Source organism: Ambystoma mexicanum, chromosome 3q (assembly GCF_040938575.1).
Source record: "Ambystoma mexicanum isolate Mex_15411 chromosome 3q, UKY_AmexF1_1, whole genome shotgun sequence".
Classification (NCBI taxonomy): Eukaryota; Metazoa; Chordata; class Amphibia; order Caudata; family Ambystomatidae; genus Ambystoma; species Ambystoma mexicanum.
In genome coordinates this window covers 581,429,366-581,717,723 of record NC_090926.1, presented here as the reverse complement: position 1 = coordinate 581,717,723, position 288,358 = coordinate 581,429,366, and the positions used below count along the sequence as shown (strand labels likewise).

Sequence of the window (288,358 nt, the reverse complement as noted above, 5' to 3'; positions counted from 1 at the left end):
CAGAACGTGATTTGTCCATTCCTTTCAAGCTAATTGGCCATCTCGTATCTTTACTTTGATAGCTGCTCCTGGATGTAAATTGTGCGGATTTGGCTTGTCTGTAGCATGTTAAAAAGAAAGGAGCTACTTCAGGCCTTGCTGTGTATCTCTTTCCCAGCAAGCCGCTTTACACGATCAGTTAATGCATGTAGCTTTTCTCTCAAAGGTCGAGGGCTTGAGCCCATCCCAGGAGGGCAGAGATTTTGCGTTAAGAGGTGGCGTTAAATTCAACATTTATTATAACGTTGATTTGGTTAATAAATGTTATGTTGAATTGTTGTGGTTGTGAAAATATAATCTCTCCTAGCAGTCGATCTGAGGTTGTGCCAACGTGCACCACCCCCTTCCCCAAAACCAGGATGGGGGGTTTTTAATTTAAAAAAATGATACTCTCAGGAATGGGAGAGGAGGCAGAGGGCCCAATTACCAACGTGCACCATCCCCTTCCCCAAAACCAGGATGGGTTTTTTTAAAGTTAAAAACATGATACTCTCGGGAAGGGGGAGGGGAGGCATGGGTACAATGCCAGGACAGTCCCAGCACAGTCGGGTCACTGTCCCCAACTGTTCTGTTGCAGCTACCCTTTTGCCGCGTTTTGTTTCTCACTCCTCTTGATGCCAGTGGCCACGCGCTTTCCTTGAGTGGCTGCTGCGTCGCTATTTTCAGACACAGCTTTCGACTCACACGCGTTTGGCGGGTGCCACCCGCCTTGTAAACAGCTCACTCACGCCCCTAGCCTCCTGCACACCCATTCACCTCAACGGGTTCCCACACGGCCAAAACAAGATCGGGTGTGTGGACCTCAAGGACAAAGTCTGCACGCGTTACTTGGCTCGACTGGCTGAGCAGCTGTTAATTATTCCACACTTTTTTTTAAACTTGGTTCTAGAGGCATTTGTCTCGGTGTGAACATGAGACGTTATTGCATGCGTGGTCGCATACTTGCCAACATACTGTGACCAAAAAGATGTAGGATTTTTGAAGTTTCAAAAATTAATAATTCCCATAATAATGACATCACGGGAAAATACATAACATACATTGTTGGCACCATTGAAGTATTCTAGAATACACAACCCATCAAACAGCACAATATGGAAAGATGTTCAAATGTTAAAAATGTATAATTCTGAATGGTAACTTAACACCAGGTTCAATTACCTAACTTCACAGAAGGAAATTACACAGAGCTGGTGGGCAACGTTTGCCACGACTCTGTAGCAGCAGCCCAGGCAGTACATATTTATTGCAAGTTGAACACTGAATGACATGGTGACTGATATCCCCCTTAGTCTGATAAGCAGATGTTGTGTGAAGGTGTTACACTCTGCCACTTGCCTTCCCTGGTGGTTCACCTAAGGGTTGTCCCGGCCAGAGTGCAGGACAGTCACGTAGCTGTCAGGTCAGTGGATTGGTAGTCATCACCTACCAGTCCACTGTACAGACAGACTAATTAATGTAGTGCATGCTTTGTTCTGGAGCCTGCCTTATTGTCACACAAATTACTTGCCACTATAAAAAGCAGTAGGATCTGTCACTGAAATCTGTAGGCGGTAGGACTGCTTAAAAAGCAGTAGTATACTGCCTAAATCTGTAGGGTTGGCAAATATGTGGTTGCAGCACCAAACTACTGGATAACATTCCATTCAGTGGAGCGAGGCTATTATTTCCTCGACAGAGAAGCTATAGAAAACAGTTCACAAGCATTGGCAGAGCTAATTATTTTGGCTTTTGGGTAGACATGGGATAGGTATTTGACAAGCACTACCATAATGGTGCAGCCTGGTGATAGGGTAGGGTAGCAACAGGTGGGAAATGGTGTGAGTACCTTGAATAGGATACCAGTTCCTGGCAAATTCCCCAATACCTATGCATAAGCCAAAACTATTGGCTTTTTCAATGCTTGTTTTCAACAGGACTTTAGTTCAAGGAACATATATTGATCAAGTTGCTGATGGCCCACTTGGTTACAACATTTTTTTAATGATACCAGTAGCACAGTTACAGGCCATTGGGCCACATTATAAGTTTGGTGTTATCTCAGCGGTAAATCCACCAGGATACCACCAAACTGTATTACCATTAAAGCCACTTGGTCCAATGGTATTACCGCTGGATCACACATGGTGGTAGGCGGTGTTAGTCCCCATTAATTGGAGTCTATAGGACTCCATGGAGGATTTCGGCGGCATTATCGTCGCCAGTAATACCGCTGAATTGGCCAATTTTGGGCAGTAAGGCGGTAAGGATTTCCCCTCACTTAACCCCCAAACTCATAGTTGGGTGGTGCGAATATGCGCTGGTAACTGTATTACCGCAGCATTTTCACTGCACTGCCCAATTTATAATGAGGGCAATTATCGCTCAGCAGACTGCATAGAAAGAATATTGGCAGACCAAAGTCTGGTGTTACTGGTAATAGAGCCAGCTCAAGAGATCCCATGTGGATGTGTTTTCGGCTGGGAGGGGCAGCTAGTGGGTTAGCATGGTCATAGGCTGTCAATGGTATTGTGATAAACCAAACGACACCCAAATGCTGTGCGTCCCTCCTCACAAGCCATCACCCTTCTATGCGTAGTCCAATGCAAGCACTACAAAATAAAAGAATGAGGCACTGGCTGCAGTATTCTAAGTAGCAATTGCAAAACCAGTGACCAAGACAAACAATCCATCCCAATCTAGGAGGTGGGGGGTTGGGGTATTATTTTCAGGCCCTTTAAGCCTTCCTGGTCAGAGCGCAGGGAAACAGAAAATGCAACACAATTTTCCTTCCACAGGCAAGAAAATGACCCAAAAACACTAAAGGTTCTTGCCTTCAGTTAAACCAAACCAACGTCTAACTGCCCAATGATTGGTTGCCACTCTACTCAACTGGAGGCAGGATCTCCATTTTAAAAATGTTTAATTTATTTTTATTGTTTAAAGCATGGACTTAGTTTGAGAGCAGCGGAGCACTGTACAGAGTGTCAGCAGCCAGTATTTGGGCTGCCATCTTTTAACAGTAGCGCAGTACTGTGAGGCCTGTGTGTCAGTATGTTCTTCCATTAGAATTAGTCCTTGGTCAGGTATTGTTGAAAGAGCTATGTTTTGAGAGATTGCGAAATTGGAGAATTATGGGTGCATTCCAAGCCGACACCGTGATCGAGCCCAGGAGGTTGGGTGGATGACAAGAGAAGGATTGTTTGTGGGGCCTCTCTTTGCAGATGAGTTGTGATTCAAGACGGTTGATCGATTTGCTGCGCAAGGAGTGTGTGCCACCAGATATGTGGAGCTTAGCCGCCATGTACGCTGGTGTGCTTCTCCTGACTGCTTTGTAGACGATACATGCAGTCTCGAACAGTATATCCTAGCTTGGAGTCGAAGCCAATGTAGTTCACGTAGGATGGGGGTAATACGGACAAATGTTCATGCTCCTGTAATAATACGTGCTGCAGTGTGGTGGACTGCTTTTAGCGGAGCCAAGTGACCAGCTGGGAGCCCTGTCAGGAGAGTATTTCCCCTATTGATGTGCCAGATCACAAGGGCCTGAACTACGGTCCGGAAGATCTGCCGTGGGATGAAGGGTTTCATTTTTCAAAGGGTAGAGATGCTGAGCCAGGCTATTTGGGCCTTCTTCCCTATGTGTTTCTGGAAGGACAGTCTGCTTTCAATGGTGAAGCCTAAGGATTTTGCTGAGTCTTGAGAGTTGTGGATCAAATCCCTCTAGGCGCATATTATTGAGCCATTGTTGGACAAGTTGTTTTTTAGCGGGTGGACCGATGAGGATGAATTCAGTCTTGTATGGGTTTAGTTTGAGGTAGGCAGTTGAAATCCAGGAGCGGATGAGGCTAGGTAATCGCAGAGACGCATGATGTCCTGCACGCTATTTACTCTCATGTACAACTCAGTATTGTCCGCGTATTGGTGGATGGCTATATTGGGATCTTTGAGGAGAGTGTCCAAAGGCTCTATGTAAAGGTTAAAAAGGATTGGTGAGAGGATGGAGCCTTGCAGGACTCTGCAGGACACCTGGAGTCGGTTAGAACGCAAGAAGTTCATTTGAACATCTTGGTGTCTGCCTGAGAGTTAGGAGGTAAACCAATTCAGGACAGTGTCAGAGAATCCCATGCTGTCAGCAAGGAGGGATAGAAGGATATGGTGGTCGACAGTGTTGAATGCAGCCGAAAGGTCAAGAAGGACAAGGAGGCATGAGTCGCCCTTATCTATGATTTGGAGCGCCTCATCCCCACCTGGATGGTGGCTGTCTCAATGCTTACACTTGGGGCAGAACCCTGACTGATAGTCATTTAGGAGGTGGAGCTGTTCGATTCTGGCGAGTAGTTGTGTAGCAACTACTTTTTCCAAGATATTGCCAATAAACGGGAGGTTCGTAATGGGCCGGTAGTTGGCTAAGACCTCTGGGTCTATGGTTGTTTTTTTTTTAAAGAAGTTGGATGAGACCAGTTTTGAGGGTGTCTGGGAATGATCCTTCTGCGAGGGAGGCATTGATGATGCTGAGGAGCGATTTAAGCGCTGAGCCCATCAATTGGTTGATGATGGAGGCTGGAATTATATCGTCTGAGTACAAAGTAGGTTTGAGGGGGGCAATCATTTTTAGGAGATACGGGGGCCAGAGTGGAGAGAATTCGGTCCAGATGGGCAGGGTGTGTGTCGGGGTACAGGGGATGCTAATGATTCAATGGTCTCTTGGATTTGGTCTATTCTTTCGATACAAAATTTGTTGATTCCATCACATTTTTCCTGCGTTGCTGGTACCTTGGGGTCGGGTGAGGGTTTGGTAAAATGCTTTTCTTCTTCCAAGAGAGCTTTGCTCCTGTTGGAGGCTGCCACAATGCTGGTGTCGTAGGAAACAGCTTTGGCCTCGGTAATCAGAATCCTACAGTTTGCACTGAGAGTTTTGAGGTTGGCGAGGTCTCCCCAGTTATGTTTTTTTTGCGCCAGTGTTTCTCTAGGGCTCTGATTGATCGTTTGTTGGAGACTAGCTCGGGGGTGTACCATGGGGCGTATAAGTTTGCTCATTGGCCTGCTGGATTTTAAGGGGGAATGACTGTCCACCAGTTTCATATCAGTTGCTGAATAATACCAGGAAGCCCTAAGTATTGACTCTGGTGGGGAAGTCTGCAAAGTTTGCTTCCAGCTCATTGACCGGGAAGGTTTTGAATGAGCGGCGTTGAGTGAGGGGACATTTAGCCTGACCTTTGTGAGCTGTTGTCGAATGGGTGACTGATAATGGGATGGCGGCATGGTCAGACCAGTCAAGTGGGATAGGGTCTCCACAGATGATGTAGGGGGATGATGTGAACACTAAGTCTAGGGTATTGCCTTTGTTGTGTGTGGGGAGCACAATTTGCTTAAGGTCTATGGAAGCGGTCAGTGCAAAAAGTGTGCTTTGAGTGTGGTTGCCAGCCTGTGACTGAGGGACATTAAAATCACCAAGAAAGACATTACTAGTGTCACTCCTGTGCGGTGGTCTGTAGCTGAGGTGGAACGTGATGGATTCCTTGTGCGATAAAGGGAACCAGCGGCAAGTGATTCAGTGAGCTTATTCTGGGAGAGGGGATGATGGAGCATGCCACTCAGCCTCCTGCCCTTACTGGCTGGTCGGCATGTTGGATGCAGTAGCCTTGGAATAGGAGGACATCTAAAACATGTGGGGAAGATGGGGTAAACCATGATTCAGTGATGAACATCAAGGTTTTTCTACAAGATGAGATCAGCGATCTCTGCAGCGTGAGCGACTGCTGAGCGAGCACTGATCAACATGAGAGGGTGTATGCATGTGGTCTGTGGGTGTTGGATGGGGCAGAGGCAATATTGATGAGGTATGCTAGGGTAGCTTACCGGGGCTGCCCAGGGCACTAGACCATTTGAACCCTAGTAAGTGTGGGGATTGGCTGTGGCGGGAGTAGACACATTATGATGTTCTTTGGTGAGTAGCAATAGTAGCAATTAGTTTGTAGGTGAAATGCAGTTTAACGGGCCAGGCCGTTGATTCTATCAGGCCCAAACAGGGACAAACAGGTGAGGTCCTTGTCTTCGCTCGTCCTTTACAGAGGACACTAAGGAGGACTGTTTAAATTGGTGGCGAGCGGAGCAACTGAGTGGCAGGGCCTGGTCACAAGACCAGCAGCCTACTCAATGCTGTCTGCCTGGAGATGGCCTAGAGTCCTTAAGTAGCAGCTTGGAAGGCACGAAAAATGGAGGTTGGTGGAGCAACTGAGTGGCAGGGCCTGGTCACGTGACCAGCAGCCTACTGAATGCTGTCTGCCTGGAGTTGGCCGGCAGTCCTTAAGCAGAGGCTTGGAAGGTGCGAAAACTGGAGGTGGGCATGGCAGCTGAGTGGCAGGGCCTGGTCACGTGACCAGTAGTCTACTCAATGCTGTCTGCCAGGATATGGCCTGGAGCCCTTTAGTGGAGGCTTCAATAGTGGGCCCTAGATACAGCCTTTTCCTCCCCTATGTATCCCCTCTTGATCCAAACTAATCAGACTTCTGGCAATGAACACCATCAAGCTGGTAGCCCAAAGGAGATGTACCTCCTTAGCAAGCCCCGCCCACCTGGTGCCTTCCTGCTTGCCGCTCTGTTTCCCTACCCAAGCCCTCCAGCCTCTTTTCCTTTGCAGATGGGGAGCAGGTGCAAGTGGATCTAGGTCAGCTGGCCTAAGCCCCGCCCACCTGGTGCCTTCCTGCCTGCCGCTCTTTTTCACCACTTAGCAAGCCCCACCGACCTGGTGCCTTCCTGCTTCCTGCTCATTTCACCACTTAGCAAGCCCCGCCCACCTGGTGCCTTCCTGCTTACCGCTCTGTTTCCTTACTTAAGGAGCCCTCCAGCTTCTTTTCCTTTCCAGATGGGGAGCAGGTGCAAGTGGATCTAGGTCACCTGGCCTAAGCCCCGCTGTGATCTATGTGGCTGTGAAAGCTGTGTCTCCCCTTTCTCTTTTCTTCCCTCCACACTCTCCTCACCTGAGTCCTCAGAGTCACCTGTGTTCTGTAGATTTCGCCGGCTCAGGTAATCCCGTTCTTTTTTAGGTAGCACTTGCCTGTCTCGGTGAGAAGCCACAGTGACCGCTGACTGGACAGCCGTCCTGGGACCCCTTGACCGGGAACAGGCCGGACAAAAAGGGAAAAACCCACAAGTGGGAAAAAACCCTTAGGAAGTTCTGGTAAAGAGGTGTGGGACGATCGAACTGGAAGCTGATGCGTGATCCACCGGTCAGAAACTCAGGAGGGATATCCAATGCTCCAAAGAATGGTGGAAGGAACCAGGCCAAGGATAAGTTGGGAGCGGTGAGAGAAAGAGAAAAGACAGAAGAGAAAACTGATGGACAGAGAAAAAAGGAAAACTGGAGAGCCGCGAGAGAAAAGAGCGGCAAAGCGAAAGGATAAAAATAACACGCCCGCCGCCGGAGCGGCGAGTCTAGAAAGAGAAAAAACGAAGAAGAGCCGAAGGATCGGCAAGTACAAAATGCTGCAAAAAGCAAAAAAAAACTGCCGCTGTAATCAAACAGCAAAATAGGTAAGAAGAAAAGAACTCCTATACCAAAAATGAGGAGTGAGCAAGCAAAGGAGACCCGCTGCAAGTCGAGGCTAGCAGAGGGCAACGCTGGAGAGCGCAAAAACCAGAGCCGCTGGAGTGAGAGCCAGCAACGGTTGAAACGCAGCGACTGTCGGGCTTGGATGACGGATAAACTGCCGGCCGTGCTGTGATTGGTGGTGGTAGGTACTAGATACAAAGAAAGGACTAAATAGCTCTACCTGCCGGAGAGCCTCCAACGTGGAAGGAGCCGCCACCCGCGGTAGCGGTTGCGGATGACAGTATGACCCCCTCCCCACCTAACCGCCCCAGGCTTCCCCGGATAGCGGCGGTGAAAAGTAGCCAATAACCTTGGTGCATGAACCTGAGAAGCAGGTTCCCATGAGTCCTCCGACTCCGGGTATCCCTTCCAGGACAGAAGGTACTCAAGACGTCCACGATAATACCTGGAATCACGGATCTTAGATACCTCATATTCCTCAGGCTCCGAGGACTGTGCTAGTATAGATCTGGGGATGGTTCTCTGGTGAAGATCGGGATGGTAAGGTTTGAGAAGAGAGGAATGAAAGACCGGGTGAATGCGGTGAAGAGAGGAAGGAAGCCGAAGGCGGAAAGCTACAGGATTCACTTTAGAGAGAATAGTGAAAGGTCCCAGAAAACGAGGAGACAGTTTAGAAGGCCTTGTCCATCTAGGTAGAAACTTGGTGGATAACCACACCTGATCCCCTGGCTTCCAAACAGGACATTCTTTCCGATGTTGATCGGCACTGGATTTCGTCCGTCTTCTGCTAATCTCTAAACTCCGCATAGCAGAGGTTTGGGCCTCCTTGATATTTCCTAATACCTCTTCCACCGTAGGGGAGTTAGTATAACTGGGAACCTCCGGAAATACGGCACGAGGGTGAACCCCGTAAGTGCAGTAGAAAGGAGAGAGTTCTGTCGAGGAATGTCTAGTATTGTTGTATGAGAATTCCGCTGTGGGAAGCAGCGATACCCAGTTGTCCTGATGTTGAGAAATATAACACCTTAAGTATTGTTCCAGCGTTGCATTAAGGCGTTCCGTCTGACCATTGGTCTCTGGGTGAAAACCTGAAGACAGAGCTCTTTCAATGCCCAAACGGTGGCAGAAGGCGGTCCAAAACTTTGAGATATACTGACTTCCCCGATCCGAGATTATCTTATCGGGAAGACCATGTAGCTTGAATATATCTCGAGAGAAAACCTCCGCCATCTTAGCAGCAGTGGGCAGACCCGGAAGGGGAGAAAAATGAGCCAACTTTGAAAAAGCGTCTACTGTGACCATGATGCAGGTACAGGATTCCGAAACCGGCAAATCAACTATGAAATCGGTCGATATAAGACCCCAAGGGCGCGTTGGAAGTTCGACCTGAGTGAGCAGACCCAATGGTTTTCCTAGGCGGTACTTGGCTCTGGCACAAATTGGACAAGTGTTGACATACTCGTATGTCTCCTTTCTAGCATTTGGCCAAAGAAATGTTCTAGAGAGAAGTTCCAAGGTACTCTCAGGTCCTCTATGGCCGGCCGAGCGAGAGTCGTGACTCCACTTTAGAATTCTTGAACGAAGAGGACCCGTGGGGATGTACAATTTCTGTTTGTAGAATAACCAGTCACCTCTTTGTTGAAAAGGAGAGGTGTTACGTAGGGGTAGTTGAAGTTTTTCCTGAGTGAGGGCAGTCTTCACTTCTTTGAGGAAAGAACCAACAAAGGCCAGAATTTGGTTGCGTTTGAACATGGATTCCCTCTTTACTTCCAGGTGTTGCTTGGTAGAGTCCTTGCTGGATAAGGCATCCGCCAGACTGTTCTGGGATCCCGGGATATAAGAGACTTGGAATTCAAACTGTGCGAAGTGATGTGCCCACCTGGCCTGTCTGGAATTTGAACATTCCAATTCTTGTAATACCTTGAGGTTCTTATGATCGGTCCTAATCAGAAAAGGATGTCTGGCTCCTAGCAGGAGATGGCGCCACTCTTCGCAGGCTAGTTTCATGGCCAGAAGTTCTTTCTCCAGTACCGAATAGTTGAGCTGGCTGGGAGAAAGGGTCTTTGACATGTAGGCTACGGGGTGTTCCGCTCCTTGGATAAGCTGGAGAAGCACCGCTCCTACAGCTACCGCAGACGCGTCCGTTTCCAGAACAAAAGGTTTTGATTGATCCGGATGCTGGAGAATGGGAGCAGTACAGAACAATCTTTTGAGAAAATTGAAGCTTTTCTCTGCTTCCTCAGACCAAAAAAAAGGAATAGCCTCCTTCTTGAGTAAGCGCGTAATCGGGTATACTACCTCTGAAAAGTCTGAAATGAATCTGCGGTAGTAGTTGGCTAATCCTAGGAATCTCTGGACTTCTCGGACTGAAGTCGGAGCTGGCCAATCCAGAATCGCATCCACCTTGGTTTGGTCCATGGCCACCCCTTCCTCTGAAAGAATGAATCCGAGATAGTGAACTGAGGATACTGCAAATTTACACTTCCCGCTCTTGACTAGCAACTGATTTTTCTGAAGGCGAGACAGTACTTGTGTGACATGTTGAACGTGTTCCTCCTGGGTAGGGGAGAAAACCAGAATGTCATCGAGGTAGATGATGACTGAGACTGACAGCAGATCAGAGAATAGCCTGTCCATGAACCTTTGGAATATAGCCGGTGCATTCACTAGGCCGAACGGCATTACTCTGTACTCAAACAAACCGAATGGAGTTCGAAAAGCCGTCTTCCATTCGTCCCCCTCGGTGATGCGAAGCAAATGATAAGCATTTCGGAGATCCAATTTTGTAAAAATTCGAGCCCCTTGTACTGCCTCAATAATGTCGGTTATGAGTGGCATGGGATACCGGTCACGGATTGTAACCTTATTGAGGCCCCGGTAATCGATACAGGGTCGAAGATCAGTCGAGTCTTTTTTCTTAATGAAGAACAGGGAGGCGCCAGCAGGCGACTTCGAAGGTCTAATAAGACCGTTCTCCAAGTTGGTATCTAGATAGACTCTTAATGCCTTCTTCTCGGCCTGAGAGAGAGAGAACATGCGCCCAAATGGTACCAGTGCATTAGGTTCGAGATCGATTGCACAGTCTTCTGGTCTATGGGGAGGTAGCTGAGCGTGAAGGTTCTCTTGGAATACCCCGACATATCTTGCACAGAAACTAGGAAGCGCGTGAATACCTATATGATCCTTGGAGAGAACTCTGATAGACTGTTGATCCGCCCTGGTATCGGGAGGAAAACAGTGTACCGAACAGTACGTAGAGCAAAAGCTTAGTCGATTTTCCGTCCAGTCGATATACGGATTATGCCTGCGCAGCCAGGGAATGCCTAAGATTATGGGGAAATGTGCGGCTCTAATGATGTCGAACTGCAGGTTTTCTGTGTGTTGGTTGATGACCATGGAGAGTTGTTCAGTGGTATGAGTGATTAATCCGGACGACAAAGGTGTACCGTCCACTCCTTCTACCTTCTGACCCACCTTCCGTACTATCCGTGTGAGCCCCATCTTGTCTGCCCACAGAGTGTCCACGAAGTTTCCGGCCGCTCCACAATCCAATAAGGCTAATGTTTCTACCAGTCTTCCATTCAAATTCAAGGTAACAGATAGTACCATCAGTCTGGAATCCTCTTGGGATTCTGACGCTGATACCGAAAGTGTGACATAGGGACGCTGAAAAAGATCTGAATACCCCCGGCTGCCCGTCCCTATTGGCGCCGAGGGTAATCGTTTCCCACCTTCTTCTCCGGTACTTCAGAGCAATCCTTCAGTACATGTTGATCGGAACCACAATAGGCGCACAACCCATTTTCTCTTCTTCGCCTTCTCTCCGCTGACGATAGAGGTGCTCTGGTAGCTCCGATCTGCATCGGTTCTTCGCTTTGAGTAGAGGTGAATCGTCCAGAAGGAGAGTGTGAAGGAGGGTTCATGAGATTTCCTGGTCCTCTTTGTTTCCTGCGTTCTGTCCTTCTCTCTTGGAGACGGTATTCAATGTGGAGCGCGGCAGCAAGTAAGTCTGGAAATGTGGGAGAGCGTGGAGATCTGGCTAACTCATCCTTGATCTCCTCTCTCAACCCTCTTCGGAATACAGCGTATTGTGCTTGTTCGGACCATCCTGCTCCTGCCGCCAGTGTCTTAAAAGAGGAAATATATGACAGCACATCCAGTGCACCCTGTCGTGCATCCAGCAGGTCCTCACCTGCAGTAAAAGATAGTTCAGGTCGCTCGAAAGTCTGTTTCAGTAGGTTCTGGAAACCTGAGCAATCCTGTAGAATGGCATTGCTGCTCGTAACTAGCGGAGTAGCCCAGGCTAAAGCATTCCCTGTCATATTGGAGATCATGAAACCTACTCTGGCTTGATCTGTAGAGAAGGTGTGTGGTCTGAAAGTAAAATATACATTGCAGGCTTCCAGGAATTCCTTCACCCTTTTAGGTGAGCCATCAAATCTTCCTGACGAAAGAGTCATAGGAGGCAATTCCGGAGGATGTGAGGGTTCCCGGACCGCTACCATTTGCTTTAGAAGGGCATTCTCCGACTTTACCCCCTGTAATTCCAGTGACATGGCCTGAAAAGCCTTCCATAATTCTTGGACTTGTTCTTCGGCAGACATCTTGGTCCTTATGGCGTTTCAATCTGTGATCTATGTTGCTGTGAAAGCTGTGTCTCCCCTTTCTCTTTTCTTCCCTCCACACTCTCCTCACCTGAGTCCTCAGAGTCACCTGTGTTCTGTAGATTTCGCCGGCTCAGGTAATCCCGTTCTTTTTTAGGTAGCACTTGCCTGTCTCGGTGAGAAGCCACAGTGACCGCTGACTGGACAGCCGTCCTGGGACCCCTTGACCGGGAACAGGCCGGACAAAAAGGGAAAAACCCACAAGTGGAAAAAAACCCTTAGGAAGTTCTGGTAAAGAGGTGTGGGACGATCGAACTGGAAGCTGATGCGTGATCCACCGGTCAGAAACTCAGGAGGGATATCCAATGCTCCAAAGAATGGTGGAAGGAACCAGGCCAAGGATAAGTTGGGAGCGGTGAGAGAAAGAGAAAAGACAGAAGAGAAAACTGATGGACAGAGAAAAAAGGAAAACTGGAGAGCCGCGAGAGAAAAGAGCGGCAAAGCGAAAGGATAAAAATAACACGCCCGCCGCCGGAGCGGCGAGTCTAGAAAGAGAAAAAACGAAGAAGAGCCGAAGGATCGGCAAGTACAAAATGCTGCAAAAAGCAAAAAAAAAACTGCCGCTGTAATCAAACAGCAAAATAGGTAAGAAGAAAAGAACTCCTATACCAAAAATGAGGAGTGAGCAAGCAAAGGAGACCCGCTGCAAGTCGAGGCTAGCAGAGGGCAACGCTGGAGAGCGCAAAAACCAGAGCCGCTGGAGTGAGAGCCAGCAACGGTTGAAACGCAGCGACTGTCGGGCTTGGATGACGGATAAACTGCCGGCCGTGCTGTGATTGGTGGTGGTAGGTACTAGATACAAAGAAAGGACTAAATAGCTCTACCTGCCGGAGAGCCTCCAACGTGGAAGGAGCCGCCACCCGCGGTAGCGGTTGCGGATGACACCCGCCCACCTGGTGCCTTCCTGCCTGCCGCTCTTTTTCACCACTTAGCAAACCCCGCCCACCTGGTGCCTTCTTGCCTACCACTCTTTTTCACCACTTAGCAAGCCCCGCCCACCTGGTGCCTTCCTGCTTCCTGCTCTTTTTCACCACTTAGCAAGCCATGCCCACCTGGTGCTTCCTGCTTGCCGCTCTGTTTCCCTACTTAAGGAGCCCTCCAGCTTCTTTTCCTTTGCAGATGGGGAGCAGGTGCAAGTGGATCTAGGTCACCTGGCCTAAGCCCCGCCCACCTGGTGCCTTCCTGCCTGCCACTCTTTTTCACCACTTAGCAAGCCCCGCCCAACTGGTACCTTCCTGCTTGCCACTCTTTTTCACCACTTAGCAAGTCCCGCCCACCTGGTGCCTTCCTGCTTCTCGCTCTTAGTCCCCACTTAGCATGCCACGCCCACCTCGTGCCTTCCTGCTTGTCGCTCTGTTTCCCTACTTAAGGAGCCCTCCAGCTTCTTTTCCTTTGCAGGTGGGGAGCAGGTGCAAGTGGATCTAGGTCACCTGGCCTAAGCTCCGCCCACCTCGTACCTTCCTGCCTGCTGCTCTTTTTCACCACTTAGCAAGCCCCGCCCACCTGGTGCCTTACTTCACCATCACTGTCTTGTGGCCAATGCTGGATTTGACTTTTATGGACTTCATTCATTCACGGTGCGTCACTCTTTCTCAACTCTCATGCTGGACTTCCTTGCATCTTGTACTCATGGTGGCCCTGAATCATGCTGTTCCCATCGTCATCTTGTATCCTGGCTTGCAACATTATGTGTTACTACTGACTTCTGCAATTGTATTCGCTCTCCACTCTTGCTTCTCCACTCTTTTTGACTGCTTACTCTCTTTTCTCTCCTCCTTTCCCTTCTCCCTTTTCCTATCTCCTCCCCTTACTTTCTTCTATGCACTCCTCTATCAGAATTGTCCTTGGACCTAATATGATAGCAACCTGGTCTGTTTCCTCCACCCTCCCATTACTGTTTTTTTTCCTCCCCACCACCCCTCCAGCACTACCTGAAATGTCGTCAGGACTAGTATGATAGTTGCTTGTTTTGTTCCTCCCCTCCCTTTCTGCACCCCTCTCCCTCACCTTTTGTTTTCTCCGGCTCTACCAGAAATATTGTCAGGCCTAGTACGGTAGTCGCCTGTCTGTTTCCATTTCCTTCCCACTCTCCCCCTCCCTTCCTTATCTATGTCTTAGCTCTTGCACTATCTGAAATGTCGTCAGGCCGAGTACCATAGTTAATTTCACATCCTTACTGTTCATGGCCTGTAAGAATGTGGTTGTATTTTCCCTTGTTCCCTCCCTTGCCTTGAAGCGCTTTGAAACACTTTGTGTATAGGCGCTATATAAATAAACGATCATATCATATCATACTGGGAGCTTTAATTGCAGGTCGTTTGCCAATGAGAAAAAGAAAAATGCTATCCTGGATCTCTACCAGTTCATGCTTATCTTCCCAACTTAGAAGCTCAAGAGATTTACTCCAGCCCAGATCCTACACTCCTTAAATCAGGTGGACTGGCTGTGCACCATAAAACATCAGGATCTATATCTGCACTTTGCTATATGGTGTACACCCAGCAAATACCTATGGTTTCTGGCAGGAGGAGTCCACTACCAATACGAAGCCTTGCATTTGTCCTCCACAATGGATGTCAACCGAGGCAATGGATCACCTATCTTTCCAGGGCTTGCTCTTGACACCCCCCTCGTACCCCCAGAACAGGTCAGGCAATCAGGAGTATAGTGGGTCACTTCTGAATCATCTAATGACCATGGTTCTTTAATTCCACAAAGTTCTTAGTGTCATGGCCTGCGATCCTGGCAGTACACACGGTCCACTTCTCCTGCTATTTGTAAACCCCACATCCTTGACGCCAGTTCAAGATGTGACGCGTAGGACATGGGGGGTAAAGGGGGGACAAATCCCCCCAAAATTGTAAGTGGATGGGATGTAATGTCATTTATCCCCCCCAGATTATGTTTGGTGTGTCATGCAGGGATCTGTTTTTGAAGTGGGGGGAGGGGGCTGCTTACTATGTAAGCAGCCCCCTCCCCCCTGACCCCCAAAGCATGGGGGCAAAGCCCTGGGGGCAGATGGGTGATATTTTTTTTTAACTTAGTTTTGGGTGGGGGTGGGTGCGGGTGGGGCCAGTAGCCACCAGGGATTTTTGCAAGGCGGTGGCCCTCTCCCCCCTCCCTAAGTGGATGGGGGCATCTTATGTAGCCCTCCCTGGGGGCAGATTTCTGTCCCTAGGAAGGGGTACATGAGATGCCCCCCATTAATTTGGGGTGGGGGGGAGAGGCCACTGTAAATATTGGCAGAACCCCGCCCCCAAGATTGGGGCAGTACGTTTTGACCCCCCCGTGGGAGCAGATGGCCACACACATGTGCCCATTTGCCCCTATTGAAGGGGAAAAACAAAAACAAAACATTATTATAACTTGTTTTGGGTGGGTGTGGGGGGCCCGGTGGGGCCCACTAGACAGCCAGGATTTTTCTGTGTTTGAAAGGGGGCCCTCTCCCCCCAACCTAAGTGGATGGGGGGCACCTTATGTAGGCCTCCCTGGGGACAGATTACTGCCCCTAGGAAGTGGTACATGAGATGCCCCCCATCCATTTGGGGTGGGGGGAGAGGCCAATGGAAATATTGGCAGAGCTACCCCCCAAGCCTGGGCCAGTATGTTTTGCCCGCCCCCGGGGCAGATGGCCACATACATGTGCCCATCTGCCCCTAGGGAAGGGGCAAAACAAAAAATATATTATAACTTGTTGTGGGTGGGGATGGGGGACTGGTGGGACCCACTAGACCACCAGGAATGTTTGTGTTTGAAAGGGGGGGTGGCCCTCTCCCCCCACCCTGAGTGGATGGGGCACCTATGTGGCCCTCCCTGGGGGCAGATTTCTGCCCCAAGGAAGTGGTACATGAGATGCCCCCCATCCATTTGTGGGGGGGGAGGGGCCACTGCAAATATTGGCAGATCCAGCCCCCAGGCCTGGGGCAGTATGTTTTGCCCCCCCAGGGGCAGATGGCCACACACATGTGCCCATCTGCCCCTAGAAAAGGGGAAAAACAAAAATAAAATAAAACAAATTATACATTGTTTTGGGTGGGTGTGGGTTTCCACTGAACCACCATGGATGTTATTAGTGGAAAGGGGGTGGCCCTCTCCCCCCCACCCCAAATGTATGGGGGCATCTCATGTAGCCCTCCCTGGGGGCAGATTGCTAGATTGGAGTTATCAGGGGGTTAGCCGTTTCCCGTTGCGCCCAGGTTGGTGCACCCACACATATGAGGTACCGATTTTGTCGGGACACCTGTGGGAACGCGGGAAGGTAGGACATCTGTTGTTGACGGCGTGTTTCGGTGGGTGGGAAGAGGGAAATGTCTCTGAAATTTGGTGGAAGAAAACACAATTTTCAGACATTTCACTCTGGACACCCACCAAAACACGCCGCCAACAACACATGTCCTACCATCCTGCGTTCCCACAGGTGTCCCAACGAAAACAGTACCTCACATGTGTGTGTGAACCTACCTGGGCGCAAAGGGAAAAGACTAACCCACTGGTAACCCCAAGCCTTTCGGTAGAGCAGATTTTGCTCATGTGGACAACATACAGATCTGGGCTTGTAGTATCGAAGCCACCAAGCAAAACGGGGAACCTCATGCATTTCCGAAAAGAGGACACCTGTGGAAATCCACAGAGGTCTGACTTGTGTGAATCGCCCCAGAATTTACTACCCACAATCCCCGGCAAAGTCCGAAACGTTACGACCGCCTACATTTGGGGAAAAAAGAGGCCATATTTGGCCGAGATATCTTATGTAACAAAAAAGTTACAAGAGATTGAATGGCGACATACCGAAATCACCAAAAAAGGCATTGGCAGAAATACCCATGGCAGTTAAGGGGTTAAGACGGTAAAGCCCCAGAAGAGATATCAGTTGTAAGGTAGCTCAGTGAGTTAATGCTCCAAATGCAGATTGTGCACAGGAATAGGTAACACCTGTGTTCAGCACCTGGCTTAATCTTCCGGTGGGATAATATGCATAGTGAATGCATTCAGCTTCCGATGCAACACAGCATTTTCCAGGTCAATTGCTTCAGAAAAAGTGGTGGAAAACACTATTACCGTCGCTTTTTCTAATTGGCTGGATTTTCGTGCATTTTCTGGGTGGAGTTCGGGAGCTGAGTGGACACACCAGGACCCCCTGTATTTCCCACTCCACCAGACAAATGCGGCCCTACTGCCAGCATGGATTCTCATGCTGGAAATAAGGAAAGGGATTCCTCTGGGATCTCCTTGGAAATTAAACCTGGTAAAAGCGGGCAGAGTCCAGAGGAAGCCATTGTCAATTCCGCCAGCAATCGCTAATTGCGCAAAGTATTTACACTCTTCCATGGTGAAAAAGCAATGTGATTTCACCTGCCTTTTACGCTAAAATCTTCCATTTTGTGGAGGAAAAGTAAAAACATGCACCAATGGAAGTGGTCCACTCCACGCAGTTTACTTTGCGCCTTGATGCTTGTGGGTTTTGCGTGGTGCTACACATGTGATAAATACATTTAACATGACCCCAGATAAATGTCAATTCGTGATCAGAATGAGTGAGCATGGCATGTCGCTGTTAAGAGGGTGTCATGTGCTTCTTGAGTGCATTGGCAAATGCCCTTAATTGCCATCTCACATTAAACAGGTGCTTAAACCCATCAGTGTGGATTGCGCAATAATAAGTCGACAGAGGTATTTCAAATGGCCAATTTAGCTCTTTGGGTGACATTGTCAAAGTGGGAGAATGTTGCCCAGAATGTGCCACTTTCTCTGCAGAGTGAATTGTGCCCACCCCAAGGAAGAAGTGTGAAATACCCACAAGGGCATCGTGCCCTGCTCTTTCTGTGTGTGTCTTCCCCACAGGGCGACAGATGCCGACTCAGACGTAAGTAAGTCTCAGGTGGCAAGCCTGTACCGTAGTTGATGTTGCAAAGGATTCCAGACTTCTGAGGCTGATAACATTAGTAGCATTGAGTTACATGCCATCTGACAGGTATGTGCGATAGAGTTGCAAAGCAGAGCTGTTAGTGGGCTAAAGCAGGAGGCAATGTCTGGCCACCCTCAAAGGGTACGTATGACCAAACGTAATAGGCCCCTCCCCTCATCATGGCTGTAAGGGTCAGGCTCCAAACCAGGGCAAGAATGCCCTCCAATCATCCATGCCCACGAGTAGGGTACCCCTTGTGCTCCAGGAACCCTGTTGAGCAACCTCTGTGCTTTCCAGGTGATACTAATATTATTTAAAGCCAGAAGTCTAAAAGGTAATCACTTAATTGCAGCTGGAAATTAGCTGCTGGCGTGATCAAAATGTCTTAACCAAGTGTGACATCATCCTCTTCATTTATAAGCAATATGTGTGTTCTCACGTTTCTTCATCCACTGAATTACTGTTAGAAACAAAGGCAAGAGTTGTGTCTCTTGTGTAGGCATTAGGAAGGCAGTTGCCAGCCTCTGGCATAATATGCCCATGTTCTTCCAATATTGGCTAGCTGCTTCCCTCTTATGGCCAGGTAGAACCATTATGGCAGTGCCTGGCAAATGCCTTTCCCCGGCAGACAGTAAAGCGGAAATAAGAGACCAATTCAAGACACGGAACAAATAGCAGTTAAGACAGAGTGCAGCTGCCTTTGCTGTGTTAGGGAGAATAGCAAGGAGGTATGTATTAAGCAAGCAAGCAGTGAGACAAGGGAGAGGCAAAGAAAGGCCAGAGGGGCTCTTTGAATAGTGTAATAGGGCAGAGGACAGAGGACCCATGCTCTACCGCCCTAGTAACATATGAGAGAATCAAATAGATCAGGCTTTGCAGCAAATGTTAAACGAGAAAGGAACAGAGTCCAGCTCTGCATTCAGAATAACAAAGGCAAAGAAAGGCTAGGCTCTAAAGCCAGCATGAGATGGAATAAGAGGGACCATACTCATCGTGAGAGGCCACCCCCCTGGGTCCACATACACCCCACCTACTAGGCATCCCCCGGGTTCGACGCATCCGGCCGCGCACCTGGGGAGTGCTTATAAAGGGGCGGGCTTGTGATCGCTCATCCTCCTCGTTTGCTGTATCCCCCATCCCCCAGAGGACAGTCAAAGCAGCAACATCACACACCTGGTCCCTCTACTCCAATAACAGGGCTTACTCAGAGGTACAAGCAAGATTTCCTCTTTCTTTGAAACCCCCATCCTTCCATTCCAAGAGACACACACGTCTCCTTGCCACGCACAAAAAAGTAGCAACTTGTAGTTGTAGAAAAGGCTGTAACTCCTTTATTTGGCAGGAATCCACTTACAGGTGATCTGCCTCTTAACGAGCTGGCGTCCTAGCTGTGGGCCACTGGAAGTAATTGTTATTTCCTCTCTCTTACCATGAGCTCATAGTCAGTTGACGAATCCAGAAATACAACATATAAATACATGTTCTTTGCTGCTGCATCCTTTAATTTTCTTCTGTTTTCTATTCTTCTTTTCTCTTGTTTTATACAGTGATGATATTTGTAATTTAATACGTACTTACTGCTATTTTAATTTTAATGTTGTGAAAAGTCGAGTTCTTTGACTAAAACACAATAAATAAATAAAAAAAGCAAAGTCCCCAAGGTGTCCCCTGTCCCCCCCAGATTCACAGGGTAATTCATAGAATTTCGCACAAAAGTGGCGCACGCGGATGGCGCACAGTGTGCGCGTGCGAATCTCTGCGCCAGCCGCGTGCGCTAAAATCCGTTTCCGCGCACAGCGTATTCATGGATTTTAGCTACCAAAACCAGCCGCGGCGCACATTGACGCAGTGACCCTGCAGCAGCGCCAGTTATGCCCCCAAGAACGCCCTTGCGCAAGGAAAAGCCATCAAAATCCCCAATCCAGCGCAAATGGCTGCGCTTAACCTGGATCAGTATACAGGGCTGTCACACAGCACACGGCAAGTGGGGAACGTGTATTTCTGGGGTTCGCAGGAAGTTTCGCACGCGATAGGCCCTGTGCGAGTGGGGTACGTGTATATCTGTTGTGCACGGGAAGTTTCACACGCGATTTCAGCAGGGTACGTGTATTTCTGGGGTGCGCGGGAACTTTCACACGCGATAGGCCCTGTGCGAGTGGGGTACGTGTATTTCTGGGCTTCGCGGGAAGTTTCACATGCGATTCCAGCAGGGTACGTGTATTTCTGGGGTTCGCGGGATGTTTCACACGCGATAGTCCCTGTGCGAGTGGGGTACGTGTATTTCTGGGGTGCGCGGGAAGTTTCACATGCGATTCCAGCAGGGTACGTGTATTTCTGGGGTTTGCGGGAAGTTTCACACGCGATAGGCCCTGTGCGAGTGGGGTACGTGTATATCTGTTGTGCACGGGAAGTTTCACACGTGATTTCAGCAGGGTATGTGTATTTCTGGGGTGCGCGGGAACTTTCACACGCGATAGGCCCTGTGCGAGTGGGGTACGTGTATATCTGCTGTGCACGGGAAGTTTCACACGTGATTTCAGCAGGGTACATGTATTTCTGGGGTGCGCAGGAACTTTCACACGTGATAGGCCCTGTGCGAGTGGGGTACGTGTATTTCTGGGCTTCGCGGGAAGTTTCACACACGATTCCAGCAGGGTACGTGTATTTCTGGGGTTCGCGGGAAGTTTCACACGCGATAGTCCCTGTGCGAGTGGGGTATTTGTATTTCTGGGGTGCGCAGGAAGTTTCACATGCGATTCCAGCAGGGTACGTGTATTTCTGGGGTTCGTGGGAAGTTTCACACGCGATTTCAGCAGGGTACGTGTATTTCTGGGGTTCGCGGGAAGTTTCACACGCGATAGGCCCTGTGCGAGTGGGGCATGTGTATTTCTGGGGTGCGCGGGAAGTTTCACACGCGATTCCAGCAGGGTACATGCATTTCTGTGGTTCGCGGGAAGTTTCACACGCGATAGGTCCTGTGCGAGTGGGGTACGTGTATATCTGGTATGCACGGGAAGTTTCACACGCGATTTCAGCAGGGTACGTGTATTTCTGGGGTGCGCAGGAACTTTCACACGCGATAGGCCCTGTGTGAGTGGGGTATGTGTATTTCTGGGGTGCGCGGGAACTTTCACACGTGATAGGCCCTGTGCGAGTGGGGTATGTGTATCTCTGGGCTTCGCGGGAAGTTTCACACACGATTCCAGCAGGGTACATGTATTTCTGGGGTTCGCGGGAAGTTTCACACGCGATAGTCCCTGTGCGAGTGGGGTATTTGTATTTCTGGGGTGCGCAGGAAGTTTCACACGCGATTCCAGCAGGGTACGTGTATTTCTGGGGTTTGTGGGAAGTTTCACACGCGATTTCAGCAGGGTACGTGTATTTCTGGGGTTCGCAGGAAGTTTCACACGCGAAAGGCCCTGTGCGAGTGGGGCACGTGTATTTCTGGGGTGCGCGGGAAGTTTCACACGCGATTCCAGCAGGGTACATGCATTTCTGTGGTTCGCGGGAAGTTTCACACGCGATAGGCCCTGTACGAGTGGGGTACGTGTATATCTGGTATGCGCGGGAAGTTTCACACGCGATTTCAGCAGGGTACGTGTATTTCTGGGGTGCGCAGGAACTTTCACACGCGATAGGCCCTGTGTGAGTGGGGTATGTGTATTTCTGGGGTGCGCGGGAAGTTTCACACGCGATTTCAGCAGGGTACGTGTATTTCTGGGCTTTGCGGGAAGTTTCACACGCGATTCCGGCAGGGTCCATGTATTTCTGGGGTTCGCGGGAAGTTTCACACGCGATAGTCCCTGTGCAAGTGGGGCACGTGTATTTCTGGGGTGTGGGGGAAGTTTCACACACGATAGGCCCTGTGCGAGTGGGGTATGTGTATTTTGGGGGTGCAGGGGAGTCCTACACGTGAATTGGCAATGTGGGTCCTCCCAGGTGTTCCCTCTAGACCCTCCACAGCCCCTGCAGGAAGCCCACACCACAGGGGACTACCCTGCACCCCTGGTCATGTCCCGCAAGCAGTCCATCCACCATGGGCATGCCCCCCAGCCAAGCCATATGTCACCTTGCACTAGTGATCACCAATGCATTACCCCCTTGCATCCCCACCAACCAGCAGTGCAGGGCACCTGCCAGCAGGCCCCCACTCATGTCCCCTTGCACCCCCACCCCCCAGCAGTGCAGGGCACCTGCCAGCAGGCCCCCACTCAGATCCCACTCATGTCCCACTCATGTCCCCTTGCACCCCCACCCCCCAGCACTGAGGGGCACCTGCCAGCAGGCCCCCACTCATGTCCCCTTGCACCCCCACCCCCCAGCAATGCAGGGCACCTGCCAGCAGGCCCCCACTCATGTCCCACTCATGTCCCCTTGCACCCCCACCCCCAGCAGTGCAGGGCACCTGCCAGCAGGCCCCCACTCATGTCCCCTTGCACCCCCACCCCCCAGCAGTGCAGGGCACCTGCCAGCAGGTCCCCACTCATGTCCCATCCATGTCCCCTTGCACCCCCACACCCCTGCAGTGCAGGGCACCTGCCAGCAGGCTCCCACTCATGTCCCCTTGCACCCCCACCCCCCAGCAGTGCAGGGCACTTGCCAGCAAGCCCCCACTCATGTCCCACTCATGTCCCCTTGCATCCCCACCCCCCAGCACTGCGGGGCACCTGCCAGCAGGCCCCCACTCATGTCCCACTCATGTCCCCTTACGCCCCCACCCCCCAGCAGTGCAGGGCACCTGCCAGCAGGCCCCCATTCATGTCCCCTTGCACCCCACCCGCCAGCAGTCAGGGGCACCCGCCTGCCAGCAGGCCCCCACTCATGTCCCACTCATGTCCCCTTGCACCCCCACCCCCCAGCAGTGCAGGGCACCTGCCAGCAGGCTCCCATTCATGTCCCCTTGCACCCCCAACCCCCAGCAGTCAGGGGCACCTGCCAGCAGGCCCCACTCATGTCCCACTCATGTCCCCTTGCACCCCCACGCCGCAGCAGTGCAGGGCACCTGCCAGCAGGCCCCCACTCATGTCCCCCAGCACCCCCACCCCCCAGCACTGAGGGGCACCTGCCAGCAGGCCCCCACTCCTGTCCCACTCATGTCCCCTTGCACCCCCACCCCCCAGCAGTACAGGGCAGCTGCCAGCAGGCCCCCACTCATGTCCCACTCATGTCCCCTTGCACCCCACCCCCCAGCACTGAGGGGCACCTGCCAGCAGGCCCCCACTCATGCCCCAATCATGTCCCCTTGCACCCCCAGCAGTATAGGGCACCTGCCAGCAGGCCCCCACTCATGTCCCACTCATGTCCCCTTGCACCCCCACCCCCCAGCAGTGCAGGGCACCTGCCAGCAGGCCCCCACTCAGGTCCCCTTGCACCCCCACCCCCCAGCAGTCAGGGGCACCTGCCAGCAGGCCCCCACTCATGTCCCACACATGTCCCCTTGCACCCCCACCCCCCAGCAGTGCAGGGCACCTGCCAGCAGGCCCCCACTCATGTCCCCCAGCACCCCCACCCCCCAGCACTGAGGAGCACCTGCCAGCAGGCCCCCACTCATGTCCCCTTTACACCCCCACCCCCCCAGCACTGAGGCGCACCTGCCAGCAGGCCCCCACTCATGTCCCATTCATGTCCCCTTGCACCCCCACCCCCCAGCAGTGCAGGGCACCTGCCAGCAGGCCCCCACTCATGTCCCACTCATGTCCCCTTGCACCCCCACCCCCCAGCAGTCAGGGAAACCTGCCCGCAGGCCCCCACTCATGTCCCACTCATGTCCGCTTGCACCCCCACCCCCCAGCAGTGCAGGGCACCTGCCAGCAGGCCCCCACTCATGTCCCCCAGCACCCCCACCCCCCAGCACTGAGGGGTACCTGCCAGCAGGCCCCCACTCATGTCCCCCAGCACCCCCACCCCCAGCACTGAGGGGCACCTGCCAGCAGGCCCCCACTCATGTCCCACTCATGTCCCCTTGCACCCCCACCCCCAGCAGTGCAGGGCACCTGCCAGCAGGCCCCCACTCATGTCCCACTCATGTCCCCTTGCACCCCCACCCCCCAGCACTGAGGGGCACCTGCCAGCAGGCCCCCACTCATGCCCCAGTCATGTCCCCTTGCACCCCCACCCCCCAGCAGTGCAGGGCACCTGCCAGCAGGCCCCCACTCATGTCCCCTTGCACCCCCACCCCCCAGCAGTGCAGGGCACCTGCCAGCAGGCCCCCACTCATGTCCCACTCATGTCCCCTTGCACCCCACCCCCCAGCACTGAGGGGCACCTGCCAGCAGGCCCCCACTCATGTCCCACTCATGTCCCCTTGCTCCCCCACTCCCCAGCAGTGCAGGCACCTCCCAGCAGGCCCCCACTCATGTCCCACTCATGTCCCCTTGCACCCCCACCCCCCAGCAGTGCAGGGCACCTGCCAGCAGGCCCCCACTCATGTCCCCTTGCACCCCCACCCCCCAGCAGTCAGGGGCACCTGCCAGCAGGCCCCCACTCATGTCCCACTCATGCCTCCTTGCACCCCCACCCCCAGCAGTGTAGGGCACCTGCCAGCAGGCCCCCACTCAGGTCCCCTTGCACCCCCACCCCCCAGCAGTCAGGGGCACCTGCCAGCAGGCCCCCACTCATGTCCCACACATGTCCCCTTGCACCCCCACCCCCCAGCAGTGCAGGGCACCTGCCAGCAGGCCCCCACTCATGTCCCCCAGCACCTCCACCCCCCAGCACTGAGGAGCACCTGCCAGCAGGCCCCCACTCATGTCCCCTTTACACCCCCACCCCCCAGCACTGAGGGGCACCTGCCAGCAGGCCCCCACTCATGTCCCATTCATGTCCCCTTGCACCCCCACCCCCCAGCAGTGCGGGGCACCTGCCAGCAGGCCCCCACTCATGTCCCACTCATGTCCCCTTGCACCCCCACCCACCAGCAGTCAGGGGAACCTGCCCGCAGGCCCCCACTCATGTCCCACTCATGTCTGCTTGCACCCCCACCCCCCAGCAGTGCAGGGCACCTGCCAGCAGGCCCCCACTCATGTCCCCCAGCACCCCCACCCCCCAGCACTGAGGGGTACCTGCCAGCAGGCCCCCACTCATGTCCCCCAGCACCCCCACCCCCAGCACTGAGGGGCACCTGCCAGCAGGCCCCCACTCATGTCCCACTCATGTCCCCTTGCACCCCCACCCCCCAGCAGTGCAGGGCACCTGCCAGCAGGCCCCCACTCATGTCCCCTTGCACCCCCACCCCCCAGCACTGAGGGGCACCTGCCAGCAGGGCCCCACTCATGCCCCAGTCATGTCCCCTTGCACCCCCACCCTCCAGCAGTGCAGGGCACCTGCCAGCAGGCCCCCACTCATGTACCCTTGCACCCCCACCACCCGGCAGTGCAGGGCACCTGCCAGCAGGCCCCCACTCATGTCCCACTCATGTCCCCTTGCACCCCCACCCCCCAGCACTGAGGGGCACCTGCCAGCAGGCCCCCACTCATGTCCCACTCATGTCCCCTTGCACCCCCGCCCCCCAGCAGTGCAGGGCACCTGCCAGCAGGCCCCCACTCATGTCCCCCTGCCCCCAGGTCATGACGATCCTCAATTATGGCCCTTATGGCCAGCCTCCCCAGCCCAAATACCCAACCAAGTATTGCATCCACCCACATAGAAAAGGCAATTACATGATACAACCCCAATGGCAAGTATGTAAATGAACACATGTCCGTCACACACACACAATGGTTGTAAGTGAATGTGAAAACCCATATCATGATTTGCATGAAACCAATGAGATAATACCACACATCGAAGTATGAAGAAAAAAGTGTATTAAACGCAACATGAATGGAATTAAAATCAAACAAACAACAATGGGAATAAAAAAAGAAAAGCTGCATGTCCGTAAAATAATGAAAAACAAGAAATCATAATCCAAAGGAAAGGTGTTCAAAGTCACAGTCCAACAAAGCAAATCCAATGGAAAAACAAAAGTGAAAACCATTGCTCCATGGGGAAATCCAAAAAAAAGAGATGAATCCAATAGTGAACTATATACAGATGAACAATCCAGGGTCCATGATCCCAACTGAAGAAATGAAACCTATAAAAAATAAAACCTAATGAAAAACTATGTACAGAAACTTGGTGCATTGTCGAAGCGCAACCAAAATAAAGAAAAAACCAAAGGAAACCTAACACTATCTAACTATTTACAAGGGCAGCGGGCTAGTCTGACGGCTCACTTTTGGATGTCCCGGGCCAGGGCATCATCGAACTCCTGCTCAATGTCCCGGAGGCGGTCCTCTTCCATGGCCCAGAGGGTTCGCAGGGACGACGACATGTTCTCCTCCAACTCCCTGCAAATTGCCTCGAGGCACTTGGCCCGCCTCAGGGCCCTCCGCATGGAGTTCTCCGCCCTGACCATCATGAGCCGTGCCTCTTCTGCCCACTGCCGCTCCGCATCTATGGCATGGCCTAACCGCTGCCACACGGAAGACACTTCCCGTCCTGGGTCCTCCTGCCCTCTGGCCGATGCCTGCCCCTCCAATGACGAAGGCCCCGAGCCATCATGGCTCCCACCTTGTTGCTGCTGCTGCTGTGCCTCTGCCCGTGCCCTGGCTCTTGCTGCCTGCACATCCTCCTCCAGCTGGGGTGCAGTTGTTGAGGTGGCCGCCCTTGCTGGACGTCCGACTCCCGACTGTGGCAGGGATGTGTCCTCCACCAGCCTGGCCGCAGGGTCAGAGGCAGCTCCACAGGGCACCCAGGTCACACATGGGTGGGAAGATGGCACGAAGTACGACTGGCGCATAGCGGTTTCAGTTGAGGAGGGGGTCGGAACAAGGCCCAGCAAACGGAGGAATCCGGCCCTGGTGACCTGTCCCAGTAGGTCGACGTGGTCAATGAGCCATTCGAGACGACATGCAGTCTCCCCATGAAAAGACTGCATTTCGGCTCGCATGGCCCGTTGACGCAACGCCACACCACCCAGGACAGGCTCAACCCGGTCCCGGATAGCCACGTCCGCAGGCAGAGGAAGGCCAGTTGTCGTAAACTCATCCCCTGCCTGAAAACGGGTCTGGACGTAGGTATCCCTGCTGGTGCAGGATGATGCAGTCACAGGATCGGGGACAGGATTACACACAGGCACCTCCGCGGCGGCCTGTGCTGCCTCCTGTCCCTGCACTGCACCACTAGCACCAGTGGAATCCCCACCTCCAGACCCCTTCTCCGTCCCTTGCACGGCCTCCTCCTCCACCAAACCCCCCACCAACCTGGATGACTCCGTGCCATCTTCCTCCGTCGGGCCCTGTGGGGTCTCAGCTGCCCCTTCTGCTGCCGAGGAGTCCAACTCCGACCTCCGCCTCTTGGACCTCCCCTCGGCAGCTGCGACCTGGGACATGGCACCAGACTCCTCACTCCCCGACGAGATGACAACCTGGGAGTGGAGCCGGGCCTTGCGTCTCTGGCTGGCGGTGCGATCCCTGCTGCTGTGCTCCACAGCACCCTCTCCGCCCTCTTCATCAGGCGACGCTGCAGACAGGGAGAGATAGGACACAGGCATCAGGGCACTGTACAATGGACTCATACACACATGACAGTTGCACATGAGTGTCATTGTCAAACTTCAGACATGGCATCACAATCCCCAACACACTTGTCATTTCAAATCACACACATGAGCTATTCCACAGCCATATCACAACAGCCAGCACCATCCATACACATACAACAGCATGAGCAGGCAAAGGTGAGCCACACATCACATGAGACACAGGGAGTGCACTAGACATGCACACACGCCACCACACTTACATGCATGTGTACACCTCCACCAAGTGTCGCAGTGATGAGATCAGCATCCATGTCACATCTGGCAATCAGTCTTCTACATATCAGTCTCACATGCATCCATGTTGCATGACAGTTGCACACTTGTCAGATACACATACATGCACATGTACACAGTGCAGATACATGCAGCTGGAACCAACATCCATGTGTGACACCACAACCTTGACAACTGACATACGCAGTCATTCAAACATGTGTGCTCACACATCTGCATTTGGCCTGCATACTTACCCACAAATACACCATCCATGTGTCTCACACATGAAAGGACTCGCATGTGTCAGCCTCACGGCCCTGTACATACACATCCATACATGGCCCTACAAAACCACATGTGCAACCTGCACACTACTGGCACACCACCACACGCACAGCTTCCAATCAGTATGCATGTACACTTACCGCTCGACTCCAGACGGGTGTGCCTCTCAAGACCTGGATGTGGAGCGCTGGGCATATGCGTTCCAGGACCCTCATTTGGTCTTCCGACAGGTGGCCCCGGCACCCCTTAGCATCTGCTGCCTTCAAGAGGCGCCGGGCCTTGTTGAGGGTCCTGGACCTGAAGTCCTCCCAACGCTTCTTGACATGATGGAATTCGCGGACTGCTACCCCCTCCGCGTTGATGGCAGTCACGATGTCCGTCCAGATCCTGGTCCGTCCTTCCTTGTCGGCGCGTGACCTTCCGAAGAGGGCATCATACTGCCCCAGGACTTGCTCCAGCAGGACACCAACTTCGGTGGCAGTGAAGCTGGTGGCCCTCTGCCTCTCTGGCTGGGGGTTGCCAGTGTCGCCAGATGGTGTAGTGCTGGACATGGCAACCCCAGAGGCAGGAGTGGGTGGGAAACTGTGTCCTGGGGCTGGGCTGTGGAGCGATGGAATCCCAGTCGGGAGTCTTCGGTTCCAGCAGGGGTGGTCACAGCAACAGCACCCCTGGCTGACGTGCAGGCAGCAAATGGCAGGGCACGTGGGCAGCAGGCAATCAGGCAGCAGCTGATGGCAGGTGGGAGCGTGCTTGGAGCTCTGGGGGGCAGTAATTCGGCCTTCTGGGCAGCAGCGTGGTCTTCCGTGTGTGAACGTGTGGCCAGCTTGATACGGAGTGACTTGGCACGTGAAAATCTTGCACGTCAGCGTGTAATTCGAGGAAAGGCCCTTAGCGCGTAAGCGCGTCAGTGCACGTATGCAATTTCAATGGACCAAAGGCCCTTAGTGCGTAAGCGCATCTGTGACGTGACGCGCACGGGTGTTTCCCTCATAGTACGTGATGACAGAGCACACGTGGAAAAGCTGCACGTCTGAGTGTCAGCGCGTGTAATTGGAGGAAAGGGCACGTACATGCGTAAGTGACGTGTACGTGTGGGCCGGTTTAAAAGGTACGTGTAGGACACCATTTCCTTGTACGTGCTTTTTGTGGAGAGCGAGTGGGTGGATTCTGTACTTCTTTTGTCCTGTCTCCTCAGACAGCATACAATTCTTCTTTTGGCGGGGGTGTTGCCAACGCGCACACGCGCGTATTTTTCACGTTCTTTTTCCAGGCAGACGGTGAGTTCCGCACGTACTTAGCAACTGTGCTTTCCCCGTGTGTCGCGTACCCCCTCAGAGGTCATTGTAGGCCGTGTGTATTACGCGTACGCTTATTTTTGTGTTTCTGTGTGCCACAGCATAGTGCGGGTTCATTTTTCCACGCACGTGGTCTACGAGGGGTTGCGTGCACGTTTATTTTTGTTTTTGGGCTGCCTGTGCGTTGCGTGACCCGTCATCTTCCCCCAGGGGTCACAGACAGCCTTGTTAGAGCACTAGGGTACGAATTCCATCTAGTACCCTACCCCTTTGACCTCCAATTACCCAGGACAATAGTTTACTGCTCCTCCCATACGCACAACAACATCAGTGCCATGGTTGGGAGGCGACCAAGCGGTAAGGGAGGCAAAGGTGGCCGACCTTCAAAAGGTGGACGTGGTGGGCGCCGTAGGGGACGTGGCCGGGATTTGCAGGGTGCCCCTCCATGTGTGGAGGACCAATCAGGGACACCCATGCCCCCCCCATGGTTGAGGGAATCGTGGCTGAGACCATCCCAGCTCAGCCCTTGTTGGACCAGCCCATTGTGGCACCTGACCTGGCACAGGATGACTCCCTGGCTGACTTCCAGGACAGCAAGTCTAAGCCACGTGTGGCGGTGCAAGTTGTCACCAAGCCACGTGGATCTGGGGCAGCTATGTCATCTGCTGCCCCAAGTATGCAGGGTGGTGAGGCTGCAGGGGCAGCTGCAGCTCCATCCGCCCCAGCTCTGACTCTCCCAGCCAGGACAGTGTCGGCCCTGGTCCATCATACTGATGTTCCCCCTGCCAACATCATACTTCAGACAATGCCTGCACCAAGTCCTATGGTCAATGTGCATTTGCACACTTCAACAACCCAGTCCACCGGTGCTTCTGCCCCTACTGACTAGAGCAGCGTTAGCCACTCTGGCTCCGCTCCACCTTCTAAAAAGAGGAAGAAGGGTGCTCTGGCACAACAGGCTGAGACCCCAGACACGGCTACACACTCCGGCATGTCAAGGAAGCCTAGCTTTAAAGACGCAGAGCTTAATGCACTTGTGACCTATGTGTCAGAACATAGCCATGACATGCTGTTGACTGCAGGGTGCAAGACCACAACTGCTCAACGTAGGGCACACTGTCAGATCATCGCAGACGGCATAAGTGCCCTTGGATTTGTGAGGCGCACAGCTGATGATTGCTACAAGCGCTGGAATGACCTGAAACGCAGAGCAAAGAACAAGCTGGCCTCAAATCATGCCGCTACTCTGGTGACTGGCGGTGGGTCTCCCCAAGAGGACAACGAACTCACTGAACATGAGTCTGTTGCTGGGACCTTCATCACAGAGGAACAGATCCAAGGTGTGGGAGAACTACCTGATTACGAAGCATTGTCCGGTGAGTGCCCATGCGTGTGTGTGTGTAGTGCATGTGTATGTAGTTTGGGTGACGGGTTCTGATTGAGTGCCAGGTGAGGGTGTGTACTCAAGAGTGTTATGGGTCACCCATTTCCTTCCTCACATGGGATCACGTGCCTTGTATTTGGCTATGACTGCATCCCTTCTGCCCACAGTAGCCTATTAGGTCCACAATAGTGCAGTTGACCTTGTACTGCCATCTTGCAACTACATTGGTCAGAATTTGTAAGTGTGCCTTCAGGATGATATTTTCCACTCTCCCCTTTTTTGCTAGACATTTATCAACCCTATTGTGACATATGTGATATGCTTCGGTCATTGTTTACTGGCCACACTGGGGAAATGCTTTACCTGGTTATGTACACAATGAGACCACTCAGGCTGATGGAGTATTGGCCTGCACAAATGTTTAGATGAGTGCCTGTTTGCATGTGGAAAATGACAGATGTTTCCTGTGATGTCAATGTGATGAAAAATAGATCAGACAACAATTAATGTATTCTTGTACACTGCATGTGTTGCTGTGAGTGGCACATGTGTATTTAGTCACAGTATGCAGCATTTTTCATGTCATCATGTCCATCTCACATGGATGGGTGACAGTACTCAATCACTGACATATGGCTGTTCTTGTCAAATGTACCATGGCTATGCTAAATGCCATCTGTGTGCTACCATGTATCATGTATGTGTATTGGACATGCCACTCACAGGGCAATGTGTGATGGCAGTGCTACCCAGCATGCAGCAAATGTGTTGCTCTCCCATATTGGTGTCATCAGTGTCTGCCTTTTGCCTCCCCTTACTACTCAGTGACAGTGCAGGCATGGGAGGGTTATAGTCATGTGGGACATGTGTGAATCATGTACTGGTTCTGTAGCTTGACAGGCCTATTTGTGTGCTATGGTGCTAATGCCTGTTTCCATTTTTTCTTTTTCATGTTTTTGCAGGGGATGACGCACTTGATGCTGTTGAGGTTGAGGAGATGGTGCAGACCCAGGAGGAATCCCAGGCACGACCGGGACCAGCAGGGGACGTGGTGTGGTGGTGGGTGAGAACCCAATCCTCCTGCAGACCATTCTTTCCAGGGGTGTCTCTGGGTGCACCTCCCCAGACCTCTATTCAGGTGCTGATTCGGATGATGAGACCTATGTGCCGTCGCAGGGAAGTGTTTCTGGCAGGGATTCTGTTCTGTCCAACCCACCTGCACCAAGGGTAGAACCCTCTATGGGGATGTCAGTGTTGGTAGAGGCGCCTTTGGTGGTTACGGATGCAGGGTCACACTCCACAGCATCTGATCCTGTTCCTGGGCCAGCAGATCAGAGGGGGAATGCAGTCCTGCAGCCCAGGCGGTGCCAGCACAGCAAGGTGCACATCGCCTTGCCCCAAACAGGTGTGGTGCCCGTCTACGCGGTGGCCGTATGCCACCAGGCAATACCGTATGGGAGAACTCCATGTACGCTATGGCAACCCAACAGGCAGCATCAGTTGAAATGATGGCTCAGGCAATGGAGAGGGTGGCCACTTCCATTATCCCCCCTGAAAGGCAGATGGAGCAACTACAGCAGGCAACAGACTCCATTTGCCAATCACACAGGGAAGACATGTTGGTGTCCAACAGGGACCGACGGGCAGCACTGGAGACTCTGCGCCAATCCATCTCAATAGAGTCCCAGGCCCACAGGGAAGCCCTGAGGGAAGAACTCCATAACCTCAGGCAGACTCTTCTTGACCTTGAGGCTTCCACTCATTTTAGGGCAGAACAGCGGCTGGAGCAGCTCACAAGTATGCTCTCAGCTGAGATGCGGGAAACTCGGGAGGAGATCCGGGCATCACGTCAGGTGTTGCATGGGGATCTCCGCACTATAATCCTCCAGAACCAGACCTTCAACACCCGCATGCTTGCTGCCATGGAGGACCATACCAGGGCTTTGCGTGGGCTGCCTCCCATAGCACCACCACCTCCTGATGCAGCAGCCGAGGGTCATGAGAGCGACGGCAGCAGTTCTCCCACATTGGCATAGCCGTGCAGGCCATGAGCCCATTGAGGTGTTTTTTTTCCCCAACATCCACACAGGTGGCTGTTGGTGCGCACCCTGTCCTCAGACCTCCTGGGTGGCCTCCCCACTCCCCCCCAGCCCCCACATGCCATTTTTGATTTTTTATTTTTTGATTTTTTATTATTTTTTGACAGTGTGGTTCCCATGGGCATCCACTGTATTCCGGCTGGGCACATGCAGGCTTGTCCTGAGTTTGGGTTCGGTGCTTGGGTTCGTGAGACACACACCCCTCCTGCTTCCCGTTTCCATGGGCTTGCAAAGGGTGTGACCAAGTGACAGTGATGTACACAGTGATGTGGGGCTCCCATGAGCTGTGTGGGCAGTCTGTAGCCAATACTGTGTAGACATTCCTTGTGTATATTGTTGTTGTATTGTACACTGCATGTTGTAATTATGTATGCTTCTGCTTCCATGTCTCCCTCTAAATTTGCAGGTTCATTCCTCATATCTTCCCAAGCCCGTCTAGTTTGGAGATGGAGTTCATGTTGTATGCAGTACACAGACAGGTCTTGAAGCCTGCAAGACTACAGTTGGAAGGGGGCGATGTGGTGGCATGTTCAGGTTGTAAGACTACGAATACTTTAACTTAGTACTGTCATGTTTTAGTTGTGTTTGTGCTTGTGTAGCTGCATTGTATTGTTGGTAAGTATTTGGTCATGTGTGTTGTTAGTTCAACATTACTAGGAGCATATTGTGTGGGGCCAGTTTCCATTAGGGACACTGTACTTTGTGACACTTGTGTCAGGTTTTTGGGATTGCTTTGTTTGCTCTCACATAGCATGACATGCCCTGGTGTGCTGGGATGGCGGTGCTGGGGAGGGGTTGGGTGACATGGCACTGTTCTCATGTTGTATTTTGCAAGGGGGTAATGCATTTAGCAGCATATGTGTCTTTTGATGACACAGCATTGGTGGTGTTTCTGTAGGTAGGGATGAACACATTGTGACACTTCCAGGTGACCAATCTCAGGCTGGTATGGTTGTGACAGTTGACTGTCCCTTATGTCATCATCCTTGATTGTCAGCTGGTATGTGGCAGGGCTGTGTGCACTCCACAGGGGTGTGATTCTAAGTGAAATAATTAGCCACCAGCTGTGTTCGGGCTGCGTCACCCCATGCCCTTTTCCCTCCCATGCGCAGCGGGCGTGCATGTGGTTGGGGATGTGGGGGCACCACCATGTCCACCGGCAGGCCCCGGCGTGTTGCAACGTTGTGCAGGACACATGCTGCCACTATGATCCTGCACACTACTGGGGGAGCGTATAGCAGCTGCCCGCCAGAACGGTCAAGGGAGCAAAAGCGTGACTTGAGCACTCCGAATGTGCGCTCCACTATGCCCCGTGTTGCAATATGGGCTGTGTGGTATCTTACCTCGGGTGGCGTGGTGGGGTTCCAAATTGGCGTCATCATGTGGGTGCTCAGAGGGTAGGCACTGTCCCCTGGGGAGGTGGTGATGGGTATCATTAGTGGGGTTGTGACATTACTCAGTATCTGGCATGCATGCATGTGCTGTGGCATTTATACTCACCAAGCAGCCATGTATCACCATGCCGCCCAGCTTCTAGGCCCCAGTTTAGGGTTGACATTCTGTAAATGAAACTGTCGTGGCTGGACCGTGGATAGTTGGCATATACTGAGGTGATGATTCCCTTGGCATCACATACTACCTGCACGTTGATGGAATGCCAGTGCTTGCGGTTTCTATAGATGTGCTCTGATGCCCTGGGGGGACGTAGAGCCACATGGGTGCAATCAATGGCACCTATGACTTTGGGGAATTGTGCCACCCCGTAGAAATCCTGGATGGCAGCCTGCCTTTCTGCAGGTGTTCTGGGCAGGTATATGTGCCTGCGGACTGATGGGCGTGCAGTCATGATGGCCAAGACCTGGTGTAGGCAGCGTGACTGCGTGGCCTGAGACCCCCCCCCACTATGGCACTTGTCTGCTGAAATGATCCGGTGGCCAAAAAGTGCAGAACATTGAGGACCTTCTCCAGGGGGCTGAGTGCTTGGAAGCAGAGGGTGGGTGATGTGAGGTCATCCTCCCACTCACTGACCAGGTCGAGTATTATGTGAGGTGGAAACCTGTACCTCCCATACACCTGGTCATCAGGCATGCCAAAAAGGCTGGTTCTGGGTGTGAGAATTCTGGGCCTGACTATCCTCCTCCTCCTCCTGCGGTGTCCCACGACCACTGCTGCTAGAAACGGTATGTTCATCCTGGCGTCTGAGCTTGCTTGTTGTTTGCGCGCACTTTTATGCTGCGCGGGTCCACGTACGCCTGCTTCCTGCTGGCGTACGTGTTTCCAGATTAGCGTGTCTTTTTTGGCGCGTGCTTGTGGGCGTTCCGCGCATTTGCCTCCGGTACTTCCCTGCCCACCCCAGTAATACACGTACCCGGCTCGCTCAGGCCCAATCGCGTGTAAAACTTCCCGCGAGCCCCTGAAGTACACGTACCCCGCTCGCCCAGGCACAATCGCGTGTGAAACTTCCCGCGCACCCCCGAAATACACACTATTTTTGACACAGCGGGTGTCCGTGTTTGTCGCGTACCCCTTTGCACGTCATTTCTCCTAGAGGGCAACAGTATGGGACATTCATCAGAGCTGTATATACGTGCTTTTTGTTAGCGCACATTTTTTTAATGCGCAGGGACGCTACTGCCTGCCTTCGTGTGGCGGACATGTGTTGATGTACATAGTTGACTTTTGGTTTGTGTCATGAGATCGCCATTTCACTGCTGGGGGGTGGGGGTCCAAGGGGACATGAGTGGGGGCCTGCTGGCAGGTGCCCTGCACTGCTGGGGGTGGGGGTGCAAGGGGACATGAGTGGGACCTGAGTGGGGGCCTGCTGGCAGGTGCCCCTGACTGCTGAGGGGTGTGGGTGCAAGGGGACATGAGTGGGGGCCTGCTGGCAGGTGCCCTGCACTGCTGTGGGGTGGGGGTGCAAGGGGACATGAGTGGGACATGAGTGGGGGCCCGCTGGCAGGTGCCCTGCACTGCTGGGAGGTGGGGGTGCAAGGGGACATGAGTGGGGGCCTGCTGGCAGGTGCCCTGCACTGCTGGCAGGTGGGGGTGCAAGGGGACATGGGCGGGACATGAGTGGGGCCTGCTGGCAGGTGCCCTGCACTGCTGGGGTGGGGGTGCAAGGGGACATGAGTGGACATGAGTGGGGGCCTGCTTGCAGGTGCCCCTGACTGCTGGGGGGTGGGGGTGCTGGGGGACATGAGTGGGGGCCTGCGGGCAGGTGCCCCTCAGTGCTGGGGGGTGGGGGTGCTGGGGGACATGAGTGGGGGCCTGCTGGCAGGTGCCCTGCACTGCTTGGGGTGGGGGTGCAAGGGGACATGAGTGGGACATGAGTGGGGGCCTGCTGGCAGGTGCCCTGCACTGCTGGGGGTGTGGGGGTCCAAGGGGACATGAGTGGGGGCCTGCTGGCAGGTACCCTGCACTGCTGGGGGGTGGGGGTGCAAGGGGACATGAGTGGGGGCCTGCTGGCAGGTGCCCCTGACTGCTGTGGGGTGGGGGTGCAAGGGGACATGAGTGGGACATGAGTGGGGGCCTGCTGGCAGGTGCCCTGCACTGCTGGGAGGTGGGGGTGCAAGGGGACATGAGTGGGGGCCTGCTGGCAGGTGCCCTGCACTGCTGGCGGGTGGGGGTGCAAGGGGACATGAGTGGAGCATGAGTGGGGGCCTGCTGGCAGGTGCCCTGCACTGCTGGGGGGTGGGGGTGCAAGGGGACATGAGTGGACATGAGTGGGGGCCTGCTGGCAGGTGCCCCTGACTGCTGGGGGGTGGGGGTGCTGGGGGACATGAGTGGGGGCCTGCTGGCAGGTGCCCCTCAGTGCTGGGGGGTGGGGGTGCTGGGGGACATGAGTGGGGGCCTGCTGGCAGGTGCCCTGCACTGCTGGGGGTGGGGGTGCAAGGGGACATGAGTGGGACATGAGTGGGGGCCTGCTGGCAGGTGCCCTGCACTGCTGGGGGGTGGGGGTGCAAGGGGACATGAGTGGGGGCCTGCTGGCAGGTACCCTGCACTGCTGGGGGGTGGGGGTGCAAGGGGACATGAGTGGGACATGAGTGGGGGCCTGCTGGCAGGTGCCCTGCACTGCTGCAGGGTGGGGGTGCAAGGGGACATGAGTGGGACATGAGTGGGGGCCTGCTGGCAGGTGCCCTGCACTGCTGGGGGGTGGGGGTGCAAGGGGACATGAGTGGGACATGAGTGGGGGCCTGCTGGGAGGTGCCCTGCACTGCTGGGGGGTGGGGTGCAAGGGGGCATTAGTGGGACATGAGTGGGGGCCTGCTGGCAGGTGCCCCTGACTGCTGGGGGATGGGGGTGCAAGGGGACATGAGTGGGGGCCTGCTGGCAGGTACCCTGCACTGCTGGGGGGTGGGGGTGCAAGGGGACATGAGTGGGGGCCGGCTGGCAGGTGCCCTGCACTGCTGGGGGGTGGGGGTGTAAGGGGACATGAGTGGGGGCCTGCTGGCAGGTGCCCTGCACTGCTCGGGGGTGGGGGTGCAAGGGGACATGAGTGGGACTTGAGTGGGGGCCTGCTGGCAGGTGCCCTGCACTGCTGGGGGGTGGGGGTGCAAGGGGGACATGAGTGGGTGCCTGCTGGCAGGTGCCCCTCAGTGCTGGGGGGTGGGGGTGCAAGGGGACATGAGTGGGGGCCTGCTGGCAGGTGCCCTGCACTGCTCGGGGGTGGGGGTGCAAGGGGACATGAGTGGGGGCCTGCTGGCAGGTGCCCTGCACTGCTCGGGGGTGGGGGTGCAAGGGGACATGCATGGGACATGAGTGGGGGCCTGCTGGCAGGTGCCCCTGATTGCTGGGGGATGGGGGTACAAGGGGACATGAGTGGGGGCAGGCTGGCAGGTGCCCTGCACTGCTCGGGGGTGGGGGTGCAAGGGGACATGAGTGGGGGCCTGCTGGCAGGTGCCCTGCACTGCTGGGGGGTGGGGATGCAAGGGGGACATGAGTGGGTGCCTGCTGGCAGGTGCCCCTCAGTGCTGGGGGGTGGGGGTGCAAGGGGACATGAGTGGGGGCCTGCTGGCAGGTGCCCCTCAGTGCTGGGGGGTGGGGGTACTGGGGGACATGAGTGGGGGCCTGCTGGCAGGTGCCCCTCAGTGGTGGGGGTGGTGGGGGTCATGCGTTGGTGATCAGTAGTGCAAGCTGACATGTGGCTTGCCTGGGGGGCATGCCCATGGTGGATGGGCTGCCTGCTGGACATGACCAGGGGTGCAGGGTAGTCCCCTGTGGTGTGGGCTGCCTGCAGGGGCCGTGGAGGGTGTAGAGGGAACACCTGGTAGGACCCACACTGCCAATTCACGTGTAGGACTCCCCTGCACCCCAGATATACACGTATCCCACTCGCACAGGGCCTGTCGCGTGTGAAACTTCCCGCGAACCCCAGAAATACACCTACCCTGCTGGAATTGCATGTGAAACTTCCCGCGAACCCCAGAAATACACGTACCCTGCTGAAATTGCGTGTGAAACTTCCCGTGCACCCCAGAAATACACGTACCCCGCTCGCCCAAGGCCAATTGCGTGTGAAACTTCCCGCGAACCCCAGATTTACACATACGCAGGCCAATCGTGTGTGAAACTTCACGCAAACCCCAGATTTACACGCACCCCGCTTGCCCAAGGCCAATCGCGTGTGAAACTTCCTGCACACCCCCGAAATACACACACACGCTTTTTTTGACACAGCGGCTGTCCGTGTTTGTCGCGTACCCCTTTGCACGTCATTTGTCCTAGAGAGCCACAGTATGGGACAATCATCAGAGCTGTATATACGTGCTTTTTGTTAGCGCACATTTTGGCGCACATTTTTTTCATGCGCAGGGACGCTACTGCCTGCCTTCGTGTGGAGGACGTGTTTAGGCATGTGCGCGTCTTTGCCCGTGCACTGGTTTGCCCTATTCGATTCCATGAATACGTGTTGTAGGCGAGCGTGTGGGCGTTCCGCGCACTTGCCTCCTGTACTTCCCCAGTGACGCCCACATTTTCACACGTTGTTCCCCATTCCGCGTGTCACGCCCCGTGTTACGCCTACTTTTGTTATGTGCGCCGCGCTATGTGCGCTTTCGCTGTGGCCGTAGCGCATGCTGTTAGATGACCTGTGCGCCGGCATGCGCCACACAGATTTTCAGCGCACATCCCAGATTTTACTCACGCACAGACTTCCATGAATCGATGTGCGCGGGTTTTGCTACGATTTTTGCACTTGCACTGCAATTCGCACGGTTTCGAAAACTTGCGCAGGAATTTTCAGCGCACATGAATTCCATGAATCGGCCTATGTGTCTCCTATGCCCCTGTACCCCGCTACTCTGCATACGCGCACCCCTTCCTGTGATCGCCCCCCAACCGCATGTACACACCCCTATTATCCCGATCAGACCTTACCTTTGCGCAGTGATTCCTATGCGACTCGTGCCTTACGCCTGCTTTCACATGGCAGTGTGATCCAGGGGTTTGCCTGCTGATTAATCCGACGTGATGTTGCATAGTCAGTTTCATGAATACTCTTGGTTGTGCGCAGTTGGGGCATGCGATGTCCTAGCGTGGGTCGTCCCTCGACATGCCCACGTTTTCCCTTGTTCTTCCTCATTCTGCATGTGCCGCTCCCTATTTAGGTCTCTGTGTAGGCCCCACCCACACTCTGCGAGGAGTCTTGCGCAAGGCGCTCAACCACTCACAGAGATGTGCAGGGCCTGTGAGGAGTCCACACAGAATGGCCCGCAAAGTCACGATTTCCCATGCAAATTCCATGAATCGGGCCCATAGTGTTCCTGACATTTATATAAGCAAGTATGTAGTGTCTTGGTGTGTCCAGTGGGGGGCTGAGAGCTTTAAAAATGTTAATAAGGAGGTGTGGAAGAGGGGATTTTCGTATCTATTATTCACAACCTCCCACCTGAATATTAGCTCCTCAGGGAGAGAACGCACAAACTGCATTATCACATGGGGAACTAACCCGGAAAAGGGTTGCAGATTTGGTATGAGAAATTCACTTATAGTGCCTAGGCCTAAGGGGGCTAGATTAACCTTACATGCAGACTCCTAAACCCCAGAAGAGAAGATGGTCCCAGATCAGTGGTCCCGGAAAGAGAAATGTCAGGCTTTAAGTTGGACTTTGTGGCTTGAACTGCATATCTTGGGGAAGTATGGTTCACTTCACGGACACCACAACAACAAAACAAACCACACATAATCTCGCCCAACACCACATGGCGGCCACCAACTGAAAAAACACCTACGTTCAGTGACCAGTGCATGTCAACTGAAGCTGCCAACAGCACATCACAGCTCTCTTGCTCTTTTTCGCGCTCAATCCTACTAACATACGCGCCCCCCTCCTTACATTACAGAGCCTCCAGAGTGCCAAGAGACCATGCAGATGCCAACAGGGCGTGGTATAAGAACCTTTAACATAAACAACACAAATGCAGTGAAGTGATGCTCCAGAGTGTGGTGTGATGGACTGTGTAGAAGGGGAATTCTAGAATAGGAGCTTGGCACTCCAAGCATCAACTCCAACCCATGTGACAAGACCTGAATTTCCTCTGGGGGGCGGCCACTGGGGTTTTTGAAGCTTTGGCACTGTGTTTAATCGCACCCTCACATAGTTATGAACGCTTCACAGTATCTGACCTATATTCCTTCATAAACGTTTTTCCTGCTTCCGTGTATTGAAGTTTTTGAGTAACATCGCTTTATTGTTGGAAATTGGGTCTGGATTCTCCCAATCCACAGAGGCGTTTTGAAGATGGAGACCAGCCATGTGCGGGCGGGATTCTCTGCCGACTTCCAGGTGTCCATTGTTATCAGCGGAATCGTACAAAAATGTCGACCTGGGAACTGCGACGGCCGAAAATGCAGACTTTTTCTTTTTCTTTTTAACCCCTCCCTTACACCATATATATATATATGTCGCAGTGATCACATAGATCCGTTATCAGCCAGTGGTCCACATAGGAGCAAGCAATGTTTCCCTGCTTCTTTAGGTGCACTAACGACAGGGTCGTTTACCTTGTAAAGACACTTGGCGCTGAAGTTAGTCTGAAGGGTGGTGACCCACACGAACCTCAAGAGTCTGTGGGGAGCTGGGCGAGGAGAAATGTGGAAGTCTGCTTCTCAAAGGTAGTTTTTGCAGAGCCAGTCCCATTTTTGAAACAAACAATGGGCCTCATTACGTGGTCAGCGGTAACCCCCCGGTGTCACTGGCGGGTTGCCGGTGACCCAGAAAAATTGTTTCCAGTGAAGTCCCGGCAGCGCGGGAAGTCAGGTGTCGGACTTGGTAAGTACCCATTCCTGTGGATTCCGTGATGACTCTGCCTACCGGGGCCATTGTGCCTGTCAGGGTCACCGGGCACGACAGCCCATGCTGGCAGACTTGTAGTGTGGCGGCCTGGAAATAGAGGTGCCGGTAAGCTTTCCGGCACCCTAATTTTAAGACCGCAACACTTGTAATGAGGCCCAATATCCCATTTATATAGCACTTCATGCCGGATTCCTTTTTCATTGAGAGGTGCTAATTATTACGCAATTTAATGGGACTCAGTTTATCGACTCGGAATTTGAACCTGTGTCCTGCAGGCTTAACATAGATGTCTGAGCCGAGCGCTTAACTCTCTGAACTATTTTTCCAGGCTTAAAAGCAATTAGTTGTTTTTACTGCTGCCAGACAGGCTGAATGTTTCCTCTGTAGCAATTGTGTTGAGCCGTTGCAGGTGCAGAATCTGTTGCACACCTCCAGTGTATATTTTGAGTGCCTTCTCTCTTCCAGATGTTTGGTGGACTCCCTCTATGCTGCATGCTCGCTTCCAAGAGGTGCTGGCCTTCTTGGGAAGGCACTTTCAGTTTTCACGCCTTTGAGCATCCATGCATCTGTTATGGAACTCCAAGTCTGAAAGAACAGACAGATTTCCTCTCCCACGGGGTTGCTGGATGGTGGGGGAGGGTGTAAGAGGTCACTGGGATTCAGGGACTGGTGCCTTGGGAAAACCCGAGCATCTGACGACGTAGTACTTCCTTTCCTTCAACCTGCAAACGGGTATCTCTGCCTTCAGTATTCTTTCTGAGGATGTGCATGCTGATACTTTAAGGCTTGAATAAATGTTTGGAAGATGCACTCCTTCTCCCCAAGGCCAGGGTGTCTGACTCAGCCTTCATTCTCTGCAACTGCTTGTCAATCTGAGCTCCGAAAGCTGTCACCCAAAAAGGAAACGCTACCCATTGTAGTGACTATTGCACTTCTAGTCCACAGCCCCAACGCCTCTATACTTGTGGGAATGTGGAGGGAAGGAACCCTCTAAATAGCAGAACATTTTAAACGAGCATTGGCAATGCCAACAGTCTGGGCAATGTGCAGGAATGGGAAAGGCACTTGTAAGGCACTGCCGTAGAGATATTAACTGGCCATTGATGGTAGCAGATGCAAAATGGGTCGAGTACCTGGGCATATAATAGCATTTCCTGGCAAATGGCAAATACTTCTAAACAAGCCAAAACTGTTGGCCTTGCCAATCCGTATTTTTTAACATGACTTCAGGCACACAAAGTGCTTATAAATCGAGTGGTGAAGGCGGATGTGGTTAAGACATTTTTATTACACCCCTAGCAGATTTACAGATCCAATTAAGCCATTAACCCTCAGAAGACTGCTTTGAAAAACACTGGCAGGAGCTTGGAGTGCAAGATTTGATAGTAACGCTTGATTAAAGCGAGCTCAAGGAGTTCCCATGAAGAGGAGTTTTAGGCGAGGAGGGGCAGAAAAAGGGTGGGAACGGCCATAGGGATTAGCATGCCCACAGGCAGTCAACGGGTGGACAAATAATCAAACACCTACAAGCTGTGTGTGCCTCCTCTTATGCCATTTCTCCCTATCTGTACTCTAATGAAATAGTTCCAGTTTATAGACCACCTATTAGCACAAACAAAAAATTAAGGAAGGACTAAGTAGCGACAGTGTGCAGAGGTGAAATACATCTGTTAATACATTCTGCCTAACAGGTTCTTGGGAAATGCCTGACCAAATGCAGCGCCACACAGATTTTCAGCGCACATCCCAGATTTTACTCACGCACAGACTTCCATGAATCGATGTGCGCGGGTTTTGCTACGATTTTTGCACTTGCACTGCAATTCGCACGGTTTCGAAAACTTGCGCAGGAATTTTCAGCGCACATGAATTCCATGAATCGGCCTATGTGTCTCCTATGCCCCTGTACCCCGCTACTCTGCATACGCGCACCCCTTCCTGTGATCGCCCCCCAACCGCATGTACACACCCCTATTATCCCGATCAGACCTTACCTTTGCGCAGTGATTCCTATGCGACTCGTGCCTTACGCCTGCTTTCACATGGCAGTGTGATCCAGGGGTATGCAGAGTAGCGGGGTTCAGGCACGGTTTACGTGGGTTCGAGCACATATTCACTGGTAATTACTTGAGCTACGGGAAATGGTACGCATATTGTCGGGGTGTTGCTAACAGGTACGGGGGACCCCACGCAATGTCTCTGGGGTGCTGGCTTGGTTGCAGGGGACCCCATACAAGAGTACTGGGGTGCATGTGTTCGCAGATGAGGAGCGCACACAGGTGGCTATTAATGGCTAGTTCTGCTTTGCGGGTGGCATGTCAGGGGTGTTCCTGCCGCGAATTGTGTCTAGGGTTACTTTGCGGGAAACATTCCCGAGTACATGGAGCGCGCACAAAAATGTCTGCGCGCAGCGATTCGCAAAGTCGTTATCGGTGTGTGAAATGTACGGGATCTAAGCGTTCTTTTCCATGAATCGGGCCCTATATCTGCAGGCACAATGCTTACCTCAGTAAGCATTGCCCAAGCACATGTCTTACTCCAGGGAAGAACTCCTTTGAACTTGGAAAAAAAAATGCAGTTGAGAGGGATTTTAAAGGAGATTCGATATCTAAGACTTCCGCTTCTTCCACTCTTGCTGTGTTTTGTCAACAGAGTTTGCAACTGATTTTTTTTTTTATCCTACCTTGATCCTATTTGCTACTGGTAGCAGAGGCAATTTATCAGGCCTGGTGCCAATAAACCGCATTAGTGTGTACTTTACAAAACTCAATATCAACCGCTCTGCAAAATTGCATCCACACAAATGTGTTCCCACCTGCTGTGTCACTCATGCGTTTTCACCACGCGTGGTAATACCACGTGCCCCCAATGGTGTCCTCTGGGAGTCCAAAATCGGGAATAACGGGAGTGGCTGCTTAACTCGAAATCATGCCGACCCTTCCCGGCACTGCCTAATGATCGCATGCAAACTCGTTAAGTGGCCCCTTAGTGCAAAATGTATGCAATTAATCGCGTGACGTCAATGCCTGCTAATCAAAGTAAACCTCTTTTCTTTAAAAAAAAAAAAATGAATGATCAGAGAAGTGGGATTATTTGGTTTAATAGAAAAGTTATTTTCTAAAATGTCATTATAAAAATTCAAGGATTATAAACAGGTTACAATAAACAAGATTAAGTTAGAAAGAAAATAATCAAAAACATGTATTTTCACAGCATTATATAAATATGTATATACATCAGGATGGAGTGTCCTCTTCCCATTCGGGTGACGATGGCAATACATTCAGTCAAGTTGCATTATGCAGACTGTGGTCCTTGCCGGACGACTGTCAATATCAAAGTCTCTGACAATGTAACAGTCACGTGATGGTCGGTAAATGCGCGCTTTACCTCAAGGCGTCGGTCCCTCAAGTTGAGGAGTGGTTCAGGGCACCAGTGGGCAACCTACTAAATGGCATACATGAAGAAGGCAAGGGCCCCCAGCACCAGGCTGGCCACAACTACCCAACGCATTGGAACCGTGGATGGAGGAAGTGCTCTCGACTGCGCCCTGGTCTCTGCACTTCCGCTTGCGGCCGAGCCATGTCCTAAGGGGAGAAAAGGCAAAAAGGCGATTATAAAAGATGTTGCTTGGAGTGACGTCGTTCAATACTGAGGTAGGGAAATGAAATATCATCTGTATCCCAAGATTAGTAACTGCATCCCTGGTAAAATGGCTTGCGACTTAAGTATTATTATTGTATTTATAGAGCGCGGACCTCGCTTCACGAAGCCATAGGGCGCTTTAAAAAGGTAAAAGCACAACAGCTGTACAGCGGGGGAGGAGGGGAGGAGACAGAGGAGGGGTACAGTGGTACCAGGAGGCAGGGAGAAGGGCGGGGGCGTCTAGCGATTCAGATGGCACAGGGTGACGTGATGGCCTAGGTGAAGAGCAGGGCTCTCAGAAGATGTGGTGAGGCCCGGGGCTAAACATTTGGTGAGGCCCCCTTACAGTTTTTTGCACTCGGCCAGCAGCGGCACATCCACAAACAAGAGACTCGAGAAATCTACCCTTGAGTTTGTGTGCAGGATCCCAAATATGATTTATTACTACAACTCCAAATCAACTACAGCAAAGTTAGATTTCTCTACTGAAGAAAGGTTCATGCCAGACTAACTTTTTTATCATATGAATAAATATATATAAGATGGCATGAGCTCTCCACTGCGCCACCTCCAATACTCTGAGGGTCAGTCACTTTCCCAAGCAAAGAGTTGAGGGCAGATCTCTTTCTTTGGCTGGGGCCTCCCTCTGGAAACAGCCTCCCTGCCTCGCTGAAACTTAAGGAGAACCATTTCCGGTTCCGGAAGTACCTCAAGACCTGTCTCTTTGCTTCTGCCTTCCCTCTTCCTCTCCCTTGCTGATCAGCTGCCCGATCCATGCACTGGTCACCAGGTCAAGCTCTGAATTCGGGCCCAGGTCCCTGCCTGTCCTGTTGCAATCCTGCACTGCCACTTGGCTCCCCTGCACTTGTGGTCTGTATCTGTAACCCTACAGTCCCCGCTCTTGCTCTTATTCTCCACCCGTTGGCTGCACTTAAGAGTACCCACACTTGCCACCCGTTGGCTGCACTCTTGTTTCTCCTCTGTTACTGCACTTCTGCATCCTGCCCAACCCTCGGCACTTCTCCCCTCCCCCCTTCCCTGCTCTTGCGCGATCTGAATCACACAAGGCCTAGTAAGATCTGTGTTTTGTCCTACTCTTTTGTTTCTCCCTCCTTGCCTTGTCGCGCCTAGAAACACTTGTGTAGAGGCACGTTATAAATGCCATATCATATCATTAAGGAGCACCCTGCCCCGTGTGCACATTAAAACACACATCATACACAGTGTCAAATGATGTACAGTGGAGCCTGGTACATTTCTGAATTTAAGAGGCTTAAATGTTTGTGCCAATTAGGCAGGATCAACAGAGCACAGTGAGGGAGCCCAAACCAAACAATGGTTGCTTGAGGGGGGTTCTCACTCCCAAGAAAATGTTTGAAACATTGGGTTAAAAGTATGCATTTTACAGCACTTTCTTTGCAAAATTGGATAGAAATCCAAACAGTTTGCAATTGGTTTTGTATGGAAGCACATGGAAATTCCCACTAGTTGCAAATCACTAATTGTGCATAGGAACATTTTCCAATACATTTCATGCCGCCTTTCCACGCGAGATATGCTAGTATAAAAATATATTCATGCTGGTTGTTCTAATTATGTCGATGCAGGCTGCATCAGTATATGCCATTATTACCATGTACAGACTCCCAGCCAGTAAAAATGCCATGCCACAGAAAGTATATCCAGGCTGACTGTGTACCATAAGTATTATTACCGGCTAGATTGGCCTACATTCAACGTGGGCCAATTTAGCAGAGTAGTATATTTGCTTTAACCTTGATGCATAGTCCTGTGCATCAAGGGTAGAGCAAAAAGAGCACTGGCAATGCTAACAGTTTGGGCATTCGTGTAGGCATGGGAAAGGCACTTCTGTATTGGTATTAGCTGGCCATTGATAGTGCCAGTGCAAAATGGTTTGAGTACGTGAGCAACTAATAGCAGTGCCTGGTAAATGCCTAATACACAAGCCAAAACCGTTGGCTTTGTCAATGCTTATTTTTAAAAGAACTTCAGTGAAAGACACACAGGGTGTTTTTATATTGAGTGGCCAAAGGCAGACCTGATTAAGACATTTGTATTACACCAGTTACGTGTTTACAACTCCAATGAAGTCATGAATTCTCAGAAGACTGCTTTGAGGAAACACTTGCAGGCACATTGAGGGCAACGTTTGATGGCAAGGCATGTTTAAGGCTAGCTCAAAGAGTTCCAGTGAGGAGGTGTTTTGGGTGGGGAGGGCAGGAACTGGGTGAGAAATGCCATAGGGATCAACATGACCATGAGAAGTCATTTCACTGTTAGCACCTGCATTCATATGCATACATTTTTAGGTAATTGAAATCGTGATGTGGGGTTAGCACTTGCATGCTAGGGGAGTGATTAGAAGGGAAGTGGTGACATGAGACGTCTCATTCTCACAGCAGTCCTTAAGTGTGACGTTTCAGAAATGAAGGCAAGCGGTAGCTGCTTGTAACATTGAAGCTTCACCAGAATAGTCTCATTCAAAATGTGGAAAGATGTTAGGTGCCCCGACACAAGGAAGTTTGCCCCTTCCTCACAGCCTCTGAAGTTAGCGCCTCTCCCAACATTTGAAGTGTTAGTCCCCTTTCCCCCCTGACATTTTAGCCTAGGTGCACCTCTGATGACATGAACCCACCCCTTAATGAAGTGGCCCCCAGGGCGCTACATTTAGTGGTGGTGCTGAACACACACTCACAAAGAACACTTTCACCCATGCATTCATCCACCAGGTACACAACTCCATACATGCATGTATACATAAAACCAAACACAGCATTGACACAAACACCAACATGCACGCATGCATTCATACATACACATATACATACTAATTTAATTTAAATACACATATATACTTTTAATTTAAAATAAAAACACTTACCTTACCTCCATGCACCCTTAAAAAGCATCCACGCAGCCGACACGTAGACATGCTGCCTGACAAGAGAGAACTCCTCTCCCATCAGTCAGCATGATCACGCGGACAACATGAACACACTGGCTGACAGGAGAGGACTCCTCTCCCATCAGTCAGCGTGGTCACGCAGAGCAACATGAACACATTGACTGACAGGAGAGGAGTCCTCTCCTGTCAGTCAGCGTGGTCATGCTGAGCAACGTGAACACACTGACTGACAAGAGAGAACTCCTCTCCTGTCAGTCAGCGTGGTCATGCTGAGCAATGTGAACACACTGACTGATAAGAGAGAACTCCTCTCCCATCAGTCAGTGTGATCACGCTGACAACATGAACACACTGACTGACAGGAGAGGAGTCCTCTCCTGTCAGTCAGCGTGGTCACGCTGAGCAACGTGAACACACTGATTAACAAGAGAGAACTCCTCTCCTGTCAGTCAGTGTGGTCACACTGAGCAACTGGAACACACTGACTGAAAGGAGAGGAGTCCTCTCTTGTCATTCAGCATATCCACGTTTTTAGCTGAATAACGGGAGGCAGCAGAGCTCACTTCTGAGCCCTGCTGTCTCCCATTATTTTTCTGTTTGTTGCGGAGCCAAACGGCTTCACAAGAAACAGCAAAATCATTGCAGGGGCAGCACAGTCCCCCGTGTGAATAAAGGACACGGGAGACTGTGCTGCCTTCCACTTAGGAGAGGGGGCCGCGAGGTCCCCAGCAAGCACAAGGCCCGGGGCAGTTTGCCCCCCTTGAACTCCCCTCGTGACGGCCCTGGTGAAGAGGTGGGTCTAGAGTTATTTTCGGAATGGTAGGCGAGTGGGGGGCAAGTCTGATGCTGATGGCGAGGTGGTTCCATAGTCTTGGGGTGTAGGCAGAGAAGGCTTGTGTTCTGCTCCTTTCTTTTTTGCAGCCCTGGATTTCAAGTCTGCATTCACTGCTGAGATCCATGTGTGCTCTGCAGGTTGCAGGTTTGAGCCGCAAAAGGAAGACTCTGCTTTCTGAGGATAAACTGACTCACAATGTTGGTTGCTTATAATTGTTTATAAATGCTCTTTGCAGAGCTCATTGGAGAAAGAGCTGTTAGAATTGCAGATCAGTGGTATTGTTAGCAGCAGCTGTGGCTGTTTGCATACACATTGCAGGCAGCAGGAGCATGTGGAGTGAACAGTTTGCTGACAATGAGAAAGGAAATATGACAACGCCTCTAATCTCCATGAATGGCAGGTTGGCATTAAAAGAGAAGTCATGGGTTGAACCCTCTCCCTGATGTACACTTAGGGAGACAAGCACCCATTCTTACCATATTTTTCTGCCCCAGCAGGAAACCAGCTAGATCCCATGATGCCTGTTTTAATGTAAGGTTTCTGCCATACAAAAGGCCCAAAAGGGCTAGACATGTGAGTAAGTTTAAGGACTTGGCATATATACTGGCGAAACGCAGAATAGCGATGGGATGGAAAGCACAGAGGAGGCCAGCAGTGCAGGCGTGGTGGAGGACCTGTTAAAATGGGCAAACGCAGAGACTGTGGTGTGGCAGGAAGCGATAGGATGGAATACGGAACAAGCGGATGGAGGAGACGACGCTTGGAGACAATTGATAGCGGATCTGGCCACGTCTGAACAGGGTGGCAAAGACTTGGAGGAAACTCTTGTACAAGAAGATATCGAGGTTTGGGGGGTTGATGTGGAATAAGGGAGGGAGATGGAAACGGGTGCTATGTAGGTCAGGGGAGGGTGGGGGGAGGCAGATGGACACCTTTGACAGGGAATGTTTTGTAAATGATTAAACAACTCTGCAAGTTGCCATGGTTATGTAAAAAATTATAAAAATTGTTTTAAAAAAACGTTTTTGCCATACAACGCCTAGTGGGGACACGCACTACCAGTTATTTTACTCTGCAATTCATCTGAGATATCTGACAACAGCTGGACACATTTCAGTTCACTAAGCTGAGAAACTGGTGACGGACTGGCTCACTGTCATCCAGAGGGGCCGACACTGATGTGCTGAAGAAATTGATACCGCTAAGCGCACGTCGCTTCATAAGTAGAGCACAGCGCCAACAGCAGATCCCTACTCCAAGAACGACACACGTCCAAATGCCACTCTCTGCCCTTCACCAAACCTAGTTTGATGCAGGCTGCTCTTAATTAGGTGATTCCCCTAGGCCACACCGTTTATGGCCCCCTCCATGCACGAGAGAACGCCCCCACATAAGTAGGCCACGCCCGTTACAAGGCCTCCATCCTCCCCTCCCCCGAATCTCCTGGTATATAGACCATGTCTCACATACAGGTTTGCAGAACCATTAGGCCATACTATTTTGCTATATTCCTGGGGCAGAGCAACCCAAGAGGGTACTTGACAAAGGGGTGGTGTATAGATCATGCAGTCAAGTGATGTGGTTTGAAGGCGGGCGGTCTAGCGGCCCAGCGGGAGATGGTTCCTCGCAGCTGGTGCCCGTACTTGCCAAGGAACGGTTTCAGTGCAGATGAGCCAAGGGCCATCAGCCAGATTCCTTTGCGCCAATCAGAACTGTCGGGCTGATGCATATTTCCTGAATGTCGTCTGAAGGAATATAGACCCTGCTTGCGGCAGTGCTCTAGGCACTTTGTATAATGCGTCGACGTATACTCCTGGTCACTGACTGCCAGTGTTCACTTCTCAGGGCAGGATAACATGTTCTTGTTTTCCTGGCAGAAGAAGGAGCCGCATGGCTCTCTTCTTGGTTAGCTGCATCCAGAAGATAGAACATCTTGGAAGGCCAAACAAAAACAATGCATTGATTAGGGTCCGTCCCTGGGCGAATAAATGAATAACCCTTTGGTGATAAAAGCAGCGGTTTGTGAGTGCTTTATTTGGGCTATTGGGGGTTAGTGTGGAATCGCTGATCAGTCCAAGATTACTTCTGGAACTGCTGTTGGTCACTTGTCCAAAGCTTCTGGCCAATGGCTCTGTTCTCACCTAATGGCATGTGTATCACAGAGTTCAGTACAGGTTTCAGCGGGGCCCCAGGGGCAGCTTCATTCGGTTCGTGCCCATCCAGACACACACCTGTCACGCAACTTTTAAAGTTATCTGTCCAGCCTCTCTAACCAGAGATCCCTCTTCAATTGGAGAGGGACCTGTGTATGATCTGCATAAAAGCCATTTACCTGCACCTTCCCTCCCAATCTCCTCTGCTAATCTCACAGTTGCTGGTTTGGTGTCCAGGGCCCTTATGCATCCCCGGAGTCCTGACCTCCCATACCCAATCCCTCCCAGCTTCTGTCTATCCTCAGCACTAGCCTCGGCTTACCCTCCACCCTGGAGGCTCACACTTGCCTTAGATTGCACTTCATTTGTTGCTCACCCATGAGCACCCCAGCACCTACCTCCATTCCCCCTCCCTTCTGAGCTTGCACGTTCTGAACACTCACAAGGCATAGTAGGTTTGTCTCCACCTCCCACTGTATTAATATTTGTATGTATGTCAATCGTTTTTACATCCTCTTGACCCCCACTCCATGTTGCCCTGTGGGTGCTTTGAAACAGTACTTACTTCCTTTATAAGCGCCTGACAAGCTAACAATAAATAAATACACGTTCTTCTTGCAGAACATCTGTGCTACTGGCAGAGGTAGAGGTGAACTATTAGCAGAGACATGGTCGACCCATGTGGCACTCCGCAAACCAGTGTTGGTGACCAAGAAGGACATGGGCAGTGAGACGGCTTGTCCATGCCTCTGACAAATCCAGGATGATCAGCGCATTAACACAGTCTCCAGTCACTAGCCTTCTGATGTCCCCTATAACTCAGAGCACACCAGTGCCCGTGCAATGGCAGGGGTGCCCGTGCAATGGCAGGGGTGCGATCATGCCTGCCACAGAGCCAGGACCCTGTGCTCCTCGCCAAAGGTCTGCCGTTGGTTCACTGCATCTGCGTCTAGGAGCTTTGAAGCAAATGGTAGTCGCGCAGTAGTTCGGCCAGATATCAGCTGGATCACAAGCAGCCACAGTTGGCTCTTTAAACAGTGACCAAACTACTGCCTGATGTTTAATTCTTAAATAATGACCCCGCCCCTTTGACAACAGGTGCAGTCATGGATCTAGGAGACATATAACCCACTAACCCAAAAGCTCAAATTTCTGCATACTTAACTCACACAAAAAAAAAACCACACAATCCCCTTTCTCGCACAGCAAACCGCACGCACTTCAACACATCAACAAACAACACATAAGTCCACCAACAGCACACAAGGACTCACATTGATCTGATATTCACACCCAAGCTCAGCGTACAGTGAAAACCGAACTGAAGCTGCTAACAGGACACCACCTTTCTCACTATCCTACTCCCTCTTCACCTTACTAACCCACCCCAACTTCTTGTTTACAAATCCGCCTGAGCGCCTGGGGACCAATTCCGTTGGTGATGGTGCGCGGTACAAATACCTTTAACATTAACATATTTTGGAGAGTGCGTGACTTGCTCCTTCTTTGACAGTGTGCCACATTCAGTACAAGAAAGAGCTGTACAGGTATAGACTGGCAGACTTTGGGATCCTGGCAAAGCATTGCCTGCTAATGGCGCTTCCACCTGCAGAGTTGTTCCAATGTCACCAGCTGTTCACAAAGTTCCCCTGGAAGACATGGCTTTGCTCTCTTCAATTTCAGAGAAAACATTAAACAGCTCCTTAGAAAATGTTATTCGAGAAGATCTCATTTGTTAAGTGTGTTTGTTTGGCATTGCTTATCTCTTGCTTGTGTAATTTAAGAGTATGTTTATCTGCCTGGCGCGTCTCTTCGTCAGGTTGTTACACGTGTCCTGTTTTTTTTTTAACCTATGACGTTCTCCGTGAACCAATCAGGAACACGTTAATTCCTAGGCCTGTCGGTATATGGGCCAACAGAATGCATAACACCCGCCAGCCTACTTTAATATACGGATAATATTGACACTGGGTTTGGCGAGTGAGGAGGACGTTTACAAACGTTTTCTTCCACGGACAATCCCTGTGATTAAGGACCATTTCCGTTGTGTCGCAGTTTGCTCTTAGTCTTAGTGGCTGTAGTGCAGATTGTAAGGTAGATTAAATGGGATGTCGTAGGGATCCGACCAGACAAGCACAATATGCCTCGTGACACTACAATCCGGGTGAGTGGCACTTATCTAGTGTATGCATTGAGGAAGCGCTCGCTCTGCTAGGAGTTCTGTGCATGCTTGCTAGGATCGGCCAGACAGAAATTAATATTGCCATTGAGGGCAATTCTGGCCCATGTTGGAATAATCCCATCTACCTTTTCAGTCTCTGCATCCAAAAACATAGCATCCTTTTTTGGTGGTCCCTAAAGTATTATAAAAACCTAAGGAGCCTGGATGAGAGATCATGCACTTGATGTGTTGTTTATCGGACCCGGGCGGTCTTTACATGTCATGTATTATGACCTTAACAGAGGATTTAAAAATGAGGACCACCCCTGCCCCTTTACAATGTTCTCTATTGGAGAACAGAAATGTATAATTTCAGAATGTATCAAGAATCTAGGTCGCTACAAGTCATGTATGTATTGAGGCTTCTACCAGCAAGCAGGCATTAAAGAGAATATGCCACTGACTGTCATATGGCGGTGGAGAGCACAGTTACATTTTTAAACAGTACAATGTCATATAGCAAGCTTTCTAGCTTCCACTGGTGGTGCAGTTGCTAAGCATAGTGTCACCAGCCTCTCTGTGAGCGATTATGCTTTCATTGGGTTCCCCACCTTTACTTCTCTAGGGAGATTATATTGCCCAAAATCATAATTTGACGGCAGGAACCTGTTACGTTAGCACTGCAATGTAAATGGCTCCCCGCCGCCAATTTTTCATCATTTTCACATCAGAGTGCAAATGTACATGGCACAAGGTGGTGTACACGTGTGTACGCCGCCTTTTGCCCTGCACTTTTGCACTAAACCATGCAAAGTGAATAAACACTGCTTGGCACGTTTGCATGCCAGGCAGCGTTTACTTTTAATTGTGAGCGCTGCTTGCCATCCTGGCATGGCAAGCGGTGCACAGTTATAATTAAACCCTGCCCGACACACGAGCATGTCGGACAGGGTTTAATTTCAATTGCGAAAACTGCTTACCATGCTTGCATGGTACTAGTGTTCACAATTACAATTAAACCCTACCCGACATGCGCAGGGTTTAATTGCGCATGGCAGGCAGCATTTACAATGGATCTCTATGGGGTCATAAAGCACGCGGAACCCCATGGGGATCTCTAGGGTGTCCAGTCATAGTTTCGAAAAAAAAGGATCAAATGCCCCTTTTTTCCAAAACAAAAGGACCGGAATTTTTTTTTTCGAATGCTTTATTTATTTATATATTTTTTAGTTTAGAATGCATAGAAATGTTTTTTTTAAAAAGAAAACGGGGGTTGAGGGGTACCCCCCATAAAAAAAATTTAAAAAAAGCATTCAAAACTTTTTTCCAGCACTTTTGATGTCGAAAAAAAGGCATTAGATCCTGTCACCTAGAACCGATCTCTAGCATTTGCGCCGTAAGTAAATCCATACCGGCACAAATGCTGAAGCATTTGTATAGCGGAGGGGAAGACATGAGGTGGAAACACATTTTGCGTCCCGCACCTCCTATCCACCATACAAATGATTGAAAATGGGGCGTGATGTAACAAACATGCGTAAAAACCACACGCGAGGCTTTTACGCATGTTTGCTATATTACACCCCTGTTGAATATGAACCCCTATGTGTCTTCATTAAGGTGGGAGAATCCCTTGTCTTTTTTTTCTCTTTCTATGTAACAGTGATGTCCAACTATGTGTATGATTTTCTTTGTTGCTCATTTATCGTGTGACCACCATCTGATGGAGAAACCCCTGGGACCTCGGAAGCTAATGGAACTACCCTCTCAGCAGAAGATTTTCAGTTAGTCCAATACAAAGGTATCAAACCATGGATTTTGTTTGATTTTAAAACTGGACTAACACAGCACCAAACTCTCTCTGGCTTATTAAAGAAACACAACTATTGAGGAATATGGCAGAGTGCCATCACTGGACAGATGCTAGGTCTGCCTGCTTTCATCGTCTTTACGGATGTTGCCCATTAACTAGACCGCACCCTTAAATGTGGCCATCTCCACAGTAGTCCCTTCTTCTGCATGTACACATACAGCCACACACACCCCATCTCATGCAACTGTGCTCCCACAATAGCCAACATGGACTCTTGACTAGGCCACACCTCAGACTAGACTGCGCTACATACAGCTTTGTTATATTTCTAAGGATATCTCTTTAGTGGTGATCTCACCATTGGGTATGCTGGCCGGACCTCTTCTGTGTGGTTCTGACTTCTCCTGAGCAAGGAGGCCATTCATCGCGGCTGAAGAGGACACCAGCTCCTGGAGTTCTTCGAAAACCTGGAACAAGGAGAGGAAATCAAGGAGTGAGCATGCAGTCTCCGAGCGGCCCACTTAGAGTTGACCATTTCCTGCTGATGGGGAAATCCAGTGAGAGCAGGGGGAAGCCTGAGGAGCAGAGGGCAAATGCTATAGAAAAGGGAACCGTTCAGCATTGTTCTATTGAGCGCGAGGCCCACGGAGCTGGGGCACTTGGAAAGCTGAGCTTTGTGCCCGTGAGTCTGAGACCATGAGGATGAAGCGCATAAGAAGCTCTGCATTGGTGTCAGTGTTGTGACCATTACGGCTGCACTACTAAAAGAGTGTGGCTTAGTGTTAGTGATTGTTATGCCCAAGAGGCTGTGCTACCAAGAAAGGTCAGTTTGTAGTATGAAGCACACAAGGCTGTGGTATCGGGTAGAGCGCCGCTTGGTGTTAGTGTGTGTTCACCCTTGAGGCTCTGGTACTGAAAAAGTTCTGCTTGAGGTGAAGTGCATGTGGTGCATTCACTGCCTACCCAAACACTCCATCCGGCCATACTCTTCACTTACCGCCACATTCAACAGGAATGCTTTCTTGGCCTCATTGAGGACCCTCTCCTTGGTGCTGTCATCCATTTCGATGGCGTTCATGCGGGCCCGGTATAGCTGTTTAAATTTTGTGGCACTTGTCACTCCATCGAAGGTGAAGAAGGCAAGTCCCTCACCTGAAGCTGGCAACTGCAGGGCCTTCTGAGCTATTTTCTTGAGCACCTGCCCGCCAGACAGGTCGCCGAGATAGCGGGTGTAGGCATGGGCCACCAGAAGCTCTGGCTCCTTCTGTCCAACATGGTGCAGCCTTGCCACATACATCCTGGTGGCCTTAGGACAGGAGATCACATTCCTCCACTGCGACCCATAGAAGTATGCCATGTCGAGCTCTAGTGCGGCCTTGCGGTGCAATTCAGTAGGGAAGTAGACGGGGGCATAGCCCGGGTGATCCTTGTTCCTCTCAATCTCCTCCTCTAAGGCCTCGTAGACGAAATACAATGACGACATCACCAGCTACAATCAAACAAAAACAGAACAATACAAAATGACATTGTCAGATATAACGAAGAGTAACATACATGAAGTACAAGGAAGGACATTAGAAACGCCATGTACCGTAATGTAGGAAATATGTATAGAAAATATCTGCTGCGTTTAAAAGCAACATAAACAAAATATAGAGAATTAATCATCAAGCAATATAGATAAAAGGACAAGGACCGAGAAATTAAGAGAATTAACAACAAAATATAAGGACACTATTGACAACAACAATTAGCTGCAATATACATGAACTCCAAGGACGAAATCTTCAGCTGCAATATGAACGGCCACATATACAAAAGCGTGGATGCTGTCAACCGTTGCAGTATGGCTGGCATACAAGCGAAACAATGCAAAAGCATGGATGCTATTAACTGTTGCAGTATGGCTGGCATACAAGAGAAACAATGCAAAAGCGTGGATGCGATCAACCCTTGCAGTATGGCTGGCATAAACGAGAAACAATGCAAAAGCGTGGATGCTATTAACTGTTGCAGTATGGCTGGCATACAAGAGAAACAATGAAAAAGCGTGGATGCTATTAACTGTTGCAGTATGGCTGGCATAAACGAGAAACAATGCAAAACCGTGGATGCTATTAACTGTTGCAGCATGGCTGGCATACAAGCGAAACAATGCAAAAGCGTGAATGCGATCAACCGTTGCAGTATGGCTGGCATACAAGAGAAACAATGCAAAAGCGTGGATGCTGTCAACTGTTGCAGTATGGCTGGCATACAAGAGAAACAATGCAAAATCGTGGATGTTATTAACTGTTGCAGTATGGCTGGCATAAATGAGAAACAATGCAAAACCGTGGATGCTATTAACTGTTGCAGTATGGCTGGCATACAAGAGAAACAATGCAATAGCGTGGTTGCTATTAACCATTGCAGTATGGCTGGCATACAAGAGAAACAATGCAAAAGCGTGGATGCGATCAACCCTTGCAGTATGGCTGGCATAAACGAGAAACAATGCAAAACCGTGGATGCTATTAACTGTTGCAGTATGGCTAGCATACACGAGAAACAATGCAAAAGCGTGGATGCGATCCACCGTTGCAGTATGGCTGGCATACAAGAGAAACAATGCAATAGCGTGGTTGCTATTAACCATTGTAGTATGGCTGGCATACAAGAGAAACAATGCAAAAGCGTGGATGCGATCAACCCTTGCAGTATGGCTGGCATAAACGAGAAACAATGCAAAACCGTGGATGCTATTAACTGTTGCAGTATGGCTAGCATACACGAGAAACAATGCAAAAGCGTGGATGCGATCAACCGTTGCAGTATGGCTGGCATACACGAGAAACAATGCAAAAGCGTGGATGCGATCAACCGTTGCAGTATGGCTGGCATACAAGAGAAACAATGCAAAAGCGTGGATGCGATCAACCGTTGCAGTATGGCTGGCATACAAGAGAAACAATGCAAAAGCGTGGATGCTATCAACCGTTGCAGTATGGTTGGCATACAAGAGAAACAATGAAAAAGCGTGGATGCTATTAACTGTTGCAGTATGGCTGGCATAAACGAGAAACAATGCAAAACCATGGATGCTATTAACTGTTGCAGTATGGCTGGCATACAAGCGAAACAATGCAAAAGCGTGAATGCGATCAACCGTTGCAGTATGGCTGGCATACAAGAGAAACAATGCAAAAGCGTGGATGCTGTCAACTGTTGCAGTATGGCTGGCATACAAGAGAAACAATGCAAAATCGTGGATGTTATTAACTGTTGCAGTATGGCTGGCATAAATGAGAAACAATGCAAAACTGTGGATGCTATTAACTGTTGCAGTATGGCTGGCATACAAGAGAAACAATGCAATAGCGTGGTTGCTATTAACCATTGCAGTATGGCTGGCATACAAGAGAAACAATGCAAAAGCGTGGATGCGATCAACCCTTGCAGTATGGCTGGCATAAACGAGAAACAATGCAAAACCGTGGATGCTATTAACTGTTGCAGTATGGCTAGCATACACGAGAAACAATGCAAAAGCGTGGATGCGATCCACCGTTGCAGTATGGCTGGCATACAAGAGAAACAATGCAATAGCGTGGTTGCTATTAACCATTGTAGTATGGCTGGCATACAAGAGAAACAATGCAAAAGCGTGGATGCGATCAACCCTTGCAGTATGGCTGGCATAAACGAGAAACAATGCAAAACCGTGGATGCTATTAACTGTTGCAGTATGGCTAGCATACACGAGAAACAATGCAAAAGCGTGGATGCGATCAACCGTTGCAGTATGGCTGGCATACACGAGAAACAATGCAAAAGCGTGGATGCGATCAACCGTTGCAGTATGGCTGGCATACAAGAGAAACAATGCAAAAGCGTGGATGCTATCAACCGTTGCAGTATGGTTGGCATACAAGAGAAACAATGCAAAAGCGTGGATGCTATCAACCGTTGCAGTATGGCTGGCATACAAGCGAAACAATGCAATAGCGTGGATGCGATCAACCGTTGCAGTATGGCTGGCATACAAGAGAAACAATGCAAAAGCGTGGATGCTATCAACCGTTGCAGTATGGCTGGCATACAAGCGAAACAATGCAATAGCTTGGATGCGATCAACCGTTGCAGTATTGCTGGCATACAAGAGAAACAATGCAATAGCGTGAATGCGATCAACCGTTGCAGTATGGCTGGCATACAAGAGAAACAATGCAAAAGCGTGGATGCTATCAACCGTTGCAGTATGGCTGGCATACAAGCGAAACAATGCAATAGCGTGGATGCGATCAACCGTTGCAGTATTGCTGGCATACAAGAGAAACAATGCAATAGCGTGAATGCGATCAACCGTTGCAGTATGGCTGGCATACACGAGAAACAATGCTTGCTGCGTATTTTAATGGAACAAGGTAGAAATACAAGTTCAACGACATGTCTTGATGTTAAAGAATGTCAAATGTCAGCTTTGCAAGTCTTTAACTTTGCAAATACATGTTTTAAATAATGACTTCCCGATGTCAGATTTAGTGGCGTTTAAGCTTTATCAAAGTTTCAGACTGATTTAACGTTCATTGATCGATTTTTTTGTGTAAAGATAAAGGTTGCAAGCTACAAACACTCATGTGAAGGTACTTTTTTTTATCAATCTTGCTCTTTACTATCCACAGACTAACATCTGGCGACGCCCTTATGAGGTCACAATATGTTACCACTTTGACAAGTTCAGGTGCTGCAAGTAACACTACGCTGGTAAGGGGCGCAGTATAGATGTTCGATAACATAACATACATCACGTTCACAAGACACTACAGTGTTGCCATGCATACATAATTACCTACAAAGAAATGTACAATGTGGGGGTTGTGCAGCTGATGGGGTTTATGGAGGGGGGTTGGAGCATGAGATGGTGGACGTATCTGAGTGAGAAGAAGTGGTTGTTCAGAGGGGCGATGATTGGCAAAAGAATCGCCTTGAGGAATTGAAAAAATGCTTTGACATTGGACATTGGGACATGGTTGTCCGAGATGCATGACCTGGCGGACATGGAGCGGGTGCTGTTTCGGAGAATTGGCAAATTGAGTTTGTTTGATAAAATATGGGGTAGATTTTTGCAGCTGTTTTGACTGTGCATTGTTGATGTTGGGTAGGCGGGGTTTAGTGATTCATGTATCTTGAATTGTTCATTTTACTGTGTAAAAAGTTGTGATTTTTCTTTGTTATTTGTATTGTTATTTTTATTATTCATTGTTTGTCTTACTGTCTGTATTAGTGGTAGTGTAAATAAAAGTTTAAAAAAAAGAATGACCAATCCCCTAAAAGAACTGCAATACGCGATGTAGTGGATGGCAAGACACTATTTGCTTATGTATACTGAAAGGAGTAAGAGAAGTGAGAAGAAACTTGTGACAAAATGCAAGCACCACCAGCAGAAGAGAGTCATTCTCCTGACCTTAGTTATAATAGTGGTAGGGTGAGATAGCTTGGATTTGGACAGAGGACGGATTTGTTTTTGGACATTTATCATTACTGAGGAGCACCTCAGTTTCCAAGATAGGCAGGTAAAACCCCATAGTTATAGGGAAAGATAGGCCTTGTTTTACTTTAAATAAAGCCCACAGTAAGAGCATAAAAAAATTTTTTTTTAAAGAGATGGTGGACGTAAATTACCTTAAACTCGTTGAGTGAGACCTGCCCCTTCTGGAAGTTTCTCATAAACTCGGTGTCTTCTGCCTGCTGGTGCACTTCCTTTGTGGCTTCCTTCAGGGCTTCGGACAATTCGCCTGGGGCACTGAGGAGAGATAAGTGGTCACATGTTATGGGACAGAGAGAGATGTTGCAATATGCCCAGAATGTAAAGCCTTGCTACCAAGGGCAGTAGGCCATGTGCGCTGCACAGCTCCGGCTGAGGCAGGAGTATTTCATGGTCTCTGGGTTGATTCCACCCTGGGAGAGGGCAGTGGGTGCACGGACGTGCCAGTGGGTGCTCCTTCCAAGATCTTAGCCAACGGGCACTGAGGATCATTGCTCCACTGGGGTTGGTCTGCTGCCTCCAGGACCTCATGTAATGCCACAGTGTGGATCCTGGATCTCTGCTCCTTCCAGGATGCAAGCTATTGCCATGTTGTGAACAGCCACTGGGTGTCATTCCTACGCATGCCTCGGTCTGCTCCCTGTGGGACCCCCGGAGCTGGACGTTTCAGCGTGGCCCCTTGATCCATTGTTGACACGCCCTGTTGGCTGCAGCCAAAAGGGTGCAGGGACCTATTAGAGCCGGCATGGTTTGGCACGTGACCCGAGGACACTATTTTTTTTAGCTCAAATTATTAATAATAAATAAGTATAGTATTTTCCAGTACTCCTGTTACAATGTTCAATCTTGTGGTTAAGCGCTGGCCCTCAATGTTACAATGTTCAATCTTGTGGTTAAGCGCTGGCCCTCAAACCCTTGAGAGCTGGTTTGCTTACCAGCTGCACAACATTTTTTTAAATCTCAAATTATTATGAGTAAATAAGGATAGTGTTTTGCAGCGCTTCTACCACAGTGTTCAGTGAATTTGTGGTTAAGTGCGTGCCCTCAAGCCTGGCTTATATTTAAAACAAAAAAACAAAAAAAACTCACTCAGCTCGGGCGGTGTCAGGGCCTTTCAACCTTTTTAACTGAAAGGTGCCTCGAGCCTCATGTGCGCCCCCAGCAACTGCCCCCCATATTTCCAGTCAGCAGTCTAATAACACAGCTATATATTCCTTACGTTCTGGGGCTTACAATGTGCGCTTTGCAGCTGCAAGCTGCATTTGCTGGAGCCTTCCGGCCGTCTCTTCCACTGGGGAAAACAGAAGTGTTATCACCTCGTGCCCTTTCAACACTGGTTCCTCCACATCAGCCACATCCTTACAAAGAAGGATTCATAGCTATTCAGCTGCCATTTAATTGGCGGCTATTAACCTTACCTTGATCTCCATTATGATGTATGCTTAGACTGCTTTCTGCTCCAAGCAAATGGGGCCATCATGTTGAAATGGGTCCCCGCACATGTTCAGCCGGCCCGTCACTCAGGTATCCAGGCCCGGAGTATAGACACAATGCCAAAGGAAACTAAGGGTTCATATAGACGTAGGCCTAATACATGTGTCTATTTATACATATATATTAATGCAAGGCAAGTATAAAAGTTGTGCTCAGGCACCCACCAAGCTTCAGGTGGTCTTGTGGCTAAGTGCCAGGGCTTGAAGAAAGACGGCCTGGGTTTGGTTACCAGTGGCTGCAGGTAACTTTTGTATTATTATTTATTGTACGCCCCTCAGTTTATGGGGCGGTTTAGTAACAGCTGCTAAATTTTAGCATTTAGCAGCCGACCGTGCAGCCTATTTTTAAATCGCCTTCGCACCAAATGAGCGACGAATTATCTCCTGCAAAGGTTGCACAGAGCCTATGAGCGTGTAAAATGTGCAGAAGATAATCCCGGCCAAATCGCTGGCGCTCATTACGCGCGAGGGAGATTTAGAAATAGGCCGCAACGTCAACCGCTCCTAAATCACCCTTGCGCCAAATGAGCGGCGCAAAGATGGCTGCCGTGACATCGGGGCCTCGCCAAAAGGGTCCCTGCGGGCGGCCACAGTGGTGCGGCAAAAGGGCCGCGCCGAAAGTCAAGCCAGAACAGGGTGCCCCGTGGGACCTCAGCCAAGGACAGACTGACTGGACACTAGTAGTGCACACCGACTGCGTACTCCTTGCATTGCAGAATGCAACACCTACTGCAGAACTGTCCCCCTGTTCACTTCATGAATGCAGTCACTGCTATGCACCAGTGGCTTGTCCAGGGAGTGGTGGCATGGGGTGGCGCGTGCTACCCCTGGCCACCCCTAATGCCACCCCATTATCGTAAACTATGATCATGATGTGTGTGTGTGCTCGCACTTCACGCCATCTCTGTATAAACCATTGCCCCACTTGGGACACGCCACTGTTATGCAGTGTCCGAGAATACATGTCTGTTTACGGTGTACTCTGGTGCACGCATACAATGACGTACACTATGTGGGATTGATTGCATGTGATTGCCCCCCGGCACACATATACACACACACACTATGTGGCTACCGGTAGTATGAGCGTGCCTCCTAGTGCACTTTTGCTTGTGACGTTAATGATCACGTGGGTGCTCCCACATGTAAAATGTGAGACTGCGTGTGATATCACGTTCCAGATCCTGGGATGTTCTCGCTCTCTGGAGCGGGTGTTTGGGATGTTGGGTTACTCAGTGGTCTGTGTGTGACATTGCACGTGCGCCACGCACGCATGATAGTATCACAGTGCAGCACATCACGCGCATCTTCCTAGGTTGCAGGAGTCATGTGTGGATGCAAGTACCTGTATGCTCGGTGGTGCAGCGCGAGGCCTCCCGATGACACCTTGAAAGTGAACGGATGCTCATATATCAGGCCAACACATATTTACGTTTGAAAGCTTTTAGGGCAACACACTAGTTCAGGCTGCTCTCAGGCCGGCTGCCTGACGTTCACACTGTACTCCCTGAACGCCACCCGGAAACCCCGCAGACCGCATCGCCCCCTCCCTCTGTACTACACCTAGAAACAAGTAAACAAAGCCGAGGTCTGGCCCCAATGATTCAGCGAAGTCCCTCACGCAGAAGTGTTGAAGACTTGACTCAGGCTGCATCATGCTTTCTATTCGCGCGGCTGCCGACATTACACCACTTGGCAACCTCATCAGAGCTTGTACAGTGCACACCCACCACAAAGAATACCACACATCCATCTTGGTGCCAAAACACCGCTTTGTCGTCAAACTCTAACAAGCTATTGAATTTCCCGAGCAATGGAGCCTACCCGGTCTAGAGCAAAGATTTAAAGAAGCCAATCAATTGAGTGGCAAGCTATGTTTTCTTTTTTAATCGATACAGTTACTGAAATCGCAGGACCTTCAACTAAACAGCATCCCCAACAGACAATACCCAGAAAACGGGCACACACTATTATAAACGGTTTCTTCACACTGTTTATCATTTGTATGGACAATATTACAAAAGTATAAAAAGAAACTGACATATGAAACGAGAATAACAGCCCCCCCCCCTTCTCTTTCACACATATCCTCCCAACCACCATTGAGGAACCGTTCCGACAGCCCCATGGGAAATCTCTCGCCATAGCTTCTCGCCCAGTGACCTCCTTCCTGCTGAAACGAGCACAGCAGACATTGTGGTCCCAGCCCTGGATACACTTTCTGCGCAAGCCACCCCTTCACCCCTTCCCATGAAAGTAATCAGCGACCCGACTTTGACCAACAACTGCAAGCCCATCACGCACCCTTCCTGCAGCTTCCATTCAAGATACTTGAGAAAACGTTGCTGCCCAACCCTAGCCTCAGCTCCACACTTGTGCTGTCCAAGCCACCCAAGTTGAACTTCGGCTCAGCATGCCTCAGAAACAGCTATCCTTGAGATCTATGACAACTCCTTCCAAGCAGCAGCCAAAAGCCAGACATGTCTGTTAGGACTTCTAGACCTGACTGTGGTCTTGGAAGCCACAGGCAAAGGAATCCTGCTCCTCGATCAGAGGGGGTTGGAGGCTCAGTGTCCGGCCTCCATGGGGCACATCCCTGGATGGATGTTCTTAATGATTGGACCCCCTTTCTCTCTCTGGTCCCGGCAGGTTCCGCTACACTTTACACATGCCTTTCCGCCAAGACCATTGAAGGCAACCGCCATCTTCAATGCCACTACTATGCCGACAAAATGCAGCAAAACCAAGACCTGTCCTGGAAAGTTGCCTGACCACGCTAGACTCCTGGATGGCAAGGAGCTTCCGCACAGTAGAAGCAAAAGAAAACGTCTACTTCTCAACACCAAGCCCATCACCAGAGCGCCCTTCCACCCAACCCGGCAACTCCTTCCAGACCAGACAGTTTAACAGTTAAAGTCCGCCACCAAAGTTTGACCCTCCTTTATCCCACGGCCAGCACACACCACTGATACCTGCGCCTTCTCGGGTGTTTCCCTCCCTTCAACTCCCTTGCTCAGGGCCACCCACCCAGTTGTGGTGAAAACCACCATCAACAGCAGACTCTTCTATGCAAGTTCACGCTCCCTGTGCATCAGACCTCCTCCCGTGCTGCAGTGACCGAGCAAGACTGGCCTCCAGAAAGACACCCAGGACTCCATCTCTCCAACAATGAAATCGTTACGCCAGATTCCCGTTTGCACTCCTTCACCTTTAGAGGCCTCAAACGCTGCAACAAGAAACTACACATATCCGTCCCTGGACGCCGAAATACATTCATTAATCAAACAACGTGCCTGGCCTTCTGAGGTTACATTTCTCTGTTCGTGCAGTTGTAATAATTGCAAAAGCTATTCAAATGGCAGGAATGGTCCTTCTAATTTGCCAGGTTCCTGTATTCTGCTTTCTCGTACACTCTCTCTAGTCTCCAGCTCCGTCTTTGCTCTTTAATGGCAAATCCACTCATTTTGAAAAACGTCATCACGCCTCCTTTTCTTTCTTTCCTTTTCTATCTTTCACTTTATTTTCTTACATGGAGGAATGTGCTTGTAAAAACTGAATTTTAATTAAAACAAGTAAATAAAAAGATACATTAAAAAAAATCAGCACTCGAAAGACGAGCACATACGCACCGTCCTTTGTTAGTTACGCACGACTTCCTCACAGAAACAATGTTTCGGAAAGAACGGCATTATAATGCCTCCATCTTCATGCTTCAGACATCTTTTCACTATAAACTCAAATCCAGACCTATTGGCTTTGCCCCTGCTGGTTTCAGACCGCACCCCACCTATGCTGCAGGACGTTCCCTTCTGAATGAGCCTAGAGGGCCCAGGGGGATAAATAATGATGTTCGCGGAGTCGGACACTAAGGTCGCTGGGGGGGGGGGGCTGCCAGAGTAGAGGCCCCGCACTTACCCATCGGAGAGCGCGCTTTGCGGGGAGGCCATGCTGCGAGTTCACGCGCTCTGGCGACGCTCTGGATCTCCGATTGGACGGTCCGCTCTTCTGCTTGGCTCCCTCGTCTCGTGGAAGGCAGCTCGCGCTCAGAAGGGCACACGTCACGCAGCAGTCTCCTCGTCGCGCGTCCTGCACAGCTGCGCCTCTGTGCTCCTCGCGTACAGCTGCTCTGATTTTATACCCTCCCCGGGCTATCGCGGCCCGGTCACGTGGCGCTTAACAAAAGTTGCTGATATCTGCCTTTGAACTCGACATTGCTTCATAGCCGGGTGTTCCCGGACGGAGCGCGGGGGCCGGGGGCTCGCACGGGCATAGCACTCAAGAAAACAGGAAACGTACATTCGCAGAACCTTCCGGAAACCAGCATTCGGGTTGAGGGGCGGGAGGGGGGTCTCAGAGCAGGGACAATAGGAGAGACTGAAGAAGCATACGTACCACATAATTCAAACTCATATGTAAAATAGATGAAATGGCGAGTTATTTAACTGTATGCATATTCCATGCAAAGATGTTTTTATAGTACGGAATGTAAGTGGGCAACAAAAACATCCATATAGAATAAGCAATGCGTGGAGGAAGAACGAAACAATTAGGCAAGAGAATGAGGACTTTGCTGATGTTATGTTTTATGGCATTCGTATAGCGCCTGCTTCCATTGGTATGGCCTCGAAGTGCTGTGGGGATGCACGCCCTTCGGAGGACAATAGCCCGAGATGTGAAGGAAGGAATTCTAAAATGTGTGTGCATTTTTGGCTAGCACAAAACTTAGGTAGGGAGTGGCTAGGTGCCAAATAGCAGCTCAAATATATCAGATGAGAGGACAGTTGCCGTGACAGATTGCCAGTGGAGTAGGATAGCCAGGTGACTGATAAAGTGAACAGCTGGACCACATTTTTTCTTGGGACTCAGCGGTATTCTATTGGAGGTTGTGATATGTGTTTCGGTGGGGGAAGTCGAGCAGTGTTTATTGCAGATGCATGGAGGTGGGTGGGCCGTGGTCTGGGCGGGATACAGCTATGTTCCGTTGTGATGTGATGAGTGCTTGATGTTCCAGCAAAGCATGGCTGGCACCTAGTTGTATATTGTCTTGTGGACCTTATCATTAAGGCCTGACTGATATGCTTTCTGTGGAGGGCTATGGCCCACCTTGTCGACTCCTCAGGTGCCCTTGCATGCTTGTCAGTGGTGGATAATAGTTCACCCAGGAGATGGACTAAGTCTGTAAGAATTCTGAAGGGAAGAGCCAAGTTTTGAGAACCTTCCTGAAGGCGAGGTAAATGGGGTTGAGTTCCATATGGTGGGTGCTTTGCCTGAGAAAGAGAAGCCTCCTACTCCGTTGATGTTGCCACTGGGGTGCTGCACCAGATCTGAGGTTTCTGAAAGGCCAGTAGCATATACGTTTATGTTGCAGATATTCTGGTCGTGAGTTGTGGAGAGCTTGGTGGGTGATACAAATTGCCTTGAAGGTGGATTGTCACCCAAACGGTAGCCAGTGAAGGACACGCAGGGCGGGTGTGATGTGTTCTCAAGGCCCTACGACAAGGAGGAGCCTTGCAGCAGTGTTTTGTACCCGTTGGAGTTTTGTTTTTGTGATGCGTGTGCCCCCGCAGTTTAAGCGTGAAAGGACGATAGCAACGATTGCAGAGACTCTGTGTGGGAAGATCAGGTAGAGAAAGATGCAGCGGAGAATGCGCATGTGTAAGTAGCAACATTTTGTCACAGAATTGATGTGATGTGATAGGATCAGGTCCACGTCCATAATGTATCTGAGGCTTTTTACTGTGTTGGAGGTGGTTGTGGGGGGGTGGGGGATGGGGGTCGGGAAAGCGGCCACGGGATAGGTTGGGGGAATTGACGGTTTCCCCAAAGAGCATGATCTTGGTTTTTCCTGGGTTGAGAAAGAGGTGGTTGATAGTCATCCAGTGTTCGATTTCTGAGAGACATGATGCGAGATTGTGGGAGGAGGGGCCCTTTGGGATTTTGAAGACAATTTGGGATGTCGGTTGTGTAGTTATAGCAAGAAAGACAGTAGGATCGAATGAGTGCGGCTAAGGGGCTCAGGTAGAGGTTAAAAAGCAGAGAGGAGAGAGAGGCACCCCGTGGCACTCCATGGGCCACTGGGTGGGGTGTCAAGGAGAAAGTAGGTATGTGTATTATTTGGGATCTGTTGGAGTGAAAGGAGGATATCCACTTCAGAGTTGCGTGCCTGATGCCGAGACAGTCGGGTGTGTCTATGAGTGTGGAGAGGCCAATGGTGTCGAAGGCTGCCAAGAGGTCGAGTAGAATGAGGAGTCTGAGCATCTTTTAAGATCATCCCAGATGGAGACCAGTCACCATTCAATTCTTTGTAAGGGTCTGAAGCCGGATTGGGCAGGGACAAGGATTTAGTAGGATTTTATGAAATGGCATAGTTGAAAGTAGGCTGTTTGGTCGATTAGTTTAGCTATCAATTGGTTGTTTGAGATGTGTCTGTAATTGTTCGGGACAAGGGGTTCGAGGTAGGGCTTTTTGAGCAGGGCCTACCTGTAGGAGGTCTTGAATTCTGCTGGGAAGGTGCCGGAAATGAGAGATGTGTTAATGATAGATCTTGCGATGTCGGCGGCACAGGTGGAAGTTAGGATTTCTTTATTAGACTATGGGGACAGGGGGTCACCAGAGGATACAGTGGGCAGCTGTTAGATAGATATAATTAAAAAAAGAGTGGGAGAGATGGATGAGACGAGCGTGATGGTGCAAGCTGGTTCTGATGTCCTAGTCGAGGTCGCCGGGGAAGGAGGGGTGAGTGATGCTATTTTAGTGATGATGGCAGTGTTTCTTTCTTGGGCTATGTTGTTGAAGTGGTCCGAGAAGGAGTCACATGTAATGAAAAAACATTCAGTGAGGGAGCGAGACAAACACCCGAGAGTGAAAATGAGACAGATTTAGAAGAGATCTGAGAGAGGCTTCAAAAAGAGGTGGAGGCGACTCAATGGAAAAATGAATAAATAGCTGAATACCTGTGAGAATGAGGCATACCCTGCTCAGAGAGAGGGAGAGACTCGGGTATACCTTCTTTATAGAATGTGACAAACCTCAGAAAGCGTGAATAAGGCAAACCTTGAGGAACGAGAGACCGTAAAGAAAGTGAGGGAGACCTCAGAGAAAGACTGAGACTGGCTTTAGAGAGAGAGCATGAGGCAGACCTCATACAAAGAAAAAGACAACCAATCCTGATGGGGGGGGGGGGGCGGTTTGGGGCAGGCTCGGACTGGCCGAAGAGGCAACAGGGTAATTCCCAAACCAAAAAAGCAAAATGCTAGTGTGGGACAGTGTTTCTGGCAAAAAGGGGCCACTTTTCTGGGCCATGTTTAATAAGTTACTTCACCATGCATCACATTTGATCAAAAACCTCCCCCTTTGGTACTACTCAAACAGTCTGTCACAAAAGGAATGAACTGCCATTTGCAACTGTGGCCCACCTTTTCATTGGTGCCCGAGACAATTTTATACCCCAGTCCGACCCTGGTTTGTGGAGACAATTTTCAGGGAAAGTATGTGGCAGACCTCAGAAAGAGCACTTAAACTGGGCCCACACTGGTCTGACTTCTTACCGGCCTAGCATGGTTTACCCCAGGGATCTTATCCGTTTCCTTTATTATTGAATATTTGCATACGTCCGTTGCTGAGTATTTTCTCCCAATTTGACATGCAATATCACTCATATGCCGATGATAAACACATTTACGTTTGGCTAAAACAACCAGTGGAAGCAATTGACTGAGTACTATCTTGTGCAGGCAAAGTAAAAACATTTGAAGCTGCAAAACAAGCTTCAATTGAATCCTTCAAAAACCAAAGTCATTGTATTTAGATCAAAGTAGAAATTAGCTAACATTTTACAATGTGTTTCATGCCCAGCACTCTTTGAAGTCCCAACAAAGTTATCATCTAAGGTAAAGAACCTTGGCATGATTCTGGCAGGGAAACCTGAATTGCAACTTGCAGGTTAATCAAACTCTTATTTGATACCAATTTCGGTTAGGTGATATTGTATGTAACTATGTGCTTTGTAAAGCGCTTTGGATTAAGGCGCTATATAAATAAACTCATCATTATCATTAAAGCAGTTTATTTTCAGCTTAAACTGTTGAAGCCTCTGTTGCCTCTCATCTCAGAGAATGATCGTTCAGTGGTCGTCGGAGCATTAAAAAACTCTAGGTTAGATTGTAATATCCTGCTTCCGGGCATTCCAAATATCAAATGCAGCGGTTGCAGGTTGCTCAAAACACAGCCGTTAGGCTCATTTTCTCCTTGACTAGGAAATCGTTATCTCCCAGTTTCGTAGGAGTCTTTATTGGCTGCCGGTTGCAGCTAAGGGTCCTGTTTAAGACGTCTGTGTGGTCTTTAAAGGTCTCCATGGCCGGGCCCCCACTTATCTTTCTTCAAAAATTGCAGTTTATCATCCAATTCGCCCACCTCGATCCTTGTGACATCTTTTGTTCGTTCCATCATCCAGGTCTGTCTCTAGGGGTGACAGATGCTTCTTCTCTGCAGGCCCGTGAGCCTGCAACATGCTACCAAAAGATCTGCGAAAAATCGACTCCCTGTGTGACTTTAGGAAAAGGCTAAAAATGTTGCTTTTCAAATAGTGGCCTAATATGTTGTTTTAGCTTTCTGGACAATTGTTTTTATCACCTGCGCCCAGATGCAGATTCTGCTTTGTTCCGCCGGGTAAGCGCAATAAAAGTTTATAAATCAAAATCAATCAATCAAATCAGAGAGTGAGGCCTATCCTCACAGAATGAGGTGAGAACAGATAAGGCAGACTTGAAAAGAAGAGAGAGAGAGAAAAAAAAAAGAGTGAGCACGGAAATGATGCAGATGATGGGAACGAGGCAGACCTGTATGTCAGAGAGAGGGTGAGTTAGAGCTGGCTCAGCAGGAGTCTAAGTGAGCGGGAACTATCGAGAGCTGAGTTCCACTACTTTTTTTTATTACTGGTAACAGTTCCACTACTTTTGAAAATAATGTTCACCATTCCACAACTGTTCTTTTTGAAGTTAAAGCATATCCCCTCTTTTACCACCCAATCAAATGTACAGACAAACTGAAATCTGCTTGACCGTGCATTCACAAAGCCTGGATGATAATTCAGCCTGCATGGACTCAAGCTGGCTTCATCTTAGCTAGGGAGGGGTGAGGAGCGGATGGTGGCCTGCTAACACTAAGAAGGAATCCCTCCTCACACCCCAACTCGCCATGATTTTCAGAAAACATATCAAGTTGTTATCCCCGGTTAAATGCTCAGACCCTATAGCTGATAAAATCCAGTCAGTTCACAATGGATGCTATTTTAATATTGGGCGAGTATGTGGGGCTTGTCCTTGCATGCCACTGGACAAGTGTGCAATGGTAGTAGGAGGTCTAGTCACTTGGACTATTGGATGCACTCTTTGGGAGTTTGTCGAAGAAACCTATTAGCAGGCGACCAGGTGGCTCAAAACGTATTGGTTTCTTGACGTAGGAAAAGTGATCATGTCCAAGCTGCTTGCAGGAGCCTGCTGTGTCTTCCGGTAAAGAATTATGCTTACAAATTCTCGGCACAATAGTCAAAGGCATCCAGGGGGGCTGCTCCTGCCGACTTTAAGGATAGTATATCCAGTACAACCCATGGTTGAACCTTTGGTCTACGGAGGATCACCGTCTGTTCATCCTTAGGACTCTGCCACACTATAGGAGATGAAAGACCTTCAGTCATGGGCATTCAGGCTTTGGAATAAGGTAGATGTTAGTGTACGAGTTCCAGCAGAACCTCAGGCGATCTATAAATGTTCCAACTGACTGACCACCGGAGAGAACAAAATGAAAAACGGTTAAGGGGGGATTGCCTTCTCTTGCCCTTTCCACCCACTTGGCTGTGAACCTGCCCCGGCTGCAACCCTTTGCCACGTGCGTTGCACTTTGCTTTCGCCTAACCTGTTCCCCGCTGAGGTCACAGTTACATTGCTCTTTTGGTATATGTCTATCACTGTCATCTCAGAGACAGTGGGCGAAGCAGGCCTGAGAATGGGACAGAATGGGACAGACCTCCCAGACAGAACGAGGCAGGCCAGAGAGAGAGAGAGAGAGAGCGAGAGAGAGAGAGAGAGAGAGAGAGTGAGAGAGAAGAGAGAAGGAGAGAGAGAGAGAGAGAGAAGAGAGAAATAGAGAGAGAAAGAAAGAGAGAGCGAGAGAAAGAAAGAAAGAGAGAGCGAGAGAGAGAGAGAAAGAAGAGCGAAAGAGAGAGAGAGTAGAGAAAAAGAGAGAGAGAAAGAAGAGAGAAAGAGAGAGAGAAAGAGAGGGAGAAAGAAGAGAGAAAGAGACAGAGAAGAGAGAGAGAGAGAGACAGAGAGAGAGAGAGAAAGAGAGAGAGAGAGAGAGAGAGAGAGGGGGGGGACCCAGAGCAGAGAGAGATTGAGGATCACCTCAGACAGAATGAGACAGATGTCAGAGAATGAGACAGACCTCAGTGTGAAAGAGAGGGGGAATAATGGAGGAGGCCTGATACATGGGACAGACCTCACATATAGAATGAGGCAGACAACAGTGAAGGAGACACATCCGAGAGAGAGAGAAGAGACAGAGAGAGAGAGAGAGAGAGGGAGAGAGAGAAATAATGTGGTGGACCAGAGAGATAGAGAGAGGGGGGGGAGAGGGAGTGGCAGACCAGAGAGATAGAGAGGGGGGAGAGGGAGCGGCAGACCAGAGAGATAGAGAGAGGGGGGGAGAGAGAGAGAGTGGAAGACCAGAGAGATAGAGAGAGGGGGGAGAGAAACAGAGAAAGGGGGGTGGAGAGGCAGACCAGAGAGAGATTGAGGATCACCTCAGAAAAAATGAAACAGATGTCGGAGAATGAGGCAGACCTCAGTGTGAAAGAGAGGGGGAATACGGGAGGAGGCCTGATAAATGGGACAGACCTCAGGGAGATAGAATGTGGCAGACAACAGTGAATGTAACAAACCTAAGAGAGAGAATGAGTCACACCGTAGACACCTGAGAGAATGAGGCTCACCCTGGAGAAAGAAAGAGACAGATGTCAGAGAATGGGGCAGAACTCAGTGTGAGAGACGGGAAACAAAGCAGACCTGAGAATGGGAGAGACATCAGAGAGAGACGAAATCAGAACTCAAGAGAATGTCGCTCTTTTCCTCTGCAGTCCCTCTTTTTCACGTGCATTGCTTCGACGGTGTTGCTCTCCCAATGCACATTGATGTGATCTCAGCTCCCATCCCATCATGCTCCCGCATTCTCTCCCTGGTCCCCAGCAGTCTCGCTCTTATTGCCTTTCAGTTTAAGGATCGACGGCTCGTGACCACAGAGCGTGCCGCTGCGGTACTCTTTGCCTTGGCTGCAGTCTGTCTCTTTCTGTTGCAGTCTCGATGTATTCGGTCTAACAGTTTAAAGAGCAGCTTCTCTTTTGCCCTGCAATCCCCATTTCTCCCATAGTGTATATCTCCCTCTATGGTCAGTTTCTTATCCTGGACAGAAAAATAAAATGCTGCCTGGTATCCAAGTTGTCAGCACCAAGCATCTATATATTATGGGTGAAAGACGGTTTACCCCATTGAAAGTGCTAATCGTTCACATTTATTTTTGGAAAATATGCAAGAATATAGACCTCGGGTTCACCCGTCAGGTTTCAGATGCTCTGTAGGCCCTGGTGTTATGGCCCATGTCATTGTGTACTGTTGTGTTTTATTTCCGCAGACAGTACAAATGCAGGACTACACGTACCAGAATGCAAAGTGAAGCAACCCTGAGGACAAGTGTTAGCTGGACTGCTCATGCCCTCCATTAGACAACTTGGGATCTCGTTCAACTCTCCTGAGGCTTCTATGCAGGCGAGGAAGACCTCTGCTTTTAGTTCCAGTTCAGTACATGGCTGCATGCATGCAGCTTGCTGTGCACGATGTAAACACTTTCTTCAGCCTCTCGGAAAACAGAAAACGATGTGGGTGATATGCCTTTATAATTCATCCCACTGGTAATAGCCTCACCTTTCAGTGTTCTGGAACCCCCAGTGCTCAAACCAAACAAGGGCGTGTGTCTAAATGTGCAAGCAGTGTGTCTGGTGGAGAACTGGTGGACAGACGGCTGTGCTTTTGCTCCTTTTGCTTCGTGAGGATAGTCTGCTTTCTACAGCAACTGAAAAAGTTTCCAGCTTCCGTCTACAAAAACACCGCACATGCGCGGAGTGCTGCGCGGTGTGCGAGCAGTGCGTCTGGTGGAGAACTGGTGGACAGACCACTGTGCTTTTGCTCCTTTTTTTTCAGAGGATAGTCCGCTTTCTACAGCAACTGAAAAAGTTTCCAGCTTCCATCTACAAAAACACAGCGCATGCGCGGAGTGCTGCGCGGTGTGCGAGCAGTGTGTCTGGTGTCCGGAGTCGGAAGTAGTGGTAAGCGGGTCCTACCCCCTTTTGGCTTCTCCCCTTGTGCAGTGAATTTACAACAGTACTGTCCAAAATCACTTAACTCACACACGCCCGAGTATAACCTGCCAGGTCGTCTACGAAAATAAACACAACGTCCTGCAGCCTCGTACCTCGGACCTAGCTTTTCTCTACTCTTCCGGATTTGCCACTTCCAATATGGCGCTGCCCATTCCAACCGAGGCAACCCTTGAGAAACGGTGGCTTCGAAGCGACACCCTCTCAAATGAATTTGGGGGTGAAAGTCTCCTGTCGGCTGTACCCATGATTGCTTTGGATAATTACTCGGAAATTAGCCCGACTGTGGCGAATCCACCTAAGATCACAGCGGCTCAAAAATCTTTATTGACAACAAAACGCCATCAGACAACTACATCATTCTGCTCTAAATTAGGTGGCGAAGATAAAATGGGACACGCATCGGGGTGTGGAGTGGATAGATCGGTCCATGGGGGATTTTTGCCCCCCGCGGACGTCTGGCAGGCCAATGGTGAGGGCGACGGTAAGAGCAAAAATCAAAACCAAACGGCCGTCACGGAAGAAGAGCGAGTGATCGAGCAAATAGATCTATAGACCCCCATCCATTCCACCGTATTGACGAGTGGTCTCTTGCCCAAGGCGGTCGGAGGACGGCCTCAGCAGGAACCTCAACGGCGGGGGTCGGAAAATGTGTCTCTCGCTTCAGAAGACTCCCGGCTACACCAACCTCAAAACCCCCTGGCTGTGGAAAACGGGGTGGAAAAAAAATTGGAGATACCGAGAATCAGGTACCTCCACGAATAAATGCCCAAACGACTGTACTGATTCACAGAAGCACCAATCCACACAGTGGAAATCAAATACTACTTTCTCCATCAAACCGGCCTCTAAGATTCGCCTCTAGCGTCTCTTTGGCCTCGGACCAAGAAGATTTATCTATAATTTACGATTTTAGGACCTCGGATGAGGAAGCGTTTGAAGCTTGTTCGTCAAAAAAAGAAAGACCCCTGGACCAACCTCCATGGCCCATATGGATGGTGAATCAGGCCCAGAAACCTGAAGACTTGGCAAATGTGACCACCCCTAAAGATAAAAACCCAATCTTGGCAATGGCTTCCCCAAAGGCTCAGGGAATCTGTAAACAAGTTGAAAACGAGCCCGCCGTCCCTGCAATAATGGAGCCAAACACAAAAGGACTGACAAAAATAAAGTCAACTCCAAATAAAATATACACGAAAAAACAAAGAAAATTGGGACCCAAAAACCAAGGGACTGCAAAGTGTCTTTCAACTCCCCTAATATCGTCCTCCCTTAAAGAATACTTTCTGAACCAACACAAAAGGAAGCTGGATCATGATTCGGAACTTTTTGACGCAGCGATCTTGGAGGCGGTACAAGACCCCTTGCCTGTAAGCAAAGCCAGAAAGACCAATCAAAGTTTTTCAAGGCCGGACCCAAAACCAAAGGCACTAGGCCAAAAGGAAATGATTGTTGAAAAAACGACAAGCACAACAGCCCAGGACCCTTTTGCAGAGCTGCCCCCTCAGCTACCAGCTCCTTCAAGCCCTCATAGCAGCAGTGAGAGGCCTCCTAGGTCAAAAGCAAAGGAAACATTAGCGGCTCCGCGGACTCAGGGGGTAGCTGGTCTTCCTCTGCCAAATACTCCATTAGAAGTACGGTGTTCTCCGAAACAGGCAGCGGGACAAATGGAAGACAGACACGCATGGACTAAAGCCCATATACCAGAAGCCCCGCAAGGCCGCAAAGCAGAAGAAGAACTTTATGCACAAGATGTATTACTGTCCACAGATAGAAGTATGGACAGAGTTGCTGTACATACTAGTGACAAGGGCTTTCACACGCCGGTCTCTAGTAGAAGACTTAGTGAAATATCAGCACCGGCTCAAAAGGACTCCCCCAGCAAAAAAATAGATCTGCTGCAAATAATGTCATCATTTACAATCGCCTTAAACCCCTTCGCTAAGCTCTACGAGTCCATCAATGAAACTCTCAAAGATAACACCTCCATTTCATCGGCAATGCTGGCTAAATTGACCTTCATTGAAGGCTTTATAACAGCCCTGGACAGAAAAAGCCCGTTATCACAGGCGACTATGGAGAAAAAAATTGCCAAATTGGAAGCCCAACTTATGGAAAAGCACAACTCCGCTCAAATCCCATTACCTTCAATCTCTATTGGCTCACAGACTGGTGAAGGGCCTATCCATAAGGATTTGGCACCCATTTTTGGAATGAAACCATCAGGGAACCCATCTGAAATATCTGAATCGAGGACCAAAAAAGAGAGAACAGAGCAGGTGTTGCGAAAAACTAATCCAACTCAAACTCAACAGGCTACAAATGCACTGATACTTGAACCAAAGAAAACTGAAGAAAAGTCATCCCATCCACTGCTGGTTTTAGGTTCCGGAACAAAAGGAAAGAAGCATGAAGAGACCAAAGTAAGGAAAACTGAACGCTCTCAAATTATTCCATCTGCTAAACCAGTTCAACAGCTTATGCCAACATCTCCAAAAACGATTGAGGAATTTCAAGAAAATAGTGATCTAATGAACCTGTCCCAGCACCACGATAATTCAGAAGATTCCCAAATCATGGCAATATCACCCCAACCAGAAGCCAAATCAGCTCTAGCAGCTGTAGCAAAAACGATCTTATTGAATGACTCTGAAGAAGTGGAGGATGACAAAGAAGCTCCCATACAAAGGCACCGGAGAACCGAGGCTGTTGAGGACCAAACGGAACCCAAAACTAATTACAAAACGAGCCTCAGAGATCAAAGACAAAATAAGGCATGCTGGGCTGATGTCATACACAACATTATACATTAGCTAGCATCAACCACAAGGCGTATTCTACCTTGTCCGTCTGAGGGAAATCATGTACCACACAAGTTTCGTGCTTTGTTTCTAGTGTTACTCAGTTCCCTTCGGTGGAATACATCCCATGTCGTCAATAGCCACTTCTCTACAATTCAATAGATAATTAGGCATTAAAACACTTAACCAACTCCAGGCCTCGAGTGCCGGAATCCAGACAGGTTTTCAGGATAACCCTCATTAATGTGCATGAGATAATTTTCCGTGCACTGATTCTAAATGTATGCACATTTCTGCTCATGAATATTAATGAGTGCTATCCTGAAAACCTGTCAGGATTGTGGCCCTCGAGGCCTGGAGTTGGACAACCCTGCAGGGGCCCACTGCCCTAATTGAGGTGACAATTATCCCAAGGGCTGTACAGTGCTATGACCAGCCTGGAGAAGCCAGTTGAGGATTATTTTATCACCATTAACACGCTATTCAATTTTGTAAAACAGGTTTGTGCAGCAAACCCAAATCTGTTGACCTAAAATAGATACAAATATCGAAAACAAGATGGCCATCATGGAAACAAAAACAGAGGGAGCCTCTTTTCTATTTCCATTGCATACAATTTTAGTAGGATTCAACACAGCCAGGAGTGCAGTGACAGGTGAGTGAGTACCTTTTAATTTATTTCATTAAATTAAGTGGTAGTGCACATCAGCCAGATTGAAATATGGGTATGTGCGCGACAATAAAGAGTACGCCCTCAGCTTGCTCGCTCCCCAGGTTTTGTGTGCTTTTTCTAAGGGAAATGAGGAGTTCTTTCTTCTTATTACAAGTAAATCCCCTTTTCTGCAACATCTTGCTCTATTTCACATTGTAACGCTCTGGGAGCGATAATAAAAGGGCTAAAGAATGAGACAGGTTGAGAGGGAGCGATTAACAGAGGCTAAAGCGGGAAACAAACCTGAGAGATTGAGCGAGAGAAACCGGAGGGATGTGACAGTCCTGGCAGATATAATGTGATACAGGTAAAGGAATATGAGAGTCCAAAAGAATGGATATAGAATGAGGCAGCCTTTGGCAGTGAATGAAAGAGACTGGGGGTGGGGGCTAGACAGGACTGGCAAAGAATGATAAGGGCCTTAGGTAGAGAGCAACAGAAAGAGAAGGAGGACCCGAGAGAGAATTGGGGGATTTGCCCTGAGAAAGACCAAGACAGGCATATGAGGGAGAGGAAGGAGCCTGAGAGAAAGAGTGAGACAGATAGGGTGACCAGACGCCCAGGTGTTGCCGGGACTGTCCCAGTGTTTGGTGCTCTCTCCCCCTTTCTCAAGAATATGTTTCCATTGGAAACTGTAGCGGTCCCGTTTTTGGTAGTAGGTCTTCATAGGTGGCAGGAATGCACAATCTCGCACAGAAGAAATGCTGCATTGTACAACTTAAGATAGTGTTCGTTTGTGATAAAGCAATTATATTATGTGTTTATTTGAACAGTAAGTGACACTTAAACCCCCCTCTCCTCCAACCGCTACTGAAGTGCAGTGTCTTGACAGCCACTTTCAATAGTGCGTCCCACTTTTATGTTAGTTGCCCTGCGTCGTTTTTTTTTTAAAATTTTGAAATCTGGTCACTCTAGAGACAGACCTACAAGAGAGAATTAAACAATTCCGAGGGGTTGGTGGTGGTGCTGAATGGGCAGACTAGAGAAAGAAGCAGCGTGTGTGTGGTTATGAAAAATAAAGCGAGAAAGCTCCATTGTGCTCGGCTCACTCAGCAAACGCAGCAATAAATCGAAGTAAATACCAGAGCGTGCTGTTGGCGCAGCAAGTCAGTCAGAAATCATGACGATGGGGGTGGGGTGGGGGAGAGATGTCTGCCTGCGCGTGATATATTCACTGGCACAACAGAGCACGCCATGACTCGGTGAAAAATAAAATCTGACTAGGCAAACTAATCCGTCCGCGCCATGACTCGGCAAAATGTCCGGGGACCCGTGACTCAGCTGAAACAAGCCAGGAACGTGACTCAGCAAAAGAACAAAGATAAACTCACTCAGCAACAACGCAGGAAGGGGCGGCCGGGCCGAGCCGCGGCGCTGAGTCAACAAAGGCGTCGCAGCCATGCTGCACAACAACGGAAAGGCAGATAGGTTTCCAGCTAAAACCGGAGTTTGCCCTTAGAGTTAAATCAATAACAGACTGGAGAGCTGCATATGGGCTATCTGGAAATCAGGGCAGTTTCTTGGCAACATAACATCCATAACAAAACACGAGAATGTCCCCTCCCCATATTGCAACCCCAAATCTCACCACATTATACATAATTGCAATATAAACAAATGCTGCTTCTATAGCTTGTAATGAACTTAAAAGTAATAAGTATACACAGAAAAACAGACAATTTAGCAAAAAAGAATTCACATTGGCTTATGCAGTCCCCCAGTTTCCCCCTCTCCAAAACGGTTTATTCCCGTTGTGTATTTATTTTTTCATCATATTGCATACAATAGACAGTATGTCATGTTAATATGCTATTTTACTGCAGTATAATCACCACCATACTAGTATCACAACAGCTACGTTTGTCCCTAGAGTGGCGTGCTTTGCCCCTGCCGGGGGTATTTAGACCTTAGTCTGTTGGAAAAATAAAACGAACGAGCAGAAAATAGGAGGCTGGGAAACTGAGAAGTAGGTGTTACAAACATAGGTAGGGAGGGACGCGGGGGGGGGCGGAGATTTGTGGCAGCATGAGTGCGCGTCAGTCTCTTTTATGAGGACCATAGTTCTGCAGAAGGGAAGAAGTGGATACGTCCTAAAGTGTTGTGATTACTGGATTGGATTTATATGATATGATATGGCATTTATAACGCTCCTATACACAAGGGTTTCAAGGCGCAACGAGGTAAGGGAGAGGGAACAGGGGGGAGACAGACAACGATCCTACTAGGCCAGGTGTCATTCATATTGTGCAAGTGCATGGGAAGGGGGGGGGAGTGCAGTACAAGGGATAATTAGGATTTGGATAAATGTACATTGGTACACAATGTAATGTGGAAGGCATGAGGGACTGGAGAGATTTCTTGGGAAATCCTGGAAGCTTGGTGGCTGGTTTGACGGGGCGTCTCTACACTTTGTAGCCCGGGTCAAACTTCTGAATGTTAATTCTGTGTCCGCAAAGCCTGAGCCAAGAGAGGCATAGTCGAGAATAGACCAAGAGAGGCATAGTTGAGAATAGACCAAGAGAGGCATAGTTGAGAATACACCAAGAGTGGTATAGTCGAGAATAGACCAAGAGAGGCATAGTCGAGAATACACCAAGAGTGGCACAGTCGAGAATAGACAAAGAGAGGCATAGTTGAGAATAGACTAAGAGAAGCATAGTCGAGAGTAAGCCAAAAGAGGCTTAGTCGAGAATAGACCAAGAGAGGCATAGTCGAGAATACACCAATAGAGGCATAGTCGAGAATACACCAAGAGAGGCATAGTTGAGAATAGACCGTGAATAAAGGCGAATGTTGTTGGTAACAGGACGTAAGGGAATAGAGTGATAGGATAAAGGCAAAGCAGGCACAGTCCAACGGGTATACTCATCTGCCGACTAAATGGTGGTAGTACATGAAATCATGCCAGCCAACTTCAAGCACATTCACTTAGAAAAAAAAAGGAGGCAGACTAATGGCAGTCCTGCATTCTTCAAGCAAGTCTACATTTTCTACTAATGCAACAACCTTCCTAAAACTCCATATTCGTGGAGAAATGGCATACCTTATTGACTGCTTCATAGAGAAGCACTAACATCTAATGGTGCTCAGGACTATAGCATCTGGTTTGAAAGAGACATCAACGAAGTGGCTCCTACAGGAGAAATCTCCACCTCAACCAGCTGGTATAAGGAAGAACACATGATAGGACACACCCATGACACTTCTAGCAGAGCCCACCAACCCCCAACAAATCAATTTGCCATACAGCAATCACCCCACCATCCATTTTGGGATGTATACATGAACAAGGAAAAAAGACTATGCAGGAGAGTCTAGAAGACACTCCATTGAGTAGACCAGGAATTGATAATCAAGGCACAACGAGGTAAGGTTATATTAATCTAATGAGAAAAAAAAGCAAGGTAGACTCGGCTGCCCTTCATGCATCCCTCACACCCAGAAGTAAAACAAGCGGCCATATGTTACACGATGGAACTGCAAGCACTCAAGAAAATCAACAGGAAACGGGAACAGACAGACCTAGATCATAGAAGATAAAGCAGCATATCCGGTCGGATAGGAAACTACAATGCAACTGTCCTAAAAGCGAAGCAACTGCACGACATAGAAGGAGCCCGAAGGGCAACCCGCCCAAAAAGATGTTCAAAATCATCTATAAAAGGAGAAACACAAACTCATACAACGCACCCGCAACATCTCAAGGGATATGCAACAACAACGCTAAGTTACTTTGTGAACAAAAGGAAGAAGATCCAACAGACCGTAGATGAGATGCCCACTGAAGACAAACTGAAACCGGAATCCGAAGACAGTATGCTTGTCAGTCTCGTCTTTGTCAAATCCACCAAATGAGTGGAATTCAGCAAACTAGTTACTGCAAGTAAAGCAGGCCCACCAATAGGCCCCTGCTGCATAGTCATATTCAAGGACATCCTCACTAAATAACCCCAAGCTATATTAGGGCGGACGTAAGGGTGGTCTGAGCAAGAGCTCTGCCAGGGGTTCTGCTGTCTGCACTGCCGGTTCCTGTGACTATCCATGCTGGGCACCCTGCATACAGTCGATTGTGCGGTAACCCACAGGATGTCTAGCACCCTTGAAATTGCAGCTTTGTTCAGGCAGCACGGCCATGAACTGTGAGGTCAAATGTGCCCCCCCTTCAGCAAGCCCAAGAGGCCTAACGTCTCACAGGAAACTGGGTCTGCTTTGGTGCTTGGCGCAGGAGTGAGGTTGTAACTCATGCTCGCTGGCGAGCCTCAGGACTATGAGGAAGCATAGGACATACTGGCCGGGTGCCGTGGCACAGACAGACAAGAGGGGAGCTGAGGAGAGGATTGTGGTACACTGTCTGGATCCACTTAGATCCTGTTGAAACGTGTACACTGGATTACAGCTTTGTGGGTTATTCCGTTGTGTGCTTGTGTGAGCTTAACTGTATCTTGATACCAGCCCTCTCTCCTCCCACGGGTGAGGCCAGGCCGCTCTGACATGTTACCTTTGAAAGAGCTTGGGGATACCAGGTGGACACCTTGTACACAACCTACAGGTTTGGTCTTTCATGAACCCCTTTATAGAATGCTTCTGAAAAAACTCCTGAACAATACATTGTGGCAACCAGCTTGTGTGGCCTTTGCGAACAGAACCTGAACACTGGCATGCTTTGTTTTTAGTGGTGGTGCCATGACAAATCCTTAATTGTGAAAGGGTTGGAGGTGTCACAAGAGGGCATGCTGATTGGGAAACGATAGCAGGCACATCTGTACCACATTCAGCTTGCTCACATACTATGGGGCTGGTTGTGTGGCACAGTGCATGGTCGTTTCTGCCCCATCTTCTTATTCGTCCCCTGTGGGTGCAAAAGAACCACCAGCCGCCCAGTTGTCTGCTTGTATTCATCGCAAAGCCACGTAGGCAGTTCTTAAACAGGTCTCTCGCTGCCGTACAGATTTCCTGAAGATTGTACATACTGCTGCGATGTCATCATTTTTGCCAATAAGGGATACACCTAAACCAGGCATGGGCTTTTTGTGTAATATTGATCGCTGATACTGCAATCGGTGCAGCACTGGGTGTGGTATTGCAAGACGATGCAGTGTGTAGGGTCATTTGTGGCACTGGTGTGGTGCTGCTACTGCTGAGCATTGTTGTTACTGCAGTTTGTCATATTTGTTAGCCTGGGGCTTGATTTGTTTTCCTTGAGGAAAAAAGGTAGCCTGGATTTTGTGTTGCCCATGAAGCGGTCTCAAGTGACCTGTCTTAATCACCCGCTGGACTCCCGTGATTCTTAGTGCACGAGTGCCAGTGGCTAGGTTTTGTGGGAAGTTGTTTTCCCTCTCTTGCTCCTGGCGCCAAGGGGTCCAATCTGAATTAACATAAATATTGCCTGAATAGGCATACAGTGCTCGTTACCTATAGTGCACACTCCGCTCCCTCGCTGTATCTTGAATGCGTCTTCCACCATTATATTTCCCTGTGACTCCCCAAATCAGTACAGGCTGCTGCAACAACTTCTCTAACCACAAGAGCCTGGCTTTCCATTTGGTAGCTGCTTTATTGCTGCACTTCCTACTGCTTAAGGTTGTTGGCTACTTGGACAACATGTGTACATATCACTCTTTCCACTGGCCGAAACAGCATTGCCACTAATTTGTCCCCAGTTCAGCTCCGATAAATGACCGATACAGATTTGCGAGACACTGTCCATTTTGCCACTAGACATCTGGCCATTTTTCGGATCTTCATTGCCACATCACTGTGTTCATTTGAGTCGTCTGTTTTTTTTTTACCCCACACAGAATTATTTAATTGTGCAATACATTCCTGCAACCTAATAGTACATAAACACATAGGCTGACCAGAAGCATCGGTTTTAGTGGGACTAGGCCTGAATTGGGAGCTCTGTCCCCCTGCTCCGAGAGGTTTTTGAAAAAGCGTCCCGGTTTTGGGGCGATAGTCTTCAGTGGCTGCACTGCCTCCAATTTAAAATAAATGCGTTGCCATGCTTGTTTTGCAAATCAACAGAGTCTGAAAGTGGGCTCGAACCACCAGCCTTTCACTTAGTAGCCAGAACCCTAACCGATTGTGCCACAGAGACTGCTTGGGAAAGAGGTGTACAGACAGGCACAGAATATCAATCGGAGCGAAAGCAACTTTGTGTTTACCTTCCTTCGAGTCGCAGGTCAATTGCAGTTGATGTCAATGGCAAATGACTGGAATTGCTGCTACGCCCGTTTCCCCAATACTGTCCCTACTGCTGAAATGTAGTCCTGGCAGCCACTTTCAAAAGTTAGTCCTACCTTTATTTTGGATTGATTGTCCCGGTTTTTATTTAGAAAATCTGGGACTCTTATAAACATGGGGCTCAATTTCAGTGAATCCGTTAAATATAGAGGACATTTATTCTGTTTTAAAAGTTGTATTGAAAATTTTTATAAGACAGAGCAAGGAACATTACAATCCTTAGCAAGTCCCTCACGGAGGGTGATAGAATCGCATATAGGAAGAGTTCTTGATGTACAAATCGGACCTGGTACATGTTACAGCGTAATACACATTTGTAATGCGCATGCGTGAGCCTCGTCATGGGCCACGCATGTACAGTTAATAAACAGGAGCCTGTGCGTGACAGTTTCCGCCGGGACCCCTCAACAGCAAGACGTGTCTGCGTGTTTGTATACAGGTGCGTGATTGAGTGGAGGGGCGGCCTGGGGTTTCTCACATACCAACATTGGCGACGAGGGAATGCCCTGTGTGGGGGTGGTGGAATATGGGAACAGTGTTCCGGAGCACTCGACATTCCATCCACAACACCTGCAAGGTGCCGGTTCCTACACAGCACTCGCAGTCGCCATTTTCTTCATGAAGCCAACGGTTGCGGCCCTCACGGGTGCTCGTGCGCCGGCCGTGTTGATTTTGGATAATGTCTGGACACTCCACAGCTGTCTGATACCAGATAGCGGTGGCTAAACATCAAAAGGGAGTATGTTGATGTATAAAATGCCCTGCAGCCTGATGATGAGCTCACTAGTGGCATAGTGTGCTCCCAAATGCCTCCACAACCTGCTTACATCAATACTTCAGCCCTAGTGGGCAGGACTCACCAGGTGGGCAACAGACTTTACGGCCTCACAATCAAAGTGTGGTGCTCGTGCGGTCGGGGACCAGGAGGATGCTGTGGCCCCAGCGCAACCCTCATGCAGACAGCAAAGAACATTGGCACCCATGCCTGTATTTGACCTGTCAGGCCCCCGTCCAAATTGTGTCCCAAATGGCTCTAATGGGTTAAAAAGCTTGAGATTTTCTTCAGGGCCACTGGAGAAAGAGAAGATGATGCCAAGGTGGCGACCATGCTATATTTGGCTGGCTCTGAGGTGCACCGTATTTTTGAGTGGCTCAACTCACAGGCACAACGTATGATGAGGTAAAAAATGCCCTGAAAGAACATTTTCTTTCCCTAGCAAACCAAGACTTTGACAGGTTTGTTATGTGTGCAGAGAGACAATCTGGGGAGGAGACGTTGGATCAGTTCTGTGGGAGATTGAGACAATTAGCCAGCACGTGCAGGTGGGAAAACGAAGAGAGAATGGTGCGGAACCAAATCCTTCTAGGATGCTGCTCTGGGAAGCTGAGACGACAGGTGCTTTGTGAACCTGGCCTGTCGCTAGCACAGATTTTAGACGTGGGGAGAGCCTACGAGCTGGCAAAGAGTAGAGGGGCCCAAATGGATGCTGCAGCCCGCCCTGGGAAGAGTGAGGAAGCTTTTGCTGTAGGACGATCAGCGATGAATGCAGCTCAAAAGCTGTGATGGACTACTAAACGGCAGGAAAGTTTCCAAAAACCGGAACAGGCACACCCCTGTCAGGATTGTGGATACGACCTCCCCCATGATGGTGAGTGTCCGGCGAAAGCGTGAGTATGCAGTCACTGTGGGGTGTCAGGACACTATGCAAGGGTTTGCAGGACAGCCATGCCAGTAGCTACATCAAGAGGGCCGGCGAGAATCAGTGGCAGCGGCCCGAGAAAGTTGAAGAGTGTCGGAGGATTCCCTTCCACCTAAGAGCGCAGGTTGAGCAGGAGCTTCAAACGCTTATAGACATGGACATAATTGAGAGGGTTGAAGGCCCCACTCCTTGGGTGTCCCCAATTGTTGTGGCGGTCAAGCCTAAACAACCGGGTGCGGTACGCATCTGCGTAGATATGAGACTGCCCAACATGGCGATCCATCGAGAGCGACACCTAACACCCACACTGGACGACATAGTAGGAGAACTTCAAGATGCTAAGGTGTTTTCCAAACTTGACCTCCGCTCTGGTTACCATCAGCTGGCGCTGCATCCGGAGTTTCGTTACATTACAACATTCACAACACATGAGGGCCTGTACCAATTCAAGAGACTCAGCTTTAGTATATCATCGGCAGCTGAAGTTTTTCAGAATGTGGTCCAAGGGGCACTCACAGGGCTAAAAGCGGTCATCAGTTTAAGCGATGACATTTTAGTGTTTGTTTCATCCGAAGCGGAACACATGAAGAGGCTGGAGAGAACCCCAGAGCGAATAAGCGAGTTGGGCCTGACTCTACACAAAGGAAAATGTGAATTTTTCAGAAACAGAATAGAATTTCTTGGGTTTGTGTTCTATGCTGGAGGCATCTCCCCGGACCCAGAAAGGAAACGTGACATCAAAGAGGCCACACCCCCATAGTCTCCTTCAGACATTAGAAGTTTTCTGGGGATGGCGAATTATTGTGGTCGATTCATCCGAGATTTAGCATCGCTTTCCTAACCTTTAAGAGCCCTCACCAGGAGTGATGCCGTGTGGGAGTGGTCTGCCAGGGAACAGAAGGCGTTTGACGCTATCAAGGCAGCCCTAACGGGAGGCAAAACAATGGCCTACTTTGATCCCAAAATGCAATCTGAGCTAGCTGTGGATGCTAGTCCCGTGGGACTAGGGGCGGTGCTGTTACAACCTGATGCACAAGGCCAAATGCACCCGATATCTTACGCCAGAAAGGACCTGATGGACACTGAATAGCGATACTCTCGGATTAAGAGAGAGGCACTTCCAATCTTATGGGGCTGCAAGCATTTTCGTTTGTATATTCTGGGCAAGCCCGTGACAGTGATTATGGACCATAAACCATTAATCCCCATCATGGCAGGTGGATCTTCAAAGCCTCCACCAGGGATCGAGAGGTGGATGATCTCCCTGATAGAGTATGGGGTGTCTGTCTTCAGGTCCATGGTGCGCCCCTTGAATCAGTGGGGGACCCTAGCCCTTGCCGAGTGAGCACGTAACCACTCCTTGCTAACGACCAGGGTAAGGACCCTGTTCTCACCTGTTTTTCTATAATTGCAATCCTAATATGAGATTCATTCCAGCCAATTAGTTTCTGAAAACATTCCTGAAATTTTATATTTTGTATGTGTCTGCCTCCACACAGGGTAAAGTTTTCTTCTTTTTTTCGCCCTGATGAAGGCTTCAATCAAAATATCTTGCCCAGCAGGGGGCACTTTCGCCGAAACGCGACATGGATGTTATTTCAACAAAAACATTTTAAGTTCTTTTGGACTTCCTGTTGTTTAAATTCTACATCGGATAGGGATGTCCTATCTGAAATGAGTCCCTTTGGAGTCCATTTCTACTCTTGGATTTTCACATGACACTAGCATGTCGGCAGACCTGCATACATAAATATTTGAGTTTGTTAAACAAAAATTGGGCACTGCGGAACTTTGAATATTAATAGAGGCCACAGTTTCTCCCTTTTTTTCCCTTCTTTCCTTTTGTTTTTCTTAGTTATGATCCAACTCTGATGCATTCGTTGCTTGTCATTTGTCTTATCTCTTAATGTTGTTTGATTCCTTATTTACTTCAAGATTTGAACACTGTATTACCATAACCGAGTTTTTCTTTTTCTTTTTGAAATTTGATTCAATACATGTTTGTCATCTTTTGATCTTGTTTTGCCTTTTTAACTAACAATGTCCTTTTCAATAAAAAATGTTCTATTAAATTTGCTTAACAACAAGGACTGTTTTCAGCATCCATAGAGGCTTAAAATAATTGTGTTATCTGTTTTTGGATACACATCAGCTGGAATTATTTAAAGCTATTATACATTTGTTCTAGCATAGTGGATATAATTGGTTTTACATATTTTTCCTGAATGTCCAATCCACTTTTTGCTTTAGGGACTCAACCTACCTTATTTTGTGTATGAAACTTCACTATACATCAGGGACAAACAACCCGGTGGACTATTTATCCCGACACCCTGGCTCTGGCAGCACACAGGCAAGGATCGAAGAAGACGACTGTGCAGAGGTTATCCGTCATGTAGTGGAGGCTGCTATGCCTAAAGCCCCGACCATCCCGGAATTGGCAGACGCATCCCGAGCAGATGAGGTACTTCAACTTGTTAGGGCTGCCATGGACAGTGGAGACTGGAAGGACACATTGGCCAATAACACCCGGAGGGAGAGAGGAGCCCAGCAGGACTTGCAAGCGCTGTGGTGAACCCGAAATGAGCTGTCGATCTCAGAAGGACTAATGTTGAGAGGGTGCCAAATTGTAGTACCACGAGCACTGATGGGGAAGGTGCTAGAGTTGGCTCACACGGGACACCAAGGCACGGCAAAAACCATGGTCCGCCTGCAAGCTAAAGTGTGGTTCACCAATATGGATCGACGAGTAGATGAATACATTCGTCAATGCATTCCGTGTGAAGCAGCCAGCACAGCAGAAAAGGAACCCCACATCCAATCCATGGCTAGGAGTGAACAACCATGGGGAACAGTACACGCAGACTTCGGGTCCACAGGGTGTGCACGTACTTTTTGGCCAGAATTGATCAGTGGTCCCGATATCCTGAAATAGAACTGGTGGAGTCTACAAATCAGTGACCACACAATTCAGGCCCTGGAGAGAATCTTTGCCACCCACGTTTTCCCCGTCGAATTGTGTTCGGATAACGGACCCCCGTTTCAGGGCCAACAGTTCACAAGTTACATGGAAGAGTGCGGGATACAGCATCGGAAGATAACTCCTCTCTGGCCAGGGGCAAATAGTGAGGCTGAAAGGTTCATGCAAACGCTGAACAAGGTGTTCAGGATATCACTAAATGGAGGGGGAGAACTATGAAGAAACCTGGCTCAGTTCCTCCGGAGTACAGAGCGACCCCACATCAATACACGTGAGTGGCCCCGGCGGAAGCACTCTTCAAGCGGTCTCCCAGAGGCGTCATTCCCGAAGTTGAAGGAAGGGAGCCGGGAAACATCAACAACGAAAGAGTCCGAGAGGAGTGGCAGTCACGCAATGAGCGGAAGAGTGCCCGGAGAAATCTCCGACATCCCACTATCTCAGTGGTGGACACTATGCTGGTGCGCAACCGTCACTCAGAGGGGAAATTATCCCTCACTTATGAACCAAAGCCCATGGGCGTAACACACGTATAAGGGTTCATGGTGACTGCCGCAGATGAAAGAGGGACGGTGACACGGAATGTGTCATACTTCAAGAAAATTGAGAATGACTCGGCTGATGAGGACCCGATAGACACAGGGGCGAGCAACTCAGAGGCCAGTGCAGCAGCCGATGACGGCGAAGGCGGCGGGGACCCACCACCCATAGACTCTCCATGTCCGGCCCAGGGCATTAGCCAGAGGTACCCGAGCAGGGAAGGGTGCAGGTATCCGGCACTATTTCAGGGCTTTCAAATGGACACAGATCCCTAAGCCTCAAGGGCCATGTTTATGACTTACGTTGGGTCTCTCTGTTTGCAAGTATGCATAACGTACAGTGCAGCCCCTGTTGGGCTACGTGATATCAGGTTGTTTGTTATTCTCTATTCTTTAAAGAAAAGGAGGAATGTTACAGCGTAATACGCATTTGTAATGCGCATGCGTTAGCCTCGTTATGGGCCACGCATGTGTGGCTAATAAGGAGCCCGTGCGCTACAGTTGCCGCCGGGACCCCTCAACAGAAAGACGTGTCTGCGTGTTTGTATACAGGTGCGTGCTTCAGTGGAGGGGCGGCCTGGAATTTCTCACATACTAACAGTACATAAGTAAAACGCTATACGCTTGGTATACATGGAGAGCCACCATTTCTGAAACTGATGTATTCAGACAGAGCATTTACTGTTTCTAAAAATTAGAGCTATCATAGTTACATAACCTAGACTTTACTGAGCAGCATGTTGCTTTGGACAGCCGAAGAAGCAGTATTGGTTCACAATCTGTGTTCTTAGTTATCTGATTTGTTTTTGAGCGGGTGGACACTCGGATACCTAGAGAAAGTGGTTTCATTGGTAAGTATGATCTGCAATGATGCCCCTGATAGAGAGATATGAGAAGAAGAGTTTGAAAGGGAATGGAAATTGGGATTTCAGTAAGATGAGATTCAGAGAAAAATGGGTATGCTCAAGAAAGAAATAAGGAGGGCGTACCAGCTATAAAATAAGTGATGTATTAATCTATGTGCATCCTATGGGGGGGGGAGCTTTACAAAGTAATTGTGAAATAAAACACGAGAGAGACAGTGGCAGTTTTGTGCTACAGTTACGATGTGAACAGGTGAGATGATGTAATTAGTATGCCATATGTAGCAATGTGAGAACATATTGTGATCGTTACAGGGTTGAAGCACCTGCATTCCCTGGCCACCGCTCACAGGGGTGCTCCATTTTCAAGCACATAGGCTTTCAGGCACGTGTAGTTCATATCATGCTGGTGGGCTGGAGGAAAGGACGTACACATGGGAAACCTTCAATCAATTGTGTGACCGGGTGATGTCATTTTGAGTCCCTCGCCTGTGTTGACTTAACTTTTTGTTTCTGGGTTCTGCATACTGTCATGGCAAACAATTTTTTATTCTGAAGGTTTCTTTGATGCAGATGTAAACATGGGCTCTATTCCAGTGAATATGTGAACAATAGGCACAAAAGAATTTGAATACCTGAGTCAGGCAGGATTAAAGTAGTTTAGGGAAAATGGTTGACACCTATGTTAGCTCCTGTTTGAAAGAGTGTGCTGAGCGATACCGTATATCAGTCCTAGAGAATGCGAGTAAAAGAGTTGGTATTGTGGGTCCGGATGTGGGTACACGGCCGGGCTCCCAGGTGCTGGGGGGCCAGCACCCTGTTGGGCTGCCGGGGTCACCCGGACTTATGCTTGCTGCAGGGCGGGACACTGATAGACCATGGGGACACGGCCTGGGTGCCGGGGCACCAATGATACTGGGAGCATCCGAGATGGTGGGTGCCTGGGGTGGACCCAGGGCACCAGGCTGACCTGGGGGGCCCAGACCAGCAGTGACCTGCAGGACCGTGATCATACGGTGTGGCCTGCAGGCCCGAAATGAGAGACGGACACAGGACTTGCATTGTTGGAGTCTGCAGCTGTTCTGAGGCCTGTACATGCAGGGGCTCCTTCCATTAGGTCGGCCCATAACAGAGTCATGCCCATCTTAAAAGGGCAATACACTCAGGATGGTCACATATAACAGTTCTCCTTAAAAGGGCAATAAACTTGGGAGAGTCACACATAACACTCCTCCTTTTTCATAACGAACAAGCACAAATGTTACTGAAACATAAATCATTCCCCCCATTACAGAACGACAATACTTATACCACTTGGGAACTGTAGGGTAGACGAATCGTAGGATAGACCAATGATATGCACATAGAGACTCAAGTAGTTTCAGACATATAACACATATCAAATACTGTAAACATATTCAGCGTGTGATAGTCATGGTTTGTGAACTGCTGGTGGTATGTTGGCAGTTCTACCACATTTTACAAGACCCTTCATTAACCTGGGCTAAGTGGAACTTCAACCACAGAATGACGCAATGGTTAGCTGCTGGAACCATTTAGAGCATAGTAAATCAAGCGTTTCGAGCTAGAAAAGTCCTCTTTTTTAGGGGGCTGCGTGGCTGAGGACAAAATGCAAACGTGTATGAACAAGCATGCCACTAAATACAGCTACCCGCCTACACACATGCTAGGTGTGACTAGTTGCACCAAGTGTTAACAGATCGTGTTGGTTTATAAATCCAAACAGGAAAGAGAGATAGAGATAAACATATTTTAATCAGTACATAAGAAAACTCGACATGTTAAAAAAACAACAATGCATTTAGTTTACACAAAACATAAAAACATGGTTTGAAAATCAGCGTGTATCCTAACCAAAAAGACAACAACTGTAAACATTATTTTTAAACAGTGTTGTGAGGTTAGTACAAGTGTGGTATTGACAATTCGCATATCCTCAATGGTTGTTATTATTATTTGTCCTTGACTCTGTCAACACAGAGAAATGTGTTTCTGGGTTCCAGCGGGTGTTGTTGGAAAGAAAAACTCTCTACCTGACGTAAGATTGCTATGAGACGTGTGCGGCACACTCTGTATTAGCCGCACCATTTCGGCCAACACTGTGTCGATCGACATCAACGAACAGGCACACCTTGGCCTGTGCACGAAGTCATTCTCACCGTGAGTTCTCACAGTTACTACTATCGAATTCGGTCTACATGGTCACCAAATCCGATGCCACACACAGCTACAAAGCAATTGCCAGCATTATCATTGTGCCCCTGAGATTCATCCAGTGGCCCTACAAAGCATTGTCCTGAAGACGGGTCCAGCACACGTCTCATAGCAATCTTACGTCAGCAGGCTCACTGCATAAAAACACATGTTTACTGAGTCTTCTTCAAGCACTTGTAGGTCTGCAGGAGACCAGTTCACTTTGCATCAGTGTTCGTTCAGGATAGTCACTACCACGGGTCAAGGTCCATTGATGGCACAGGCCAAAGGCCCGCAAAGCCGCACGTGGGAGCACCAGGGGCCACAGCAGCTTAGTCCCATGATGTTGGGGCAGGCTGCGAGACGCGGGTAGCAGAGCGTCTGGCTGCGCCGCATTCAGGCTCACCCAGGCGGGAATGCCTCTGGGTGTTGACAGGGCAGAGGTGTCACTTTACTGTAGCGGCACAGGAGGGCACACAAGCACTCGTACAGAGCTGCGACCCTCACTTGCACATTAAACCTCTTCTTGATGGCGGGTGTCAGTGCTGCATCCCATTGGAGCTTGAATGCAGCACTTTCCTCCCCACCTTCAGGCAGGAGCTGCAACCATTTACTGCCACTGTTATCACTGCTTCAATGCACTGGCACACACTGTTTACCTTATCAACCCGCTCAGGATGAGGTTGTTGGCATGATACTGTAGTGATACACAAAATTGCAACCTTGCCAATCAGGGCTTTAGATGACAGCATTAGACGCTGAAAGCCAATAGTGTATTCAAAGTATGTGCCAAAATACTGACAGTAGTCTGTTGTAGCACTTCCATTATGCAGTAGTGAGCTACAAGGAATATGCAGGCCTAGTATGAGTGATAGGTCACATTATGCATTGTTGATAGACAGGCAGGGAGAGGGCCCTAGCTCTGTAGCTAATAGGTATTTTTGGAGTGTTTGGAACATTATGGCACCTATATAGCGCTTAGATAGCCAGTCTTAAGCGCTATAAACACTAAGCTATGAGTGCATGCCTTTTAGAGCTTGCAGATGGGGTTAATACATCCCTGCTTCCCTTAGAATATTCTGCCTCACTAACGGTAGCCCTGCATGGCCCCAAGCTAATCTCCTTTTCTCTGGGAAGGCACTGATAAGACATTCCTGAGCTTTCGCGCAGATGAGCCAGGGAGGGGCTCAGAAGAAGGAGCAGTGGAAATTAACAGAGTTGGGTTTTTTCCATGAGCCAGCCTATATTTTGCACAGGGAAAGTTCTGGAACTGTGCGTCACGGACGGGCAGCACGAGATTATAAAATATACATGCTCACATGACTCGGGTGGGAGATCGTCCTGTGGACTTGGTTCGAGCAAGATCAAGTACCCGGAATTTGGAGCTCTGACGGCATCCCGGCAGCGCTGTCCTCTGAGCGGGGCTTGTTACAGCTAGCTTATGAGGGCCAGGGTCTCCCAGTGCTGATTGAAGGGGCGTAAGACTGTGTTTCTCTATGTTTCTCTATGTTTATCTAAGTTCTATGTTTCTCTATATTTTGCATTTCTCTAAGTTTTATGCTTTGTAATCTTCTCTAACTTGAATCCCAAATGTATATGAAATTCACTGCTTAGAATAAAATACTAAAACTTATTGAAGGTGTCATTTGTCACTAGCATGAGATCACTGCTCAGCACAATAGAACCTGTATTTTGGGCTGAATTGGGTATTTTTTGCTCTCAAAGGGCTGGCTCCGAGGAAGATTTTGCCCATATCAAGACAGATACTGAGGGCACTTTCCCTCCACCAGGCAGGGGTATTATTGTCATGGGAGGTGTTAGGGAGAATTCTCATATATGGCAAATTTCCCTTACCTAGTGAGTCCCTCAGCAGCTTTGCTGGATTTCTAGGATTTTTTTTTCACCTGGTAAGAGTGAGAGCCCTTTTTCGTACTCTTACATTTGTTTTGATGTGTGTTTAACAGTTTGTGTTCATAGACTGTGGACCCTCACCTACTCCACAGGCATCATCTTTTTACTGTGTGTTACACAGCACCTTCAGTGCAGTGACACAGGGTTGTCTTTTATACTTCCCACTCAGACTCCATTTTCTGGGGCTGACTACTGTTCCCCAGAACATGTAAAGTTGCCAATACCTTTCCAAGTCTCTTCTAAAACCACAGACCCAGTACAAACCATCTTACATGGAGTACTGGAAAGGGTTACTACTTATCCCTTTTTGTCTGTTTCTCTTGGAGCATTGTTTTGCTCCCCTTCCATTAAGACGTGGCAGTGGTAACTACCCTATTTTTTCTACCGCGGTTATCTTAAATAACCATGGTATCTTGTTTTAGGCTATCTTGGTAGCCTCGAACTTAAGTCCGCTTGACCATATTGTTTTTAATATTGCTCCGGCTGGGTTTAGTCACCATTTCTTTTTGGAAAAGTCTTTCTCGTGTTCATCTCTACGCGCCAAACCAGGTTTGGTTCCTTTGTTCACCGTCTTTCGCACGCTTCTCCTTTAGGCGCCTGAAAGTCTGGGTAAGCAGGATGTGAGGGAGGGGTTTAGGACCCCTGCCATGGGTTCCCTTGATAACCCAAGTCGCACTCCTGTTTGATTGGCTGGGTGACTGTCCCCGCCAGGACAGCCACCCTGCTGTGTGATTGATAGCCAGGCTGTGTGAATGGGGGAAAACTGCATAAAAAGCAGGTCTCTGGGTCTGGAAGAGCAGAGTCACCACTGGAACGAGAGAACCGAAGAGGAGCTGACAGAAGAGGACCACTACAACGAATGAACCGCCTGGTGAAGCCCTGCTGCAGTTCCAAATCTTCAGACTCCAACGACAGAGAGGATCATCCAAGAATCTTCTTCCCTTGAGCTGGTGGGACCAACCAGTTCACCCAAACTCCAAGCCAGGACCCCCTCTTGTGGTCGAATTCGCTGTACAGAACTAGTCGGCCGGATAGCCAGGAAGGTCGGACCCTGCTTGGGTTTTAAGGAGCGCACCTTTTATTCGTCGCTTGGCTCTGCTGCTGGTTTCTTCCCTGAGGGGTGCAGGACCCTCCAGTCTTCCTACTTCGTGTCAGTCTGACAGTCGCTTCAGGAACCGTGAGCCTGCTGGAACTACCAGGAACGTCCGCCGCAGCCACAGCTTCTTCTCCATTTAAGGGGTGGGCAGTCAAAGTCGAATTACAAAAATGTCGAAAACAAAATGTCGAAAAAAAAAAAATTGAATGTTTTCATTTTTTATTTATATGTGTTTTTTGGGTTCCGCGAGTAAAAAAAGGGGTAAAACAAAAAAGAAAAGAAAAAAGGGGGGGTTGGAGGGGAACCCCCCCATTTCGAATAAAAAACATAGTAAAAAAAGACATTCTAATTTTTTTTTTGCAACATTATTTTTTCAACTTTATGTCATTCGACTTTATTGAATTCGACTTTATGACTATAAACCCATTTAAGGTACTGTTCAACATCCGGTTGTTCGTTTTGTCCAGCCGCGGTGGAAGGGTGTGACACCTTTTGCCAATCTGAGGGCTTGTCCTTCTCTTCTCTTTAAGCTAACTCTTCTGCCGACCAACTTCGTTCTGAACTCTTGGCAAAGACTTAACCACGAACTACCCTGAACTGTGTGATCTTGAGCAAAAGACTTTTGTCCTATTGACTTTGGCCCTAAGCCTATTTTACTTGATCCCATCACTGTAGTTCCTCTTTCTAGATTGCCCTGACTACTTACCTGCTGGTACTGCTTCTTCTACCTAACTTTGTCTTTCCCTCCCTTTTTAATTAACAGAATGTCATTTTACTCCCACTTCATTTTGGGAGCTTAACTTGTCTGTCAACTATTGGGAGTGGTGCGGTATATTAAGAGTGTGATTTCTGAACTGCTTCACTTTTGTGAAATGTTATACAACTGAAGAGTAAATCAATGTATGTTCTTTTACTTGGAAACCTTGAGTCTGTTTTTGTTTGAATCATAGTAACTGCTGTCCTTTGTGTAACTATTTGATACTGCTCACTTGCTCCTGAGCTAAGTCTGGCTGCTCAGCCATTGCTACCACTTTACTGTGTAGTACAGGCTTGTACCAAAGGTGAATTTGTGCTGCCACTTGTAGTCCTAATTGTGTGTAGTGTTCCCAAAGGGTACTGCATATAATTCTGCCTAACAGGAGGGCGCACAAGCACTCATGAAAGGTGCAACCCAATTTTAGTTACACTTCCCCATTACCTTATCACTGTTCTTGTATGGCCTGGGCTCATTACAGGGCCATATGCGGTGTGCGGGTTGTTACCTCGCTTCATTTTGCCATTTGCTCCGACATGGACCACTTCACTATTCACTGCCCACTGGCCCAGGATCACTGTGAGGTTCGTATGCAGTTCTTATTTTAGCGCCGATATGGAGCGCTATATCTTTTAACCGGAGGGCAGTACGGAATTGGTTCTGAGTGGTGGGGGGCAGGGGGGTTTAATTCCTTAGCTCCGACACAGAGCTCTTTATGCGTGACGGTCAGAGGCCTGGGATTTTACTTTCTTTGCTCCGATGACAGGAGCACGGAGCACGCACATTATCACCCGAGTCTTTCTTTTCCTAACTCCAACACCACTCGCAGCGCTTCCAAGGAGAAAACGCGCTTCACTGCCGGGCTGCCCAGGTGCTTCCTTTTCTCAGCAGGGAGTTAATCATTTAGAACAACACATCCGGCTTTCTTTCTCTGCTCCAACACAGAGCACTGCATTTTCTGCCCCAGGGATCCCAATGAGGTCTTCGGCTGGGGTGGTTGGCAATTGCAATTGGTTATTTATATGATAGGTTATTTATTTTTTTTATTATTTTTTATAATATGCTTAATACCCAAAGGTTTCCAAGCACGAACCCCGGGATCGAACCTGTGTTGATGAGCATTCTCTTGCTTCCAAGGTGAGCGTGTTGCCCCTGAACTATCCGCCCGAGACTGCAATGTGCTGATTTTTTTACACAAACGTGTGACTACATTTCTAGCGCTCAGCTACAGTTCAGTGTAGTAGTAGACTTAGAAAAAAGATTTCCATTCACTTCAGTATTTAGAAGGCTTTTTCCTATGTCTATTACTACCACCACATTTGCAAATAAAGACGTGCATTCAAGCTTTAAAAAGTATTTACTAGATATGAGGGAAAGATTTAGGTACTTATGGTAAATTTACAGCATGTTTTGAGATAGTGCCATCACGGTCTCAAATGTACTATAAAATCCCTATGAACACGTAAACGTGTTCTGGCATATTTAGTAATTACTTATCAAAGCTTCAAAAAGTGTGCAAGTGAGTATTTGCAATTTTTTCATTTGTAATATTCATAGTTAAAAAGACTTCCGTCCAACACGCAAGTGTAAGTCTGTTGACTACATCTACCAGTAATATAACAAGTCGGCAAATACTCACTTTCCCGCTTTTTTAATATTTGAAAAGTGATTCCCGGATATGAATGGAATATTGAGGTTACTTATGCTGAATGTGCAGTGTGTTTTGATGTTGTGACACCATCTCAAATGTATTTTTTTATTTTGGCATTTGTAAAGCACGCCTAACCCTGAGGCATATGGGCGCTGATGTTCTTGGAAGGTTACATGCTGCATCAATATACTTAATGGTTACAAGTTGCAGGACTCCGGGTTACTGGTTACCTACATTGCACACAGTTCATAAATTACATTCATCAAGGACATTAAATGTGACAGCATATGAGGTCAGGTATGGTTGTTGACATGCTATTTGGAGCAGACAGATTCCCATACAGTTCATAGATTACCTTCATGAAGGACATTAAGTGCATCAGCGTGTGAGGTCAAAGGATGGATGTGTAAACTGTCAGGGAGTTGGGTACGGCTAAGTAGGTTATTCAAATTGTGCTGTAAATTCCTCTTACATACCAAAATATGTCCCTTATGTTCAGCAATTACTTTTCAAATCTTAAAACATTGTGACAATGAGTATTTGCAAACTTGTTGTTAATATTAGACATAGTAAAAAGACTTTGCCCATCAAGTATGTCTTTTTACTATATCTATTACCAATGCGAAGTCTTACAAGATCTACAGGGTCCCTTGAAAAACAAGCATTGGCAATATCAACAGTTTTGGTTTTTGTGTAGGCATGGGAAAGGTATTTGCCAGACACTGCCATAGTGGTATTAACTGGCCATTGAGGGCAGCGACTAGTCTTTTTCTGAAGACTAGAGAAACTGTAACAGATTGTCACTTAAGCACTCTGTTTTAGCTATACAATAAATTAGCTGTCTTGTACAAATTAATAATTGTAGTTTGAAAAATTTACATTTTCTGTATTTTCTCCGTGTATTAATGTTGAAATTAATACACAAACCTAATCAACAATTAAGTATTTGTTTATTAAGGTATTAACCGTTCGTTTTATCTTGAACAATTAATTGTAGTTTTAATTGTGATTATTCTTGTGTTTAATAAATAATCAATTGACCTTTTTGTAATCAAAGAGAGTAAATTGAATATTTTTTCTCTCTGCACAAACTTCTCCTTATGTGACGTGGTCTCCTGTAGTAGTAAACCCCAGCATCCCGTCCTTATTTTATATGATGGGAAAGGCATTTGCCAGGCACTGCCGTAGTGGTATTAACCGGCCATTGATGGTAGCAGCTGTACAATAGTGAGAGTACCTGGGCATGTAATAGCAGTGCATGGCAAAGGCCTAATACTTATACACAAGCCAAACTGTTGGCTTTGCCAATGTTTGTTTTTTGCAGGACTTCCATGAAGGACACGCACGGTGTTTATAAATCGAGTGGCTGCAGGCAGGCCTGGTGAAGACTTTTGACATTTTTACATTTTTACATTTTTACATTTTTATTGTAAGTTTAGTTTATTACAAACTTTTTGCATTTCTTTCAAGCCTAATCCCACCGTTAAAGGTAGGCCAAATATCATCCTATTTTCAAATCATGAAACAAATCCATAACAAAATTTCTCAAAATTCCCTAAAAACAAAAACACATTTTCTAAAATGTTTGCAATTGCTAGGTCCTAAATATCATAATCCCTAAAAACCTTTCGTAAGATTTCCCCAGAAAGAACAACATCTAAAAATGTAACAGTAGCTACAACCAAAGATCTCTTTCCCCCACGTATTAGTACAACTCACCATTCTTCAGGCGTTAAAGTGCATAATTTATCCAAATATATTTTAAAATGCTTCGTTCTTACTCTGTCAAGGATGTTTAAAATAACAATAAATGATAGAGATATTCAACAGTACCCTCCTTGTTACAATAACTACATTGCACATCCCGTGGCCTGCTTCACAGTCTGGTGTACAAAACTTCTTTAGTAGGAAACACGTTAAGGCAAATCCTAATTGTTCCTGAAAAAACCACTAGGAAATGTGCATAAGTATTTCGGAACAGATCCACAGGCCCTTATTTCATGTTTCAAATGGTAAAACAATAAGAACTTTTTCGCCTGTTCGATCGTTAAGGTCCAGTCCAATTTCCAAAGTTTACATTAACCATGTTTGGATTGGACCTTAGATCCTCCTCCGTGGCATCCACTTTTATCAACAAGTCTCTACAAAACAGTCCCCACATCCTCAGAGTAGGATCATGGCCATCATTCAGTTCTTTGTTCAGAATTCCGCAGATTGGAAGTGGGTCTTTCATGTAACATTTCCTGTACAAGGCCAGCGATTTCCATTCTACCATTGCTTTTAATGAAATCAAACCTAGTTCCTGTCTTAAAACCTGTACTGGAATTGACCAAGGCATTCGTAAAACCTGTCTCCAAAATACGGCCTCAAGAACCAACCACAGTTTCTGAGGGACAAAGAGGAGGGACTTTGAAACATATGCTGCAGTAACCGTTGATTTATAAAAAATCCAGAACAGGCAAAGATAACCTGCAGAACTTCCTGTCAAGAATCCATGCCTGGTTTGCCAGCATTTTTACCTTTTTTCAGGTTATTCACTGTTTAATTCGAACTTACTTGTGTTAATACAGACCCCTAAGTATCTGAACGTCCCAGTTCAATTCTTACATTCTTCAGGCGCCAGACAAACAGGATTTTAATCCTTCTCTGCGTTTGTTGTAATACGAGGATCTAAGTTTCCAGTATATTTATTTCAAGGTCATTCTCTTCAATATACATCCAACTTTAGTAACTACTGAGAACCAAATCATCGGCGTAGAGCAGCCAGCTGATTGGGCTTACTCCAATTCATGGGGGAAAGCTTTTTGCCTGGTTTAACTTCTTTGCCCAGGTCTGATACAAAAAGGTTGAAAAGTGCAGGTGCCAATGGGCAACCCTGTTTTAGCCCCTCAAATGTGGTAATTCCTTCCCAAAACAGACCTGTGGAATTTAATCTAACCCTTAAACTAGTGCCCGTGTGCAGATCCCTAAATTGGTCCAATAGGGCGGCGAGACAGTTGCATTTTGCCAATTTACGCCACAGCCCTGGCCTATTTACACTATCGAAGGCCTGCACAAGGTCTACAAAAGCCAGACAGGTTTTAGCCTTGCCCTCCAATGCTCTCCCTTTAAGAATGTTCAGCAGGATAATGTTAGAGCCTGTTCACAGGCCCTGCCCAAACCCTGTTTGGAAAGAGTCATTAAGGCCCTTTTGTACTGCCCATTCCCTTAGCCTAGCTAACATTTTTCTGACCTCATCCAAAAGGTCAATTGGGTGATAATTTTTCAGGTCGTCCCGACTGCCCTTTTTAAAGATTGATAATAGCTTTTTTCCATGAGGCTGGAATATCACAAGATCTTTCGATATGCTCAAAGAGTATACTCATGAAATGCGCCCAAGCCTCTGGTTCCTTTTTCAACATGGCATTTGTTATACCTTCTGGCTCTGGGGCTCTTGAGCCACTAGCCTTTTTGATGAGCACCAGGATGTCTTCTTCATTATGTGGTACTTTCCACCCTCCACTCACCCTCATCCTGCCTTCGCCCTCACCCACGCTCTTAATTGAGTAGAGGATACTTATTGATTTACCCAGGCCATCTCTGGGACACCATTTGTTTGCAAAGCCATCTGTGACGTAGCGTCTCCCTTTATTAGGCACCAAATGTCCCACAGATCTTTTTTACAACTGCCCTTCAGCCTATCCTCTGCATTTTGCTGCAGCAACCTAGTCTTGTGCCACCATAACCAGTTTTTATAGGTTTATTTTTATTTTGTTAGCTGCAACATCAGGGTCTAGAGCAGATTTAAATTTCAACCCTCTCAGTTCTTTCCTATTTTCCGTCCTTTTAGCCACTATTTCCCTGTCATACACATGCCAAAAAACGCCCCCTCGCTGGCACGTCCTCGTCCCTATAAAACTCTGCAAAAATGGAGTATAATCCAGGGACTTTGGTTTGGGAATCCCCTTCCAGATGGGTATACCTAGTAAATATTGTAATGATAAACCTTCCACATTTATTCTTGACATTTTTAAACGGTTCCCACCATTTAGCACCTCCACATTCATCACTTCACCCCCCCCTTTCCACCCCACCTATCCAAGACATTTTCAAAAGATTATGATCCCTGTGAATGGTATTCATTATCCGGAATCCCTTCATGTCCTTTAACAAGTCTCTAGAGACAGAAATATAATCCAATATTGCAGATTGTTCCTCCCGACACCATGTCGATTTTCCCTGCTGGTCACCGTCACAATGGCCATTCAGAATATGCAAGTCTCTGGACTCGGTAAGCGAAATGCACTCCCAACCTCTTTTTTCTGATGATCTTAATTGGGGAGTGTCATCTCTATTTATTTCTCCCTTTTCATTAAGACATGTGATGTTTAAGTTGCCACACAGACTCATGTGGCCCGGGTCTTCGGTGTTATACACTCTATCCATTAAATCCTCCACCTTTCCCATAAAATCCTCATCCCCCACCGCCACTGGGTTCCAGAAAAGGTTTATAATTGTTAGCCTTCTCTATTTGGTTTTCCCAATAGGCCACAGCGAGGAAGCCCATTGTAGCACAGCACACTGTGTATTTGGGCACATTTTTTCCTCAGTGATTAGTTCTAAACCAATACCACTTTTAATTGCCAAATGTAGCCCAGATACTCGTCTCCCTTTGCTAACCCCTCAGCGCACGGTTGAGGATAATAGTAAACCCATCCAAACTGGGCTTTTGGCGTCGCCATGTCTTTTGGAGACCTATCAGGTCAAAGTCTTCTAATTTCACGTCTCCTCTTTCTAGCAAATGGGTAAAACCTCTACTGTTCCATGATGCTAGTGTTAAAGATCTTGGCCCCTTTGTTTGACTCAGGTACTCCTCTTTTGCCCCAGATAATGCACCCGGCAGCCATGAGCATGAGTCCTTCTCGAGAATGTTTAAGGCGTTAGACCTTGGCAACTCGGCCTTTCTTTCAAGAAATTGACCCTCGTAACAAGTGACTGTCAGTGTAAGAGCCTGCTGATTTTGTTGCTTATATTTAGACATTTATTTCGGTTCATCATTTGCGATTGTTATGGATGAGGAAACTTCTAAACATTCATTAGCTCCTGTTCCATCTATGCCACTTTTAGGCTTTCCTGTTGAATTATCGACCCACACTAATGGGTTACAGAAAATCCCTTTACAACTTTTGACACTATATTTTGCCCTTATAGTCACCGGGGGCCACATTCAAATCAAAACCCAACAACTGTAAGCCTGGGGCCACATACACAAATTCAATTACAAATATATCCTCTGAACGAATTTGTCTGAGATTAGGACTACATTGTAAGCGTACCATCACATTTCTTCTATTTAAAATAAGGCTGTCGTCTCTATCCAACAACCTTTCCAGCAGGAGACACCTTTGCCTATCTTTTAGAATGATTTGTCCTAACCCAGACGTTTTGCCACTACCCCTGCTGGTTTCAAGCTTTCCTTTTCAGATTTTAAGGGCCTACTGTATGTTTTCAAATCCTCATTATAAACAGTATAGGCTACCTATCTTTTCTGGGCCAATGTCAGAAATCTTTCTTTAGGGCTCAAAACTGAGCCACCCTCTTCCCCTTCATTCAAGCCTTTAACACCCTTCTCCTGGGTACATTTCACTTTAGCAGAACATCCTTTGACCTCTGTAAATTGTGGGGCCTCTAATTGGGCTACTTGGTTTAGTTCAATGGCCTTCCTGAGTACAGCACATTTTCCATCTGCAGCTAGCCTTTTTTTCTTTTTTGCTAATGGGAAGAACCTTGTTTTAGGCTGCTCCCCTTTCTCTCTATCTCCAGAGCCCAAATGTGTGGTGCTTCTACAGTGGATCTCTATAGCTGTAGGATCAGACTTTCCACCAGACTCTTCCTCCTCAATTGAGTAAACTGATAAATCCATTAGCATGTTTGAAGAAGACCTTTCCAAGTTTACATCAATTTTTCCATCTTCCGTAACCAGTTCTACAATTTGATCTTCTGCCTCCAAGTTCGTCTTGCGGTTCTTCTTTTTTTTTTTCCTCAGGACACTCCATGGTGGTCAAAGGTTCTGACAAGTTAAGCAAGAACGTTCGAGAGTCATTGGATTTCAGTTTACTCTGGGGTCTTTGATTTTTTAACTTTGGTAAGGTCAGGATTACCCCTCCTTTTCCTTCTTTTGTTACCAAACAAAGGATGCAACATTACTGGGTCGACCTAATCTTCTGAGGGACAGTTTTCCATTTCAATTCCCTCCTCCACCCTGCCTATTTTATTTTTTAGCTAGAGTCACTGTAGCACCCTGACTTTTTTTTTTAACCGGTGTTAAATCATTTGTGGGCAAGTGTAACATCTCTGCGCTGTTCGCGGCAGACCTGGAGATTTTTGTCACATGTGTCGTTATGGAAACACTGGAGGACAACGCCCCATACAAACATGGTGGTTATTCTTGTACCCAGAGCGCAGATGTCATCGCGTCTGCGTCAATGCCGAAAGAAGCAGCTTTGGCATTAAAGCATTGGAGGAACAGGTAGCTGGTGCTTTGCAACTGCTTACCGTTGTTGCTGTACGCTAGTTTGTTTACCATTCTTCACAGCTGTTCCGTGCTCTCTATTTCCCTCTTTGCTTTTGCTTCCCGCTGCCGTGCCTTCGGGTCCGGGCGGCACCGGTCTTCCCCCTCGCTCCTGGTAGCTCTGCTCCTCGTCAATCCTCGCTGTTTCTTTACCTGCTGTTCTCTGTGGCTTCCCTGTTGGTGTTTCCCTGCCTTGTCTTTGCATCTCCTCCTCTCTCACTTGTGCTTCTGCCTACCTGAGGCAGTGGTTACTTACTATCATATCTCTCATTTGGTTTCCAGTACTGCCGCATGTTTGGATTGTCTGCTTCAGCATCAATCATCTACACAGACAACAGTGAACTGGGCATCACAACACCACCAGGTCCCCGCCCCCCTCCCGAGAGGTTTTTGTTTCCTTGAGACCCAGCTCTCGGGGTGGCGTTCGTGCCACCCAGCTTTATATACTGGGTTGGCATGGTGGCAGCTTGGAGCAAAAGGCCTTATCTCTTTGCACCGAAGGACAACAAACCAAAGACGGTGAGACCCGATACTGACAGCTTGCAACGCCCAAAAAAGAAGAAGGACTCACTCTTATGGAGCAAGTCCAGGAGCTGGTGGCCGCCGTGCAGGGCCTTTCCTTGGAGGTGCAAAATGTAAAGACTGAAAATGCTGTACTGACACAAGCTTTATTACAAAGGGAAACCGCTGGAGAAGGCGGACAGTATCACGGTCCTCCCTTATAAAAGTACAGTGGTGAACCAAAGAAGTTCAAGGAGTTCTTGGATGCTTGCACCGTGGCTTACACATTTCGACAAGCTTCATTCCCGACGGAACGTTCCAAGTGGGCTTTGTTATTTCTCATTTTACCAGGAGTGCCATGTCCTGGCCAACTCCTTTGGTGGTTTCTTCAAGCCCATTGTTGGACAATTACAAGGGCTTTCTTGATGCTTTTTCCAACATTTTCGATAAGCCAGAACTTACATACGCAAAACTGGATAGGCTTCTGGATATCACTCAAGGAGGCATGGATATCTTGACTTACGTGACTAAGTTCAAGCAACTGGCTCACCAGACCGCATGGCCGGAAGAAGCCTGTATCACCTTATTCCAGAGGAGTTTAGCAGAAGAGCTTAAAGACGAACTTTCACCTGTACCTAGACCACCCCCCTCCTTTGAAGATCTAGTGAAACTGGTCTTGCAGATAGACTACAGACTACAAGAGAGAAAGCTAGAACGCAGACATCTGCGGAACTCTTCTTCTCGAGTCCTTCCCACCTCACCAGTAACTGAACCTAAGTCCTACAACAAAAAGAACCCATGCAGATCGGCACGGCAAGGGGCCCCTTGTTAGAAGAAGAACGATCCAGACGTAGGAGGCTTGGTTTATTCATGTACTGTGGGTCGGCAGATCATTTGGTATGGATTTACCCGGTGGCCCCCGCTCGCAAGTCGGGAAACGCCAGCTCCCGCTCGTAGTCGAGACCTACATGCAGGAACCAAGAGTCAGTCCCCAGACAGAAGACAACACCGTAACTCAAAGTACCAGTATGTTAATACTCATAATTCGTTTAACCTTGCCTGGTCAAACTGCGGTGGAAACCCATGCTATGGTAGTTTCCGGGCCGTTGGAGTCTTTATGGAGATGGGATGGGCACAACGCATGAAGATCACTACAGTAAGAAAGGAGCAAGCCATACCGGCTGAAGGGGTCGACGGATTGCATACAATCACTTTGGAAATGTCCATCCAACAGCACCAGGAAGCCATAGCATTCAATCTCATACACACCGCCCACTATCCAGTGATTTTGGGGATCCCCTGGTTAGCCAAACACAATCCCTTCTTCAACTGGTCAGCACAACCCTTGTTCTTGTGTTCTGAGCAATGCGTGCGTTCTGGTCTTTCGAACCACACGAACAAAGAGTCTGTTCTTGCTTCATTACCAACCTCAGCAAGACCTACAGTAGCAATGCTGTTACTAGCCAAGTACCTCGGGTTTCAGGAGATATTCAACACTGAGGAAAGAAAGGTCTTACCCCCACACCGATCCGACGATTGCGCTATTGATATTTTGCCTAGTGCCTCTAGTTCCCTTCGCATGTTTTCACTCACACCTTCGGAGAAGTTTGCATTAAGAAAGTACTTGGACAAGCACATGCATAACGGAGTGATCACCGAATCTAAGTCGTCGGCGGGGGCCTCCCTGTTCTTTATATCCAAGAAAGACACGGAAGAATTGAGACCTTGCCTGGATTATGGGGGATTAAATAAAGTCATGGTGAAAGACAAGTACCCTTTACCTCTGATTCCTGACATTTTGGAAGCGGTTCTGTCTGCCAAGATCTTCACTAAACTCGACCTCAGAGGCACATATCATCTGATATGAATACGAGTAGGCGATGAATGGAAGACCGCCTTCCGCCACCATTATGCCCTTTGGGTTGGCTAATGCGCCCACGGTCTTCCAGAGATATATGGACCAACTTTTTGCTGATCTCCTGATGCATACTGTTGTCTATTTAGACGATATCTTGGCATTTTCTGCTACTCCAGCGGAACATGTCCTCCATGTAAGTGAAGTATTGGAACACCTCCAATCTCACCAGCTAAGAATCAAATTGGATAAGTGTGTCTTTGATGCCTCATCTGTATCGTATTTGGGATACATTCTTTCTGAACAAGGAATTACCATGGACCCCAGGAAGACCCGTACTTCACTGCAAATGCCAGCCCCACGTATCATCAAAGAACTTCAGCGGTTTCTGGGAATGGGCAATTTTGATAGGAAATGTATCTCCAGATTTTCTTCTTGTATGTTGCCCCTCACAAGACTTCTCAAGAAGAACATTCCGTTTGCCTGGGGGAAACACAGTCAAGAGGTATTTGACCATCTAAAGACACTCTTCACCTCGGCCCCCCATCCTAAGACAACCCAACTATCAGAAGGCCTTCATTTTGGAAACAGATGCCCCAGATGCACCTATGGGAGCCGTGTTAAAACAGTTACAAGACAACAGCAAGGAACACCCTGTGGCCTATTTTTCAAAGACCTTATCACCTGCTCAATGCAGTTACTCAGTATTAGAAAAGGAACTGCTTGCCATCAAACTGGCATGTAAAGAGTGGAGACATCTGCTGCTGGGGACTCCCCATCCCACCGAGATCAGGACCGATCATCGAAACCTGATGTCCTTGCAAAATCTCGAATGCGAGAACAGCAGACAGGCATGATGGGCGCATTTCTTCTCCCACTATTCATTTATGCTTACCTATCTTCCTGGCACAAGGAATGTGGTGGCAGACCTTTTGTCTAGAAATGGGCCCTTCGTAACTGAAGGACCACTTTGGTGTAAGATGTTTCCCAACACAGTCTTCATACACGCCATTGACACCTGGATACAGCAGCTACAGGAGGAAGGAATCCGCTGTCCCCCAGATCGCAACCTACGTCCTCAACTCGTCCTGAAGAACGGTTCATATTATTTCAAGACCAGGATTTATGTACCTACATTGGACTTTTGCCTCAAGGTTATAAAGCTAGGACACGATTTGTTTGTGGGTGGACATCATGGTCAGAAAACCACTATCCAGCTCTTACAAAAGGTACTTCTGGTGGCCTTCTCTTGTCAGCGACGTCACCACCTATGTCAAGGAATGTTCCGTGTGTGCCCAGAATAAAACAGCATGCTGTCTACCAGCCGGTCACCTCTGTTCACTCACGCTGCCTTCTCGACCTTGGCAGAAGATATCAGACTTTATAGTTGAGTTACCGGAATCCCAGGGTTGTACAGTCATTATGGTCACGGGTGGACTATTTTACAAAACGGGCACATTTTTCCTGTCTCAGAAAGATACCTACCGCAGAAGAAATTAGTGCTATGTTCCTTAAGGACATTTTCCGCCTTCATGGTTTACCAAAGTCCATTACTTCAGACTGCGGAGTACAGTACACCTCCAGGTTCTGAGGGGCTTTTGTGTTGGCATCTCGGTATCTCTAGGGCCATGTCATCTGGTTACCAACCTGAGACCAATGGGCAGATCGAGCGCTTAAACCAGACTCTGGAACAATACCTCAGGTGTTTTACGAACTACGCTCAGGACAACTGGTCAACCTTGTTACCTTTGGCTGAGTTTTTCTATAACAACACGGTACATTCAGTAATCGGAAAAAGCCCTTTCTTTTGTTCCTATGGTTTTCACCAAGTTTGGATCCTGAATGTGCCCACTGTAGTCACATCGGTACTGTCTGTGGAGGAAAACGTAAGACACCTACAGGACATCCAACAAAAGACCAGTCAAGCCTTGCAAGACGCCCAAGTCAGGAATAAGACCTATGCCGACCGTAAGAGGAGACAATCCAAGGATTCCAAAAAAGTTGACTTAGTATGGCTCTCTGCAAAATACCTCCCACGCAGACTAAGACCAGGAAAGTTTTCACCCAGGCATTTCAGACCTTTTCCAGTGGTGAAAGCCATCAATCCGGTGGGTAACAAGCTCTGTTTACCAATCACTTGGCAGCGTATACATCCTCTGTTCCATACCTGGTTGTTGAAACCGTTTCTGGGAAAGAACAAGAAGGATGCCATTCCCCCGACGGAAGATCTAGAGGGAGAATACGAGGTTTGCCAGATCTGTGACTCATGGTATTATCGTGGTGTCCTTCAGTATCTGGTGGATTGGGAAGGGTACTCTGCAGCTGAAAGGTCGTGGGAGACTTACTCCAACATACAAGCCCCTCGTCTGATTCACAAGTTCCACAAAAGCCACCCTTGGAAGCAGGTGGTGTCAGACATAGGAGGGGGCATGATGTAACATCTCCACGCTGTTCACGGCAGACCTAAAGATTGTTGACTTGTGTGTTGTTATGGAAACGCTGGAGGACAACGTCCCATACAAACATGGCGGGTATTCTTGTAGCCGGAGCGTGGACGTCATCACGTCTGCATCAATGGCGGAAGAAGCAGCTTTGGCTTTAAAGCATCGGAGTAACAGGTAGGCAGTGCGTTGCAACTGCTTACCGTTGTTGCTGTACGCTAGTTTGTTTACCATTCTTCACGGCTGTTCCGTGCTCTCTGTTTCCCTGTTTGCTTTGGCTTCCCGATTTCGTGCCTTCAGCTCAGCCCGGCCTCGCCCCTCGCTCCTGGTATCTCTGCTCCTTGTCAGTCCTCGCTGTTTCCTTACCTGCTGTTCTCTGTGGCTTCCCTGTTGGTGTTTGCCCGCCTTGTCGTTGCATCTTCACCTCTCCAACTTGTGCTTCTGCCTACCTGGTGCTGCCGCATGTTTGGATTGTCTGGTTCAGCATCAATCATCTACCGATAACAGTTAACTGGGCATCACGACACTACCAGGTTTTTTCCCCCCTTGGAGGGAGTTTTTTCCTGGAGACCCAGTGCTCCAGGTGGCCTTTGTGCCACCCAGCTTTATATACTGGTCTGGCACGGTGGCGGCTTGAAGCAAAAGGCCTTATCTCTTCGCATCGAAGGACAACAAACCAAAGAAGGTGAGACCCGATACTGACAGCAAGTCTGAAGGTTCTAAAATGAATTACTCAGGCAGATCTTGATCCTCAGTGGCCTTCTCTCCTTGGCATGCTACATCAATACCAATCATTTTTTGATTCTGCCTCACTGGAGACTTAGATGACCCTTGTCCAAAATGGGCTTGGAGGGGATGGTATGATGGCTTATCTTTAAGCAAGCTTCCTGCATACGCTCTTGATGAACTTCCCCCACCTTTTTTTGGTTCCCTACTGGGTTTCCCGTGGATGCTGCAATATAGCCATCAATTAACATAATTGTGTAATATAACATTGCAATAAGAGTGGTCTGATCTTTTAAGCTATCATTCATACTTTCATAGGACTTTAGAAAGGGGGCAAGGGCAATTGTTAAGGTGGACATCATACTAAACAGATCAGGTCTGGCTGACATTTCACCTTTAGCTCTAACCTTTCGTGCCCTTCTTCCTCTTTTATAATCTTGTATTGGAAGAGAGGACCCCAATGATGATGATGAGGAGGTTGAGAGATTCCCAGGTGGTAAATCCCTCCTTTCCACTTCGATCCTTTCAGTGGGCATGGCGGATACCATTGGAATGTCTTGCCAGAGCTCACACAAAGTTTTTTCAAAGACATTGCAGAAGGATGATGTTTGAGGCTCTCTTTCCATTCCTACCCCTTGCATCCCCACTTCGGACCAAACTGACAGATCACCATGTGTGGTGCGACGTCCTGAATCCACCATCTGGATCATTTTTTCAATTCTGGCTATGACCATCTTTTAGGAAGCTGCCACCGCTCTCCCCTTTTCCTTAGCCAGCTCAATGTCCCTTGGCCCTGGGGTGCTGGTATGCACTGCTTTGAGAGCCTGTAGTTCAGCTCCCACCCTTTGTCACGGTTGCCCCACCTCTTGTATTTGAAGACTGTGAGCTCCATTTCCTTCATCCTCATTCCTCGCCTCCACGATTATGCAAGGAGGGATTCGTGCCGATGGGGTCAATAATAGACTCAAGAACTGCCCATGGGCTTCCAAATCTGACATGATGATCCTTGAAGAATGCTGAGGAACACCTCACATGGCCTCTACCTCCGGCCCAATGATCAAGATCAGCACTTTTCGTTATTTTTCCCCCCAACCCTCTTTACTGCTGGGCTAGGTACGGCTGGGTCTTCTGTACTTGTTAATGGTAGTTTAAAGCCTGCCTAATGGCACTTTGCTGCTCGAGTCTTCTCTATGTCTTTGTCCTTGTTTGCACAGAGTTCTGTTTTTTCGAGGCTTTTCCCCAAAACTATTGGAGTGTTTATCATCATCGGCGGGGGGGTGGGGGCAGCTTGAAAAATCCACGGGTGGTTGAGGGCAAGGGTGAGGATGAGATTGGAAACGGACTTGGGGGCGAGGCTGAGCTAAAATAGGGGTATTTTTTAACACCCATAGCCTCACCGCACACCCCTAAAACCTTTCTCCTAATGTCCTGCGGTAATGCTCAAAGTGTTTTGGCCATGCCTCCATCCCCAACTTCTACCAGTCTGTTCAGTGAGCACTTCCACCCCCCGGTTCCTCCCGAAGACCGTTCCCAGGGCGAGACCACCAAAGCTGCCCAAAGACCTGCCGACACTTGGGGGCAAGTGGAAACACACATTCCAGAGTTGGTCCGGTCTTGCTCTCGATCTCTGACTGCCATGTTTGACCTTCCATGCTTGACAGGCCCCCAGAACGTGGGGCTGTAGGCTCTCACTGTGGATCTGTGCCTTCACTGGCAGCTGATTCGTGGAATATTGTACACGACCCTGCTCGTCGAGTCTGGGGGAACTTTTGTCCTGCCGAGCCAGAGCAGATGCCAAAGCTCTAGAAGGTGCAGGGTTAAGGTTGTTCTCAACCGGCGATGGCTTCTTATTACCCTCACCAAGATAGAAAATCAAATCAGTGTCAATATCCTCACACATCCACAAATCCAAAGAAGGGTCCTGGGGGCCAACAGAGGAACTCCTCCAGAGGGGGATATAGAGCGGGACACAGAGGCAGCCGTAAGCGGGATGTGGGCCTTAGATTGAAAAGTCTTATCTCCCGTCACTTTACTGCCAGCAGGCCCTCTTACTTCTCAGGCTCTGACCGTCCTCCATAAGGCAAACTTAAGGCGGGACTGCTACAATCTACTGACATTCAACTCAAGTGTGACTGAACTCGTCCCCGAACTCCACGCCGGTTCTTCTGTGCCGCCAGGCAAAGTATGTTGAACTTCTGTTAAAGGCGCAGGCACTGATGTCCAATTTTCCAGCTACTACAGCTTCTCCAGCAGAGTACACCTCTTTTATTACATCAGTAGCGCTTTTACAGCTCCAATTAAGTCATTAACTCTCAGAAGACTGCTTTGAAAAAACACTGGCAGGCACTTGAGCAGAAAATTTGATGGTAAGAGCTGATAATGCTACCTCAAAGAGATCTCTTGAGGATCTGTTTAGGTGGGGAGGGGCAGGAAGTGGGTGAGAATGGCCATAGGGATTATCATGGCCACAGGCAGTCAACGGGTGAGTAAATAACCAAACACCTACACTCTTTGTGTCCCTCCTCACATGCTATTTGTCTCTAACTGTACTCTAATGTGATAGTTTCAGCTGATAGGTGGTGCCACCTAATAGTCAAAACTAAAAAGGGGTCTAGAAAATGTGACCTCACTATTTAATTAAGTGCTGGGTTCTGATGCATTCCTATGTGGATTGGATGAACATAGTCACCCTTAGCACTGAAGGCGTTTGCTGCAATCCTAAGAAGTGCATGGAAGGGAGTCGTGCACCGGATGTGGGTCAATGTACTATATGTATTGTATGGAAGTGTGTAGCACTCTGCCTGTCTCTGCGCGTGTAAGCTTGTGCCTGGGTGCATGCATGGAATGTTGATGAAGGGCTGGGGGAATGTTCTGTTGGATGCCAGCCCAGTTACAGAGTGAGCTGGCTGGGGTGTGGGTGACCAGTGGCAGTTCCATGTATACTCCCCTGATGGACCCAGGCGACCTTCTGAGACTGTACTAATACACCTACCTAGCGTTACACTTACCACAGGATCCAGCATGGTGTGTCATCACAGAGAACCAGGTCACCTCAAAGTATGCTTTGGAAAGCTGCCCGGGCGGCACTACTTACAAATAACCAGTGGTGGAAATGGAAAAAATGTGGTGGGGATCCCACGAGTGCCGGGGTGGGGGAGGAGTTGGGGGGACACAGGGGGCGTGGTCTGGAGGGGGCGGGGTTGGTAGTGGCCATCCGATCAAATAAATACTTTTAAAAAAAGAAAGAAAAATAAGCGCCCACAACAGTAATATGGCCTTTTACCGCCGGCCAGGGCTTGAAGTGGCACGGGGCCTGCCGGGGCTCAGCCCCGCCAGGCTCCGAAATTTCCTTTGAGGCGGGGCCCTGCAGGGCCCACTACTCCCCTGCCAGCCCCGGGCATTACACGAAAATGTTTTATTTCTGAAGCCTGAAGCTCTCGCTCGTGTGCGAAAGCTTCAGACTCCAGAAAAAAATGCCTTTCAGCCATAATGGTGGCGCCGCACCTGCGAGGCATCCCTTTAAGCAGGAGATGCCCGTGGGCGGCGCCACCATTATGGAGAAAACGCGAGGCCGCTGGAAGCGGAGGCCGTTTTCCTGGAGAGTTTCAGTCTTCAGGAAAACGGCCTCAGCTTCCAGGGGCCTCACCCTTTCAGCCTTAATGGTGATGCTGCCCCTACCCAGTTGGCAAGGGGCAGCGCCACCATTAAGGCTGAATAGGCGAGGCCCTGTCCCCTGCCAGGCAAGCCTATAGAATATAAATGCAGAGATCATCACCCTCTCCCCCCCCCCCCCTTCCACGGGGAGAGGGTGTTGATCACTATAAAAGGTTGCCTGGCAGGGGTGCTATTAGCCCATTGACCCGGGGCTCATCAGGGGCGCGTGGCCTAACTGCCCGCAGGACCCCTGCAGTTAGGCCAGACCCCCTTGATGAGCCCTGGCTCATTTTGTTGTGCGAAAAAAAGGAAAAGAAAAAAAACGCCCGCGAAGGCGGCATTGACTTTTACGCAGCTTTGGCACTGGTGTGTAAATCACAATGTTCGCTACATGTACAACTGATTCCTTTCAGTTGTACATGTAGTGAGCATTGTGCATTACACATCAGTGCCAGAACTGCGGTAAACGGCAAATGCTGCCGTCGCGGACGCTTTTTTTTTCTACCAGCGCGATTCATGGGGTTGGGCATTGACTCTGGCCGGATCCCGAGATCCGGCTACACATCTGGTGCCAGATCTCGGATTCGCCGAGAGCCGGCCCAATGACCAGCACTGCAAATAACACATTTATGCGTCTACAATTATTCAGCGTGATGGGCTGTGGGTGCATGGTAATAAATGCCAGCACAATGGGAGTGACAAAAGTGACATTCTACCTGAGTGTCACGCAGAAGACTCTCTATTCATTCTGAGCAAGATGGCGTCTCAAGTGCTGCCGCCTTCATGGAAGCAGCGCAATAGCATCAAACGAAGGCAACATGAATATAGAGTCGCGTTTGCCTTGTGGCCAACACACGCCTCATCCCTTGCCTTGTGCCAAGCACACCTCATCCCTTGTGCATAGCACTAACCGGGCAGGTAAAGAAAGCCACCCAGATGCCAATGTGCACCCAACACCCTGGAGCCAGCAAATAGGGCATGGGGGAGGGGTCGCTTTAGATTTCGGCAGCTCTGGAAATGGGAAAACAATACTTTGGGAGGGCGCGGGGTCGGGGCTGGGGTGGAGTCATGGCAGGCAAGAGACAGACTTGCAAAAATGTGTGACATTGCTTAAAAGTCTGCAATTAACAGCACGCTGATTAATGTGCACCTTAAAATAATGTTGCCTTTGGAAAGACACAGTCAAAGAACATGCACCTTATTGGCGTAAGTGAGGGGCACAGGATATCGGGTGGGGGGAGGGGGGAAGAGGAGGAACAAGGGATGAAAGTAAAGCGGGACTTACGGGAGGATAGAAAATAAAGAAGGTCACTGTTACTTTGGCTCCGTCTTCATCTGTTATGTTATGTTAAAGAATATTTTTACGAGCACCTCGCCACCCAGCTCACTTGCATGGGACAAAACCGTGTCTGTACACTATGCAGTTGTATGCATCACTCCCATTTTTAATCCCCTACCATTTGCACCTCTGAAGGGACACATTATTGACTGCAGCTGGCTCTGCAGCATTCCAACGTTAATAGTGCTACATAATAGCCTCAAATACAAGTGCAAAAAAAATAAAATAAAGACAAGCACGAGTATCCGAGACTGTTGGGAGCAGCAGACCACTGCGGTTTAGATGCATTACAGCGGCTCTCTGGCACGGGCTTGTGGTTCCCCCGGTTTTGGAATCCGTTCTAGCACTGCATTTCTGCCTTCCACACCTCATGAGCGCTCAGCCGGAGGTATTTTGTGCTGCTGCTGTTGGCTGTGTGTAAACATAGGCAGAACACATCGACTGCAGAGAGTGCCGTTATGTTTTGCTTTTTCCACCAGCCCAGCCTGGCAGCTGACTACCACGTGGGTGCCCCTCCTCTTTTGACCTTGTCGCCCCTCGCCGTGCTAGGCTAATGGAGGCCATTTACTTTTGGTCCTCTTTACCCTCCATCAGGAGGTTAGTTTTGGCACTGCTCGATCGCCAGAGTTCCCGCCACAGCAAAAATGGGTTTTCTACCATTTGCTGCCCCCACTGGTGCAAAATATGCTTACTATTCACAGCCTCACCCCCTTAGGGTGTCCTCCAAATTCAACAAAAAGAGGTAGCAACCCATGTCCGACAGGTGAACCCCACCCTGCTCATACTACAGAGGCACTCCAAAGCTTATCAGCCCGTGCCAGATTGTTGAGAAACCAGCCCCCCTGCAAAATGTTGCCATTGCCATGTTCAACTTTTTCCTCGACTTCTCAACTGCTGAGTTTGAATTAGCCACTCTCCATGTGAACCTATGAATCATCTCTGACCTCATCAACTCGCAAGCCCCCAGGTCCTTGCTCAATGCCAACAATGTGTGGCACATTTCGTTCAGCAGTTGCCCTGTGCCCAATTGGGCCAAGTCGCTCCCACCTAGATGGATTATTACTATGTCAGGGGACGCTTCTCCAGTTTATGCCATTTCATTCCTTGTTTATTTTAATTTGATTTATTTACTTATTTATAGAGCACCAAAGACCAAGGACATCAGGGCGCTACATTGACACGGTAGGACCTAGGAGACAAGACAATAGAAAAAAGGCAAGGATGTACCAAGGGGATTAAAAAAACCAAAGAATGTCAGCCTTACTTGAATCTGAGATCCAAATAATAAGGCTCCTGTCTCGGGAGCTGTACCCCGCCGTCCTTATAAGATAGGCACAGAACATGAAGTGCTAGTCTATGTCGCCATGGGTCCCACAAGAAGCCCCTAAGCAGGGTGTCAAATGAACGGAAAAAAGCAGCCCATATGTAATAGCGAACATTTGGGAAACTGTGTATGAGTCTGGGAAGGACGATCCTCTTAACTATAGCAACTCTAGCCGTAAGAGAGAGTGGTAAACTGAACCAGACGCTCACAGACTTCTTAATACTATCTACTACCCTGAGTGTATTGTGGGTATACGGCTCCTTGGGCGTGTGTGTTATTTGCACGTTCCCAGATATCTGTAGGAATGTGTCTCCCATTTAAGACTCAGATCGAGTAGGGAAGTTGTAACCTCCCCACATAGGCCCGTCAAAGGGGAAAAGACAGGATTTCTGTCTATTAAAGGAGATCCCAGATAACATTGCAAATTTGTCCAGGACAACAGGTAGGTTGTGTTGCGTTTCGCACAGTTAAAGCAGGACATCGTCTGCGTACAATGATACAAGGTGCTTTGTTTCAGCTATCTCAATGCCTGCCTCTAGGTATTCCTGAATTAAGTATACGGCCACCGGCTCCAGAGCCAGTACGTATAGCATGGGCGAAAGTGGGCATCCCTGACGAATCCCCCTTTGTATGTTCCATGCTTCCAATATGATTTCACTCTGGCCGTTGGGGAAGTGTATAGTAGTATCACTCAGAAAATGAGTCAAAGGCCTTTGTGGGCATCAAGAGACGCCATTGCATAGTGTTCCATGCAGGCTTTGGTTTGATCCATAAGTTGTTGCAATCGGCAGAGGTTCAGGGTGGTGTTGCTGCCGGGTATAAACCCAGTTTTGTCTGTACGTATCAAGGAAGCAATACATTTACAAAGGTGCGCAGCCAGCACCATAGTTTAGCATGGCTAGGGGGCGATAAGAGTCCCACTTCTCCGTTGGTTTCCCGGGTTTGGGAATAGGTATCACTAGTGTTTCCCTCATGCTAGCCTGGAGCATGCCCCTATCGTACGCCTCATCAAAGACCCTAAGGAGTGCCGGGGCCAGGGTGGAGCAATACGCTTTGTAAAATTCTGATGGGAGCCCATCACTCCCCAGTGTTTTACTGGTGGAGAGGGAAGGGATTGCCTCTCCTAGTTCTTAAACAGTGATAGGTTGGTCTAGGGTGGCCTTCTGGCCTGCAGTACATTTCGGGAGTTGTATCAGTGAGCGTGCCTCAGTTATGTCATCAGAGGGTATCTGGTGGTCATGTTTGTATAACTGTTTTGCTTTTCAGACATGTGTAATGACCTCAGCACATACCCTATTACACAAACTAAAAGTTCTTGGACTCACAAAGGCAATAATGTACACTTAGACCATTAGTTGGAAAATGTTTGGCTCTTTACAGCCCTTAATTTGCATTCTATTAGTATACATATTACTACAAGATAAATACAACTGGTTATACATGAATGCATGGACAAAAATAAACAGTAGGTATACATCACCGTTAGTGGAGTTGTAGGAGAAAGCTTCATCTCGGCCACAACACCACCACCCAGTCCCAAGGCAGGTAGGCAGAGAGATCTCGCAACAACTAACAGCGAGACTTCAACACCTGTGGTTCCAATTCTCGGTCACCTCATGGGTATTGCACCTCTCTTCTTATGGGGACGAATCCCTGCCCCTCATAAGTTGCAAACTGTTCCTGGCTGAAGGACAGACAGCAAGCATGGGAGGCAAGAGTGGAAAAATCCAGACAGTTGAAAAACCCAGCTCATCTCTCGCCCTCTCGTTCCCAGCACCCCTTATCAATGCACCTGCACATCCCTTACTCCAATCTCGGGTCGTCCTTGAGCATACAAGACAACAACTATTCTCCATAGTGCGCTCATCTGCTTCATGCTACAATATTGCAACTGTTGCAGAAATCAGGTCTGCCTTCTAGCTGAGCTTGCAAAAATGTAGACTTTCATGTCGGTTTGGAAGTGAATGTCCAAAACTGCTGCACACCGGCACCATGTTGTTCACCTCATTTTTGCACATGCACTACAATCCACCCTTTGTACAATCAACTACCATACACCCCAATGGAACAAATGACAGTTTTTTGAAACTCACGAAATATCTCAACCAAATTAGGACTACATGAAATACAATAACAAACAATCAAAACAACTACAAAAGCACAAACAAAAAAGCATAGCGCAATGCTTCAGGAATCCAGGAAAACATTTGATCCCACCAACACCCGCCCCGATCTTGAGTCACCTGGGAAATCAAATCATTCAAATTACCAACATGCTTCTCAATAGAACGGGAATGGACATTCAAATCAAAACAGCACATTCCCTTCAACAGCATTGCAACCGAAATTATGCTTCAAAAACAAATAATCAGTAGCAGCTCTGTTCTGCAAAATAGCATTTCTAAAATGTGTGCCATCTAAAAGCAGCTCTGTCAAAGCTTGAGAGGTTTCATTAAGCCCCTCAGCCACTACACAAGCTAACCTAATCAAGGATTTATAACCACCAGCCGCTAACCCCCAAACACCGACCAAAGAGAATACAAGTGCTAAGACCTCAGGTTAAGATGACAAATGCACATTAGAATCACAATCCGGCGACATGCCGAAATGATGAACAGAACGCGTAGCTCGACGAATCGCAGGCTGCAGAGGAAACATCATCAAACGGAGCCGCGTCAAAGCACAAGGCCCACCAGAAATATTCACAGGAATGTAGGTGTAGGTAAAATTACCACCGGAAACTAGCCAACCTGTCGGAAGTTTGACATGCCTAAAATGGCTGGCAGCTACAATAGTAAAATTACAAAACATAGTATTAGATACATCAGTACATTCAACCATAGAACATGCATATAAATGCTTCTCAAAATCTGTTGCATTCTTCCCATCCGCCAAGTCCAATTGCTGACATTTGCCAATGTGTGGAGGATCACAAGTCATCATGTAGCAGACATCAGTCAGAGCACTGTCATAAGTGACAACAAGAGTCAGATTCCTCCACATCCGATCAGTATCAGAACAAAATGTACAGTATTCATAAACAGAAAAAGAAGTTCTCACATCAGAGTTCTCCACTAGAGTATCTTTATGCAATACTCCAAAAACTTGTAGCACAGGTGTCAGCATTGGTACAGCCACAAGACATGTTTAGTTCAAAGCATCGTGAACATCAGCCAGGCAAAAGTGTGAGACGTTCAGAACCCGACGGGCCAGAAAAACCCACATATTCTCGGGTTGCCAGACAATCCCAGCATAGCCATGCCCCACAAAAGATAAGGCCGTCGCGGAAGAGGGCAATGCATCACGCCTATGGTACGACGTCTCCTCGACAATACAGTCAAATCCGTGTTAGGCAAAGTGGTCACAACAAGGCTGGTAGTCGTCATCCAGATCATCTGAGTCAGTCAGACAACAGAGACATTTGCCACATCTTTTCGCATGTCCCCGGACCAGCCCGAATGGACTCCACACAAATCCATCACGAACAGGGTCTGGAAATTGTTTTTACAAAAAAACACAAAATATCAGTGAAGTACATCACTCACTCAAATCACATTTGTCAGCTGGAACGTGGCTTAATTTCCCCTTTCATTGTTCCATTACCAGAACAACTTGATCCTCACCTGCTGCAATGACATCTGCAGGAACCAGCGGACCACTGGGTTTCTCAACCCAAACTTTCGCTCCCGGAACCATTTTGTCTGATTAGCCAAAACCTTTGTCCCCATGTGTAGTTACCACTGTGGGTAGCTCACCGTTTTTCACTATGGATAATTTTATAGGGACCATAATCAGTTGCGCCACTCAATCCCCTTTATGCATTGGCAACATTTTCTCTACACTATTGATTAAAATTACTTTTATTTCTCCCTGATAATCTGCATCCATAATCTCTCCCAGTACCTGGATCCCTCTCAAGGCTAACCCAGATCTAGGGGAAATCAATCCCATGTGTTCCGATGGAATTCACATTCCAATTCCTGTGTCAATAACACTGATCCCTCTTGGTTCAAGTTTGATCTCTTCCATAACATACATGTCCACCTCTGCAGACTCAGGTGTCGCTCAATAAGGAGCCAGAGTTCCAGGTAACATTTCCCAATATATCAAAGTTTAAAATGCCCTATTTAGTTTCATTTGTAAAGCTGGTGTTAACATTCGCATTAATGAGTTTCACCATTTGCAATTCAACGCTTGCACCATATCCAGAATGTGTTCACGCCATCCTTTCAGGTTACCATCACCAGTCTTTCACAAGTGTTCTTTCAACAAACCAATCATCCTCTCAATCATTCTCAAAGACTCGGGGTGATAAGGGATATGGAAGATCCATTTGACGCCCTTCTCCTGACAATAATCCTGAATCAGCTTTCCTTTACATTGTGACCCATTGTCACTTTATATTTGTAAAGGTACACCATAGTACACTGCCACTTGATGTAACAATTTAATGGTATTTAACTGTGTAGATATTTTGCATGGTAATACCATCAAGTACCCTGAATACGTGTCTACCATCGTACGCGCATATTGACATCCTCTACTAATTGTCACCGGACCGATGACCAGATTTTCATAATTTACCTCATTACAATGTGCCTTGAATCACATGTGGAATGGATCTTTGTTTCTGATGCTGACACACTGGGCATTGCAAAATCACCTTTTTCACTACTTGTAAAGGAATACTAATTACTCAATCTTGTGCCCACCTGATCGTAGCCTTTTCTGCAAGATGCCCACTTTTCTGATGTGCCCACTTGGCAATCCCTTCCAGATCATCTTCCTCAGACCTCATGTCCATAGCTGAAATATTGGCATGTTCATCAGCAACAGAATTGAACCAACGTTCCAATGAGTCTGTTGTGCAATGTGAATCCACATGATACACGGTCACCTCACTATGCGTCAACATTTCTACGATATCCTGCCACAGTTCTTTTTCCCATAACTCTTGCTGAGAGTAATCCTCCAATGTTGTAAAATCCACCGGACCACATCCAGGATTATTCAGTTGTGGCCCAGCTCGTCTACGCATAACTGTCATGACCCTTGCCCCTGGCCCTCACTGGCAAGTCAGCCTTCCAGTTAGGGCCAGGTCAAAGGCCTTAAAACCTCATCCAAGACTCTCTTGGAGTCAGTCCTGGCGCCTGTGGCGTCAGGCTCATAACCATCATGAAGACCAACATTAGAACAGGACTATTTACTTGGGACTATTTAACTTGGGGGGGGGGTTCAGCCAACATGGAGGCACACACATAGCTCAGTTACAAGGAACTGAGCTATGCGGTCTAGTCTTTTGGGTGTGGCAGGCCTGGGACTACTTTACCTGGACTACTTTGGGTGTGGCAGGCCTGGGACTATTTTACCTAGACTATTTTACCTTAGACTATTTAAGCCACACCCAAACAGCAGAACATGCTTTGCGTTAGTCTGCTGTGGGCAGCGTAATGCTCACTGTGTCCAGTTCTTTGATGCCAGCTTACCTGAAACCAAGGACCTGCAGAGAGAGAAAGAACACTACAAAACTTACCTGGAACAGTATCCTGTCTTCAATCCATGGCCGACTTCAGTTCCACTCACCTGAAGGTACGAACTCCATCATCCGGCACCACATGCATCCTGGAATAGCATAACCTGGAAAGAGGAGAAAGAAAGACAGCATTAGTAAGCGTTTACTCACGTTGCCTTCCGAATGAAGAAAGCCACACAATTCTTACCAGGGTAGTCATCTCCTGGCCAGTATCATTGCTGGAACATTACGGTGCTCGGCGGGGAACATCGCAACCTGCAAGGAGAGAAAAGACACAGGATCGCAATATAAAAGGCGAAACAGCACTGCGCATTGCATATTACTCACCGGACAGCATCACGCACACCGCGCTTTCGCCTACCAGCCCATGCTCATCTTCAAACTACATGACAACTCCAAACTACCTTTCTATACCTAAAAGGAAAGAAGCAAGACATTATCATTCGAACTAAGAGGAACATAAGGACTGCATATAAAGACTGTAAAGGAGCAAACCTACGGAGTCGCAGCAGGCCTGGATTACCACAGGGAGGGCTTGCACCAGTGAAGTAACTCGGTCGCTGCTCGCCCCCCACATCTATGCGTCCCTGCCACGAGGAGCAGGACGGAGAATCCACCTTCTACAATATTAAGGTGAGGAGAGGGCCCAAGGGGGAGGAAGGAGTTGAGGCCAAGGGAGGTGGGAAAACAAAGACAATCTGGTATTGAATCCAGCTCTCCTATATTGCAGACCCGTCTTTAACCAGAGGCCTTACCAAGGGACCGGGACAGGGTTCGAGAGTGCAAATCATCCAACCAGGGCTGGGTGGCGTCGCCATGGATACCAGGTGAGCCTAACAATAACTGGTCTAACGGTCACTTCCTTCATATCTAGCTCCGGTTTGAATGGTATCTCCCAGTCGGAACCACTCTCTGAACTAGTGCTGTCAAATACATCCCCATCCTATTGGTCGGGATCCCAATCAACCCCTGTGGAGGCAATCAGTTGCCACTTTGCGAGTATTCTCTCTCCCTCTTTTTGGATATTTGTATCGGGCAACTCTTACGGCAACTCTTTTGGCCACTGCCTGATATTTATCTGCCTCATCATGATACAATTTCATCTGAAGTTGCTGTGTTAGTGCAATCTGTTTCTCAGCAGCCAACTCTTTTTCCAACCTCAAGACATTCGCCTGTAGTTCCACATTCGGCTTATGCAGCTTCCTGAACGCATGCAACAAAATCCAACCTTGTCTGCCTTTCCCTTCTCTACGAGTACCTGTTGCAAACAAGCCACATCCTCAACCGGACTCGCCTCACCTATACTTGTATCCCAGGTCTCACTCAAACCTGAACCACATGCCCAAGTCTGTGCAAGTTTGTCATATGGACTCTTTGTCCACCATGGAATCATCACTTCAGGACAATCTCTGCCTGGAGAACTTCCTTTTTTCCTAAATAAAGAACTCATAATTTCGATGGATTTTTCCCCTATCAAAACCTCAACAACAATCAAACAAAATTCACAAACTCAACAAAAAAAACAAAGAAATTGCCTTTCTGTGTCAAAGCCGAGTTGTTGGTATTCGGAATTCATTTCATCACAAATACCTTGCTCATGAGATCTAGTTGTTAAATGTGTTTTAACTGTTTTAATGTTATATATAACATTTTATATTTTGTAAAGTTTCCTGATGAACTAAAACACATAAATAATAATACCCTGCTCACAGTGCCACTATGTTTTGCTTTTCAGACACGTGCAATCATCTCAGCACTGTCAGGGTTCTATACTGAAGTAGCGCTGTTGGAAATTATCTGTATGATGAGTATGGGCAGGGTTAAATACTTGGAAGTGACATTTTGTGTTTCATTCATTCATCGAGTTGGGCCTTAACTGTTCTATTTAGAGTGTGGATACTTGCCCAAACCAAGATGGAGGTGTCAACCGGTGATTGGATTGGCTGGGTAATACACAAGGTCACTTGGGGAACATTCTCAACTGCCTTTCATTGTCCTTTGTCCAGCTGAGGATATCAGGATCTAGGAAGCTCCAATTGTTGAGGCCTATGAACTTGGGCTCAGTCAGGAAATTAAGCTGAAGTGGGACGTTTATTTGTATAAGACAAGCAGACCTGAGAAGCTGTCGTCTAATTCTGAACTAAGTGAACGTGCCGTTCTTAATTCTTAAGCCAATTTCAAAATAAGGGTTACAGATCTCTTCATATAAGTTTCCCAGTTATTTAATGAATATAAAGTAAGCGTTAACAGACTAAAGTTGTTCTTAGATTTAAACATTGGACAGTCTGTACTTGAATTGAACTGTGCGCTCTAGTTCCTGTATGTTCGCGTTGCAAATACCGAGCAAGGCGGTTCGTTTATTTTTTCTTCTGTTGCGCAATCAAAAAGGAAGGACCCGAAAGCTTTCCTCACCTGAATGCTGTTTGGTTATCTATTAAGCCCACGCAGCGCATATTTGCTGGGTTTTATGGGCGATGCGGCTTGGTCATTTCAATGCCGCTTGGACTCCTTTGAAGAGCGAAAGCACGGAGACTCCATTAGGAGTCTGTTTCTTTTATTTTTCACATGCGGATTGGGCTGAGACCATGACACAGCTTGTTATTTCAACGCTGCTTGGACTCCCTAGCAGAGTGAAAGCGTGGAAGCTCCTTTAGGAGTCAGTTTCACATTTTAACACGCCGGTTGCATTGTGACTAACTTCCTTACCCGTGGGAACAGGAGAGCATGGGAATACGCGGCCAACAGCAGCAACAGTGCTCCTTGAAGGTGAGGGTATTCTGAACACTGAAGAATGAACCCTTTGATGTCGGGTCCTGTCAGAATGTTTTAAAGTTTTACACTGAACAAAAAGGAGATTTAATGTGCTAAGTGACTTTGGACACTAATCAGCAGTTTCCAAAGGTAGAGAAAAGTAAGCATTTGAGTAAGTTAAAGATCTAAAGGCATGGACCTTTGCTAGTGTTTTTTTTAAAAAGTTGAGAATAAGAGGAGAAGAATATCCAATATATATATATATATATATATATATATGTATATATATATATATATATATATATATATATAATTCCTCACATTCAAGTCCAGTTGAAAAATCAAAGAACTTCCTCTGGGCTATCAGCAGAGGAATAATAGGTATACATCTTAAAATATTTGAATTCGGGATTCAGCAAGGACAGAGATCGAATGTTATAAAATAACCAGAATTGTTGTTCTCTCTTCTTCCGACTACAGATAACCCTCAGGGCACAGAAGGAATCTGCTTCTTTTCTATTTCATCCACTTCCCCTTTTCTTCCGGGGGTGTTGGGCACTCAACCAACATATTCATAGCTGAGCACACAACGCCTTTGTGGGTCTGTCGGGGTTCAGCAGCTCCTGTGGATGTTTCTTTAAGTCTCAGCCTGACAGGCACTTACCCTATTACACAAACTAAACGTTTTTGGACTCAGGAAGGCAATAATGTACACTTAGACCATTAGTTGGAAAATAATTGGCTCTTTACAGGCCCTTTATTCACATTCTATTAGTATACAACTATCAGGTCTGGTTCTGCTGCGAATGTGGGAGAGGGAGGAATTCTGATGTTAGAAGTGTGAAGCTGTTTATTTGGAGATGTTTTATTTGCCCTTAACTTTAGTGTCTTCAGAGTGAAAGTAAACCAATCCAACATGGAGGAGAGGGGCAGAGTGCTGATTGGTCCAAGTAGTCACCTGGTGGACCTGGCAACATTCTAAACTGCCTTTCATCGTCCAGCTAGCTCCAGGAAGGTCCTGTATGTTAAGAGCTCCAATTTCCTAGTAGTTAAATGTCATTAAAATAAGTATTCTTAACTCTCCAAAGAAGAAGGCAAAGAGCTACAGCTGCATGGGACAAGAGAACCTGTTGTTTCTGGTAGGAGCGTTAAGTTTACATTTGTTGCCGAGAAGAGCAATCTTCTTTCAAGCAAAGTTACAATTAACTATTATTGAATCTCTTACAAAAAATGTTAAAGGATGTTCAGTTTAGGTATTTAGCTAAGTAACAGTTTTCAGGAGGAACATTCTTATTGAAAGACTGTTGCTTTAATCTGTGAGGTCAACTCCCGTAGCTAACAAACGTTTTAAAAGTGAAATCTACTTTCAAAAACTCTTGTTGAGTAAAATGCTTCATTGGTTAGTTGTTTCAGGACCGTATGGTCGTTTATTTCAGAATTTGGACAGTGACAAGTTGTGTCAGCTGTTGCCCAAGACAGTTGTGCGCAGGCGTAGAGGAATAGTATTCCAGGGAGTTAACTAAGGTTTAGAATTGTTTAACTAAGAAAGCGCTTGCGCGTATGTGAGGCAGGAGTCTTTGGTGTTTCGTCTGGCGAATGCGCAAACAAAGTTTGTCTCGAGGACTCAGGCATAGGTACCTTTTACGCGTGTGTGCGCGCAGTTTGTAGTTTTTGTAGAGTAGTGGTTTGCGAATGCGCATTTGAAGTCACAGTGAAGTCAGGCAGTTTCCCTAGCGCGTGCACGTAGTTTGTAGGGATAGTGTCTGCAGTCGTTAGTGTCCGTCAATCGGATCGCGATGAGCAATGGCGAGATTAATTGAGTCAAGCGAATGTTAAGAGATTTGCGCTGTGTGCGGAGCTGATGTAAAGGAAAATAAGTTAAACAAAAGGGTATTAGTGAATGCGCATGCGTAGGATAAGCAAAGTGTGATGCTAAACACCCGTTGAAGAAAAAAGTAAATAGGAAAGCACTTCAACCCTGAAGAGACTCAATAAACCTAAAATTTGAATTAAACCAAGACAATGAAGCCAACAAGATAACTGTCTACCAAGAAAGGTTTCTGTACAAAGAAAGACACTCACACTAGGAATCAGTTGTACTGAGGAGCAGTTTCAGAATTTCAAGAAGGAAATCTCTTGCTTAGTAAAATGAACTACAAAGACTTTTAAGACAGAGAAAAGACTTTTTTTTAAGGGAACATTTGTTAAGGAAAGAGAAAACTCAGCTCAGTGAATTGAAAATCCTCTAGGCAAGAGGCAGAGGATGCACAGGTACGAAGATTCTCTTAAGGGGTGGTGGTAAGGGGCAAGAAAGGAGAGATTCTGTAGTAACCATTGTTCTGTTTACTTTCCTGCAGATTGATGCCTGAATGAAGAAAGAGATCTGAGCCGTATTTTATTTTCTCCACTTCCCCTTTCCCCTGATGAGGTTGGAACTTGCTCACACCTTTTTGGGAGACTATGGAGTTCAGCAGCTTCCACAGATCGAAGATTTCAGGACTGCATAACATATTACTACGAGATAAATGCAACTGGTTATACATGAATAAATGGACAAAAATAAACACAGTAGGTATACATCACCGTTAGTGCAGTTGTAGTGCAACACTACCCAGTCCCGAGGCAGGTAGGTAGAGAGATCACGCATCAACTAATGGGGTCTGGAGCAGAGCGTCCTTCCTCTCAGCGAGACTTCAACACCCGGGGTTCCAATTCTCTGTCACCTCATGGGGATTGTGCCGCTCTTCTTATGGGGATGAATCCCCGCCCCTCATAAATTGCAAACTGTCCCCGGCCGAAGGACAGACAGCAAGGATGGGAGGCAAGAGTAGAAAAATCCCGACAGTGGAAAATCACAGGTCGCCTATCACGCTCTCATTCCCAGCATCCCTTATCAATGCACCTGCACATCCCTTCCTCCCCTCTTGGCTCGTCCTTGAACAAACAATACAACAACTATTCTCCATAGGGCGCTCATCTGCTTCATGCTACAATATCGCAACCGTTGCAGAAATCATGTCTGCCTTCTAGCTGAGCTTGCAAAAATGTAGACTTTCATTGCGGTTTGGAGGTGAATGTCCAAAATGGCCACACACCGGCGCCATGTTGTTTAGCAAATTTTCATACATCACCACAAACGGAGTAAAAAGCAGTGAAGATGTCATTTATTGCTGTCTGAGACCTCCAGTGAGCACCACATTCATCATTTAGCAGTGTGGATAAAGTTCTAGGGTGTTTAGGGTTTACATAACCATGCCAGCAACCTCCCAGATTTATCCCCCTCCGCATTTGTTCGGGCTATTCGTGTGGCATAGTCGAATTTGGACAGACATTCCCATGTTATGAAGTTCTTTGTCTACCGATCGTATGCCCGGGTATCTATTTAGTTCTCCATGACCTCCTGCTCATAACGTAGTTTCTGGCGGATGCCGCCGCGTTAGCAATGACCTCTCCCCTAATCACTACTTTCATGGTTTGCCAGACCGTGCCCAAACTATCTACACTCCCGACAGTGATCGTCTTTCAGGAAGTTGATCAGGTTGTCCCGTAATTGTTCCCTAAAAAGAGCATCACTCAGGGCATCAGCTGGCATGCGCCGGATTAGGGGATATGGGGCCTCCTTCTTCCCATACCACCATCTGGGGGGAGAAGTCGGACATTGTGCGGCCCGTATATTCCGTGCTAGTGAATTCAGCCAGTTGTCCTGTCCCTGCAAGGAGGTAATCCATCCTGGTATACAGTTTATGTGGGGATCTGTCACGTGTTGCATCCCAAGTCCCCACCCCATATAAAGAAAGCATCTTGTCTGATGCAATGCGACTACACAGTGTGCGAATTTGGGTCGGTATTGTGTGATTTGGGAAGTTGGAATTTACAATGCACATTTCCCTGTGGTTGAGATAACCTTGCAAGATCAAATATCTCCCTTCCCTGTCTTTCGTCACTTCCAGCAGTTGGAATGGTAAAGACCCATCTATCAATATGAATACCCACCTGGCAAATCTAGAGTAAGTGACTCCATAGCCAAACCCTCCCCAGGGGTTTATGATTATGTCTTGGTCTTCTGCCATTAAGTGGGTCTCCTGGAGTAAAGCAACAGATATTTTTCTCTGGTGTAGATAGGACTTCACCCTGTTCCTACGGAGGTACGACCCCAAGCCCCTTACATTCCAGATGAGCACTTTAATTTGTGTCATGATCAAGTTGTAGGTGGCGCTGCCATATTGGCTCCCACGTGCTAACCAACGAACGCAGCATGTTAATCACAGCCAACGCCACTCCCATCGTATAAATCGTGTTCTCCTGTCCATGATGAACATGCCTGGTGCACTTGTGAGGGACGCTCAGTCGCACCCTCCGCGTTCCCCCACACTTCCAGTAGTGATACCCTGCAATCCTTGTGGCATAAGACAAACAAAAAAGAAACAATAACATTTCAAACACAAAAACTAAACATTGCCTAACAGAAGCACACTGTTCAGGCACACCTGTACCTCCAAGGCCTACCTTGGGCATTGTGTAGCAGGCAAAGGGACCAGCAACAGGCTGGTGCCAGGTATCAACCTTAAGCGGGGTCAACCAAATTCACCAGTGGGCAACAGATATTCACCCCCACTGATAAGGAATATTAACAGTTTGCAGCATTGGGCCACCTAAGTATGGCATCATCCGGGAGTTACAGGGGCAGCATGCCATGTGTAATGAGCCGTTCACGTAGGTAGTGACATTATTATGCCAGTTCTCTACATCTGCCAGTAATTCCACACCGAATCATCTGCTCCGTAGCTTGAAGGGACCTAAGTGTGTTAAAGCTCTGGGTAGCACAGTGAAGCTCTGCGTAGCATAGTTAAATCCCGGGGCACCTTTGCTCCCTAAGGCGTTGGCACCACCTTTGTTAGGCATGTTGTTGTGTTCAATCCACATGTTCGCTGCCTCCGGACTGTCAAAGAAGTGCGATCTACCATTGTGGAGGACCTTCAGCCTGGATGGGTGCATGTATTTAAGACCCAGTTGTCGTAGCGTCACCTTGGTGGGTACAAACATACTCCTCGCCCTCTGGACCGCAGGGCCTTTTTAATCTTTGAATCTACTATCTCCAGTTTCATGGCGCCTGACTTCAAGTTTTTCGGGCCCATCCCGCTGAGAACATTGTGGCTTGGTATCTTGAAACCCTCTCAGAAACCCTTTAAGGGTGTCTCAGCTGCTACCCTGTCATGATATCAGTTCAGCAGCAGGCGCAATGTATCGAGCTAGATAGGGTTTGGGGCTGTTTTCCTCACCCTAGGTCCCCCTTCCCTTCTGCTTTGATTGTTCCCTCTGCTTAGGGACCTGTTGTCCCTTAGTTCTGCACCGGGCGGGCTGTGTAGCCCCCTGCCACATTTGTTGTATTTGTGCCTAAACTTGCAGTTGGCTCCCCAAGTGCAGTTCCCTTTTTCAAAATTTCAAGCAGGTGGTATCTTTCCTTGATCCAAAACTCCTGGGCCAAGCACCATCCCAGCCGCAAAAGGGCGCCTTCCTCTTTCGCTATTCTGATAACTCATGCCCCTCCAACTTGGGAATTGCTTCCTAAATGGCTGCTGCTCCCCCACTCACATGCTGTTGTGTCCATTGCTGGAAATCATCTTGTGAATGTACCCTGACACATCCTCGTCATCCCAATTCATGCTGGGAAACATTTGCATCCTTAGCTTGAAGCCCTTATCATACTTGAGCCAAGCAACCCCCCTTATTCTTTGTGGGCCTCATGGATGCGCTGCTCTTATGTCATCAGTGCAGCAGCGTCACCCGGGTACTTCTCAACCATTATGGAGGTGTACCTCCTGAAGGCATGCAGCCAGTTCATAATGTTCCTCTCATTCCTCACTCTCTTCCTGCTTTCCCTTCTGTCATCCTCCTTCTTGGCCTCTTTCACTATGTCCAACCCAACTTGCTCCAGCTCGAGTAATGTAAACATGTCAAATAAAGACCTTACTCCATTTCTTTTCTTTTACTTCCAAGGGTACTTGCCAGACTAGGGCCACTGTCCTTGTGGCCATGGGTGTGCACCCTGGGTCCCTTCTGAGCCCACTGCTGAGCAAGTATGTGTCTCCTTGCTTGTCCAATCCTTGGTTGCTCCTCCTCTCGAGCCCCCATACATCCCCTGGAAAGCCTACCGATAGTCATTGGCTACATCCTTTTTCCGGGGTCTCCGCTACGTGGTTCAAGAGCTGTGCACCTTCCCTGTGGCAACTGACTAAGTGGTGCTGCGTCCTTCGCCTGTGCGCCCTTCCCCAATGTTGATGTATCGTTTTCCTCTTTAGGGGCCCTCCTTTCTTCCACCAGTGCTATTTTTGCGTTACCTTCCACACTTGTCCTCGTTTGCAACCCATAGTTGTCCCTGCAGTAATGAACATTATCGACATGCCAATTCTCATGCAACCCTTTCAGCGCTGTTTCCACATGCAATTCTAACATTTCTGCAATTTTCTCACCCAATGAGACCTACTCCGCCGCTGCCATTAAGGCCCCCAGTGGCTTCTAAGCTCTGGCGTTCATCTGCTGCCTCTGCTTCAGTGATTCCCTCTCACCATTCCCTTCTGCCGCCTTCACCTACGCCTGCCTTGTTCTTTGCGGTCTCTTTGCTGCTGGAGGGTCATTTTTTCATCTTCTATGCTTTTCCTTTTCAGTGTAGCTTCCAGTCTGTCTGGCGCTTTGGACTATTCCCCCATCGTCTTGCTCTCCTTTTCCCTCGGCTGTGACCACCCACCCTCTGGGGGCGTGTCTGGGACGAACTCTTCCCCATCTGTGTCTTCCAGCACTACCACACCTTCTAGCTCCTTCTCTTCCTTAGCTGTTGCTTGCGCCATGAGCCAGTCCACGCCTTTGTCTCTTGTGGCTGGTCTGATCCTCCTCAATAGGTCTGCCATCTCCTCAGTACTGTCCTATCTCCTTTGTCCCTCTGTTCTCCCGGTGTCCTCTCAGCACTGAAGCAGCTCCAAGCTTCTTGCCTTGCCCCTTTCTGCCAGTGTCTATTCACTGTGCTGCCCTTCTCTTCTTTCTCCTTCTAAACATTTCTTTTTTTTAAAAATAAATTCACTGGGACGCGGATGCTTGCAGTGATGCTATGGGCAGTCCCTGCTCTGCCTGCCCACCTTTATGGACTTTGATTGCCACCAAAGAACCACACTTTACTGCTTTAAGATTGTGCGTTATTGCCAAATTCTCATGTAGCCGATTTTGTCAGTGCAGCCACTTGAAAGCCCACGGTGTCCCTTGTGTTTGCCCTCACTAAGGTGTACACCTTCGAATTGCCGTTATTCTATCATCCTTCTTCCACGCATACATTTCATTTCCTGTCTGCTCTTCTCATATTTTTCTATCCGAAAGTACTGTGCTGAAGAAGATCTTGCTCTATGGACTCCAAAATGGCTGCCACGCCTCCCGGACGCTGGTAGGTCCTTTCCTATTAAGTACTGCCATCAAGTACTGCGACAAAGAAGATTGCTGCGGCTTTAGTGTGGGCCCAGCCCAGTCTTATTGTCGGACCCAAAATGGCCACCACGCTGCACCCACGTTTTAGTGTCTTTTCCTCGAACTCTGTTCCTCGTCCCTACTCTGCAGTTCGCCTTTGAAGCAGGCCTGTTTCTTGGAGGTGGTGGCCCTGCCCTTGGCCCACTGAGGCGCTGTCAGTCTTGGCTGCCTGCATTATTGTTGTGGGGTGGCCACTCAACTGTGCTTTCTCCTCTGCTTTTTCGGATACTCCAGGTTTCTTTTCCACGATCGCCACTTGCCAACAACATGATACCTGGCAACCCGCTCCTCCTTCACTCCTGCGCACTGCACACATTTGCATTCAGATGATTGGTGCTTGCCAGCGGGCCACTCGTCCTCTGCTCCTGCCTGCACTCCGGCACTCCATTCTAGAAGTAAGTGCCCACGTTGCTGAGATGTAAGCAAGTTGAGTCAAAGTTGATCCTGTTGCAGGGGGAGAGAACATGCAAAGGGAACACTCCTCTGCGCAGGTACTACATATAGGGGCCATGCTTTATGCCCCCACTTTCCCCTTCTGTGCCTTCTCACTAAGGCAGAAGGAAGGGTCAGGGGGGCTTGGCACCTCCGTCATGTTATGCCTTGGCGAGTGCAAGCCCTTTGGGGCCGTGCCATGTGCAAACAGTGGCTGCTGCTCTCAGTGGGAGGGGTGCTCACAACCACGAGGGAGGGGTTTTGAGAGTTTTCCCCACTTACCTGTACTTTATTGTATATGTCTTCCACAGCATCTATTCCTGTACTGAATACTATATCCTTTCACTGTGACGTCATGACAGAGGATTACGGAATTCATAACCAGCTTCGAGGGCCTCACTGCAGATGGATGCAACACTTTCTATGACAGGGTAACTGGTGTTCATTATCTTGTATGCAGTTTCATATGCCTCCACGCTGCTCCCCCTGCAATGCTGGTGCAGAAAGAACTGCAAAGGTGCTGAAATAGGGCCTTGTGGAGGGTACGGGGCATACAGAACAAATATATAGGTGGGTATCTTTCAATTGCGCAGATTATTCCACCTAAGAGGTCTGAGTGACATCACAGACAACTCCCACTTCACTCTTGTTGTCTAACAGAAGACACTCGGAACCCCTCAGTGGAATATATCCCTCTAGTTGATAGTTCCCCATCTATAATTCTACATATTAGTTCCTTCCGGGGAGCGGTGCAAGTAAAAACTCCTACTGCGCTTTGACATTCCACACTCCAATCCATCAGGCTTGGGTGTGGGAGGCACCCCTCCTCCCACCAACTATGCTGCTCCCTCCTACAAGCAGTTCCGTTCAGCACATGTTTGTTGAATTAGAAACAAGGATGCATTGCCCACTCTATTTTTGTATCAGAGTTTTGTTTATTTTCTGGCTAATGTGTAGGGTGCTGCTCCACCCGTCTGACTGCTGGGTCCTTTTTAATCGCTTGTGTTTGTTTTCTTCACGTTGGCTATTAGAGAGGGATTGTTGAGGGGGGGGAAGGGGGAGAGGAGGGGAAGGGGAAAGAGGAAGAGAGAGAGAGCGCAGAAGCCGCCGCTCCAGGAGGCTGTCATAGCTGCTGTACGACATGGAGGTTCCGTGGGGCACACAAAACGTGCTTCCCCTAGTTATATTTGGGCACTGCGCGGGTGTCCAGCATGCCACATTAGGGGATAGAGTGCTGCGAGGAACCTGAGGGCATGCTCCCATCTACTCTCCTTGGATCTTCCTCTCAGGTGGCCAGGGAAAGGCCATCGCTTTTGGATCCTAACCCTGGGGGTGCATTTGCAAAGGAGGATCCTCTGGGTGGAGGGACCTTGGGGAGAGGGTTTCTGGAGGTCAGACATGGTACCCCCCTTTTCCCTATGAGAACAAATCCTACTCACCCCCTTCCTTCATAGGGCTTTGTCAGTCAATATCTCTTCCACACACATCATGACCTTAAAGTGTATCCCTTTTAGACAGGGACTTCCTTTAAGACTGGGACTAGGAAGGGGTGACTAGGAGTAATGCACACTTCTAGTCAGTTTCACCACTTTAGTACTGCGATGGGGAAGACGCCTATAAAGGCTCAGGCATGTCCTGTTAATTGTTTTAATGAGGGTAGGCAAACTTCCCGCAACCTATTGAGAGGCTACAGGTGTTTAAAAGCAGGCCCACACAGCATAGCACGGAGAACTTGCCTGGAGAGAAGGTGGCAGATGTGTGGCGAGGAGCAGGCTGGAGCAGGACTGGCAGAGAGGACGCTGTGTATTTCCATGGGACGAAGAAAGTGCTGAGACCCGAGCAAGCCGCAAGTGGATCAAACCCCAACACTTGCTGGTGTTACGTGATCCCAGCTGGGGAACACCGAGAACTCTGGACTGCCGCCGGATGCTGCCCGAAGGTTTGTCCAAAAAGGGGGCGCTGCTCGCTGTGACTCCCAATGCCTATCCGGAAGTAGAGCGTCCTCGTGCTGTTCTTCGTTCCGATGAACAAAGAACGAACGAAGAACAGCACGAGGACGCTCGGCTAAGCAAAGCGGCTCCAGTGAGTACAAGAGAGCGGATACTCATACCAGGGTGCTCTGGGGCGAATTTAAGACATTTAATGTTTATGCATACGTGAAAAGTGCATAACAAGAGGGTTTGGAACCCGAATGAAGAAATTAAGAATTGTGACTAAATTACAAAGTGATTTTTAAGGACTAATGAATCATGACAAGGGGGCCACGTATTGGGGAAAATACAAAGGCAAATATAGAACACCGGACTAAAGAAAAGATATGGAAATCATGCGAAATTGTAGTACTAGTGGAAAACGAATAACGTGCTATGTTAAAAGGAGTGATATTTGTTGCAAGCATTCAGAAACAAAGCGAAAGCTGTTATGAACATTTATGAACTGAGTGAAAAGCAATGATAAAAGAAATGTTGAACTCAGAGGGGCACAGTGAATGCAATGTGGTGGAAGAAGACATACACCATCAAACAAGTTGAACGCAAGTTGTGGCAAAGCCAGAAAATACCAATATATAAATGATGATTAAGCCTCAAAGCCGTCAGAAAGAAACCACAACTAATGTTAAGTGCTGACACTGGTGCTGGGTGGAGAACCTGTATTAATCAACAAGGAGTAAGAACATCATAGCATGCCAACAGTTATAGGTTGTGTGACCTGTAATGGGTGGACCATGTGGTCTGACAACTGCGCCTAGACTAAGTAGCCCCACCTGGGAAAGACCACAGAAGAGCCCAAAAACAAAGGCTGTGTGATATAAAGGATGAAGTCAGAGAGAACATTTGCTTTGGCATGAGTCCTAAGAAGTATAAGTTGGAACTGTGGAATACTGGTGGAAACCAAGAGACTTGAAACATTTGGAACTGTTTTAATCTTGGGGAAGGGAACGCTGAGATATCTTGGAACTGTGGCGAACTTGGGGGAAGAGACCCCTGAGATATCTTGGAATTGTGTTACACTTGGGGAAGGGAACCCAGAGTCCTTTCCGTCAAACTATTTGAACTTAGGGAAGGGGAAGCTGAACCACGCTCGAGCTGGAAGAAGCTCTGAACTTTATTTTGAACACTGTTTCTTTTGGTGCTGCCATCCCTACACATTGTATGTCTTCAGTTGTGAGGGCAAGTATAGGTTATGGACACAGGCTAGCCTTAGTTTCTTCAGGTAGGGAAATCCCACTTTGGCGTAGGGCAAGTTAGGCCTTAATCCATCCTTACATTAAAGCCCTTTCAGCGAAGTTTAGGGAACAGTTGGCGGTTTGGTGCATTATGTGTTGCCGAACCTTTGTTGGTTTGGTGTGAGTGGGACTGCGTTTCGGAGGCTCAAGGCTGGGTAGGAGGGGGTGCGGTAGAACAGCAGGCTCTATTATAGGAGCGCAATCAGCATGAAGGGAGGAGCTGGGACACTAGGGACTCTGACAACAGGTAGTGGGGGGCACAATGGAGCACTGCCCTGAAGGGGAGTCCGATTTTGGTGGTGGAACAGGGAGCACAGGGCATCTGCCGCCTGCCTCCCCAGAGGGTATGCAGTGCTTGGAGAGAGAAAAGGGGGCTGCCACACCTGTTCATCGGCGGCGGCCTTCCCCCGTAGAGGGCGTTTCTCCCTTGGGCTGTATTGGTGTGTGTACTGTATGGTGGGGTGCAGTTCCATTCTACGACCACTAGGTGGCAAGGCAGACATCTCCTCAGGCTCAGTGATAGTGGAGGCAGAGGGAAGAACTTTGCCATCCAGGTAGTATATACAAAATAAATAAATGATACAATAAATATATAGTTAAAAAAATATATATAAATATATCAAAAGAATTAATTGCAAGGGGCTCATCAGTCAAGCCATATCCCTTTACTGGTTTCCCATTTGGGCAGCATTTGGTCAGGTAGTATCTTCAAGTGTATGCATAGGTACGACTGGTATGGGTCACATGTCAAGGGGGTTGAGGGGGATCCAGATGGGCTGGCACTGGAGGCCTATGGTAGATTGGGGAGTAGGAATGGGTCTCCAGGTAGCAAGGGCTTTCAGAAGGGCCGAGTGCCGGGGGGTTAGGGCAACAGCAGGCTGGTCAGTGACGGGTAACAGCTTCGTAGTGAGGAGGAACAAGGTGGTACAGAAGAGTTTCAGGATTGGGAGGGTATAGGTGGGTGGGCATCCCCTGCAACGAGCGGCAGCACGGGAGGGGCCAGGACGGCTCCACCAATAGAGGCTGCAGGGCACCGGAAAGAGCACTGTGCGGCCTCAAGGATGTCTACAACGGCAATGGAAAATGGTGGGGCAGGGCACCATCACCCACATGGGGTAGAGGGGAAGGAGCCTGGATGGCTCCTCCACAACTCCAACAGAGAGACCGAGAGCTGCGGGGTTGACGCTCCACGCTGTGATACAATGGCGCAAACATTCACAGGTTCTTTCTTTCCTCAGCAAGAGTGCGTTGGTAGTAGGTAAGAAGAGGAAGAAAAATGGTGCAGCCATTGTGGAACAGGAGGATAGGAATGGCCCTTTGGCCACAAGGTGAGCATGTGAGACAACGGGCAAGGTACTGGGATGGGATGGGGAGAATGATGGGATATGGTGCAGCTAATTGAGGGTCAAGAGTAAGGAAGAAGGGTAAACATACAGGTTTAACGAATACAGTGCCATTTAAGGTTGGAGGTTTAAAGAAGTATGTTGGAAAAGGAATTTGGGGATCTCTGGTAGTTGCTGCACAAGGATTGGAGGGCCCAAACAGGGGAAGGAGTGTGGGAGGTGAGAGCCGAAAACTGGAGATCATAAGGTAAAGTGGATCTCTGTGGTTATAGATACTAGTATTAAGATGTGAAATACCCGAGAAGAGTGGGGCACTACTTAAAGATATGGAGGTCAACAGGAAGCATTTACGCAGGTCAAGGCATTGGGGAGGGTAATGAAGCTGTCCGAGTAAGGTTAGGAGAGGGGAAGAATGTGACAAGGAGAATAGATGGATTGTCACGCATTGTGTGTGCAGCCGGTGATCCTTCTCCCGGCCCCCCGTGTGGGGGGGGGGGGGCTGGGAGAAGGAGTTGGAGTAGGGGCTGATATGCCAGTTAAAGTGGGGACCTGGGGCTTGAATGGTTAGACAAATAAAGAGATCGTTTAAGGTATGGGGGACCTTAAATAGGGGTTTTTGGGTTGGGCTATATGGGGTCCCAATGTAAGAAGGTGTGGGGGAGAGGTTAGTGCAGCTAAGAAGTGGTGGGAAACAGTGAAGAGGCATGTGGCGGAAGAAGACATGTTGGGGAGAGGGGATCAAAGACGCGATTACCTAGAATTTGGGAGGCGTTCATAATATGATGTTATTGCGGCAGCAATGCATCGTTAAATAGTAGCAGGAGTATGACATGGTTGGCAGGGATAGAAGGGGCAATATTTCAAAGGATGTAGGGGTAACATAGTAGAAGGGTCAGATTCGTGGTACAGTTACGATTTCAATACAGAGGTACGGAGCCCCAGCATTTAAGCATTTGAAGGAATTGAATGAAACAAGCAATTAAAGGAGCATCTAACAGAGGAAGGATAGGTAATGGAGCAGGCGTGCAAAGGGGCAACTGAATAGGGCTGGAGGAGGAGTAACAGAGTGGTGCGAAAGGATGGTGGGTGCGCGGGACGGCATCCAGTAGGGGCGTTAGTTGCTGCCTTGGGGGTCATTAGCAGGGGAAATGTTGGCACCTTAAGGAGGAGAGGCGTGGATGTAGAAGGTGCACAGGACGGCACCGGGGCAGCATGCAATGAGTGGCTGGTCAGTGAAGCAATTGCCACATGAAGCTGTTGGAGTAGTGTTCGATCGGATAGGATAAATGAACACAAAAGGAACTAGCACAGCAAGAGCAGCAAGGAGAGGAGGTAAAGAACCATGGTGCAGGTGGTTGAAAGAACAGGTCATGAAGGCGAGTGATGGTATTTGGAAATAAGTAGAGGGGTTAAAGCAACAAATACGGAGCATTCAATGGAGGCTCAGATTGGACAACGGAACGGGCAGATAGCAAGAAGTGAAGGCACGAAAGGAAGTGATGGAGAGAGTGAAACGAGGTGGTAAAGAAGAGACTTGGCGATGCATAACATTTGGTTTGGGTAAGCATTTTATAGGGAGTAGCCAACAGAGGTTATGGTGTGGAGAACGGAAGGGGCTGAAAAAAGGGGCAATAAACTATGGGTGAAGGAAGAATGGGGCCTTGGGATGCAATTGGTGGTAGGAGCAGTGGGTGTGCAGGACGGCACCCGGAACATGACAGTGCCAATGGAAGAATTGGTTTGGGATGCACTGAGGAACACTGCATGGGGGTTACAGGATCAGGTTCATGAGCAGGGGGTAGGAGCGGTGCGGGTGAGTGTTGGTAGCATGGGTGGAGTGGAGTGGAGTGAGCGCTCGGTGTGGTGAGCAAGGACGTTTGATACAGAAGGGAGAGGTTGGTGTTAGTAGAAGGGGGGCCCCAGGGGGAACGCGGAGCGTTTCCCCCCGGGGAGGTTTTTGGCACTGCACACGGCCAGCGAGTGGCCGTGGGGGGGGGGGGGGCAGAGCGCCTCCCTACGGTATTTAAGGGGCCAGGGAAGGTTCGGGAGGCAGGCGACGGTTGGACTTGGTGATTGTACAGTCCTGTCGCCTACTCCCGAGCCTTCCCTGAGGTAGCTGGGGCCTTAGTGTAAGGTGGTTTGGATTTAGTTAGGCATTTCAATCGTGCGTAGAAGTTAAAAAAAAAAAAAGTTTTCAAATAGTCGGGGGTACCGTACATAAGGTACCCCCCCCCCTTAACGGTGCCATCGCCGGCTTCAACGGTCACCTTGGTAGGTGGGTTGCGGGTGTTTTGTGTCAACTCGTCCAGCCCAGCTCGCGGTTTCTGGGGGGGTAGATAGCCGGGTGGAATCCAGGTTTCCCTCTCGTCTCTCCGGGTGGGCGTTTGTTTCTGTGGGTGCGGGAAGCGGGGGCTCGAGGGCTTGCGGGTTCAGGAGTCAGCGGGCAGTTGGTGTTTCTGCAGCGGGCCCAGCCGTAGCAGGTGCTGCCAGTTTGCTCCCCTCACAATCAGGGCCTGTGGAGGCTGCGGTGAGCTACGTGTCCGGGTACGCGGTAGCGGCCTCTTAGCAGAGGGGGCAGTGCGGTTGCCTTAAAGGGGCCGCACTATTTTTCTGAGATCGGTGCGAGTGCGGTTTCTCCTCGCGAGCCACCAGGGGGCAGCGCGTACACATTTTTTCCCCAACTAAGTGTTTTGGGGTTTGGGTAGGTGTTCTGCTGTGCGCAGTGGACCCTGTTTGGGTGGGGTCGCCTTAGGCAAAGGCGATAAGGGGGGGGGGGGTGTTTAAAAAAAAAAAGGAATTTTATATCATAGATGGTAATAACTATTATTGTAGAATCTAAACAGGTCATATAGCGTTTGGGACTCTTTACGGAGTGCAGTTCTTGGTTCATTTTACTTCTTGGGTCCCCATTTCCTAGATTACTTGCCCACGGGTAGGTGCTGGCTCGGGGGTTTAGTTAGCACAAGGCTAAAAGGGGCATATTTAGGGCACAATTAGATATGCGGTGCAAGATGGTGGGCCAGGGAGCCAATAAGAAGGGGCTCGTGGATGCAAGGGCTCTGAGGGAGGTTTTGGAGATCATTAGCAGGGCATCTAAGGCCCAATTGGAAGAGGCGGTGGGAGAAATAACGGGAGAAGGGGAGGTAGGTGGGGGCAGGCCGCAGCGGAGAGCTGCGGCAGATGGGGCTATTGCAGCAGTGATGGCTTGCACCCCCGCGGCAGAGAGAGGGGAGGTTTGGAAAGCCAGGGGCAGGAAGATGAGGAGGGAGATAGACAGCAGGGCGTCCAGGGGAGAAAGGTTTTTGGGTGGGGAGCCTGTTAGGGAGGGAGTTAATGATAGCCGAGGGGTAGCTAGGAGTGCGCATAAAGAGGTGGGGCAAGGGATCCATGGGGGGGCGGTGATGGAGCACAGGAGGGGGTGACAGGGCAGAGGGGAAAAGGGGGTAAATACCTGCAGACGAGTGCAGGTGGGAGAAGTCACCATCAATTGAGGAGGTTAGAGGGGGGCGCGGAACAGCCCCCTCGGGTAGGACGAGTGAGGGCGGAGGGCACTGCGCAGCCCCCGCTGTTCAGGTGGAGGTAGAGGGTTTTAGAACGGCCCCTCCTCGGTCAGCGCAAGGAGAGCCTGGAGGGTGCAGCACGGCCCCTAGCGATGAGGATTCCAGGGTGGAGGACGGCACGCCTCGCCCGAGAGAAGAGGACCAGGCAGGGGTTTCTGCGGCCCCGCCGAGAAGACATCAAAGGAGCGGTGGGGCGGACGCCCCGGGCTCGCATGAAGAAGATCAACTCAACTCGGGCATGAGCTCGCATCCACAATGTTATTTAAGGGATGATGAAGTTGGATTGGAGGATTATGTGGGGCAGTGGGAGGTAGAAGGTCACAGGGCTGTAAGGGAAAGGGGGAGGAGAGAAGAAATTTGAGGTGGGATCGGGAAAGGCAGGTGCAGAGTGCTTGGGCAAGAGGTCGGGGGAACTATTGGCTTGGTGAGTCTGCTGACATGTTTTGTCCCCGCAGTAGGAGCCTTCTAAGAAAGGAGATGAGGAACATCGGTGTGGACACCAGACCACAGACGGCCTGTGTTGAAAGAGGTGAGCGGGAAAGGGAATGGTCATCTGCATGGCAGAGAGGGCACAAGAGAAAGGGGACAGGAAATAAGGGTTTGGACTGCAAGGGGTAAGGAAAGAAATTGGTGTGCAGGCCATTGGAGCCTTGGGGGATGAGAAGAGCATTTGCTCAGTGGAGGTCCAAACGGACAAGGTAGTGGAGCCATTGGTGCTCGAGGTGCAAGTGGGAAAAGAAAAGTAGGTGGAAGTGAAAGGCAAGGGGAAAAAACTGCCATACATGGGTATAACAAAACCGTCAGGGGCGCACTTGATGGCAGCGACCAGGGAGAAGATTCAGGCGGGGGAATTTGTAGATGTTTTTAAGTTGCTCCATAGGGAAGTGAGAGCAAAGGAAGGGTCTAAAAAAGAAGAGAGGGAACTGGCTTCGCGCCCAAGAGTCCCGGTGACTATTGAGAATTGGTCCTCGGCATTTATCTTTTATGCCAGTGTATATTGTGAAAAATTCCCGGAGCGTTGCGTGGCCATGCTTAAATATATGGACGTAATTAGGAAGGCGTTCACGAGTTGGGGGTTTTGCCTGGGTACGCTATGATGAGGAATTCAGAGCGAGAATGGCAGAGGACAGTCAGGCGATCTGGGGGGAGATAGACATGGATCTTTGGCTGCAATGGATGGCTCCAACGAGGCCTGCCCCGACATTGAACACAGCAAGTGTGCTGCCTGTGCCTTACCGGCCCTTTCTTGGTCACCCCGCCCATGAGGGGGCGGGGTGAGGAGGCAGAGGACAGCCCTCAACAGCATGTTGGGCGTTCAATAAAGAAGGCTGCACGAGGTGGATGTGCAAATTTAAACACGAGTGCAGCAGGTGTGCGGGTCGGCATCCGGTTACGGATTGTTTTCAGGCAGGGGACAGTGGGTCAGGGCGAGGAGCGGGGCAAGGAGGTGGGGGGCGGGGGGGTTGGCGGACCGCATGCCAGGTAAATTGGGGTGTGCTGGTAGGTCGGGCTCAGTTATCGTACAAGGAGGGGGGGCACAAGGTTTGATGGAAGGTTTTGGGGGCGATTTAAAGGGGGTAGGAGAGGGGTGAGGAGGAAGAATGGAAGAGGGGAGGGCCGCAGGGGGGTGTAACTGTGGAAATTGTTAAGGGGTGGTGGCCGTCGTTTGGAGGGCATGGTTGACGGTGGTGAAGCCCTCACGCTTGCCGCACGACAAGGTGAGTAAGCTTCAGGCTGCATGGACGGAGGTGCGGGAGCGCCTCTGGTGCAGCAGGGGGAAGTGATGAGATGGGTCTGCATGGACGGGGGTGCACTAGGGCCCCTGGTGCAGCCGGGGGAAAAAAGTGGAGCAACGAAGCAAGGTGCTGGAAGAGGAATTTATGTGGAATGGTCTGTATGGACGGGGGCGCAGGTTTGGCCCCTGGTGCAGCGGGGGAGAGGAGTAAGGCAGAAAAGGGGGCCTGCATGGATGGGGGTGCACTAGGGCCCCTGGTGCAGGTGGGGAAACAGGTGGTAATGGACGCAAGGAGCTTGAAGATTAGTTATATGGAAGGGACTGCATGGACGGGGTGCAGGTTGGGCCCCTGGTGCAGTAGCGAGAGGAGTAATAAAGTAAAGGGCCTGCATGGACGGGGGTGCACGTGGGCCCCCGGTGCAGGGGGGGGGCAACGCAGGGCCAAATTAATAAGGTGATGGAAGGTGGGGGGGCAAGGGTGAGCAGGAGGGTAATAGTTTAGGGGAAAAAGGGGTGGCTAAGTGGGTTTAGGTATATTGTTTAAAGGTTAGGTGAAAGGGGCGAAATATAGGGGGACTGGTAGGAGAGGACCTTGGGTGTTTCCGGAAAGGGTGAAGGAGATGGCCAGAAAGGACAGGGTACTGAGGAAGGTGTTACTAATGGTGCGGGAAAGGTTAGGAGGTTGGAACTCATTCATTTAGGAGGGGTGCAGCTTCTGAGGGTAGCAGGCTAGGCTATTCAGAGGAGTAGGTGAATAGGTTGGGACGCTGGGAGTAAGGGAGATACAAAGGGTATGCCAGGGACCGGGTCAAACGGAATGTCGTTATAAGACTTTTTCAGTAGGTAGCAGGAGTGTTGCATTTATTAGGATGTTGTTGACTTGTAAGTGATTTTGTAATTTATTTTTCAGATGCTGCTAGGAGGTACGGTCAGATGTCAAAAATCTGTTTTTTGGGACAGTCTAGGGTTAAGGGGGTGGGGAAAGAAGCTGAGAAAAGGGTTGTTGGCAGGGAACTGGGGTGCAACGATAAAGATGTTGTGGTAAAATGGTCTGGGTTTGGGGGTTGGGATGGGATCTGTTGCTTCCTATGTTGGCTGGGTTGAGGGAATGTAACAAGGGGGTTGTCCTCCCCTCTGTGAGTCTAAGGGTTGTACGCAACTAGTTAGGAGTACACTAATTTATATTGACCCTAATGGGAGCACATATCATTCTGGGCAACCATTAGGCAAACTAACATGATAGCTGGTATTAAACACATGACTCAAACAGTATATGGAACACATTTTTGGTTTTTCATTTAGCTTCTTAATGTAAGCTGTTTATTTACTTTTTATATACAGTAGTTCAAAGGTTACTTTGCATAATTGCTTTGCATTACAAACCATAGTGTCATAAAATCATGTACATAGTTAGACATTCACTGGAGAGTAATATTTGTGACATGGGATGTGGGTTAGTAATTTGTGCGCGTGGACACCATCTAGAAAATACAATGTCCCATGTCATTGGAAAAGAAAAGCACACTAAGGAAGTGTGAGTAAAAGAAACAATACGTCTTGGTCTCTTCTGCCCGGCTGAAGTCTGACCTTATATTCGGTCTAGGGAAAACTTGGGCCTCCAGTTGGGGGCGGGGGGGATTAGTCTTGGTGGGGGAAAATGATCTGGTAAGGGATACGGGTGTGGCTCTTATTAGGAAAATAAAAAGGGTTTTTTGTTATGGGGCTGACAAGTGTGGCCTCAAGCAACTGTAGGGGGGACTAAGTGTTTGCCACAGAGAGTTGGGAGGGGAGCGAAAAATGAGGGTCCGATAGAGCGGGCAAGGAAGGGGATAAACAGAGAGATGGTAGAATTTTGTACATCGGTGTCAGTACAGGTTTTGGACCGGAAGGAGATGGTTTAGAATGGATTGATGAGATTTAGAGAGGATGGGTAAACTTTCCGGTTTGGGGAACAATCATTATCTGGCGGACTGGAGCTCTTGGATGGGTGATTGGTGGAGGAGTTGGAGGTAGGAAGATTGGTTGGGGGGGCAGAAAGAACACCTCGGGGGAGGGTTTTTCTGGTGCCGGGGGCATTGCCCCTTTTGATGTGGGGGAGGGAAGCACAATGGGGGAATGACACGGGAAAGGATGGGGTGGCGCTGTTTGCACAAGCGGGCCACCACGGGGGAACAGGTATTGAGCCTGGAGGGGCATGGCCCCGGGGAGAAAGGGGGACGCCTGGAAAAGGGGTAAGGAGACGGTAGGGTCCAAGGGATAGTTAGGGAGGAAATGGCTTTATTTAATTATTTAATTGTTGGGTAAAAAATTAGAATGTTTAATTATTTAATTGGTTGTTTAAAATATGTCTTTAGTTTGTAAGGCCATGGAGCCAGGTAAGCGTTTAATTGTAAGCTTTGGCCTGCCACATTAAAGCCACCTTTTCCACTTTTAAATGAGTCTGGGTTTTTGTGTAGTAAGCCAAAAGGTTTTGGCCGGATGTAGGGCGTTCTTACCTCCCCAGGGGTGAAGTGGGGGATACAAGTTACGATGGACAGCCAAGTTTAGGAAGAGGGAAGATGCAGTTGTAAGATACAGAGATTTTGGACGTTGCGGAGCATAGGGGTGGTAGGTTATGAGGTGACAGGGGTGAGGCTATACAACCCATCGTAAAATGGTGTTCCATATGATTGGTGCAACAAATAGATAGAGTGCTGGGTCAGAGATATGCAGGAAAGATGCCGCAGAATGGCGGTAGCTAGGTCTAGTAACAAGGTGGGTGAAGTTAAGGGTAATAATAAGGAGAGGGGTAGGCAGACCTATGCAGAGATAAAGAATGGGGTTGATGTTATTAATTTTATGGTGAAGTGGATCTGGGGGGTTATGACCAAGGTAACAATAACACAGCGAGCGGGGGCAATAGTGGTTAGGGTTCCAGAAAAAGGCACAAAAGAGTGCTGGTTGGCCATGTACCAGGTGTAGGTGGGTGCGGGGGTCTAGGGGACCGCAGTGACAGTAGGATTGCTACGGATTGCACAAAGGGGTGGGTAAAGTTACTGTGGTCGGCATGAGGGGAAGGTTGGGGTACGCTTTACATAGGTGTTGGGGTTTTTGGGTTATCTGAAGTGGGTGCTGTCAAAGGGGGGGAGGAACTAAGGAGGGTTTGGGCATATTGGCAAGGAGGGGAACATTAGCTAAAGAAAGGGGGGCTGGTTCATGTGGCAATGGTGGGGGGCAGGATTTGTTCCCGTCAAGGAAGAACGGGGGTGGAAAGGAGCATGACTGGATTTTAGGAAGAGAGCAGGGGGGATGTTAACAGTGGAACAGGTTCAGGGAATATTTTTCAAAAGTTGTTTGAGGGGAATTAAGGACAGTTTCAGTGACACTTCTTTTGGGATAGGAGATGTACCCTAGGAAACAAGTGTTTTGGTATTAAGGAGCAAGATAATTATAGTTTGGGGCTAGGTTAGTTATAGGGAACATCAGAGAGACAGGATTTGAAGAGGTGGGATTTGAAGAGGGGGTTTTAATATGTTTCTGACTATTTGTTTCTTTTGGCAGATGCAGTAAAGTTGAAGAACAGAATAAAGTTGATCCAGATATACAAATATTTGCTGTAAAGTGGTCAGGCAGACCCGTGTGGAGGAAGGTTTTTAGTGTGCAGGGAATTGTGATTAATCATTGACGATTCCTCCCAGAAAACTGGGCTGAGATAGACTACTGCAGTGCGCTCTACCTGGGGACTTGCCAATCCAACCTGAACAAACTACAAATTACCCAAAATAACGCCATAAGAGCGGTGCTAAATATTCCAAGAAACCAACACATATCCGATATTAGGACCAACTTGCACTGGCTCCCCGTCAAACATAGAATTGCGCTGAAATCACTTGCTGTTAGGCAGAAACCTGTGCAGTTCCCTCTGGGACCACTGCAAAAGATTTAAGACTACAGGTGTTTGGCAGTAAACCCACTTGGTAGCAGTCTGCACCACACAGATTCACTTAGTAGCTGTGGCTGAGCAGTCAGACTTCCCTCAAGAAGAGTTAGGCAGTATACAGAGTATTCACAATAGGTCAAACCAACACAGTAGAACAAGTAAACACTGACCATGGCTTGGTGTAAAATAGATATAATTATTTATTTAAAACCACATCTAGAAAAACACACAGGCACTAATAGTAAGCAATTCAAAAACACGGTCACTAAAAGATACACTCCCTTAAAAGAATATTAAACAAGTCTTAAGTAAAGCCCCACTTATTTTCGGACAGCGGTGAGCGCTGCACGTATATGGCACTCTAATAATTCGTTTTAAAAGGGAGAGAAAAGCAGAGAAAAAATTGAAACAGGTCTGAACACTTTTACAACAAGAGAGGAAGGCAAAGTAAAACCGCGAAGTTCAGTAGGCCGGATCCACTTAAGAGGATCAAACGAAATGTGTCACACGGTTGCAGTGCACAAAAGTCTTGAAAAGGTTCAAAAAGAGTTGGACCAAAGAAAGAGACCAGTTAGAAGGTCAAGGCGGCCAGCCCAGTCCAGAAGGTTAAGGGGTTATTATTACCTTGTAGCAATCTTTAGAAAGGGAGGCCTGGCGGACACGGTACCTTAAAGTGATGAGAATACTCCAGCGGGGGCAGTTGTTCCTGGCAGCGGATGCAAGTCGGTGCTTCATCCGGGGGAAGAGAGGATCTCGTCGGGGAGGAAGACAGGAGTCCGTTGCACTGCCAGGGAAGAAACCAGCCGCAGAGTTCTCAGGTAAAAGGAGCGGTCCTTTCGTTCGCGGTCCAGTGGTAAGTGGCTATCCGGTTGCCGGGGTGCTTGGCACGGTCAATTCGACCACAAGCCGGTCTGGCGTGCGAAGAGAAGGTAAACTGGTTGTACTCAGGGGGAAGAAGCATCTCCAGCCGGGAGATCTTCTCTGTCGTCGGGAAGTGGTGAGTCGGTTCCGCAGGGCTCCACCGGTGGTGTCGTCGTGGTAGGGCAGCTCAGCTTCTCCCTCATCGGATTCTCAGGTCCTGTGGCGACTTCTGAAGTTCCAGTCCCCAAAGCCCTGCTTTTATGCAGCACACCCCCATTCACTCAGCCTAGCGGTCAATCAAACATGCTAAGTGGTGAGCCAGCCGGCTCACCACTTGGGCCAATCACACAAGAGTGCGACTAGAGTTACCAAGGTAACTCAGTCCAGGGTGCCTAAACCCCCTCCCATACCCCCTGTGGTACCCAGACAGAGTGGCACCACTTTTGGAGGCTTCTGTGGAGAAGCCCGCCAAAAAGTGGAACAAAGGGCTAGACTTGGGTTGGAGTCACAGAAGAGAACACAAACGCCATTTTAGAATAGAGTCCTGGCAAAAAATACCAACCGGCGAATTAATATTAAATAAATGAACCGGCGGTATGTTCGAGGCTATGAGAATTAAATAATTAAAGTTGGTAGCCTCGAACAATGGGAAAATCCCATTGGGATACATTCGCGGTCGAATATAAAAAGTAGTATCCACTGCCACCAGCCAAAACTCGATTAGGGGGGACGGAGACGTGCCCCCTCGACTAACAGACCCCGGGGCAATCGAATTGCCCCGACCAGTACGTCCACAATATGATGCTTTGTACTGGTTTCTGTTAATAATTTGGACTAGTAAAGCCAATGGTGACTTATCATGCCCTGGGAGACAGTAGTCAGTCCCAGGGTATGGAGTCTATGGTGGGGTGTCACTATGACACCCCTGTGTTACTGCACGAGGGTGCTGTGTAACACACATAGTAAAAACACATGAGACCCTATGGAGTAAAGGACCCCATAGCCCATAAAACACATTAACAGTCAAAGGAACACCATAAATCATGTCCAAGAGTGGGAGAAAAAGAGTCTCACTCTTGGCAGGAGAAAAAAAAACTCCAGAAATCCAGCAAAGCTGCTGGGGGACTCACTAGATTAGGAAATTCAGCCTAAAGAGAGAATTCTCCCTAACACTTGCCCTTACCCATAAATGCCTGACCAACAAGGCCCCCCGTCTACCTTTCTAACCGCCTCTCCCTGCATACGTCCTCCCGACCCCAAAGAACTGCCCATTTACACTGCCTATCCTTGCCTAGATTCAAACTCCAAACTGCTGGGGGCGCAATCTTCCCTGTTCTGGCCTCAAAGCTATGGAACTCCCTTCCATACGAGATTAGGACTGAGCCTTCTTTCAACACTTTCAAATCAAAAACTAAATCTTGGCTTTTTGCTCAAAGCTGAAGGAGCCCCCCCATGGGGTATTTGCCGGAGCCATTTGCCTACTCACAATTTTATCTTACCTAACTGGGTTCATACGTCAATCTCGTATTGTGGGCACGTTTTGTATCTTATTGTTAATTTAAGTCTGACTGTTGGCTTGTACATGCTCCAGAATATCACTTTTGTACCTTACTGTAAATTTAAGCCCGTCTATTGTCTTGTACATTCTATAGAATATTTGTAAATAGGACAAATAAGTAATATGTATGTTGTGTAATATATGTAATATGCCTTCTAGGTTTTCGCGCCCGGATGCCCCTGGGCCTGGCACACGCTACACATAAATAAAATACAAATCACATGGGGGGGGGGAACAAACCAGGAAGACTGGGAGGCCCCCTTGTTTTACTTTCCCCTGTAATCCCACACTTTCTATGGCTGTTTGCAAAACTGCAGAAGTTGAAAGAGCTAACTTTGTTGAAGGGGACTACAAGTCCCAGCATCCCAAAAGTACTGGGACGAGGAGAATGGCTGAAGAGGCAGGCTACAGCAATAGTCAGGCAATTAAGCCCATCAGCCCACACCTGAGGGAACTTGGGAGGCATATAAGGCCCCCTCAGGTGCAGGCAATTGAAAGGAGTAGAAGGAGCTGGAACTGAGACTGGAATGCAAGCTGTAGCAGTAGTAGCAGAAGAAAGAATGCACAAGACTGGAAAACCAAGCACAAGTGGGATAACAAGAGGGACACAGAACATCGAGACCGCAGATTTTGCCTTCTTGTTCTGAGAGGGTCCTGTTCCCCCAAACTCTGAAATGCAGAGGCTGCACAGCGGAAGACCTGCAGGAGGGCTGTTCTTCCCCCATGTGAGCCTGATTGCCATGGTTTCTGTAAAACAGACGTGCAGGAGACTGAGGCAAGAAGCAGTTGTCAAGCCGTGGGTCTCAGGAGTGAGAGGGACACCCTAACCATGTGGCCAGACCGGAGACAACTTTCCTGAAGAAGGGTGTGGGCCATTAACAAGCCAGAAGCCGTAGAAGTTGTAGTAGGAGACATGGAAGCAGTGCGACCCACACAGCAAGTGTCAGAGGAGCCGGTGAGTGAAGCACATCGTTCCTGCACAAGCATTGCTGGGAACAATATCCAGTTCCCTGCTCACTCGCCTAAGACTTTAAAGCGAGAAGTTGCAGCAGAAATACCCAAACAAAGGAACAGTGGTACTTGCGTATAACGTGACAGATTACTTGCGCGAGAAGCTAAAACTTATTGTTTGATCATTAAAATACTGATACTTTTAATGATCCTCTTTCCTCATTAACTGCTTCTTCCAAGTCATCCTGGGCACCTTATCCACTCCTCCTTCCCTGTCCACATGTGGTGTCGCCCAGGGCTCTACACTCTCCCCCTTGCTCTTTGACATCTACCTTACTCTCCTTACACGCCCCATTGCCTCCTTCTCCAATTTACAGTGTTACACAGACGACACAGCTCTTTTTCAAACTCCCTGCTGACCCTCTTGCACCCTCCATCATTCCAGACTGCCTAACTGCCATGCAGTCCTGGTGTGCCTCCAATATCTCTGCCTCAATGCCTGTAAAACTGAGATCCTTCCCATCAGGACCCCTGCTCCCTCCTTCTTTGCCTCACTGTGGCCTTCCTCCTTGGGCTCTCTCCCTGCGCCTTTAACTGAAGCCAGAAACCTTGGAGTCATCTTCGACCCCTCGCTCTCCTTCCCTCCTCGCACTCAGGACATTCCCAAGAAGTCCCACTTTCAACTTTTCCTTCTCAAAGGACTTTTACCTTTCTCACTTTCCCTTAGAGGCTCGATGTGACCCAAACCCTGGTTCTCTCTAGGCTTCACTACAGCAACAGCATCTTCCTGAATCTTTCATCTTCCACTCTGCGACCCCTCCAGCTAATCCAGAATAGGTCAGCAAGATTTATCCTTGGCCTTAAGCCCACGGACCGCATTTCTCCTGCACTAAAGTCTTCACTGACTCCCGGTTGCTGCACAGATTAAATTCAAATCCCTCTGCATCATCCACAAGGCTGTCTGGGCCTGGGGGAAACACACTATCTTCAACTTTATCTCACTAAATAAGTCTCCCTCTAGACCACTAGGTTCCACGGGCACCAAGTCCTTTGTGTGTAAAGTGTTAACGCTCATTGTAATCTGGAGCAATGTATCGTCCATTTAACTAAGAAACATTCATGCAACAGCACCTCGATGCCTCTGGGCTGCTTAAAAATTAAATAGAGAGTAGGTGGTTGTTCACTTTCCTCAGCGGGCTCCCTCCTACAGAATAGCCTCCCCATCCCTCCACGCCTTGAGCTGGATCTTCCCAAATTCCAAAAGCTCCTTAAGACTTTCCTCTTTTCTTTCTCCTCTGGTCGCGTGTGCCCAACTATGATTTCTAAAGAAAGACTGCATTTTATTCTTTATCTTAACATGGCATACAGTGGCGTAACACAAAATCTGGGGGCCCCCTGCGAGCCATGCTGAGAGGCCCCCTCCCAACTCGGCAACAAATGACGGGTCGCGCCACACTCTGGGCCAGCCTAGATTACCACGCTTGCACAATATACACAAACATATCGCTGAAGGAGTATGCCACACATTGCCTTGACCCTCTACAGCCCAAAACTACCGCCCCATCTCGAACACCAGATTCCTTGCCAAACTCATTGACCGAACCGCCTACTCCCAATTAAACGGCTTGGTCGAAGCCAACAATCTCCTAGACCCCGCACAATCTGGCTTCAGAGCCCGTCACGGAACTGAAACCACCCTAACCTCAATCTGGGATGACCTTAAAATGACGGCAGACTCCGCGGGATGCGCTGCACTAATCCTTCTTGACCCATCTGCCACTTTTGACACAATCAATCACTCAATCCTCCTAGACCGCCTTCACTCCCTAGGAATTCGCAGAAACACTCTTAAATGGATAGCTTCATTCCTCAAAGATAGGTACCAAATAACGATACTTTCCACCTATACCTCTCAAGCCCGACCAGTTGACACGGGAGTCCCACAAGGAGCATGCCTATCTGCCCTCCTGGTCAATCTCCACTTGATCACCCTCCCTCCAATAGTTCGTTCACACAACATCCTGTGTTACAACTACGCCGACGACACTCAACTAATTCTAAAACTAATGAACTCAAATCCCAACTCCCGACCTGACCTGGCCTCCTGCCTCCTCGACATAGAACTCTGGATGACTCAAAGCCACCTCTTGTTAAACCCATCCAAAACGGAAATCATGGTATGTGGCAACTCAGAGCTTCTCCCGCAACCACTACCCTGGCCATCCACCATGGGCAGCTCACCGAACCCCTGCAAGTCAGTGAAAAATCTTGGGTGCATCCTTGACTCTGACCCAACACTCTCGCGCCAAGTCAACGTCTTAAAACCTTTAGGCGCATCTTTCCATATCTCTCCTTTCCTAACAGACTCTTTGCGGTCCAATCAATCGTTATGTCAAGACTGGACTATGCAAACCCCCTATACCTCGGAATCCATGCGTACCAACTGAATAAACTCCAAAAGGTACAAAACGCGGCAGACAAATTGCTACTTGCGCTCAGCCCAAGAGACCACATCTCCCCAGCCCTTAAGACGCTGCACTGGCTTCCAGTAGCCCGAAGGGTGACTTTCAAAACCTTATGCATCTCCCATCGAGCACTGCATAAAACTGGACCTCAATATCTTCAAGACAAACTAAAACCCTATCACCCCCCCTCGCACCCTAAAATCAATCTCAGCCGGCCTCCTTGTCATTCCTAAAACAAACTCAGTCAGATTAGGCGGATCAGCATACTCAGCCTTGGCCCCCACCCTGTGGAACTCACTCCCGCCCCACATCCGCCAAACTGAGGATCTTTCCGTAAACTGGTGAAAACATGGCTCTTCCCCTAAAAGCCAACCGGGCACAAAACTAACCCAAACAGACAATCAACATCCCAACTACACCCACCCAACAAACGACCCGAGATAAGAAATTGACAGCTAATGACCCCGAATATAAACTAGAAAGACAAACTGAATTAAACGAGTAATGTAGTTCAAAGCAGTAAAGCGGTTAATAAGAATAAATCATAGGGAAACTGTAATGAGATGTAAACTGCTGAAATGCACATAATGCATGAAGAGGGGAAAAAGACGAATGGCGTCAATTAAATAGTTAGAATTGATGAAGCATGTTGAACAGATAAATGCACTGAGTGAAAGAATGCATGAGTGGAAAAACTGAGGACTATATAGACCGCATTGAGCAGATGAGCGCATAGAGCGGACGAGTGTATGAATGTATAGAGCGGACGAGTGTATGAATGTATAGAGCGGACGAGTGTATGAATGTATAGCGCGGACAAGTGTATGAATGTATAGCGCGGACGAGGTTACAGAGCGGACGAATTTATAGACCAGGATTAGATTCCGATTCTGAGTGTGCGGGGAGCTGGCGAGTGTGCGGGGAGCTGACGAGTGTGACCTGGCTATCGGGTAACTATTGATTAATTCTGTTCTAACAATATAATTGAGACGGTTCACTAGGATGTATATTTTTTAACTAAAGCATTTCTTTCTACCATTGGGACTCACATAGTCTTTTATTATTTTTTTAGGACTGTCATTACAGTGCAAACCAAGTTGGCAATAGAATTCATAAATAAAGACCAGCTAAAACAGAATCAGGTGATCACTGATGATTAAAGATCCAGTTATGACAGATGGATATAAATCCATGTTAAAATCATGATAATAATATTCTTCGTCTATTATTTTATGTAGATATACAGAGAAATGAAAACTTCGAGTAGATATCTTCTGAAGAAGGGGAGATACATTCCCCGAAACACGTAAAGAGTTTTGTACTTTGTAACACTGGCAACAACATATACCATCGAGAAAGTTGGTCCATGAGAATATGCACAGTACAAATGTCTACCTGCTATATATACTAATTGAATTAGCTCTATGAATTTTGATGGATTGGTTTGTTGAGCCATCAATTTCTAAAGATAAAATTTTGTTTAATGTTGAATGAGTTTGTCTCAACTCTACACAACTGTTATGTTGAATTGCATGTGCTTACTAAGAACCCCTTTGCTTTGAGTTAAAAACATTCTTTGATGACATGATCATCAATTTATATAGGTATCCGTTAAAAAATTATATGAGTTTTTGCAACATTAGGGTGTACAGGGGACGGGAGTGTTCCACAAATTTGTGGTCACCCGCTGTTCTGACAGTTTGATACAACCCAGTGTCAGGGTTGATGCTCTCCCCTGCACCCCACTAATTATCCTAAATTATTTACTGTTTGTTAATTAAGGTGTGCTCTAGGCCAATTAGTTTTTAGCAAAGGAACTCACCTAGGACATTAAAAGAGTATTCCAAGACTGTGAATGGTGTTCATGTTATGTTGTATTGCCATATATTTTCTTCGTCTTTGTATATTTGTTGTTTAGTCTGAGGGCCAGTTATCCCGTGTGAGAGTGTTTCCCCCTAGCTTTGGTTAGGTAGGGAAATCCTCAGCAGAGTAGGGGGAGTGAGGCATTCATCATCAAACAGTTGTCTGCCTCGCATTACAGAGCCCTCACAGAACGGAAGCCAGGAATATGTTTTGGGGAGGTGAAGCATTTGGAGGACCAGGGGGAAGGGGGAGTTTGAACGGTTAGTGATGGGGGAAGGTGATGGGCGAGGCACATGTGCGCTGGTGGCATTAGTTGGAGGGACAAATGACCCGGGTAATGTCACGCCCGCTTCACTTCCCTCTCCACACCATGCACAAGCACCTAGGTCACGCAGTTATACAGTAACAATACCGCTCAGTAGTCCTTTTTCCATCACAGCAGACTTCCGTCTCAGTGCGCATGTGCAATTTGTATTGACGTGCCTTATATACCGTGATATGGTTGACATGGCGCTGGGCTCTCTGTAGTGGTGTGTAATTCAGCACACACTTTCCTTTTGCTTCCCCCTAGACCATTACCTTATGGTAAGTGTACCCGCTTGGAGCTACTTTAAATTTCAATTAATATCAATCGTATCTTCCAGCTCCCTTCTAACCAGAAAGGGACGCGCAATACCGTACCGATAGTGTACACTCCTCGGCCGTGATAGTGTTTTCCTCTCATTGAATGCCGTTCCCCCTCCCCTCTTTGCACAGCCCGGCATTGTTTGGATCTGTAATGAGTGATGCATGCAACGCATTATTTTGTCACTTATTATGTGATTTCTCACTGTAGCCCGAGACTCTTGCATACTAGGGTGCGAACACAACTCTGTGCGTTTATTACTGCACGATCTCTTGAGGCATGAACTATTGTTGTCACATGGGTTCAGTTTGTTTGTTTTGCTCAAACTGGTACTTCTCACTTTTCCCTTCACTTATACTAAGACTTGTCCATTGAACATTATTTTGATGTATACATTAATGTCTGACATGTGTATACAACAAGTTATTTGATAACTAGAGCGTGCTTTGTCCTTCAGGTTGAACTACGCTCGATACACTACATCCTTCAACTCTATAGCATTACACCGCATAGAATGACAGTAAGTGCTATAACTCTTTCTCCGGTGTGTGTGAACGACTATCGTTTGAGTAATTTACTTCTTGCATGCCTCCGCTTCTCGAGTCTGATGACAGGACTCCTTTTGTCCTTTTTATATATCCATAGGGATAGAGGTGACTGGATTACAGAATCTGTTACCAGCCCCACAGGATGCGATACCGACATCCATAGACGGTAAGCACTACCATTATACCACTTATACTTGACATAGTGGATAATAAGATTGGCGACCATTACTAATTAGGTCCCTCTCTGTTGTTTTTGTACCCAGGTTTGGTCTAGACGCTTGAACTCTATTATACAGAGAAGAGCCTATGGAACGAGTTACTTTGCATTTGTTCCTTTGGGGATGCATTTGTCTGCGGTAACAATAGCGCTTGCACCATTCACCAAGCTATACGAGTCGATAAATGACACGTGAAAGGACCACAGCACCATCTCAGCTATGATGCGCACTAAACTGTTATATCTGGAGGGGTACATCGCGGCGACGGAAATGAAGAAAGGAGTCCACACCGACCTTGAATCACGCAAATCAAGCACGGCTTGGTGAGAAGAACTTGTCCATCAGTCGCCTTTTGCACCTAAAATCTTTCAGACAGTGGCCTGCCAAACCTCGATGGTTTGCGAAGAAGAAAGCCAAGAAACGTTAACACCCGTCTCAGTGCAATTTGAGACAGCCAGCGACAGCCCATCAAGGAATCAGCAAAAGGTGCCTAGGAAGAGCCACATTTCTCCAAGCCAGCCGGTCACTAAGAGGCTGCTAGAAGTACAGAACTGCAGGCCAGCACAGAACAACTGTGTCTGCGAAGAAGACGCATCCCTTTCTTCAATGTACCAGGAAAAAACAAAGGTAAATGAGACTGAGCCAACGGCAAACAGGGAATTTGCAATATTTGACCAGACCAGGGCTAAACCAAAAGAGCTGCCGCCGAGGAAAAAGCAACTGGTCTTTTGCCTACCTCCTCCAGAGAAGAAAACCTTCAACAACCTCAACTACCGCAAGACTAACTACCGCAGCAAGAGGAACGCGGAAAAAGGAACAAAGGAAGACTGAAGATCAAAATCGCAATACTTGTGTGGATCTAATGTTGATGGCAAGTTCTCACGCATCTCTGAAAACGACAGAGGGCTTCTTGGATGAAGAGGGGTTAATAAACTTAAGCCAACACCTAGACAACTTGCCATCTGATAAATTAGAGAAAATCGCCTCCCCTCTTCACAACTCTGCTTTAGAGACGACAAGTCCAATCAATATAAGCATGACGGAAGAAGAAGAAGAGGACCAATCCTTCCGTACCGTGGAGGACAGATGTAAAATGACAACCAAAAACAAAGAGTGGGGACAATTATCACCCCCCAATAAAACATATTGGAAACCACCCAAAGACCCTACACGTCACTACATATCAAGGGTGGCAACATCAACACTTTACAACTCACCGGACAGAACTAAGACCATGGCAACCAGTCGCGACACCCCCCACTCGGATACACAAACTACTCAACCACGGAAGAGCGTCTAGCACCAAGAAACATGCGACCGCAAGAAGTAGAAAACCGAGGTAGAGGCAAAGACACCCAGAGGTGCCATGAGGGAGAAAATACTCCAATATTTAAATTAGAACAAGAGACAGCCGAGAATATGTTGTTCTAAACAGAAGAACAGTCATGAAACTCCTTCATAGTGTTCCAAACCTCACTTCATTGAGAACAGAGGACTTAAGTTTAGTCGAGCCCAGTCACGAATGGAGACAAGCGACAACTCTCCTTTATAATCACCTCTAGAACAGTGAAACAAAAGTTGAGACTCAACAGAAAAATTACTCAAACTGGGCTACGACTTAAGGGAAATTACAGGATCTTCACGAGCCCGTCTACCCTCAACCACCTCGAAAGCTCCACCCCACCACTCGAGGTCCTTAAAAAGAGATGAAGGCCACACCAGCCTGAGACCTGCTCAGACTAGCAGCCACGGATAGAAATCGGCTTCCAATGACCAGTCGGGTCTCCATTCAACAACTTGAAGCTAACAACAAGGGAAATGGTAGATAGAAGAAATAAACCCTCACCTATTACATCGACCACTGTCCCAAGAAGCCTGAAACAAGGTGATGCTTCCTTGGCACCTGTGCCTGAAAGATCGGGAAGAAGGCCCTTGGGACCCCTACCTGCAAAAACAAGAACATTGGTCCAGGTGCCTGCAAAAGTAGCTGGAACTGACCAAGAGAAGGAAAAACTGTTCCCACTACATCAATTGTGGGCTTGAATTCCAAGGCCCTGTCTTCCCACTGAAAGTAGCAAGCCATGAAACCACAGAGTCTCGACCCGGCCACAAAACTAAGGCCAGAAGCAGCTCTCATGAGACTGGGCTCATGAATCACCTCAGGCTTCTCTCATCCGACGGTTCCTGGCGATGTAGACCTGGCCTCGTTTGACATCCTGTGCCTCCAGGAAACATGGCTAATGGAGAAACCAACCCTAGATGGCTTCATCCTCGCTCACGCACCAGCAGAAAAAAGGAAGAGGTCGCACCTTCTCTGGCCTGCTAACAGCAATTCGCTTGGGAAAAGGAATTATACTAAAAGAAATTCTCTCAACGTCCTTCTTCCTATTAACTGTGCTAGTCACATGGAACCATCAAAATGTGGAAACAGGGAAGGTCTCTGTAGTACCAGTAATAAACATTAATACCTACTGGAATCCGGAGGCCATTTCCAACGCCAGTTTCATCAGCCTGTTGGAAACCGAGATAGACCGGTCCTACATCAAACATCAGGCCTCCCACCTCCTCATCTGCGAAGATCGAAATTCAGTATGTACAAAGAAACATCTGACTTCTCGCACCACACTGGCAGAAGAACGAGGTTATGCCCGACTAACTCTGATGGGCTCAAGAGAACTAGACAACCTGGACAGCATATATGCACTCAAAAGTCAGAAGCCATCTTGGGAAGGTGAAAAATCTTCAGCAACGATTGATTATATCTTCGCCTCCCGCACACTACTCCCGACGATCACCTCCTTTGACTTACTAAAGACCGCAGCAAGTGATCATAATCTCCCCAGGTCCTCTTTCCACGCAGCAAATCAGACACTAAAATAAAATCGGAGCAGGAAGTGAACAACAAATGCAATCGCCTCATGCTAAGTGCTAGAAACATCTCCAAGCTTACCACCAACTATTCCCTGTTGGGACTCTCCGACCTGACAGACACTAAGCCGGACTATTGCCCACTTCTCATTCCATACAAGAAACCGATCATAAATACTCGAGCAAGACCAGAAAAGTGTTCCCACAAGTACGATAAAACCTTAGTCCTAAAAAGAAAATTATTAAGAAGCCTAAAAAGAGCAGCAGCTCGAGACAACACGGCCGCAAGCAGAAAACCTTTTCTGGTAGCTTCTAAGAACTACAAGTCCTGGCTGAAAAACTACCGCCTTGTCCTCTACCAAAACGACTACGAGGAGATGCTGAAACAGCTTTGTGGGAAAAATGCATGCAAATTCTGGTCTCTGATTAGGCATACAGACTGCCAGACAAATAACGTGCTAACCAGCTCCATAGCTGAGGATGTATGGATGGCCCACTACAAGACCCTATTTCAAGGCGTGACCTGAGAAACAAACACCTGGAGTCGAGGAACAAACTTCGGGAACCCCAGCGAAGAGACACCATGGGTGAAGCTCCATGACAGGGCGGACATTCTTGAAGTAATCCAAAACCTCAAAAATTCTAGAGCTCCTGGTCCCGATGGACTTACAAATATCAAACTGAAAAACATCCGGAGGAATGGGTGTCTCATCAGCTTGGTGTTCGAACGCTGTTCCAAAGCCAAGCAGCTACCAGACTCCTGCACCTCCTCTGTGGTTATCCCGATATATAAGAAAGGCAACAGAGAAGATCCTACTAACTTCCGCCCTATCGCATAATTGGATGTGATCGGTAAAGTGTATGGATCTCTCTTGCTACGGCGTTTCCAAAACTGGTCACAAGACGCAGAATGCAATGACCAATTTCAGTCGGGGTTCAAGAAGAACATGGGCACCACCATAAACATCCAGACCTTGAGCATCCTCAAAAGCAAGGCGATGACAGGAGTTTGAATCTTCCTGGCATTTATAGACCTAAGCCTGACTTTCGACCGTGGAAATGTCCAGAAGAACTTCTCCAAGCAATCATATCTCTACACAATAACACTAGAATGCAAGTTTGTCTAAATAACCAAGGCTCACTCTCGGCAGCAATACCTACAAATCGTGGAGTAAAACAGGGTTGCCCACTGGCCCCGGCGCTCTTCCTGTCCTACATGGGAGACTATAAAGACACGGAGACAAGAGTGCGCCCATTTCCCCACAGCTGGGTCAAGTAAAAAGCTCAAGACTGCTGTATGCGGACGATGTTATATTGCTCGACCAAACAGCTATCGGTCTCCAGAGACAGTTGACCAACTTCACGCAATACATCGCCACGAACCATCTGGGAATTTAACAAGAGTAAGACCAACATTTTGTCACAGGGTAAAGGCAGTAGAAGCTCAGAAAAATTCAAATGGCAGCTTGACGGCGCCCCGATCGAAAGAGTAATCGAATTCAAATATCTGGGAGTCATGTTGGACAGTTCAAACCTGGAGAAGGCTATGCAAACCTCTTTATGAGAAAAAACGAGAAGCCTAAAGTCCCAGGCTCAAGCAGTGGATAAGAAATGTGGCCGCTTTTCCCTAGTACCGGTCATATATTTCTATAAAGCAAAGGTCATACCATCTATCTGCTATGGAGCGGAAGCAATGCCGTCTTTGCCCAAAAAGATCTGGAAAGAACTGGAAAATAACTTTTGGAGAAAGGTCCTTAACTTCCCCAACTCGACACCAATTGCGCTCCTAAGAAGAGAATTGAGCCAGCTGTCACTGGAGGCAGTGAGCGAGCGGAACGCCCTGATGCTATATAGGAAACTCTCCTGAAAGACTGCCCAAAGCTTTTGTAAGCCATACATGAAGAACTAATAGGCTCCCGCTGCATTCTCCTAACCCAATGAGCCAAAGCCCAGGAGTCAGAACTCGGCAAGATCCAAAGCACGAAAAGTGAACTGACCGAGAATCCCACAAAAAAAGCAAAAGAGACTGAATGAACGAGACTGGATCACAACACTGGACACAGCTGCAACATATAAACTGGCCGCCCACTTACCATTGCAGGCATGGAAGTTCATGAGCCACAAGCTTTCCTGGCCAAATATCCAAACATTAAGCTCAGGAATACATTCCTGAGAGCACGACTGAACCTCCTCCACACTAACAAAATTCTGGAAATTAGAAGCCAGTCTACATCCAACAAATGCAGATTCTGTAACAACCAGAATAAAGTGGAAACTATCTGACACCTGCTACTTTCATGCCCAGAGGTCGATCATTAGGAAACCATATCTGAAAAACATCTTGGCTTCGGCCTACAGATACAAGGAGGAGTTTTGGTGGCCTTGGCTGATGGAGGCGAGAAGACGGCATGGGTGACGGTCACGGCGAAAATCATGGATTTGATCTTCAAAACCACAACTAAAGAAAATGACAACTAGAACCAAGACAGAGATCTTAGAAAAAGTTTGCTGATCCACCTTGTAAAAACCTTTTTAGGTTAAATGAAGAATAAAAAAATAGAAAAGAAAAAAAAAACAGTTTTTTTTTCTTTTTCCTCTTTGAATGTGGTATAATTTACTGTGTTTGTTCTGAGCTCCCCGGTGCTAAGTCTTTCACTGCAGAATAATGAACTTCCCAGAATCTGTGCTGAATACACAGCTGCAAATGTATGTTCTCGGAGGCAGGTACATTTGTTACTATTTTAAATATATGATGTGCAAAGGGCAGGGACAGCATCAGGACCCTTCAACCTTGTCATTTGAAAGGGGTCATGAACCTCAGGGAGACCTCTAGCAACTGCCCCATGTTTCCAGTCAGCAGTTATAACACAAATATATTTCTCTGTATTTTACTGTATTTGTTCTGGGGCTTGCCTTACAAGCTGCATTTGTTGGAGCCCTTGCAGCCGTCACTTCCCTTGGGATATACAGAAGTGTTATCACACTGGTTCCTTCACAGCAGGCACTTTCTAGCATAGGATTTATAGCTTTTCAGTGGGTATTTCTTGTTTCAACTCCCTGCTGGCTGCCCGTCTCGTGATAATCGTCAGCTATTAACCCCCAGCTCAGTCTGCCTTGCAATGTATACACCTCACAGAAGCCTCTGACTGTTTCCCACTCTATGCAGCAGCAGTAGCCAACCATTATGTTGAACTTTCCTGTGATCTCTTTAAGGCCATATGCCATTTGAGGTCAGTACCTGTGAAGTCATAAGGTCAAAGTTCACATTACATAATTTCCTGTGATGTCATGCCCTGTCATTTTTTCAGTGGGTCAAATTGATGTGACATTTCCTGTGATGTCATCATTATGCTAAATACTATTTTTAAAACTTTAAGATTCCTACAGATGTTTGGTCACAGAATGTTGGCATGTATGTATAAGCACACAAAAGATTATGTATACATGCATGAAAAAGAGCAAAACCAGCCACTCCCCCCCCACCCCATCAGTATAAAACTATTGCTGCATGCTGCTACCAGCATAGGGCGCTATGGTCGCGCAGCACTGAACTGGGTAAGTGTGGCACCAGCACAGGTTTCAACTTTATCCAAGTATTAGGATAGTGCTCTCCGAACCTATGAGCTTCCCCACTCACCCCCCTTTAATGAAATTGTTGCCAATACCCCCCCCCCCCTCAAATGCCATCACTGCTTAGGTTTCCTATTAAAAGCGGTCAACATACTCTCTGTATGTAGAGCCTTGTGCCTCCCCTGAACATCCTTTGGCCGCCTAGGGGGTCCAACCCCACAGTTTGAAGACCACTGACTTAGGAAATCCATCACGGACCACCCCCTCCATACGCCCTGTCCTACCCCCCCCCCCCTCTATCTGGGCTCAATATTTAGAGGCGGGGTCTTGCACAATCCTCCACAATTCCTGAAAGCTTCACCCACCATAAAGTTCTTAGTTGATCCAAAGTGCACCTTATTGGAAATGCACCACTTGTGGGGGTGTCTCACATTGGGTCATCTTCAGATGCCCATCCTTGCATGACACCATAGGAGGCATCCAAGCCACTGCTTCCTCGGCACACCACAACCAGACATGGAAGGAGAAATTCGACAACTGGCACACACAGGAAACACATTCAACTGGCCACAGTCTTCAAAGCATGTTTTATTGCCAACATAAATAATCCTCAGATATAGTCATGCTGGGCTAAAACAACAGAGGCAGCAGTAACATTAAACCCTCGCCTTCGCCCCAAGAAATCCTGATCAGGAAAACGGTGACACAAATATATGCTGCCCTACATGTGCCATGGACAGGCTTAGGAGGCCAAATAAAAGTTATCCAAGTGCATTTTTCTAGGTAAAAATATTTTAGCTGCATCCAGAGGTAATGACCAAACAAGGAAAATTAAGCCATGTCTCCAGCAACAGCTGATTAAAACAAATGGTGTGTGTGTGTGTGTGTGCATGGTGGGGTACGTGTAGTACAAAGATGAGTGGTAGAGAAAGGGTATAATAAGGATGTCACTTAATGAAGAGAGTGGTGTTGCCTAGGATACAGAGTTCCAGAAGTGGAGTTTGGTGGACAAGTGTGTGTGAGAGTCTCCCATAACCAAGGAACACGTGGAATAAGTGGAGGGGTACATAGAAAAGCTAATGAATTGGATAGAAAATATTTGGAGATAAACCTCTTTGGAAGCCAAGAAAAAGGAGGGCGTTTCTCAGCACTGGCAAAAGTGGCATATATGGAGTGGTGTCCCTGGGCAAGTGAGAAGTGGAGTGGTGCCAGGGATGGGTGCAGCACTCTATCATCATATAGTGGGATGGAGAAAATGGTGCAGTGACATTAGCTACCATAGACTCCTTTTAAGTCCACGGCTTTGGGCAAAGTTCAAGCTGAAGGGTGAACGAGATGAGACTTCACTCCTTTAGCAGGAACTCACAGTCCAAGGCATGCCCCAATAATTGGGCAGATCCAGGAGGTGGCGACGCACTCCGCCTGGTCAAATGATGCAGCCGGTTACACATCCTTCTTCACCTCCAGCAGGGTGGGGTCCTTCTCAAGAATGGTCAGGATGACTCGGTCCAGGTACTGCCGCAGATGGCGATTGAGGTCCTTCTGCTCCTCTAGGGCACGTACCTGCAGAAGGAAGAAAGGAGAGAATCAGTGTTAGACAGGATCACAATCCCCGGAAGCAGCTACCATGGGGCCAAGATCTGAAACCTTCCTGGGTGTGTGCTCGTCTTTGGTAGAACTTCGACAGGCGGAGGAGGGCCTTAGTCTAATGGAAATCCCAGATGACCACTGAAAAGGGGGTACTTTTGGCTGTGGTTGCCCTAATAAGTTTTTGAAGTTTTAGTATCTTAATTGAGTCTATTGGTTTTATTTAAATAATATATATTTTTTTTAAATACCAGCAGAACTTACTTTGAGTCATGTGCGTCTAGTGACACTTTTTGTTTAAAGCACAATATCCACTAGGCCATATTCTACAACTGGTTTCAACATATTTGAGGAGCATTGGCAGCGACTGTGCAGCGGGTCAACTCAGCCAACTAAAGCATAAGGCACTGCACAAGAAACTTAAGGGATTATTCAGAAATGTCGAAGTTTTTTTTTTGAGGCTTTTTTTTTATTTATTTATTTTTTTATTTTAAAGGGTCTTGGTCTGGTTTAACTTTAAAGAATGTTAGACTCCACGTAAGGACGGGAGACTTCGGTTCTGAGCGAATCAGGGTTGAAATAACACGTACAGACGGTGCCCTTTACTCGGTCCATGATGTTGCTAGGGATTGAAGCAGCAGCAATACCACCAATGTCGTTCCTAAAACAAGTCCATCTGCACCATGAAATTACGCCACAGATCAGGAAGATTAAACTTGACTAAAGTAAATGAATATTACTTACTGTTAATGTAGAAAGTAATTTTCTGTCCGAGTGGCCTCACACCCACCACCCCCTCAATTCCCCAGTTCTTAAACTAGGTTTGGGAACTCAAGTCCACTTTATCAGACATTACAGAAAGTTGGGGTTAAGCTGGAGACCCAATTGGGCCCTGCTGTTCTTTTCCTTTTTGGAATCCTAACTATTTTTGTCCGCAATGGGACTAAATCCCTTCTCCCACTGGGGACCACAACTCCCACACATTTTTAGTGCGTGTACTTAAGGTGCACCTATGTGGGGGCACCTCTAGATGTCCCCTACCTATGACGATGCAACCTTCCTCACCAGATAAGTGGCAGTAAAAAGGGCTGGTGGAAGATGGGTTTCTTTAACCCCTTTGTGTAAAAGGGCTTTTCAGCCATTTTATCACGTGGGTGTTTGCGAACACACTAAAAAGGAGACAAAAAGAAAATGGGGTTTTGTCCCCTTCCAGTTTCTCTTCGAAGTCTTGAGGGAGTTCCACCTTTCCCTTGCACTGGAGAGAGGATGTTGCCATATGTGGGTATGGGCTAGGTGCATCCCCCAGCCTGGGTGAGCACAATAGACACTTAACACATACCCGGTATAAACCAGTACATCATGGTATCACAGCTGAAAAAAAAACATCCTGGCTGTCTGGTCGAGATTTTGTGTTGGAACGTGGGATGCTTACCACGGATTGGAAAGCAGTCCCAAACTCAATGCGAGTATGGGTTGTGATTGGAGAACAGCGAGAGCTGTGATGAGCCCCAGCCTAAAGGCTCCTCGCATGTGGCCAGGGGAAAGCAGCCGCTAGCGGATCCTGGCCCTAGGGGTAGATCACACGGGAGGAGATGGCTGTAAGGGGGAGATGGTGTCTCCAACAGGAGTTGCGTGGTATTCTTCCCCTTTCCAGTGAAGAGCAAACCCCAATTCCAGATTCTCTGATGGCATGTTGCCATTATGCAGAACCCTTCATTGTTAAAACCCTGAAAACCCCTTGTTAAACTTTCCAAACAGAAATCTTATTATATCCTCAAAAGTACATAACGCCTCTAAAACACATTTAACATGTAATGTTTATAAGGGTTACAACAATGTAACTTACCACAGTCTAAAAATCCTTGGGACTCCCAGTCCCAGAAAGCCTCAAGTACTGAGACGAAGAAGAGGAGCAAAGAGGCAATATGAATTGAAAGCAATGCAAAGTAAAACATGTGGTCTAGTTGTCAGGTTCCCAATAAGCTGCGTGGGACATTTAAACTTGGAAATCACCTACAAGGTAGGAGAGAAGGAAAGGGAAGCTGCAGAGCGCTGATTGGGAAGCAGAGGCAGTGTCACAGAGGCGAGCCCTGCAAGACGAAGATGCTTACAGACAATCGCCTGGAGGCGTTGCGTACCAGAGGAGAGGATCTCCAGTGAAGTTGTAGCCGGTGCCCTGGAGAGACCGCTAGGAGCGACAAGTCATTTGTCACAGGACAGGAGGACATGCAGTCTTGTGGAGTGGCAATGCAATGGTTCTAACAGTGAAAGAGTGAAAAGCTGACACAGGAACCTAGAGAGTGAAGCTGCCTTGCTGGGGAAGTGTGCCCGACGAAACTCTTCGCCGCTGCTGCATGTTACACCGGTGAGTCAACTCAGATGAGTTGGAGGCCCTGGGACATGCTATCAAGTTAATGAATACTTTGGGGGGGGGGGGGGGGAGTCATTTTGAATACCGACCAAGTAGAATTGAAGGACAAGGGCAAAAAGGGAACAATTCTCCTTATATGGAGAGGTCAATTTGAACAAACCTGGAACCCGCATTGCCATAAGCCAAGAGACACAAAAGAAGAAATAAAAAAAAAGGTAAAAAGTTGTACAACTCATTACATGAGATGCCAGTTTGGGTAAATCTGGAACAAGCATTGCCATAAACCAAAAGACAATAAAAAACACAAGTTAACAGACAGAACTTAAACAAATCCCAATATGTGGGACAACAATAAGGGGGGAAGTTGGAACAAGTGTACCTAGAGTCAACGAGGTATATACAGTGAAGTAGTGCAACTGTGTTATGAAGAAAAGTAAACTTTGTAGCAAAGAACTGGTGAAAGATGCGCATCAGGCAGTGATCCTGTTTTGGAGAGAGATACCGGGCAGGAGAATATACCAGGGCATCTGCGAGAACCAGAAGGGGGCAATAACTGGCAGGGGAGTACACCAGGATATCTTGAGGGTCAGTTGAGATATTGACTGGCAGGAGAATGTACCAGGAAGTCCTAATTTTGAGCAGTTTTGTGAACGAAACACTTTCATTTGAGGTAGTTGTTGAAGTCAAAACAACATTTCCTTTGACAATCTGAGGAAATTATTTTGTGGAGGAGACATTTTTAATGGCTTTCACTGAACATTTTTTGGAGCAAAACCGTTTTCCTGAAATAGTACAGGGGAAGGGAATAAGCCCCTCAACACAAGAAGTGTTTTGTTGGACCTACACTTTTGGATTTGTGCACATTTTTGTTGAGTTGGAAACAGACATTTACCTTGCACCTTTAGATGGTGTATGTTGGTGTGAGAGTCCAATATCTTTTAAACACAAGGTCAGCTTGCTTTTGTTTTAGTTTCACAGGCAGTGCCACTTGTTAGGCTAGGTAGCTGTGTAGGTTTTCTACTCATGTGGTGCTAGTGCTCTGTGTTGAAGAAATTCCTTCCATTCACTTTAGTTGTGCATAGTAAGTATGGTCCACAGTTTCTTTACAGCATAATGCATTGTCATAGGTGTTACTGCAAATACATACAGTTGGATTGGACCATTGGAAATATTGCATGTTTGGTTATCCATGTGTTATAGTTTGACACATCGTTTGTAAGTTGAAACGATTCGGATTAGTTCAGGGATGTAATGCACATGCATCAGAATTGTATATGTATATATATATATATATATATATATATATATATATATATATATATATATATATATATATATGTTCACATATTGTCAAAGATGTTCATAAAAACGGAAAGCGCAATGCACAAGGGAAGAGAGGTAGAAAATAGACAAGTAATGGGTTAGTTTGGTTGAGAGCAAAATAGCTGTAATAACAAGATCATGGTCGGTTGTTAGGGCGGGTTAGTATTCTCACCTGGGTTTGGGGTACATTGTTAGGAGAATAGATGAGGCGTTTAGCCTTGAACTGTGTGTCATGGTATTCACGGGGCTGTGTAGCCTTGAAGTGGATTAGTCCTTATTGATTCAAGGCTGAACAGGGGCCCATTATTATTCTGCCACCATTCAACTTCCTTTTTCCCCACCCTCCCCTAACGCAGATGCCTTAGAACCAATAAGAACTGAATAAAAGGTTGAAGCTTTTGGCTTGGAAGGAAGAGTCGACCACTGGACAAAGGAACCGAAGAACAACTTGAAGAGGATGCCTGCTGCAACTCCTGGACCATTGGTTTACCCGGTCAAGCCCTGCTGCTGTGCTGAAACTCCAAATTCGTATCGACAGAGAAGCCCCTGTAAGGACGACTTCTCCCCTTGAGTTGGTGGGACCAATCAACTCCAACATAAGCCACCTGGACGTCCTTCGCGGAGCCGGTTGAATTCCTACAGATTTGCTGCTGGAAACCGTATAGCCAGGGAGAAGAACACCAGATTGTGGGTGTTGCTTTTAAACTGGCCTAGAGCTCCAGAAAGATCTCCGGACTCCAAGGAAGCAGGTCTGGCTGAGCCCCAACAAGTGCGAGACCCCAGATGCAAGAAAAGCCCATCTCGACAGCCAGGAACCACGGTGTTGCTATTTGCGGTAGATCTCAGGAGCTGAAACACTGAGCAGTCACTGATTTGAAGATTGCCGGTTGAGAGCGGTGACCGTCCCATTGCAGTGCAGGAGTCCCCAGAAGTCCTCCCTTTTGTCCCCACGACTGAGGCCCAGGAACAGTGGGATCTGCAGAGTTGCACAGGAACAGAAGTCATCTGCTGCACCTTTTCTTCAATTCAAAGGTACTGTACAAAGTCTGAGAGAAAGTACCTCTTGTGGTAGAGTTGCTTGCATCTTCTACCACTCACAAGTCTAACGGCTTGTAGCCCTACATTGATTCTTCTTTTCTTCAAAGACTTCTAAAACATTGTGCAAAGACTTTTCTACTTACCTACCAGAAGTGCTTCATTCTATACAGGACTTTTGCCCATTGACTTTGGCCTAGCCTGTTCTACTGAATGACTGATTTGGGGATCCAAAATTATTTGCCTGCTTAAGAATATTTGTGGCCTCTTCTTGTTCTAATAATCTTTTCCTTTTACCAACTTATAACAGTATTCTAAATGCAAACAGTAAGATATTAATGTCCCCAGCACCCTAGCTATTGAAGTCACCCGAGGATGTAGGTTGTGTCTGTGGGCCATCCCAAAAGGGTCTTTACCGATTTAGAAACTAAGAGTGTACAGTATTGAAGTGTATTTGTGTGTTACTATTATATCGCTCCCTTCTGAAGAAGGCTTATTCTCACTGACTGATAAATTAATAAATGTTTATTCAAGAAACCCTGGGTGTAAGGGTTTATTTGAATACACGTCACTGTGAATCTCTGTGCAACTCCCCTACAGCTCACATTGACCCCTCTTGAGATGAGCCTGGCTGCACAACACGCTACTAAAACTGTGTAGTACAAGCTTATACCAAAGGTTGGGTTTCCTATACTTGTAGCCAGAGTTGTGTGTAGTGCCCCCAAAGGGTACTGCATACAAACTTTGCCTTACATAGGCCATCATACCCCAAGATGGATCTTTCTCATTTGGATGGCGATCTCTCTGTGCATGAGATTAATCGCGCTATCAAGGGGTTGGGTAGAGGGAAGGCCCCCCTGACAGAGTCTCCTCTAGCTTTTTAAAAATCATTTTGCCTGTTCCCCTACTCCTAGGCTCAAAAAAATTCCCTCCCAGAAATGCTCTTCTGGATCCTTTTCTGAGGCTCTACTCATCGTATTCTCCAAAGTGGATAAAGACCCTGATCTTTCCAACAACTATAGAATAATCTCCCTCATTAACGCCAAAAGCAAAATCTTCGCTATGGTTCTTGCTAACAGAGTTGAATCATCCCTGTGCGGTTTGGTTAAATCCTATCAAGTTGGCTATGTCAAGGGTAGGAACACATCAGCGAACGCAAGACTTCCATTAGACGCTCTGCATATTGTCTCAAAAGATGAAAAAAAAAAAAGACATACAAGGCTATGCAGCCATTGCGCTGGGCGCGGAGAAAGCCTTTGATCAGGTCAACTGGGATTTCATTTTTCAATCTCTACGATGACATGGCTGTGGCAAAAATGTAATCTCTCACTAAGCTGCTCTATTCATGTCCCAAATCTATTTGTATACATAGCCAGTCCTCATCCTTCTTTCCTTTGCGTAGTGGCACTAGGTAGGGCTGTCCCTTGTCTATTCTTTACATTCTTTCTCTAGAGCCTTTATTAGAACTTATTTCGATCTACTAAGAACATTCCTGGGATCCCTGGTGGGATATCTACTACTAAAATAGCTCTGTATGCTGATATTCTAATCCTCAAAGAATCCCAAACTTCATCTCCCTTATCTATTGGATGGACGTCCTCAGTTTTCCCTAGTATCTGGTTATAAGCTTAACAAGGACAAATCTGCGATTGTACCCCTTAACTCCTTCTCCATTAAACATGATTTAGATACGTTTGGGTTTAAAATGGTGTCATGACTCAATTAAATACTTGGGACTTTGGTTTGCTTCTTCTGTGATTGATACTGTCAAACTCAATGCAGGTCTTCTGGTCAACAGACTCAAAGAACTAACGTCAATGTGCTCTCCTCTCTATCCTGGTGGGGTCATCTTGATACCATTAAATGATGCTCGTTTTGTATTATCTGCAATGGCTCCTGGTCCCTCTACCTCCTTAATGTTTTGTAAGTCCATCAACTCAATCCTTCTCAACTTCTTATGAGGAACAGGGAAATGTAAGAGAATTGCAGTGAATTCGTTGAAAGCTCCATATGACGGGGTCGGAGGGCTCAGGTTCCCGGACTTCAAGTTGTATCCCTCTGCATTTCTTCTCAAACAGTCCTGTGGCTGGTTTGCCCCTCCCAAACCCTTTAACACCCTCTGCTGGTGTGCGTTTGAAAAACAATTAGCACATCCTTGTGACATTACTGACCTTATTTACGTATTTAGCGACTTTTCGGCTGCACTTTCGGACCCCATCAAGGCCTCTTATGTTTGCCTTAGGTGGTTCCTCTTCCCCCACTGCAAAACTCTGTCCAAGGAACTTTCCCCATTTCTGTGGCATAACAAATCTATTACCATTAATGGTAGGGATGGATAGAGAATATATATATCTCGCAGGTCTTGGTTAAATAAGGCATTAGATTTATCCATCAGATAATTAACCGTTGCTCCCTTCTCTCATTTCAACAGCTTAGAAATCTGTTCCCCATCCCCGTTTTGGACCTTCAATTTTACAATAACTTGGTGAACGCGTGCTTAGATGCACTTCATGTTTTTCTAATTGCACTCCCATGCCTGCTGCCTCGACACTTCTGCTCTTGACCAGGACTTCAGATATCCGAGCTACCAAATTCTACAATGTTCCGACTAATGTGGGGCTTCCTGCCACCAATACGCCTTTGCGCTTTAAATGGGAGTGTGATCTTGGTTGTGCCCTAGATTATCATACTTTGTTGCTATTGTACTCTAGAATCAGGAGCAGCTCTACCTCCAGCAATACAAAACCTGTACTTCTTGATTCATAGAGCCTTCATTACCCCCCTGAAATTATTCAAATCCAAGATTAGAGCAGAGGACAAATGTTGGTCCTGTGGAGGTGCCCCTGCTTCCTACAAACCTATGTTTTTCGAATGTCCCTTTCTTTTCAAGTTTTGGCAAGAGGTGTGGAGATTTATTAAATTAATTTTCTGTTGATAACCCTCTATCGTTTATAAATGTTTTCCTTGGTAGCCTCGCTGTCAAAAGGTCAAGTTACAGGCCTCCGCCAAGCTGTAAGATCTTTTTATTGCTCTTGCCCAAAGCTCATCACTGCCAACTGGAAACACCTACAAAATATCTCCATTAAAAGGTTGGTGGAATAACATTTGCCATGTACAAAGGATTGCACATTGCATCGCTGCTTACCTAAATGCTATACCCAAGTACAACGCAAATTGATTCTTTTCATTTGGTACTTAGACTACTTAGAATGTCCACTCCTGGCTCTTGAGATGCCCATTGTTTATCTGCTTAATTTTTCAGTGCATCCTTGTTTTCTCTATATTTGATCAGCAGTTCTCTTGGCTTTGTGAATCAATGATTTCAGGATTTACATTGTTGTCCATGCCCTACCCCTTCCTCTTTCCTACTGTTTTCTCGTCTGGCCCCTGGTTTGTTCCCCCCCCCCCACCCGTCTGTCTTTCACTTACGAACTGCATTGCTGATTTGCAGATTCAATTGAATTATCGCCAGTCTGTTTCATGGCATCACCCGTTTTTTCAGATCGTTCAATGTGTTATTTTGTTGCCTCAGCTCAAATTTTGAACTTTGTTTTTATTATATTCTGCATTGCCACTATTGTATTGTTCTTTCTCTTTTTAAAATCTCAATAAAGATTATCGGGGCATGGCTTCGGCAGCCATGGAGTAGGACGTGCTTCCTGAGCAGCTCCGGAGGATCCGACATATGATCCGTGAAAACTACCTACAAAAACGAGCTACTGGTTCCAGGATTGACTATACATGCATGGGAACGTGTGTTCTGCTCACTGTATAAAGACCGAGTGAATCGTGTGTGGAATTCTGGAGGAATTGCTCGGCGAACGACGGCGGCGGCTGCTCGGTCCATTGTCACACAAGATGGCCGACAACAAAGGAAACGAAACTGAAGCACCCGGAGCGGCAGAATAGAGACGGCAGCCGCGGGGAAAGAATGATGATGGCGAAGTGGAGACGGAGCGAAACCCCTGCGGCGGTAAGCCTTGCGTCACGTTGGCTTGCGTGCTGACCCGGAAGGCAAGAGCCCGGGGGCAGCGGGGGTGCCAACAGATAGGCCGCGCCACGATAGACATATGAAGCGCTCGCTTGGCATCGATGAGCAGAAAGCCGCGGTGAGAGGCGGCGGACGGTGCGACTGCTTGAAGAGTACTACAATAGCTGATAAGGGTGAAAAAGACATTGCTGAGGCATGCGGACACTGAATCGAGACAGCGAGGCACAACAGAGGCCGCAGAATGTCCGTGCGAGGGGCCGTGAGCAAGAACAAGAATAAGCAATCCACAATGGATATTTTTGCCGAAACGCAACATTCTCCTGTGACCATCGCGCCCAAAGGCTCGATGGCACCAGCGGAGGACACCACAGTGGCTGAAACCCATCAGATTCTAGAGGCCATAACGGAGCTGAAAGACCCTTGGGGGGGTTGCGATGTCAGACCTGCGCACTTCCCTGGAGGCTAAAATAGACGCAGTGGGAATAGAAGTCTCCCTGCTGAGGCAAGATGTCAGGTGGCTGGCGGAAAGAACAAGCAGCCTGGAAGGTGCGGTGAAAACCAACACGGACACCAGCACTAACAACGCAAAGCAGATCCATGTACTCAAACAGGTAGCTAACTTGGATTCTCAAGCGGAGGAAGCAGAAGGGAGAACGAGGAGACACAATATTCGCGTGGTGGGCTTGCTGGAGGGTGCGGAGGGACAGGACCCAACAGACCACGTCGAGAACCTACTCCTACAAGGAATTGGGGCTGGCAAACTCTCGCAGTGGAGCGTGCACATAGAGCCCTTATGAGGAAGCAGAAATCAGGGGCCCCTCCCTGGGCGATAATCGCCAAAATATTGAACTACAAAGACCGCAAGAAAATACTGGAGTACTTCCGAAAAGGTGGCCTCGAGCACCATCACGGTGTATCCGGACTACACTATGTTGGTCCAGAGGCAACGGTACAGCTATGTGGCAATCAAAAGAAGGCTGCGCGCGGCTGGGATAAAATATATGCTTCTGTACCCTGCGAAATTGAAGGTGGTGCACAAGAGCAAAAAGTATTTTTTGACACTCCGGAAGAAGCAACGACGTGGCTGGATCTGCAGGGCTGCCCGGAACGAGACATGGAAGAGACCCAAGAGGGACACGATATGTGACTGGGATACGGTATGCATACTGTTAAGGCGTCGAGTGAGCACCCCAGGGGTGCCTAGATGAAGATTAAGAACAATGGGCGCGGCTGTAGGAGGCTGATATTTTGATAAAATACTGCTGATTGTAACGTACTTGAAGGACTGGAATATAGTAGCGTGTGCATATATGCAAATTCTATAGCAATGTGTAGTTAACCCGAAGTGACATAGGAGCAGCAGGACGAAAGCACCCTACCCCCTGAATTATAGGTGTAGTAGTAGTAGGTTGGCCACTAGGGCAGCCTCACCCTGCGGAGCTTCGAGTACAGGCGAGAGCCAGAAAGAGCTAGATGCGGGGAGCCTGAGATCCATGGATGGAGCTGGCCAACAGTTGGGGGGAGTGATGTTGGGGAAGGGACGGGAGGCAGGAGAGAGGGGGAACGGGAAGTTTGGTGTGTTTTTGGTTAGAGGGAATTTAGAATGGGATGCAAGCCTATACAGATTGGATTGGAATTCAAAGTCAGACTCCACCTGGGGGAGGAGGAACAGAACTGGTACAGGCCATGGGGGACCTTAAGATACTTACATGGAACGTGCGGGGGCTCAACAGCTACTTAAAAAGGAACAAAGTTATGTTGTACCTGCGCAGGCAGAAAATATATACTGCATTGCTGCAGGAAACCCACCTTACACGAGAGAGGATGTACACGATCGCTGGGAAGTGGAAAGGAGTGTTGGTTGGCTCATCGTACTCTGCTTATGCAAGTAGAGTGCTTATTTGGGTGGCGCCACATGTCCCTTTTCAGCGATTGCAAGTGGTGGCTGAGACAGACGGGAGGATGGTTATGCTGAGGGGACTGGTGGAGAACAGGGAGATAAGTATTGTTAACACGTATGCCCCGAACCAGAACACAGCGGCGTACATTAGAACATTGAGTGCGAATTTGAGCGCATGCGTAGGAAGCGCGATGATCTGGGGAGGGGACTTCAACTGCGTATTGAACCCGAGGGTGGACAGATCGGATGGGAAGATGGATAGACCGGCCCTGCAGCCAGGGCGTTACAGACATTGCTGGATGACTTTGGTTTGGAGGATGCATGGAGAGTGAGGCACCCCCAGGAAAGGCCATATTCACATTATTCTGCCCCACAGCAGTTATCAACGAGGCTGGATTATGTCTTCACATCACCCGAAATATTAGCGGAGATCGCACAAATAGAGTACAAGGCCAGGGCCCTTTCGGACCACTCGCCCCTGATTCTCGCATGGCAATACTGCCCTCTGAGAGCAAGGATCCCGACATGGCGCCTACGAATGGAAGCGTTGCGAGACCCTTTTTTTTTTTTTAGGGAGGACTTGAGGGAGGAGATTGTAAATTATTTTGAAACAAATACTGGGAGCGTGGATTCCGCGGGAACACTATGGGAGGCCTTTAAAGTTGTCATGAGGGGGCTAGCCATAGCGAAATCCAAGGGCCTACAAGGTGGGCTTTTAGCCGAACTGCAGGAGACGGAAGAAAAATTAGAAGAGGCCTTAAGGGGCGGAGACGATACAGCAGAGAAGCTAGAATTGACACTTAGACTACAGCAAAAATGTGCAGAATATTGGGAGAGATTGTGTAACCTTAATTATAAAAAATACGTAGAGAGACAGCATGCGGGAGGTGATAAACCGGGGAGACTTTTGGCGTGGTTATATAAGAGTGAGACCCCCAGAGTCACAATCAGGACTATAGAAAGAGAAGACGGTAGCGTAGAGGACACCCAGGAGATAGTTAATCAAGCGTTTGTGGATTATTATAAGGTATTATACGGAGATGACGGGGAAAGTAGTCGCGCTATGATGGAAGAAACGCTTGAGGACATGGGGTTGCCCAAGATAAGCAAAGAGGAGAGAGAGGAACTAGATACCCCGATCACCTTGGAAGAATTAGGGGAGGTGGTGAGGCAGCTGCCTATTAGTAAATCCCCAGGGACAGATGGACTCCCAAGTGAGTTTTACAAAGTATACATGGAAGAGGTCCTCCCCCCACTGTTCGAGATGTTAAACAAAGCGTTCGAGATGGGACGATTATCGGAGTCACAGAGAGGCCGTCATAATACCGCTCCGCAAACCTAACAAACCTGGTCACAGCTGTGGTTCCTATAGACCCTTGTCAATGCTGAATCAAGACAGCAAGATGTTAACTGCTGTTTTAGCAAATAGACTGAAGAAGGTTATTGGCAAATTAATACACCCGGATCAAACGGGCTATGTCCCTCATAGAAACATTACCAATAATCATAGGCGACTCCAGAGAACCATTGAGTTTGGCAGAGAAGGAGATGAGGAAATGGCAATTGTGTCTTTGGATGCAATCAAGGCCTTTGACTCCGTTAAATGGCCATGGCTACTTGCGGCCCTGAAGTACTACGGGTTAGGGCCTGGATTTGTAAGGTGGGCGAAAAATGTTATATAGGGAACCGCTGGCTAGAGTTAGGACAGGATCTGTGATATTGGAAAGGTGGCAGCTCAGCAGGGGTACTAGAAAGGGATGCCCGTGGTCTCCAATGCTCTACATACTGGCCCTGGAACCTCTAGCAACATCTGATCTCCCTATATGCAGATGACATGCTGCTGTACTTGCGATTCCCAGAAGAAAATCTCCAGTACATCCTAGAAGTGCTAGAGAGATACGCTGTGCTGTCCGGTATAGCAGTGAACCCCCAGAAGTCCAGCATGTTCCCATTAAGGGGGTACATGGGGATGTCAGCGGAGCGACTACCTGTATTGCAAGTGCCGTGGGCGGTTAGCACATTTCGGTACCTGGGGATAGATATATACCACACCGCGGAGGAAGAGCATAGGTGCAATACAGAAGTAGCCACTAAAAAAATTGAGAAGTGCATCCAATTTTGGGCAAAGCTGCCCTTGGCGATGATGGGGCGGGGAGCAATGCTAAAGATGTTGGTCCTACCAAGGCTCCTACACTACTTCGGGAACATACCGTACCCGATTCCTAAGAAGTTCTTCACCAAATTGAACAGCATGTGTAGGGACCTTTTGTGGCACGCAAAATAGAGTGGCGTTTTGGAAGCTACAGAACTTCCATGACAAAGGAGGGATAAAGCTGGCCAACTATGAGGCGTACTATGTGGCAAGCCAGCTACAGTATGTCGCCAAATGGCTCTCTGACGAAGAGACCTCGGAATTTAGGCTGTTTGGGCATGATTGTGCACTTTTTTATTTGAAAGAGATGATGTGGGTACCCAGGGCGGAAATGGTGGGGCACCCCAAAATGATGCTACTGGGGTGGAAGGTGTGGCGCAGGGCATGTCAAATGATGGAGAACCTGTCCCCATGCTCACCGCAGATACCACTGGTTGCATTGACGGGGGCAGACGCGCAGCTACGAATGACACTCGGGGAACCACTGGGAACCGGCTGGGGTGGCAACAATGGGTGATATTTGGCGAGAGGGCTCGAGTATTACTTTTGAGGGGCTGCGCAAAGAAAATGGGTTGCACGAGGGCCAGTTTATTACATAACATAGAATGGTACAGAGGATTAAGGGAACATGGCCTGAAACTGTGTTGGAGGAAGAATCAGATGCCACCATAGGCGTGATATATGACATAGCTGAGGGGGTTCATGAGATTTCCAGATTGTATGAAATGCTGATGTCTAAAGTGGGGAAGGTGGTCACGCAGTTGAGACTAGACTGGGAAACGGAGGTTGGAGCCCCAATGGGATACAGATGTGGGAACGGGTGCAGGGGTATCATAAGAAGGTGTCTAGAAATGCGAGGCTGAAACAGATTCAGCTGTACATAACGCATAGGGCATATATGACAACTTGGAGGATATCGAGGTTTGAAAATGCAGGACGGCAAGCATGCCCCAGGTGTGATGAGGAGAACGCGGGCATGGTGCATATGTTCTGGTCATGCCCGATCAAAGAACGTTTCTGGAGGGGAGTGAAAGGGAAACTGGAAGAAAAAGGGGTGAAGATTGTAGTGGATACAGTGTGGGCCTGTCTGCTGGGGGGGGTTCCCTAGACCACAGAAGCTCAGGCACGTGAGTAAGTGGAGGGATCTGGCTTATGTGCTTGCAAAGAGGAGGATTGCCATGGGATGGAGACATGCCATGTGCCAAAAGGTAGAGGTGTGGTGGAGAGATTTGCAAAAATGGGCGGATGCCGAAACCATGGCATGGCAAAAAGCGAGTAGCACAGGGGGGAGGAGGAGACTGAGTCCCTGATGGCCTGGGAATCACTGATAGCCGAACTGTTTGGGTCATTAGACGACCCGGCGGGGCCTGGAGAAGAGGAGACCCGAACCACAGGATGCAGAAACTGAAGGTTTAATGCAATAGATTCGTAGAGGGGGGGGGTGGGATAAGGGAAGTAGTGGTTAGAAGTTAAGAAAGTGTAATGAAACCGTTGGAACGTGCACTGTGTTTGGTTGTTTTTATAACTCAATAAAATGTTTTTTTTTTTTAAATAAAAAAAATAAAGATCATCAAACTAAAACATCTTTTAAAAAATTCCAGTAATGCGTTATGTCCAATTGCGGCTTGCACTGGCATTATTCGAGCCAGACGCCAAAGACATGGGCACATCCCAAAAATTATTATATCAGCTACCTTAGCTGCTCTGTGGCAACATCTCTGGCTAAATGCTTCCTACCAACGTGACATAATTACATTTATTTGCAGTCTTCGATTAGATCATTTAGATATTTGTAGGCCTATTATTTAAAGTTATATTTGAGTCAAAGATGAGTCTTTAACAAACTGTTATCATGCATGAGGGACATACATTTGGTTGAATCTGGTTTTCATGAAAAACTTATTTAAAGTATGCATTTTATTGTATTGAATGTACGTATTTTTATATTGTAATGCTACTTTTAAAAAGTTGTGTATGGTTTAATGTAAACCATACGCACAAATAAAAAAAAGTAAATAAATAAAAAAATCCTTGGGAAATTCAAGAAAACCCGATTAACTTTGTGAACCCAGAGGAAATGGTGTATTGCGCAAAACAAGTCTAGTCACGTGTAAGCCCACAGGCCACTGCCTATAAAAAAAGCAAGTGAGTCAGAGTCAGTCACATTTCTGGTCAGCGCCTCTGAAATGGTGGTAGAGCTGGGGATAAGCAGTGCTGGGAATGGGAAACATTTATTGGGGGCAACCATCCCTTCATAGGAGGGGCGGGGCATGGCCCCTGGCCAGGTAGCGCAACACAGCATCTCTCTATAGAACCCAATGCTGGTGATTTGCATAAAAGCAAAGAGCATTATGGGATCATCATAATGGGCAAAATGTTGGTTTTATAGAGATTCAGTAAGAAAGCCATGTAGGCGAATAATGTTCTGTTTTGATTGGTCACAACAATCACCCCAATAGTGATCTGTAAATTGCAGGACATGTATGCCAGTTTGGACAGCTGCAAAACTGTATGGAGGCTTTGCCAGTATCCAGCAGGCACGTAACGTCATTGAGCTGACCAGGCTGAAGCCTTGAACAGTTCAAAGGATCAGGAACATGGTCCTGTTGGTGCATTTTCTTTCTTCTGATGCCAATCTGCTCAGCAGGGATGAGGCACAGCCCCCCTAAGACACACAGCTGGGTCCCTGGCTCTGCAGCCAGTTCCATAATGAACTCGACAACACCTTTCTTTTGTCATCAGCAGCATAGCCTTTCTTATGCAGAAGGGTGAATTTCCAACTGAAAGACCACCAGCCACCTTGCAAATCTGTGACAGGTAAAGGGAGCAACACAAAGCACCCTTATAGCTTGATATGGTAAAAAGTAAAGTTTGCTTTGATGTCCTTAGTTGCATGTTCTTAAAACCATACATAACACTCTGGCGGTTAGTGACCAATCTCCAAACCTTCGCAAGGTCATTACACAACTTCTTTTATTGTGTATCTTAAAGCGCTGAAAATAAAGTGGGTAAATTAGATGTTGCCTTTTGCATCTTATATTTTTGCAATCAAATTGTGGAAAATAAAAAAGTTACTTCTATTATTTTGGATCAACATGCTGTGATAAGGATTTACATGTCGTCATGATGCTTTACTATGCAATTTGTGTGTTTTGCAAGTAAACTCTATAGGACAGTATTATTGTAGGCCTTGACACCCAAATGTGTGCCAAGTAAAGCATGGAATAAGGTGGCTGTGCCCAAAGTGCAGGGTTAGTTAAAATCCCTGCTTCGCTGTTTAGCGCAAGTGTGTGATCCCGGGCAAATCATTTTATCTTACCCTGACTTCAACTGCAAAAATGGGAGTGCTTATAAGTGATTACGTTTACAACCTTACGATAGAAGTGTTTTAAGAAGTGTAGGGACCAATTGGTGTACCCTGGTGCTTCCTGCTAGTGGCTGCAATACTGTCACATAGAATTGCATTATTGCTGCATGGGTCCTCCCCCAGTCTCAATTGCTGCACTGGTCATCCCCCAGTCTCTTATTACTTGATTTGACAGGCAGACATATATAGTCTCACCAGCCAGTCAGTGCACCAGAGATTCTAGTATAGCGGACCAACTGTGGTAGAACCAACAAAACATGTTCTCCCCTGATGCTCCCGCCCACTGAAGTTGCTTGGGTCGTCCAGAGTACTGCCCCAGACTCTGCCATGTCCTGTTATGCTATGATATGGAGTCTTTCATTGCACACCATCTGCCATTTCCACACTTTCTAGGACCTTCAGGATCTGCAAGAAGTGGGTGTTTTCAGACTTAAAGAAGAGAGTTAACTGATTGTAACACTAGAATCGTCTCATTACAATGAGTAAAGAAGAAAATTGCCCTCACACAAGCAGGTTTGCCACTCCTCCACTGTCTCTGACGTTCGCGCTTCTTCCAACATTTGAAGGGTTAACCGCGCCTAAATTTTAGCAAAGGTGCCCCCCTGGATGTGCGCACTTGCATTTTGTTAGGCAGAGAGGTAAGGGAAGCCTTTCCCGAAACTGGCCATGTTAAAGTTTCACTGTGTTTGTTCAACAAAATGTACTTTAACAAATGCAGTAAAACTTTAAAGCTGCTACTTTCAAGAAAGACTTCCATCGCCTCTATGCATATTGTGCTTTAAAATATACTATTTGATAGTTGGTCCCCACACCAGACCACTGGGGGGGTGGAGAGGGGTTGGGATAAGAACAGTGGGGGCAGAGCCTCCAAGTTTGCCCCGCTATTTTCAGAAGTGGCCCCTCCCATCACCACTTAGCTCTACCCACCCACCTGAAATGTACGTTTTGTTGCACCCCTGGTATCCAGTAAAGTGTTCTGAATGCTCCGTTGAAGTAACGGGCTGCGCTGTAGGAGCAACCTGCGCTTCTACAAGCAGACTGCCTTCAGAAGACTAGTTCTTCCGAGAGCGGTCTGCTCGATGATACACAGGATATGGGAGCCCCTGGGTCTGCGGGACGGGGCGGCGCAGCACAGAGTAGGTCACATGGTGGGCTCACTTTTCTGAAAGGCTGATGGGATTGAGGCACAGTTTCATGTGGCACATGAATGTTTAGGTGTCCAACAGCAATGACAGTTCATGTGAAAGGCTGCTAGGAAAGTAAAAGAATGGAGTTGCTAGTGAGGCCAGCAAGTTAGGTCACAGCCAGTCTGGAGGTTATGCTAATGTCGGAACTCTGGGCTAGCTAGCCTTTTGGTTGTAGCCCCTGAGATTCTATCCGGGGCTATAGCCCCTTCTGCCCCATAGCAATACCACTGGGGGTGGGACCCCGAAACTCTCACTTCAGGCCAGTGGCTTTGAAAGGCCAGAAGGGCTGGATTAGAGTCCAGTACATGTCAGACAGGTAGGGCGGGTATTAAGTTAGTCTGGAGTAAAGGTGTGGGCGTTACCTGTTCTTGGGAGGCGAGCTCCATTTCGTCCACCAGAGAACAGAAGTCGGAGCCCGGCGCTGGCGGTCGAGGGTCCCCACTCTGCTGCCACAAGAGTGCCTGGGTTTGCGCTGCCAATGCTTCCTGTAGCTCCTCTATCTCCACCCGCAACCGCAGATTCTCCTGGCATGAAGGAGGGGAAAAAAGGAGGTCGCTTGTATAGTCATTGGTTGGTAACTTTCACGGAGGCACGAGACAGGAAATACAGAGCGCTCAAAGCTGTACAGTATAGTCGGGGATGAGCAGGGTTGGCTACGCCATGAACCTCACCTGCACCATGTTCTCCATCGCATTACTCAAGTTGCCCTGCTGCTTCTCGCGGGGGAAATCTTCCTGGGGAGGTTTGGGCAACCGACTGGGGGCCTCTTCTACCTCCCCCCACAAATCCGGCAACTCGTTTTTGAGACCCTCGATAACCTGCAAGTAGGACAAGGAAGAAAATCTAACATCTAGGCGTTTCATAATTAACAACACCAGTTCTTATATAGTGCTAGCTCACCCAAGGGCATCAAAGCGCTTGCTGTAATAACAATTACCCACCAAAGCGTGGTACTCAATGTATCGACTTCGGAAGAATGGGAAAGGGTGATCAGGCCCCGCTGGAATCCGAATCTGCAACAGCAGGCTGCACACAGATCTCAGAAACAAGCGCTCAACTCGCCGTGCTATCTGCCAGCCTGTTTTAGGAAGGGACTACATTTGAGGCGCCCAACTTCTAAGATCCTGGGTTTCTGTTCTCCTATAGGGCAACCAAGCTGCCAGTACGCTGGTTACACCAACTGGGTACCCTGTCTTTCAATAACTGCCAGCCCAGGGGTCCTGTTCTGCGCAGAGACCCATGCTTCCAGTCCCAGACCCAGATCTAGGATGCTGCCCTTTTTCAGATTAAAGGGGGGGGGGCTAAATCTTTTCTTTTATAGGATGTAGGTATAGACCGTGCCAGGGCGGAGTAGCAGCCTGCTCTCGCAGAGGTCGAAGTGTGTGGGAGCTAAAAGGCATGAGAAAATCCGCTATCGTTCCCTTACTTTTTGTAAACTGGAGCGCCGTTCCTTGATGCCAGGAAACAGGACTTTATTGCATTCCCCCTACTGGGGGTTCGAACCTGGGTCCTGCTTGGAACACTAGTCCGACATCCTCCTGAGCCATATTGCAGCCACTGCTTTGCTTGCGTTGATTTGAATAGTTTGCCTGGGCCCTGGGCGTGGAGCACATTCTAGAGTCGCCACATAGTCCCATCCCGAAGTGATGAGCGGACACCGCACGAGTAAAGTGAATCTGCTGCAGCTCTGGTTGGGAGGGGGTGTCTGTAGTCTTGGGCATGTTCCTAACGAGGTGCCAGTGGTGGGTGATGAGAAAGAGGAGGGCGCATAAAGCTGCATGCTGTGGGAGAACAATGACAACGTAATGGTGGTCGTCTACGATTTTGTTTTTAAAATGCCTTCGTTTCCTTCGTTGATAAACAAAACAAAAAAGAATACTGCTGGTTTAATGGAGGATAGTCGGGACACAGGTATTGGGATGGGTACGAGGTCAGTGGGGAGATTTCTGCACTCTTCGATCCCCGAATTCGGTTATCCCCGAGTGTGCAATGCATACATACCTGGCTCATGGCTTCTTTCTCAGTCTCGCGGGCTCTGCGCTCGCGGGTCACAGTCTCCTCCAGCTTCAGCGCATGCTCCTGCAACCTCTGCAGGGAGTCCTGCAGATCGGACACGTCGTCCTCCAGGCAGTGAACTTTCTAGAAGAAGAAACAGAAGCCAGGTTTGTAGACATCGCCTTCTTACCAGTGTGTCATTCTGCAGGTAGTGCACCCCCCTCATCGCAAATCTCTTCAGGGACCCCCCTCTCATCCCATGTTACCGGAATCTCTAAAAGGGATCCACTGCCTGGCTCTCTGCAAGTAGGCACAGCAAGGCGCTCCCCCTCGCCTCCTGGAAGTGCGTCACTCGTATCACTAAACTCTGTAAGGGCAGGACCCCTCATCTCATACCTGTATGCTATACTACTTCCAGCTCATTGTGGCAATTTCTCTCTCCCACTTCCCTTCCTTGGAAGGTCATCAGAGAGTGCACTCACATTCCATCTCCTGGCAAAATATCAGGAACTCTCCTGCGTGTCCTGTGAAACTCATTTCTAAGATATGCAGGGAGCACATACTCAGACATATAGTCACCAAGTACTGCAAAGGGCTCCCCCTGGTCCCCACTAATCAGGTGCTGTCCTCTTTCTATGTTGCACAGGGTGAAAAGGAAGAGGAAATGACGAAACGGCGAGGGGTCAGGATCGAGACCAAGAAAAAAAAAAACAATAGTAGGCATCAGTGCAAGTACTAGGCGGTCTAGGTCAGTATTGTGGACGTTTTACGCTTGTAAGCAGGGTCGGACAGGGCCATAAAATTGTCTCGGGCACCAATGAAAAAGTGGCCCACAGTTGCAAATGGCTATTCACTCCTTTTGTGACACTGTTTCGGCAGTACCCAAGGGGAGGTTTTTTGATTAAATGTGATGCACATTTTGCATTTTAAAGAATATTTTTTCAGCAACACTGGTCAAAACTATTAGCCGCATTGTGAAATAAACTGGCCCACATTGGCCAAAAAAGTGGCCCACTTTGACCCCAAAAAATGGCCCCACCAACATTTAGTGTTTTTGGCTCGGCCATGGACCTGTTGCCCTATAGACCAGTCCGAGCTTGCTTGTAGGTTTTAAGTCACAATGCGATCTTTGCACTGCAGTGTATAGCCAGAGGTAGCATCGAAGAAATCAGATTTTGCCAGAGGCTTCCATTCTAGCAGAACTGACACCCCCCACCCCACCCTCCGCCCACCTCCCTATGCCACAACTCTTCTTCCAAAATGGACCCGATTCTCACAAAGCATATTTGAAGCATTTCATATTAATCTTTAGGCGTTTGTTTAGTGCGCCTCTGTCGCTTCTCTAGTCTTACAATGGTTCTTTTATGACGCGCTTAATACCGGAGACCAGTTTCTAAGCTCGAGACCGGGATAATGCACCGTCTTACTTTCAAGACAAGCACGTTGCCCCGAGCCATCCTCCCAGCCCGTGCTCCTTATTTACGTTACCTACCCTTCATTCTTAGTCACCTCCTCTCTCTTGCCCATCACTGCATTCTCCGTCTCATTTACTTTTCTGGACACCACTTCTGTTTGGGGAGGCTCCAAAAAGGTCAGGAGCCAGCAATTTCCATCTTTGATGATTTTTGCAATTTTTTTCCCTCGTCAACCGAGCACCGCCACTGAATCTCCTTCCAATCTCCCTTACATCTGGAAGGAGGAACCTGAAGTCCTCGTATTTGTAAAATATCAAATAGCCTCCTCACTTCCACCCCAATAACGCTCAGCCTGTCTTTCAGCAACTACCTCTGCAATCTAACCTTTTTGCACACTCACACAGTGATCCACCGTCTCTGGGCTGCCGCGTGCCTCAATTCCCAGAAGGGCCCCTCCCCAAAAACGTCCATCCTTGCAGCCCTGCATGTCCCACTCTTAGCCAATTCAAGATGGTTTCCCCATCTGCATTCCACCTGCACCTCTTACTCAGAACCTTCCTTTGTGCTGCATGCAATTGCCTCCTTTTCCTGCTCACACCCCATCTGCTTTGTCACCCTTAATGCTTCCTTTCACAACCACCTGCACCTCATCCATGCTTAAGGGGATCACTATACCCACACCTTCCCTTTTTTGTGGCCTCATACGCGGCTCTGCCCACCAACTAGTTTCCGAACCTCCCATAATGACTGGGGACGCACGCCAATTCAATCACCATCCCTCCTACTTTGCAGCTCTCCAACCGCTGCCTAATCTGCATTACAGTATCTTTTCTATTTCTGTTCCCTTCCTTTTTAGCTCGCAACGCACTCGGCGAGTCCACAAACCGCACCACTCCTCCATAGCTCCAATCACTGCCATTAACTCCGCTATGCAGATTGAGACACTATCCGATAGCCCCACCATCTCTCTTCCTCAAAGTAGTAGGTCATACCCACTTTGATACCTTCCAGGTCCCTGGAACCACCTGTATACACTTGGGCGCCTTCAAACACCTGCCCGCCCCCCACATGCCTCATCTCCAATTTTTATGTCTCCATTCTGTCTGCACTCTTTTTTTAGCACCATCTTTCCAAAGTCCACACAAATCCTCAGGTCTTGCAAGCCAGGACTCAGTGCCGCCCCCCCACCCAGCTAAAATGAGGAACATTAAATGTCCTCTTTCAATTTATGAAATAAAGCCAACATCAGGGACCGAACCACTGCACTATATAACCGGATTAAAAATAAACTAAAAAGGTGAAAACATGCACACCTTTTAACGTTTTCAAAAACACTATTAAATGAAAATATCCTCTCTTGGTTTTGTGTGTGTTGATTTTATGAAAGGCAAATGCCATTCGTCCTGTGCAATTTAGGTGCTTATGCAAGGCCAATTTAATTAAATGTGCATATTTCAACTTGATATGCTAATTTCTGGTGACATCACATCCCATTGCGTCAAGTCCCCCCACTTTCATTTTTAGGCCTGGACCCCTACATGCAACATCCATATGGGCAACATCCCTCTGTTGACATTCTCCACAATCCGTACCGCCTCCACCCGAGACGCTTCACCAATCTGTCATGAAACGCAAAGCCGCCACCCCTTTCTCTCCCAGTTTCTACTTTTGTATTCATGCATCCAATTAACACCCAGACACTTCTTCACTGCGTGCCACTCACTGAAAAATTGACATGTCAGCCAATATTTAACACTCAGATCCTTCCTTCTAAGATCCAGTTCTGAACACTAATTCAATCCTATCCTCTGTCCTCAACCACCGCCCTTGCCATTCATCCATCTCACCAGCCACACATTCACCTGCTTCGCTCTTCGCCTCCCGTTTCCCCCAAAATCCACTTCTTTGTGCTTTTTGCCACTGCCCTCCACTCAATTCCCTGCTCCCCATTTTACTTCCTGACACTTTCCTTTCTCATGCCCCTTGTGTACTGTCTGAACCAGACCTGCCTAAATTGGAAAAAAAAAAAAAAACTGGAGATCCAGGTCATCCAATGCCCCGCCCACATCCGTCCAAAACCCCGCCCACATAGCTAAAAAACCCAAGCACCATGGTATGATGCCAGAAAAGGTGCAGGATTTGCTTGCTGTGCGGTCTATCCACCCACACCTCCACGTGATTGGCCACTAGCTGTATGTTTGTAGCCAATCATTTTATGGTGTGGGAGGGCTTATGAACACTCCAGGAAATCCTGGAGACTCCATGGTTTCCACCAGACAGGAATCTGAAAACAGAGTCTCTGGGACAAACCCAGAGACTAGGTGCAGGTCTGGTCTGAACTATGGCAAAGTTTTGCAATTGCAGCAGAAATCGACTGTAGTTTTGAGTACAAAGAGCATGTGGGGTGCGTCAAAAAGTTCTATGAGGTAAATGGAACCCAATACCTAGCCCAGCTGCTTTGCAAGACTCTGGGCCTATGGAATGGTGAGCACATATGCGTACTCAACTGAGTGACTATAAAGAAGACTATAGCTTTTAATGGGCGGCCTATCCTCTCCAAGTAACAGTCCAAGGCAGTATTAAGACGGATGGGGGACTAGGCCCCTTCTGGCTGGCAGATGTTCTATTGTGGGGAATCCCACTAACCAGTAATGGCGTCTATGTCACAGAGCCCTGGCCCATGTCTAACAAACCTTTGGACATCGTCAGAGACAGGAAAAATAAAGACAAATTAAATGGCGGTTTCTAAGTTCAAAGCCTGGGGGTTAAATGAGTTGACAAACCAAACAGCTGCGGAGAGAGGGTGGAGCAAATAGATAAATACAACCCCCCCAAAATAAATAAATAAATAAATAAATAAAACACACCTGTACAAAGTTTTATTGCCATTTTATCCTAGGGAAAGTACGAACCCCTTCTCTGGGATCCAGGTGCAGAACTTTCACTTCACCTATACAAGAAAATTCGAACAGCTTTTGCCGGAACATCCTGGTTACTGCAAGTGGACACCCACCGTAGCATTGCAGCAGTGCAAATCCCAATAATATTGACCAGTGAACCCCAGAAGCAAAGCTAAGCATGACATCGCTGTGCCGCACTGCCCTCTAGTGTACCCTTTCTCAGCGAAATGCTGTTCAATCCCCTCATCGAGATCGGACACTCCCCTTATTTCCTGCTCTCCCTCCCGCCATAAAGCCAACTCAGTCACGTTACATCCCCTTATTTTCTCTGTACGAGTTACTCTTTCTATCCGAGCAAAACACACTGAATAAGAAACTGGTTACCATCGAGCACAGATTCAAATAAGCTGGCTTCAAACCTGCTCTCCGCAAGGAGTTGGATTGTAGATTCTCAGTCACAGTGTTATGAACAGTTCCTAGTGATTTCTCGGCATGTTATGTTAAAGGTTCTTATACCGCCCAATGTCACCACCTACCTAGTCCTTTGGTGCTCTGGCGGATCTGTAAGGCAAGAGGGTGGGGGGGGGGGTTGTAAGTTACTAGGACTGAGTGGGAAAAAGAGCGAGGGAGCTGTGATGGGCTGCTGGCAGCTTCAGTTCGGTTTACACCGTTTGCCGAGTGTAGGTGTGTTTCTCGGGTGGTAGCCGTCATGTGCTGTTGTGCGAGGCTGTGTGTGGTTTGTTTCGCTGTCTGCTGAAGTCCAGTATCCCGGGTCTGGCTTTGGTACTGCAGGGAAATCACTTCTCTTGGATCCACTCCCCTCTCCGACCCTCTTCTGCATGGGGTCAACCCTATGCCCTTCTATCCAGACCCTTACCTGCATCTTGTGCAGGTATACCTCGCCACCACTCCGGGCCTACTGCAATTCTACATCCTACCCCTAGTGTTAAAATGGATTTCTAAAATCAACCCGGGGGTGGTAGGGGGTAGGGAGAGTGCGGGCGGTGTTTGTAGGCCATCCTAGTTATGGTGAACATGGAGTCCGAGTTTAGCCAAAAACCCAATCAAGGCACGTAAAAGAGCAGTTAACAGCTTAGTCTCAGGGGTGCGTCAGAGTGGCATAGGCCCCAAGTAAGTCCACACAGAATAGCTACACACTAATTCAGCTTAGTGTAAGGGTGCAGAAGAAGGCGAGTGACGCACAGGGTTTTCCTTTCGGTTTAAATAAAAACCATGCCACCTATCTGTATTTCTAAGAGGGGGGTTTCCCTGCCTCAAACAAACTAAGGATTCTGTCAGGAGGTCTTGACACCATCCACCATTGTGTCAAAAACCTATTTCCTTCCCTTACACTCCAAATCAACTAAGGAAAATCAGGTGGCGGTCTTTGTCCAGAAGAACGGTTCCCTTCTGCCGCACAATACTTCAGGTTTCCTGGTAAGAAAGAGGAAATGTTCTTCTTTGAGGGCACAACTTGTCTTAAAAAAAAGGATTCCTTGGAGTGGCTCTCTGCCGAGGCACAAATAAAATAAACTCTAAGAACTTCAGGTTAAGGGGGACAGCTTTTTCCTTTTTGCCTTCTCATGGCTTGTCTTACTATGCTCACAAACACCAGGGGGAATGACTCCCTTCCCCTGGTCTCCTAGGCCTCTCGCCAGGTTCATAAACAAAAGCAGAGGAGTCCTTCTCAAGGGTAGGTCTCAGTTTAGAGGACGTTAGCAGTTGGATGTCCAGTAATTGGCTGCAACCTAATCCAAATAAAAACAGAGGTTGCCCGGTATGGACCAAAACATCTGCTTTGCAAGGATAGATGCCCCCCTCCTCCTTTTTTCTTATGATCTGAATTGAAGTATATTTTTAGGATAAAAAATCTTGGCTGCATACGCAGAACGACCTCGGCTGCGAAAAACTAAATTGGGGCTAAAGTGCAGCCAGTTTTCTAAACCTTGCGCCTTTTACGGCCCGCCTTCTCCTTTGTTCCTGAGAAGGACGATGCAGCAATGGTGGTAGCCTTCGTAAATTCACAACTGAATGACAACCGTCTAGCTGGTGTTCTGGCCAAATCCATCGACTGCTGAAGGTGCAAAATATGACAGTCAGACCGGGGTTGGGAGTAAGTTCTCACTCATCTCAGGCTTGCGTTTGTCCATCCACTGTTTAGATGTAGCGGATAGGATCGAGTTTAAGATTGGGTGTATAGTATATAAATGTCTGAACAACCTAGCACATTTGTATCTGGCAGAGAAGCTAAGCCTCCGCCAACCAACCTGGGCCCTTCGATCAGGGTATAAGCCGTTTATGGTTATACATTCCCCCTCTTGTGTACCCAAGGGAGATCGTAGATTTTCTGTGCATGAACCTAAACTATGCAATAGCCTGAAGTGAAAGATTAGGAAAGCAGAGTCCCATTTTCACTTCTGCAAAAATTGACTCAATTATAGCCAGTTAGTTAAGCTTCCTGGAAACCTGTACCCTCTTATAGTTCGTTTATATGACACCACCAACCTGGTTCACCACCTGACTAGGTTCTGCTATTACAAAGAACATTCTTCTCAAGACTGTGTCAAGGGTAACGCTTTCCTTCCCCTTTGTCTGGAATAATGCCAATTCCCTTCACCATAGAGACCCCCAGCTTTGCTGGATTTTGAGGACTTGATTCTTTTACCTGGAAACAGTGGGAGCCTTTTTTATCTCACTCTTTCATGTATTTTGATGTGTATTTTACTCTTGTGTTCTTTGATTATGGAGATGTCAAAAACGCCATAGGCATCATCTTTTCATGTGCGTCCCTCAGTGCAGTTACACAGGGATTTCTTTTTAGACTTTCAAAAGGTTTAAATACCTTCTCTGGGATAAACCGTTTCCCAGAGAACGGAAGGTTAAATTGACTTTACTAGTCTTTTTAAATTCCTAGACCTAGCACACACCATCTTCCTATAGAGTGCTGGAGGGGTTACCTAGTATCCCCCTGTGTCTAGAAACTCCCGTAGCAGTCAAATGCTACCCTTTCCTATCGAAATGGCTGGTGGCAATGGTTTTACAACAAACTACCATGATTTTTCCCGACCGCGAACACCAGTAGCTAATAATTGTGAGAGCCATGTTTTTCAAGATGGCGCCTTAAGCCCCTTTGTTTAAACAGGTCCCGGTCTTTTTTTTGCCATTTCTTTTTGGAAAGGTCCTTCTAGAGTTTCTCTGCGTGCCATACTAGGTTTGGTCCCTTTGTTTATATGCCTTTGGCGGGCTTCAGGACTGAAGACAGCCTCTGGCGCCAGAGTGTCTGGGGTGGGCAGGAAGTGTGGGAGGTGTCTGAAACTCCCTGTGCTTAGTCTCCTAGGAGACCCAAATGCACTATGCACTCTGGCTTGATTGGCTGGCTGATGGTCCGGCAAGGACAGCCACCCTGTTGGGTGAGTGGCAGCTAGGCTGGAGTGAATGGGAGAAAATTGTTAAGGTGAGTCTCTTGGACTGGAAAGCAGAGTCGACCACTGGAACGAAAGAACCGAAGACGAGGTGGAAGAGGACAGCTGCTACAACTACGGGACCGTTGGTTTGCCTGGTGAAGCCCTGCTGCAGGTCAGAATCACCAAGTTCATCTCGAGAGAGAAACCCTTCAAGGACTTCTTCCTTTGAGTTGGTGGGACCAACCAACTTGTGAGCCACCTGGATACCATTCTCAGAGCTGGTTAGGATTAACCAGGGGGAAGGCCACCAGCTTGTGTGCTTGACGACAGCTACTCGAAGTGAAGATTCTTCCATTTTTGCCAGCTTGTTTGATCCGTCCCCATGCAGGAGTCCCTTGACAGCCTCCCTCTTGTCCCCACGACTGAGGCTCGGGAACAGTGAGATCTGCAGGAACTGCCAGGAACCAACGTCTTCAGCTGCATCTTTTCTTCATATTAAGGTACTGTGCCAACCCAATTGAGAGAACTTACCTCTTGAGGTGAAAGTTCGTGAAACTTTCCCAACTTGCAGGCCTAATCAGCTTGTGACCCCACATATGATTCTTTTTCGTACAAACTACTTCTGAGAACTTGGGCAAAGACTTCACCGTTTACTACAAGAACTGCTCTTTCCTATCCAAAACACTAGTACATTGACTTTGGCCCAGACCTATTGAACTGAATAGAGTCCTCTAGTGAACTACAATTATTTGCACTGCCTAAAAGTATTTGTGATCTATTTTATTAACTTGTGCCTTTTTCCTTCCATTTAAATTAACTGATTTACTCAGAAACGTATTGGTTTGGTACTGAAGTATATTTGTGTATGATATTAAGTTGCCTCCTTCTAGTGAATGTTTTCTAAACAACTCTAATAAATTAATAAGTGTTTTACCAAGAAACCTTTAGTGTAAGTGTCTACTGACCTCTGTGTAACATCCTTGTACTGCTCACATTCCCTCTTGAGATAAGCCTGGCTGCTCAGCTCGCTACCACAAAACTGTGTAGTACAGACTTATACCAAAGGTTGGTTTTGCTTACACCTGTAGTCCTAATTGTATGTGGTGGTCCCAGAGGGTACTGCATGCAATTCTGCCTAACAACAGTCAACCTGGCTCTTCTCGGTCAGGTACTGAGACTATGAAGATCAATAAATAAAGATGCACTGAACTGTTATGGGTATGGGTCCAAGACTCTCACTTTCTGATTTACAGTCCACCTAGTGTACTGTCCTGCCAGGTACAATAACTATGAGGAAGCTTCACCCGCATGCACTTTCCACCTGGCATACACTCCTGCCAGGTGCTGTGTCTATGAGGAACAACGAAGACACTTTTATAGGTACGGGTCCCAGACTCGTGTTTTCTATCTTCCTTCATTTTCTCTGCATTGTTGGGTTTGCCAGTTTAACCACTTGGATTAGGGTCCCAGCACCTTCCCCACCACCTGCATACCTTTTCTCTTGTCTGCAATTGTCTCTGGGCCTTTTGGCTGCCTGCGGTCTGCCGTGGAGCCCGGGTGAGCTCAGTTTGGTCTGCAGCACCAATCTTCTTCCTGGCAGCTATCCTGCTGTCCAGGATTCTCAGTCACCTGGAGCATGCTTCCACCAGCCTGCCGTCACCTCTTCTGGATGGGGGCCTACTCTGGAGCTTTAGGCTTCTTCAGTGGCGTCCTCGTCTTCTCTTGTACACACAAAACCGGCCTTTACGGTTCCTCCAGGGAGGTAGACTCTTTGGCCAAGTCTTCCTACACTTTTTATCTAACAGAATTGGCTTTATCAAGTTTTCTAGACTGCTCACTTTGGTTCTGCAGGGTACTCCTTAGAACTCCGTGGCTCTTCCTCGTCACAGTAATAAATTGGCCATTCTCCAAGGAGTCAACAGAGCCCTTCTTCCTTGTTCTGGTATTGTAAATGGTAAGTCTATTTGTGTAGTCCTTGCTCTTTCTTATACCACCAATATAGGAAGTACTGGGATGAGGAAAACGTATAGGAACAGTAGGAATGGTACTGGTGTGGGTTGGTGAGGAAGGTGGGCTAGGGTAAGCTGGGCTATGGGGATACCATGTTCTCCCCAGGTTGTCACTGATCCCATAGTGGGCTTCCCTACCCATGAGATCCACCCACTGAGTACCACCCCCTGGGGGACTATCAGGTATCGGCCTCACCTCCCTGACCTCATGGGAAGGGGCTCGCCATAGGGGAGAAGTGACGACTGTCTAATGTGACGAATCCCCGGATGTCAATTGATTAGACCTTAAAGAACATACTAAGAAATTACTACCTGATAGTTTTATCATCACATGCAACCATATATCACAAATATATACATTCACCAGAAGGTTCACTTACAATGCATCAATCAACAATTAACCAGGTAAGTAGTCGGATGCAGATAAAATTCATAGAATACAATGCCAATTCCCTTTCACTTAAGAAGACCAGCCCTTGTGCCCAAAAATCAGATTCCCGTACAGGTATCTCCAGGGAAGGTATTCTCAACAAGGATTCAACGGGCTTGTGGTGGTGATATAAAACAATTTCAAAGTTAAATAGGTATTTGTTCAAATATGTACTTCTCTCAATCCCAGTCCCAGGGCTAGGATAGTCTACCCAGGTTCGATGACCAAAGGTAAGCAGAGGGAGTTAGGGGACAAGGGCACAATGGGCTTTGCACCCAATTGAGGGTGAGGGTGAGCAACAGGAACAGTTAAGTTTAATTACCTGAACCCCTTCACTGCCTGCCCCCTGGAGTTTCCCAGGTCACACTTTGGGTAGTCAGAGAATCGCTGTGGACACAATCCTGCATCCTGTGTTTTGGCGAGGGGTGCCCAGGGATTGCAGGTTTCAGTGCTTCTTCTGGTCAGGTTTAACTTCAAGATGCAACACCAGAGGGTGAAGAATGCAAACTGTTGCAGTGCAGACTCATTCAGGACATTTCACAGGATGGAGGAAGGAGAGTTCAATGGACAGTCGTCACTTGCATGCAGTAACAGGCGATCTTCCAGGCACAGCCTCTTTTGATGCTAGGAAGCTGCAATTCCAGGGGAAGTCGACTTATGGCACAAGCCGGTGACCACTAAATATCTGAGGCTCATCACAGAACTGCGACGGCTGCAGAGAGGTAGCCCACAGGGAGCTTCACTTCTTTTTGAAACAGTCCTGACTTTTTGAGCAGAAGTGTGTCCCATTGAAATCAACACCTGTTCCATCTTCTCCACCTCCCTTGCTCCTTATGTCAGGCAACCACTGCTGAATACAGGTCTTTGAACGCATGCCTGAGTTTGGGCATGCGTTATTCCAGACAGGTCACCATTCAGGTAAGGTGGCATGTTGGGAATTTTGTTCTCATCAAAGTGGGCAGTCCTATTGTGAAGATTATTCATGTTCCTACATGGTATCTACAGAACGGCCAGGATACCAATCACATGCTTGATCTTGGGTCTTTCCGGAGGAACTATGTCTATAATGGAGGTTCTGAGTGTCCCCAGACCACAACCCTCCTTCCTGTGGACCTGAACACCTTCTAGACTGTTACTGGTGAAAGCACGGTCCAGAGCCGTCTGAGGGAATATTCCAAGCGCCCGAGACTGCCAACTTGGGAGGGAAACCCAAGCACTCGATCACATGCCTCTGTCCAACCTCCACACATTACAGTTGGACCCTCTATATTTTGGCCAGCACATTCCTGAAATATATTGGGGATTTCTCTGCTTCAGCTTCCCCCTTTCATTTTTCCTCCAAGAGCCCCAACACAAATGAGTGTCACTCAGCCAGCAAAGCCTCCCAGTCGATTCCCCACAGTGGCCACTTTGGTTTCTAAACCATTCACCTTTTGGTGCAGGGCATTCAGGGATTGCAAGATGATCCTTTCCCCTGGAGACAGACGTTTCTCCTCAAGAGCCTCCATTTCTAGGGATCCATTGGACTACATCCTCCATCAGGCTGAAAGAAGTTGAGGCCCAGAGGGCTTCTGAGCACTTTCCTTAGTGGCAGGAACATAAATGGACACAATTGGCAAAGGTCTACCTAGGCAAATGACAACGAAAACAGAGAAAACAGTCCTCAGTAGCAACTCATTGGATCTAGGGGCGAGTGAGCATAGGAAGGTGATGGGAGATCCAACACGCAACATCCACAGATATGTTTTATTTCGCGTTTCAGTCATGTGTTGGGTGTAGTTGGTATTATATCCCTCAGCGTGGCTCTTGCATTCATCACGGAGATTCACGTTTGCATTCTTCCCACACGTTCAAGCTACTCCATTCAGTGCAAGCTGTGCAGATATTCACGGTTACCACCAAAATAAGCGTGCTCCGCCACTGTGGCTGGCAAACACTGGGGTGCATTGCCAATTCGGAGGACTGTGCCCAATGCACACGGCCGTTGAGAGCCTTCAATCCCCCCAACATCCTGAGAATGAATAACTGTCTGGTGACTCTGGGTTGCTACCGCTTGAAACATGTCCAGCACCCAAAACACCACTGCTAGGTCCTGCACACGTAGCGGTCCTCAAAACCGGAATAAGCAGCTATGCCAGCCTAAAAAAGCAAAGCAGCCCTGGAGTTTCACAGAGAAAGGCCCTCTTGAGGTTTAGGTTTGTGCCCCTCCACCTCCTAAAATGGGCAAATCAGATTGCAAGGAAATTTTGTAAAGCAATGCATTTTTTTAAATTGTTTTTTTATAATGCGCCCAATGATATACCCAAGTTCGGTTTCTAAGCGCGGATCCAAGACTTCCAAGACCAGCGTGTTGCCCCTGTGCACAAAAAACACGCACAGAATTTACCATTAATACCATCCATTCACACCAATTACCGTCACATCACCACAGTCGCCTTTCTTCTCAAGATACTGGACAGTGTGGCCTATACCCAATTTCTAGAGCCCAGCCATTTGCTTGGAATGAGGCAATCTAGCTTCCATCCTACAGAAACAGCCCTCTTGGACCTAAAAAAACAAATGGATACTATCAAGTATGTGTAAAACATATATGAAAGGTTATTTATAATGCGCTTAATACCCAGAGGTTTCTAAGCGCGGACCCAGGTATCAAACCTGTGTTGCTCCGTGTCATCTTGCTTCCAAGGTGAGGGCATTGCCCCCGAGATATCCTACCAAGCCTCTCTTCGGCCTTCATGACTCTTTGGGTGTCACCTACACCAATTTTGCAGAGGATACCCAAATACTCATCACCGGGAATTTCGCCCAGGACACCAACACAATAAATTCAGTATACAGCACCATACAAAATTGGATGGCCACACACACAACTTGTGTTTGAATGACAAAAAAAACAAGCTCCTCCTTGTAGGTTCCCCATTCGGTCTAAAAAATCTTGACTTCTCCTTCGCCTCCCTCTGCATCGATTGCACCGCCATCCCTGTCCTGCAACAGGTAAAAACCCTGGGGGTCCATCTAGAAGCAGAACTATGACCAAACACAAATGCTCCATCCTCCGCCACAGCCTACGCAACTCGGCTCATATCCCTGAGCAGACAATTCCTGGCTCCCAACAACTGCCTCATGCTTGCACAAGCTCTTATCATATCCAAACTGGATTAATGTAACGTACTCCTCATGGGCACCTCAGCCTCTAACCTAGCCAAGATTCAGTTACTGCAGAACAAAGTCCTGCGAGCTGCACTTGAGCTAAAGTGCTCCGACCACATGGTAGCCATCAGAGGGGAGGTTGAATGGCTGCCAATCAAAGCATGAAACAAATTTAAAACACCATCTCTTGCTCACAAGTGCATCTACAAAGAGGCCCCTACCTCAGCGACACTCTCTCCCAGACGCTTCCAGGACGAGTACTTCGATCTAGCTCCAATATCTCACTGGGTCAACCCACCCGTTACACAAGCAAAAGGCCTTTCTTCAGGCCTTCCGTAAAAATCTAAAAACGACTCTTCAACTAGCTGCTAGCTCACTGTATACACCTGCGCACTACTAGGATATCTGCCCCTATGCGCTACAAGCCGCAATGCCATCTCATGCTGTATGTATTCACGTGACTACTGTAACTAAGATATAAATATCCACTATAACCAGCACCACAATGCCCACAGGCTGCTGTGCGCTTAACAAATGTGAATAAATAAATAAGGGCCGGAGACTCTAGTTTTGGGGTCACTGCAATATCCCTCTGGAAAACTATCCCTGCGAATATCAAAAATGAACAATCCTACCATGCATTAAAAAGAAGACTTGTAACACCCTGGATGTTCGATAAGTATGATTAATGTATTACTCTGTATGTAACCTTTTTGCCATCCTCTGTAACTAACACTGATACCCCAGGGTTTGGGTGTTATATAAATGTCAAAAATAAAGTGGAGTAATCTAGTGGTTAGCTCATCCATCTATAATGTGGTGTTTAGTATTATCCTATTACACCATTGGTCCTGAAAAAATGGACTTGGTACAACACACTTTTAGAAATTTGACCATTTTAATTATTTCTTAAAATAAAAGGAGAACACTCCTAAAATGGTTTTCTAAAACATCAAAACCCAAGATTTCACCCACATGGTGGGTATATCAAAAACCTATAGGGATAAATTACAACAAAAATGTTACAACATGTAATAAACAGACACAGAACAATTATAACACTCTGCACTTCAAAAATATGTCACGTCACACAAAAACATATGCCGACATGTTTCAGTTCTTATCAACTTCAAATGCTTGAACTTTCTTCAGAGGAACCTTTCTTTACACAACAGTTTTCACCACCATGCAATCCAAGGTCAAGCTGGGGCAATCCAAAGAGACGGGCCACCTCTAAGTGGGACTACCGCTAGTGTCAAAATCCACAGTGTAGCTGCAAACTTCTTGAATTAAGTTTGTAATTTTAAACGAGCTTACGAAATAGCCCAACTGGTTCAGAGATCTCAATAACGATGAACCATCGGGTTAACTTCAACCAGGTCACCAACGGAACTCAAGCAAAATCCCATAGAAATGGAGATTCAATAGTGGTCTTAAACCACACAAGTAAATGCTTCTCTATGTAAGCATAATTGAGACTCTCTCGAATCCGATAACGCTCGTCTCCGCCACCATACACATTATCGTGCCTCACCGTAGAACACACACGTAATATGTCAACGTCTCCTTTTTGTATAAATATTTATGGTCTGCCCCTGACCGTGGAGATAGCTTCTCTATAAGTGGTCAGTTTGCCTTAGTTGTAGTAAATAAATAAAGTGGAGGACATGGGTCCTTTACAATGGAGTGAGAATGGGACTTGAACACCAGAAAGAAAAAAAAAAAAAAAAGGACACGACAGAATAGAGAGGAACTGCTGAATTAAGGATGGAGGGATAATAGAAAAGTGTTGTAGAGTTGTCCATGAAGCGTAGGAAAGAGGAAAACCGGATGATGCAGTACCGTAGACTGCTAGGAAACAAGTTCTTCAGAAAGAAGGAGAGCTTTGAGGTTGGATTTAAATGGTGATAGAGGCAGTAGTAGGGAGAGGAAGAGCATTCCAGAGTAGGGAAGCGAGGAGAGCGCTGAAACGAGAGGGAGCACACAGCTGCTTGAGTGGTGGCAAGGAGGTGACCAGAGGATTATCTTAACAAGCAAGGAGGAGAGTTGTGAGTGAGAGGAGAAGATGAGCAGTGTGTGGCGTGGGCATGGATAGTTTTGAAGATGAGAAGATGTTTATACATAGATAGCCAGCCAATCTGGGCACAGGCAGAGGAGGTAGAGGTAAAGAGAGAAAGATTGAACCGTGTGCAACCAGGGAAGTTGAGGACTTTGTACAGAGGGGAAAAGCATAGTTGGGACGGTCATGGAGGAGACTAGCACATTAGACAGATCTAGAAAGGACGAAGGAGGAGATTAGCGGTTTAGCAGTATTTAATGTGAGAAGATGACAGATTCTTCTGATATGGAGGTAGAGTCTGGCTGCAGCAGCAGATTTGGAGATGAAGAGCAACAAGCTTTGAGAGGGTTCAAAGAAGACACCAAGGTTACGAGAGGAAGCAGAGTAAAGAAGGTAGTCAGGAGAGAAGCGAAGAAGAGGAGTAGAGTAAGAGATAGCCCGTTTGGCTTCTGCCTTAGTGGAGCATGAGTGAGTGAGACACCATCCACTAGTTGATGAGAGAGACAGACATTTTTGACAACAGCTCCTTGGATAAGGGGTGAAAGCAGAAAAAGATCCGAGTGTTGTCAGCAAACGGTTAATAGGGGAAGCCTTAAGAGGAGATCAGGACACCAAGAGCTGACATATAGAGTGAAGAGAAGTGGACCAGGGACAGATGCTTTGGTGACTCAACAGTATGTGGGGAGGTAAGGCTGTTCCAGGACACCTGAAAGTGTCTGGGGCATGGTATGAAGCAAACCAAGGGAGGGCATTCTCTTGGATGCCAAGGAGAAATAATGTAGAGAGGTGGTCAGAATGGTAGACAGTATTGAAGGCAGCAGAGAGATCGAGAAGAAGAATAATAATAGATGAAAGCTTTGCATGCAGAGAGATAGAGATGAAGTTGCTTACATTGAGGAGAGTGGTCTCGGTAGAATGCAAACGTTGGAAGCCAGATTGCTGAGGGTACCGCAGCTTGAGAATATCAAGGATCTCAGTTAATCGATTGAATACTACTCGCTCTAGGATTCTGGAATAGTGTGATAGAAGAGAGAGGGTGAAAGGTGGCAGATGATTTAAGTTCGAGACCAGGTTTCTTAAGAGAGGAATGACAATAGCAGTCTTATAAGGAGGAGGGAAAAGTGCCATTGTCAAGAGAAGGATTGCAAAGGGAAGATGTGGAGCAACACTGGGACCTATGTACTTCATAATGTGCTGGGACAGTGGATCAATGGCGGCACAGGAAGGGTTAGCCGTGGGGAGTAGGTCAATTGTTAGGGAGCATTCTCAGAAATGTGCCAATTCCCTCCATCTTAGAGACCCCCAGCAACTTTGCTGGATTTTGAAAACTTTTGTACATCATTTCTTTTGGTTGTGGAGTCTGACAAACTCCATAGGCATCATCTTTTACATTGTGTCACACAGCACCTTCAGTGCAGTGGCCCAGGGAAGTCTTTCAGATTTCCCAAAGGTTTAAATACCTTCTCTCGGATAAACTACTGTTTCCAAGAGCAGTAAAGTGAAATTGACTTTACTTACCTTTGTAACTTTCTAGACCCAGCATACACTATCTTACAATAGGGTGCTGGACAAGGGGGATACCAAGTAACCCCTCCATCTTCCCATGTAACATTTTTATATTACCCTTTTCGCACTGAAAATGCTAGTGGTCTTTTTTCGCAATTTCTTTGTGGCAAGGTCCTTCTTGAGATTTACTCCAGGTTTGGTTCCATTGTTCGCTTTGCCTTTGGCGGGATTCACGAGTGAAGCCCGCCTCTGGCTCCAGGGTGTCTGGGGTAGGCAGGAAGTGAGGGAGTTGCCCGAAGCTCCCTGTGCTTAGTCTCCTAGGAGGCCCAAATGCACTCTGTAGTGATTGGCCAGTTGACTGTCCGGCAAGGACAGCCGCCCTGCTGGGTGATTGACAACTAAGCTGGAATGAATGGAAGAGAACTGAATAAAAGGCAAGGCTTTTGGCTTGGAAGGCAGAGTCGACCACTGGACGAAGGAATTCAAAGAAGAACTTGAAGAAGACGCCTGCTGTAACTCCTGGACCGTTGGTTTGCCAGGTGAAGCCCTGCTGCAGTGCCGAAACGCCAGGTTTGCATCGACAGAGAAGCCCCTGCAAGGACGACTTCTTCCCTTGAGTTGGTGGGACCAAATCAACTCCAAAGTAAGCCACCTGGACATCCATCTCAGAGCTGGTTGAATTTCCACAGAGTTGCTGCTGGAAACTGTATAGCCAGGGAGAGAACACCAGATTGTGTGCGTTGCTTTTAAGCTGGCCAAGAGCTCCAGGAAGATCCTCCGGACTCCGAAGAAGCAGGACTGACCGAGCCTGAGCCCCCTCAACAGAGTGCGGGACCCAAGAAGCAAGTACAGTCCATTTCGACAGCCAGGAACCGCGGTGTTGCTATTTGTGGTAGACGCACGTTTTGACCATCCCAGTGCATTGCAGGAGTCCCCTGACGTCTTCCCTCTTGTCCCCATGATGTAGGCCCAGGAACTGCGAGACCTGCAGAGCTGCAAAGGAACAGGAGTCATGTGCTGCATCTTTTCTTCATTTGAAAGGTACTGTACAAAGTCTGAGGAAACTTACCTCTTGCTGTAGAGTTGCTTGCATCTTCTACCACTCACAAGCCTAATCAGCTTGTGGCCCTACATTGGATTCTTCTTTCCTCCAAAGACTTCTGAAACATTTAGAGGTGCTCCATCCTATATAAGACTTTTGCCCATTGACTTTGGCTTAGACTTTTGTACTCAATGCCCCTTTCTGGAGGGATCCAAAAGTATTTGCCTGCTTAAGAATATTTGTGGTCTCTGGTATGTTCTAGATAATATTTTCCTTTGACTTATTACTATATGATCCGAAATGCAACAGTGATATATAATGTTCCCAGCAACCTAGCAATTGAAGTCACCTGAGGGTGTAGGTAGTGTCTGTGGGCCATCCCAAAAGGTCATCTACTGATAGAGATATTAAGAGTGTGCATTTCATGATGTGTATTTGAGTGTTACTATTACACTGCTCCCTTCTGAGGAAGGCTTATTCTAACTGACTGATAATAAATTAATAATTGTTTATTCAAGAAACCATGAGTGTAACAGTGTATTTAAATACATGGAACTGTAAATCTCGGGGTAAATCCACTACAGCCCACATTGACACCTCTTGAGATAAGCCTGGCTGCTCAACACGGTACCAAAACTGTGTAGTACAAGCTCATACCAAAGGTTGGGTTTCTTATACCTGTAGTCCGAGTTGTTTGTAGTGTTCCCAGAGGGTACTGCATACAAACTTTGCCTAACAGCAATCATCTCATCATGGTTGGTGTGGGCAAAAGACATAGTGGAAGAGTAAGATAGGAGTGGCAGAGAAAAGTGAGTAGAAGGAGGGGATAGATAGAGCTCCGGTTCTCTCTAGACTGGACTATTGCAACAGCCTCTTTCTAAATCTGCCTGCTTCTACTCTCCGCCCTCTGCAACTTAACCAGAACAGGACTGCGAGACTGGTCCTTGGCCTCAAGCCCAGGGATCGTATCTCTCCAGGACTGAAATCTCTGCACTGGCTCCCAGTTGCTGTGAGGATTAAGTTCAAAACCCTCTGCATCGTCCACAAGGCCTTCTGGGGCCTGGGGCCTCAATACCTTCAACTGTCTCTCCCTAAATATCTTCCTTCTCGAGCTTTTCGCTCATCCGCCTCCAACTCCCTCAGGGTCAGTCGCTTCTCCAAGCAACGGGTTGGTGGGAGATCTCTTCGGCTGGTGCCTCCCTCTGGAACAGCATCCCTGCAACTTGAGGAGAACAATCTTTGCTTCCGGAAGCACCTCAAAACCTCTCTTTGCTTCCGCTTGCTCTCCTCCTCTCTCCTGCTGACCTCCTGGCTGTAACCGGAACTGCCCTGGCTACCTGGACACCCTCTGATCTCGGGCCCAGGCCCCTGCCCGCCAGCATCACACACCTGCACTGTCCGCCTGGCAACCCCCGCACTTGGGGACTGTTTCTGTATCCCTACAGTCCCCCTACCAGCCCTTGACACCTGATGTCTGCACTTACCCATGCACTTGCCACATGATGGCCGTTACTTATTGTTTCATCTATTCCCTATGTACTGCACTGTCCCTGCCCCCTTCCCACGCACTTGCGCGGTCTGAATGACACCTGGCCTAGTAGGATCGTTGTCTGTCCTCCCTTTGTTCCCCCTCCCTTGCCTCCTCGCGCCTTGAATCACTTGTGTATAGGCGCGTTATAAATGCCATATCATATCATGTGAAGTGCATTCAGCTGTGAATGACACCCCTTCCTGGGTTTCATTATTTTTTCGTTGCATGTCCTTGCTTCTTGATGGTCTACACTTCCGTTGCCTCCTTGTTTTTCACAGTTGGCCTGAAGTGGACTCTGATAAAACGCCATATTTACACGTGAATTTTCATTTGAACTCCAAACAGTGAGCGAGCAATACACGGGCACCTCTCCATTAGGGCTCACGCAAGATCAGCAATTCCCTTTTCGAGCTCGAGCATCTGAAAGGAGAGGTCGCCCGATCACAGGTGGAGCCATTACAGAAGTCAAGGTATTTTTTAGAAGGGCTTAAACAGGAAGTATACACGTCTAAGGACATAGTAAATGCACTATTAAAGCAGAAACATGAGTCCCGGGGGGCGGAGGGGGGAGAGAGGGTGGGTGTAGCAAGGTCATTTGCAAGCCAGCGCATAGAAGCCAGTCGTCCATGAAGCACGGAGCAGTGCTTCAGTAGAACATTAGGTTAAGAGCCCCCGTGTGCCAAGATATATAGATATTATATAGGCGGCCCCTGGCCATTCACTGGTGGTCTGGATAGAGCTGTACAGATTTTAACAGAGCAGGAAAACAGTCTTTGCAGTTTAACTTGGTTTGTGGCTACTGCTCAGCTCAAGAGGAAATACATTGGCCAAAATGTATTAACAAGAAATTGATAACACGTACACAGACACGAGGACTGGATTACAAAGGAGACAGAGTAGCTGTGTGCAAGTGAATAGTGCGATGATTTCACTTCTGCAGCCAGAAACTGGGCCTATAGAGGCACCAGAGTCTTGCAACTATGGCTACAGAGAAGCCGAGCCAACACCTGCAGGCAGATTTCCAGTTGCACGCAGGAAGCGACGCTGCACTGGAGCAAGTTGCGAGCTGCCACGGACGGAAACTGGGTTTCACCTGAGACAGAGGAGCGAACGAGCAGTGTTTGCGCCATGAAGCTCCATGTCCAATCCCATGTTCTGCACTCATGAGAGAGTGCATCACGCAGCTCGAACCCCGTTCCCATCGAGGCCGCCACCACGGGAAGGTGCTGCCTCCAGGACTTTGAAATCGTCCCAGGATCACCCTCTGCAGAACGCAGTCCCCCGATCCGGAGTGGGCTCGCCTTCTCACACCAGGCTCGATATACAGAGGCGTTGCTGGGGAGGAGGGGGCGGGGGTATAGGTGTTAGGCCCGGATAGAAGCGCAGGGGCTAAAAAAAAAAAGCTAGCTAGCCCAGAGTCCTGACATTAGTGTAGCCCCAAATCTTGTCCAGGCCTAGAAACACCGATATCGCATTAGTTACTAAGCTGGCAGTGCCCTTTGGGAATGGGGCGAGGGGGCATTCAAAACGCACACAAACACGGGATTAGCCGAGTCTCAGTCAGTCTCGCACTCTTGCGCTCTCTCTCGCAGCAATGGAGTCTTTTCTGTCTGATCCTGGGCAAGTCTGGTGTGAACATGTGTTACAAAAGGTTCAGGCACAGGAGCAGATAAATAAGTGGCTTGCTGGGTTCTAGGTCATTTGGTCGAAAATAAATGGTCGACAGGACAAATGGTCGAATTTTTTTTTGTTGGTTTTTTCCACATTTTTTGGGGGGGTCCCCCCTCAACCCCCTTTTTTTGCTAAAAACCCCTTTTTTCCCCTAAACGAAAACCTAAAAAAAAAAAAATATATATATATATATATATATATATAAATAAAATAAAAAATCGACCATTTGACCGGTCGACCAAATTGTGTCGACCATTTGACTGGACACCGGCTTGCCGTCATAAGCGAAGTTCTATTGCAGCCCACAAACGCATGAATAAGCACTGGTGCCATTGTGTAAGATCTTAAATGAGTGCCAAGTCCTTTAATTGTGTTCCCTCGTTGCTTCCATTTGCTCCATTGGCCACTCATCCAGACACCCCACACCCCCTCAAGTAGAAGAATCACAACAACAGACCATGGTCGCCACTGTTGTGACAGAGTGGTAGGGCTCCAATTCCTGGAGGAGGCACTTGCATCATCCCCTGAAGTCAGGGGCATCTCCTGCTGTAACCACACTCCCCGGACCCACCCCCAAAAAAAACGTGCGCTTCAAGGCATCCTGACCCAGCCACCCTCTCACGCACCTGGAAATTCACAGGACCCCGGCCCCAGCATTGTGCAGCTACTCACCTTCTCCAGGGAGCGATTCAGGGCGCTGAGAGCGGAAAGCTTCCGGGTCATGCGGGAATTCTCCTCCTGCAGCGTGCGCACACTGCAAGACAGGGTTCAGAAATGTCAACCAATAGTACACTCCCGCCACACTCACAGGAGGCAATCTCACTAAACAGGACCGCTTCCAACCACAAACGTCACATGCACTCATGGAAACTCCCCCTACACTCCTCCCTTCCCTTCTGCAGCTCCTGCTCTCCCTGCATTCCTCCCTCCCGTCCCCCATCAGCCCGTCCCCCATCAGGAGCTCCTTCTTTCCATGTACAGTGTAACTGAGCGTCCATACTCTCAATGATTTTATCCTGTGGATTGCTGCAACAGTTGCTATCCACCCAATCCAGCCATTTCTGCACCACAGCGCATTATCCCTGCGTTTCCCCATGCTCTCCGAGGGGCTTCCCCTCTCCTTTGCGCCGAAAATAATAAAAGACCACGTGCCCGTCACCATCTCCAACCTCACAGGAGCCTTCCACTCTAGCTTTATAATAACCACACTCATCTGCATAATCAAGAAAGCTCCCCCCCCAACAGTTCCTACATCGACCCGTTTCCCTTCACTCCAAAATCATCGAAGGGTGGTTTTAAACACATCGCCAGTTACCCCGAGGGACACTCGCTGTAACTGGCTTCCAGAGCAAACCCTCCAAGGAAAACTGCCCTCGTTCATGGGTCAGACATTCCAACCACTGCGTGCGACTCACCTTCTGTAGTCCCACTCTATCTGCCTGCAGCCTTTGATATGGAAGGCTGCCCCTCTCCCCTAACCTTCCACCCCCCCCCCAGGGCTTTATGGACATTGCAGGAGACTGGGTTGCCTTTCACCTCATGGAAAGCCAACACGCCCCACCCAAGCTCCTGCCATTTCTGCCTGGGCCCACTCCTTTTCACGGTCTCCACTTCCTCCCAGGGCAAACTCGGCTCATCATTTGGCCGCCACCATCACCACTTTGCAGAGCACCCCAGTACATTGTTCTCCTTGCCCCATGCACTCTCTGGAGCGCATCACAGAATGTCTCGCAGCTACCCATCTCCGGCTCGCTCTACACTGCCTGCTGCAGAACTCATCCTAAACAAAGGGCCGCTTTCTCCCTGCCTCCAGCTTAAACCGGACATTGATGTTTCTGCTCACCGCACATCCCCACCGTCTTCCCTCACTCTGGACTTGTGAACACCTTGGACTGCTCTTTGCAGGAGATCTCAGACACCAACAATTAATCTCAGCACCAGCCACTGCAGCCAGAAGCAACCCCCCCCCCCCCAACATAAAAACCTGCCTGCTCCCCACCTTCTACTTCACTAAAACCAGGATTTCAAATCTTGCCCTCAGTAAACTGAGCTACTCTAGTGCTTGGCCTTCCTCTCCACACCTCCTCGCCCTTCAACAATGTTTTCAACTTCGCTGCGCGTACCCTCACTATAACCTACCGAGACTCCCGCCCCACCTCATCACACCATCACCACGGTTGATGGCCCCCCATGCTGCAATCGCATCCCTCATCTAGAAGGGTCTCCATGGCCACCAAGCTGACCATTGGCCTCCACTTTCCCCAATCCTCACGCCCCATGATTCTCCACTCTACCCATTTCATCGGTTCTCGCTACTCACACACTTACACTGGGAGGCAACCCCCCCACCATCACTGGTTAAGATGTGGCAAGACGAACCATGATAATAGCGCCACACATCACCGTAGTTAAGCCCCCCGCCTTAATGGCGCTATCCTTAGGACAGTCTATAGGTGGGCCCCTGCCCTCCTCCTTTTTGAGGGAATTCATAGGTGCACCTCTTTTTATGTTACTTAGTCTGTCATTTTCTTGGAAACCAGCTGCGTCCGTTCTGACCGCGCTATGAATACTAAAATCAAACCCTCTTCTCCAACATGAGCCTCTCACACAGACACTAAAGATTTACATTGATAGATCTGTGACCCGCAATTGAACTCGGCCAGTTTGTTTGGGCTGTTTAGGTCTGTCCCTAGTCCATGTACCAGGACTATGTAACCCCTGGTAAAGGCACTCTCCACAGGGACTGACTCTGTAAACTGCACTTGCTCCTGCATATGTTACTTCCAGTGGCATAGTGTATTCATTGAGTAACTGGGGGGCCATTTCACAGTGCCCATCTCGCCTTACTCTGAGGACCTTCACTAAGCAGAAGAAACACAGACAGCAAATAACTCGAGGATAACTTACAAAAGAAGCGTTTGCCTCAAAGTTGAAATACAAGCCAGGGCGACTTGGTCCTTAATCATTCGAAGACTGATGAATGGAGTAGCTTTAACATCGGGTAACACAATCACTACAGTGCTCAGAAGCAGGGCGGCTGGCATAAAGCACTATGTAAAAAACAGGCATCATATTTCCCCCACCTCGTGTTTAGGCTTTCCACCTGCACCTCCCTCATCCTCTCGACTTTCTGCAGCGCCGCTTCATGCAGACACCGCAATTTCCGCACAGCATCATCCGAGGCGATTTTCTCAATCTGCAACTGTTCCTCCAAGGAGTTGATCCTGCAAGGGGGGTTAAGTTGTCTTAAAGTTGGTCAATTCAAAAAGCTGCAAACTCGGCTATTGAAGATGGGCAAACCACTTGGTGGTAGGAATGTGAAATGCCCAGGTTTGGTTTTGCAGCCAGTAATGGGCAGACATGTGATGAGGTGCCCTTTTATAAATGAAAAATAAAGATTTAGCTGGAACGCTTTAATTCCAAAAGCATGAGGTGCAGCACGTACAAGCTTTGGGTGCGGGAGGAGGGGAAATCAAGACTGGAAGAGCGGCCCTCCTGCTCAGCTGGAAGGTCAAGAGGTAGAGAGAAGGGCGCCATGGAAGAAATCACCTACACCTGGCTCATCATGAAGACCAGGACTAATGATCACTAAATCCAGAGCACAGCAAACACCACATGACCAAGCTCCTGCCCTAAAAGGTCACATGTCGTTCAACTAGTACAGTGTCCAAATCACAAAGGTTTTATCTATGCGTGCTACCAGCTCTACAGATAAGTGGGGTCAGCCACTTAATCCCTAAAAATAGGCAAATACTCCCCAAAAAAAAAAAAAAAAAACTAGGGAGAAAATATACTGCCAACAATAAAATAGGCAACAGAGTGTCTGCCCCCCCCCCCTGCTTTCACACACACAGCTCCACAGTTGTGTTCAGATCAGTAGTCAACATAGAGCCACAAGAAGAAACTATTAGGACTACAAAACTGAAATACCAAATCGCACGCACGCCTATGGCAATGATGTTGGTTCGTTTGTGTACTTTTCTACCTGCATTAGCACTTCATTGATGTGCTTTTATGCAATTATATGCGAACATTATCCATTAGTGCGAGGGGGTGTGGCAGCCTCCCAGCCAATGAGGAGGCTCAGAACAAGGTCTTTACCACACACGAAAACACCCCGCTCCAAGCCTTTTCAGAAAGGGAGGCTGCCATCTTCCCACACCAGAAATGAAGGTAAGAGTGCACCCCTGTGTCGCCTGCCCTCCACTCCCACCCCCCCCAATTTTCCACATATCCTCTCCCCTCCCTAGCCCCACCTATCTGTGCTGCTCTGTCCCTGGCCGGCGCCAGGACCAGTACTGTGGAGTCAGTTACATGCCCAAGTGAGGCTTTAATGTAAGCCCCCGGGGCACCAGACTAGTAATGCCTCCCCTTCGAGGGTTCTATTGCTCTTATGGACCGGGAAGAAGGGACTACAAATACTCCCTTCTCGCTTTCAATGGAAGCCATTGACAAGTGATTTAAAAAAGCAAAGAAAGAAAGTGGCCACCATGAACGCTGAGATGCGCCGGCAACACTACGGTTCCCGGTGCCAGCGAGGGACAAGGCAGCACAAGGTAAGTGTTGGGGCGTGTGGTTGGGGCGGCTAGGGGGGAGTGGATGCATGGGAACAACACTAACCTGAATCCCCACATGGGGAGATGGCGTCCTCACACTCTGAAGAGGGTCTTTCCCTGTGTGATAAGGATCTTGTTCCGAGCCTCCTCATTGGCTGGGAGGCCACTACGCCCCTCTCACCAGGTACTAACACGAAAAAGAACTGGATGGCCTAGCTTCAGAATATAATACGACAAATCAACATGCAACCATTAGGGTTCCCGGTTAGAGCGCAGCGTTTTAATATGTGAAAGGGGGCATGTTTCTCCGTCAAGCATGAACGGGAGAGGATAAGCAGCACACCAAGCCCAGCTTTCGCAGCAATAACCAAGAAACCTTCCTCTGCATCAAAGCTTAAGCGCGGGCGTCTGGCAAGATCAGACATGGGCCGGTTCTCCTTACCCACCTCTTGACGAGTCGCTTGTTGATATTCTTCTGCCGCCTGGCCGTCTCCCCCTGCTTCAATTTGTCATCTTCCATCTCCATGAGGCGGTCCTCCAAGAAACTGACCTGGAGAGAGAGAAACCAAAAAAAATAAATAAATAAAAAAAAGTTCCTACAACTTTGTGCAACTCGCCTTACTCCCATTCTGGCCATTCACCTCCAGGCTCCCAGCCTCCCTATGGACATGCATTTCTTACAGATTACATTTTACGGCGACGGGTGGGCATGAGGCAGTCTAGGTCCAGTCTGTGCAACTATGCAAAGAAAAAAAAAAAAGAACACTGACTGGGAGATATCCACCTCCTGGACGTCTATAGATGCCAGAAGGTGAACACTGCTTTCAAGCCATTGTACCAAGAGCTTCAAACACAAAGGACGGGAGGATAGCTCGGGGGCAGCACGTTTCTCTTGGAAGCAAGACAACGCCAAGGAACACATGTTCGAATCCCAGTCATGCGCTTAGAGAGTGGCCCCGGTATTAAGCACTGAATTCATTAAAGATACAAATGCGAACACCATTTTGGCATGTGGAAGCCAATACCACTGACGACATCATGACCAAGGAATCCCTGTCTTAATTAAAAAAAAATAACACTACATTGATGCGATGGGAATACCTTGTTTTCGTCACCACCACTGACACTTTGGTCTCAGAAAGACAATGGTTCAGAGTTTCACCCAAAACCTCATGAGCGATAGAAGAGGGGGTATGATTTACCACTCTGTTTTTTTTTGGTAACTTGACCTGGGAGCGAGGAGCGGATGGGTAGGAGTTGGCAATTCACTTTTGATTCCCTATTTAGGCCATGGTACATGGTCTTCTGCCTGGAACCAGGCTTGCGTGACTGAAATGACAGCGCGCTAGGTCCGCACAGCAGCCTGTGCCGCTAGAGACTTGCCTTCTCACTCGACTCACTGCAAGAAGCGCACGAACCATCGTCATCCAAGCCAGAGAGGTCGCAGGTGCTCCGCCAGCTGCCCAGGGCTCTGAAAGGCAAGAAAGGAAAGCGGGGACCCCAACCCCATTATTCCCGTTATTTTAGCTGTACAACCATCCCCAATCAGCAGGTATGGCTTCAAGAGCAGTTTGTCACTTAATCGTGGGCGCCATTTTACTTCCATAGCAAGTCACAGTATCCGCCCCAACATTTCCACTCGGATGTGGTTAGGCTGCAGGGCATCGAACGGCATGTTTAATGGGAGGGAGGGGGATGTGCAGGATTAGTGAGAACAGAAAAAGATATCGGGATTTGGGGAGGGAGAAGGAGAGTTTGGGAGGATTGCCACAATACAAATACAGTATAATGAACCACACATTGATCCAGTGAGGCCCAGGTCGGAAAGTACCACATCTTAAAGCTAGATTTTACTCTCTAACTGACCACCCCGCTCCCTACTAGGGGCAGTGCCAATTCAGCACCTCCATGTGGAGCCATCTTTATGGGAAGTGTCCCTAAATAACATCTGAAATGTGGCCGATTTTGAAGAGGTGGTTTCTCCCACCCCCACTTTATTTCGGCGAGGGGTTACCCGCCACCATACTCTCCCCACCCCCTCTCATCTGCCCCCATAATGTTTTTTAACCATGTTTCACCAAAAAGGTTTCCGTGTTATTCAAAAATAAATTATACAGTGATGAGTTAAACAATTGACGTTTTCACACTAGCAATGCAGCAGCAGCAGCAAACCCTATTACTCCTGGCCAGCAGGTGTCGCCATACCAGCGGGGTGGTCACTCTTACACAAACTACTGGGGTGGCGGGGCGTGCTTCTCCTCCCCTTACCTGGGACTACTCCTTTTGAAACTGGGGCTGTCAGCCTCCCCAAAGTCCTCAAACTGGTCCTCTGGTATTGTCGGGAGGTCAAAGGTCTCCGGCCACACTGCAAGGAAACTTCTGAAGGAGGAGAAAAAGAAAACATGACGCCAATGATGTAACGAGCGCCCTCCACAGAAGCACAGGCGCGCCTGATAATTAGCAAAACTCCATTCACGTGTAGGTGGCCATTGATGCGGAGTGAGTAGAGTGTAAAGGGGGGTGGGAAACAAAATGGCCATTGCACCCTAGAAGTGCACGTTCCCTGAGCTGGTGCGGGCCCCGAAGAGAATGCCTATGGGTACCCAATTCCTGCAAAGAGACATATGGAGACTTACGATGCTGGTGGGTGCCATCCAGCGCCTTCATAACAGAAGGATAGCTTACACGAGATTCTGGGGCTGGGTCTGGCCTTACCCAGATGCTTCAGTGACGTGCTGTGAGCACCCGCACGTGGCCAGACGCCAGCACAGGCATGGGCGTGGGAGAGTTAGTCTGAAGAGTTCTCTTGATGGAAGGAAGTGTTGGGGAAAGCTCCAAAAAGCAACATCTTTATCTCTTTCAACGGGACCACCAGCATACTTGCCGGCCGATTTGTGACCCGGACCACTTTTTGGACCGTTTTTTTTTTTTCTCTCTACAATTTTACTGATCACTGCAACTCATTTGCTGGGCACTAATCAGTCTCCAGGGATGTCAGTGAAGGGGTTTCCAAGGACCCATAATTCCCTTCACTGGTAGCACTACCACCAACCGTTAAGCGCCCCATTTACTTTGCACCTTAAGCGCAATTGTCAAGCAAGAAGTGCAGTCTTTTTTCTAACACCACATTTTAGGTGCGTTTCTGTGCACTTTTTTCCAGGATGGCGGCCAAATTGTTGCAGACCAACTTCAGTGGCTCCGTCGGCGGTCTCTCGCACATTTCCATATATGGCCCTGCTCTCCTCTGGGCTCTGACCAGCCCGGGAAAACAACTCGTGTTCCTGTAACTTGCTTGCACTTGATGCAGTGTAGGCTACTGCAGACACCCGAGACCACATCCAGACCAGAGTGCTGTTGCGAGCGCATCTGAAATGGCTGTCCAGAATTCGATAGCCCCTCTAAATGTGAATGCTCCAATTCCTTTGTGTGGTGGGCCGGGGTCACTCCCAGCCCAGGGGTCGGAATATCGGGGGAGGATTTAGAGACTTCTTTTCACCGTTTTCCCCCCTATAGATTTCTATGCGACACCCCTTTTTGCTTGACTGCTGACCTGACTTTTTGGATGCAAGTAAAGCCTTCCGCTTTACTTCCCTTACTTTGTGCTCATTTTCAGGGTGAAAGTGATCAGTCCCTAAGACTAACGGCGGAGTGAGGTAGGAGTGTTGCGCTGTGTTTTGGACCCTGTGGCCTTGCAGTCTGAGCTTGTGGAGCCTTGGTGGAGTCCTTCTACGCTTGCTACTGCTTCTGTACCAGGAGGAAGCCAGCAGTTAAAAACCCTGCCCACTCGCGGAGTGAGGCAGGCGTGTTGTGCTGTGTTACGCTTGGTACGCGGCTTCGCAGCATCGCCTTGGCCGCTCGGCATTCAGTCCATGGTGAAGGGACGGAAACCGGCACATCCGCAATGTGGACTACAACTGCTAACTAAAGGTGAGGCCAAGGAGACATGGTTCAATCCACCTGACAGTAATTGCTACAATCTATAGATACAAATGCAATTTTCTATATAGAAGCAATTTTTTACCTCACTCCACCAGATGCAGTAAGACCACCACCTAGGGAAACGCATAGTGAAGTGAGGATCATTTCTATGTGGTTTGTAACACAACTTGTGAGTTTTTATAATTTGTGTTGGTGTCTCTTTAAACTTCGGTGTGTGTGGTTGCTACACAATCCCTGGGTCATTAAAGATTTTATAACCCAGTGGATGCATACACACCCAACCACTACATCACCGTATGTGAATCTGGCTATTTGTCTCTTCCAACACAGACACATAGTGGAAGAGAGTGGTTGAGGAGCATGACTACAACAAGGCTGAATGTTATTAGCAACAACTAGAAGTTATTAGTTTACTTTCTTTTCCTGCCTCCCGTTTGTAGGCGATACACCAGCGCTACACAGGGACAGAATTGGGTAGGAGGAAGGGATATCTAGAAATTCAACTCTATCCCTTTCCGTCTTCTCTCACAGCCTTGTTTTTCTGCGAGTGGCTAAATCCACAGCAGTTCTCGGTCGTCTCCTTTACAAACAAACTCTGCCCTCAACCACAGTAGTTTTATCCATAAAACAGGTGGATTGCCTGTTTTTGGAGATCAGACGTGGTTTGGTTATAACCAAACTAAAATCAAAGTTGGCATTTGCCCTACATTTTGTGGTATCATGTTCATAGAGTAAGGGTATTTCCCTGTTAACTCACTCTTTTGGCCCCCCCCATTTTTTTCGTAAATGGTTTAATCCTCACCTGGCGATCCTTTATTCCACCATTGCAGTTGCACTCATTACGCTATAGTCTAACAGCACTAGAATAAATTGCCTCCACCCTCATTGTCCTTTGCCTCTCCTGGCTCTTTTCTTCATCCTGCCAACACGTCACAAATCTCACTGAGATGCCCGGCTAAGTGCATTGCCAAGGCCTTGGCAAGCCGCATTAAAAAAAAAACCTTACAGCCTTTGCTCTGAAAAACCTGCCCCAGCGAGTGTATATGCACGTGATGAGGAGAGAGGGCAGCCAGCTGCCATCGCTGGGGCCTCTGATAGTTGTAAGGCTACTATGGAGGCAAACTTCCCAGCAAAAAGAAACGTATTGCGTCAGACTGACAACAGTGGCCGAAGTCATAAGCCCACCAAATGGGAATACGAGCAGCTCTTTACACGATGTTGATAACTACCCCCTTTTGAAAATGTGCTACGCTCTACAGGGCAGTTCTTCTTTCGTGCCGAATGGTTCCGAAAACACCCCTCGGATACTATTCGCGACATTTTCTGTGGAAGGGAGCATCAGCGAAGGACATAAAGAACCTGTTGTGGATCTGGAGCTACACCGTACACACATTGCAAGTAGGAACCCGACGCCCAATATCAAGCTGTGCTCCTTTGCCACGGTGATGGGACTAGTCGATCCATGGCATATGCTCCATGGAACTGCCACGCGATACTCCTTTTTCTCCAATGCACATGGCCCCATGTCCCGTATCAATTACTTTCTTATCCCCCAGAGCATCTCACATAGGCTCTTAGCGGTGCGCTTCCTAGCCAGGGGGATATCAGATCACTCCCACTTCTCCTGGAGCTAAAGAGGGGGCTGACAAAACCCATGGCGATGTGAAGCCTCAACACATTACCATGGGGTCTCCAGCATGATGGAAGGGTTAACCCAGAAAACAGCTGAACACTTGACGCCAACGAGACTGCCTGGTCACACTCTGGGAGGGTTATAAGGCGGTTTTGAGAGGGGAAGCAATATCATCAACAACGGCCACAAAGGCTAAACACACTAGAGAGGTGGAGAATGCGGCGGCACTGGCCATCAAATCAGAAGAGGGGTTCCTTGCGACTGGCTCTCGGGCCGCACAGGTTTCACTGGTCATGGCACGTGAAGTGCTACGCAATGTGGCCTTAGATAATGCTAGGTCGGTGCACTGGGCGGTCAAAGATCTACGAAACTGGAGATATAGCAAGGAGGGCACTTGCATGGCTGGAAAGGAGAGACCAGGGCAAGCGCTACGCGAGGGCTATAAGAGACGTACAAGGGGAATTGGTTGCGGAAGCCGCCGACATAGCGGAACCATTTGCCACCTTTTATGAAACACTATCTACCCCTCCACGGGAAAATCAGAAACCGGGGGCGTTTGAGTTTTTAGATTTAATAGCACAACCCTGCCTCACGGCACAGCAGGCACTTGAACTAGAGGCAGATATCACTGAAGAGGTGGCGACAGCGATGCACGAACAACAGTCCGGGAAAACACATGGGCCCAATGGTTTACCGGTGGAGAACTGAAAAGGCTTAAAGATGCAACCGTTGGACCGATGCACTGCCTTTTCTTACAATGCAAGAAGATGGCACTCTTCCCCCCGCACCTAATGTGGGCACATAGTGGTTCTACCAAAACCCAGGAAACCACCGGAGGAATGCGCTTCCTACAGGCCCATATCACTCATCAATGGAGAAGCTAAGATCCTAGTACGAGTTCTGGCCAACCGTTTACTTGGGGTTCTAGGTTCACTCATTCATCCTGACCAGTGTAGATTTATGTCCTCTAAATCCACCCAAATGAACCTATGATGGATCCAGTTCGCCATTGAAAAACTCCTCTACGCTTGCTGCTCCAGCAGCTCTCCTAGCGATTGACTTTGAAAAAGCGTTCAATTCGGTCACCTGGGCAGCCCTCAGGGAGATTCTGGGGTGAATGGGATTCAGTGTTAACTTTCTGGAATAGTATGCTGGTGGGTAAGCAAACCTGGTTAGTAGTAGCGCTGGAAATTGGTAACTACCATGGTTGCTGTTGCTAGTAGGACGACGTCAAGGATGACCATAGTTGAGTACAACACCTTGATTTTTTATTTGTGGTTGAAGGAAAACATTGTCCTGGCACAGTGTGTGCTAGGTGCATGTGAGAAAGCAAACACGCGTTTCGACCTGAGTCTTTGTCAAGGCAGGAATGGAGTCGTAGGACTGTGCCAGGACAATGGTTTCCTTCAACCATAAATAAAAATCAAGGTGTTGTACACAACTATGGTCATCCTAGAAGTCCTTCTACTAGCAACAGCAACCATGGTCATTACCAATTTCCAGCGCCACTACTAACAAGGTTTGCTTACCCACAAGCATACCATTACCGCTGGGAACCTTGGAGCTTTGGTTCCGAAGCAAACCATGTGCTAGGCTGCACGAAGTAACTAAACAATCAGTAACACAGCGACAGCGCAGGGGTCCGTCCTTCCTCCTTACTCCAGGACTTCCAAACCAACTTTCGGAATGGGTGCGCCTGCTCTACATCTCTCCTGAGGCAGTGGTGCGGGTCAATGGGATATGAGCTTTGCTATAAGGCATGGGACACGACAGGGGTTTCCCCTCTCCCACTTTTTATTCACTCTTGCCATCGAGCCTTTGGCAATTATGCTGCGAGCTGCTCTGAAATGGAGGGGGGGGGGGGGGGTTTAAATGGCCCTGGGGAAGAACAAGACATGGTCCCCACTCTATGCCGTCGACCTCCTGCTGTACATATGCGACCCCAGTCCGAATAATAACGGAAACTTTGCGGGAATACCAGAGATTTTGCAGGCTGAAAATTAATTGGCTTAAATTGACACTCTTCCCACTGCAGGGGGGGGGGGGAAATCGGGCCGAAATCGGGCCATTCCCCAAGACTGCCCATACCTTGTCCCGGTCTCGGGTTTCAAATACTTCGGCATCCACATAAACCCTGGATTGGTGGACATCTGCCTTAATCTCAACCTAGTGATAGACTGAGTTGCGTCGGACACTGCACTGGCAAGCCCTCTCTTTCACGTTAATGGCCAGGGCCACTCTCAAAATGCTTATGCACCCGCGATTCCTATATGTGCTGCAAAACACCCCATGTCCGATCCCCGTATCACTCTTTTCCAGGATGAGGGTACCCTACGTAGCCTGCTTTGGCCAGGGGAAAGAACCACGCATTGCCTTTAAGACGCTACAGAGGTCAGTATGGGAGGGTGGTTTGGGACTCCTTTGCCTACGGACATGCTGCCTACGGAGATACTATTGGGCAGCACAGCTCTGTGTGGCCAATGAGGGGATACATGGGACCCCACGCCTTCCACAAGTAGCTATTGAAAGGGGTTGGATGTGGGAGGCTGAACCAAAGCAGGTGCTCTATGGGAAAGGACCTGGTGGGAGAGGCCCCCCCACAGTTGATACGCCATGGTTGTCTCACATCAATGCAAAGCCTGGAAGAACAACCACCCACAGGTCAATCCCTGTGGGAAACAAACATGCCCGAAGCATGTAAACTGGACCAGTTTAGGACATGGGAGGGACACAGTAAAAGTACCCTGCTGGATTCGGTTCAGGGGAGAAAGCCAGTTGCGGACATTGTGAAAGAGGGGTGTGATCCCGGCAAAGGGGACCCGTGGTGAACAGTGAATCACCTAAGAACTTGAATGTGTAAATCCTAAGAAGAAAGGAACTTTGATGTTTGTTTGTTGCATCAGGCCCTTTGTGACAAGAGACTCTGAATGGTAAAGAGACTTGGCGCAGAAGGCCCTGTTACTTTATATTTTGAGCGGAATCCTTGTGGCCGAGAAGCCAAAATGTACCGCCTTGTCCCATGCTGAAAACGTGAGCAAGGGAAGCCATCTGCTCAACTATCCGGACATAATTTCTTGAACACTTTTCATTTTGCATAACATTGTTTCCCACACCATTTGTATTTAGAAGGATTGACAGTAGGTTAATGGCATAGGCCCTTTTATTTTGACAGACTCCACTAGAACTGCATTATTATTATTGGATGGTTGTAGCTTGCTCCCATCTTTAGATTTAGGATTGTATAGGCATACAATCAACCCATTTAATGTTCAATAAATACTCTTGAACTGTGATCACTTCTGTCTGTCTTCACTGTCTGATACCATGCCTTCCTTACACATACCGGAGGACTAAGGGGTGACTCGTCAAATGGTTGTCCAGACTGTAGCCTGCCTCATGGATTGCAAAAGTAGGGGCGGGGGTCATCTTCGGGACACCTCTGGTCACTGTATAAATCCAATAGAGGAAGCAGTATTGGAGTGTCTGTCCTCTTGTGAAACGGGGGCACTAGTCCCATTTACAATAACGTGGGGTGGGACTGGGCCATTGGGACTGGGATTTCAAGGCCATAATAAAAAGGAGTAAGACAACAATTATTTCCCTCTAACATTTAAATGTGTGTGGTGGGCATGGGACACACACACCCCCACACTCAGTCATGCACAGTTTAGCGGCCCTGACAAGCATGCCTCTCTTAAGTAAGTCTAGCATTTCTGGCCTTTGTATTGAATGATAATGTAATAACTAACACTTGTGGCTGGACTCCTACAAATTACGTACTGTCTTAAATAGGTGTTTTACACGGAAGGTCTTACCTGTATTATAAGAGACAACCTTACAGACAGAGAAATGCAAATTGTTCTGGAGATAGAAAGAAGCAGGGGTATTGCTAGGTGTGGAAAAGACCTGGGGCTACGCTAATGTCGGGCCTGGGGCTAGCTAGCCTTTTGGTTGTTGACCCCGAGCTTCTATCCGGACCTACAACCAAAAGAATTGGTGCTATACCCCGCCCCGTCCCGTCCCCAGCGACATCTCTGGAAAGAAGTGTAGGGGGCCAGTAAAGAAGCATGACAAGTGGCTGAGGCCAGTGATGTTAGAATGTGTTAGACTGCACCAACGTGTTCTCCTTACCCATTCAGATGAGTCGATTCCAGGGGATTGGTTATCCCCTTGTCTGGTCCCTCATTGGCAAATTTCTCTTCAAAGTCTGCTGCTGTGGTTTCAGCCTCCTGCCCATCACCTTCTGGGCTGCGCTTGCCACTAGGAGCGATCTAAAGAACAGAAGTAGTTAGCAGCAGTAACTCATGCGAGGGGAATAAATCACCCTGCATCTCCAACTTGTGACCTCAACAATGAGCACATAACTGTATCCTCATGCCCCATTCCCTGCTTTGGTGCATTTCTCAATTTTTGTCCACTGTCCTGACAAAGCACCTTAGCTAGGTTTTGTAAACTAGATATTTGTTGCCCTGCAGCACTCAATATGGATTTGGCTGTAGATCACCTTAGGCACTCCAATTATTTCAAACCAACTGCAAGGTCCACTGCAAGGTCCTAATAAAGTAGTTTCAAACAACCAAGTTGAATTTTACTCTGCATAACACCAAGCATACGTCGCCCAGGTCCTTTCTTTAAGTTACATAAAGGATGCCTCACACACTTATCAAATACACCAACATGCCTACTTATCTTGGGAAAAAGGACAAAGGAAATCCGTTACCTTCCATGTTTAGGGTGTAAAGACTGGAGGGGGTCTGTACTCCTGCTCTATATGGCAGAGGGGAAGCACAGAGTACCCCAGCCTAGATTCTCTATAGGGTAGCTATAGACAAGTTATCAAGGCATAAACTCTCAGGTGGTGATGCAGGCTGATTCTGGTTCTTAAGGACATTGTAGTCCCCAAGCACCTACAAAAGGAATGTCCACACACTAGGTTAGTGATAGCACAGTTCTTTATATAGACTCAAGTTAAGTACACAATGACAATAACGCACTTTGTGCTCAAGATAATCTAAAATGGTAAATATATATAGTTTCTATGTGGTACCACAATTACTCTTTGATTCCATTAAAATGCATCAACTGTACGGAGTTCAAATGTCATACAAATCAGTTAATAAAGTGAACCAACAATAGATATAGGAGGAAAGCAGGTTGGTTAAAACAATAGGCAGAATACTGGGTGCCTACCACTAGGCACAGTTCTGTATGAGGATCCGCTCACCTGGGCAACCTGTAAAATAAAGATACAACACAAGCCCAGTCCATATTTTGTTTATACGAGTCTCATTACCCTCTAAAATGGTTTTACCACCCTAATGTACAGAAGAGTTCGACATCGGGTCGTCGACAGATACTTCTTGAGCAGCTCCCTTTAAAAAGGCAGGAGCCACGGATCGTTGAGATCCCTCGATGAACTGGTGATCAACGGCATCGAGGCAGCAGCTTCGATGCTTGTGGACGTCCTGCATGGATGAGTCGTGTGGTGCACCTCGATGGCGATCGTTCGTTGCCACAAAGAGTTTATGAAGAACTGGCCCAACAAGGGCGTCAGCGTCTCTGCGGTCACCGGGTGTTGGGAAACCCACCGGTGGATGCTCCTCAGCCGCGACTTTCTCCAGCGGAACAAAGCAGTCGACTGTGCAGGCGAGAGCGTCCTTGGATTCAAATTGTCTTAATCAGGTGGAGCATTGCGGCTCTGGTCGTCGGCAGCTCGGCATCAAGCAGTTCCCGCTTCTGGGTAACAGAGCTTCACTGGGCCTCCAGCGGTTATACCAAACCGGCGAACCCTGGATGATGACGGTGGACGGCTGTCCGGGGCTTCTCTTCGTTCTCCTTGGCGGTCCCGGTCTCCGGTTGGCAGCCTGTCGAAGGTCTAACTTCCAGGGAGCTTCGGCGAAGGTTAGCAGTGCACGATGGTCCGTCGTAGCTCGGGAAGAGGTCTCCTAACCAGGTCCTCTCTTGGATCAGTTTCAACGGCACGGCAGCCTTCGGATTTCGGGGAAGGTAACAGCAGTCAACCTTCTTCGGGCTCGGCTTCAGAGATTAAGCATCAGTTTCGACTTCAGCTGATTTCTAGCAGTGAGAGGCCCCCAGATATACTGTTCCGTCTCATTCAATCTGTTGGGTCACACTCAGGCAACCAATCACTCAGAAGGGCATTCAGCAGGGAAGGCAGCCAAATCAGGTTTACAAGGCATCCAGGCCATTCTACTCCCTGTCAGACACTAATGTGTATTGGGACCAGTGCTCAGCCATTCAGCACTCCACACTGCATTCATACCAGTTTTCGGGCAGGGCGGTCTCAGTCTTTGTGTCACATACGAGAAACTAGACACCCATAACAAGAAGTGCATATTGGTCTTCCACTCCATTCACCCAGGTCCCACCCCAAGGGTGTACCCGCAATATACAGTCACTGGTAAGGCTCCAGCCAGTCTGGCCTGGACTTCCCCCACAATACCATATATGGACCTTCCAACAGCCAGCCAGGGGGAAGGGACAGATGCAGGGCTTCCCAGAACTTTGGGGAAAAAGGTAACAGGCAATAGAAAGCAAGAGGCCACAGGAGCCATCTTGTCTCCTATCAGGAATCAACTGATTCCAATGGCAGGGCCTGGGTATCCCAAAATGGAGGATACTCAGAGCACCCGTCACATTCAGCATGGAGCTGCCACCAGCCCATACCCTGTGATGTCGGACGGACGGACACACACAAAACTAGGGGGTAAAGGGTGGTACCGCAACCCATGAAGGCCATAAAGGTATCCCAAGGGTCTGTACAGCAAACCAAAAAGAGGAAAAGCTGCACTGCCAGGAGTCCCACTAGGGACGCCTGGGCAGAAAACAATACAGAACATACCTGAAAAAGGACTACAGAACAAGGACAGGAAGGCCCTGTCCCTCCAATATCACACAGGGCCAGCAGTAATTTCTACAATCCAGGACTGTCAACATCATGGCCTCCCTATACAATACAGTTCCCCTGAAATAGGTCGGGAGTGAAGGTGTTGCCTCTTCTTCCACTCACACCACATTGTGATAAGTGCGCAGGGAATAGGACCTCCCTCCTCTGCTTTCCCTCCCCCTCCTACGTGGTAATTCTTTACTCTTATTAATACAAATTAAAAACACTAAATGGTGTCTCCACATCATATTGTCAAACATTCAATCTATCCCATTCCAGGCAGTCTCTGCCCCCCACACCCCCTCTTCCCAGTTTTCTTACGCCTCGTGGCTCAATCACTAGTCTCTGGTATTCCGTTGGAAGAGGTACCGGTGCACCCACTAGGTAATCTTCTCTATCAGTCTGCGGCCTGGTCTATACATTTCCGTTTGGTGGGGCATCCTCTCAACCTGTATACCATTTCCTCCATTGCGCAGCAGGTCTCCATTCCATCCCTCCACTCTGCCAGACTAATGAATATAAAACAATAGTAAAAAATTAAAGCGAATGGTGAAAATTTGGACCAAGAGATGACGTCAGAGAGGGGAAAAAATCAAAGGAAAGTAACCTATAAAGAAAACTAATAGTAAAGGAACGATATAATAAAATTGGATAGAAAGTGTAAACGAAGGAGGAAATAGAAAAGTGAGCAGTTAAAATCTATTCCGATGGGAGTATAAACAGCGATTGATGGTGCCTGCGTCAATTGACCAGCGTGGTATATTTGATAAAATAAAGAATCAAATAAAAAAATAAAAGAATTCTGGTAAGTATTGACGATCAAGATCGATCTGTCTTCATGGGGGTGGGGGAGAACCACCTCTTTTACAGTTATGTAGGACATTGCCGAGATACACAGTGAAGATAAAGCAATATCATTCAGAATGGATTTGAGACATGGCCACTAAGGCACTCATGCCCTGGCCTCAGGAGGGTTCGCTATCAAAAGATGTACTGCGGTACATGATGACATATTTGCATCCCACATATAAGGGAAAAGTTTGCAGAAAAGGCTAGTCATTTAAGAACTTTGGAAAATGTACCAGAGTGAGAAAGAAGATCCAGCCTATAGGGAGTGGATGCGCAATCAGCATAAAGGGGAGGATAGAATGCCTTTGGCTCCCCTTTCCCCGCCTGAAGAGAAGAGCACAGATACAGAGGAGGAGGAATTATGACCCCTTACAGGAATTAAAAGCAGCGGTGGGCTATGTTAATCCAACGTGTGCGCCCCCCCCCCACTTACAGCAGTGAGGAGAACGCGGAAGAAGGAAAGAGTAGAGAATGCAGGGATATATGAACATGCGATGAAAGTAAACAGCCTGATGAGAGAATGGAAGTATAAAGCTAAGGTAATGACAATAGTACAGAATGAATGGGAGGACACATATTGCTTAAGCTAGACAATAAGAGCATGGATGGGGTTAAGAAAGAGGAGAGAGAAGAGCGGGAAAAGAAAAAGCGTACAAGGAATTCCTATCATCCGAGAAGGGGGAGGGGGACGACCACAATATATACCATGGCCGCAGATGGATAAAGACAATTTAAGGTGAGATTGCTGGGTTTTACTTTCGTTGCAGGAAAATGGATTTATGAGTTAGAAAGGATGAGATAAGGAATGACGTTTACTATAGGTGATTCAAAAAGGGCTGCTAGTAGTTATCCTAGTGGAGAGCTCGGACGACATTTGGAAATGAGCAGGATACGCAGGTGTGACTGGGCAAAACACAACACACGATGGAGCACCATTTGAGAATTGCAGAGCCGACGTATGACAGGTGCTCACAGTTCAGTACCCAGACACATTAAATATGGGTGCAGTCATGACTAGGAACGAGAGGATGAAGATCCTATTGGTTAGATTCAAGATATTCAGGCCAAATGGCGGCAGGAGACTCATGAACCGTGGAATAAAACGTTATTCCACATTTTGTTCCATGGACTGCCCGAGCCAGTTCAACAGCAATTGAAAAAAAACAGTGGGAATGGAAGCGAAGCCATGGCCAGAAATACAATTGACAATTGTGCATCACTGCCAAATTGATGCAGTTGAAGAATAAGAAGAAAGCTGAGAACAGAAAACGGGAGGAAACAAATTTAGTTCAGAAGAAGCTATCCAAAAATCGAGGGAGCGGTATTTACAAATAATGATGGAGGGGTGACACAGTAGGTACAGTTAGGACAGCAGAAACACAGGATATCGCACAGACCAGAGTGGGTACAATTTTTGGCCAAGAGGAAGAGGGAATGGGCCTAGAAGAGTAGGACGAGGTGGATTTCAAAACTCATAGGATTTAATGGTGGACAGCAACAACAACGTTGGAATTGAGCAAGAATGGGACACATAGCTAGGACATGCAGAATCAAAAGGAGGCATGCCACAGAAGTGGCACGCTCCAAGAGTGGGGATGGATTATTCTCCACATTATAATACAGAACCACAGGAATATTATGCCCGATATCACACATATGCACCACAATCACAGCAAATGCAGCCAGCACTGCTGCAAATGCAATCACCGCAGGGGCAACCACAACAGGTACCCATGCAAACACGACAGGCACAACCGCAGCAAGCACAGACACAGCAAGCTATGGTATGTGAGAAACCTGAAGGCGTCTCACCCGCTAGTCCCCGGGGATCTGTCATCCAGGTTGCCAGGACACAACCATGGCTTTTGGATCCAGTTCCTGGGGCGATCAGTGCTGGAGGATCACCTGAATGTGGGACACTGGATGGCGCAACACGGTTTCCCTTTCCCTGTAACACTTTTACCCCATCCTACCAGGTAGGATGCTCAGGAATTCAACCCCTCTTCCCCCTTTCCAACACAAACACTTTCTCACAGACAGCTCACTGTGCACTTTGAGATAAAACTAACACCCAAGCCCTATACTCGACGTGTCCCAACACAACGGTCAGGCAATTACTGAACATTACACTCACCTGACTTCCATCACACTTCCCCACAAGGATAAAAGGTGGAGCACGAAAGCACACTGAACAAAGCACATAAGTATGCAGCAGTTCCAAGATGGCAGTTTAATACAAGGCGAAAGACGGCAAGACCGAAGAGAATTGCAAGGCGGGAAGTGCCCTTGACCTTCTCACCACACGACCATAACTTTCAGGAGCCTTCGAGAATAGGAAACGCAAAACCTGGAATCAAAACTGAAGAATCCTGCTTTGTGTGTCAGAGGCAACAGGGCTCTCCTGCATCCATAGTCAAGGCAGGTAGAATCATTTGCCGCTGTGGTACTGTCCTTGGCTCTATCAACAAAGCAGCACCAGTGAAGTCAGCACAGACAGTGAGTTGGGGAGTGATAGCAGTCCGGTCTGTGTGGAAGCCAAGGCGAAAACTGAAGAGAACAGTTTATGAAGCATATGTGGCAATTGATGTGAATAGAATTAAAACAGCAGATGAGTGACTGAACTTTGAAGCTTTGATACAATACCGTAGACAGAGTGGTCCGGCACCACGCAGGTGCTCATTCGAAAGTCTGTTAGGTATCCAACTAGGTGTCAAAAAAAGGAATTGTGAAATTGAAGTGGTCCTGCAACAGGTCAAGCCAAACCCTGTGCACATTCGAAAGGCTTCGATACTTGCCATTAATTAAAATTGATCTGAGCCCGGCCGAGGGAGACCAATTGTGTTAAAAGGGATCCGAGCCCAGCTGAGGCAGATCCGGGGTGAAGCGGGAGTCGCCTGAAAAAAAATATCCTACGAACATTGTGTTAAGAGGACCTGAGCCTGGATGAGGGTGATCCAAGGTGACGAACAATGTGCTAAAGGGATCGGAAGTCAGCTGAGGTGGATCTGGGGTGAATAGTGAAGCAACTAAATTGAATATTTGTGAAAATCTGAAAGAGGAAAATAACTGGTTTATTTGGTTGCATCAGGCCCTTGGAATGAAGAACCATTGAGAGGCAAAAAGACTTGAGCACAGAAGGCCCTGATGCTAATGATGAACTGTATCCTATTGCTAAAGAAACCAGAGACTGTGCAGTGCTCGAGGGTACCAGCTTATCCTATGCCGACAACATGGGTAAGGGAGACCAACGACCTGAACATCCCGACATATCATTTTGTGAACACTCTTTTTTCGTAACCCTATTTCCCACGCCATTTGTATTTCGAGGCAAGGATTGGCCATAAGTTTATTAGTATAGGCCCTTTTATTTTGATCAGACACCACTAGGAGTGCGTTACTATTTAATGGTCATAGCTTACCCCATCTGTATAGATTTAGGATTAGATAGGTGTTTTTCAAACCCTTATTGAAGTTCAATAAACACCCCTGCGGCCACTTTGTGTCTGTCGTACTGTTGATACCATGCCTTCCTTACGCATACCACAATGGAGCACGACCCAGGAACACAACAGGCACCTGCACCCAAATTAATGAGTGGGACTGTGATAGGAGGAAATCCTTTCACGGGTACTGGGATGAATGTGTATCCACAGTAGGACAGCCCACAGAGCGACTTGATGTGTTCAGTACGATCAGTGACACCAGACCCCCAAAAAGGAACCAAGGGTCAAGGTGACGATTTAGTAGACACCGGAACCACTTGTTCTTGTGTCCACAAGGGAAAATACTCACTGTCAGGTAATGCCATGAATGCTCAAGGATTTTCTGGGGTGACGAGTTTAGTTCCTTTTACAGATGAAATTACCAATCTCTACAGGAGAACATGGTATGTCAATGTCGTTACTATACTCTAGGCAGACGCCAGTCAATATATTGGGACGCGACTTAATGACAAAGCTTAACATGACGATATAGTTTACTGATGAAGGGATAGTATGCTCTACTCCAGGGTACACTATATGAATGTGGGAGAGTTTATACTAGCCTTCACAGGCCAGATGGCATTAAGAGGGGTGCCTTTAGATCCAGAAGTGTTTTTGTATGGAGCGACTATTCGATTATCATGGTTTCCCCAAATAGGAAGGTAAGATATTGAGAATACATGAAGAATCTGTTCAGACCAGAAATCCCCAAGTACAATGAGGATGGGCATATCATTTCCCTAAAACTGGAAGCAGCAATGGTCAGAGAATCATGGGACAGATGGTGAAGGGAGGGGATAGAGTACAGCGATAGCCCTCAGTGAAGAATATAGGCGGACAGATGAAGAATTGTTCAGATAGGACTACTCTAAGTATCCCGTATTGAATTAAAGTAAAGAATATAGAAATGCCGCAGAGAATGGTAAAAAGAACAGGAAGACATCGGGAAAGTGCCAGAGATTATATGGACTACAAGCCCATATGATGTGGGGCTATTTAAAAGGGATAGGTGTAGTTAAAATTCATTTAAAACCAGGAGCTATTTTACCACAAGCAAAGCAGTACCCCATGTCCAGAGAGGTGGATGAAGGTATACTGTAGACCATTTACACTTTAATGAAGCAAGGCATATTGGTGCCATCAGACTCATTTTGTAACACGGCTGTGTACTCCATGAGGAAAGGGTGTGGGTTGTGGAGATTTATTCAGGGCCTTTGCCCTCTAAACAATATAGTCAAAGCCGAGTTTCCTTTAGTTCCCAATCCTGCAAAGATATTGTGCAACATCCCATCGCCGGGCAAATATTTCATAGTTGTCGATTTGAAGAATGCATTTTTTTGAATCCCCTTCATGAAGACTCAGAGGATTTGACAATTTTCGTATTGAAATATGCAGCTAAAAAATACTAGATTGCCCCAGCGGTACTTTGAGTCCCATTCGATCTTTGACAGAGTCCTCCAGATTGACTTGGGTAATGTCCAACTCAAAAGTGCAATAATTCAGTATGTGTATGACATTTCGGTGTGTAGTGAGACAGACGACAGACGAGAAGAGTCAGTTAAACTCATGATCATACTTTCAGAGAAAGGATATACAGTAGACAAGGAAAAATTACAGTATTGTCAAGAAGTCTTGGATATAGGACAGTTGATCTTTCACGAAGAGAGAAAAGGGACACCTGAAAGAGCAGAAGCAATTATTAAAACTGTTAAACAATGAGGGAAATGCAACAATTTCTAGGTTTATGCAATTATTGCAGGGCCTGGGTTTTCGAATACAGTACATGCATTCAATTGCTTTCATAGGGATTCCAAGAAGCGCAGGTAGATAAGAGTACAATAACATGCACAGATGAGTTGAATGAAGGCTTTGAAGAATTAAAAAAGGCAATCAGTACAGCGCCTGTATTGAGGATCCCAGATTATAATGAAGAAATGTATTTATTCTCATTTAAATGGAGAGGTCAGGACAGCAGTTCTTAGACAGAAGACATCAGGGCTTGGACATAAAGCATGGGCACATTAGAGTGGGATTTTAGATCCAGTAATGAAGATCCACTTTCCCTGTGAGCTATCTTTAGCTGCTGCAGCATTTGCAATTGAATAAGCTTGAAGTATAACGAAGGGGTGCCCAATAATGTTATTTATAGAGCATGCATGGTTTTCAATCTTAGAGAAACCCAAAAGTGCATACATCACACAAAGAGCATTGGGGTACAAGGTGATCATTTCTAACCTGCGATTAAAATTGTCAAATGTAAAACAGTAAATCCAGCAACATTTATAGCAGAACCAGTACGAGAGGATGACTATGTACATGATTGCACAATGTATACTGACTGTTAGAACTAGATTCCCCAAGCTAGAAAAAATGGCCTTGAGAGGGGGAGTTTTAGTTGAAGGCTCTTCAAAAATTGACTAGACATCTGGGGAAAGGCATACAGGAGCAGCGGTAGTGAAACTCAATTTAGAAGGTGAATTCGAGGTAGTAACAAGCATGAGGTTGTCTTTGAATTATTCAGCAGAGGCTGCAGAATCAGTGGCGCTCATAGTAGCGTGGCAGAGTTTTGAAGCATGAAGAAGTGACAATGTACTCTGTCTCTGCCCATGTGACGTCAACCGTACATGCCGGTTTATTGTGCTGGATAAGGAGGGGCTTCCTCTGCACAGACAGCACTCCAGTGCAACATGCAGCCCTATTAAATGGTGTTCTTCAAGCAATGAGTCTCCCATTGATGCTAGCAGTCGTAAAATGCTCAGCACATTCTAAACAAACAGATTTAGAGGCCAAAAAAGTTGCCCATTATCCACCCACATCTAGTTTGGACAGAGACCATGTTAAATAAATGACATAACGATGCACGTTATCAAAGGAGGGCTTTAACATGCTATCCATTGTCCATTTAATTGAAATACAAGGACGAGCTCCACAAGAGGAACAGGATTTATGTAAAAAGTGGGGGTGTTCTCTATCCCCCAATGAGGAAATTTGGAGACAGGATAGGAGAAAGGATAGCATTGGAAAGTCAGTTATGCCTCTAACATTATTGAGAAAAGCACTAGAGCAGCGTCACTACCCGCCACACACGACTCGAGAGAGAGTCTCAACCAATCTGTTGGAACATGTGGCACAGTTAATTGAGAATCGCAAAGTGTGCCAGAAATGTACTGCAGGGCACACTTTGCGAACAGTGAGAGGAGCAATCCCTAGACCAAACGGCCCATTTCAGCATCTACATACAGATTATGTAGCTATGTTACAGATATGCGACTGCTACACATGCATGCTGGTCGTCGTGCGTCCTTTTTCTAGATGGATAGCGACACGTCCATGCCTCGTGCGCTGCCAGGTTCCTTGTACTCAAGGTGTTCCCCAGGTTGCAGGGGGGGGGAGCGGTGAAAGTATTTGCAGAGTGACAAAGGACCACATTTTATAAATGAACTTAACCGATAGCACTTCGGTTGGGTATAAAACACATTTTTCTCTGCTCATCACCCACAGGTGAATGATGTCTGTGAGAGATTAAACGTATTATTGAAGGAGCACATAGCCAAGCTGAAACGTACTCTGAAAAGGGGCGGCTACATTACTCAAGAGCCTATAAGGCAAATGGCAAGCAATCAGCCTGGTTCAGATCAACATCTAATTCCTCCTGAGTTGGCGACTGGATGATGTAGGAGGACCACATTGACTCCTCCAACTAGGCTAAGAACTAATGCCCACAGTGTAGCAAGAGCATTAAGCGACGATATGTACAATTACTTAACAACAATGATTGCAAGTGTTTTTCATGTCTCAACAGATCAAGAACAGAAAGGGATCACAAAGAAGTGACCGACTATCAATCTTGTTAATTAGAAGATTTGCTGAAGGTTTATATCCAGGTGGCCAGGTGCTAGTGCACAAGTGTATATGCACCTGGAGTACGCCCCACTTTGAAGGGCCATATGGGAGGTAGAAGCAGCTAGCCCCACCTCTGTGAAATGAGCGTGGTTACATCTGCACAACGTCAAAATGTATAAAGGTCGAAACATCAACCCCTCCCAAAGATACCAGATGAGAAGCAAGAGAAGTGGTTCTACGTGTGCCGACCCATCCAAGAGAAGAAGTAGTTCTGGGCATGCACACTCACCTCATGGCTAGAAACGAGGAACAAGAAAAATTAAGTGCATACAAGCACTATAGATTAGGGTCCAAAGTTTCTCAAAATCAAAAGAAAGTAGTTTCTAAAAATTTGACAAGATGACTTGCAACTACTTGGGAACTCACAGGCTTCAGGTAACAATATTAGAAGAGTCCGGACTTTGAAGAAGAAAGGAGAGTATTGATCATCCTTTATGATACCTATTATTACACTAATATACACATTTTTGTCTGTTCTTTTTTCCTAGATATTGCAGATTTATCCAGCCCTAAAACAAAGGGGAATAAATATTATCACGTTTCTGAAAGACCCTAAGAATAACTATTGTCTGGAGGGTAATAATTGCAATAATCCTCCAGTTTCTGATATAAGAGTGATTAAAAGGGAGATATCAAATTTGCATATTAAAGTAAATACAAAATGGACTTCAACATTTTAGCGAATCATTGGCATCTAGAAAGTCGATAGGTTTTCATGTAATTATTGATGGTGATATCAGTTGGTATTTGATTTGCGTTTTTCTTGTTATGGCATTACGAAATGTTGCAAAAAAATGGTACCGATGTGGAGAGTATTGATGAAACATCCAATATTGTCCCAACTAAAAATACAAACAGCCTTCTTTCATATATAACTAGGAGTCCATTTCGATTTAAAAAGGGATATTGAGGAAAGCCATGAAAACAAATGAATATCTTGATAATTCTGCAAATTTAAAAAACAACCTATGGTACCAGCACATGAAGGAGGTGGGAGAGTGAACATAATTGCTGTCTGGTTCTTAATACAATATGCCATGAATGCAGCAACAACATTTATTGCCAGAGAGATTGGCTGCACATGATGCAGTAGGTTTCAGTCATCTAGCAGCGTTTAAAACCGAGTGGGCAAGGAAAATGGGCAACTTTAGAATGTGATCAAGAGCAACATTTCTCATAGAAATTAGGATGGGGTAGACAAGCAATAAACGTATGTATCCAGCCCAAATTGGAGAACTAATTGATGAACTGCTCAGATATGACTGAACGAGCAGGAGAGCCAGGATGGTGGGAGAGACCTCAGCTATTTGTCTATGGGCGTGTTGCCACCATTACCGGATGGGAAGGACCATTATCTTTCCTTGCACACCTATAGAAGAAGGAACCAGTAGGCAAAGTGCAAGTAATGAATGACAGATGCCTAGAATCATGGTTCAAGTTTTCTAAGTTACTAACATGGGCCGACAACGAAGCAGGACCAGTATCCATAATACCACTGAAGAATGCAACATGCTTCAGGAATGAAGGCTCAATTCTGGTTGGAGAAAACAAGGATGTGGAAAGGCAATTGAGGAATGAATGAAGGAACTTCAGTATGCAGTTGCCTAAAAATTGTGGAGGAGTATGCTCCACTGTAGTGGTACGTGTTCCAGCATTGGTGATCCTTCAAAGTGAACTTCATATTGAGGAATTTCAGCACCTGAGGAACAGATCGCTCAAACCCCATCAGCAGAACAGAAGCAATTATTTCTCAGCAACAAAAAAAAAAATAATAAAATAAAATTTAAAAAATGATGTAGGCGCAAGACAATATTCCAGATGAGCATAAACTGTTCAGCAAGATGGCAATAAAGACATCTAGATTCCCGCCAGGACTCCAGACTGCAGTGAAAGCCAAATTGCTGCAGATCCCCAGATGGGAGCTGCTGCAGATGATCAGTGCAGCAATAAAAGGATTTAACACAACCAAGAATTGAGAGCCCTCAGGTTGATGACCTTCCTGAACAGATATGTTCTAAATTTAATTACAGCAATGGAAGGAGGCGTGTGCACCAAGATTGTGCCCACGATGGAGGAAATGGAACCCTAACAGAGGTAATAGGTATACCAATGACCCTGCATATGAAAATGGAGGATGAAGTTGATGAGACACCAGTAGACGATTGGTTTTCACCTTTATTGTCATGGATTCCAACATAGCAGGCAAATGCTTTCAAAATACCTGGAGAAATACTAGTGTTATTGCTAGGATTCTGATTTTAGAAGGATCATTTTAGGGCAGTGTCAGAAGACAGCCAAGAAGGCTATTGGGTGAAGATAATGATTGACATCAACACTGGAATGGGTGAGCAGATGCAAAATGAAGTCAGTACCTGTGAGAAAATAAAGAAGAGTACCCTTGCACCACGAGGAACCATGTTCCACTACCCCAAGGATCGAAAAAGATATGTAGGATGATACTGTTCACCATCTGGAGAGTGCTGCTGAATGACCTGGAGTGTGGATGTATACAAAGATTGCAGGTCACCTGAGTCGTCCGGGGGTTGGATTCCAAAGAAGAAGCAGGATGAAGAGAAGCTACAGATAAATGATTAAGAGGAGACAAGGACAAATTTGGTTGAAAATTCGACCCGAGGGGGGAATGTAGAAGAGCAGGTAGACGCTATCTTGCCACTTGCCACCCTCTCACCGCCATCATACTGGAACAGTCAGACAAACGCAATACATGGGACCTCCTGTATTGTTCCCATACCTCATCGAGTGTATGAGAGACGTTATGCACTCAGACAGTCATGCAGAATGTACACTCCCACTGAAAGTGTGGAAGGATGTCACATGAAAGAATGCTACATGGAAGAATGTCATCTACCAAGATGTCAGAATGCATCAATGAATACTATGGACAGACGTTAAAGTGAAATCTGACAAGGACAAAGTGAGGTCATGAAGAAGATATATGAACCTATGCTGAAACGATATGAAAATACTTCAGAGTAACGATGTAACTGAAGCACTAAGAGCAACATGTACCCAAAGCTTAAGTAATCGTGGATCTAAAGAAAATTAAGTAACCTATGTACCAATAACTGTAAATACACAGTAACGCAAGATAGAAAGAAAACCTACAGAAGCTTGCTATAGAAGAACATAGAACATGGCAAGGACGGCTATATTAGGAAAATGGACAATGGCTCACGTTGAACTTAACCAAGCTACCTCAAAAATAGGCCCAGTTGAATTGGGAGACACAGAAAAATCTGTGTGCAGACCCAATGATGAGTCAAGGATGGCCCAGAGCCAAGATGTTATTCGATGGATAAGCACAAAGGGAGTACATGCATAAGCTCTGAATGTGGGACATTCTTCATAGATGAAGGAAGGTGAAAACATCTGTGAGAGCCAAACTGCTGGTCAATTAAAAGTATACAAGGGTTCATGTGAGATAGAGGGGGCAAAAGGAGCAACCACACCTTGCATAATTAAATCAAAGAACAGTAAATAAGAGGCTGAAATGGCCAAATTCGTGGTCTCCACATTTGACTGAAGTCAAAAACAAAGGCTATTCATTAGAGCCTCAAGTTAAGATAGTGGTGTGCTCACACTCCCTTGCATGTTCCAGTACAGTGAACAGGCACAAGGACAACTACAAATAGAAGACTTTGGCTGATACTACCGATGAGAGATGGACTAATAGGGAACATGAGGAGTAGTCTGATGGGATTCAAACACCCAAGTTTCCTTTCACGTAACGTGCTGCTAAAGAGCCAAAAGTCTAAGGTTGGGGATAGTATGCCAACCAATCAGTGGGGTTGAGGGACAACTTGACGTGCAATGTAGCATAGACCAATCCACTGTTGTTTCTGCTACAAATCAGTGCTGTACATATTTAGAGGTAGTTCAAGGAATGCCGTATAGAGAAGGGGTAGCCAATGGTTTACTAATCCTTATGTGTTTAAGTAGATATGTTCCCCTAAACCAATCCCTTCCCTTGATAGATTTTGTATTTTGCCACATAGAACGACATCATAGATGACGCACATTGGGCTAGAAGACCTTCATGTAATCAAGCAGAGGTGTGAGTGTGCATGCATCAGTCCGATGTCTGCCAGTTTGCCCCGCTTTATTAAATTGATAATAAAGTAGTACTTTGCCATATTCTTTGAGTCTGTCCGATTATCTGGTATGAGATCATGATTGTAACTCCATCTAGCACAAAAAGACGCTCCAAGGTGGTACAGCACAATGGAATGGCGCCAATTAAAGTACACCTACTTGCAAAGATCCTCCACATGAGCAGGATCAAGGCCAGAGAAGAGACCACCTTCTTGGGAATTACATTGCCAAATTAGTGGCCAACACAGGTACAACATTTAAAATAATGTACATCACGGAATAGGAGAAAATGAACGAGAATCCCTCCCTACACAACATCTAACGTGCAAGATTTTTTTGAAATACACGTTATAAGAGTTCACGGAAAACTGAAGTGGAGTGATGTTCTGTTTTTGTGGTATACCATTCGCCTTAGCAGACAAAGGGAAGTTTAAAAAGATGGCTACATATAAATGCCCAACCTTATTCAGAGAAGTGCGGAAACTACAAGTACAGTCTGTTTCACTAGCAACTCATACCAACAGTAGATGATTGCAGTGAAGGGTCGAAAAAGACATGCATGCACTTTTACTGGAAGGCATAAGTGAACCTGTGGATGGACTCACTCCAAAGCAACAGTACCAAAGAAAAGGAAATGGTGATAGACGAATACCGATTTCATCGACATGTGACTAATGCAGCAACTGAAAGAAATAGACAGCCTGCCTTGGGAACATGACATACAGTCCCTTATCATTGGAGGGGTCCAAGACATGATCAGCCATCTCAAGGGAGAGAACATAGATTTTGAAACTAGACCTAAATGACCATCAATGGGAAATAGACCCATCAATGAGCCCCACTAACCTTAACACACCTAGTAGTCCACCTAAAAAAGGTTTCGTTTTTGGATGTAATCCATCAAAGAAATCGGAAACATTATGCATATTTCAGGGGGATGGAATGAAAAAAAAACATGCGTAAACGTCAGGTTTCTACAGGGGAAGCCCACATGAATTGAGAATTTTGGCTAGAGACTACGAATAGGACTTCAAGATTATGCACAAACAAAACACAACCCCCTACAGACGTTTTCAAGGAAATCACAATAAAAGCACCACAACGCAGCCATCACAGTCAGAAGATTACATTTACTTCGCTATGCAAGGAGAAATCTTTAGGTCTATCGCATGCACACACATTGCAGAATGCACAAAGAAAGACCCAGTATTCACCGGAGTACACAGATTGATAACTAAGCAGCCTTGGGAAACATGCCATAGAAGCAAGCAACTACCCACTGGGCATTAATAAAGTATAGACTAAAGCATTTAAAAACAAAAGGGAAGTGACTGTCTGGGACAAGGGAAAAAATACAACTAAGAGAATCCCGAATGTATATACTGCAAATGAAGAACACTGAGGAATAGTAGCAACAAAGAAGCAAATGCTTAATCAGTCGCAGTATGGTCTCCAACACCAGAGTCCATGGCCAATAGAACTGTAGGGGCAGGTCACCTATGTCAGGATATCAGCAAACCAGAAAAGGCAAGACCCCTACATAGCAGCAGCTAACTTATTTGGACCAATAAAGGTCCAGCAAATAGCTAGATCTGGTGATGGAAGAGTACTGATAATTTACCAGTTGGCCCACTTCGAGATGAAAACTCAGCATATGGAATCCCTGGCACACTAAAGGCAGTTAATGGCACAACAAGTCACAGAGGGGATTATGCCTAGTTAATGAAACACAGACGTCGGTGCAAGATAACACCTTACGGCCTCAAGCAAATGGATAGCTGATCTCTTCATGGGCATCATTAAGAGGAGAGTCCACAAACAACTCTTGATCAAGTGATGTACATTACACAGAGACACTACAGAAGAACACACACACACACACACACTTGGAAAATGTCCAACTGAACACACGTGACAGAAACCCAAAACCAGACACCCCCCCCACATGGCATCACCATGTCTAAGGGACTTTGACATCCAAAACAGAGACCAGAGATCGGGAGGCCACGAAAATAGACATATGCTCACCATCAAGGAGGAGCCAAGAAAGACAGACGCACAGACACTCTGAAGGCAACAGATTTTCTTGTATTTGAGCTAGCCCCAACACTAGCTTTGACACCAACCTGTAAAAGAAGTAGGATCATAGCCGAGATAGCAAAGCACACCATCGCCAGAAATTCCTCACTTCAGAAATATTGCTTGTAGGACCCTATAAAGGAAGGCGTAACACAAACGTAGGATGACAACATGCAAAACAGAACATACGACACCCATAAATGGATGCACAAAGTTCAGAGAATAATGTGCCACGGCCCTCAGACTGATGGAACAAACGTGCAATCACATAAGGACACATCTAAAGAACGGGGGTGGTTTGGGAAGGAGGAGGTGCATGCACCAGACTATGCCAAGGAGACTGACCCCATGTAACTACTATACACCACTTCATGTGACAAGAGAAATCCAGGAAGAGGTGCGAGGAAAGGACCTCCCTTTCCATTGGGATCAATCAGAAAGAACTTGTGGACAGCTTCCCTACAGCTGGGCTGAGAGACCTCCTAGCCACACACAGACCAATATGCCCACGACACATTGCTATACCTCAAGATAGACTCCATCAAGCACATCCACAGACTCAAACCCTGCCTCTAGTTGATCCAGTCTTGGATGTCCAGTGTATACTTGAAGCTCAACACCCCCCTTTCCCCCCCCCCAAGAGCGAATTCCTACTCTCCACCAACAACAGTGAACACCCAGACATACAGACCTGACTATCAACCATGAACCCAGAGGGCTTCACACCCAAGCTCACCTCCTGTGCCAAGTCCCTCGGGTTCCACATTGACAAACGCTTCTTCAAGACACACATAGCTAAGAAAACTCAGACAGCTTGGTATCAGCTCTTCCTTCTGCAGAAAGTCAAGTACTTCCTCCCTCCGGACAGCTTCAGGTCCACCGTTCATGCACTGGTCCTGTCCCACCTTGATGGTTGCAATGCCTTCCTCAAAGGGCTCACTTCGTCTCCTTTGTGCTCCTGAGAAGTGTCCTATATGTGCCTGAAAGCCTCAAAGGTCTATGCAGAAACACCACATCACCCCAGGCCTCCTAGACCTTCATTGGCTCCCACTCACGCACAAATCACCTTGCTGGATCATCAATAAGGCAGTCGCCCTCAAGTTACCCAGCTACCTTGCGGAGAAACTCAGCATCTGCGGCAGAGACCGCACCACCAGAAGCCATGACACGTGCAGACTTGAAATCCGGTGCTGCAAAAAGGAAAGGACCAGAAAAGAAGCCGTCTCTGCCTATGACCCAAGACTATGGAACCTCCTCCCATTCAGCATCAGACTCGCCCCCCACGCTCCTACAATTCAGAAAAGAACTCCAGATCCGCCTCGTCAAGGAGTTTCTCCTCCTGAACACCCAGGCCATCGCGTGTCCCCCCGTGCCAGCTGACTCGCTAGATGCCGTCCGCCCCCCTCTGCCGTCCACCCTGTACAGCTGTACCCCTCCTCTGCACTACTCTGTATCCAAATGCACTATAGATCGCTTATGTCATCTCTGAAACATTATCTGTTATGCATCTATACTGTTGTATACCTCTGTAAAGCCCTCAGTTTCTTCTCGAAGCTAGGTCCACACTCAAATACCAGAATAATAAAAGTAGGCCATATGCAATGGTCATGGGGGTGGGAATAAAATTCTGCACCTTTACAAGCGAGGCATAGTTATCTGGGCCACGCCATCTGGTCAGTGCAAAGACGGTACTGCTACCAACACTGAAGGAGAAATTCACTGAGTCCGGCTTCCTGAACAAAAGGCATTCTCCCAAACCACCACTTACTGCACCATCTCACCCGGCTAACGGCTCCCTTAGTGTATGCCACTGGCGAAGAGGGATTACCTTCCTTCGTCCCCATTTTTAAACTGAATCCTTCTTGAAGCATGAGGGTGGGGTTAGGCCTTTTGTCTAACCGCCTCTCTAGCAGTATGGCTAAATTGTGGAATAAAACGTGTGGCTGGTCCAAGTTCTGCAAGTTGATTGACAACAGCTGATATTAAAGGTAAGAAATTCCCTTTTGCAACACTAAGTGAGCCACCCACCCTCCCCCCAACACACATTTAGGTTTTCTTTTTACCTGTTCTGACCTTGTTCCTATGTGCTGCCTTCTTAGACCCCATCAGGACCAGGTCAGAGGTACAATACGATGTTTCCCATAGTGTCCCTAGGTAGGTTAAATTCCTGTGTGTCGTCATTACAAGCTGGTGACAACACTATAATGCAAGCCTATTACAGCGATGGCATCCGTGTTCTCCTCGAAAAGGTGTAATATGGTTTTTTTTGTTTTTGATATTGATACTTGGCAACTGGCTTTGTTGCCCTTTAAGTGCGTTTCCCGAGGTGAGAACACCCCATAGTTGGCCATTTGCCTTTAGCTCAGAATCTAAGGCAACGTGATTCTAGCTGGATGGAGGGTCTGCCAGACACCGCAATCAACATACATGTGTGCCATACTGATACCCATGGAAAGAGGAGCAAGGCTCGGCTCCATGGACTAGGAAGCCACCAGATGTTTGAAAGTTGCTTAGGATGTGGAAGTTGGGCTGGGGTCAGTATATATATATATATATATATATATATATATATATATATATATATATATATATATATATATATATATATATATATATATATATATATATATATATATATATATATATATATATAAACAAGCATATCTACCTATCATCCGCCCACCCGGTCAGCTCATCGACGGCCTGGAACTGGTCCCAGGCACCCTGTGATCAAAGTGTTGCAAACAGGGTTTTTTCTTTTTAAATAACAAAAGTAGCATCATCTCCTTCTACAACCACCCTCTCCACCCCCCCTCAAATTCAAGCCCCATACATGGGGTCCTCTTTTCCTCCACTCCACCATACTATCAAGACTTACAAAAACACAATGAAAGAAAATGCACGGAAATGATCACCATTAGTTTGTTATTGTCGTCCAGGTCCCAAAAAGTAAAGGAATGTTGTAACCTTTAGTACCCACATACTTTGACCTCTGCCGCACCTAAATACAAAGACTTCTCTGCTACGGTTTGACTTCTGATACTCCTGAAGGTGAAGTTTTGCTGCTCCATGACAAGAGGGAAGAAACTGCAGTGATCCTTCCACTTTATCCAGCAGCATCCGTCAGATACTAAACCCGTTGTCTGCTCCCCTCAAGGTCCATGCCGTACGGATCACGTCCCAGAAAAAGAAGCAGTTCTACTGCTAGATACCAGATGGTGATGCTTGGGTAGTTGGGAAACACAATCTCCATCTCTGGACTCCCTCTCCACTCTCCCATCCCGAGTCATTCAACACAAATCAGAGCATCTGCTGGCTCGTACCAAGACTCAGCATTCTGCAGACATTTTGGGTGTGTATTTTTATTTACCTTTGGCCCTAAATTGTAACATGCTAGCCCAGTGACTGGTCCATACCGCTGTACTTGCATATTTCTCTTACTGCCTCCTCCCTCTACCTGCCCATGGCGTTAGGCTTCTCCTATCCACTCCAACTGCTTCTCTATCAGCTATCCAATCTTAGCCTCCAACCGAGGTCTCTCCATGGCTGATACCTAGTCCAGTGCCTCTGCCAGACAAACCCTCACTGACATCCTCTTTGTCGTTCCTTTGCCAGACCGCTGGACCCCTCATAGGATTTCTGTGTTCTGTCCTGTCTCCTCCTCTCCCATTAATGGCGGCACTCACTTGGAAGTCCTCATGGATTCCTTGGACTCCTCCAGAGTCATCATTAATGTCTACCTAAATGGCACGGTCATGGTGCAAGGCCCTCAGGCCAATCTCTTCCTCTTTGATAGGCGGTTCCCTCGCATCATCAACTTTCTTTCATCTCCAGCTGTCCCCTACTTTCCTCCCTCGACTACCTTACCTCATTCTACCTCCACAACTTCCCGGAAGGTCTTCAAGGGTGGCAACCTTCTTCATCTTTCCACTCTTAACTCTCGCTCTGCTGTCAAACACTGCTAACATCTGCCACCTCCTTGAAGACCTTGATGTCCTTGGTTTTACCGAGACATGGTTCAAGGCCATCTCTTTCACGAGTTTTGACACTCTCCTCCCCGATGGCTACAAAATCCTCTCCACCCTCAGGTCTACCCAGCCCGGAGGGGGTGTAGCCCTTATATTCCCGAGCAGATTCCTGCCTCTATCATCCCCACTCAGACTTACTCCTCTTTCGAATGCCTCATCTGCAGGCTCCCTCTCTCTCCTAGCCACTCTCTTACTGTTGCTACTCTCTACCGGCCCCTGGTCAAATCACGTCTTTTCTCTCCGAGTGGGCTGACCTCTCCTCCTCCCTCCTGGCCTCAACCACTCAACTGCTCCTCTTTGGTGACCCAACATCCATCTTGATTCTCCCTGTTCTCCATCTGCGCTCTTTCGCGACCTCTGCAATTCACTCTACCACTCTATCCTCCCCTCTGGCCCCACTCACTCCGTTGTTCACACACTTGATGTCCTGATCTCCTCTGGCCCTTTACCCCCGTCTATTCCCCTCACCACTCCTCTCTCCTGGAGCAATCACTGCCTCCTCTTGTTTCTCCCTCTCCTCCCCCAAGATAAGCCTACCCCAACATTGCCACCTACCTTCGCGGACATCCAGCCCATGAATCGTGTGTCAGTGGAGGCTTTCACTGCCACCTTCTCTCCCCCTCCTCCACCCCTGGCTGACTCACACTCCGACACAGCCCTGTCCCTGCTCTTCTATTTCTGCTGCTCTTGATGCTCTTGCCCGTCATGAGGATCCGTTTTAAGTCCAAAGCCAAGTGCAATTCTTGGTAAGACTGAACTAGCTACACTTAAACGTAAGTGTAGGGCGGCTGAGAGGAAATGAAGGGCTTCCTGTTCATCCTCTGACCAACTGGCCTGCCACCTGCTCCAAAGGCAATACAGATTGTCCACACCAAGAAGAGTCAACTCAAGCCTGTGTCACTGCGGCATCTAACAACTCGGCCGAACTCTTTAAAATCTGTAAGGAGCTGGCCAACCCTGCTGCACCCCTTCTCTCGCCTCCCAGGCACTTTGCAATGCCCTGGCCTCTCACTTGATCTCTAAAACCCAGGATATCCTGTCGATCCCCATCTCCCCTCCCCCTCCTCCTCCTCCTCCTCTGCTTGCTTACCCTCCTTCGGCTACCCCCCCACCCTTTCTCCTCCTTTCCCCCCCCCTTTTTTCTCCCCTGTTGAGGTTGCTAGACAAGTCCGATCTATGAATGCCTCATCAAATCAGGTCCTTCCCTGTTCCTCTAAAACCATTAAGGACCATAGAGATACCCTCACTCCGGCCCTTGCCAACTTCTGCAACCTCTCATTTTCCTCAGGATCTTTCCTCTCTGAAGCACCCCCTTGCGCATCCTCTCCGTAAGAAACCCACAGCTGATCCTTCTTGTCTGGCTAACTATTGCCCAATTTCCATTACTCCCTTTTTGGGTACACTGCTGGAAAAGCTGGCCATCTCTCAGCGCAACCTTCATTCCGATTCTGTTGGTTCTCTACATGATCACCAATCTGCATTCAGGGCTGCCAGAAGTACAGAAACTGCTCTGCTGAACATCCTTGAAGATCTGCTCTCTAACCTTGACTCTAACATTCCCTCTGTCCTCATCCTACTTGATTTCTCCACTGCTTTCGACAGTCAACCATACTACTCTGCTCAACCGTCTCCGTGACAACCTGGGTATCACCGATCAGGCTCTGGCCTGGCTGGCCTCATTCCTCTCTGATCGACCCTCCCAGGTACAACTTATGTCCTTCCTATCTCCCTCTTTAACTGTGGTGTCCCCCAGGGGTCTAACCTCTCGCCCTGGCTTTTCAACCAATACCTTGCAACTCTTGCCTACTGCAATTCCATTTTATGTCCAATTTCCAGTGCTATGCTGATTGACACCAACTCCTTTTCAGGCTTCCTTCAGCCACCTCTCCTTCCCTCATTTCTGATTGCCCAATCGCCATTCAAAATTGGTGCGCCACCAACGATCTTTGTCTAAATGCCAACAAGACTGAAATCCTCCTCACTGGTACACCTTCACCATCCTTTACTCTCACTCTCACTCTCTGGCTGGCCTCCCTTGGCCCTCCTCCCACCCCTACTTGCGAGGCCAAGAACCTTGGAGTCATCTTTGACTCCACACTTTCCTTCTCTGAACACATCTCTGATATATCTAAAAAGTCAAACTTCTTACTGCACCTCCTCAGAGGTACTCTGCCTTTCCTCTCCTTCCCTCAGAAGCTCACTGTCTCCCAAGCTCTGGTTCTCTCCAGGTTGGACTACTGTAACAGCCACTTTCTAAATCTGCCTGCCTCCACTCTCCGCCCTTTACAACTATTCCAGAACAGAACTGCAAGACTTGTCCTTGGCCTCAAGCCCTCCGATCGTATCTCTCCAGCTGTAAAATCCCTTCAATGTCTCCCAGTGGATGCAAGGATTAAATTAAAAACCCTCTGCACAAGGCTGTCTGGGGCCTGGGTCCAAAATACCTTCAACTCTCCCTCCATAAATACCTCCCCTCTCGAGCCCTTCGCTCCTCTACTTCTAACTCCCTCAGGGTCAGTCATTTTTCATTTTTGGGGGTAGATCTCGGTCTTCGGCTGGGGCCTCCCGTTGGAACAGCCTCCCTGCCACCTTGAAACTTTAGGAAAACCATCTCCGGAAGCACCTCAAGACCTTCCTCTTTGCTTCTGCCTTTGCCCCTTTTCTCCCCCACTGATCCGTTTCTCTCTCAGCACTCACCTGGCAACCCGGTGTCCTTCGGGCCCAGGTACCTGCTCACCGTGCCACTCTCCTGCACTGGCTCCGGGTCACCCTTTGCACTGGGGATCTGTATCTGTACCCATACAGTTCCCCACCCACTTTCTCTTCTGCACATATCAGATATACCATATACTTAATCCAGCACTTGCTGGCTGCACTACCACTGTTTATTGCCCTTATTTTTCTGTTCTCTCCTCTGTTCCGCACTTTCCACCTCTCCCCCTTTCCATGCACTCCCCACCCCCCCCTTTCCCTTTCGCTTGCGCGTTCTTAATGTCACTGTGCCAAGTAAGACCGTTGTTTTTCCCCTCCCTTTGCCTGGTCGCGCTCTGAATCACTTCTGTATGAGCGCTATATAAATAAAATATGTCAATGCTGCTCTGCCTAACATCTTAAAAAGGTAGCCTCTTGCACCATTGATCCCATTCCTCCGTCACTCAGCCTACAACACAGAACCTATACTATTGCAGACTACCGCTGGCACTACTCTGCATCACCCCTATCATCATCATCTCCGGGACCTGTGCAATGCCCTACTGTAGCATCCATTTCCAAATCCATTGTTGGGTTTCATACTGGACCCGTGTTCCTGGCACCAGACAACTTAAGCTGCCTTTAGATCTTCGCTACGCTCTGCAATCTTCCTTCCTGAACTTAGTCGATGGATCTTCATCTGGATCAGCTTTCGGCAGAGAGATCTCTCATTGACTGCAGCCCTAAGACTGCCCCCTCTGCAACTCCACTACAAAATTGCTAACTTTTTTCCAACTCTGTTGATTAAAGACTTCAATTACCATAACAATAGAGGTAAAAGATATGAAGTAATTGTATGGAGTAGAATCGACAGAATGATCTGCAATCCTATAGACAAAGAAAGAAAAAAACTAAAAAGTCCCCCCCCTCCCCCCAGCCACTAGCTTTCCTTTGCTCGCTCTACTGTTGCTCTTTGGTCCTTGCCAGCAGCTCCGCTCTGCTTCCACAGAGCTGCCAGCTCTTAGTTCGCAGCTCCGGCAGCAGTTCAACTATGGAGGCTCCCAACTTGTGGCATGCCAACGGCCGGCCTGCTCCTGGGCACACATGTCCTTTGGGTCGTCTGCTGCGTTCTGGCTTCGCTGCAGATCCCACCACAGCTGCCTCCGTAACCAGACTCACTGTTAAACTCTCACACAGGCCTCCCTGCTGGTCTGTGTGTTGCTGGTTTCCTCGCCACTTATACACCTGCAACCACTTGACAGGTTGCAGGTGTGAGCCTTCAATTAGAATTGCCTGACAATTATAAATAATAATAGAAGGACATGCCTGACCTTCACGGTACTCTGCAGGCAGCTTCCTCGCCTCAGTACTATAGTGGTGAAATAGGTTACTAGTCTTCATTACTCCTAGTCGCCTCTTCCTTGTACCAGTAACGTAGTAGGTTTTATGAAGAACATTGAGGTGAAGTGCTCTACACTAGCCATAAAGGCCGGGGGAGTGTTATGTTGATTCTTGCAAGGAAAGGGGAGATAACATGTCTTGCTCTGGGTACCCTTTTCCCCAATCCCCAAGGACCCTCCACCCAGGCGATCCTCCCTTGCTTCTCCACCTCAAGGATCGGAATCCAAAAGCACTGGCCTTTCCCTGGCCACCTGAGCAGGGATACAGGTGGAGTAGGAGTGAGGATACCCCCCAGGTTTCTCACAACATACAGAATAATATGAATAGAAAAAATAAAAAGACTTCATCCACAGTGATTGAAGTCCTACTATGTCTTAGTATTGGTGGGGGGGGGGAAATGGAGGGTGTTCAGTAATGTCTAGAAAAAATGAAACTTGGACCAATTCAATCTTACCGATCAGGTCTAGTGTTAGTAAGATAAGTCTCAGCATATAAATTGGGAATATGTATTGGATAATACTTCATCTGTAGGATGAAGGTTACCGCAGAGCTAATCAGAACCTCCTGGTTCCTTGCTTCATGAACTGGGAAAGGGAGAACCAACAGTAAAAGGTGTGAGGGTATTTCCATGCAAAAGAAGAGAATGTAACTGTTTTATGCATTTAGACAAAAGCTTGCCCATATTCCAAATCCTGGATTGCGGTTTGCTATTTTGATATGTTGTTGGTCCTCAGGTGGGGACCGATGTTGAAGAATATTGTGGTACATGTTCAGCAAGGGTAGATAGCGATCTTATGTAGGAGTAAAAAAGGAAGAGGAGAGTTCACATCCCACCAGAGATGATGCGAGTTTGAGGAAGGACTGCCAACCTTGAGAGAGCATATCTGCTGTTCCCTTTAGGATGGAGTATAATCGGGCAAGGGCTTGTTGGAGACAATGGAGAAATCTAGTGCTGAAAGCGACAGACCATTATGAAAGACTGAAGAACTCGAGTAGGTTTTATGACCTCTCTTATAGCAGGGGGGTTGATGCCGTTCCTCCAATTGTATGGATGCAGCAGTTTGCTTGTTTTTCCAAATAAATGGATGCTGTAAGGCAGATAATCCAATGCATTTCTGAAATATTTTTGAATATATATTTTTGAATATATTTATTACTGTATGGCAACTATTTTTAAATGGAAGCTGGGACTGTCCCGAAGGGTTAGGTCGGGTTAAATGTTTTCGTTGGAATGTTTACTTGCAGGAGAAGCAAAGTTCATTGGAAGCCTCCAGGGACTCGGCAGATTTTATTACACTGAAGGCTGGGAATCTCAATGAGTTCTTGCTATCGGGGACACTTTGTGACTGGGGTCTGTGTTTTCAATCGCTTGGCGGGACGTTAGAGAAGGTACCGTGGAAGAAAATGGCCAGATAGTCAGCAAGTTAAGGGAGCGGGGAAGCCGGGTGTAAATCCAAAAGATATCTTTAGTTAGGTTAGGTGCCTTGGTAATGCATGTATTAATAAAGAGTACTTTTCTTTCCACAAAGGCCGATTACCCCTTCCATGGATTTTACAGGCAAGTGTATTTCAGGGAAATTAGGTTCCTACTTTGACAGTGGTTTTGTTACACTAATCCCAAGACTAGCGTTTATCATTAACGTGATTGCCCCCAAGCCCCCACATTTCTGGAGCACTGCAATAGTAGCAGTTAAAGTTATCCAATTTAATAGACCATGGCCAGGATTCAGTTGACCCCAAGAGGGATTACCCCCGACTGGTCATCCATGGTCTCCTTCCCCAAACATGAGGTTTCTTCCTCCAGAAGAGAACATTCAAATATTAAAGACACCTTCCATGTTATGAACCTAATTTCACCTCGGAGAAATTAGAGCTGCTATACTGACTAAAGGCTCTAATTTCACCTCGGAGAAATTAGAGCTGCTATACTGACTAAAGGCTCTTCCTGCTTTTTCGTCTGCAGAAGCAGAACGGGCATACCGGTAGCAGGGTGGTATTGATGCCGAAGATAACCAGGGGCTCAGATGGCAGCTGGACAGTGGGAAAATGGGACCTGGGTGCCTGTTACGGGCCTCAGCAGAGCCTGGGAATGGGACAGAAGAGCCTTCTTAGGGCTGTAACATATGTTAGTGGTACGAGAGGAGCATGGGCGGCCAGTACAGTGCAGCTCCCGGGTGCGGAAGAAGTGGCGCGCCTCAGTGGGCAGTTCCATGTGCGTGGGGTGGGGGCGAGTAGATGGGAGGAGCTCAAGGCATCATGGGCATGACAAAGGGTACAGGGAGAAGGGGACAGGCTGGCAGGACCACCAGAGAGGTGAAAAGTGAGCAGTGGTAGCTGGAGATTTTTTTTATTTGTATTGCATAAAGGTTTGCCTCGAATATGCTGTAGCGATTGAGCGCCTTATAGCAAGGGAATACGAACCAACCAACTGTACTTACGGGGCTGTTCTCCACTCCGTCCCCGCAGAACATTTTTCAAATAGGGGTGTGTTTTGTGGATTACGGCACACTTCCTATGAAAACTGTGTACAAATACACAGTTTGCAATTTGTTTTGCATGGTGTCACATACTAGATGCAAGTCACCAACAGTGCACAGGAGCATTTTCAGGATACCTTTGTCCACATTATAAAAGAACATTCATGCAGGCTGCACCAATATATGGCAACATTACATACAAGAATTTACCCCTGTTGGGGTAAGCCTATTAAAAAAAATAAAGCCACGCCACATGTCCAGACTGGCTTCACTAATGTATGACAGTTTAGACATGCAATAACACTTACCTAGTTTGCTTTAATCTTGATGCCCGGTAAAATAAATGCCACGCTGCAGTAAAAATGATATCCAGACTGGCTGCACCAATGAAGGCCTGTCTAGCTACATAATCATCATCATGCTGGTTTTACCTTCAGATCAGTAAAAATAAATAACTTGCCAAAGAAAGAATGTATATCCAGACGAGCTGCACCAAATTAGGCCAGTCTAGCTATGTAACACCCACATTATGTTAGCTCTCCCCCCTCCCACGATGCCCAGCAAACATGTCATGCCACCAGTAGCCCCAGCCTGCTTCCCCTTCCCATAAACAGCGCATACACATATATGCTTTCATTCACACAACATACACTCTCATTGTGAACGGAGGATAGCACAGAGGGGAACGTGCTGGTCTTGAAAGCAAGACCACACAGTAATCCTAGATCCACGCTTAAAAACCGAACTCCGGTATTCAGCGCGTTATAAAACAAATAAATAAAATTCGCTCCCCTATTAATACAGCACTCCCACAACTCCATGAATGCACACATACATTTAAAAAAACAACCAAAACAAAAAAAACATATCACACATTCACACGACAATCATACACACTCACTTAGACAGTCCCTTTGCATGCACATATACAAACATGAATGACAGAAGAGGCGATGACTCCTTTCCTGTCAGTCAGCGCCTACACTAGTAGCACAAGAGGTGGCGGGGCCAGACAACCCGCCGGCCTCTCATTGTGTGCTACGCGTTTTGTAGAGCAAAGGACCCAGCATTGAAAATGAATAACAATAACAATAGCAGTAGTAATGGGGACGCGTCCGTGCTGAGAGGCCTGCAGATTAGTACCCCCATACAAATTAAGCACCCAGGTGGACAATGCTGTCGGCCACTGCTGCAAGATGTATATGTGCGTTTAGATTAATATTCTAAACATACATTAGAATGTTAATCTGAACATGTAAATCCCCAGGGGGCAGCCCCAACTCCCACCTATACAAAGGAGCCTCCACTGAACAGACCCAGAAAGCACCCCACAGGCCTCCCAAAAGTCGAGGATCTGAAATGATTAATAGGAACAGCAATTTCCGAGCCAATGCAGAATGAAAATGCCTCAAAGAGGGGGGAGAGCCAGAGTATTCCCACCCAGACGCCAATGGAAAATATATTTTTGAAGGAAAATCAGCCAGGATTGCATATGTAACGCACAATGGATTTCCCTCCCAATAATCCACGGTAAAAGGAGGAAATTGGTAATAGGAGGAAATTGATTTTTAAGTGGATATGATCTCTGCAACCTTCAGGGTGACACAAACCATAGGTAAAGCCATCACCAAGCTGTAGTAGGACACCAGGAAAATGATAGTCCCAAAGTTCCTGTCAAAGAGTTATCTGGTGAAGGAAACAGACCTGGAGCTGCCAGAACACAACAATTGACTCAATGGCCACGAAACTCGCAGGAAGAACTCCAGCCCCCAAGGATTCTACGGCTCAGAAGATAGACTCAGATATGCATGGTGAAATATACCCCCCCAAGAACTAGAATCCATCAGAGCTACAGGGCCCAGTCTTCGTTTAACGACTTTCAGGCAATGTATGACAAAAACAGAAGAGGAGGTATACTGTAATGAGAAGCAATGCCACCTGCTACAACAGATGCGGGCGGTTTCACACTGCCCTGGATTCCATAACTGTGGCAGCATTGATACCAGATTTACCTAAAGACTGGAAGGCAGATGCAGGTCAGAAAGGCATGGTGTTGCACATGTCCTTCATGAAGATCTTGTTCCCACATTGGACTGAGTGGTTAAAAAAAGCCTATAAAGATTGTATGTATTCACAGCCTCTACAAGGAAAGACCAGGGAGAGAAAACGAGTTTCCCCAGCATAGTAGGACCTTTAGAAGAGCCATACCTTACCCTAAAACAAAGCCAACATTTAGGGATGAGGGACTGCAGAGCTCTCTGGCAGCCCCACCACTGAAATCTCAGCATTCCTGAATAGATGGCCCAAGGCAGTCAGGTACAGATTCCAGTGGGCTGGAGGCTGAGGTTCTTCAGAGAGGTCTCAGGTCAATGATCCAGGGTCCTTGGGCAACAAGGGTACAATCGAGTTGATATCCCTCTCTGTGTAGTGGTCGGAGGAAACCAAAATACCCAGGAAGCCTCAGCACCAAACCGAGTTTTTACAGAAACAAACCAGCTGATACAGAGGCGAGTACTTGAGACAGTTCTGCTTCAGGAACAAGGGCAGGTGTTTACTCTCCACTCGTTATGGTACCCAAAGGGACAGGGGGCAACAGGTTAGTCCTCAAGCTAAAGAGGTTCAATGAGTACTGGGCATCAGCTTCACGTTTTTTATAGGATCATGCCTTTGCTACAGTGGGGTCTCTATGCGACTGCCCTGGACTTACAGAATGCGTATCACCAAGTAGCAATCTCATCATCTCCCGGGAAAAGTGCTCTGGTTTGCCTTAGCAAAGTGGTATTCCCAAATCACACCAAGGGTGTGTGAACTGAAGTCAGCCCAAACGATTTTTATCAAGCTAGTGGCCACTGTAGTGGTGTGCTTTCACACAGAAGAGGTGAGGATCCATCCTTACCGGGACAACAACTAGCCGATATTGAGCCAGTCAAAAGGCAGCCCGATCCTATGGGCTAGGAAGTTATGGCAGCTGTTAGAGAAACTGGACTTCCTGATCAACGTAAATTCGTCATGAACTGAGAGTCGAAGGCCTGATGCCGATATCAATGTTTCTGGTCCCAATATCACTAAAGCATCTTGTCAACCATGTACTGGAACGTTGGTGGCGTTTGGGGGAATACGAGAATAGTCCCAGTCACAGGAGAATCTGCTCACTTGTCATGGTGGCATGTCCCAGAGAACCTCTAAAGAGCAATCTCAATGTGCTCTCCTCTTCCCACTCAAGTTAAAATGGATACCATCCGACTGGGGTGTGTGGCTATGGGAAGAGGAAGCCCAGGGCAAACAGCAGAGGCGAAGGATCACTCTTCCAATTGGATGGAGATGGCAAATTTGGAATTCACTGCAGTGCTCAAGTATGCCCCATAAGTGTGAACCACACATGGTCCCCATGGACAAAACTGTGGTGCAGATGTATGCAACAGTTGGCGAACCAAGTCTGCAGGATTTTCAGCTGGTCGGAGCAGAAACTGATGTCAATATCGGCAGTGCATGTCAAGGGACAGTTGAACATTGACAGTCTCATTACAACAGCCGTCGTCCCTCATCACCATATTCACTCTCCGTCCCAGGGAATGCCGTATCGCTAGGTCATGAGGATGACCATAAGAGTATTTGATCAATGAACAAGTTATGAGGTGGAGCCAGGGATGGGCATGGATGGTTCCTTTACTTTGAAAGTTCTGCACCAGAGGAAAAAACTTTGTGCACGAGTAAGGGGAACGATGGATGACGTCTGATGTGATGGCACTACCTTATGTTTTTGAGTTATTCATACAGGCAAAGCGCACGCTTGCCCCGCATGAGAGGTGAATGTTCATGAGCTATCCACCCAACACTATTTTTAGTGCAAGGGCTTCCATGGTGGAGGTCACCCAGTAGGACATAAAGGAGTTTAGAGTATTTTTTAAAATATGTCTAGGGTATGGCCTCTACTCAAAGGGGGTGGGGATTGTTCAATCAAAATGTGAACCCAGTGGCATAACACAAGATCTGGGGGCCCCCCTGCGAGCAATGCTAATGTGGGCCCCCCCAACTCGGCAACAAATCACAGGGCGCGCCACACACTGGACCGGCCTAGATTACCACACTCGCGCAATACGCACAAACGTGCTGCTGAAGGGGTTTGCCGCACACTGCACTAGGAGAAAGATATAAATATGCTAAAAAGCCACAGTGTTTGCTATTGTTTTGTAGGGTAACATCAATCCAATACATGCAAGTCACCAACAGTGCACATGAACATTAATGCTTTGCTATTAAAAATGCCATGCCACAATGAAAACATGTCCAACTGGCTGCAAAAGGTAGACCAGTGTAGACATGTACTAACATTACAGTAAAGCATGCCAGGCCACATTTAGACATACCTAGACTGGTTGCACCAAAATGCCAGTCGAAGCAATAAGACTCATCAAGAAGAGAGCACGCATTCAAGCATGCGTCGCTGCGGCCTCTAACAACAAGGCGAAACTCTTTAAAATCTGCAAGGAACTGTCCAATCCTGTTGCGGTCTCTACCTCTCCTGTTCCCTCAACAGGTTCTCTGTACGGCTTTGGCCTCTCGCTTCTGCACTAATACTCAGGACATCCTGTCCATTATCTCCTCTTCCTCTCCCTCTTCCTCTCCCGGCCCCTCCTCCTTTCTCTTCTTTCTAACACCGGACCAGGTTTCTAGACAAGTCCCATCTATGGAAGTGTCTTCGAAACAGGTGCTCGCCCGCTACTCCAGAACCATCAAGGACCATTTTGACACCCTTGTTCCAGCCTTGGCCGATTTCTGTAATCATTCTTTTGCCACTGGAACTTTTCCCTCTCTAATACTCTTGGAAAAGCTGGCCATCTCCCAGCTTACTCTCCACACTGAATCTGTTGGTTGTCTGCATGACCATTAGTCTGGCTTAAAGGATGGCAGAGGCACGGAAACTGCTCTCCTGAACATCTGAAGATCTGATCTCTAACCTTGATTCCAGCATTCCTTCTGTCCTCATCCTTCTTGAACTTTCCTCTGCTTTCGACACGGTCAACCACGCCATCCTGATCAATTGACTGAGAACCTGGGCATCATGGATCAGGCCCTGTAGTGGCCGACCTCCTTCCTCTTGGACTGACCCTCCCAGGTCCAACTTGGTCCCTTTCACTCAGCCCCCTCTCTCTACCTGTGGCGTTCCACAGGGCTCTATCCTCTCACCCTGGTTTTCAACCTCTACTTGGCCCCTTTGGCCCACCTGTTCTCTACCTTCTCCTCTAACTTTCAGAGTTATGCGGATGACACTCAGCTTTCCTTCAGGCTGCCCTCAGCCTACTCTCCTCTCTCGCTCATTCCTGGTGTCATCTTCAACTCCACTCTCTCTTTCTCTCCTAACAACTGGGACGTCGCCAAGAAGTCCCACTACCAGCTGCACCTCCTCACAGGGACTCTTCCCTTTCTCACTTTCCCCCAGAAACTCACTGTCTCAAGAGCCCTGGTTCTCTCTAGGCTGGACTACTGCAACAGTCACTTTCTCAATCTGCCTTCCTCTACTCTCCGCCCTCAACTAATCCAGATCAGGACTGCAAGACTTATATTAGCCTCAAGCCCACGGACCGTATCTCTCCAGCCATTGAATCTCTCCACTGGCTCCTGTTGGCTGCAAGGATCAAGTTCAAGACCCTTTGCATTGTGCACAAGGCTTTCTGGGGATGGGATCCGCATTTCATCCAATGCTCTCTTCCAAAATACCTTCCTTCTCGAGCCGTAAGGGTTAGATGCTTCTCCAGGCAGAGAGTGGGGGGGTAGATCTCTCTCCTCTGCAGGTGCCTCCCTCTGGAATGGCCTCACTGCCCCTCCCACACTTGAGCCAGACCACCTGAAGTTCCGGAAGCAGCTAAAATCATTCCTCTTCTCCTCTGCTTTCTCTCTCTCCCTCCCCTGCTGACCTACCTGTCTGCTGTACCAACTGGTTGCTTGGCTACTCTCGGTCTCACTGAGTCCAGTCTCTTTCTTGATCAGTCACTCTTGCACTGCCTCGGAGCCTACCACGCAGTTAGGGGCTGTAAATGTAACCCCTACAGTCCCTTGTTCTCCTTGCACTACCCAGAGCCGAGCTGCCCTGGCTGCACTTACTCAGAATTGCTGCCCTGTTTTTCCCCTCTCCTCTCACTTGCACTTCCCCCCTCCCTTTCCCCTTGCACTTCTCATTCTCGCACGATCTGAATGACACAAGGTTTAGTAAGATCATTTGCGTTGTCCTCCCTCTGTTTTCCTTCCCTAGTCCAGACTATAAACACTTGTGTACAGGCGTGTTATATATGACATATCATATCATGTATAATTTTATCACAGATGCCCGGAAAACTATACAGTGCTGCAGTAAGGAATGGCTAGACTGGCAGAACCCAAACAACAGTCTAGCCAGGTAGTTACACTTAGCAGGACTGCTTTATCAGAAATGCCCAGTTAAAAAGAAAGTCCTACCAAACTGAGGAATGACTAGACTGGCACCAAAATGCCTCTCTAGCCACTATTACCACATATCATGCCTGCTTAGAATGGACATGGACGACCAATATGATTTATTGCACAATCCCACCCCCCCCACACATCCCCTTTCCCTCCCATCCCCTACCCCAACCTCCGAAATCAGCTCATTGGCCCAGAATTACCTCCATTTCTCTCTTCTTTGTCCCAGTGCTTACATATGAGGCTCCGTGTCGCGCTCTGAAACACTTGTGTACGAGCGAGATAGAAATAAAATATCAATCAATCATACAGGCACACCCATGCAGCCACCCATACATTTAAGCGTGCAACACTATTAGATACCTGTCAGCTGGCCTTGTTACTTAAAGAGGAACTGCAGTTGGCATATCAAACTATAAATGCCAATGCAACCACACCCTTTGCTGAAATTAAGAAGTTAGGGCAGAAAGAATCCCTTTTCCACCATAGGTTACGAGTTCCCTATGCTCCAAAAGGAAACCCATATGGAGTTAGCTGGGAGGATTCAAAACATGCAAATCCTGTAATAAGTGGTTTTGGAAAGACTTTACCAGAGGTTTTTAGAAAGCCTGGCACTTGACCAGTTTACAAACTCGCTACTAACCCTTCTAAAGAGAGCTGTCCTACAGAACTATCAACCAACTCGGGACGCAGCTATTCAAAGTGCTCAGGTATACTCAGAAGCCTTTAGGTTTTTAAAACAGCATATACTGACCCCAATCACAGGAGAGAGGCCAATCCTTTTGTTTTTTTTATCCCTCCTCAAAAGTCATAGAAACCCCATGGTGAAAGGCTGCACACCTTTCACCGTACAGGCACACACACCCAGGCACCCACCCATACACTTAAGTGTGCATTCTATCTCCGTACACATACACCCTGCCACCCATACATTTGTGTGCACCCTTCCACCATACACTCACACAGGCATCCACCTATACATTAAAGTGTGCACCCTTTCACCACATGGGCACACCTAGTCTGCCACCCATACATTTAAGTGTGCACCCTTTCACCAGACCCGCACACACGCATACCCAGCCACCCATGCATTTGTGTGTGCTCTTTCACCATACACACACGCAGACATCATGGGGAGACATAATACTTCAAAAATAAATGTTCTTTTTAAAGTCACTCTGCCTTCATAAAGAAATTATTTCAGTTAAGGACTGAACAATAACAGAAATAATTTCTTTATGAAGGCAGAGTGACTTCAAAAATAAACTATTTATTTTTGAAGTCATAGGGCTTTCCCCACCCCATCACATGGATGCCTGCAGCCTAGGGTCTTCATGTCAAGGGGTGGGGGGGTAGTACTCTTACTTCAAAAAGAAAGTTTCTATTTGTATTCACTATGCCTTCATAAAGAAATGATTACTGTTACAGAAATAATTTCTTTATAAATACAGAGTGAATTCAAAAAACAAACAAAAAAAAAAGTGGAAATAAATATATATTTTTTTAGTCCATGTGGGGTCCCATCCCAGGACATGTGGTCGCGGGGCCCCCCCGTCCCGCGGTGACTGCGGGGGCCCCTGTTGCCAGTGTGTGAACCCTAATGTGGCCATATGCAGCATTACTTTTGGTGCCATGGGTTATGGTCTACTATAATTAGATTTGTTTATAAAGCGTCCGAGATTTGTTGACCATGGGACCTAGCCAAGATGCATACAAAAGTGTACGTTATAGCTCATGGGTGGTAAGTTTTTAATAGAGCCACCAAGAGGCACACGAATGTCAGTTGCAGATCGAGGTTTGAAGTTTAGTTTATTTATAAAGCGCAGCCAGGCCCATGGGCAACCGGGCGCATAATCTTGGATACAGGTTACAGTATATATAATATACACAAATTACAATTTACAAGTTATAATACAGGTCACAACAGATTTGAAAATAATGATGGCAGATAATCCATAAATTCAAGAGCCACAGCCACCCAATCTTTTCCAGCTATTGTTGGCCAGGATTTGATAGCCCACTAGTAGAAGCAGGTAAAGAATAATTGAATGGTTGTCAGTAAACCAGATATCTGTCGGACCAAAAACATTTATTTCTAATGCTCTAATGATATTGTGGTTGTTGCCTGCATTTTCCATAGATTTCTTGCTCAGGAGGCCAAGCTGAACGGGAGATGGCTGTGGTGAGCATGGGACAAGGAGGTATAAAAGATGGGAAGAAACTAGGCCCTAATGAGCAAATTCACCATTTAATACCTTTTTTTAAAAATACATTTTTTAATTTTGCTTGTGCTCATGAAAGAATGACCCTTTTGTTTTTCCAAGGGCTGACATGCAGTGCAATAACACGGTTTAGCTTGAAATATTGTTTTGCATTATGTGCTTTTCTTACTGCATTTGAATAAATAATTTTCAGTTTGAGTAAAGAAGTGACTGCATTCAGTTTTGTGTTGGGATGGCTTTAAACGTGATATCTGGATTTATACACGTACCAGTTGAAAATATTAAATAATGTAATGATGAATTAATCCAATTGCAGCGTGAACTCAATTATCATGTTTTAGTTTCATGTACATACACAGCCTGAAATTAGCCTGTTATTGCAGCACAAGGTAGCATTGCATCAAAATAGCAGGTGTCTGTAAGAATTGGTGTAGTCCCACTGGATGAGACTACACAAGACTTATCTGCTTGGTATTACGTAACCCACCTTTTGGTGAAGGTCTGTACTACACAAGTTGGTAGTGTGACTGAGCAGCCAGGCCTATCTCAAGAGGGGTATGTGTGAGCTGGGCAATGAAATTTGTAAATACAAGTAACCCTTATACTCAAGGTTTCAGTTAGAAATCGTTATATATTTAACATCAGTTTTAAATCAGCATGCTTTTTAAAAGGCAAATGATTGTAACAATTTGAATAAATTTAGAGGTTACTTTTCAGAATCAAATAAAGCCAGTGAATAATCTTTGGATATGCTCAATACACTTCTCCTACACCCAGAGGTGACTTCAATTACAAGGATAGTATTTGCATTTATATATCACCCCAATGTACTTTGTAGATTCGGAGTTGCAGAAAGGAAGGGTTAAGGGAAGTAAAAAGTTCAGAACAATTTCTCAGCAAGTGTGAAGACAACTGAATCCTCCAATGAAGTCTAAGGGGGGGGGGGGTAAGCAATACCAAATGAAATGGATTTAGAAGGGTGCCTTTAGGGAGCCTGGAAAGCCAAAGTCATTTGGACATACTCTATGGTTCTGATGCACTTCAGGGATCAAAGTCAGAGAGTTCAGAAAATCACTTGTAGGGACACAAGCTGTTAAGCATGTGCAAAGGAAGTTGAAATCAAAGTGCCAGACTCAAGTGAGACAGCACGACTTAAGGCAAGAAGGTAGAAACCCCAAACGCGAAAAAAGTACCTTTGGTTAGAACAAAGGGGTCCAGCTGGATTCCGTCTTGCTACAGCCAAGCAGACCCTGGTTCCTGAGCCTCAGTCATGGGTACAAGAGGGAGAATGTCTGGAGGGCTCCTGCAGCAGTACTCGGGAAGGTTGTCGGCAGCCAAGGGTTTTCTTCATTTCTGCGGCACTTCACAGTTTCAGTGCTTCGCAAACAGCACTGTTGCAGAATGGTGGACACCGGTTGGGCTTTCCTTGCTCTCTTGGTCCTGCACTCTCTGGATTTCCTGCTTCTGGAGTGTCCTTAGGAGGCTCCTGCAGCTTTTGGCTGGATTTGTTCCGCAGCAGACGTTGCACTCGACTATGGACACTCTACCCCTGGCATTGGGCTTCTGCAGCAACAGAGAGGCACAGCTCTGGGTTAGTTGGTTCCACTGACCCAAGGGGAAAAGTTGTTCCATCTTAGCTTCTCGGTCGAGGTGAAAAAGGAGGTCAGCACAGCAGCAGCGCATCACCAGGCAAACAAAGGTCCAGGAGATTCCAGCAGGCTTCTCTTTACGGTTACTTCTTCAGATGTTTCTTCCAATGGTCAAGAACCTCACCTTTTAAGCATGTTTTCCCATTCATGCACAGCCTATGCTGTCAATCACAGCCACCTGGCCAATCGGGACTAGTTTCTTTCAGGCACTCCTAGAGATAAAGGATAGGGGAGTTTCAGGACCCTCCCTCACATCCTGTCCTTCCAGACACACTGGAGCCAGGGAGGCAGGGGACTTGAGGGCTGAAGCCCGCCAAAGGCATGATAAACAAAGGGCTTAAACCTGTCTCAACGCACAAAGTAAAAGCCAAGAAAGACCTCACAAACAGAAAATGGCAGAAGAAAGAAGACAGGGGCCATTTTGACAAAATGGTCACCCGTGGGTGCTGTACTGCAGCTGAGGGTTCAGCCCACGGTAGGAAAGCACAATGGTAGGAAAAAGTAAACCACTGCTGTTAGGGAGAATTCTCGTTTATGGCTAATTTCCCTTACCTAGCGAGTCCCTCAGCAGCTTTGCTGGATTTCTGGGGTTTATTTTTCCACCTGGTAAGAGTGTGAACCTTTTTCCCCACTCATACATGTGTTTTGCCATGTGTACTTCTACTTTTTGTGTGATATTGGGTTCTGGAGCCACACCACGCCATGAGCCCAACTTCTTCTGTGCGTTACACAGCACCTTCAGTGCAGTAACACAGGGTTGTCTCTAAGACTTCCCACTGACTCCATTTTTCTAGGGCCGACTACTGTCCCTCAGAAACAGGTAAAGTTGCCATTTACTTTATGTAGTCAACCTACAGACCCAGTACACCCCATCTTACATGGAGTATTGGAAAGGGATAACTCTAACCCCTTTTTGTCTGTACCTCATGGAGCCAGACTTGGCTGGTGGCAGTGGTATCTACCCTATCTTTTCTACCGCGATTATACTATATAAACGTGGTACTGTTTTAGGCTATTAAATTAGCCTCAAACATAAACCCGCTTGACCAACTACTTTTTATTTTGGCTGCGGTCGGGTTTAGTCACCATTTCTTTTTGTTAATATCCTTCTTGTGTTTTATGCGTGGCAAACCAGGTTTGCCTTCTTTGTTCGTCGACCTTTGGCGAGCTTCTAAGAAGAAGCCCTCCTTTGGCATCTGGGTGTCTAGGTGGGCGTTTAGTAACCCCCTGCACAGGGTCTCCTTGGAGACCCAAGTCGGACTTTGTGTCCATTGGCTGGAGTGGTTGTCCGGGCTGGACAACCCCCCTGCTGTGTGATTGGCTCAACTGACTTGAACTGCGGTTCCCGAGGGTGTTCAACCTACCAGTGCCTTGAGATCATATACAAATGCAAAATAACATAACATTTTCGCATAAAAGGCAGGACTCTTGGGCTGGAAGTCAGAGTCGCCACTGGAACTACAAGAACCGAAGAGAAGCGAAGAAGAAGACAGCTGCTGCAACCCCCCCCCCCGAGTCCCGGTGAAGCCCTGCTGCAGTGCTGAGCTATCTGCCCTTCAACGACAGAGAAGTTCCAGTCCGGAGTCTTCTTCCCTTGAGCCTGGTGGGATCAACCAGCTCACCTTCAACAGCCAGAAAATCCTCTTCTGGGTTGAAATCGCTTCACGAAGCTGTAGTGGTCCGAATAGCCACCAGAAGAGCCCTCTCCTGTTTTAAAGGAGCGCACCTTTTATTCACCGTTGCTTTGCTGCTGCTGGCCTCATCCCTGGGTAGTGCAAATCGCTCCAAACATCCTTGTCCCCACGACTGAAGCTTCAGGAACAAGTGCCATGGTACCAGCTTTCTTCATTCGGATAAGGTACTGTGCACATTTGGTCGTTCTCTACGTCCGACCTTGAGGAATCGGGGTGAACCCTTTTTTCTTACTGAAGGCTTGTCCTTTCTTCCTTCCCTCTTATAACTTTTGCCTCCCTTTGACAATATCCAAGTACTCCTGGCAACTTTAATCTCGAACTGTTCCAATCGTGCTATCCTCGACAACAGAGCCCTGCTCCATTTGACACTGGCGCATGCCTATTGACTATCTGTATTTTAGAACACGTCCTCTGATTCTAGTGCCGTGACAGAAGTATTGCCTATGATTTTGATCCCCTTGGCCTTTATTCAATGTGCTAAGTGTGTTTGACTACGGTTACATTTCTTCCGTGGGTACTCTTTTCTTTCGTAAAACCGAACTGTCATTACGGTCAAAAAGTGAGCGCTTCTTAACCCCTGGTAACGTCTTGTTTCACAATACCGGTCTGTCAAATCCTAATGTACTTACCTTGAATTGACCTGAACCAAAGGAATTGGTTGTGTTTAGTATAATTTAGAGTGTGGTTTTGTTTAATAGAAGTGAAGTGTTTTGTGAACATATGGTTTAAAAATAAATGTACTGAGCAGACCCCGATGTACAGGGACTACGAGTGAGTGGCAGAGAGTACAAACTAGCCCTGTGCGCGGACAACATCCTGCTCCATGTCCTGAATCCGATGTCATCGATTCCCTGTGCGATTCACCTGATAGAAGAATATGGCAGGCTGTCAGGCTTCAAAATAAATAAAACCAAATCGACTCTCTTCCCACTTCACTAACCCTCCCCGGACCACCAGGCGGACCTTGAAACCCTGGGACTAATCATTGGAGGTCCAACACTGAGATACCTAGGGATCAACCTTACGAGAGACCTCAAACATCTCTATGTGGCGAACTTCCCTCAATTCCTGGACGCCCTCAAAGCGGATCTTGTAAAATGGAAACCTCTCACGATCTCCTGGATGGGACGACTGAATGCCATCAAGATGGTGAGCCTCCCACGTTTTTCTGTATCCCTTCCAAGTTCTTCCCATCGCAATTCCGGATCACTTCTTCTAGCAAGTCAAAAAAGCTATACTAGATTTCCTTTGGAACGGGAAGAAACCTAGAATATCCTAGGAAACACTGATACTACCAAAAGAGCACGGGGTAGGCCTACCGGACATAGAGCGATACTATCAGGCGACTCAGCTCAGGATCTTGATTCCTCACCTGCGCGACCGAAGGGACATGCAATGGATCCAATTAGACAACGACAACCTGACCCCCGTTACCCTCGCTGTGTGGCTATGCGTCCCCAGACCGAAACTGACGGGAAGATTGCGCAACCACCCGATACTGGGAACGCTGTGGAACATATTGAAGGAAGGGAAGGGAATGTCCGGAGTCACCACATGGCACTCTCCCCTGAGCCATCTCTGGTCTCCCGGGATCAGAGAGCATATCCCCGAGCACCCCAGATACCATGCCTGGTTCGATGCGGGACTGGAGAGAGTAGGCCAGGTGTGGAGAAACGGGAAATTCATTCCGATTACGGACCTTGAGGAAGCACTCCAAGTACACCCAATCCCGGTTTTTCTGCATCTCCGGTTGAAAGGGGTACTATCCAGGAAAGAATGGAAGACCAAGACACAGAGGGGGCTCACGCCCTTTGAAACAATCCTGGACACGACCACCACGAACAAAGGCCTAATAGCATGCATGTACAGTGCTTTGATCACTAAGGACCAACCCGTGAGTTCCCACCTGAAAGAGAGATGGGAGAAAGACTTTGGTAGAGAATTTGATCAACAAGCCTGGGACAGAATTTGTGAAACTCCATCAAAAATGTCGATTGCAGCCCAATATAAGCTACACGTGACAAAGCTACTCCACAGATGGCAGTATGACCCATACCGGCTCTCCAGAATGTTTCAGTCCTCCAGCCCCAGGTGCTGGCGTCAATGTGGCATGGATGCCGATTACTGGCATATGTGGTGGGGTTGTCCCAAGGCCCGCATCTATTGGCAGGAAGTCCTGGGATGGATTAAGCAGCTAGACGGCATAGAAAGGGAATTATCCCCCCTCCTGATCGTCTTCGGTTTGGAAGAAGAGGAAGATGAGCTGATCAGAGTCAGAGGACTGGTATCCCCACTGCTGTTGGCCGCCAGAGCGAGCTTAGTCATCAAATGGAAGTCTTTACACCTCCCGACCAAAAAAGATTGGATACAAATTGCCACAAACATTTACACAATGGAAAAAAATCACAGCCACACTCCATGACAAGGCCGCACGACACGAAGAAGCCTGGTGCGACTTCGCCAACAAATACATATCAAACCCAGTGACAACGACCCGGCGCACCAGCAAAGCCAAACATCCCCCCCTGGCCCGGACAGGACACCCCAGAGCAACCTACCAATTTAGCATGCCTGTCACAAACCTACACTGGGCACTCCATGTACTCCAAACCGAACGTTGACCAGCGCCACACATGTCGCTCGACTCAAATTAACACGACAAACGCCGGAGATCCTGAAGTTGCATGTGCAAAGACAAGGGGTAGGTGGGAGGGGAGTATGGGATCAAAACGTCCCCCCACGAAGGGGTGGCGAGTAGTTTATGTTAAACGTTGACGCAGATGATAACGAAATTGCTTTTAGGTGCTGCTATGTGAATACAACATATAGCCACCTGTATGTCTCTTACTGATAATTAAAACCAATAAAAATGTTTGCTTGAGTCACAGTAATTGTAGTCCTTTGTGTAATCCCCATTACTGCTCATTTGCTCTTGAGATAAGCCTGGCTGCTCCGCTACTGCTACCACTATAACTGTGTAGTACAGGCTTGTACCAAAAGTGAAATTGTACTAACACTTGTGGACTTAATCACCTGTAGTGTTCCCTAAGGGTACTGCAGAGGATTCTGCCTAACAACTGCAACCAGCCATTTAAAGTAGCGAGGCTAACAACATTTTTTACATGGGAAAGTAGAATAAGGGACTACTTAGTAACCCTCCCAGCACTCCACATAAGATGGGGTGTGCTTGACCTACAAAGAGAAAAGGTAAGTAAAGTCAAGTGCACTTTACTATTCTTGGGAACTGTAGTTCACCCAAGAGAAGGTATTTAAACTTTAAGGGAAATCTAAATGATTTCTCAGTGGCACTGCACTGAAGGTGCTGTGTGTCACTATATAAAAAGCAGATGCCTATGGAGTTTGTCAGACTCCCAAAACAGTGAAACCAAAATCCAAATCAGCGGAAAACACATGAGTGTAAAAAAAAGATCTCACTTACTCCAGGGTTAAAATGAAAAAGTCTTAAATTCAGCAAAAGAGCTGGGGGTCTCAAAGGTGGGAGGATTTGGGCACAGAAATGAAAATTCGCACTAACAGCAGGTTACAGAATCAGGGCCTGTTAAGTGTATTGGAGTGCCACTCATTGGCTCCAAAGTCTATATCTATAAATATAAGCATGGAATATGGAACAAATAAGTAAAGTGGCGCTCCACCACGGCATGGCACTTATTGTGCAGTGAGCTCAGAATCAGGCCCTCAATATAACAGATACGAATAAAAAGACCAGCAAGAGAACCCTCCAAGCACGAACGGGAATAATTGACCCAGTGCCAATCATATTGGAAGCGCTATCAAGAATGCTGCGTACCGTCAGGAAGTGCCCCAGCACTCGGACCTCTAACTTCCATTGTGTGCCTTATTAAAATCCTTCACCCCCGTCTCGCCGCATAGTTCCAGCAGCACAGGCGCATTCTCTGCGCGGAGAGCTGGGCATATAATACCACCACAAACACGCCCGACGAGGCTGGCCATTGAGGTCGGGGAGAGTACTTCCCAGGGGCGGGGACTGGTGGGACCAGTCTGTCCCACTTGAGGCGTGATCTATAGATCGGCACCGAGGTTTGATCACCTTCTTGCCGGGCCACACGGAACACCCGTGGCTGTGCCTCGGGCATCGGCACCTGTTATCAGGCACGTTGCTGGGACAGTGGCCACCGGAGGGGAGCGGCCCGTGTTTACACTAGATACGGCCATGGTACATGCACACGATCTAAAGCACAAACGCCGAGTACGGGCCGGGGCAGCGACATGCCTACGCTCAAACGGTACCACCTACGAGGGCGGGATTACCACGATAAACCAGAAAGGCGAAGAGCCAGGGTACAATATCATATCGTACAGTGGGGCGCGGGGGGAGTTGGGTACTCCCGAGTCCCTCGAGAGCGATGTTAAACTAATGGCGCACTTTAAGCTACCAAATAAAGGGAGCGTAGCTTTTAATGAGTAAACAATATACATTAAAATATATTTTGAAAAACTACCGACGGGAGTCGAGAGACGTAGGAGGGGGGAGGGGGTAGGGGATAAACGTGTAACTGGTTATAAGCATATCTGTGGAAAAAATGAACCAGAGAAAGGAATGACCCGCTGAACAATAAAGCCTTACCTCTGCTTTTCTTGTGGGTCCCATGGCTGCGAGTAATGCGGCAGTTTCGTGTCTGCTTTATTAGAGGTCGAAGGTTACGGCTGGGTCCGGGCCTCCGAGTGCCAGAAAACATCCACTTATATGGGGCTTCTTTAAGGGTCTGCTGAGACTAAGAGTGATACTCTACTACGCTACGCTTGAACTCTGCCCTCCCCAGTCCCTGAGTGTATCCCGAGGAGCCCCTCCCTCCAAGGCCCCCCACCGTGTCCCATTGTTTCTGGAGAATCCCTTCTCCACGAGAACTCCTCGCTGTCCTGGGACCCGCTGTGTATTCGGCACCCCCTCCTTAACAGGTAAACAGTATTAACTAGGGGCCCCGCCCTCTCCTCAAGGCTGGGCTCTCGGAGAAACTCATTAACTGGGCCTTTTCTCCATTTTGACCTACACTGAAACAAGTTGAGTACGCCATTTCCTTTAATCACGGGGCCTGAGATTGACACGGCAAAGTAGTGACAACGCTGTGTACACAATGTGCAAAGCTTAAGACAGTGACTAGAGGCAAAGTAGCTCGAGCACAGAGCTGACAATTGCCGTCATGCGTTGTGTGACACCTTCTGACTATTTTTGACATTTGCATTCTGGGACTTGTCGTTTGTCCCCTTTGGAATGATGTATGCAACGCTTGCTCCTCTATTTTTCCTTGGCGCCCTGATTTTTGGGCAATGTCTCAGGGGATGCGCAGGGCACAGAAGTTGGTTTAGGTCGCAGAGGACAGAGGAGGCAGAAAGCGGTGATGTGGTCACGTGATCGTGGTGCGGCCTTGAGTGTTAGGAAAGTTCTCAGAATTTCCCATGCCCCACGTACACCCGGGCCCACCCGGATGGGAGGCCTGGGGACGTAAGCTGGGAGGTGGGGGATTTGTGCGAAGTCTGGTGTGGCAGCGCCTGTTTGGCGGTGCCCCACTTAGCATGCACATGGTGGGGTTGGGCTGCTGGGTCCACAGCGCGTCTCCAAGACAGGAGGATGAGGTGAGAGGGGCAGGTGACAACCTGTAGTCACTGCCCCCTGTCACCTTGCCCTCCATACTTCAAAGGCCCCCCTTCCTATCCTGTGGATGCTGAGCGAGGGGGGGGGGGCCCTTTGAAGTTCAAAGAAAGGGCCGCCTTGCCCCCAGGCCGAATTTTGCCTTTATCTGGCGGGGGCAAGGTGGCCCTTCTCATGCTTCCTCCCGACAGAGGACAGCTGGAATTCCCAGGCACACATTTCGGCAGACCTGCATTGGAAGGAGGCAGACACTGAGCCCCAGCATTTTACTTTACCTGGGAACTACAAGAGGGGGGGGGGAAGAGGACCCTGACCCACACAGCAAGTTGGGAAACACAAAGACAACCCATTACGAACCAGCACGCAGAGACCCAAACAGGCAAGAGATGGCCAACGCCTTATCCCTGAAAGAAACATTACTCCTGGAATGGGCCAAAGCAGCGGAAGCTGTCCATGGCATGGACGTGGTGCAGGAAAGAATGGCAGAGCTCGCATCCACCGGCCTCAACGAGGATGACGCAGGCGCCCTGGAAGAGGAGGTCGACGGCGATGAGGAGCCAGCAGAAAGGGAGCAACCAGCTAGGAAGAAGCAGCGCCTTGACGTCCGCAGCATGCCCGCCTCTTCAGACACCCACCCAGGCACCAAAAGGAAAGCAAAATCAGGTACTGTGAAAAGCAATGATTTGGGGCCTATGCTTGAACAATTTTTAAAATGGCATAAGGGTGCGGGTGCTGGGAAAAAGAGGAGGCACAGGGATGACTCGAGCAGCTCCAGCAGCGAGAGTGACAGCACAGACACAGAGTCGGAATCTGGGGGCGAGGACGACCAGGGCCACCTTAAAGCATGGGTTGGGCCTAGCAATGATGTACCGTCTCCAACCCCACATATGACTAAATATGGGAGGCGCACTGCCTGCAAAAGTGTAAATAGAAGCCTAAAAAAGACCATTGCATGGCACATTGAGCGGAAAATTAAGAGAAAGATCTGGAAAAAGCAATTTATTGACATTTTCTGCCTATTGGAATATGAAGAATTAGGTTTTGGCATTTCAAAAAGGGATAAGAAAGAGGAAGAAAAAGAGAGAGCAAAGAGGCCCACACTGGAGAAGAATATTCAGAACTGGGAGGCCTCTTTTCAAATTCTATCCACAATAATTCTAGAAAAATTCCCAGAAGAGGGCACTGCACTGATTGCCTACCACCACAGAATTTTGGAGATTCACAATACCTTTTGGGGGGGAGTCTTGGCTGAACTATGATAGAGAGTTCAGGAAGGAGATGCAAAGATTCCCTGACCTGGGCTGGGAGGAGGAAGACCCTAAATTGTATCTTTTTCATGTATTAAAAGAAAACTCAGCTAAGAGCGCCCAAAGCAGCAAGGACTATGAGCATCAGTATAATAGAAGGGGTAGAAACAGGCAACATAACCAGCGCAGGCCTCAACAAGACAGTACAAAAACAAACCCCCCTTTCGAAGAACGCCCCCAGGGGGGCAAAAAACAGGGCATAATCAGGGGCAGTCTGGCAACCGCAGCAAGGGGGGGGGGCAAAGGAAGCACTCCGGGGTCCTGCTGGTACTTCAACAGAGGGTCATGAAATAAGGGCACCAAGTGCAGATACAAGCACCAATGCAGCACATGCAGTGGTGGCCACAGCAGCAACAATTGCACAAAAGCCTCTCCTTCCAGGCCCAGCCCAAAATTCACTGAGGGCAAAAACATGCACTAGCTATAGAATAGGGGCCTCACCAATAAAAATTGACCAACTGCTAAAAATGTTAGAGAACTACCCTGACCCAGCAGCTAGAGCATTCCTGGCTCAGGGTTTCAAAGATGGCTTCCAGATCCCATTCAAAGGCCAGGGATCTCCCACCATACCCAAGAACCTACAATCTGCCTCATCCCTAGCTACCACAATAAGCGAAGAAATTGATAAAGAGCTACAACTAGGGAGTATTGAGGGCCCCTTCCAGCACCCCCCCTTCACTGAGTTTTTATGCTCCCCCTGGGCATTGTGCCCAAAAAAGAGCCGGGGAGTTCAGGATGATCCATCATTTATCACACCCACCCGGTAGCTCTTTCAATGACGGCATCCCTGCCACGGAGGCCGCTGTCTCTTACAGCTGCGTGCAAGATGCTGTCGACCTAGTAAAACTGTCAGGTAGACACGCTCTCATGGCAAAAGCGGACATTAAGTCTGCTTTCAGGCTGCTGCCCGTGCACAAGAGCACCTACCAGTGGCTGTGTTTCCATTTTGACAATAAATTCTATTTTGACAAATGCCTTCCCATGGGCTGCGCCATCGCGTGTGCCTATTTTGAACAGTTCAGTTCTTTCCTACAGTGGGCGTTCCAACAGGCCATGCCCAGAGCCAGAACAGTACACTATTTGGATGATTTCTTCTTCACGGGCCCAGCAGGGTCTCTCCTATGCATCTCATCCCTAAAAACATTCAGTGAAACCATGCAGGAATTAGGGGTTCCTCTGGCACCCGAGAAAACTGTAGGACCCACCACCACCCTGTCATTTCTAGGAATAGAGATTGACTCTTCCATGGGGGAGTGCCGCCTGCCCAGGGACAAAATAGAGGACCTTCTACAGACAATAAGGCAGATGACAGGCAGGGACAAGGCAACGCTGCGTGAAATACAGTCCCTTGCTGGGAAGCTGAACTTTGCTACCAGAATCATGCCCCAAGGCCGGGTTTTTCACAGGAGCCTGGAACTAAAAATGAGGGGGGTTACAAAGCCACACCATCACATCAGATTGGGCAAGGAGATAACACAAGACCTGGCCATGTGGGAAGCATTTCTTAACAACTTCAATGGCCAAGTGATATGGCGCAAACCCATGAATGGGGCAGACAAAAGGTCCCTGTTCACGGATGCGGCTGGCAGCAGAGGCTTTGGGGTATGTTTTGGTAACAAGTGGTGCGCCGGCCACTGGCCGCCCTGCTGGCAGCAGAGGGGCTGGACCAGGAACATCACATTGCTAGAGATATTCCCGATATGGCTGGCACTTTACCTATGGGGGGACCTGTTGACCAACACAGAACTGGTCACATGGTCAGACAACATGGCGGTTGTACACATTTTAAACAAGGGTGCTGCCTCCTGCCCTCTGGTGCTAAAAGTGTTGAGAGAAATGACGAAAGTCACCCTGGAAAATAACATTGTAATAATTGGGCGGCACATTGCAGGCAAAGATAATAAGGCCGCTGACGCTCTGTCCTGTTTTCAGTTCTCCACTTTCAAGGCACTAAACCCACAGGCAGAAGCCAGGAGGACAGCAGTTCCAGAAGAGGTTTGGGCCATCATGGACACACCCAAGGCAGCCCCCGCCAGCCAGCCGGTCACAGCTCTTCCATGAGATGCCCGCGCCCAGCTCTACCCTCACCCCCGGGCCCGGACAAAAGGGGTTGCCTTTCCCGGCACCACACTCCTGCAGGTGAGCCTAAAGGTGTCTTAGGGGAACTGGCCAAAAAGGCGCTGGCACAGAAAACTGCCAAAATGTACAATAAATGCTTGACTGATTTTGGAAGGATCACAAAAGTCACCAACATCAGGGATATACAGGAGTGCCATGTCAATGACTTTATGGAGTGGGCTTTCAAAGAAAGCAAAAAGAAGGCATGGGCTTCATCCCATCTGGCAGCAGTTTCATATTACACTAGATTAGCGGGGGCACCCGACCCCACCCACGGCGCACTAACCAGATATGCTCTCAAGGGTTGGTCCAAAATGGAAGGGGTCAAGACAGACACCAGGCGCCCCCTCAATTTTGCTAAATTAAAAATTCTGCTAGACACCCTCCCTGCAGTATGCAACAATGCCTACGAGACCTCACTATTTAGAGCTGCCTTCACACTAAACTACTTTGGGGGCGTTCAGGATCAGCGAGATAGCCTCCAAAAACACAGGATCAGAGGAAGGGCTGGATATAGGCGACATCCACCTGGGGAAGGATTCCATGGCTGTGAAACTGTGTAGGTCCAAAACTGACCAGTTAGGAAAAGGGAGGATCATCAACCTGTACTGCATTGAGGAAACAGAATATTGCCCCATTTGCACCACCAGGGCATTCATGAACAAGCGCCCCAGTCGGGGGGGGGGGCAATTATTCACACACAAAAATGGGCCTGCCCTCAGTAGATTCCAGGTGAGGTCTGTCCTCAAGAAGACTATAATAGCTATAGGATGGAATCCTACTGAGTTCGGATCCCACTCCTTCAGGATAGGAGCAGCCACGTCAGCCTGGATGGGGGGGCTGCAAGAGAAAGCCATAAAAGGGATTGGGGGTTGGAGATCGGGGGCTCACAAAAGATACATCAGGAAAGACTTGATCTAATAGTATCCTCCGTTCCCCCCCCCATTTTCTTCTAACCACAGGCTACCCCCCGTCCCAGACGGCTTGGATCGTGGGTCACTCTTTCATTACCAGGGCCAGCAGATGGCTGGAGGAAACCCAGGACGGCATGCATTTCCAGGACACCATCACCTACTGGTGGGGCAAGCCGGGCATGCGCTGGGGAGACCTACACAACAAATTGGCTGGCCTACTGGGGGCCTGCTCACCTCCACCCGATTTTCTCATCATCCACCTCGGGTGCAATGACTTGCCTCAGCTGGGCAGGAAGCTTCTCCTGGCTGAAATATGCACCTCCCTCAGATCCCTGGCACACATGCTAAGACTTCGAACAGAAGTGATGATGTCAGAAATCATCCCTCGCCAACATTGGCATGGGGCAGAGTGCAACAAAGCCATGGAGATTTCTAGGCGCAAACTGAACAAAGCTGTGGCCAATTTCTGCCTTTTCTCAGGCCTCAAATTTATTAAACATGGGATCTCGGTACACAACCAGGCCATGTTCTGCAGTGACGGGGTTCACCTGTCCATTGAAGGTATGGACATCTTCACCAGGAATATTTTCTGGACCCTGGCAGCCAGAGGCTGTACTTAATTCATAATCCCTTATTTTGGGGGGACCTGGGAGGCGCCGGTCAGCATCCCCTCAGGGTGGCGGCGGGGATCAGCCTCGAGCGGCCCCTAATTGGGATTAGGGCCCCCCGCTCATATCGTGGGCAGGGGAAGTTCCCAGCTAAGCCCTTAGAACCCACCCCAGCAGCGAAATAGTACAACACAAGCACTGAAGGGGTTTCACAACACAAGTGGATCGGGAGCAGGGAAAATTCTAGTAAGGCTCTCTTTTTGAACACATTCCAGCTGTAAAAACAGGCATCCTTAAGCGCTGAGGGGGTCTCACAACGCAAGTGGATCGGGAGCAGGGTAAAAACCTAGTAAGGCTCTTTGAACCCACCCCGGCTGTAAAAACAAGCAGCTCTAAGCGCTGAGGGGGTTTCACAATGCAAGTGGATCGGGAGCTGGGTAAAAACCCAGTAAGGCTCTTTGAACCCACCCCGGCCGTAAAAACAAGCAGCTTTAAGCGCTGAGGGGGTCTCACAATGCAAGTGGATCGGGAGCAGGGTAAAAACCCAGTAAGGCTCGTTGAACCCACCCCGGCTGTAAAAACAAGCAGCTCTAAGCGCTGAGGGGGTCTCACAATGCAAGAGGATCGGGAGCAGGTTAAAAACCCAGTAAGGCTCTTTGAACCCGTCCCGGCTGTAAAAACAAGCAGCCAAATGCGCGGAAGGGGTCTCACAGCACAAGTGGATCAGGAGCAGGGAAGACCCTAGTAAGGCTCCTAGAACCCACCCCGAGGAAACAAATAGCCCGCAAACGGAGCGTGGGGGCTTCAAAAACTCAAGTGGATCATGTGTGTAGAAAGTGCCAAATTCATCTCCAAAGAGTGGACCAAGAGGCTAAAACGCCTCCATCCATGGAAAAGTACAAAACACATGACCAAAAAATCAAAATGCTCTAAGAACACATCCCGCGGAGGATCAAGTGAAAGGCTTCACAACGCGGGGTTTTGTTCTATCAAGAAATACGGATCAAGAGCCATAACTTCAGCGAAAATCACCCTGTGAGCAAGAGAAGGCGCAAGTGCTAAACCTGGTCAGGTTGGACAGCAATAAAAGGCACACAAGCGCACACCTCCCCACCTCACTTGGAAAGGACAAGAGAAAGCAGGATGAACCTGCTCCAAAGACAAGCAATTATGAACATGTCACAGCTCACACGCTGTGGCCAAACATTTGTCACAAGCTTTCATATGAATGGTGGCGGGGATCAGCCTCGAGCGGCCCCTAATTGGGATTAGGGCCCCCCGCTCACCTGTTCCCTCTGTCCCCAAAATATAGTATTGTTATCCTTATGTGATGTTATGGCTGGTTTTTCTTTCGCACCATGGCTGGTACTAAAATAAAGCTTGTGGCCAAAGTTTTTTCCACCTCACATCCTGGTCGTCAGTCTCCTCATTCCTGCAGCTGTCATTACTGTATTGCCTGTCTTGTCACACTTGTCATCCATCCATGTCACTCGCATGCCACTCCCCAGCACAAAAACACTTCCAGGCTTACCAGCAGGTGATGAATACATAAGGGTGTCGGAGGTGGGCGAACAGAAAGAGAGGGAGTTCCTCCCCGGAGATGCCATTTCCTAGGGTGCTGAGCACCCTCAGGGGAATACTGACTGTAGTGGGTAGTGTCTGTACAAGCATAACTGCCTACATTTGAAAATGAAAAACCCGGAGATGGCTGAGATGTATGTCACCAGAATGCCCCGTTCACTCCTTCGCAAGGCCGCGTCCACATGGACTTGGTTTCCATCTCACTGTGATGGACTTAACCCACAGTGGCGACGTGAGCGCGAGCGGTTGGGAGCAGTGGTCCTCTACTTGTTTTTATTTTTATTTTTAAATGTATTTTATTGGCATTTTTTTTATAACAAAAAGCAATTTCCCTTTCCCCACCCCCAACGAATAGTATCCCCCACCAAATTCTCTGCATGGTACATACATAGTGCATAAGTTCGCAGCAAGAAAAAACGAGAGTCAGTGAATGCCCCGAATTCGAAGATGTTGGGGGCAGTATCGAATGTTATAGTCACTTTGTAGAAAAGCAAGAACCTCCCGCTAATCATAGGACATTTTATCTGATCCCCCTGAATATTATACGTAATGCATTAAAGCTCGACATAGTTCCATACTCCTGGTATCCATTCAGCAAACTCGTGAGTGTCGTTAGATTTCCATTCTCGAGCTATTCCTAATAAGGCTGCCAATTGCAAAATCACATATATTTTACATTTCTGTTTCAAAGTTTTTTTTCATTTTTGACACCAGTATCAACAAGGGAACTGGGTTTCTAAATGCCAAATATAACGGGGCGTGGTCTGGTGCTCATGGAGTGAGGAGGCTGGAATCCCGAGCTCCGGCCGAGCCCGTAATCCGATCCTGACTAGCGAGTCCATCCACCAGCAAAACCGAATGCAAGCGGACTCACTTGAAGCTGGGACGATTCCCCTTCTTTCCCAGCCAAGCCCGACGAAAATCGGACGGCGGGGACGGAGTGGGAGCTCTGGCCCGGCATCCCCCCCGTCCCCGAGTGCGACGCGCAAGATGGCGGCCGCGGCGCACTGACGCTGCGGACCTGGGCGGCGAAGGCGGAGCGCCATCAGCGGCCGCTCCCTCTCCTGTCGCCTGGAGGAGTTCGGCGGACCGGAGGGGGCGAGACCCGGCACGGAACTTCTGGAGCCCCGGGCGCCGACTGAGGACCGCGGCGCTGGGCGCTGCGGACCGCGCGAACCAGCGGCCCAGCGCCCTGCAACCCGGCCCATCCGGGCCGCGTAACAACCCGTGGAGCCCCCAGCGCAGGACGGATAAAGAGGCGGCCAAGACCTGGGGCCGGCGCTGGTGAGTCGCGTCCCTGGGCCTACCTGGGTTGTTGCCTCCCCCGCCCTGGGGCTAGCACACTGAGGCCGCGGATGACGCCCTCCACCACCAGCCTCCACTACTAACGGGGGTGACCCCGAGAGTCCTGCCCACCCGGACACACTGCGACACCGCCACTGGCGAGACCCGGCACGGAACCTCTGGAGCTCCCGGCGCCGACTGCGGACAGCACGAACCAGCGGCCCAGCGCCCTACAACCCGGCCCATCCGGGCCGCGCAACAGCCCGTGGAGCCCCCAGCGGAGGACAGATGAAGAGGCGGCCAAGACTTGGGGCCAGCGTTGGTTCCCGTAGGCGGTGAGTCGCGTCCCTGGGCCCACCTGGGTTGCTGCCTCCCCCGCCCTGGGGCTAGCACACTGAGGCCGCGGATAACGCCCTCCACCACTAGCCTCCACAACTAACGGGGGTGACCCCGAGAGCCTTGCCTACCCGGACACACTGCGACGCCGCCCCCAGCCCGTCATCCTTGCGGAGAGCAGGCCCCCGGGGCCAACATCACGCCCAACACACCCAGGCAGGGCACGGCCCTGCACCTGACGCCACTGACTTCAAGGCATCAGGGACCCTGGGGCAGTACGAATCCCCCAGATCTAGAGGAGCACACCGCAGACACTCCTTACCACGACAACTAGGAACAGCGCAGGTGGGGCCACTGGCGAAACGGACTGGCGGGGCTCACGCAGCAACCCAGCCAGAAGAGGCGTATCAGCCGATCGAACAGCGCCACAATGTCCACCCTGAGGAGCAAGCCCAAGGTGGCCACAACGGACCCCTTCCTCACAACCAAGGTCCACCCATCCGCCCAATCCACCCCAAAGGGGACGGCGCCGCAGGACACTCAGGGGGAGAGCCCCGCAAACAGCCAAGTACTTGAGGCAATAGCGGCCCTAAAGGAATTCATAGACACCAAGATAGGGGAGGTAAAGGCCGATATTCAGCTCATCCGTCAAGATGCTCGCAACCTGACAGAACGTGTCACTAACATCGAATCCGCCCAGAAAGACACCATGGAGGATACGAAAGATCTTAAAGCCGAGGTGGCAGATCTCAGGAGGAGGGTGGACATACTAGAGGCTAGGTCGGAGGAGGCGGAGGGACGAGCCAGGCGAAATAACATCAGGATCCTTGGCGTCCCTGAGGGAACAGAGACTCCCGACCCAACCGCATACGTAGAATCCCTAATTCAGCAGGAGATCGGGGCCGAGAAGTTGTCACAGGGTTTCGCTATAGAGAGAGCCCATAGATCACTCCAGAAGAAGCCTCCCCCAGGCTCGTATCCCCGACCCATCATAGCGAAGGTTCTCAACTTCCGAGACAGGGAAGTGATCCTGAGATTCTCCAGGGAGGGCGGAGAGATCAACAGAAACAACTCCAAAATCACCATCTACCCGGACTATACACAGTCGGTGCAGAGGGCAAGGAACTCTTTTGTCCCAATCAAGGCCAGACTGAGGCAACTAAACCTGAAATACATGCTGCTGTATCCATCCAGACTAAAGGTTATCTACAAAGGGAGAGCGATCTTTCTTGAAACCCCGGACGCGGCCACCATGTGGATGGAACACAACAATCTGGCTGAGGCCCCTGAAGAGCCTATCCCTGACAACAGCGTCTCAGCCCGCAAAGCACGATAACCTGGAGCCAGCGCCTTTTCTCCTGACCCGCGCACAGAACTTCAATCTAGCACAATACAACGAGCATGCTGGACCTCAGCATGACATGAGAGTGCAACATGATTACGGGGCCGGCCGGGCCTCCCACACATGGACACGCAACGACAACCCCCGAAAGATCAGTGCTGGCCCGTTGCCAGCACGACCCTGCTCGCGCCGGAAACCCAGATGGGACCAGATTGCGCGACAGCACCCGAGCACTGCACCTCACCGGCAGGAGCTGGGTGCACCAGTTATAGTTATTTTGTATGTGTTACTGTTGAGACCGCCCCGCTACCCGAAACAACCCAAGTAACGAATGAGTACCTGACACTGAGAGAAGCACTCGGCCGACCCGCAGAACTAGAGCAAGCAACGGCACCCAAAGACACGAGATCGAGCGCAGGAGAGGCAAGGGACCGCCCAGGACAGAAACTGCACTCCAACAATGGCATCACCACTTAACATAATCACATGGAACGTCAGGGGGATGGGATCCTATGTAAGGAGAAATCGCGTCCACTCTTACCTGAGGCGCAAGAAGGTATCGATTGCGTTGCTCCAGGAGACACACCTCCTGGCGGAAGCCACACACAAACTAGCAGACCACTGGGGAGGGCAGGGCAGCGGCGCATCCTACTCCAAATATGCACGGGGGGTATACACATGGATAAGTCCACACACACCATTCCACCAAATGGGAACAGAAGCAGATAAGGACGGAAGATATGTAGTGGTGTGGGGCATGCTGGAGAACACACGGATATGTATAGTAAACTCATACTTCCCCCAGCACGGGGTCCCTTCCCACCTGAAACAACTATGCACCAGAATAGTGCACCACAGAGAAGACGCCTTCCTGTGGGGAGGCGACTTCAACTGTGTCATGAATGAAGAGATGGACAGGTCCAAGACGTCACAAACCACTAACAACTCTGTCTCAAGGGCACTTCGCAACGCAGTGGAAAACCTGGACCTGGTCGACATCTGGAGAGATCTTCATCCAGCCGATAGGTCCTACTCATTCTTCTCATCCCCGCATGGCCTTCACACCAGGATAGATTACTTCTTCATCAACGGTGAACTTACCCCACAGGTGCACTCTGTGGACTACCTGGGCAGGTCGATCTCGGACCACTCTCCCCTGCTCATGCAACTACGCTTGCAGGGCCCCAGGCCCCCCATACCGATGTGGCGTATGCCCACGGAGACCCTGACGGATCCTTCCTTCAAGGACACCCTAGGAGAAAAACTGGAAGAATATGTAAGAATCAACATTGGGTCAGTTGAGAAATGGAGCACGCTCTGGGAGGCAATGAAGGTAGTAACCAGAGGCGAGGTGATAGCAGAGGCAGGCGGAATCAGGAGGCAACTGAAGAGGGAACTTGAGGCCAAGGAAGAGGAGATCAGGCGACTGGAAAACAGCCCGACCCCACCCATCGAGAGGGAACCCAAGCTGGCAGAAATCAGGAACAAATGCCGACTCGCCTGGGACAGGCTGTCCAAATTCGACTTCTCCACACGCACAGCTAAGGCACACAAGGAGGCGGACAAACCGGGCAGGATACTGGCCTGGTTGTGCAGGAAAGAGCAACCAAGACAAGCCCTCAAGGAAATCAAAGACGAACACGGAGTAACCCAGAGGACACAGCAGGCAATTAACGATGTCTTCTCAAACTTCTATGCTAAGCTCTATGCCCACGATGAACTGGTCCCAATAGAAGACATCCGAGACACCCTGGATGAAGTGGGTCTCCCCAAACTGAGCTCGGAGCAGCGAGAGATGCTGGGAGAAGCCATCACGAAGGAGGACATCTCGGAAGCAATCAGGTCCCTCTCTACATGCAAGACCCCCGGAACCGACGGCCTCACACCAGAATTCTATAAAGCCTACGAGGAGATCTTAGCCCCGGTTCTACATGAAGTATATGTAGAGGCATATGAGACCGGCATACTACCTGGCAGCATGAGAGAGACACTCATAATACCTATGCTTAAACCTGACAAGCCCATTGATGAGTGCGACTCGTACCGTCCCCTGGCAATGCTGAATTACGACAGCAAAATCCTTACAACCATACTGGCTAAGAGGCTGTCCAGGGTGATCGGGTCTATAATACACGAGGACCAAAACGGCTTTGTCCCGGGGCGCAACACCACAGCCAATCTGAGGAGGCTCCAGCATGTCATAGCACAGTCCGCAGGGAGCAACGAAGACCTGGCTGTGCTCTCACTGGACGCCATAAAGGCGTTCGACTCAATATTCTGGGAATGGCTGATCGAGACTCTGAGGGAGTTCGGACTGGGCGAGCGCTTTATACGATGGATTAAGGTGCTCTACAACGCCCCAGTGGCGAGGGTGAAGACAGGGGGCGTGGTGTCTGGATCCTGGGACATCCAAAGGGGAACAAGGCAAGGATGCCCACTGTCACCAATGCTGTATGTCCTTGGCCTGGAACCGGTAGCGATCTACTTCAGGAAGCAGCTCTTCGACGCAGGGATCAGAACGGGTGAGACTGATAACATCATCTCGCTGTATGCAGACGACGTCCTCCTCTATCTGCGCAACCCCCGAATGAACGCACCCACAGCGCTGGACATCCTCGACAACTTCGCAACATACTCCGGGATAAGGTTCAGCAGGCGGAAATCATGCTCCTTCCCCCTGGCCGGGCTTCAGGGGAAGGAAACAGAAGAGCTACCGGACATAGGGATCCAATGGCAGACGGCAGCATTCCGCTATCTCGGACTCAACATCATGCACACGCCTGCCTCCACACACGAAAGCAACACGGAAGCAGCAATGCGAGGGGTACGCAAATCCACCAAATTCTGGTCCCGACTCCCACTCTCCGTGATGGGCAGAGCGGCCATCGCGAAGATGATAATATTGCCGAGATTCCTGTACTACTTCACCAACATAACGCACTATATACCCCCCCCTTCTTCAGAAAATTGGAATCTCTCATCAGGGACTTCCTGTGGGGCCCGGCCAGACACAGGCTTTCGCTGCACACCCTCACTCTCCCACACAAAGAGGGCGGAATCCAGTTGCCTGAATTCCAAAAATACTACCTCGCAGCGCAACTGACACACGTTGTTAAGTGGCTGTCCGACGAACCAACAGCTGAGACAGGCCTCCTTCGCCAGCTGATAGCCCCAATGCACCCAAAGAAGTAGTATGGAACTGTCGCCCTGATGCAAACTTAATAGTCACATCCACAACAACCCTAACCCTGGGACCTTAGGAGACAACCGGATGGTGCCTGGAGCGAGGCCCGAAGCGGGGCCGGCAGGTACCCACGCAGTGGAGGGAGGCGGGACGGTCAAAGTTATGGTTCATTGTTTCTTTCTGGTTTCTTCTCTTTCTTTCCTCTCTTTTTTCCCTTTTCTTTTTTTTTTTTTTTTTTTTTTTTCTTTCTTTCTTCCTTTCTTTTGTTGCTGTTATGTAATGTTTATCGGGCGAACTCGCGATAAGCCGGATGTTGTTGTGCATCCATGTTTAACTGCTCTTTGTCAATATAAATGCCAATAAAAACATTTAAAAATAAAACTAAATGCCAAATATTTGCGCCATTGTGTCCTCAATTTCTGCCCAATATCCCTTCAGTTTCGTACAGCTCCACCAAACATGCTCCCAGTCCCGAGTCAAACCACATTGTCTCTAACATTGCGACAAGATAGTTGAATTTATTTTATGTAAACGCACTGGTGTATAATGCCATTGGACAAGCAACTTGTACCAACATTCCCTTATTTGGATTGAGCAAGTATGCTTTGGAATATCAGTCCATAGCCCCTCCCATTCCACTTGAGATATTTGTTCCCCCAGAACCAACTGCCAATGAGATCTATATATCAGGGGAATAGTATTTAAAGTTGCTCTGTGAGACCTAGGCCTTTTCTCCCTCTTTAGGATTCTCAAATTTAGGTGGGTTTCTCTATCTGTTTAACATGCACTGTCACCGTATTTAAAGTTGCTCTGTGAAACCTAGGCCTTTTCTCCCTCTTTAGGATTCTCAAATTTAGGTGGGTTTCTCTATCTGTTTAACATGCACTGTCACCGTATTTAAAGTTGCTCTGTGAGACCTAGGCCTTTTCTCCCTCTTTAGGATTCTCAAATTTAGGTGGGTTTCTCTATCTGTTTAACATGCACTGTCACCGTATTTAAAGTTGCTCTGTGAGACCTAGGCCTTTTCTCCCTCTTTAGGATTCTCAAATTTAGGTTTGTCCTTCCTATCTGTTTGTCCTGGGCCTCTCTTGTGCTCACCGCGTAAGTACCGTCCTGTGCCACTCTCCTGCTCACTTGCCTCTCGCTGTCTTGTCTACCACCCCTGGGCCCCCTCCTCTCCCACCTATTCTATGGTGCTCTCTATCTCCCCCATCTTTTCAAACTGTTTCACTGTTGACTATCCTGCTCTCCTCACTAAGTCTGGTAGGAAAAAATTTAAAAAGGACATTCTGGTCTCCAACCCAGGCCTCCCTATCGCTGACACCTACATCAGTGCCTCCTCCAAGGAAACTCTCACCGACATCCTCTTTGTCGTTCCTTCTCCAGATATATGGATCCCTCATATGGTCTCTGTTCTCTCGTTTTGTTTCGTTTATTCATTTGTATTGCGCACCAGACCCGAGGGTATGAGGGCGCATGAACAGCATGGTTATTCACAGCTTGGTTACAGTTTGCTTATACATTACAGTGTTACAGTATGACAATGGAGGAACAAAAAGTGTACAGGTTTACAAAAAGGCAGATATTTTACAAATAAACATACTTTACAGGATTGCAGCAGTGTGGTGGGTTAGAAGTATTAGTGGTCCTTGTTCTTTATCCACTGGATGTAGTTGCGTCTAAAGTGTGTATAGGTTTGGGGTATCCTGAGATATGGTGGTAGGGCGTTCCAGTATTGGGATGCTTTCACCTGGAAGCTGTTGCCACCCATTTTGGTACGTTTGAACCTGGGAACTATGAGCAGGTTTGCGTTGGAAGTTCTGGTAGGTGTGTTGGGGGTGTATTTGCATATTCTGTCTACTAGGTAACGTGGGGCAGCATTGTTCAGGCATTTGTGAGTTAGAGAGGCTACTTTGAGCAGGATTTTGTCTGAGGGGTTGAGCCAGTTATGGATTTCCTGATGTTGGAGATGTGTTCTCTCCTGGGAATGCTGAGTACTGCTCTGAGAGCGTTGTTTTGTAGCGTCTGAATTTTGTTGGTGACTTGCTTGCTGGCTCCTACGTAGAGGGCATTACAATAGTCCAGTTTAGATAATACCAGGGCTCTGGCTAGTGTAATGCAGCTCTGGGTGGATAAGAAGGGTTTGGCTGCTCTTATAAGCTTACATGTGTAGACCGTGGAGGATGCCATAGAGCTGACCTGTTTGTGGAAGGTTAGGGAGGAGTCGAGGTATATTCCTAAAGTTTTCACTTTGGCTACCTTGATCGGGTTCCCGTCTATGATGAAGTTGGTGTAATTGTGGTCTAGTTTGGTTAGGTTTGAGGTGGAACCAAGGATGATGAGTTCAGTCTTGTCATCATCCAGGCATAGACTGTGTGAAGACATCCATGCCTGAATGATGAGGTACACCTTGTTCACCAAGACCAAATCCTGGTTGTAATCTCCCGTCAGCGGGATGAGGATCTGTGTATCATCAGCGTAGTTGGTGTAGGTGATACCCACGCCATCTAGATCATCAAACAGGGGCTTCGTGAACATGTTGTACAGAGGAGGGGAAACGCAGGAGCCCTGTGGGACTCCGCTTTTGATGGGGATGGGGTCGGCAGCGGCAGAGGTGGAGAAGACGCGCATGGATCTGTTGCTGAGGAATGACTCGATCCAGCCAATGGCTTCTTGGGAGAAGTGGGCTGCTGAGTGATTTTGTGGTCAACTAGATCAAATGCCTCGGAGAGGTCTAGTAAAAGTACTAATGCAGTTTTCCTGTTGTCTCTAAGGTTGTCTATTTGGGCTTTCAGGTCAATGAGTGCCGTTTCAGTCCCATGTTGGGGTCTGAAGCCTGATTGTCAAATACCTAGGAGGTGGTTTGTTTCAAGGTATTTTTGGATTTGTTGGTATGCTGTCTTGTCTAGTATCTTGAGCAGGAATGGGGCCGTGGTAATGAGTCTATAATTGGTAGGAATGGAAGGGTCAAGGGCGGGTTTTTTAAGGAGGGGGGAGGACCCAAGACTCTTTGAGGTTACCGGGGACTGTTCCTGAGGAGGAGGCGGCGTTGATGAGTCTGGTGATGAATGGCGAGAGGTCTCTTGCCACACCTTTAATGATTTGTGTGGGGCAGAGATTGCCCTTACAATTTGATGGTTTAAGGCTGAGAATGAGTTTTTCCACTTCGAGAGTAGAGACTTTGGAGAAGCTGAAGCGAGCGGTGTTAGGTGTGAGGTATGGGGGTGAGAGGTTCGGGGAGGTGTTAGTGGGGTTGATTGGTTTGGTAAGGGAGTCTTTCTTGTTTTTAATTTTGGTTTGAAGACCTGTGATTTTGTTGTTTAGTGCATTTTGGACACTAGTGCACCATTGTTTGTCCTTCACACAGGTATCTGGAATTAGCACCGGTGTTTCCAGTTCTTTGATTATTGTAAACAGCTCTTTGGTACTGGAGTTGGATTGTGCAATTCTCTGGATATAGGATTCTTGTTTGGCAGCTATGATTTGTTTTTTGTAATTGGACGTTATTTTATTGAGCATTAACTTGTTGTGCTCTTTGGGAGACTGTCTCCAGACTTGTTCCAAATTGTGTTTTTCCAATCGAAGCGCTTTAAAATGGCTGGAGAACCATTGGTTGAGGCGCTTTTTCGGTTTGCATTTTCTTAATTTTAGTGGTGCAATGGCGTCTAAGGCTGTGCGCATGGTATTGTTATAGCCTTCTACGAGGTCGTAGGGGTTGGAAGCGGGGAGTTGGTGAAGCGTTGGGAGGATAAGAGGGATCTGTTTTTCCACTGTGATATTTTTCTTGCTTCTCATGGGGATGGCTGCGGCTAGCGCCATGCTGGTGATGGGGCTCGAAGCTTCGAGGGAGAAGGAGAGGAGGTGATGGTCAGACCAGGATTGAGGAGAGTTATTAGTGATAAATGCTGCACAGTTATAGTCTGCTACCCAGTCAAGGGTTCTCCCTTTGTTATGGGTGGGGCCGGATACTTTTTGTGTGAAGCCTAGTTCAGACAGAGTGTTGTTGATGAGGGTGGCCTGGTGGTCTTTAGGGTCTTTGTAGCCTAAGTTGAAATCTCCTAGGAGGAGGCATTGTGAGGAGTTTTTTAGGTTGTCGGTGAGGATGGCACTGAGGTCTTCCTCGAAGAATCTTAGGGGTCCAGGCAGTCTGTAGAGTAGGTGAATTGATATCGTTTGGGAGTTAGCAGTGGACAGCTTAGCTGTGAGTGATTCGCATGATGGGAGGTGTGTAGCGGAATCGGAGTCTGATGTTAAGGTGAGTTTTGGCAATGACGGCCAGGCCTCCACCTCTAGATTCAGTTCTATCTGCTCGGATGATGGTGTAATCGTTGGGGATGGCTAGCGAGAGGGCTGGGCCTACGGCTGCATGGTGCCAGGACTCCGTTATGGCTAAAAAATCTACGTCTTCGGCTAAAATGAGGTCTGCAATGTCTGTGGCATGGGCAATTATGGAGCATGCGTTAATGAAGGCACCTTTTATGGGTGGGGCGATGACTTTGGTGGTCGCTTCGTTGTGCGCTTTGATATTGGTCGCCTTTCTCCTCTTCTCCCATTAATGGTGGTACTCGCTGGGATGCCCTCCTGGCCTCCTTCCTTTCCTCTAAGGTCATCATCAATGTCTACTCTAATGGAACCGTCTTGAGCCAAGGCCTTCAGGCCAACCTTCATCTCTTTGATAGAGGCTTTCCGCGCCTCATCAACTTCCTTTCTTCTCCTGCTGTCCCCTCCCCTCCTTCCTTGGCTACCTTGCCTACCCCCTCCCTCTCTGCCCCCTCTCGGGCACTTTCTACACCTCCGCAGGGCATACCTCTGATCTGTACCCCTCCCCGGAAGTCCTTCAGGAGGGCAACCTTCTCCACATTGCCACTCTTAACGCCCGCTCCGCTGTCAAACACTCCTCTGACATCTGCCGCCTTCTTGAAGAACTCAACCTCAATGTCCTCAGTCTCACTGAGACATGGTTTACGTCCAGCTCTGTCACCAGCTTTGACACGCTCCTACCTGATGGCTACAAGATCCTCTCCGCGCCCAGGCCCAACCGATCTGGTGGGGGCATAGCCCTTATCTTCCCTGAGTGGATTCCTGCCTCTATCATTCCTACGCAGGCCTACTCCTCTTTTGAATGCCTCGTCTGCAGGCTCTCTCTCTCGCCTAGCCATTCCCTTACTGTGGCTACTATCTATCAGCCACCTGGTCAGGTTTCTTCCTTCCTGTCTCAGTGGGCGGACCTCTCCTCCTCACTCCTGGCCTCAACCACTGAACTCCTCCTCAGAGACTTTAACATCCACCTGGATGCCTCCTGTCCCCCCTCTGAATTCTTTCGCGACCTCTGCGACTCCCTCTCTCTCACTATTCTCCCCTCTGGCCTGACTCACTCTGCAGGGCACACTCTCGATGTTCTGATCTCTTCAGACCTCCCCCTCTCTATCCCTCTCTCCACTCCTCTCTCCTGGAGTGACCACTTTCTCCTTTCCTCCCACCTCACCCTCCCTATCCCGCAGGCCAAGCCACCTCTGTCACTGCCACCCACCTTCTCGGTCACCCGACCCATAAAGGCTGTGTCAGTTGAGGCTTTCGCTGCCACCTTCTCACCTCCTCCTCCTCCCCCTGGCTGACTCTCACCCTGACGCAGCCCTCTCCACTCTGCTATATCTGATACTCTTGACATCCTAGCCCCTGTCATGAGAATCTGCTTGAAGCCCAAAGCCAAGTGCAACTCCTGGTACGACTCAGACCTCGTCAGCCTAAAACATAAATGCAGGGTTGCCGAGAGGAAATGGCGTGCTTCAAGTTCATCCTCTGACAAACTGGCCTGCCGCCTGCTGCAAAGGCAATACCGGCTCCCCGTCCTCACCAAGAAAAGAGCTCATATCCAAGCCCGCATCTCTGCGCCATCTAACAACTCGGCTGAACTCTTTAAAATCTGCAAGGAACTGGCCAATCCTGCCGCAGTCTCTACCTCTCCTGTCCCTTCCCAGGCCCTCTGCACGACATTGGCCTCTCACTTCATTTCTAAAACTCAGGGCATCCTGTCCTCACTCTCCTCCTCTCACCCCCTCCCGCTATTCCCTGCTGTCCTTTGGCCCTTCTGCTGCCACCCCTCCTCCCTCCTTCTCTACCTTTCCCCTTTTCTCTCCAGACGAGGTTTCTAGACAAGTCCAATCTATGAAAATCTCATCGAAACAGGTTCACCCCTGTTCCTCCAAAACTATTAAGGATCACATTGACTCCCTAGCTCCTGCCCTGGCGGATTTCTGCAATCACTCCTTCGCCACTGGAGTCTTCCCTTCCCCCCTGAAGCACTCCCTTGTGCCCCCTCTTCTCAAGAAACCCTCTGCTGACCTCTCCTGCCTGGCTAACTATCGCCCAATCTCCATAACTCCCTTCCTGGGAAAGCTCCTGGAGAAACTGGTCATCTCCCAAGTCAATCTCCACACTGAATCTGTTGGTTGTCTTCATGACCATCAGTCTGGCTTCAGAGCTGCCAGAAGCACGGAAACTGCTCTCCTGAACATCCATGAAGACCTGCTCTCCAACCTCGACTCTAACACCCCTTGCGTTCTTATCCTACTTGATCTCTCTTCTGCCTTTGACACTGTCAATCATGCCATCCTTCTCAACCGTCTCCGTGACAACCTGGGTATCACTGGTCTGGCTCTGGCGTGGCTGACTTCTTTCCTCTACGACTGACCCTCCCAGGTCCAACTTGGGTCCTTCCTCTCTGACATCTTTTTCTCCACCTATGGTGTCCCCAAGGGATCTAACTTCTCTTCCTGGCTGTTCAACCAATACCTAGCACTCCTTGCCCACCGCATCACCACTCTCTGTCCCAACTTTCAGTGCTATGCTTATGACACCCAGCTCATTTTCAGGCTCTCCTCGGCCGCCTTCTCCTCCTCTCCTTCCCTCATCTCCGACTGTCTGTCTGCCATCCAGGATTGGTGTGCCGCCAACAACCTCTGCCTTAATGCCAGTAAAACTGAGATTGTACTCATCGGCACACCCACTTCCTCCTTCCCTGCAGCTCTCTGGCCGGCCTCCCTTGGCCCTCCTCCCACTCCCACCTGCAAGGCAAAAAACCTTGGGGTCATCTTCGACTCTGCACTCTCCTTCTCCCCTCACATCTCTGACATCGCTAAGAGGTCACACTACCAGCTGCACCTCCTTAGAGGTATTCTTACTTTTCTATCCTTCCCCCAGAAGCTCACTGTCTCCAGAGCCATGGTCCTCTCCAAGCTGGACTACTGTAACAGCCTCTATCTAAATCTTCCTGCCTCCACTCTCCGCCCTCTGCAACTTATCCAGAACAGGACTGCGAGACTTGTCCTTGGCCTCAAGCCAAGGGATCGTATCTCTCCCGGACTGAAATCTCTGCACTGGCTCCCAGGGGCTGTGAGGATTACATTCAAAACCCTCTGCATTGTACACAAGGCCTTCTGGGATCTGGGGCCGAAATACCTTCAACTCTCTCTTGATATGATATGATATGATATGGTATTTGTAACGCGCCTATACACAAGTGTTTCAAGGCGCGAACTCTCGAGCTCTTCGACTCATCTACCTCCAACTCCCTCAGGGTCATTCGCTTCTCCAAGCAACAAGTTGGTGGCAGATCACTCTCTTCGGCAGGGGCCTCTCTCTGGAACAGCCTTCCTGCCTCCCTGAAACTCGAGGAGAACCACCTCCGGTTCCGGAAACACCCCAAAACCTTCCTCTTTGCTTCTGCTTTCTCTCCTGCCCTCCCTTGCTGAACTCCTGACTGAAATTGCACGGGTTACCTGGCCACCCTTCTGATCTCTGGCCCAGGCCCTGTCAACTGCCCACCTGCACTGCCTCCCTGGCAACTACTGCACTTGGGGACTGTTTTTCTGTATCCCGTCAGTCCCCTTTCCAGCACTTTGTCCGCACTTCATTGCACTTGCCTGTTGTTTTTTTAATGTGTTTTTGATTTATTTATCTTATTTATTCCACTTCCCATGTACTGCACTTTCCCCTCTCCCTTTTCCCCCTCGCACTCTTCCTTTTTTTCCCCCCTTCCCATGCACTTGCGCGATCTGAATGACACCTGGCCAAGTAAGATCGTTGTCTGTCCTCCCTTTGTACCCCCCCTTGCCTCGTCGCACCTTGAAACACTTGTGCATAGGCGCGTTATAAATGCCATATCATATCATATCATAGCCTGAGGGGCCTCCACCATTATTTGATATAAATTTGAAATCAATGCCTTGTTTCCCGGATTGGAACAAACACATTTTTCGAAACATGTAAGTTCACTAGTAGCCGCCAATTTATTCGAGGGGGGGCGGGGGGCAATATCCAGTGGCGAACCTGGAAATACTGGAAGCGCTTTGATGCATTTAATCCTAGTTCTATTTTAAAGTGATTGAAATATGTAGGGTTGACACCTTGAAACATATCTTGCAATTTCACACAACCCGTCCGTTTCCATTTACTAAACACCCGTGGGTCTAGGCCTGGAGAAAACTGAGGGTAATAAAATAATGGCATCAAAGGTGAGGGGAATGATGTACATTTTTATATTTTTTGCCACTATGTCCCATATTTCTTCCGCTAAGTTTGTAATTTTAATCTCGTAGATGTTTTGGGGCCGATCCCTTTTAGGAAGCCATAGTTTCTCTCCTAACTGTGGTCCTCCAAATGCCTGATCCATTTGCAACCACCTATTCTCTGATTCCCTATCCCACCAATCTTTTACAATTCGGAGCTGTGCGGCCTGACAACATTTTTTCATATTCGGTAGACCTTATCCCTTTTATCTGTGGGGGTAGTTAAGACTTCATAAGCGGCCCTCCAGGATTTATTTTTCCACACAAATGTTATTCATCTCTGTAACTTTTAAAAATTAGGGACAGGAATGCATATAGGAACGGCTTGGAATAGATATAACAGTTTGGGGAGAGTAATCATTTTTATTGTATTAAGACGACCCAGCCAAGAAATCATCAGGGAGCCCCATTTACTTAATTGACCTGCTCTCTCTTTCAGCAGTGTAGGGTAATTAACTTTGTACATCCCTGACAGATCCGGGGTTACCATCTTGAGCCCAGCCAAATTGTGTTTTGTTTAAGAATCAACTGTACTTCTTCCAACGATAGAGAGAGATTGAATATTTCTGATTTTGCATGGTTGTTTTGTAGAACTGCTACCGAACCATAATTCTGTAGTTTTTGTTCAATTGATATCAGTGTTCTAGCCGAATCTGTTACAAACATCAGCATATCGTCTACATAGTCCATCATTTTATGTGCAACCCTGCCAAAGCGTACTCCTACTATATCGTTACTTTGGCATACCTTAGCTAAAATAGCTCCAAAGAAATGGCGTAAGGCAACAATGACATCGGGCATCCCTGTTTAGTCCCTCTTTGGAGAATGATAGGTAGAGAGAGTTGACCATTGATCTGCAGGCGGGCCATTGGTTTCGTATAATTTGCTTTTATTTTCCCAATAAAGTTAGGGCCGAAGCCCACCTTCATTAGCATTTGAAAAAGAAACCCCCCACTCAACCCGATCAAAAGCCTTTTCGCCATCCAGGGAGAGTATGACGGTGGCAGTGCCCTTTTTTGCAACTTTTCCCAGAATGTGACATGCTCTTCTAATATTATCGTGGGTCTGCCTATACTTTATAAAACCTGATTGAGCTGGGTGTATAATTGCGGGGAGAAGATTTTCAAGCCTATTAGCCAATATTTTAGAATATATTTTTGCATCAATGTTTTATATTTGCAGTAAAAAACCCTGCAAAAAACCATCCCGCGATGAAAGGACGTCGTACCATTTAATTCCACATCTTGTCATCTCCCTTTTCCTGCCAGCGCCCCTATGCAGGGAGCCCCCCCTTTGGCACCTGCCGACAGCTCCAGATGCACAGAGCCACCCATGCCGTCCGCCGCCTTTCATGTGAGCAAGAGCCAACCCCACCGGCCTCCACCTTTCATATGAGCAGAGCTTGGAAAACCGAGACCGGATTATTTGCCCACATTACAGTGTCTCCACCGACACCTCCATGTAATTGGCCACTAATAGTCTTCTTGTAGCCAATCACATGGAGGCATGGGTGGAGATGCTCGTAAAAACCCAGAGGTTAGGGCAGGTATGTGTAGAAGTCTATGGCAAGACCAGAGGCTTCATATTATACATTCTTCTTCTTTACTCCTCAAACAACAGCTAAGCAATAAACATGTTTTATACATTTGAACATTTTTAAACGCATGAACGAAGAAAAGCTGACACTCTAATAGCGAGGACCCCAGTCCAAGATGGCAACCGTGTCTTTATCCACCAATGAGGGTCCGAGCCCCTCTATAAAGTCCTGTGTAAGTAGTCCCTTGTCCTTTTCTTTGCTGCTCGTCCAGCGGATAAGTTATTTTTCTGCTTTCCGAATGTTTTTGTTGCAATGCTTATCGTGTATGCTTAATTGCAATTTCAGGTTTATTACTTGTTACAGTGCGTGCAACTTGGTAGATGTAATAGTTGCTTTCGTCTCGGGCAGGTGTTCGCCCTGGGAGCATTTTGTTTATAGAAAGGCAGCATTAGCGGTCACGTCGCGGTAAGAGATTTTGCTGCCTGTTTTCAGAGTGGCGCAGCGTCATTCATTCTGCAGCGCCAGCGGTCCCAGCACTCTTTGAAGCAGCATGTGTGTTTTGGGTGGTGGCCTGTGTACTGCCTAATTGTTGCCACGCAGGGCAAGGCACAGTGCCTACCCGGCATGAATTGGTTGGCGAGTGCCGCGAAAAAGCCTGTGTGCTCAGTGGGGTTGCTAGAGCCCAGTTGCATGTTTTATCACAGGCCTGCTCAACCTTTTCTCTCACCTTGGAAGCTTGGCTGTAGCCTGCTGAGGCGGGAGTAGCCTCTGCTAGAGTGTTTCTGTCACAACTGTGGTTGGTGTTTTCCTCCGTATTATTTCCCTGGACATTAGTGACTATGGGCCTCATATGTATTTGGGCAGATTGGGAAAATGCGGCGGTAACCCTATTACAAACGCATTTACCGGTCTGCCCAATCCCGAGCATGGCCCTACTGTGAGAAACCTGAGGGTATTCTCCCAAGTAGACCTCGAGAATCCCTTATTCAGGTGGCCAGGGAAGGGCTGGTGCTCTCAGATCCCAACCCTGGGGGTGGATGAGCGAGGGAGTATCACCTGGTTAGGGGAGCATGGGGTTGTGCTCTGGGAAATGCCCCAGGTGAGATGCAGTATTATACCAGGGAAAAAGAAGTGGAAGACGAGATCCCTGAGACCTTTGTAGGTTATTCCACACCTGTCTCCTTACCTCCCAACGGAGCTCCCTTAATAGAATCCAACCACCCCTACACCTCTGGTAAAGCAACTAGGAGCACAAACCATGTTACACTCGAAAACCGCAACTCCCGGAATCCTTGTTTTCCTGTTTTCTACCCAAAATACTCTGAATCATTCTTCTCCACGTCCCTCTGTTTATTCTTTCCCGAACACTCAGTCTACCATGACAAAACACTACCGTTCCCACAATCCCCACGTTCATTTCATGATAATAATCCTGTCCATTCCTGTCTGTTTCACAAACCCTACCAATCTCACCCTTCTGAGTTTACCAACCCCCCCTAGTACGAGGGTTATAATTCTATATAACACCTTCTACTCATCTTGCGCAGCAGGATATTTAGAAACTCTACCCCCCTTTTTCAATACAAACACTTTCCCATACTGTGAAAAACAACAGACTAACAACCGAGCCGTTTACCTGAAAGGTCCCAACACAAGGGTCAGGCAAAGTCAGGCAATTGACCAGAACTTCACACACCTGACGGCCGTTTCCTTTCCCCACAGGGATAAAAGGTGGAGCCCGAGAGCAAGGCAGACCGCAGCTATCCCAGGCAGTTCAGGAGGAGGAGAGAGGCGGCGAGAACCAAAGAGGTAACAAGGAGAGAAGCGACCTTGCCCTTTCCGACCCAGACCCACGAAATCTCAGTGGAAGGAATCATAAGACCGTGAACAATAGCCAACGTGTGTTGCAGCAGATGTCAACGGTACACGGAGCACGCCTACGCTGATAAGTGAAACAGAAAGAGACCCATGCTACCGGGGTACTATCCTTGACTCCAGATACCAAGAAAGCCAAGCGGTTTATCACAACCGGTGAGTCGAGGGGAGAACCGATAAGAAACCGAACTGTGTTGAACAAAAGTTACAAAAGACAAGCTGAGGGAAGTTCAAAGTACTGTTAATGTCTTGGGGGGGGGAAACCAGCTGCAGAAGGGCCCGGCACCACGTGGGTGCTCAATGAGAGACTCTGGTTGGTTTCCC

The 288,358-nt window shown here is 48.1% G+C and overlaps 2 protein-coding genes across 2 annotated transcripts; both read right to left on the bottom strand.

The window, feature by feature from the left end:
* Positions 1 to 44,387: 44,387 nt before the first annotated feature.
* On the bottom strand, positions 44,388 to 65,973 carry HMOX1 (heme oxygenase 1). Its single transcript, XM_069654383.1, has 5 exons — positions 65,772 to 65,973; positions 60,501 to 60,621; positions 55,834 to 56,325; positions 55,195 to 55,303; positions 44,388 to 44,890 (listed from the first exon to the last, which is right to left on the bottom strand). Exons 1-5 carry the CDS (start codon positions 65,801 to 65,803, stop codon positions 44,751 to 44,753), a joined length of 894 nt encoding a protein of 297 aa, XP_069510484.1. The 5' UTR covers positions 65,804 to 65,973; the 3' UTR covers positions 44,388 to 44,750.
* A 96,261-nt stretch (positions 65,974 to 162,234) lies between these two features.
* On the bottom strand, positions 162,235 to 262,785 carry LOC138582763 (rab11 family-interacting protein 4-like). The gene is made up of 11 exons (XM_069654382.1): positions 262,359 to 262,785; positions 217,951 to 218,090; positions 210,516 to 210,626; positions 209,631 to 209,718; positions 208,694 to 208,797; positions 206,775 to 206,915; positions 204,364 to 204,445; positions 182,581 to 182,718; positions 181,251 to 181,397; positions 180,942 to 181,103; positions 162,235 to 163,229 (listed from the first exon to the last, which is right to left on the bottom strand). The coding sequence occupies exons 1-11, from the start codon at positions 262,380 to 262,382 to the stop codon at positions 163,110 to 163,112; spliced, it is 1,257 nt and encodes a 418-aa protein (XP_069510483.1). The 5' UTR covers positions 262,383 to 262,785; the 3' UTR covers positions 162,235 to 163,109.
* Positions 262,786 to 288,358: the final 25,573 nt, after the last annotated feature.

Excerpts from the sequence above, each read along its gene's own strand:
- LOC138582763 (XM_069654382.1), bottom strand. The coding sequence starts at position 262,382 with ATGGGACCCACAAGAAAAGCAGAG. Across the intron at positions 218,091-262,358 it reads GACCCACAAGAAAAGCAGAG|ATCGCTCCTAGTGGCAAGCG; the intron begins GTAAGGCTTTAT and ends TCTGTTCTTTAG. Across the intron at positions 206,916-208,693 it reads AACAAGCGACTCGTCAAGAG|GATCAACTCCTTGGAGGAAC; the intron begins GTGGGTAAGGAG and ends CCCCCCTTGCAG.
- HMOX1 (XM_069654383.1), bottom strand. The coding sequence starts at position 65,803 with ATGGCCTCCCCGCAAAGCGCGCTCTCCGATGG. Across the intron at positions 56,326-60,500 it reads TCTCACTCAACGAGTTTAAG|CTGGTGATGTCGTCATTGTA; the intron begins GTAATTTACGTC and ends GTTTGATTGTAG. Across the intron at positions 44,891-55,194 it reads TCCGGCCAGCATACCCAATG|GACATGGCTCGGCCGCAAGC; the intron begins GTGAGATCACCA and ends TTCTCCCCTTAG.